The sequence below is a fragment of the Euprymna scolopes genome, chromosome 21 (assembly GCF_053919585.1).
Source record: "Euprymna scolopes isolate OS-2025 chromosome 21, ASM5391958v1, whole genome shotgun sequence".
Lineage (NCBI taxonomy): Eukaryota > Metazoa > Mollusca > Cephalopoda > Sepiida > Sepiolidae > Euprymna > Euprymna scolopes.
The window spans coordinates 95,517,054-95,801,969 of record NC_136502.1 but is presented as its reverse complement, the minus strand read 5'-3'; the positions used below and the strand labels follow the sequence as shown (position 1 = coordinate 95,801,969).

At 34.5% G+C, this 284,916-nt stretch overlaps 3 protein-coding genes across 4 annotated transcripts in view; 1 reads left to right on the top strand and 2 right to left on the bottom strand.

The window, feature by feature from the left end:
• LOC145242607 (chymotrypsinogen B-like) overlaps positions 1 to 79,796 on the bottom strand; it is a 91,680-nt gene extending 11,884 nt beyond the window's left edge. The window contains exons 1-5 of the mRNA XM_080105719.1: positions 79,554 to 79,796; positions 46,886 to 47,012; positions 34,800 to 34,921; positions 16,829 to 16,963; positions 5,543 to 5,694 (exon numbers count right to left, since the gene is read on the bottom strand). Of these exons, the coding sequence (XP_079961845.1) occupies positions 5,543 to 5,694; positions 16,829 to 16,963; positions 34,800 to 34,921; positions 46,886 to 47,012; positions 79,554 to 79,620 (603 nt within the window). The 5' untranslated portion in view covers positions 79,621 to 79,796. The remainder of the gene's footprint in view (positions 1 to 5,542; positions 5,695 to 16,828; positions 16,964 to 34,799; positions 34,922 to 46,885; positions 47,013 to 79,553) is intronic.
• A 27,490-nt stretch (positions 79,797 to 107,286) lies between these two features.
• Positions 107,287 to 127,197, top strand: LOC145242606 (uncharacterized). Of its 2 annotated transcripts, XM_080105718.1 has the most exons (3): positions 107,287 to 107,443; positions 111,295 to 111,538; positions 122,703 to 127,197. In XM_080105718.1, the coding sequence occupies exon 3, from the start codon at positions 122,831 to 122,833 to the stop codon at positions 125,276 to 125,278; it is 2,448 nt and encodes an 815-aa protein (XP_079961844.1). In that variant the 5' UTR covers positions 107,287 to 107,443; positions 111,295 to 111,538; positions 122,703 to 122,830; the 3' UTR covers positions 125,279 to 127,197. The 2 variants fall into 2 exon arrangements, with proteins under 2 accessions (XP_079961844.1, XP_079961843.1); XM_080105717.1 differs by lacking the exon at positions 111,295 to 111,538.
• A 6,467-nt stretch (positions 127,198 to 133,664) lies between these two features.
• Positions 133,665 to 271,177, bottom strand: LOC145242873 (uncharacterized). Its single transcript, XM_080105986.1, has 6 exons — positions 270,914 to 271,177; positions 258,710 to 258,834; positions 253,090 to 256,515; positions 172,479 to 172,488; positions 158,523 to 169,427; positions 133,665 to 138,585 (listed from the first exon to the last, which is right to left on the bottom strand). The coding sequence occupies exons 3-5, from the start codon at positions 256,431 to 256,433 to the stop codon at positions 167,682 to 167,684; spliced, it is 5,100 nt and encodes a 1,699-aa protein (XP_079962112.1). The 5' UTR covers positions 256,434 to 256,515; positions 258,710 to 258,834; positions 270,914 to 271,177; the 3' UTR covers positions 133,665 to 138,585; positions 158,523 to 167,681.
• Positions 271,178 to 284,916: the final 13,739 nt, after the last annotated feature.

Below are 284,916 nucleotides of genomic sequence, written 5' to 3'. Positions count from 1 at the left end.
GATTCTAACTGAGAGCATTCTAGTATTGTTTTAACTTTGGAAATCAGTACTACATATTAGGTACAATATATTATTCAATAGAAAATTGACCCTGTAATAATAAATAGGAAATCTGCATGAATTAAAATATATTTAAGTGTATTTCACGACGGAACTAGGCCGCCCCCCCCCCACAGACACATACGCTAGTCTGAAAAAAAAAAGGAATGAAATTTAAAGAAAATTATAACTTCAAAAAACTCTATAGCAAATTGGATTACTTAGCTGAGCAAACTGCATAGTTAAACTAGCTAACATAATCGATTCTTATCGTAGGGCCTCAATCTGAAACAAAACAGAAAGCGTAAAAGGATGTCATTTAAAAACGCATAATGTCAAAGAAATTGGGGAAAAAATAAGGAGAAATCGAAATCAATGGCAAAACTAAAACTGTACATGTTTTGGTTTTGTTTTTTTTTTTTTTAACTTTTGAAACCAGTACTATATATCAGGTACAATTTATAATATCCAATAGTGAATTGGCTTATAATAACAAATATGAAATCGGTATGAATTAAAATATATTTAAGCATATTTCACGACTTACAAGGGCGGGCATCCTCTACTAGTATATCTTTAAGCTATATTTAATGTTAAGTTATATTTAATGTTAAGTTATATTTAATGTTAAGTTATATTTAATGTTAAGTTATATTTAATGTTAAGCTATAATTAATGTTAAGTTATATTTAATGTTAAGTTATATTTAATGTTAAGTTATATTTAATGTTAAGCTATATTTAATGTTAAGTTATATTTAATGTTAAGTTATATTTAATGTTAGGTTATATTTAATGTTAAGCTATATTTAATGTTAAGTTATATTTAATGTTAAGCTATATTTAATGTTAAGTTATATTTAATGTTAAGTTATATTTAATGTTAAGTTATATTTAATGTTAAGCTATATTTAATGTTAAGTTATATTTAATGTTAAGTTATATTTAATGTTAAGTTATATTTAATGTTAAGTTATATTTAATGTTTAGTTATATTTAAAGGAATCTGCTCTGATGAACTCGTTTCACTTGTGCCCTCTCGAAGCACATATCCCCGACAAACCCGCTTAGCAACAAAATCTCACCCCTTCACTGTTGAGATCCCTAAATGCCACAAAACTTTCTATTCTAATAGTTTCTTCCCTCGAACAGCAAGACTTTGGAATTCCCTTCCTGCTACCTGCTTCCCTGACTGTACTGATATGCAGAAGCTTAAACGTAACGTAAATCAACATCTTGTTAATCTTTCCTAGGTGTGGTTCCAAATAGTAGCCCGTTACGTCCAAGTGGCCATATGCCTTGTTAGGGTGAACGTGAGTTCAAAAAAAAAAGCCGGCTATTTCAACAGGCCACTTTTTATGTAAAGTATAAAATTCTATGTCATTTTATATTGCTCAGCATGTGTTGTTTGCTCAACCCTAGCAATTCGTGTTTATTTTCGATTCTATTTAAGGACTTTTGCTTTAGTAATTATGTTTGTTTAAATTGCACTTTTTGTGTCATCCACCATGTTTTAGTGGAGCAGGTTATCTCAATATTCTGTAAGAATCTTTCACTTTGTGATACAAGCACCAAGCGAAAGCTTAACCATTACTCCTGATCTTAAATGGAACACGTACATCAAATCTGTTGCCAAGGCCGCTGGAAAAATGGTGGGATCTTTCTATCGATCGGGTAGATATCTCACTGCTGATGCAATTCTCTATCTATCTAAGAGCCATATTCGTCCAAGGATGGAATAATGTTGCCACTTGTGGGCAGGAGCTGCTAGAAAGGACTTGTCCTGCCTTGATAGAGTTCAAAATAGACTTCGTAGCCTCGTAGGAGATGTCCTTTTCTCTTCCCTGCAACCTCTGTCTCACAGAAGAGATGTTGCGAGTTTGTCTCTGATGTATCGTTATTTTCATGGAAAGTGTTCGACTGAGCTTCAGTCTATGGTCCCCCCCTCACCTAACTTTCACAAGAAACACTCATCTAGCTGAAAACACTATCAATAATTCCCCCCACTCTTTATCTGTGCCTAAACCTAAACATAGATTCCATGAACAAAGCGTCTTTCTTAGAAATGCACGCCTGTGGAATTGTCTTCCGTTTTCCTGCTTTCCGGCTAACTACAATATGGTTGTGTTCAAGTCTAACGAAAATAAGTTCTTGATGAGCCGTTCCATATAAGTTATCAAATTTACCGAATTTTCATTACTAATGATTACTATATTGTCCAATTTCTACTGTACACTCTTTAACCCTTATCCTTGAGTGGCTTCTTGGCCTTGATAATGTGGTGATGCCTGTGTAAAAAAAAAAAATTTGCCCCACTCTTTCTTGTAGCTTGTTCTTTTACAAACGTTCCCTGATAAACTACGTGTTTATTTATATAAATGCCGTCGTCTCCTTACCAATCCCGTTTTCGCTTTCCCTTATCTCCGTTTACTGTCGACCTTCGTGGGAACCCAAAGAAAAATCGATTTAAAAATAAGCTATTAAAAATTCACAGAAAAAAAAACAAAAAACACTACGAATAAATTTCCTTTCTTTCTTTGTGTATTTAAAGCCAATAAGGTCAAACTAATTTCGATAGAAATTAAAATAAAAATGTCTTTTAGAGGTGACAGAATTTAAATAAAAAAATAAATCACAGATAAATATTTTTATTATACAAATAAGTGGTTTATTCCAAAAGTGAATTTTTGGCATTTGTAATTTAAATAAAATTTCGGGCATATAGCCCCCGCTGCTCATATTCATATGGCATAATCTAAAGGTTCAATTTTCACAAATTCTACACATTAAATTAGGGCGAAACGCGTTGAATGTTGTCTTCCAAGCGGTCTATTGTGTCTAGTTTATCAGCGTAGACATATGATTTTACATATCTCCAAAGAATAGAATGAGGTTAAATCGTACGAACGAGGTGGCCAGTTGACATGTTTATTTCGTGAAATTAATCGTTCATCAAATGTTTCTCTCGGTAAATTGATCGTATCATTTTCAATTTGCAAACGCTGCTCGAGTGGCGATCCCTACATGATGAATTGCCAAGCCAAACTGAACTCGAAATAACCGGAAGTTGCTAAATTTGCAATTAGAGAAAATAGATTTATCAATTTAAAGTTCGCCCCCCTCCCCCAAAAAAAACAAGCTGCATTAATAGCTTGAGTAAAGCGGTTTATGATATTCAAACACTTGGGCATTTTCTATTAGAATACGTCGTATCTTGAAAATAAAACAAGTCATGCATTCTCGAATTCAGAAACAGAATGCTATTCCATTGAGCTTATTTCTTCTGATGACATCAGTTAAGTAGGCAAACAAGGTTTTGAATTGAGCGGCGGGAACACTGCGTATATATGGGCATGACGATAGTCCTTTTTGTCTAAAATTATTTCATCACTGACATAGTAAATTCTCATGGATGGTTCTGGTCTTGAGGAGAAATCAACTCTGAAATTTCTTGCTCTTTCTTTCTCATCAAATCTTTTCTAGGGTTAATATATTAGATGCAGTGCTCTTCCTGCTTCTCAGTCCTGGATATGACCTTAAACTATATCCGATGGTGAGGCCCGAGCTTGCAGGCTTTGAATAGTGTGGAGCCACCCTTTAATTGCTATTGCTCCCAGGTCCACTCTGACCCGGAGTGGTAGTACCTGTTAGGGTCCCAACTATGGGTTAAATAGAAACCGACTTGAAAAAAAAAACAAAAAAAACAGATATATTCTATTTAAAAAAATTTCTTCAAAATAACTGGATTTGTCATTAAATAACCTGAAAAAGGTTGATATGCCGTAAAACAAAAGCAACCAACCAACCAACTTTCTGCTTCTCGTGAAGTCGGTTCTCGTTATCGCTCAAAACACTTTCTCACACCTAAGGCTAGTCTCTATCTCTCCAAATCTATTATTAGACTACGTGTGGAGTATGCTTGCCATATTTGGACTGGTGAATCTTTTTAAGATTCTAGCCGTCTCTTTAAGTGCAGTTGTGTGAATCTCTTTGCGCTTGGTTCATCGGGTATATTTGCCAGGTAGTTTTTGAAATTCTTTTTCTTGGGTTCAGCAGCTCCTATACTTAGTGGAATAATGGCAATCTTCCTAGTATTCCAATCTCTTTCCATGTCGTACATAAGTCCTTGGTATTTCGATATCAAGTCACTCTCAGCTCTGTGTGTGTATGTGTGTGTGTGTATGCGTGTGTGTGTGTGTGTGTGTGTTTTATAGTAAGCCCATACTTTATACACTATTAACTTCTCCATTTCTCTTTCATCAACGCGTTAACAAAGATAATCAATAAAGTTGTTTGAAATGTTAGAGTGAAAACTTTGGCTTTCTATTCAACACATTTGTTTCTAATATTATATTTACGTACTTTTAGCTTTTAATAAGTTCGTTTTTTGTTGTTTTTTTAAGGGGTTTTTAAAACTGACATCGATAAGAACGTCGGATCCAAAGTGCTCATTCTGAATCTGCGTTTAGTTTGACTCTTAGATAAACCGTCGAACTGTGATGCCGCGACACATACATAGAAAGCTTCGACAACAACTTTGCTTTATATAAATACTAGCAGGCTGCTCGGCATTGCCCGGTCGTAAAATAAGCTTAAAAATGATATTTTGATTAATACAGATTTCGCATTCCTTATTATATTATATTATATTGGACTCAATATATATTAATGATTTAAAAAAAATTTTTTTTAAATGACTTGTGCGTCACCACCGAGAATCGAAACCAAAACTTACGATTTATTTTTTCCTTTGAAAATGCCTGACCTATGAAGACGCTTTTTCTGCAAGACTAAAAATTAAAACATTAACCAATAGCTACTACGTTACGCATGCATATTCGGAATGCTCTCTTTTGACCTTCGCCTGGCAAATTCCATTTTTTTTTAATTTTCACACTTTTGTATTGATTTTCCCCGGCTAAACCCCAAATATAAAATTTCGCATGGGTTAGAATACCCTATATATGAAGTTTCATATCTGTAGACCAAAAACTGACAGAGAGTAAGAAAAACATTTTAAACAAATATATATATATATATATATATATATATATATATATATATATATATATATATATATATATATATATACACACACACGCATGCATAAATATATACAGAAAAGGTGTTATGTTTACTATAACCTTTTTACGCAAATATTACGCAAGTATAAATCATGTAGAATATCTGCATGAATATAATTGCATGTAATAGTTAACTTAAGATGATCATCTGATAAGAAAATCGAAAAAAAAACTAATAGGGAATTAATTAAAATGAATATTTAAAAGAATATCTAAATTGGCTAGATCTTTTGCTGGTGAATGCAATTCCACGATTCATATATAACAAAGTTGTATTTTCTTTTTAAGTAAATATTATAAAGGGGTTTTTAATGAATATCAATGCACAAAAAAATTATAGGAGTTATAGAAGATATACAAGAAGAAAATACACGCTGGTCTTTATTATATAGTGAGTGATGTCTTTCCTTTCCGCCTTACCGGTGCAGCTGCTTGGTTGACTCCAGTAAGGGAAGTAAGGCACATCTCGGATTTAACATCAAAATAAAACTGTTTAAAGATGCATTCGCTCGGCTTGGCGACCTTCATGATCGCCGTGTGCAGTTCAGACGTGAGATTTATAGCTTTCCGACCTGAGATGAAAATAAAATAACATCAGTCAGTTTTAATTGGCAAAACAATTGCAAATTACGACAATAAAGACAGAAGATATTGCATCAACTGCTGTTAGCGGCAAGAAAACAATGGTAAACCGTTGTTGTAGGAATGCAATCTGATTTGCAATGGGGTTTGAAAGAGGTGGGGGATTCTGAAATTCTTGGAAGACTTGTTGTTACTCAGATTCCTCGTGAACAAATAATAATAAAAAATAATAGTAATAATGATAGTGTAGAAATGTTACAATAAAGTTACATTTTATATCCGTTGGAATTACGCAATCAATATTATTGGCAAAAAATAAAAAAACAAAAAAAATAAAAACAAAGTACAACGAGGCATCATAAAAAACGACAGAAGATATTGCAATTATAAACCGCCCGAATGTTTGTCTAAGACGACGTTAAAGCTGGATGTGGTAGATCATCAGCACAATATCGTCTCCTACGCTTTTCCAAGATGAAAACTATAATGGAACGTAATCTGCATATAGTCGTAGAGACCATAACTAGGTGTTGCATAACGGCATCAGGAATTTCTGGAAACACGTTTCCTCACTTCCAGCGCAAAGCATTGCGCACTTTCCAGACAATCAATCGCAGCACATGTGTGCCGTCCCTCAATCGTTCTGGATCCTTATATTCCAGCTCAAACTAAACCAATCGCTATCTAATATGACACGTGCGCACGGCATCTTCATTGACAAGGATATCGTCAATGTAATTCGATGTTCTGCGATCCATAGGCTCCCTTTGTGATAGTACCGTGCTGAAAATGGTCTTTATAATAAGAGAAAACACGTTCAATCCAAAGCTGTGGTCAAATTGGGCTAAAAAAAAAAAAGTGAGAGAAAATATACTGCAATCATATGCACGTCTTTTCACCAGGTCTCGTCCCTTTCGTGCTAACTACGTATCTTTATAATGTCTTTTTAAAGCTGCTGATTCGTGGATATACACGGCTACACCTACAGCTAACCTACACTACACGGCTAATCACACAACTAGCCTACACCATACGGTTAAGCACACAACTAGCCTACACTATACGGTTAAGCATACAACTAGCCTACACCATACGGTTAAGCACACAACTAGCCTACACTATACGGTTAAGCACACAACTAGCCTACACCATACGGTTAAGCACACAACTAGCCTACACTATACGGTTAAGCACACAGCTAGCCTACACCATACGGTTAAGCACACAACTAGCCTACACTATACGGTTAAGCACACAACTAGCCTACACCATACGGTTAAGCACACAACTAGCCTACACTATACGGTTAAGCACACAGCTAGCCTACACTATACGGTTAAGCACACAACTAGCCTACACTATACGGTTAAGCACACAACTAGCCTACACCATACAGTTAAGCACACAACTAGCCTACACCATACGGTTAAGCACACAACTAGCCTACACCATACGGTTAAGCACACAACTAGCCTACACTATACAGTTAAGCACACAACTAGCCTACACTATACGGTTAAGCACACAATTAGCCTACACTATATGGTTAAGCACACAACTAGCCTACACCATACGGTTAAGCACACAGCTAGCCTACACTATACGGTTAAGCACACAACTAGCCTACACCATACGGTTAAGCACACAACTAGCCTACACCATACGGTTAAGCACACAACTAGCCTACACCATACGGTTAAGCACACAACTAGCCTACACCATACGGTTAAGCACACAACTAGCCTACAATATACGGTTAAGCACACAATTAGCCTACACCATACGGTTAAGCACACAATTAGCCTACACCATACGGTTAAGCACACAACTAGCCTACACCATACGGTTAAGCACACAATTAGCCTACACCATACGGTTAAGCACACAACTAGCCTACACTATACGGTTAAGCACACAACTAGCCTACACCATACGGTTAAGCCCACAACTAGCCTAAACCATACGGTTAACACACAACTATCCTATACTATACGGTTAAGCACACAACTAGCATACACCATACGGTTAAGCACACAACTAGCCTACACTATACGGTTAAGCACACAACTAGCCTACACCATACGGTTAAGCACACAACTAGCCTACACTATACGGTTAAGCACACAACTAGCCTACACCATACGGTTAAGCACACAATTAGCCTACACTATACAGTTAAGCACACAACTAGCCCACACCATACGGTTAAGCACACAACTAGCCTACACTATACGGTTAAGCACACAACTAGCCTACACTATACGGTTAAGCACACAACTAGCCCACACCATACGGTTAAGCACACAACTAGCCTACACTATATGGTTAAGCACACAACTAGCCTACACTATACGGTTAAGCACACAGCTAACCTATACTACACGGCTAAGCACGCAATTAGCCTACACTACATGGTTAAAAACACAGCTAACCCACACTACGTGGCTAGACACTGATAGCACTCACTACTCGGCTAGACACAGCCAGCACGCACTCAAAAGTGACTACTTTTTTTTTATATATAAAAGCCATCCGAATCGCATTTCTTCATTTAAAAGCGACTTTTTTGTTTCAGAAAACACAACTAGACCACAATAAAATTTCTCATTCAACAGCGACGATTTTTTCTAGAAAATCCCACCGAGTCGCATTATACTCTTCCCCATAACCTGACGACCGTATTTCTAAAAAAAAATCTAACTTGACGGTATTTCTTAAAAATCCGACTCGAATTTACTATTCTCCATAACTTCATAATTTGACGACAGTATTTCTCAATATCATTCCGTTGTTCTTCCGAAAGCGACCGACATATTTCCCGAGCCGCACTTTTCAATCAGCGTTGCAGAACTCGCTCCACCTTGGTTATTTCGCACAGCTCACAAGTCAACTCTCGACCTTCAAACAATTCCATTATTGGAGTATCGGTTGCTGAATTCGGAAAGCCGAATGTCAAATTTTCTTAACGCCAGAGTTCTAATAAGACCTAAATAGCTTGCGATCAAATTAGGATAATATATATATATATATATATATATATATATATATATATATATATATATGCATATACATGTATATATATATGCATATACATATATATATACATATACATATATATATGCATATACATATATATATATATGCATATACATATATATAAATATATATGCATATACATATATATAAATATATATGCATATAGATATATATGCATATACATATATATGTATATACATATATATGCATATAAATATACATGCATATATATGCATATACATATACATACATATATATATGCATATACATATACATACATATATATACATATATATATGCATATACATATATATGTATATACATATACATACATATATATGCATATACATACACATATATGCATATACATATATATGCATATACATACATATACATACACACACACACACAAATATATATATATATATATATATATATATATATATATATATATATATACGAGTCACATATGGTATGCTATCGACATACAATTCTTTGAACGAGTGACCTGACCTACTAGTAGCCATTGACATAATGTAGCTATTGACATAAGGTGTCTTTCTTCGTTAGCGACCTTTTAATAACAATTCTTTGAGTGAGTCACATATGATCTGCCATAGACATTCTTTGAACGAGTCACATATGAGTAGCTATTGACATAACGTATTGTTGTTTGGTCAGTGCTCTTTGTACAACACTGCGAGACATATATGGTATGCTATAGACATACAATTCTTTGAACGAGTCACCTACATAAATATGTTTTTTGTTTTTTGTTTTTGTTTTTTGTTTGTTTGTTTTTTTTTTGTTTTTGTTTTTTTTTGTTTTGTTTTTTTGTCAGCGACCTTTTTATAATAATTCTATACGAGTTGCTATTGACATAGCGTGTTTTTTCTTCTTATCAATCTTTGATGGCATGCGGCATAACCAAGGGATGAGCCCTTGGGAAATTGTTTGATGTTATTGCCCGACCATAGTCGTCTTCTTTTTTAGGCGGCGTGTCCACACACGGTGTAACTAAGGGAAAGGAGTCTCTGGGAATTTTTTTCTCTTTTTTTTTTTTTTTTTTTTTTTCGTCGCTCCATTGTTAATAAGGCGTCATCGATTGGGCGTGCCCGTATTTCTTTCTATATATTGTTATTGTTAAACACACCCGGCCCCATACGGTGTATCAGTTGAGTGGTTGAGTCGCTGACTGAGCCATTTCTTCCTGTCGGTGCAAAGATGAAGACGATCATGGTGTTGCTCCTGTTAGGACTTCTATGGACATCTACTGTGCTGCTTGTGAGAAGGGGTGCCATTTTCAGGAAAACTATCGAGGTAATAATCACAGTGAATGATTTGCAGTCCTATAGGGAATTAATTAGCGCTCATCGGGGGGGGGGGAATTGATCAGTTTGATGTGTTAAAAAGACAATTAGTTAGTACATATGAGCAAGTGAGGCAATATATGCAGATATTGAGTTCCTTAGAGGGCGAGACGCGCATTTTAAACGCCGCTTGACCGATCTAAGGAACCATTATCAGAGATTTAGGAACCTGGAACCCAGGCCTAATAGAGCGGTTATACCTATAATAGGTAAAGCTTTGGAGGCATTATTCTGAGTAGTTACGGAAGAGCACCTCGAGTAAATAAAGGCACGAATAGAGCAATTAGAGCGAGGACAGAAAACGTTAAGACAAATTACCAAGGAGGGGTTTTCGATATTAAATATCACTAGAGTAAAAATGCAAAAAAATAGAGAAAGCTTTAATGATATTACCAATCAATTAGAAGCTTTGCTTGACGAATTGTGGAATGTGTCTAGTCGAATCGAAACTGGGTTTTCGAGAGGGGAAGCTTTCCTACAGAGATATTTACAATTAATGCATATGCGGACCGAGCAGTCATTGGTCGAGTGGACCACCCATATAGGGGCCCAATTGGACGCCCTAGCGTTGGGACATTTGTCCCCCAGTGTAATAAGCTCGGATCAGCTGCGAAATGTTTTGGAGGATATAAGACAAAAATTACCATCGCGTCTACAACTTCCAGTTAGCCCCGAGGAAGGGTTGTGGGAATATTATTACACCCTGGGGTGTAGTGCGCGGTAAGAAGCTGAAAAAATACTAGTGTTTGTGTCTGTACCCCTCTGGGATCGAGGAATCAAGTACGAGGTTTATCAAGTTATCACTTCACCCGTTCCCTATCCGCTGGGCACACCCAAGTTGGGGTTGGTAGCCAATTACAGGATGGAGTCAGAATATGTAGCGTTTAATATGACCAGGGATAGAATTATGCTATTGAATCAGCGAGAGGCAGGAGAATGCCGGATCAATGGCCTTGGAATTTGCCGGTCACAAAATCCGTTGTATGTAACTGGAGATCATGAGTTGCGTCTGTTGGGATTGTTTCAGGAGGATGAGAGAGTGATAAATCTGCAAGGTTGCGGTGGCAAGTGAGAGTCTTTTGCCACTGGCTGTAAGAGTAGCCAAAGGCACCTGGTTGGTATCAACGCAACAGAAGGTAGGATTGTCCAAGGTATGCGGTAACACGGATGCTGAGATAATTAAGGTGAGTCCGCCTTTAACTATGGTAGAACTGGACTGGGGATGTGAAGTCTGGGGAAAGGGCATAGGGTTACCTGCGTATTATCAAGTTGAGGAACGGTATTTATTAAAAACACTTGAAGTAGATTGGGCGAATATCTAATTGAATAACCCTACTAACCTCTGGGATCCCTTATCCGTCGTTCACTGCCGCGTATCCGACTTAGGTTACCAAAAGCTCTGGGAAGAGTTAGACGAATAGATTTAAGTGAATTGCAGACCCGATTAGACGGTCTGGAGAATACGGAATCTAGGGATAGACTTCATAAGGTGATGATAAGTGTGCTGTTGAGGGCGATTATATGGTGTATAAAAAGAACGAATATGAAGAGGAAACGAGGCGATAAGCATCCCAAGGCTAGTTTCACAGATGGCAAGAGAGACTCTGGTCTAAAACCGCCTGTAATTCCGGAGAATGCGATTCCTGATACTGATACAAACGAGACCAATGTGCATCCCGAAAACCTTCCCGATGCTGAGATCCAGAAAAACTGAAGACGACGCGAAGATTTCTCTTCTTTTCTTTTCTTTATTTTTCTCTCAGTTTTTTTTTTTTTTTTTTTTTTCGAAATTCTTGCAGGACGCTGAGCTGTGAATCGTCAAAAGAAATCCCAACGGTAGCTTGAATGAGGTGAGAAGTCCTCAGCTCAAAGAAATTCTTAGAAGATGCTAAACTGTGGATTATAAGGTGAAGTCTCAACTGCGACTGGTTAAGGTGAGAGAAACCCTCCTAGCTCAATAAAAAGCGGGTCCTACCCTCTATTTAAGAGATTGTGCTGTTAATGACAAATAAGAAAAAAATCTTATGAAGTGTGACTGAAACTCTGTGAAAAGAAAAATCTTGTAAAATGGTGACTGAATTTCTGAAAAAAAAAATATATATATAAAAGGGAAATAACTCTTACAAACCTTTGGAAAACAATTGAGCAACTTTAAAAAAAAAAGCTTTTTTTAAACAGGGGAAATAACTCTTATGAATTAAAAAAAAGAGAGAATGGCAATTTAATTAAGTTGATAATTAAGAAATACAGGATTCACGAACTGAAAAAAAAACTGTGAGTGACATTTATAAATGGTGATTTTTTGAGTTATTATTGTAAATTGTGAAAAAAAAAGAACAAACAAAAACTTGCATACCAAAAGAAAAAGAGACTTAATTACCTGAGTGGGACCGGGGAATTCTGCATTTTATTATCTCTTATGAACTTTGGATTTTCTTTAAACCAGTGAAATAACTTTCTTATGAACTTTGTATTGAAAAAGGGGAGAACCCTGGTTAAAGGGTGGCTATCAGACTTTGTATATGTTAATTTTTCTTGACAGGTAAACCAACGATGGAGAGAGGGAGGTGTGAGAAACCTGGTGGCGAGCTGTGAGAAGTAAATAATTATATATATATATATATATATATATATATATATACATATATATATATATATATATATATATATATATATATATATAATTATTTACTTATTTATAATTATATATATATATATATATATACATATATATATATATATATATATATATAATTATTTACTGTAATAATTATTAACATGAATAGGTTAGCCAAATTAATCATGAGTATGTAACTAGATCACAGTTTTTAGTTGATTTGCGCTTGGAAGTAGGGTCTCCTGAGATTCAGCAAAGACGCGTTAGCCCCACATTTAAGTGCAGTTTGTGCGTTTACCATGGATGTTTTTACAGAGTGGATAAGTTCGTGATAGTCCCTCACTGGGCGCACCTTTGCCTTATTCCGTTACATCATTGTGATCAACGGAATTAAACCCTAGAGAGGTCAAAGCCTTTATTCCGGATATGGGACAAACCAACCCTTATCCATCCATGTGTGAAGCTCCTATTAATACTGTGATCGAATTTTTGCAGCCACTCGATATTTTGGCATTTCATTGCATAATTCTTCAGGTAACAATCATGTGACCACTTCCACATCACGATGAACGCACATCTCCTATGATATAAATTTCGCTAATGAAAATGTCTTTATCGCGTCGATCATCAACAACCGATCATACTCCAGTGGTTTACTACACTCCAGCAGGATATCGATCCTGACAAGGACGTTTCCATCTGTGATAATGATGACCATTCTACAGCCGTAGAATACACAGGGCGTATCTTCAATAGTCATGATGTCCACCATTGTTGTCTTCAAGGATTGGCATCAACTAGCATCTACAGCTCGTGCCGTAACACCAAATACTGCATTCCATAAAAATGGGCAATGTGAAGGGGTGGGGAGACTGGCACTGAAGCTTCGTCTTCAGTCTCGTTTTCCGAACAGGTCTGGACTCAGTATCTAACATTTGTACATTAGTAGCAATGTGTTCCACGTCTTTTGTTATGTGACCTTTACCACCGAATTTGTAGCAATTTACACAGGTGTCAGGGTCCCTTTTGGTATGAACTGCAGCTTTGGTTCCTAGTTGTATGTTCACCACAGATTTAGTTGTTGCAGCCGTCCTTTATAGGAAAGCATGAAGAATCCTGTCACTATCCTAGTTGCCAACCATCAAACACGTTCTATGCATACAATATCTTTCTTAAGATTGAGATTTATTGCTTGGATGGCATACGCAAAATTTGGCCGGTTGTATGTACAGGGAACGAAAAAGCATCTGTAATTAGGCTTAGAAAGGATCGCCGAACCATGTGAAGCACCCACACGATTCTGCTCTCCATTAGATATTAAGCAATTAGAATTGAGGATTCTTTGTTTTGCCAAAAGTGTTTTTTTGCCAAAAATGTGTGTAGAAAACGTGATATAGTCACGTTGGTCGACAGTCCACTTCTGACGTCATAAACAAAGGAGATTTCTCGATATATTGAATCTGTGGGTTCGATGTTAGGAAGTGGATGAGAGAGAGTCAGTTATAGAGAATCAGAAGAGGTCGAGAGGAGAGCCCCTTAGAAACAAAGGGAGGCAAGTAGACCATGTAGATCCAAAGTTTGAATTCCTGATATCACCAATCGGCCGATTGAATAATAAAGAAACCAACTATGTTTGTAACTGTTTGTCTCGTGTCGTCATTCCTTACAACAGAAAAGGCAAATGTGTTTTTTCATCGTCTTGTAACAAACACTTGTATAACCCTTCCAGGTGTTACATGTCCTCCGCACCATCATAAGTGAAGTATCTCTTCCCCTCTATATGTGTTAAGAACTGTTACATCACATATCTCCCAGTCTGATATAAATGTCTCCCTCCATATTTATCATCACAGTCGTCATAATGTACAAAGAACAGTTACAAATGCCTCCCTTAGAACTGTCATCACCATCGTTATTTGTGTATTACGAATACCCGTTATATGTCGCCCGACCCGCATAACAATATAAACGTTGATTTGGTGCCGTGACCAAGAACGTGAATACAAAAAAAAAAAAAAAACAGTTGTTAGTATTTTTCGACTGTTAAGTTAATTGGTCTGTAGTTTTGCGTTGGATGGTGATGTTCGCCCTGCGAGAGTATTAGATTCGAAGTTTTTATAATGATCAGAAGAGTCCTTTCAAGCCTTTACTCTGCAATGAGTACTTACCAGCCTTTCCTTTTTGGATCGATAGTTAAAGGATCCACAAACTTCCTTTTTCTTTTCGATCAGCGACGTTCTGGAGCTGATTGGGGTAGTTTGCTATCGAATGTGTCATATATCGTCTCAATAGCGTCTTGTTGTTGCTGTTGTTGTTGTTGTTGTTCTTCTTCTTCTTCTTCTTCTTCTTCTTCATGAAGTGCCTAGTTGAGATCCTCCAACAGACGCTTTCTTATTTGGTTAAGGTGTTTTTATGTGTAAATTTAGGACCTTGAATGATGTACGCCATATTTTTTCTGATTCGGATGTCTATTGTGCCCAGTTTCCAGAACGACGTATCGTTTTATTAGTTTTGCAGAAAAAAAAATTTTTTATCCTTGGTCATAAGCGTTTTTTAGGCAGAATAGAGATCCTTCTCAAGTTTGTTTGCTTTGGACAACAGTTTTGTTCAAATATGGGTCTTATTTTTTCACATCTCAAGGATAACGTTCATGATTTAGATGAATAAGAGTAAAATATGAAAAAACAAAAAACTGTTTATAACTAACAAGGTGCGCTGACGTTGCCCGGTCGTGAAATACACTTAAATATATTTTTATTAATGCAGATTTCGTATTTCTTATTACAGAACCAATTATCTAATGAATATTACATTATATCTAATATATAATACTGATTTCAAAATATTTAAAAAAAAAAAAAAATATTCCGTGCCATCAGGTAAAATCAAAAGTAAAACATTTGGCGCTTCAGCAGCATTCCACACAATTTTAGCTCTCGACAGATAGATAAGAAATATTTAAAATAAAACCACTTCAAGCTATGAATGAATTTGAGCATGCGCAAAAGTAATAGAAATATGTCGGCAAGTGGAACATTTTGCATTTCAACTTGTCGACATATTTCTGTACGCGTTATTCATCTATCCAAATGAGAATTTATTCGTTATAAACCATCCTTGGTGTTTTTTTTTTACATAGGAATCACCACTTATCAAGGCTCAGAGACCACTCGAGGATAAGGGTTAAGAGAGTACAGTAGTCAATTGGGCAATATAGTAATCGTTAGTAATGGAAATTTGGTAAATTTGATTAACTTAAGTGAAACAGCTCATCAAGAACTTGTTTACATTGGACTTGAAGACAATCAGATTGTAGTCTGTTGGAAAGTAGGAAAATGGAAGACAATTCCATAGGCGTGCAATTCTAAGAAAGAAGCTTTGTTCATGGAATCTACGTTTAGATTTAGGCACAGATAAAGAGTGGGGGGTGGGAATTATTGATAGTGTTTTCAGCTAGACGAGTGTTTCTTGTGAAAGTTTGGCGAAGGGGGACCATAGATTGAAGCTCAGTCGAGCACTTGCCATGAAAATAACGATTTTTAAGAGTTTATCGGTTAAATATTTTCACACAAACACGCATGCATACTAATTGTCTGTATTTTTGAGATGAGGTGTTTTCATTGTCGGACTGACTTCCTCATCTTGGTTGTTATCGTCACGACGTTTCGGCCGTTTTGCCCTCCGGCCTTCATCAGGTGTTTTTTTGTATCGAACTGGGGAACCGTTTGTTAGGATTCTCGAACCCAACCCTTTATTATTATTACGGGGGTACCGTGTTCGGACTCCAGCCAGGCTCTGGAACATAGTTGCTGATTCTCTGTTTTGAATGTTACTTTTTTACTACCTTCATTCGGGATTGAACTCAGCACCTTTGGGTAACTGTAAACTTTGATACAACGTCTAGGACCACTCGGCCGAAACGTTGTGACGATAACAACCAAGATGAGGAAGTCAGTCCGACAATCCCAATCAACGCATGCATACGTCTACTGTTTTATTTATATAGATTTGAGTTCATGGAGGAGGAGTGCATGATAAAGGTAATTGGTGTTACAAAAAAAAAAAAGAAGAATTTGAAAGTAAAAAATATTCGAAACTTACTTAAGCTTCCCCATCCTGCCACCATACAAAGTGTTCCCGGGGGAAACACGTCGGTTGATTTGGCCATTTCGGACACTTTGATGGTTTCCGAAATAGTAACGGGCGATGATAATCGCAACAGAGCGATGTCGTTGTCTGTAAAAAGAGTGAAACATAAGAGACGCATAACTGATGATTTTAACAGCAAATAAAAAAAATTCTTTTAAGGGCAAAATTAGAATTTGTAACTTGCTATGTGAGGAGAAAAAGCAGATAAGACACACCTCACTTCTCTTTGGTAACTTCAAAATATGCCAGAAACCGTAACCATGAAAGCGCTGTAAGTGTTTGTGCATTGTATTTAAACGACTTGCGAGAAATATTTTTACACAAGGAAGTCACCGCTTATTAAAGCCCAAAGGCCATTCGAGGATAAGAGTTAATGAGTATCAGGTAAACGGTTAGACAACACTGCGGTGATCAGTAATGGTAGAAGTTGGGTAGGGTTAAATTATTTAAAAGGACGACTCCACAAGAACTTGTTTACATTAGATTTGAAAAAGACCGTGTTGTAGTAAGCTGGAAGCAACCCCGCGGTATTGTGTTCCACAGACGATGATTTCTATGAAAGAAACTTTGCTCATGTAATCTCGAATTAGTATTAGACACAAAAAAAAGCGTAAGGGAACTTATTGATAGTTGTTGTAGTTAGACGAGTATTTTTTGTGAATGCTTTACAGGGGGGGGCGCATATATTGAAGCTCAATCAAGTCCCTGATTTTCAGATTTAATGGGTTTTTTTCATATTCAATGATTTTTCTCCATATTCATTTTTTTTTTCTTTTTCAGAACAGATGCAACGTTTCATTGACCGACGGAAATATTCGTCTCTGCTCAAAATAATCTACGCAGCGACTAGCCTTTACGAGAACAGTAGCTGCTTAAAAGAAAAAGAAACGCAAGGAAGTAATTCACTTCTAGAAAGCATAAGAGGAGATTGAAGAGTTCTTTTTTCTTTTCTTTTTTCTTTTCGTTTTTTTTTTGTTTTTTTTTTTTGTTTTTTGCAACACATTCTCCGTCACTCATTCGAGGCCGTATAATTGCTTTGGGGACAAGGGTAACATGGAATCCTAGGAGTAGGTTTCTGTTTAAACTGAAAAAGAGAGAAGAAACAACACTTCAAAGCTTTCAGATAAATATTGAGCATTTCGACGAATTCAAGTAGAGCATAAAAGATTTAGCACACCACCATATTCTGAAGATCTCTAGCGATTAGCCGAGTGGTGGTTAGGGCGAGAAGGCGTAGGAACCAAATTATCGGGAATGAGGTTTTCGAGAGCACTTTGGTAGATGATCAGAAGAAATGTTTTTTGTTTTTTTGTTTTTTTCAGAACAGGTACAACGTTTCATTTTCTGACAGAAATATTCGGCCATGCGCAAAACAATCTTGATTCCGTACTCCCATTTTCAATGAAGAAAATAGTTTCCGTAACAAATGTTATTGAATTTGTGGCCTGAAATGCTACCAAATGCAAGACAAGTTACTCTTTTGTGATTAAATTAAAAATTGGTACAAACCTGTTTGTGTACAGCCTGTAGGGTCGCGTGCATCAAAATAATTGAAGAAAAAAAAACAAGAAAATGGCCACTTTTTCTATGTATATGCTTGCGATATTGTCACCTAATATGCAAATGAGATGCTTCCGGTTTGAAATAAAAAGCCTGATTTTTTTCAGGGGCTGCGTTGATTTTGGATTTAGACGTTGGAGTAGCAATTCTTGTCAGCAGTGCGTCGTGTTTATGAGTTTTTGATAACAGAGTTTAGAGTTTTGAAGTGTCGGGTTTTGAAGTAGCGAATTTTGACAGTAGAGCGTAGAGTTTTGGAGTAACGAGTTTTTGGCAGCAATGTCGATTTTAAGTAGTGATTTTTGACAGCAGTGTGTCGAATTTAACCCCGGAAATTGCTACTTGGAAGTGTAGAACAGTTAACACTTAATTGCTTTAACCACAGAATCGAATTTAATTTATATGTAAAGCCATTGTGTGGAATGAGTGTTTGACGGATTTGAGACCAAACAAAATTTAAATAAAAATAAAAACCAATTAATTGTTTTGGAAAGAACTGACGAGGCAAAAACATTCCTGGTCCATTACGGAATAGGTAGAAAAAGAGCGACCAACAAACGAATTCTTGAAGAAAGTTGTGAGCGCGTTTTTGGTTTCCGATAGAATTGTGGTTGGATGACGTAAACAACACGCTTATTTAAACGGGCGCGTTTTGCATAACCGGAAGAGAAGAGTGTCTGGTAGACAGAGAGACACGTAGAGAAGACATAATAGATATGGCACAATAGGCGCAGGTCTAAGACTAGTAGAGAAGACATAATAGATATGGCACAATAGGCGCAGGTCTAAGACTAGTAGAGAAGACATAATAGATATGGCACAATAGGCGCAGGTCTAAGACTAGTAGAGAAGACATAATAGATATGGCACAATAGGCGCAGGTCTAAGACTAGTAGAGAAGACATAATAGATATGGCACAATAGGCGCAGGTCTAAGACTAGTAGAGAAGACATAATAGATATGGCACAATAGGCGCAGGTCTAAGACTAGTTTATTCAAGTGTAAATAAATTTGAACTAAGAAATAAAAGCATCCTTTTTATCACAAAAAGAAACGTCAAGAGAAGCAATTCTTGCGTCGACTGGAGCAAAATCAACAGGTTAAGTTGTCCCTCCGTTATATTAGACATTCCTATTATATATTGGGACCCTGTGCCGGTATGTAGAGATTATATTAGCTAGTACAAATTTCGGAAGTGTTACATTAAGTACCTGTCAGGACGGTCTGGCGGCGAACGGAGATGGAGCCAGTGCACTTGACGTGAGTGATGCGAGTGTTTAGAGGTTAGCTCCCTACACAAATACGTTAAAATCAGGTGTCGATGATTACGTGAGAAATGATCACGTGTTCGAAAATTGCAACAAAGTTTAAGTTGTTTACGGCGAGGAAGCGGCCGGACGAGACGTGCCAATGATGTAGGAATCTGAGAGAAAAATTTGTTAAAATGTGTCCGTTCGGTGACCAGTAAGATACTGTAATAAGCAGGAATTAATTTTAGCCTGTCTTTTATAAGGAACTAGCAGGGGGACCCGAAATTGCTCAGGATTGAATGAGGATCAGCAAATGTTCCACCCTCCTATACTATTTTTTCTCATCGAAATCGGCGAAGTCGCCCATTTTTTAATCAAATCGCTTGATTACCTGCTCTAGTCGAGGATCCAATTTCACATGGCTCCCCATAGTGACTTTGTCAACAATACATTGGAGTAACACCACGGATATAAAGTGGTTTGATTCAAGAGATAACACGACGTATATAATAAATTTTGATTCAAGAGATAACACGATGCGTATAATAAGGTTTGATTCGAGTGATAAAACTACGGATATAATAAGATTGGGTTAAATAGATGTGCATATATGCATAATGTTTGATTCAATATAATTGGCCGCTGGAAAAATGGTGGGATCATTCTGCTGCTCCAGAAGATATCTCACTGCCGATGCAATTTTTACCTTATAAAAGCCAAGTACGTCCTAAGATGAAGTACTGTCGCCACATCTGGTCAAGAGCTGCTCAAAGGACCTATCCTGCCTTGACAGAGTTCAAAATAGACTTCATAGCCTAGTAGGGGACGTTTTTTTTCTCTTCCCTGCAACCTCTTTCCCAAAGAAGAGACGTTGCGAGCCTTCCTCTGCTCTATCGTTATTTTTATGGAAAGTGTTCGTCTGAGCTCCAATCTATACTCTTCTTGCCAAATTTTCACGAAAAATACTCGTCTAGTTGAAACCAGTATCAATAATTTTCCCCATCCTTTATCTGTGCCTAAACCTAAACGTGGATTATATGAACAAAGCTTTTTTCTTAGAACTGCACACCTGTAGAACCCTCTTCCGTTTCCCTGCTTTCCAACTGACTACAATATGGTCATCTTCAAGTCCAATGTGAACAAGTTCTTTATGAGCCATCCCCTTCAGTAATCAATTTACCAAATTTCCACTATTAACGATTATTACGATATTGCCCCATTGAGTTCCGTACACTCATTAACCCTTAACACGAGTGGCCTCCAGGCCTTGATAAGTGGTGACTCCTATGTTAAAAAAAATAGTAACACTACGAATACAATTAGGTTGGGTTCAAAAGGTAACGCTGCGCATATATTAAGGTTTAATTCACGGGAAAACACTTCGCATAAATGTGGGTTTATTCAAAGAATTAACACCACGTGTTTTTGATAATGTGTTTTTATGTGTTTTGGACTTGACGCACTGAGCATACAACTCTCTCGTGTTCTTTATTAATCTTTTACAGTGGTTGCTGGCAGTCCTAACGGCATATGATTTAATTCAAGAGATAACAGTAAGCATATAAATATGGCTTTATTCAAGAGATAATCCTACACATATGGTAAGGCTTGATTCAATAGGTAACACTACGCATATAACATGGTTTTATTCAAGGGATAACAGAACGTATACAAGTTTTTTTTTCTCAGGAGATAACACTACGCACATAAGGTTTGATTCAATAGATAACACTACGTGTATGATATGGTTTTATTCAATACATAATATTACACATATAATATTGTTTGATTCAAGAGATAATATTACGCATATAATATTGTTTGATTCAAGAAAGAACACTATGCATATAATAACGTGATTCAAATGATAACTATGCATATAATAGGATGGTTCAAGAGATAAGACTGAGTATGTAATATAGTTTTATTAAAATATAACACTATTCATATAATATGGTTTAATCTATCTAGCAACATATTTATAAAAGTGAACGTGTCTGTGTGTGTCTGTGTACATTTTCCTACGCAATAACTCTGTCAATTTTCAGTCTATAGACTTGAAATTTGATATACAGGGTATTGAGATTTGGAAAAATCTTTGTGATCGGTTTTCGACCAGAAATTTGGATGTTAAGGGGTCAAAGTTCAACGATTTGACCTTTGATAACTCTACCAAATCCCTCCAACAATTTTGGGTCTAAACACCTGAAATTTTAAATATAGATTCCTTGGACATGGATATAACTAAATAACTTGATTTGAGCCCAAAACAATAAATGTTACTGGGTCATAATATGGGGTTACAGTTTTAAAAAATTGACCGCTTTTTTTTTTTTTTTTTTTTTTTTTTTTTTTGCTCAACATACATCTCCAAACACCTGGGCAACGCCGGAATGAAATGCTAGTACAAGAGAAAACAGAACGCATATAATATGGTTTAATCAACAAGCTAACTCTATGCATATAATAATGTTTTATTCAATAGATAGCCCTATAATGTTACTGTTTGGTTACACTACGCAAATAATAAGTTTTTATTCCGGAGATAAGCCTACGCATATAATAAAATTAGATCGTTACAGCTTGTGTTCATCCTCCATTCTGTACACACTGAGATCTTCCGACCACTCAGTTATCTCAGTTAAGATAAAAACAAAATGTACTAAATCCTTAGATGTATCTCTCCATCGTACAGTATACCGATACTCTATGATTGACTGGGATAGCTTATATATAATCTACTTCTGCGTTCCATGTTTAAAATAAATGTATATGATATAGTATATAATATAGTATATAGTATCAGGCCTGACTGCATGATTAATTATCAGTATAGAGCGCTTCATACCTTCCAAGAAATTCCAGCAAAAACCTAACAGCTAGCCGCTGTTCGCTCCAGACTGTGCCGCTGCCATTGCGCACAGAGATCGCTTTAATCACTGCTTTGATCGAAATAGATTACTGAGATCAACGCCACCGTTAGGACTGCCAGCAACCACTGTGAAAGATTAATAACGAACACAAGAGAGTTATATGCTCAGTGCGTCAAGCTCAAAGTAGCTGAGCAGCAGCTTGGTTCTCATGAGTTTTGGCGAATAACAAACAGGGTTCTGAACCGAAGCGTACCCTCTATCCCAACCATCATCTATGGACCTGAGTTAATCTCTTCAGCATTAGAAAAGCCAAAATTCTTTGTCAAGAACTTTGCAGCAAATTCTACCCTATGCAATCAGGACCGCCTACCCCCGCCCCTCGTATTTCCTGCTCTGTTTGAAAACACGCTATGCGACATACAAATAACTGTGCGTGATATCGCCAAGTTTATCAAAAATCTGGATTCCAGTAAAGCAACTGCCCCCGACAGCATTCCAATTATAGTGCTCAAAAAGCTGCAACCAGAACTAGCTCCCATACTTTCAAAGCTGTTTAAGCGTTGTCTTAAAGACAAATGCATCCCAACAACCAGGTAAACCTCATCAGTATGTCCCATTTTGAAAAAAATTCAGGTGATCGCTCATCTCCCTCTTAATATAGACCAATCAGTCTCCTGTGCGCCAGAAGTTACTGGAATCTGTGTTAAATATCCCTCTTAATACAGACCAATCATTCTTCTGTGCGTCTTGAGTAAGTTGCTGAAATCTATGTTAAATAGAGAAGTAGTCAACCATCTCAGCAAAAATAACCTCGTCAGTGATATGAATTATGGTTTCCGTTCTGCTAGATCTGCAGCAGATATACTAACAGTTATATCTCATATGATTAGCGAATCTATTGACGGAGGCTTCCTTTCTAGGGTAATTGCTCTTGACTTATCATTCGTATAAGTATATATATATATATATATATATATATATATATATATATATATATATATTCGATTGGCAAAATTTTAAAATAATTGTAAAGAAATGAACCATAGCGGAAATTCAGTCGACTAAAATAAGATGGAAAACGGGGTGAGGAAAAAAAATGGGGGAAGTTACATGTAACAAATGTACAATTCAGTAAAATAAATAAGTCGATTAAAAACGAGATCGCTAAAGTACAACCGAAACGCTTTATTCTAAAAAAAAATAAATAAATAAGCGCTAATAAAAGAGCGCTAATATTCTAAATAAAAAAAAATTAAAAAGCGCTAATAAAAAAAGCGCTAATATGTAAAAAAAAAAAAATCATTTTTCAGACATATACCCTTGAAAAGTTAGTCTGGACGAAAAGCGCTTCGGGATTATTTTAGCTATCTCGTCTTTAATCGACTTATTTATTTTACTGAATTGTACATTTGTTACATGTAACTTCCCCCATTTTATTTTATTTTTCCTCGCCCCGTTTTCCATCTTATTTTAGTCGACTGAATTTCCGCTATGGTTCATTTCTTTACAAATATATATATATATATATATATATATATATATATATATATATATATATATATATATATATATATATATATAACACAGATTCCAGTATATATATATATATATATATATATATATATATATATATATAACACAGATTCCAGTATATATATATATATATATATATATATATATATATATATATATATATATATATATTAACACAGATTCCAGTAACTTTTATATATCAGATCTACCTCTGCGTTCCATGTTTAAAAAGGATGTGCCTCTATAGTATCAGAACTGACCGAATGTCTAATTGTAGGTATAGGCTGTTTCATACCCTCAAAAAAAAATCCAGCAAAATCCTAACAGCCAGCCGTGGTTCTCTCCAGAATGTGCTGCTGTCATTACGTACAGAAATCACTTTTTCCATTGCTTCCAACGTAATAGATGTACTGAGACTAAAGCTGCTTTCAGGACTGCCAGCAACCACTGTAAAAAAGTAATAAAGAACGCAAGAGAGTTATATGCTCAGTTCATTAAGTCCAAAGTAGCTGAGCAGCGGCTTTGTTCCCACCAGTTTTGGCAAATAGCAAACAGAATCCTGAACAGAAACGTGTGCTCTATCCCAACTATCATCAATGAATCTGAGGTAATCTCGTCAGCATCAGACAAAGCCAAACTCTTTGCCAAGAACTTTGCAGCTAATTCTACCCTTTGCGATCAAGGCCGCCAACCTCCAATATTTCCTCCTGTATCAGAAAACACGTTATGTGATATACAAATATCTGTACGTGATGTTGCCAAGCTAATTAAAAACCTTGATTCCAGTAAAGCAACCGGTCCTGGTGGTATTCCAATTATAGTACTCGAAAGACTTCAACCAGAACTAGCGCCCATCCTTACAAAACTGTTTAAACGTTGCCTTAAGGAGAATTGCTTCTCATCACCCTGGAAAATCTCATCAGTATGCCCTGTATTTATTTCAGGTGATCGCTCATCTCCCTCTCACTACAGGGCAATAAGTCTCCTGTGCGTCATGAGTGTTGCTGGAATCTGTGTCAAATAGAGAAGTAATCAACCATCTCAGCAAAAATAACCTTCTTAGTGACACACAATATGGTTTCCATTCTGCTAGACCTACAGCAGATGTGCTTACAGTTATATCTCATAGGATTAGCGAATCTCTCGACGGAGGCTTCCTTTCTATGGTAATTGCTCTTTACATATCAAAGGCCTTTGATAGAGTATGGTATAAAGGTCTACTTCACAAGATCTCCAGCTGCGGTATAGCTGGAAATGTCTTCTCAATTATTAAATCATTTCCCTCTGATAGGTTCATAAGAGTAGTGGTTGATGAGCAGAAATCAAAAGCTCTCAGTATTACTGTTGGAGTCACTCAGGCGTCCATCCTAGGCCCAACTATCTTCCTGATCTACATTAATGATCTTCCAAATCACATCCTTACATCATTCGGAGACATTTATGCAGATGACACTACGATCTATGGTAGTATATCTAAGACAGTAAACGACCAAGTTCTCTCTCATTCTCTCTCCTCTGATCTTTAGTATGTGGTACAATGGGGAAAGAGGTGGCTGGTTACTTTTAATGCATCTAAAACCAAGCTTTTATCTGTACATCATCAACGCTCTGATCCAATCTGGCATCAATTGAAATTAATGGCTCTCGTCTTCAGGAGGCCTCAGGTTTTGAAACGCTTCTGGGCTTGACTTTTACTCCTGATCTTAAGTGGAACACATACATTAAATCCGTTGCCAAGGCCGCTGGAAAAATGATGGGATCCTTCTATCGATCCAGTAAATATCTCACTGCTGATGCTATTCTCTATCTACATAAGAGCCAGGTACGTCTAAGTATGAAGTACTGTTGCCACATCTGGGCAGGAGCTGCTAGAAAGGACTTATCCTGCCTTGATAGAGTTCAAAATAGACATCATACCCTCGCAGGGATGTCCTTTTCTCTTCCCTGCAATCTCTTTCTCACAGAGGAAATGTTACGAGTTTGTCTCTGCTTTATCGTTATTTTCATGGCAAGTGCTCGGCTGAGCTCCAATCTATGGTCCCACCACTAAACTTTCACAAGAAACACCCGTCTAGCAGAAATCACTATCAATAATTTCCCCCACTCTTTATCTGTGCCTAAATCTAAAGATAGATTCCATGAGCAAAGCTTCTTTCTTAGAACTGCACGCCTATGGAATTGTCTTCCGTTTTCCTGCTTTCCAGCTGATTACAATATCGTTGTCTTCAAGTCTAACGTAAACAAGTTTTGATGAGCCTTTCCATATAAGTTAAAAAATTCACCAAATTTCCATTACTAACGATTACTATATTGTCTATTTTATACTGTACACTCTTTAACTCTTATCCTCGAGTTGCCTTAAGGCCTTGATAAGTGGTGATGCCCATGTAAAAAAAAATTATCAACGGCTTTTGATAGGGTATGGGATAAAGATCCACGCGAGAAGATATCCAGCTACGAAATAGCAGGAAATATCTTTTCAATTATGAAATTATTTCTATCGAATAGGTTTATAAGAGTAGTGGTTGATGAGCAAAAATCAGAAGCTCATGGTAATTATGTGGCGTCCCGCGGAGTTCAATCTTAAACGCAACTCTCTTCCTGGTCTTCATCAACGATCTCCCAAATCACATTCTTAGATCATTCATAGACATTTATGCAGACGGCATTACCATCTATGACAACACTTACAAAACCGGAAATGACCAAGATACCTCTGATTCCCTCTCTCCACTGATCTTGGGCACGTGGTTCAATGGGGGAAAAGGTGGCTGGTTATTTTAAATGATCTAAAACCAAGCTCCTTCATTTCCATCATTAACGCTCTGACTTTCATCTACCCCCAACTGAAATGAATGGCTTTCGTCTTGAGGACACTCCATGTTTTGACAAGCTACTTGGTTTGAAATTCACTCTTGATCTGAAATGGAACACATACATCAAATCTGTTGCCAATGTCGCTGGGAAAATGGTTGGATCATTCCACCGCTCTAATAAATATCTCACTTCCGATCCAATCCTCTTCCTGTATAAGAGCCAGGTACATTTTAGGATGGAGTACTGTTGCCACATCTGGACAGAAGCTGCTCGGAGCACTTCACCTTGCCTTGACAGAGCACAAAACCGAATTCATGACCTAATGCTCTTTTCTCCTCTCTGCAATCTCTTCCCCACATAAGAGACGTTGCGAGCTTGTCTCTGCTCTGTTGTTATTTTCGTGGCAAAAACTCGTCTGAGCTTACATATATTACCTCCTCCCCTCTTGTCAATCTTTCGCAAAAAAAAAAAAAATAATAAAACTCGTCTAGCCAAAACCACTATGAATAATTTCTCCCACTCTCTATCAGTGCCTAAACCTAAACGTGGATTCCATGAACAAATGTTCTTTTCTCGAACTGCCCGACTGTGAAATACTGTTCCGCTGGTCTGATTTCCAGCTGATTACAATATTGTCGACTTCAAGTTCAACGTAAACAAGTTTTTTGTTGAATCGTCATCTTAAATAATTTAATCATACCAAATTTCTATTACTACGTACCGTACACAGCATAACCCTTACCCTCGAGCGGCCTCTGGGCCTTGATAAGTGGCAACCCCTTTGTAAAAAAATAAAATAAAAAATACATTTTATCCAAGATATAATACTACGCATATAATATGGTTTTATTCACAGAATATCAGAACGCATACAGGTTTGCTCTTAGGAGATAACACTACGAATGTGATATCGTTTGATTTCGAGAATAAAACTACGTATATATTAAGGTTTGATGGCAGAGATAACACTGTGCATGTAACATCGTTTGATTTCAGGGATAAAAATACGTCTATGATCAGATTTGACGGAAGAGATAATACTACGCATACAATATCGTTTGACTCAAGGGATAAAACTACGTATATACGCAGGGTTTGATGAAAGAGATAACACTACGTATATAATGTGGTTGGATTCAAAAGATTACATTCTGCATATAATTTTTCGGCATTCAGTACCGATGTCTTCTTGCAAGTAAATTAAATTAAGAATTTAAGTATCTATTTATCCTTCTCCAATGCATCGTATAGTATATTGATTAGGCACCGCCAAAACTGGGGGGGCAGGTCAGTACTTTTTGACGGACCGTCTTTTTAAAAATCTACCAAAAATCAGGTAATTATCCGATCAATACGAAATTTTCAGCGATTATTAGGAGAAGAATGAACTTTATAACAGTGTACTTATTTTTCATAAACGATATTTATATATATATATTTTTTTGCTTACAAAACCCCCCCTTGTTTTGAAGTGGGAACAAATATGCTTAAAATAATCATCTGAAACTGAACAAAACATATTGTGTTGTTGTAAGGGACAGAATTATAGATTAAAAAAAAAAAAAAAAAAAATTGTTTGCATACCTTATTTTGACGTCTGAATATCAGAACTTCGATTGTGTTTAATTATCCCGCTTTTGAGTTTTGAAGTGTGAAATTCGGTGAATATGTTAAGTAAAATAATTAATTTAAGTTAAGCAAAACAAAAAAAAAAATTGTTTATATTTATACGAAAAAAGCCATTTTAAAATTTTTGATAAATAAATTAACAATTTTTTTTTAGCGAGCCGAATAATGCATGACCATTATTAAACAGAGCATGCTTTGAATAATCGATACAAAAAAAAAAATTCGATAAATATTGTGCCCTTTGTGTTAAAAATAGCATCATTTTTTTCGATCTCGTTTGAAAACGTTTGCCGCCTTTCGACTACGGTGGACCAAAAGCGCTGAAATAATTTTTTTTTATTCTGCTTTAAATTGCCCCCTTCCCCCATTTTGGGGAGCCTGGCCCCCACACACATACACATTAAAAACCAAACTCATACAAATGGTCACCCATCTGGTACTGGCCAGCCTCAGCTTAATAATACATTGAAATTTTCGTCACTGAAAAATAAGTTTTTTTGGCCTGTTTAGTCTTCCATAGTTTTCGTCTCATCGAAAGAAAACGTAAACAGAGTCGATCTGAACTCTTCGGCGACGCGAAATATCTGGTTACATATATGAATAAGTGGAATTATTTGAAATTCAGGTACTTATATTATAATATTTTTGCATATTCTCTTAGAAAATCATCCTAAATCTTAGTTAGACAATAAATGAATAAATAAATTATTTCAAAAACCCTTTTTTTTAAATATTTAAATACGTTTTTTGTGCAAGACAAAAAATAACAATTGTTAACTTTTTGGGAAAATTTAACATTTAAAATTGAATTAAAAATAGTAGAAAAAGTTTTACATTATTCTGTTTTCTATATGATAAAATTCAGGGTTTTATCTTTCTGGAAAAAAAAAGTTACTCAGAAATAATGGATTTTAATAAATGTAATTTAGTTTTAAAAAACAACAACAACTTGATTTTGCGGCCATTTTTGGCGGTGCCTAATATTGATACTTTATGGCTGACTGGGATAGCTTTCGAACATTTATATCAGATCTACCTCTGTGTTCCATGTTTAAAAAGAATCAGACCTGACTACATGATTAATTGTCGGTATAGACCGCTTCATACCCTCCAAAAAATTCCAGCAAAAACCTAACAGCAAGTCGTAGTTCTCTCCAAAAGGTGCCATTGCGACAAGAAAGCACTTTTTCCATTGGTTCCAACGTAATAAATGTACTGAGGCTAAAGCCGCCTGCAGGACTGCCAACAACCACTGTAAAGGAGTGAAAAAGAACACGACAGAGTTGTATGCTCGATTCGTCAAGCTCAAAGTAGCTGAGCAGCGGTTTGGTTCTTGTGAGTTTTGGCAAATAACAAACAGGGTTCTGAACCGAAGCGTGCACTCTACTCCAACCATCATCTATGGACCTGAGTTAAGCATCAGACAAAGCAAAATTCTTTCTTAATAACCTTGCAGCAAATTCTACCCTATGCAATCAGGACCGCCTACCCCTTCCTCGTATTTCCTGCACTGTTTGAAAACACGCTATGCGACATACAAATAACTGTGCGTGATGTCGCCAAGTTTATCAAAAATCTGGATTCCAGTAAAGCAACTGCCCCCGACAGCATTCCAATTATAGTGCTCAAAAAGCTTCAACCAGAACTAGCTCCCATACTTTCAAAGCTGTTTAAGCGTTGTCTTAAGGACAAATGCATCCCAACAACCAGGTAAACCTCATCAATATGTCCCATATTGAAAAAAATTCAGGTGATCGCTCATCTCCCTCTTAATATAGACCAATCAGTCTCCTGTGCGTCAGAAGTTACTGGAATCTGTGTTAAATAGAGGAGTAGAAAACCACCTAGGCAAAAAAAACGACCTTAATGACATGCAATATGGTTTCCGTTCTGCTAGATCTACAGCAGATGTGCTAACATTAATATCTCATAGGATTAGGGATTCTCTGGACGGAGGCTTCATTTCTGTGGTAATTGTTCTTGACAATCAAAGGCCTTTGATAGGATATGACATAAAGATCTACTCCACAAAATCTCCACCTACGGTATAGCTGGAAATATCCTTTCAATTTTTAAATCATTTCTCTCTGATAGGTTCATATGATCGGCAGAAATCAGAAGATCACAGTATTAGTATGGCGTCCCTCAGGGGTCCATCCTGGGTCCAAGTCTCTTCCTGATCTTCATCAAGGATCTCTCAAATCGCATTCCAAGATTATTCATAGACATTTATGTAGACGACACTACCATCTATTTCAACACTTCAAAGACCGGAAATGACTAAAATCTCTCTCTCTCTCTCTCTCTCTCTCTCTCTCTCTCTCTCTCTCTCTCTCTCTCTCTCTCTCTCTCCACTAATCTTGAGCATGTAGTACAATGGGAAGAGGTGGCTGGTTGATTTTAATTTATCTAAAACCAAGCATCTATTTTTACATCATCAACGCTCTGATCCCTGCCTAGCATCAATTGAAATGAATAGTTCTCATCTTGAGGAGGCTCCATGTTTTGACAAGCTTCTGCGTCTGACTTTTACTTCTGATCTGATATGGAACACGTCCATCAAATCCATTGCCATGGCTGCTGGTAAAATGGTGGGATCGTTCTACCGCTCTTGTAGATATTTCACTGCTGATGCAATTCTCTACCTGTATAAGAGCCAAGTACATCCAAGGATGCAGTATTGTTGTCACACCTGGGCAGGACCTGCTAGAAGCAGCTTATCCTGCCTTGACAGAGTCCAAAATAGACTTCATAGCCCAGTGGGGGATGCCCTTTGCTCTTCCGCAGACGAGATGTTGCGAGTCTGTCTCTGCTTTATCGTCATTTTCATGGCAGGTGCTCGTCTTAGCTCCAATCTATGGTCCCCCTTTCCCTGACTATCACGAAAAATACTCGTCTAGTTGAAACCACCATCAATAATTTCCCCCACTTATTATCTTTGCCTAAACCTAAACGTAAATTCCATGAACAAAGTTTATTTCTTAGAATTGCTTGACTGTGGATCTCTATTTCGTTTTCTTGCTTTCCAGCTGACTATAATATTGTCGTCTTCAAATCCAACGGGAACAAGTTCTTGATGAGCCGTTCCCCTTAAGTAATCCAATTTACCAAATTCCCACTACTAACGATTACTACCATATTCTCCCATTGACTACCATACACTCATTAACCTTTGGTCCTTGATAACTGGTGACCTCTTTGTAGAATTCATTTCGAACTTCATCTGGATTAAAGCCCGTACGTTTTGGTTAACGCTGAGTTTGAGCTTCGTGGGATCGTGCAACCAACTTGACATATCTGAAAGCTTCGATAGTCTTTTTAATCGTGTGATGTAACACGTTATGGTAACGATTAGGATTAGACCGGGGGACACGTGACTGGCCACAACTGGCATGCGCCTGCTGCAAGAAAACAGTGGCCACGCACGGCGCGACCTTGGAACCATTGGATTTTCAGGTGAGGGTCGCGATTGTTCAGATTAGACGCTGTGGACAGTCTATAATAGCTGAATTTAATACGTGTGATTCTTGTTCAAAGATCAGTTGATTTTTATACGCCATTCTTACCGTACCGAAGATTCGTTCCCGACAATCTATTCAATGAAGGTGAGTCATTGTGACTGATGGTGACCTTCTTTTGTGGTGTTGAGTTATGGTTCTGGGTAATCCTAGGGGATCTAGCCTCCCAAGCCTTGCCTCTTCTCTTTAGGGTGGAGTAAGTTTATTGTTTACAGCCTGGGGCGCGCGCTGACCAAGGAATGCCAACCATATTGCCCATGCATTTTTTGTAGGACCATAGTGCTTTTCACTACATGCACATTTATTCACCAAATAATGAGGATAGGCAGAACTCAAAACATTTTCTTAGATGAAATCCATTTAAAGAAAAACGATTAGCTTCAAAACAAATTATGTAATCAATTTTTTAAATCTAACGAATGAGGTATATATATATATATATATATATATATATATATATATATACACTTATAGATGCAAATATATACACTTATAGATACACATATATATGTATATATACATATATATATACGTATATATACATATATATACGCATGTATGCATATATATATATACGTATATACACATATATACGTATATACATATATATATATATGCATATACACATATATATATACGTAAATGCACATATATATGCGTATATACACATATACATATATATGTATATACACACATATATGTATATACACATACATATATATACGTATACACACATATATATACGTATATATAGATATATATATGTGTGTGTGTGTGTGTACATACATATACAATGATAAGGATCGTCACTTCTTGACAGAAGAAGAGAATTTTATAATATATATATATATATATACATTTATACACACATGCATATATGCATGTGGCTATGTGATCGATGCATTTTCTATCTTCTGTGGGAACGAAGGTGGCTCTTCAGACCATCCCTGCTCTTACACAGTCTATTACAGAGGTCAGACTGTAGCTGAGATTGAGAGACATCAACCGGTACTGCCTTACTGTGGACATTCATGTGACGCTTCAGACCTCCACTTGATTTGCAGACTATAGAGCAAATAGAACATCTGCGTTAAACAAGCATTCAATGATAAACAAATCTTGATTGCTTCCCTGTGCGATTCCAACATAGTCATTTTAAAACCAAATGTCAATAAATAGAACATCTGCGGTAAACAAGCGTTCAATGATAAACAAATCTTGATTGCTTCCCTGTGCGATTCCAACATAGTCATGTTAAAACCAAATGTCAATAAATAGAACATCTGCGGTAAACAAGCGTTCAATGATAAACAAATCTTGATTGCTTCCCTGTGCGATTCCAACATAGTCATTTTAAAACCAAATGTCAATGAATACTTGTCATAAACCTTTCTGATAAGTAATCAAATTTTATTTATTTTATACATTATTTTTCAAACCCTCTCATGATACTCTTCATCATTCAACTGAAAATCTAGCAGTGTCATTAGCACTTATCATTGAGCGGCTTTTGGCTTTTATTTTGAATATCCGCCGAATGTATCGGAAAAGAATGACAACAAAACTGATGTATATAAATATGGTGGTTGATTCTCTCATCGAAGACGATGAATGAGGGTTCAGTATGCAATCTTCCGCAGCTCCCAAGATCTGTGACACCACATGCGTAATTGCAATCCTGTAGACGTCCGGCACACTCCTCCGCAGATGGTGAACTTTCATATGCTCGTAGGTCAAAGATGCCTTCTCGAATGAACAGATAACCCTGCTTTGCTGCGTGCTCTGAAGCCACAATGGCATACATATTCATTTTTAGGTGGATGTTTCTTATGTTTTGCCTTCATATTTGCACGAAGGGTGTCCCTATGACAAAGGCGGTTATGTTCAAATTCTTTGGTTCCCAGGAAACACGTCTTCCTCCATTTTCTGCGATCCTCTGCTGCACTCTCCCAGGAACTCAGAGAAATTCCACAACGTTTCAGGTTGTCTTTTAGTTTATCTTTGTAACGAAGCAGGGGACGCCCTATTGGACGGAAAGAATTTGTCAGTTGCCCATAAAAAAAGTTGCTTAGGAACTCTTGAGTCATCCATTCTTACAAGATGACCTGACCACCGCATTTGTATCCTGATCAAAAATGATATAAATATATATATATATATATATATATATAAATACAATTATCCATCTTTATTGTCGGTGATGAGGGGTTAGTGAGCAGGAGGGACGTACGCCATTTGATCGAATGGTTTTCTCATATCAGATCGCCAGTTGACTTTTGATTTTACGTTAGGTTTAGTTTGTATAATACTTTGTGGCACACACGCATTATACCTGCATAATCACTAGGATTTTTATTTAGGAACGAAGTATTTCTATTTACAATTAACCTATGTGAGTAGGATAAACTTTTCAAGTAATTTTTAATCAGTCAACAATTATTTTATTTCCGACAATCAACCCTGTTGCGTTTTCTGTCTTGCCAGAAATGTAACTGGGTCAAATGCGCTATATTCGTGAGAAGAGACATTTTCAGTAGATTTACACTTCAATTTTTTGTTCTCGATTAGTGGAGGAGACTGAGACAATTTTCATTTTTTTTTCTTCCCCCTACATTGAAAAATGATCTTGGTGTCTAACTCTGTCCTCGTGGGGAGGCAAAGTAAATAGTAACTCATAAGTAAAAGTTGATTTATGTAATGGCAAAATCAAATGCAAAAACAAATGAGAAAATTAAGATGTTCTACTTGGACCCTGTTTGTCTCGGCTGAACTTTGGATGTCGGTGGATTTCGGCGATTGTCTTCTGCTTGCCTTTTAATTTTTGCGTATTTCCAATGTAAGCTTTTGGGGGCAATTTGTTTTTATGACTGCAAATAAAAAATACAATATTAGAATATTGCAATACAGAGTTGATTTATATATATATATATATATATATATATATATTATATTATATTATATATATACATGCATATATATATATGTTATATATATACATACATATATTATATATATACACATACATATATACTTGTCTGTATTTTTTAGATGAGTTGTTTTCATTAATTGACTGACTGGTTGTTATTGTCACAACATTTCGGCCGAACGGTTTGTTAGGAGTCTCGACCCCAACCCTTTATTATTATTACGGGGGTACCGTGTTCGGACTCCAGCTAGGCTTTGGGACATAGTTGCTGATTCTCTGTTTTTTAATGTTACTTTTTTCACAGGATTGAACTCAGCACCTTTGGGTAACTGTAAACTTTGATACAACGTCTAGGACCACTCGGCCATATGTCACTAATTCTTAGTTGGTTTTTGTTAATGTTAAACCTATGTTGTTATTCAAGGTTTTCTCTCTCTATCAGAGGTGTCCAAATTGCATTCAGCTCTATGCTTGGTTTGCTCAGTAGGTTGTTATGTCCGAGCATGTGAGCTGTTTCTTTAAGTTTTCTCACTTTCCAGTGGGTCTCTCTGTTTATTATTTTTACTTCATCCCATAGGGGGCGATGATCCCCCCTCTCCATCCAGACATGGTTGGCTATACCCGATTTTTCCGTCTCCCCTTTAGTTACCGCTTTTCGGTGTTCTTCCACCCTTACTTTAAGGGGGCAGCATGTTTCACCCTTGTAAACCTTTCTGCAACTGCATGGGATGGAGTATATGCAGTTTTTGGTCATGTTCTCATCCATGCGGGGCTTTACTCGTACCAGGTGTCGTCTGAGTGTTGACTCGCTTTTGAATACCGTCCTGATGTTGTAGGGGGCACATATTCTCTGAATCTTTTCGGAGATGCCTCGTATGTATGGTAGGCAGACCGTTGGAGGTTTTTGGGTTTCATTCTCCTCTCTTATACTATTAACACGTCTGGTGGATAGTATGTTATCGGGGTAGTTGTTACGACGGAGGGTATTCTTCAACCTGACCATTTCTTGGTGGTATGTAATGGTGTCGCTACTTATTGTCTCTGCTCGATGTTGTAAGCAGCGTGCGATTCCATGTTTGATACTGTATGGGTGATGGGAGTTGAAGTTTAGGTATTGTCCGGTGAAGGTAGGCTTGCGATATACGGATGTCTTAAACCCATGCTCTGTGCGTGATATGAGTATATCAAGGAAGGCCATCAGTTCCGTGAAGTGGGCAGAATTCTTTACATGTGTTGCTGACTTGCCTGCTAATGGGTTTATTATATCCACAAGGTACCTGCTCAGTGGGTGGCATGCTGAGCCTCGGCAGCTCACTATGGGTCTGAGTGGAATACCGTCTTTGTGTATCTTGGGGAGACAGTACATATGTGGTAGCTTACTGTAATGCTGGACCAGCTGTCTATATCTCATCGGAGCGATGGAGAAAGAAAAAGATAACCAACTGGCCTTCCTTGATATACTCATATCACGCACAGAGCATGGGTTTAAGACATATATATATTGACGGTATTCAAAAGCGAGTCAACACTCAGACGACACCTGGTACGAGTAAAGCCCCGCATGGATGAGAACATGACCAAAAACTGCATATACTCCATCCCATGCAGTTGCAGAAAGGTTTACAAGGGTGAAACATGCTGCCCCCTTAAAGTAAGGGTGGAAGAACACCGAAAAGCGGTAACTAAAGGGGAGACGGAAAAATCGGGTATAGCCAACCATGTCTGGATGGAGAGGGGGGATCATCGCCCCCTATGGGATGAAGTAAAAATAATAAACAGAGAGACCCACTGGAAAGTGAGAAAACTTAAAGAAACAGCTCACATGCTCGGACATAACAACCTACTGAGCAAACCAAGCATAGAGCTGAATGCAATTTGGACACCTCTGATAGAGAGAGAAAACCTTGAATAACAACATAGGTTTAACATTAACAAAAACCAACTAAGAATTAGTGACATATGGCCGAGTGGTCCTAGACGTTGTATCAAAGTTTACAGTTACCCAAAGGTGCTGAGTTCAATCCTGTGAAAAAAGTAACATTAAAAAACAGAGAATCAGCAACTATGTCCCAAAGCCTAGCTGGAGTCCGAACACGGTACCCCCGTAATAATAATAAGGGGGTGGGTTCGAGACTCCTAACAAACCGTTCACCTGACGAAGGCCGGAGGGCAAAACGGCCGAAACGTTGTGACAATAACAACCAAGATGAGGAAGTCAGTCCAACAATCTCAATTAATATATATACATACATACATATATATACATATATATGTACATATATATATTATATTATATATATTATATATATGCATATATATATATATGTTATATATATACATACATATATTATATATATACATACATATATTATATATATACATACATATATTATATATATATACATAAATATATATATATACATACATATATATATACATACATATATACATATATATAAATACATATATACATGTATATACATATATATATATACATATATATACATATATATATATGATATATAGATATATATACATATATATATACATATATATATATATATATATATATATATATATATATATATATACACATACATAGTAAGTTATAAAATGCATGCCTGAAGAGTCCTAGAGTGGATGAAACGCGGAATATCCAGTGTAGCTTAATCGCCATATACATTTTATAACTTACTAACTAGCTCTACCTACGTATTGAGCACTTTTGAAGTAAATACTTAAAGTTTACGCATAAATCTATACTTTCGTATATTAATTTTATGTGAGTAAATTAAGTAGTTATGCATACATATATATATACACATACATATATATATACATACATATACATATATACATACATCATATGCATACATATATATATATATATGTATATATATGTATATATGTATATATATATGTATATATATGTATATATGTATATATATATATATATATATATATATATATATATATATATATATATTATTTTAAGGGGATTAGAACAGGAGTCTAAGAGCAGAATATATTTTAATGTATTAGTAAATTCATTAATACAATTAAAATAAAGTAAAAGAAAACAGTACTCGTTGTAATGTAGATATATAATAAGCTCGATAGGCATATATATCTTAGAGCTATTTTAATATTAAGTAAGATGATTGATTATCTATAATTAAAATTAGAAATTAAAAATCGGTTTCATAAGGAAGAATAAACAAAATGTGATACCGATTTTTAATTTTTAATTTTAATTAGAAATTATCAATCATCTTACTCTCTCTCTCTCTCTCTCTCTATATATATATATATATATATATATATATATATATATATTCAGAATATTGAAATACAATAAATCTACTGGTGTGCAATTCCAGTGATTATCGCCCTTACAAAATATTATTGGATGTAATATTATATATAAGACAATCCCAGCTAAATAAAATTCCTCAATATACTAGATAGAGCAAATAAATCATAATTTAGGAATTTAAAATTTGTGATTTGAAAAAGTTGCATTTCAAATATAGAAATTTTATTATATGTAAGACAAAGAATACGGTATAGTAAAATATAGTTCCTTAACCCATGAGTTTTCGATGTTTATACATTTCCTCGGAGGAAAAATATTAGCAAATATTACAAAAGGTTTGCACCTAATTTGATATATATATATATATATATATATATATATATATATATATATATATATATATATATATATATATATATATATACTTGTTTATTGTTATATAAACATGCTCACATCCTGCTGCTACAAATAGCCACTTGTTTCAATCAAACAACAGATATCATCAGGCAGCGACTTGACTATTCAAAAAGTTCAATGAATAATCCATTATTCATTGAACTTTTGAAGTCAAGTCTATTATTATCTCGTATTATTTAGACGCATGGTTATTCGCCAGGACAACGTTGCCGTTGTATGCCAAGTGTATGTATTATTTTCGGAGTTACATTCTCCCGTAGAGAATTTGAATTTATACACTACATTGGTTTGTTCCAACGTGTTTATAGCCGGTCCGGATTTGTTTCTAACCACAAGGTTTTGTGTTCTAAACTTCTTGTAGTAGATAATAAATTTAATTTTAGAATTACTGTCAACAGGCGTCAAGTATTTACGTATGATTTTTTTTAATTGCGTTTTCTTCGATTCTGAAGTTAGGTGTCATTTGATTTTGATAAAATATATTAATGGATTTTGCATTGCGGTGTTGGCTAAAATTATTATTAGGGTTTTCAAGGGATTGTAGTATTCGTTTTATTTGTTCATTAACAATGTAATTAGGAAAATGATTATTGATGAGTTCTTGTTTAACGTTTTTTTAATTTCAATTAGTAATGCTTTTGTGGATATCATTTTAGCGCGATTTAATAAATTTTGTATTATGGCTATTTTGTACCTTTGTGGGCACTCGCTTTTAAAGTTCGGGAGGCTGGAGTTTATGCTCGTTGTTTTTTTATATACAAAAGTATTAAAAGTATTATTGGACGTATCAATAAGGACATCAAGAAATGAAACTTTATTATTATTATTATTATTATTATTATTATTATTATTATTATTATTATTATTATTATTATTATTATTATTATTATTTAACTCTACTGTAAATTTAAGGATCGAGTTTTTGGGGGTTTTTTTAAAGATACTGTAGTTGGTATATCTTTTCATTATTTTCAGTTAAAATAAGAATATCGTCCACATAGCATACATATAATGTGGGGGTGCTTTATATTATTTATAAATATTTTGTTTTTTAAATCAGCCATGTAAAATTCACTTAAAGTCGGTCCAAGGACTGATCCCATTGCCACTCCGTCTATTTGACTATATCTGTTACCGTTGGGGTCATAGAAGAGTACTTCTGTAATGCAGATTAATAATTTTTTTAATACTCTTTTATTAATTTTAAATGGTGGGAGTGACGCATTATTATAGATGTTCTTGATAATTATATCTATTGTTTCTACTACAGGTACATTTGTGAATAAACTTTCTACACTGAGAGAAGCAATTATATTGTTTTCTAGTTGCATTGATTTTAATATTTGCATTAGTTCATGTGTGGACTTAACACTATATTTGCTCGGAATATACGAGCTAATAAGTTCGTTTAATGTTTTTGTTAGATGATAGATGGGAGTAGCAATTTCGGATATGATGGATCGGAGTGGGAAATCAGGTTTATGTATCTTGACTGTGCCATATAGGTAACCAGGTTTATAGTCTCCAATTATTTTAGGGAGTTGATAATTACCAATTTGTGCATTACTAGCTGTAATTAGTTTATTGGCTTGCGTTTTAAGTGTATTTGTAGGATTTGTACTTTTTTTTTAATTTCGCATTATTATTAATAATATCTTTTTCGTTATAATCGGATTTGTTAAGAATGACAAAGATATTAAATTTATCAGCTTTTTTATAACTATATTAGCGGGGGTACCCGGCGTTGCCCGAGTGTTTGTTTCCGGGACGGGGGGGAGTTTTAAAAAATGTTATGGTAGGTAAGTAGGAAGGATCAAACCCGGAGTCATGAGTAATAGTGGGAAAATAAAGTGTGAAAAAAAACAAAAAAACATCTGCAACGTTAACAGTTCGGCCACCAAGAAAAGTCCATTCCAGTTGTTTAGGAAAAAAAAAAAAAAAAACGACTACGGTAGGTCGGCGCGAACGTGAAAATATAATGTGAATTGTCCAGCACGCTAACCACTACGCCACAGAGCACTGCAGCTTAGTTTAGTGATTTTAAATAACTTCACATGAAAGAACTACGAAGCCAAACCGGTGTTCTCTTCTCAACTGTTCCTTGTGAACGATCCCCAAACGGTGTTAAGTGGTGGCAGGGGGAGGAGGAATTTTTTAGAGAGAAAATATTTTACCACTTCCATTGATCTTAACCGATTTTGGCCGTGACTTCTCAGCAGAAAAAGTATAGAAATCTAAGATTATCGAGGAATTTGAGAAATAATAAGCCTATAACACACCTCAGATATTGTTCTGTCGTTTGTGCATATTATATTTGCATGAAATATCTTGATTTTTAATCCTATTAATGTCAAAATCAGACGGGAAAAATGAGTTCATTTTATTTATATATATATATATATATATATATATATAATATATATATATATATATATATATAAGAAGAAAGAAGAATAGAATAGAAGATAGATAGAAGAAGATAGATAGAAGAAGAAGAAAAAGAAGATAGAAGAAGAAAGAATAGAATAGAATAGAAGAAGATAGAAGATAGATAGAAAAGATAGAAGAAGAAGAAGAAGAAGAAGAAGAAGAAGAAGAAGAAGAAGAAGAAGAAGATAGATAGAATAGAAGAGAAGAAGAAGAGAAGAGAAGAAGAGATATTAGGATGGTTACGTAGTTCTTCGGCATCATTTTTTAAATCAGTTGTTAGTATTGAATTGTGCTTTTTATAATATCGAGTTTTTATGGCCTTTGCTAAAGAATGTCCCTTAACCCAGGGTGAGTGGTAATTTTGTTTTCTTTCTCTAGGTTAGTCAATGCGTTCATAGAGTAATTTTATCTCGGCTTTTTTTATTTTGATGCTTAAATTGTGCTGCAAGATGGCAATTAGGTCCAAGATTTTTAAAATATTTGTGTAAGCCCGTAATCAGAAAGATTAATATAAAATTGTGTGTCATTATGTAATATTTTTTTTACACGTTGGTCACCACTTATCAAGGCCCGGAAGCCACTCAGGGATAAGGGTTATTGCAAGTACAGTACGTTAGTGTGGAGATTTGATGAAGTGTTTACTTAAAGGGGCGGTTCATTTGGAATTTGTTAACGTTGGACTTGAAGACATCCAAGTTGTAGTCAGGTGGGAAGCAGGCAGACGGAACAGAGTTCCACAGGCGTGCAGTTCTAAGAAAGAAGCTTTGTTCATGGAATCCACGTTTGGATTTACGCACAGATAAAGAGTGGGGGAAATTTTTCACAGTGGATTCAGCTAGACGGGTGTTTTTCGTGAAAGATTGGCGAGGGGGGACCAGAGATTGGAGTACAGACGAGCACCTGCCATGGAAATAACGATAAAACAAGGATAGAGTTTAGTTTTTTTTAGGGGGGGGAGGTCAGTCGATGCGAGTGCTCATAATTAAAAGTGATGTCAGTAAGTCGTTGTTGGAGTTCAGTGTATTAGTCATTGGTAATGCGGTCCTTCAGTTTTTCTTCAAGTTCATGTAGTTCATTTGTATGTTTAAGAATTTATTCTTGGGCGTATATGTTTTTACATAAGCAGTAATATGTTGCTACACAGTCATAAGCATGTTTCGCTTAGCTAATTATCAGTTACTAGAGTCCTCCACAGGCGATACAGCTTATACGAACGTAAAGTTTGCAATGAAAAGAAAATATCAGATCTTCCTCGTCAATATATATATACATATATATAGTAAGTTATAAAACATATATGGCGATTAAGCTACACTGAATATTCCGCATAAGCCTGAAGAGTCCTAGAGTGGATGAAACACGGAATATTCAGTGTAGCTTAATCGTCATATATATTTCATAACTTATTAACTAGCTCTACCTACGTATTGAGCACTTTTGAAGTAAATACTTAAAGTTTACGCATAAATTTATACTTTCGTATATTAATTTGAGTAAATTAAGTAGTTATACATATATATATATATATATATATATATATATATATATATATATATATATATATAAGCGCACCTACGTAAAATCTCTAAAATATACTATGTAATATTCTTTCTCTCATACACACAGAGTGGCATATATATATATATATATATATATATATATATATATATATAAAAGAGAGAGAGAGTTGATAGATAGATAGATAGATAGATAGATAGATAGATAGATAGATAGATGCGGTTTGTGACATTTTAATTATTTTACTGAGGGTCACCTAAAAGCCACTCGAAGATAATGGTTAATGAGTGTCAGGCGGCCGGTGAGAAAATACCGTGATGATTGGTAATGGCGGAACTTGGGTAGCGGTTGTTTATTGAAGAGGATGGCTGAATATCGATTTAAAAACGGCCATGTTATAGTCAGCTGGAAAGCAGTCCTTCGATATTGTATTCCACAGGCGAGTATTCTAGAAGAGAAACTTTGCCAGTTATCCTAACTTAACGTTATATACTAGTGTATATATGTGTGTGCGCGCGCGGTGTTAACACATATAAAGAACAGTCAATCAATACGCGGAAAATAATGTACACCGACATTTCTTTTACAGACAAATAACATCTTTTTGTCGGTGTACATCAGGCCAAAAGGGAGAACATACCTTTTTTTCGTCGGTTGGTCTTGACTGACGGTCTTCAAAGATGCAATGAAGATTTCTTCCATCGGAGGAACGACAATCGACACTTGAGATAGATTTTATGCACCTTTGTTTTCTGACGTTCTCTCATTTTGAAGTCGCCCGCTTTATTGGTCTCTTGGGCCAAGATCAAAGTGTAGTATCTGTTCCGGCAGATGCTGCACTTAAGATAATTTGTACCAGTCAATGGAGGGGAAACCCTCTATACTGGGACAATTATTATTTTTGGTAACCAGAGTGACCCCTTTTAGGGGAGCTGGTTTTTACCTCACATTAAAAACGGCCTTGTGCCTAATTTGCTCAGTGGGGGAGCAAATAAATACCATCTGTTCCGGCAGATGCTGCACTTAAGATAATTTGTACCAGTCAATGGAGGGGAAACCCTCTATACTGGGACAATTATTATTTTTGGTAACCAGAGTGACCCCTTTTAGGGGAGCTGGTTTTTACCTCACATTAAAAACGGCCTTGTGCCTAATTTGCTCAGTGGGGGAGCAAATAAATACCATCTGTTCCGGCAGATACTGCAAGCAAAGACCATATGTGGGGGCAACTCCACATATAAGACCTTGGTCAATGTAGGGGCAACCCTTCATACCAATTGTCACTATCCAGCTCCCCTACTCCCCGGGGAGTTGGTCCCCATTTCCCCTTCACTCCTCACTTTAAAAATTGGCCTTGTGCCTAATTTGCTCGGTGGGGGAGCAAATAAATACCATCTGTTCCGGCAGATGCTGCACTTAAGATAATTTGTACCAGTCAATGGAGGGGAAACCCTCTATACTGGGACAATTATTATTTTTGGTAACCAGAGTGCCCCCTTTTTGCCTACTTTTAGGGGAGCTGGTTTTTTACCTCACATTAAAAACGGCCTTGTGCCTAATTTGCTCAGCGGGGGAGCAAATAAATACCATCTGTTCCGGCAGATACTGCAAGCAAAGACCATATGTGGGGGCGACCCCACATATAAGTTATTGGTCAATGTAGGGGCAACCCTTCATACCAATTGTCACTATCCAGCTCCCCTACTCCCCGGGGAGCTGGTCCCCATTTCCCCTTCACTCCTCACATTAAAAATCGGCCTTGTGCCTAATTTGCTCGGTGGGGGAGCAAATAAATACCATCTGTTCCGGCAGATACTGCAAGCTATGACTAGCAAAGACCAGATGTGGGGGCAACCCCACATGCCTGACCTTTAACCAGCTCCCATTTCCCACCTCTCGGGAGCTGGTCCCCTTTTTCCCTTCCCCCTCCCTTCACTCCTCACATTAAAAATCGGCCTTGTGCCTAATTTGCTCGGTGGGGGAGCAAATAAATACCATCTGTTCCGGCAGATACTGCAAGCAAAGACCATATGTGTGGGCAACCTCACATATAAGACCTTGGTCAATGTAGGGGCAACCCTTCATACCAATTGTCATTATCCAACTCCCCTACTCCCCGGGGAGTTGGTCCCCATTTCCCCTTCACTCCTCACATTAAAAATCGGCCTTGTGCCTAATTTGCTCGGTGGGGGAGCAAATAAATACCATCTGTTCTTCAGATGCTGCACTTCCATTTCTTGTTCTCTTTCGGTGGAGGATCAACCCTTCACGACTGAGACAATTTTTTTTTTATTTTTGTACCTTTTCTCCACGTTAAAAAACGGCGCTGGTGTCTAACTCTGTCCCGTGGGGAGGCATAGTAAATAGGTACTATCCCCGAAAAACAAGGGTTTACTAAGGATCTCTAACTCCCGCATAATGTGGAAAGTGAAATCGCCAACTGCCAATAGTAATGTAAATAGGTACATCATGCTATAATGCGTCCTTTAGCTTCAACAGCTCTCAAGAGACAAGACCTCCCATCCGCTCTCTAACTCGGCCTTTCTTTGACTGACTCTCAAACTCGCTAACGTGCATATATCAAAACTATTTCTTTGTTTGTTCAACTCTCTGACGTCAAGCTTTACATTCCAAACTGGCCTGTCTTCCATACCAAGTTTCACTACTTTCCAACATTCCTCTTTGTTATTTCTCTGAATGTTTCCGATTTCATAACATCTATACATCTATAATAATAATCATAATAGTAAGAACTAGTGGGACCTGTGGAAATTCCACAGCGGACCCTTTCATGTGTAATATTAATATATTGATGTTGGTATTCTGTGGATGTTCAGCGTAAATGGAAACGCATTGATATTATTGTACATATTTTGTTAAAACTACAAAAGTATTTATCTAAGTTAGCAGGGACGCCTGGCAGAGCCCGGTCGTAAAGTATGCTTAAATATGATCTTGTAATTTATACAGATTTCGTATATATTATTATAGTCAATTTTCTGTCGATTCTTATATATTATAAAGTTGTAATTTTGCAAATAAAAAAAAAATATCCATATGACTTGAATCGAATCAGCCTGAATCGAAACCAAAACTTATGAAGAATATATATATATATATATATATATATATATATATATATATTTATATATATATATATATATATATATATATATATATATATATATAAACTTGAGTTCCTTCAGCTATAATCAAAACAAAACTTATGAAGAAATCTTGGTGAAATTATTTATTACAAAATGTCCATAACAATCAAACGACAAAATATGTAAGCGTGACACACAAAAAAACACACACGCTATCGCATTAATATATAGATAATAATAATAATAATAATAATAATAATAATAATAATAATAATAATAATAATGACACACAAAAGAACATACACGCTATCGCATTAATATATAGATAATAATAATAATAATAATAATAACACACAAAAGAACACACACGCTATCATATTAATATATAGATAATAATAATAATAATAATAATAATAATAATAGTAATAATAATAATAATAACACACAAAAGAACACACACGCTATCGCATTAATATATAGATAATAATAATAATAATAATAATAATAATAATAATAATAATAATAACACACAAAAGAACACACACGCTATCATATTAATATATAGATAATAATAATAATAATAATAATAATAATAATAATAATAATAATAATAACACACAAAAGAACACACACGCTATCGCATTAATATATAGATAATAATAATAATAATAATAATAATAATAATAATAACACACAAAAGAACACACACGCTATCGTATTAATATATAGATAATAATAATAATAATAATAATAATAATAATAATAATAATAATAACACACAAAAGAACACACACGCTATCGCATTAATATATAGATAATAACTTGACAATGCCAGAGAGAGAGCTAATAATACAACTTTAATCCATGTTGCAAACTGTTCCTATGTGTCAATAAAATGTTATAGACTATCCCAGGAATTACCTTCTTTCGGGTTATGTTTTTATTGAAATATCGTTTGGGGGCGCGCTTATTCGTGAAGGAGTGCTAAATGAGCTATACAGATGTGCCCGTTTTGGGGTAGGAGGTCGAGATCATCTCTAAAAATACCGATCTTGCGTCTAACATGGGCGAACGTGAGGAGTGACGGAAAGGAAGTGAGCTAACGAGTCATACGTACATGCAATGGCCCGCTGTCATGACGTGGCTCGGACTAACCAAGGCGCCAACGCACGTTTCCAAGTGGACAAGAGAAGGATAATGCTCAATTGTGGTCGGCTGTCCAACAATAGTGTAATTGGCAAGAACTGCAAAAGAACAACAAGAAATATTGGCTTTGACGATTAAACTAAACAAAACAACTGGGAAATAAAATATAACTCGTGCAACAACGTACTCCCTTGTTTGACAACAATCACCGACCTCAATGCTGTTTTCGTTGTGGCCGTGTCGTTTATCACATTAGCAATTGCTTCACACGTATAAAAATAAACTACACAAGACTCGCTAGAAAAGTACAAAACCTCCTGGACAACGAAGGGTAGATATAGTTATTTTAAAATAGAACAATATTTTTGCACTATTGCAGTGTGTGGATGGTTTCTGGTAACGAAGGAAATCGATTTCAAGACAGAGCTGTTGAAACAGTTAAAACATCCCATTACCTTGTGTGAAATAAAGATACTAATATTTTTTTTTTTTTTTTTTTTTTTACATTTTCACCCCAAACAAGGCAAATTGCCACTTTGGTGTAGGGGGCTACTATCAGGGGCAACAACTACTGGGGTACTATGTAGGGATTTGGGCAGCAAGGTGTCGGTTCACGTTACACTTGAACTTCTGCACGTCAGTACTGTTGGGGAAGCAGGGACCTGGAATGGAATTCCAGAGTCCTGCGGTTCTGGGGAAGAAACTATTGGAGTAAAAAGATCTTTTACATCTAGGGATCTCTACAGTGTGGGGGTGGGATTTAGCAGCCTGTCGGGTTTGTCGAGGGTGCTCACGTCGTGGGGGCACAAGTGATTGCAGTTCGTCAGAGCATTCACCACTAAAATACTTGTAGAAAAGGCAGAGGGATGCAACATTTCGTCGATGGGACAGAGGCTGAAGCTTAGATGCCAGTTCAGGGCCTATCAGGTTTGCGACTCTCTTTTGAACCTTGTCAAGGAGCGAGAGACTAGTAGCAGATGCACCAGCCCAGATGTGGCAGCAATACTCCATACATGAGCGAATGGTGGCCTTATAGAGGTACAGGATACTTTCGGGTGTTAGTAGTTTTCTAGCACGGTAGAGAGAGCCCACCTTTCTTGCAGCGGCCCTGGCAATGCCTTCAATGTAATTGTTCCAACTCATGTTTCCTGTGAACGTTAGGCCAAGGAGTTTGAAAGATGGACTCTCAGATAAAGAGTCGTTGGCCATTGCTATGGGTGGTAGAGAGGGTTTCTTGTAATTATTGAATGAAACTAGTTTAGTCTTGGCAGCATTGAACGCGACCAACCACTTTTGTCCCCATTCCACTACAGATTGGAGGTCTTCCTCTAGTGTTTCTGCCATTTCTTTAGAAATGTGTTCATTCGTCTTCCTGTCGTCTCTGCCATAGAGTGTAGTGTCATCAGCATATATACCCATCTCAGAGGCAATGTTGTCGGGGAGGTCATTTATGAATATCAGGAACAATAGAGGTCCAAGGATAGAACCCTGGGGCACCCCCGCATTTATATCATATTGTTTAGATGTACGACCGTCGAGGACAACCTGGATTTTTCTCTTATCTAAGAAGGATTTAATTATGTTAAGTATTCTACCAGTGATACCGTATGATCTGATTTTACTGAGGAGACCCTCATGCCATACCCTGTCAAAAGCCTTAGATATATCTAGAGCTACCGCTCTGCCCTCCCCCGCTTTGTCCAGTGAATGGTATATACGTTCAGAAATCACAGTTAGGATGTCTGCTGTGGAACGGGCTTGTCTAAATCCATATTGTTTGTCAGTCAGTAGTTTAGCATCTGTAAGATGATGGACTAGAGCATGGTTAATTATGGTCTCAAATATTTTGGCAAAAAGTGGGAGGAGGCTAATGGGGCGATAATTTGATGGGTCTGTCCTTTCGCCAGAATTCTTGAATACTGGTACAACAGAAGCAGTTTTCCAACAGCCCGAAAAGCAAGCTTCATTAAGGCATTTGTTGTAGAGTTTGGAGAGAACTGGAGCTACTTCGGCTGAGCACTTTTTTAATAGCACAGCTGGGATAAGATCGGGTCCACATGCTTTTGAGGTGTCAAGGTTTTTTATGATAGCATGCACCTGAGCAGGGGTGGTTTTCAGATCGGTTGGTTGGAAGGGTCCAGTGTGGAGTTTGAGGCAAACCGACTGGCAAGCATGTTAGCCTTGTCGGTTGCTGAGGAGACAACCTCGTGATTGTTGGTTAGTGGGGGAATTGTTGATTGCCCATTATTTACTACACTGTTGTAGATTTTCCAAAAGTCTCGAGTTCCTAGTTTTTGTACTTCGATGCGCTTTTTAGTGGTTTCCGTAAATTCTCTCTTAGCTGTCGCTATTTCTTTCTTAACGTTATTTCTAGCTTCTATATACTTCAGTCTGTTTGAACTGGACTTATGTCGGTTAAACCTACGGTATGCATGCTGCTTTTGAGCAATGGCAGTTGCACAAGTCGACGTAAACCATTGGGGAGAGTGGGGCTTACTATAAAATTTCCGCATGGGAACATGCGCTTCGATTGCAGTTTTGAACCAGTCAGTGGTCTCGTTTGCACATTGTTCAGCAGGGAGAGAGAAAATATTTTTCCATGGAGCATCTCTAATTAGTTCCCTGATGGCTTCCCAGTCAGCCTTATTATAATATCTCGTTGTTTTGAGCACTGGCTCTTCAGTTTTGGGTCTAGAGTTTAGGGCGATTTCAACCATTATCACTGCATGATCAGCGTTCCCGAGTGGGCTGTGGGCCTTCGTTATGCAGTCATCGGGAACTGTGGTCAAAAACAGATCTAGAAGTGATGCGTGTTGTTCTTCCTGGTCAGGGAAACGGGTTGGAAACGTAACAATTTGTGATAGGGAGTGAGATATAGCGAAGCTATGGGTTGTGCTGCCCGCTGCATTTGTGTGAGTAGAGAATCCAAGCCAGTTTTTGTGGTGGACATTAAAGTCACCAAACACATGTATTTGTGCACTCGTGAAATATATATATATATATATATATATATATATATATATATATATATATATATATATTAATATATATATATATATATAGTCTACCTATCTCTTGTCTGCCTTTAGACAGCGCACACACGCTGGATCGGATAAGCGTTGAAAAACGCTGAGAAATTTGCGGAAAACAAGATGGCGGCCAACAGTTAGTTGTTAAAATTAGCGCAAATTCTTTTGTCCGACAATATAATGATTAGCAATTATATACTATAATATTATATTGTATCTATACAATACAATGAAAAGCAATTCTACGAAGACTGCTGACGATCTGCAACATCTCTTCTGGCGGCGGAAGTGTTGGAACAGCTATTATTCAAGTTACAAAGTTGATTAAAATAGGACATTCAGAAAATGGCGCAATCATTCTTCTAAGTCTATTGTCTTTTCGCAGAATGATAATTATGTAATCAAATAAGTTAAAAATAATTAAATAAATAAATAAAATACTAAATAAATAATTGAATACGTAGCTGAATAAATAAACGATCAAATAGTAAATAAATAAGCAAATAAATAATAAAATGAATGAATGAATAAATAAGTAAATAAAAAAATACAATGAATAAATGAAAATAAAATGTGTAAATAAATAATAAGTAAACGCATAAATAATGATGAAGTAAATAAATAATAAAAGAAATAAATCATAAAATGAATACATAATAAGATAAATAATAATAGAAATAAAAAAATAAAGAAATAATAAAATAAATAAATGAATAAAATATAATGGGGCTAAATTGTAGAATCATTCGTTTAGCTCTATCTGGAACGAATTTGATGATTTTTGCATTTGCAAAGCTGAACGAGTGGCCATGTTCAGCACAGTGGGAGAAAAGTGCATTTAAGGGGTTGCCGTTCTTTGTCTTTTCTATGTTCATTGAGTCTTATTTCTAACTTATGTCGTGTTTCTCCTATATGCGTCTGGTGGTAGTTATTACAAAGGATACTGTTTTTGATTAGTTGAGAAAGTTTGTTTTCCAATTGAAGAGTGTATACATGGGCGCACGCTCCTACTACCAACTTCAACACGTATTCACAACTCTTCTCTCTTTCAACAGGCCTGTCTAATCTTTAATCTACGCCCCTACACATACTAAATTTTACCTCAAAAGCATAGCGAATTAAAATTTTGTGAAGCTGTATAATTGTTGACGAAATTATTCAATCGAAAACATCTCTTTTCCACAATAGGTGGAAGTGTTTGAACCTTACAAGAAAGGACAATAAAGACTGTGCGACATTTGCAGGCATAGTAAATTAAGCATTGTGACGATTTCAGGTTATCGAAGTGCTAATAACTTCAAATGTCTCGTATATACACAAGCATTGATGTCAAACACAGATGCTGAAATTGAAAAGAAACAAACTGAAAAACGAGCCAGATCTAACGCTCAAACAATAGCTGAAGACTGCCGACGGTTTATTAGCATACATCAAGATTTGAAGAACAGTCTTGGGTGTCTGACATAAGAAATATCCGGAACAAAAGAAAAAATTACTTCACCAGTAAAATTTGATAATCGAAGAAGTGTGCCCTCTAAATCTAGACCATTGATTTTCGACCTTATTTCACATCTTTTTGTAGTGGAAAGAGAGTTAATACTGGTAGCAATCCACGTCATGCATTTCGTGTTGTTGCGTTTGCCAGTCGAGGTTCTGACCTCAACCAGAAACTGGGTCATTTTGGTTTTCTTTTATATGGCGGGCTAAGGTATTTGTTCTGAGTAGTCCTAGACGACCCCCTTTCCCAGGCCTTCTCTCTCGTCTTTCGGGTGGAGTAGGTTTAGTGCTTACTGCCTGAGGTGCTCTGACCGGGGAATACCGACGAGTAATTTTTTTGAAAGGCAGAGTGCTCCTCCTTTAGGGTCACTGGCTTGACTCTACTCACCTTCCGACATTGTATCACATCTTCCAGCAGTTTGAAGGAAGTAAATACTGATAAGGATCCATGGCAGTTATGGCCTCAGAACCATGACCTATACTTCTGTAACATACTTTTGTTAATTAACTGTGGTTGTCTTGATTATTGCCGGCCCACAACGTTATAACAGATACTATGGCTATGACTATCACTAATGACTCTCGCTAATGACTGCCAGGACACTTAGTCGTAACTCTATACATAGTCTCTTGGAGAGTCCATCTATTCCGATAACAGGGTAGATAAACATCAGGCCATAACAATAATAAACTATTTAAATCTTTTTATTCTTTTTGTTTAATTGCTTTCGACATTTAATAAATTGAGAGAGAGAGAGAAAGCGAGAGAGAGAGAGAGAGAGAGAGAGAGAAGCAAGAGTGATAGGTGCCGTGTTAAAAAAGAATATGGGGCCAAAACAAGATACATTAAGAGAGGATAAAAGCGGCAGAAAGTAAGTGATGTGTCACTTTATAAGTTATTTCAAAATTGCGACTATTTAGAACAATGAAAAGGTTTTTAACGATAATCCGATCCCAAAACTGGGGAATATTTTAACATATATTTTCTGGTGGCTAAAATGTATATATTAAAGTAATGAAACAGACAAGTTATTTCAAATTAGGTAGAGTGGCATTGAGACGGAATATTTTTGTTATTGTTAAAGGAAAGAAGCTTAGTCTTAGTAGCATTAAATGTTACCGTCCACTTAAGTTCCACTACCGACTGAAGATCGTTTTTTCGAGTTTTTGCCATAGCCTTGTGTATATCCGGGTTTTTTTCCTCGTGGCTATTATAGAGCATGGTGTGATCAGCAAATATACCCATCTCGGACACAATTTTATCAGAGAGATCATTTATGAATAACAGGAATATTAAGAGTCCAAGGATCATCCCAGTGGGTACACCTGCATAATATCATGTTGTTTAAACGAACGACTTTAGTAATAAAAATTATTAAAAAATGTGAATATAAAATAAAATATTTAGACAATTAAATAAAGCATTTGCTTGCTATCCTGATGCATTTTGTCATGTTAAATTAATAAAGGTTGATTGATAGAGTAAATCTAAAACTATATTAGAAAGTCATAATAAAATATATAAATATACATAAAATATACTAGCGGGGGGATGTTTTGCCCGGGCGTAAAATACGCTTAAATATGATATTTTAATTTGTCCAGATTTCGTATATATTATTATAGAGTCATGATTTCAAAAGTAAAAAAGAAGTAATTAGGTGCCGTTAGCTAGAATCGAAACCGAAACTGTAGCATTCAAAGCTGGCAACGTTACCACTGTACCAACGTGACACGCATATAAATTGATTAAAAATTAAAAATAAACTAAGATTAATGTACAAAATGTTCAACGATTTTTTTTTTTTTTTTTTTGCAATTTTGACCCATTTTTAACCCCTTAAAACAATTTTATTCGGCAAAAGGCTCATAAAAGAAAAGTTCGTAAAAAAAGCAATCATTTGAGACCCCTAGTGCTGCTCTGCGACTTTTAGTTTCGGGGGAGATAGAGTTTGAAGATATGGAGACAGGCAGGCAGACAGACCGACAGACAGACATGTAGCCGTTTTATATTTTAAAAGCTGTGTATGCATAAAATATATAAAGATATAAAATATATAAATGATACATATCGGGTAATGTTGTTTTTAATTGTGTTTATATATATATAATTTAATTCTTATAACAATAATATTAAATGAAAGATCAGGAATAAAAGTTATAACTTTATTATATCATCAGAACAATAAGGAAAGGTTAAGAGGAAAATTAAGAAAAAAAAACAACTTTTTAAGCCATTGCATTCGAAACTAAATATGGAGAAGTATAAGAAGGCTATGGCAATGCAGAGAACCGGCTGTTATACTAACGTGACGTATAAACAAAAATGGGCAAATGAAAGAAGATCTTATTTGTTTTGTTATTTTATTTAACTTAGTACATCCATTTATTTTTCAAGGTAATCACAATACAAATCAGTAAATATGAACTTACTGTTTGATATAACTGAAGTGGTGCAGGTCTTAATGTTTCGAGAATATCATCTCTTCTTCAAAAGAAAATGGACCAAAAAATGTACTTAAAAAAAGAAAAACATTGAAATATCGTAAGGTGGAAATGGATGTGGGAACGAGGCAGTTGTAAAGCAGAAAAGGGTGTATGCATATGTTTTATTTATTATCATCACTATTACTATAGACATTTTTATTTTTTATTTATTCATCTATTTAATTTAATCGTATATATATATATATATATATATATATATATATATATATATATATATATATATATATATATAATTTCTTTAATTATTTGTTCCCAAAAACTTTTTGGGAAAGTGGATAATATCGCGAGAAGCCGAAAAGCAAATATGTCAATCAAAGGGAAGATCTTCAGTGAATATATAAAAACAGCCTATCCTGCCTTGACAGAGTACAAAATAAACTTCGTGGCTTAGTGGGGGATGCCCTTTTCTCTACCCTGCAACCTCTCTCCCACAGAAGAGACGTTGCGAGCCTATCATTGTTTTATCGTTATTTCCATGGCAGGTGCTCGTCTGAACTCAAATCGCTGGTCCCCCCTCGCCAATCTTTCACGAAAAACACCCGTCTAGCTGAATCCACTGTGAAAAATTTCCCCCACTCTATATCTGTGCCTAAATCAAAACGCGGATTCCATGAACAAAGCTTCTTTCTTAGAACTGCACGCCTGTGTAACTCTGTTCCGTCTGCCTGCTTCCCACCGGACTACAACTTGGATGTCTTCAAGTCCAATGTTAACAAATTCCTAATGAACACTTCATCAAATCTCCACACTAACGTAATGTACTTGCAATAACCCTTATCACTGAGTGGCTTCCGGACCTTGATAAGTGGTGATCTCTGTGTAAAAAAATATATATATATACTACCCGTGATGATCTACGGTAGTAAAACATAGGCCCTGGCAACTCGCCAAAGTGAAATCTTGCCAGTGGTACAAAGGAAGATGGAGAAGACAATGTTAGGCATCACTTTAAAAGACATAAAGACAAACATCTGGATCCGCGAACGAACACGAATTATTGACATCAATACTCCCATCAAAACACCCAAACAGATGGTCAGGGCACGTAACCAGACAACAGATGGTCCATCAAGACAACGGAATGGACACCTCGTGAACATAAGAGGCCAAAGAGAAGACACAATAATGAGATGGGGGACGACCTGATACAATACATGGGTCCCACATGGCAGCGGATAGCTCAGGACAGAGATAGGAGGCTAAAATTCCTCATTTAGTGATAAACCCCTTATTGATACTGATATTGAATTATTTGTTGCTTTTTTCTTTAATTTTAACGAATGAGATATCGATTATTATATAAATTCATACCGGAAGTAAGTGGTGCTGTGAATCCGTAATGGAGACAGCGTTTAATGTTAAACCTATTAAGTTTTTATATTAGTCTGTGTGCGTCGATAAAATATGCAGATCTTATTATATATATATTGCAAGATTCGAAATCAAGACCTCATGATGAGAAGCCTAAACCTCTACCACGCGGCTACCTCGCACGACTACTAAATGTATCGCGTTTTTATGTAGATGTTTTTATTTGTTTTTGTTAGCGATACTTTTTGAATGAATTCAATTATTTATACGAAAGTGCATTTTTACCTAAATGCGAGTTTAAAAATAATATATATGCCGCTCCCCATTTAGGCGGTATCAAATTGGCCAAAGGGAAATTATTCCCAACTCGCATTTAGGTAAAAATGCACTTTCGTATAAATAATTGAATTAATTAAAAAAGTATCGCTAACAAAAAACAAATAAAAACAAATACACACACATACATACATACATATATATATATATATATATATATATATATATATATATATATATATATATATAAGGTGTGTGTGTATTTGTTTTTATTTGTTTGTGTTAGCGATACTTTTTTAATTAATTCAATTATTTATACGAAAGTGCATTTTTACCTAAATGCGAGTTGGGAATATATATATATATATATATATATATATATATATATATATATATATATATATATATATATATATATATATATATGGCCCGGAGGTTTTTTTGGTTGATTTATAGATGGAGAAGGGGGTGAAGGAAATGAGGCCATAGAGGTCACAACAAAGAATACATTTAATTGACAACGTTTGAAGTATGTAGAATCTGACTCCATGCAATTAAGGACAGACGAATATTGAAGTTGAGAACCGGTTTTATTTATTAACGACAGTTTTAATTAGAAGAGGTAAAGTGTTCGTAAGATGTTTGTAGGTGTGTATGCATTGATAAGGAATGAACTTTTGTAGGCTTGTAAAATTTAACAAAGAATGAATGTTCGTAAGCGTACTTATCTTTTCGGACGATGAGGGTGGTAAGTGGGTGGCCGGTCGGTAATCGTACTTATCTTTTCGGACGATGAGGGTGGTAAGTGGGTGACCGGTCGTGCTACTGTCGGTGATATGTGTCCTGGCTTTTAACTTGGAAGCGGCGACTTCTTTCATCAACCTCTAGCAGCACGGCGTCTTCACCTCCTATCTTTTTCTCCTTTCTTTCTTTTCTTTGGTTTGTGTGAAATAGGCATTGTTTAGAATGGAAGGCGTTCTGGCCCATAACATGAGAGCGTAGTCGGCTTCAGTTCACTAGTGCCTTATTCCTTTTTCTTCTTCATCTCCTTAGGTCGGGTGGGAGAATGTCCGTGCGTTCACTGACGCAGCTGGGCGAATCTCCTCTTCTTTTCTTACTTGTCCCCTCATTTTATAGTGACAAACCGGCTCCCAGTGACTGTAATATTTTAGGCCTTTATTTTCGGCGCGGAGCTCTGCCATTGGTTGATAATTCTTTTGTGGTTATCTTATTTTTCTTTTTCCAAACGGAAGCGATGCGTGGAGCCATGTGCAAAAGACGATTTTTCATTTTGTCTCTTATGCTGGAGACGTTAGCATCCGGTTGGCATGTTCCCCCACACATCGCCACCCGAAATAGCGGAGCTATTCCGAGAGTGTCCGTGAGGATTTTGGTGGATAGGGTTGGTTGGTTGGTTGGTTGGTTGGTTCGTTGGTTCGTTGGTTCGTTGGTTCGTTGGTTGGTTCGTTGGTTCGTTGGTTGGTTCGTTGGTTCGTTGACAAAAATGTTTAATCTCTTAGCAGATTGCCGTTCGTCCTGTTGATATAGTTAAACGTCTCTTTTTTTGCAGAAGGAAGGTGTTTGTATAATTGTTCGCCAAGTCTTATTTTAGTCACGTAAATTATTTTGAGCAAAACAAATAAAGCTAGGTTCTCGTAACTTCAGCAATAATACGTCTGTCCTTTTATTATTATTATTTATTTATTTTTGGAATGCGCTTATTCATCGTCGTCGGCGGGTTCACCATTTATGGCCCAGAGGGGTTTTTTTTTTTTTTTTGTTTTTTGAAGGTTGGGAACCCGGTGGTTTATTTGGTTAATGAATGTTTTAATTAGAAGAGGTAAAGTGTTCGTAGGATGTTTGTAGGTGTGTATGCATTGATAAGGAATGAACTTTTGTAGGCTTGTATAATTTAACAAAGAATGAATGTTCGTAAGCGTACTTATCTTTTCGGACGATGAGGGTGGTAAGTGGTTGACCGGTCGTGCTACTGTCGGTGATATGTGTCCTGGCTTTTAACTTGGAAGCGGCGACTTCTTTCATCAACCTCTAGCAGCACGGCGTCTTCGCCTCCTATCTTTTTCTCCTTTTTTTCTTTTCTTTGGTTTGTGTGAAATAGGCATTGTTTAGAATGGAAGGGCGTTCTGGCCCATAACATGAGAGCGTAGTCGGCTTCAGTTCACTAGTGCCTTATTCCTTTTTCTTCTTCATCTCTTTAGGTCGGGTGGGAGAATGTCCGTGCGTTCACTGACGCAGCTGGGCGAATCTCCTCTTTTTCTTTTCTTTTTCTTCTTCATCTCTTTAGGTCGGGTGGGAGAATGTCCGTGCGTTCACTGACGCAGCTGGGCGAATCTCCTCTTCTTTTCTTACTTGTCCCCTCATTTTATAGTGACAAACCGGCTCCCAGCGACTGTAATATTTTAGGCTTTTATTTTCGGCGCGGAGCTCTGCCATTGGTTGATAATTCTTTTGTGGTTATCTTATTTTTCTTTTTCCAAACGGAAGCGATGCGTGGAGCCATGTGCAAAAGACGATTTTTCATTTTGTCTCTTATGCTGGAGACGTTAGCATCCGGTTGGCATGTTCCCACACATATATATATATATATATATATATATATTCAATGTTTTATCTATTTTATTTTGTTTATTAATATCCTTTCTTTTAACTTTATATAATTGTAATATGTTACTCAATGTTTATAGTACGGACGCTGTCATGGCAACACCTTATGAGGTCTATTTAATCTAATAAATTGTAAAGACGAAAAGGGTTTACGCGTAAGGTTTCTTATTTAATATCGCTGTTTAGACACGTTCATTGTTATAGTTATTTATCTATTTACTTTTAATCTTTTTATATTCTCTCTTCATCTACTTGTGTACTTATTATTTGCGTTAATTGTTTTATTTTAGCGAATAAAGGTACAAGTTATTATGTAAATTTTGAACGGAAGTGAGAGACGCTTTGAATCTATAATGGAAACAGGGTTTAATATGAAATCTCTTCGGATTTCTATCAAGTTGTGTGTAGCTATAAATCTGCCGATCCTTATTTTTAATTATACATAAATATTAACATATGATTCATTTGATTGATTAGGTTTCGTTTTTATTTTATTTTATTGGTTTGTTTATCAATATCCTTTTTATATATATCATTATTAAATATGTTGTTATCGGCCATAACGTAATAATATTATTCAATGTTAGGCAGCATGGGTGTTGCTATGAGATTTATTTAGTTTGCTCAAATAAACTGTCTTTATTATGATTATTATTTTTATTTATTTATTTATTTATTTTTACATGGTGGTCACCAGTCACCACTTATCAAGTCCCGGAGGCTACTCGGAGATAAGGGCTATTGCGTGTACGGTAATCAATGGGATAGTATCGTAGTAATAGTTAGTATTGGAGATTTGATTAAGTGTCTTACTTAAGGGGGTGGTTCATCAGGAATTTGTTTATGTTCCTATTTACAATGCCTCCCCACGGGACAGAGTTAGACACCAGGGTCGTTTTTTAACGTGGAGAAAAGGAACAAAAATAAAAAATTGTCTCAGTCGTGAAGGATTTCTCCTCCACTGACAGAGAACAAGAAATTGAAGTGCAGCATCTGAAGAACAGATGGTATTTATTTGCTCCCCCACCAAGCAAATTAGGCACAAGGCCAATTTTTAATGTGAGGAGTGAAGGGAGGGGGAAGGGAAAAAGGGGACCAGCTCCCGAGAGGTGGGAAATGGGAGCTGGTTAAAGGCCAGGCATGTGGGGCTGCCCCCACATCTGGTCTTTGCTAGTCATAGCTAGTCATAGCTTGCAGCATCTGAAGAACAGATGGTATTTATTTGCTCCCCCACTGAGCAAATTAGGCACAAGGCCGTTTTTAATGTGAGGTAAAAACCAGCTCCCCTAAAAGTAGGCAAAAAGGGGGCACTCTGGTTACCAAAAATAATAATTGTCCCAGTATAGAGGGTTTCCCCTCCATTGACTGGTACAAATTATCTTAAGTGCAGCATCTGCCGGAACAGATACTACACTTTGATCTTGTCCCGAAGGCCAAATGTTGGGCTTGAAGATGGTATTTATTTGCTCCCCCACTGAGCAAATTAGGCACAAGGCCGTTTTTAATGTGAGGTAAAAACCAGCTCCCCTAAAAGGGGTCACTCTGGTTACCAAAAATAATAATTGCCCCAGTATAGAGGGTTTCCCCTCCATTGACTGGTACAAATTATCTTAAGTGCAGTATCTGCCGGAACAGATGGTATTTATTTGCTCCCTCACCGAGCAAATTAGGCACAAGGCCGTTTTTAATGTGAGGTAAAAACCAGCTCCCCTAAAAGTAGGCAAAAAGGGGGCACTCTGGTTACCAAAAATAATAATTGTCCCAGTATAGAGGGTTTCCCCTCCATTGACTGGTACAAATTATCTTAAGTGCAGCATCTGCCGGAACAGATGGTATTTATTTGCTCCCCCACCGAGCAAATTAGGCACAAGGCCGATTTTTAATGTGAGGAGTGAAGGGAGGGGGAAGGGAAAAAGGGGACCAGCTCCCGAGAGGTGGGAAATGGGAGCTGGTTAATGGTCAGGCATGTGGGGTTGCCCCCACATCTGGTCTTTGCTAGTCATAGCTAGTCCTAGCTAGTCATAGCTTGCAGTATCTGCCGGGACAGATGGTATTTATTTGCTCCCCCACTGAGCAAATTAGGCACAAGGCCGTTTTTAATGTGAGGTAAAAACCAGCTCCCCTAAAAGTAGGCAAAAAGGGGGCACTCTGGTTACCAAAAATAATAATTGTCCCAGTATAGAGGGTTTCCCCTCCATTGACTGGTACAAATTATCTTAAGTGCAGCATCTGCCGGGACAGATACTACACTTTGATCTTGTCCCGAAGGCCAAATGTTGGGCTTGAAGATATCCAAGTTGTAGTCAGGTGGGAAACAGGCAAACGGAAGAGAGTTCCACAGGCGTGCACTTCTAAGAAAGAAGCTTTGTTCATGGAATCTACATTTTGATTTAGGCACAGGTAAAGTGTGAGGAAAATTATTGACAGTGGTTTCAGCTAGACGAGCACTTGTCATGGACGTAACGATAAAACAAAGACGTCTCCTCTGTGGGATAGAGGTTGCAGGGTAGAGAAAAGGGCATCCCCCACTAAGCTACGAAGTCTATTTTGTACTCTGTCAAGGCAGGATAGGCTGTTTTTAGCAGCTCCTACCAAGATGTAGCAGTAGTACTCCATCCTTGGACGTACTTGGCTTTTATATAGATAGAGAATTGCATCAGTAGTGAGATATCTTCTGGAGCGGTAGAAGGATCCCATAATTTTCCCAGCGACCTTGGCAACAGACTTGATGCATGTGTTCCATTTCAGATCAGGAGTAAAGGTCAAACCCAGAAGCTTATCAAAACATGGAGCCTCCCCAAGACGAGAGCCATCCATTTCAATCGATGCCAGATAGGGATCAAAGCGTTAATGATGTAAAGATAGAAGCTTATTATTATTATTATTCCTGGCTTGTGTGTTGCCTTGACTTGTTTTTTGTTTTTTGTTTTTTTTTTGCTTTTTTTTTGGGGGGGGGGGCTCATCATGTATTTGTCCTAATTTATCTATTTTCAATTATTTTTAATTATTTGCTTTATATCATTTTCATTCTAACTTGAATTTTAGTATTTAGTTCCATTTTTTTTTTTTTTTCTATTTTCACCCCAAACAAGGTACAGTGCCACTTTGAAGCAGGGGGCTACTATCAGGGAGATGAGTAGAAAGATGTTTGTTAACATTACACTTGAACATTTGCATATTATTGCAGTTGGGAAAGCAGAATCCCGGAAGGGAGTTCCAAAGACCCGCAGTTCTGGGGAAGAAACTATTGGAGTAAAAGGCTTTCTTGCACCTAGGGATCTCTACTGTAAAGAGATGAGACTTGGTAGCTTGTCGGGTTTGTCGGGGGTAGTTACATCGGGGAGGTACAAGTGTTTGCAGTTCGTTAGAGCATTCACCATTAAAGTATTTATAGAACAGGCAGAGGGATGCAACATCTCGTCGATGGGACAGAGGCTGAAGCCTAGATGACAGTTCAGGACCTATCAGGTTGGCGACTCTCTTTTAAACCCTGTCTAGGAGCGAGAGACAAGCAGCAGATGCACCAGCCCAGATGTGACAACAGTACTCCATACATGGGCGAATGGTTGCCTTATAGAGGTATAGGATACTGTCAGGCATAAGTAGTTTTCTAGGACGGTAGAGGGAGCCAACCTTCCTTGCAGCAGCCTTGGCAATGCTCTCAATGTATCTATTCCAGTTCATATTCCCTGTAAACGTTAGGCCGAGGAGTTTAAAAGAAGTACTTTCAGGTAATGTGTTCTTGGCCATTGCTATTGGTGGTAGAGAAGGTTTCTTGTAGTTATTGAAGGAAACAAGCTTAGTCTTAGCAGCATTGAATGTGACCAACCATTTTTGTCCCCATTCCACTACGGATTGGAGGTCATCCTCTAGTGTTTCTGCCATTTCCTTGGAAATGTGTTCATTTGTTTTCCCCTCATATCTGTTATAGAGAGTGGTGTCATCGGCAAATATACCCATCACCGAAACAATTTTATCAGGGAAGTCGTTTATGAATATCAGGAATAATAGAGGTCCAAGGATAGACCCCTGAGGTACTCCCGCATTTATGTCATATTGTTTAGATGTACGACCGTCGAGTTCCATTTATTTATTTATTTATTTATTTACACATACATACATATATATATATATATATATATATATATATATATATATATATATATATATATATATAGGTTTGAGATGTTCAAAAGTCGGGACTAATGACTACAACGAGGTTGTTAGATAGTGCTCAATAACAAGAGCAAAATATTTTTTATTTGAGGGTAAACCGTTACATATGGTCGCTACAAACAGCCATCTGTTTCAGTCAATGAGACTTCCTCAGGCGACTCTGAACCCATCGATGCCGCAAAGAAAAGGGGGAAAAGAGAGCTCACAACTTTTTATAGTTTTTTTTTTTTAAAGCTCTCTTTTTCCTTTTTCCCCCTTTTTTCTTTGTGGCGTCGATGGGTTCAGGGTCGCCTGAGGAACTCTCATTGACTGAAACAGATGGCTGTTTGTAGCGACCATATGTAACTGATTACCCTCAAATATATGTGTGTGTGTGTGTGTGTGTGTGTGTGTGTGTGTGTGTGTGTGTGTGTGTGTGTGTGTGTGTGTGTGTGTGTGTGTGTGTGTGTGTGTGTGTGTTATGTAGCGGGGTACATTTCAGTTGTAATGACGACGACGAGACAAGTTTACAAATATATATGATTTTTAATTTATATCAACTGGATGATTGATGTTTGTCAGGGATTCAAGCCTTTACCACTACATGGTTTTTTCCTTCCACCCTCTCACTTCCAAGAGAGCATCAGCTTCCAGGCTGATCGATTCTCTCTAAGTCTCTATGACTATGATTCTGATTATCTCTAACTTCGAACCCTCTCTCAATATATTGAGAATCTCCTTTCTTTAAGACGTCAGAAGTGTGGTCAACCAATGTGACTTTATCACGTTTCAAATTACTCGTGCGCTTTGCACATGCATCTATACATCTCTGATAAACAAAAGAAATTCCTAAATTTAATTGTATCTCTTTTAACCTATTTTGTTAATTATTTCTAAAACTCGTATTGTTCATTCTTTTAACTGACATATTTAATATCCAGTTATTTCTAAAAGAATGAACAATCAACTGTATTCATGAAATAATTATCTATCTCTGACATAAATAATATTTAGTTATTTACGAGAACAATGACAATCGTTCTGCATTCCTAGGATTTCAATATCTATTATCTTTTAACACTTGCCTACTGGGATCGATTCTATCATTTTCAAACTTGTCTAGTTTTGCTTTCTTACTTACTGGAATCTGTCCCTTTTCATAACATATATATATATATATATATATATATATATATATATATATATATATATATATATATTTTATTAATGTTATGTATATATATATATATACATAATATATACATACATATCTATCTATATATCTATAAAAACAGAGATGTGTGTGCCACAGACGATTTCTGATTGGTTAATCCAATAATCACATCTCCTAAAAAACTATGGTTCCCACGCTCTTACCGTTACCATAAAATATTATGGCTTTATTTATTGTCCATCTTGGAAGGGTTATATTTTTTCATAACTTTTTATTTACAAATTAAAAAAATACGAAACTTATATACGAAACTAAACTACACGAAATCAAACGCTCCTACAAACTTATTAGTAGTACTAGCAAGCACACGCGCACACACACACACACACGTTCACTACCGTCACGTTGTTATGGCAACCAAACCCGCTGACTTACATAAACAGTAAACACACACAGTAAATGTGATTTTCTTCATTTTCTCATTTCATTCGTGGTCTTAAATTCATTTCGGGTTTGTATTACTGTACACATAGATTCGAATAAGTTGCCAAAAAACAAATATATAACAAATAAATGTTATCAAAGGCAAGATAAGTTACTTTTCTACCAAACTGGATATATTTTTCGTGTTTTTATTCAATGTAACATATTTATTCTGCTCGAAAAACGGGTTTGTATTACTGTACACATAGATTCGAAAAAAGTCGTCAAAAACCAAATATATAACAAATACATGTTATCAAAGGAAAGATTAGTTACTTTTCTACCAAACTGGATATATTTTTCGTGTTTTTATTCAATGTAACATGTTTATTCAGCTCGAAAACCATACGGTGTTTACCGATGTATTGAAAAATTCAAGATGGCGCCACACTCCCTCTTTAACACGGTAAGTATGGGAAAAGGTGTTATAAATAAAAAACTAGAAAAATACTATTAAAAACCCGCCGAATATATGTCAAGGTAACATATATTGAGCGAGTTTTTAACAGTATTTTATTCAGTTTTTTGTTTATAACACCTTTTCCCAAACTTACCGTGTTGAAGAGGGACTCAGACGCAATCTTGAATTTTCCAATACATCGGTAAACAGTATGGTTTTCGAGCTGAATAAACATGTTACATTGAATAAAAATACGAAAAATATATCCAGTTTGGTAGAAAAGTAACTTATCTTGCCTTTGATAACGTTTATTTGTTATATATTTATTTTTGGCAACTTTTTCGAATCTATGTGTACAGTAATAGAAACCCATTAAAAATATTGTTTTTGATTTTGAAAAAATATTGTTGTTCATTTGTATTTAAAAATATTGTGGTTCATTTTGATTAAAAAATATTCATTTTGATTAAAAAAATATTCATTTTGATTTTAAAAAAATATTGTTCATTTCGATTAAAAAACATTCATTTTGATTAAAAAAATCATTTTGATTAAAAAAAAATTGTTTAATTTTAATATTTGTTTATTGTCTTAACTCATATCAAATGTTTTGCTTGTGTTCTGCTTCAAATATTCATATTCTTACATGCATATTTTTCATTTAATTATATCAAATAAACTTTAAGATTACTACAAATCAAATCGTGTTCCTTCACTTTTTAAAATGTAATTTATAAGTAATTAAAGAACGCATTCTAATCTTTAAAATCTATAATACAACGAAATATTCAATTGCTTATAATACTTAAACAAACAACTTGTGTTTTTTTTAATTATTTTTTCATTATTAATATTAGATGAGTTTCAGTATAAATCATCGTATTCTTTATTTCAATCCAATTTGGAAGTTTTGTAACGCTGTCTGTAAAAATATATATGATGTTTATAATGACCTATGATTGCGTATTTATATACATTATTTTCCCTATCCTTCTGTTCATCGTACATTTTTTACTCCCAAACTTAAACATGATGGGTGCATGGAATTCATTTACCGATACAAAAGAAATGATAAGTAAATAAATCCATAAATAAATATTATAAATGGTTTATTTTAATACTTGCCAGGATGCGGAGGAAAATGAATGAAGGGGGAGGGGAATAAAATAAAAACATTTTGGAAACAGATTAAGTTTGAAAGAATTGTTTTGCACAGAAAGAAATTAATGAAAAAAGAATAAAATTAAATTTCTTTTCCTTCTTGATTTTTTTAGTTTTTTATGAAAAAGGAAGTCAAAATTAAGACTATAAAAAAACAATTTTTATTAAGAGCGAACCTCAGTCGTCAGGTCTGTAAAAAAAAACGTGGAATAATCAAGAAATGTTTTCTAATAAAAATTTTTTTTACTTATGTGTTCATTTGTCTCTTTGAAGTTCGTTTGTTTAATATATCGGTTTGCAATATCACTTTGTCATTCTGTCAGACTAGAATTTTAAATCTATATATCTATAAAAGTGAAAGTGTGTGTGTGGTGTGTGTGTGTGTCTGTGTACATTTCCCTACGAAATAACTCTGTCAATTTTTAGTCTACAGACTCGAAATTTTACAGGGTACTGAGATTTGGAAAAATCTATGTGATCGGTTTTTTGCCAGAAATTTGGCGATTAAGGGGTCAAAGTTCAACGATTTGAGCTTTGAGAACTCTAGCAAACTTCTCCGACAATTTTGGGTCTACACCCTTGAAATTTTAGATATAGGTTCGTGGACATGGATCTAACTTAATAACTTGATTTGAGGCCAAAACAATAAATTTTCAGGGGTCATAATAGGGTTCAAAGTTTAAAAAATTACCCCTTTTTTTTGCTCAGCATACACCTCCAAACACCCGGGCAACGCCGGGCACCCATGCTAGTATATATATATATATATACATACATACATATATATATATATATATATACATACATATATATATATATATATATATATATATATATATATATATATATATATATATATATATATATATATATATATATGCAGTGTTTACATTCATTCTTTGTCATGCGCAGGAGTACCATCAGAGGGATCAGAAACACTCTGTGCCTGGTTTCCTAACTAGGACAATGAACGCCGTCTCACCATCTCTCTTTCTTTCTAACTGTGCAATTTGGAGAGGTTTGCTTGCCACCTATTTTGACACAAGTTTGGTCCTCTCGTGTCTAACCGGTTGAGTGTACAGGTTTGAGAGTTTGTCTAACTGCTTTTTCTGAATGGTAGTATAATCCTAACTCTTGGATAACGACTACAGCAGCTGATCTATCAACCGCTGTATAATACCGGGATCACTTTAGTGCCATGTTGCACATGGAAAAGGGACCTTGCACTTGTTTTTGGTGGCCTTTGCCGAGGCCAAAACTCTATAAAAGAAGACATGGCTAATAGTCTACCTGTATCAAATTTTACCCAACCCAATGTATCCTACAACAGAAACATTTCAATGTAGCTTAAAATCAATCAATTAGTTAAACAAAACAAATATGAAGTTTGAAAGACAATTAAGCTATGATAGATTGCAGTGTGCACTATACAGAGACAATGATGATTACAGTGTTCACTTTTAATTAATAGACAAACACTGTCCGCAAAAGGCGTATTTAAATTGTGTGTATTGCACAAATCGTTCCAGCCTCTGCAACGGATTATATGCGTAGGTTAATTGGATTTTTCTAGAACAAACGCGACGTGTTCTGTCGAGTAGATCGACAGTTATCCTAGAAAACGACTTTCAGTCTGTAGTTGTTTTTTATTTGTTCCAAGAAAAACCTAACAGTCAACCATATGTAGGACGCCATTTGCATTTTCCATCAGAATGAATTGTGCTAAGACACGAAGGAAATTTTTTTAAATTGATTAAATTATGTAGTCGTGAATTTTTAAGCTATCAGTTTTTCATGAGTGTTCATATGATAATAACAATGTTATATTACTTAAGTAATACGTCAGATCACCGAAATTAAGCAACGATAAGCCTGGCCAGTACCAGACGGGTGACCATTTGAGACTTCCAGGTGATGTATGTGCGCTTTGCTTATCTCGGCATGGTTCTCAGTCGTCCTGGATTAAAACAGTGCCGATTCAGGAGAGGTGTGGTTAGGGATTGTGCAACCCTTGCCTCACAATTACAAGCACAGCTGCCTCCACAAGGGTATCCTTTGTTTGTATCGAGAGTGAACGGAGGCATCGATTTCGTTTAAATAATTTCATAATAATTTAATTATTTTTTTTAATGTATACAAGTAAGAATTTATTTTTATCTAAAAAAAAAGGGGGGGTATTTAACTTGATATAATTTTTTTGTTGCTCAAGACAAATTATTAATGACGTCTGTTTTGTTTTATCATTAATTGTTCTTAGGATTTAAAATAAAATTCTGTAAAATGTTGTTCAAAACTATTTTCTTCGGTGCATACTATATATATATATATATATATAAAGTTGAACGCCTGTGTGTGTGTGTGTGTGTGTGTGTGTGTGTGTGTGTGTGTGTGTGTGTGTGTGTGTGTGTGTGTGTGTGTCTGGTCACAAATAGGTTCCTATATGGTTGACTATTATATAAAACTCATCGCATATAATGATAGAAGATGTATTGAGACACAGGAATGAGTATGTTTGATCTGGCATAATGATGATTCATTAAAATTGTGGGGTCTGCATACGCGCCTGGTCCACAAAGTATGGAAATAAAAAAAATTAAAAATTAGAAAAAAAAGGTTTGCAAGTGTTTTTGATATAGATGTACATAATAATACTTTGATAAGTATGTTTTAACTTAAATAGGGATGGTATAATAAAATTGTGGGGTTTGCGTTCGCGCCTGGCCTCCATAGAATGGAAATAGGCACACACTTTAATAAAGACTTTTCATATCTATCTGCGTAAGTATACTTTGATAATTATGTTTCGGTTTGAAGAAATATGGTATAATAAAATTATGGGGTGAACGTTCGCGTCTGACCTCCATAGAATGGAAATATGTCACAAAGTTTAACAAGATTTTTAATATAGATCCACAGAATATTGTGATAAGTGTTTCAGTGTGAACAGGTATGGTATAATAAATTATGGGGCTTATCTATTTCATTTTTACTTTCATCATATTTTGCTTTGGTTTTGATACCCCCAAATTCGAAGCTATCTCTTTACAACCCTTCCTTTTCATAACCTATCATACTTTCATAAATCAGAGTCCATTTTCTGTAGGCTGTTTTTGAACCCAGTCAACGGCAGGTACTTTTACTAGTATATATATATATATATATATATATATATATATATATATATATATATATATATAAATATATATATATATATATATATATTTATATATATATATATAGATAGATAGATAGATAGATAGATAGATAGATAGTAAGTTATAAAATATATATGGCGATTAAGCTACACTAAATATTCCGCATTTCATCCACTCTAGGATTCTTCAAGCTTATTTATTATGAAGAGTCCTAGAGTGGATGAAACGCGGAATATTCAGTGTAGCTTAATCGCCATATATATTTTATAACTTACTAACTAGCTCTACCTACGTATTGAGCACTTTTGAAGTAAATACTAAACGTTTACGCATAAATTTATACTTTCGTATATTAATTTTATGTGAGTAAATGAAGTAGTTTATATATATATATATATATACATGTAATTCTTGCTTCGGTCATTATTAGTAGTCTAAATAACCACTGGATGGGTGGCTTCCACATTTTGGTATAATATGTTTACTGTACCCATGCGTGTTTTTATATATCTTTTTAATTATAACATTATACTTAATTTTTCTTTAATAGGTGGTTTTCTTTGTACTGATGGGCCATTTTTTTTTTTTTGTGACATATCACTGCTTGCCGTCACGTGACATCACCAAAAGGATCTTTTGGTCTCACCATTACAGGCCGTGTTGGTCTCGCTTAATGTAAACAGAATATGTTTATTTTTGCTTTTTTTATATAAATAAAGCATCGTCATATGTAACAACAAAAAAAATAGAATAATTTTTACAGGAACATTACAAAAAAGCCCCTAAAGTCCGTATTAATGAATTCGATATAACTCGAAGCAAAATGAATTTCTCGCACTACCGATGGTCCAGAATCTTAATTTTGTCCATTTTTTTTCATTTTCAAAAAAATTTCTTATACTGATGTTTACTTGCCTCCCCACGAGGGCAGAGTCAGACACAAAGTTGTTTTTTAACGTGGGGAAAATCCAGCTCCCCAAAAAGGGGCACTCTGGATAGGAACAAAAATAGGAATTGTCTCAGTTATGAAGGATTTCTCCTCCATTGGCCGAGGTCAGAAAAAGGTGAAGTGTAGTATCAGAACAGATACTGTGATCTTGGCCTTGTTCAACACATGTTCATGCGCGCAATGAAATATTAGAGTATCGCATTTTAAAATTTCCCTGAAACTGCTATCATTAAAACCACATGAAATATTTTTTTCGTTATTATTCTGTGAAAATATTGAATAAACGATGCTTTATTTAATCCGAGAAATTAATTTTGCTTTGCATTATATTGATTTTTATTTGTCCCCCGACAAAAGGAGAGTCGACCTGTAAATTCACCCTTGTCTGTTCGTCCGTTCGTCTGTCTGCACTTTTCTCAATAACTACGCCTTGGAATTTTTAAAAAATTTGTACATGATATGAGTAAAAAAGTAACAGAACGGATTTTCCGGCAAAACTCCGGTTGGCCCCCTAGAGGTGCTTTTCGGTTTAAAATGGCTTAAATTGACACTTTTGTACTTATTAAAAGCTTGTTGCCTTGGATTTTTATAAAACTTTCTGAAAAGTTATAACTAACTGATTTCTATATAATTTTGTTTGTCTATACTTCACGATAACTCTTGGGTGTACCCCAGGGGCTCTTTTAGGGCTAATAAAAACACTCCATTTTTGTGGCTTTTATTTGGTAAGAAATATTTATTCAAATATTTTTTACTTAGCAACGTCTACAGTGCTTTATATTCATTTTTTTTTTTTAAAACATTAACACGTTTTTGGGGGGAGGGGGAAGTAGTGTTTAGAAATATTACTTTAGTAAAGATAGTTTATATTCACACAAAACAATACATTTTCACTAAGATATATATTTTTTTAAATAATGGGTTGCTTACATGGTATGTATGCTAGCTGCATTCACCTTAGACGGGTTGAACCGACTTTCCCTGAAGGAGGAAGTTTTATGGGAATATAAAAGTTGACAAGCGATCCCCAAATGTTGTCCAACATACAGCGCCTGGTATTCCTAAATGATCACCCATCTGATACTGACTAGGCTCAACGTTGGTTAATTTCGCTGATCTAATGAAAATTGGCATGTCAACGTGATTATGGTGTATATTCCGTAATTGTTAATTAATAATTATTAAAAATTACATTAAAATTGGTTGATTTTCTATTTTTTAGTAAATTTTTAAGTGAAGGGAGGTATACTTACAGTTTTGGGAGTCGGCCATTCATTTCGAACCATGTACCTAATTATAATCGTTCATTGTTTTAAAAATCGTAACATAACACGAACGCGCGTATGCAAATGCATACGAAATGACGTCACTGGTAGGAAAAAATAAAAACTTTAAAAAGGAGCTCACGTTAGAGACGGAAATAACATTCGCGGTCACATTAAAGGCGTGAATATCATTCGAGATCCCGTTCAAGACGTGGGTGATATCACGGCCGTAACAATGAGGAAATAAATGTTGTTGTACAACAAAAAACAATGCGAGTTGAAGTTTTTTCCTTTTCTTCGTCTCCTTTGCGACTGAGCCTACAACGTGTTGGTTCCCAGACTATGTTACAGAATCTTTTGATTATGATTTGTTAAATGTTTGAATAAATAATACAAATGTAACATAAATATTTTTCTTTCTAATGAGGACTTTACTAAAAAAAAAAATAATAAATAAACTGCTCTAATCCCATAACTTCAGACATGTAATCTCTATTTTCATTGCAAACCCTCGTCTAGTTACAACCACTGCTAACAATTTCATTTACTCTCTATCTGTACCTAAAGTTAAACGAAATTTCCATGAGCAAAATTTCTTTCCATCATAATTGATCATCACAGTGTTAACTCATTAATCCTTATCCTCGAGTGGTCCCTGGGCCTTGATAAGCGATAACTTCCTTGTAAAATAGAAAACAAATTTTCATGTTTTGATCCTTGCAACGTTTGCTTTGAATTGTTTATTTTACGGCATCTCAACCATTCAGGAGATTATTTAATACCAGTAAGCAATGCCTTTTGCAAACGAATATACGATTAGTTGAACACAAGCTGCAAATTTTACCCATGATTTTATTGTACACATTTAATTGAACACAAGTGATTGCTTGGGATGTGACAGTAGTGACTAAGTCAATCACACACTGCCAATTTTTCAAACAATATTCAAACATATTTGAAGACATGATAATTCCAAAACAGCATAGATGATCCCATAGTCTGTGGCATTATCCAATCGCACATGGTCTTCTCACACAAACATATACTTGCTCCCTTGTGGAGTTTTACCAGTGAGCAATCAAGAACAAACCAAACAATAAACGTCATTTTTTACATACATGCACGGTCGCTAGTCTTTATTCTTCAATTGTCTCTCCCTTATGTGAGCCGTTTCCTGTGCGGTTGAGTAGCTGCTGATCAGTTGTTAAACTCACGTGCATAAAAAACACATCTATGGAAACACACTGGACACTTGTTGGCATTTAAGGGTTTTATTCAAGAGTTTTCTCTTTGGGGAGAGATCGCATAATTTACTTTTTACTTAATTTTCTTACTTAGCCTTAAAATGGTCGACAGACAGACAGAGTCTCAAGGAAATATTCACATAGATTTTTATATTGTCAGGCACGTCTTGTCGGTCCACTTCCTTGACACAAACCATGTAGAAACTCTATTCCACCCTCCTAACGTGATGTAATTTCTCTGCAATATCATGCGACGCCTAACTTTCTAGGGAGTCTAGGGAACTGACCTTTGAACTTTCACATCACTCACACTAGTTGCACTGGATCTATTTCTGTTTGCCGCCAGGTTATTTTGGCACTAGATTATAGTCAGCTAACGTACTTCCTAACTTACCGCGTAGCGTTACCAGAAGCGGTGGCAATGAAAATCAGTACCTTCACTTTTATTGTTCTTCAGTATTTCTATTCTGAAATGATTTATTGTATTAAAATATAAGAAAAATACATTATTGAAAAATATACAATAGAAATTAACAAAAATTATACAAATAAAAATAACACAGCTTTTATTTGCACTTTTAATGAAATTAAAAAAGTAAAAATTTTATTTTATTTGAAATTTTATAAGAAATATATGTTTATCTCTATCTCTACAATTATATGGATGCAACTTTGTCTCTGTGTGTATATGAGTTCGTTCCTTATAGACTCCGAAACGCCTGAAAAGATTTTCTTTAAAATTTACAGAACTATAGTGTATAAGTCTGGGAGTGATATTAGTTAAGTTTTGTCTCAGAATACCCCCGATAATTAGCAATAATCGATAATCGAAACCGTTATTTTAATTTATCTATCATTGGTAAAGCCATTTTTTTCCATGTCATCGCTTAGCAACAATGAGAGAACAAAGGGCCGTGAAAATTCTACTGTGGGTAAGTCGATAGTTATTTATTTTTTTTTTTTGCATGACGTGGTCTATAGGTTCACACCCGCACCTAAATTTCTTAATTTTTTTTTCGTTAACTGGAAAGAAGTTTAACTCTTCTCTACTTATGTATAGAAGGCACTGTGTGTGTGTGTGTGTGTGTGTGTGTGTGTGTGTGTGTGTGTGTGTGTGTGTGTGTGTGTGAGCAAGCGAGTGAGTTCCCTATAGACTCCAAAACGACCGAAACAACTTTTTTTAAATTTCACACACATGTACCTTATGCAGCTGGGAGTGCTTGTAGATAGGTTTTGTATCGGAATACCTCTGATAAGTATCAAAAATCGATAATCAAGAAACTCTGATTAAGGAAGAAACAGTCCAATTTTTGTCCAAGTTAACACTTTTATGCAGCCTACCAACATAATTGCATTCAAAAAATTTTATCACCACACAAGCAGAATGGCTCGACCTATAAAATCAACAGCAGGTTCTTTGATAAGACAGAGGCGCGTTCAAAATGAACGCTTCTGTTTAGAGTATAATTGCACCATTGTACTTGACTTTCACATTTTAAACTTAATTCAAGTCATTATATGAAATTAAAAATAATTACATAAAATCAACAGTAGGTTCTCTACATTGCAATGTAGACTAAATGAATTGAGGACCAAGTCCCTACGGGGAGGCATGTGAAGCTTCCTCCCAGTGCACAGCAGTGAGTCCCTGACTAGAGCAGGCAATCAATTGATTTGATTGACGAATGAGCGATTTCACCAATTTTAATGATAATAAAAGTATTAGAAGTGTGGAACATTTGTTAATCCTCTTTAAATCCCGAGCAACGTCAGGTCACCCTGCTAGTAAAATGGTTCTTAATTAAAATAAGAAAGATCGGAAAAACGTAATAATAAAAAGAGTACATGCACTGGGGAGATATAGGCTTGAGAGAAAAAAAATGAAGTAACTGATTTGCCTTTTCACAAATTTCGGTAGCAGCCAGGTCGGAAGTTAGGAAGTGCGTCAGCTGACTATAACCCCAACATGTACTTAATGTAACCCTCCCGAAATTGATACTAGTTAACATAATCTCTACTTACTGGCAAATAGTCATTATATATAACACTTCTTCCTTTCCCATGATAATCAATAAACCTTGCGCATCCAAAAATAAAGAGGCTAAAACCTTACCTGCTGATGTTTGCATCTTTGGTCACTTTTGATCGCTTACCCTGCTGCTAGGCACTCAGTTAACTGTAGGCTTGATTCCTGAGTGTAATCATGGATCCATGTTTCATCCATTGTCACATACACAAAAATCGTTTTTGTTGCTGTTGTAACCTTATTAAAAGGGTCACAAGGAAATCAGAACACGAGAATAGAGTAAAAAAATGTATTAAGAAGAACATAAAAATGTGTGAGTTTGTTCATCTAGCTAACGAACAAGCTCTGTGGGCTCTTTGGATCCCGACCCCTGTATTAATGCCCTGTCTTGTTTGAGAACACACATTCATTTTTCGTGCCATTTCAATTGATGGAAACATTTTTTGTTTACATTTGAGAGAACACATTCATTTTTCTGGCTATTTCAATTTATGGAAACATTTTGTGTTTACATTTGAGAATACACATTCATTTTTCTTGCTATTTCAATTGATGGAAACATTTTATGTTTACATTTCAGAGCACACATTCATTTTTCTTGCTATTTCAATTAATAGAAACATTTTGTGTTTACACTTGAGAGCAAACATTCATTTTTCTTGCTATTTCAATTTATGGAAATATTTTCTGTTTAAATTTGAGAGTACACATTCATTTTTCTACCTATTTCAATTAATGGAAACATTTTGTGTTTACATTTGAGAGCACACATTCATTTTTCTTGCTATTTCAATTTATGGAAACATTTTGTGTTTACATGTGAGAGCACACATTCATTTTTCTTGCTATTTCAATTTATAGAAACATTTTGTGTTTAAATTTTAGAGCACACATTCATTTTTCTTGCTATTTCAATTCATGGAAACATTTTGTGTTTACATCTGAGAGCACACATTCATTTTTCTTGCTATTTCAATTCATGGAAACATTTTGTGTTTGCATTTGAGAGCACACAATCATTTTTCTACCTATTTCAATTAGTGGAAACATTTTTTGTTTGCATTTAACAGTACACATTCATTTTTCTTGCTATTTCAATTCATGGAAACATTTTTGTTTACATTTGAGAAAACAAATTCATTTTTCTTGCTATTTCAATTAATGGAAACATTTTGTGTTTACATTTGAGAGTACACACTCATTTCTCTTGCTATTTTAATTTATGGAAACATTTTATGTTATATTTGAGAGCAACTAAATTCATTTTTCTTGCTATTTCAATTGATGGAGACATTTTTTGCTTACATTTGAGACCACACATTCATTTTTCGTGCCATTTCAATTTATGAAAACATTTTTTGTTTACATTTGAGAGCACACATTCATTTTACTTGCTATTTCAATTCATGGAAACATTTTGTGTTTAAATTTTAGAGCACACATTCATTTTTCTTCTATTTCAATTAATGGAAACATTTTGTATTTACATTTGAGAACACACATTCATTTTTCTTGCTATTTCAATTTATGAAAACATTTTGTGTTTAAATTTGAGAACACACATTCATTTTTCTTGCTATTTCAATTAATGGAAACATTTTATGTTTACATCTGAGAGCACACATTCATTTTTCTTGCTATTTCAATTAATGGAAACATTTTGTGTTTACATCTGAGAGCACACATTCATTTTTCTTGCTATTTCAATTAATGGAAACATTTTGTGTTTGCATTTGAGAGCACACATTGATTTTACTTGCTATTTCAATTTATGGAAAAATTTTGTGTTTACATTTGAGAGCACACAATCATTTTTCTACCTATTTCAATTCATGGAAACATTTTGTATTTACATTTGAGAGCACACATTCATTTTTCTTGCTATTTCAATTTATGGAAACATTTTGTGTTTACATTTGAGAGCACACATTCATTTTACTTGCTATTTCAATTTATGGAAAAATTTTGTGTTTACATTTGAGAGCACACATTCATTTTTCTTGCTATTTCAATTCATGGAAACATTTTTGTTTACATTTGAGAAAACAAATTCATTTTTCTTGCTATTTCAATTAATGGAAACATTTTGTGTTTACATTGTAGAGTACACACTCATTTCTCTTGCTATTTCAATTTATGGAAACATTTTATGTTATATTTGAGAGCACACATTCATTTTTCGTGCCATTTCAATTGATGGAAACATTTTTTGCTTACATTTGAGACCACACATTCATTTTTCTTGCTATTTCAATTGATGGAAACATTTCGTGTTTACATTTGAGAGCACACATTGATTTTACTTGCTATTTCAATTTATGGAAACATTTTGTATTTACATTTGAGAGCACACATTGATTTTACTTGCTATTTCAATTTATGGAAAAATTTTGCGTTTATATTTGAGAGCACATATTCATTTTTCTTGCTATTTCAATTCATGGAAACATTTTTTGTTTACATTGGAGAACACAAATTCATTTTTCTTGCTATTTCAATTAATGGAAACATTTTGTGTTTACATTTGAGAGTACACACTCATTTCTCTTGCTATTTTAATTTATGGAAACATTTTATGTTATATTTGAGAGCACACATTCATTTTTCGTGCCATTTCAATTGATGGAAACATTTTTTGCTTACATTTGAGACCACACATTCATTTTTCGTGCCATTTCAATTAATGGAAACATTTTTTGTTTAAATTTTAGAGCACACATTCATTTTTTTTGCTATTTCAATTCATGGAAACATTTTGTGTTTAAATTTGAGAGCACACATTCATTTTTCTTGCTATTTCAATTTATGGAAACATTTTTTGTTTACATTTGAGAGCACACATTCATTTTTCTTGCTATTTCAATTAATGGAGACATTTTCTGTTTACATTTGAGAACACACATTCATTTTTCGTGCCATTTCAATTCATGGAAACATTTTTTGTTTACATTTGAGAGCACACATTGATTTTTCTTGCCATTTCAATTTATGGGGACATTTTTTGTTTGCATTTGAGAGCACACCTTCATTTTTCTTGCCATTTCAATTAATGGAGACATTTTTTGTTTGCATTTGAGAGCACACCTTCATTTTTCTTGCCATTTCAATTTATGGGGACATTTTTTGTTTACATTTGAGAGCACACATTCATGTTTCGTGCCATTTCAATCCCCTGTTAGACACGATTTCAATTCATGGAAACATTTTTTGTTTACATTTGAGAGTACACATTCATTTTTCTTGCCATTTCAATTCATGGAAACATTTTGTGTGTACATTTGAGAGCACACATTCATTTTTCTTGCCATTTCAATTTATGGGGACATTTTTTGTTTACATTTGAGAGCACACCTTCATTTTTCTTTCTATTTCAATTAATGGAAACATTTTGTGTGTACATTTGAGAGCACACATTCATTTTTCTTGCTATTTCAATTTATGGAATCATTTTGTGTTGACATTTGAAAGCAAACATTCATTTTTCTTGCTATTTCAATTAATGGAAACATTTTATGTTTATCATAGATATTAAAAAATAACACAAACTGATGTATCCTGTGGGTATTTTTTAATAAATGTGATCTAATCGAAGATTTAAAAAAAAATTTCCATAGTTTTATAATTTATTTTATTGCATTATCTTATATTAATATAAACAAGCCACAAGTGATCCAAACTGTTCAACAGAGATTGTAGAAATATCCTGAATCAGCAAGACAACTATATTTTACAAAATAATTACACTGTAAACATTTTTGTACTGGGATGTATAAACACCACATGGGACTAACCATGTTTGGAATATCGAGATGATTAACACTAGGTTAACAACAAAATCCCACCACTTCACTGAAGAAGTCTCTAGACGCCGGAATGTCTTCTACTCTAACAGTTACTCTCCTCAGACTGCTAGACTTCGGAATTTCCTCCCCGCTTTCTGTTTCCTTGACTGCACTGACATGCAGAAGTTTAAATGTAATGTGAACAGCCATTTTGCTCATCTTCTTACATATTTCCTCCATAAACATGCTCCCAAATAGTAGCCTTTTACGTCCAAATGGCAATAGTCCTTGTTTGTTTGAACGATAGTTAAAAAAAAATTTTTTTTAAATCGCCACTGTGTATCCAATAATGATTTATAATAGAAACCTGTGATTAATGCCACTTCCTTCATGGATGTGAACCAACGGCCTGACGACTAAGGTTAATAGGTTTTTCGATAATCATCTTCTGTACTTGTAAGCTCTTTTCATCAAGTGGCTTCACGTCTTGTCTGGAGCGATTTCCATAAAATAATCAAAGAGAAGCTTCCTCAGCGATGTCAAACTCGTAACAATCTTTCAGGAAGAGGCTAAACTACAGTTGGTTACCAGAGGGATACAGAATGACCCTTTCCCCCTACTAACATGGGAACCCCCACTTCCGAAGCAATCCCTTCTGGCTCAGGAGCACCCTCAGTCCAGTGAAGACCACTCAACTGCCTAAAAACAGGAATGGGGTGATCTAAAGCTGTTATGGACAGATGAAGCAACAAACCCAGCCCAGCCATTTGGCAATGTAGAGAGGAGGAACATAAAATGCAGTGGCGCTGTGTATGCCCTTAATTGCCGAACCAGTGCAGCCCGAGAGATCTTGCAGAGTACAACAAAAGCGGCTCAAATTTAATAGGTCCCACACTATCAACCAACTTCTAACCTCAATCACATCACCACAATGTTGTATCTCTGTATTTATTTTACAAGTACTTTAATGGAATGTGCTCTGATGAACACTGAGCACTTGTGCCCCTTCGATGAACATACTCTGACTAACCTGATAAGCAACAAAATCCCACTTCTTCATTGTTGAGATCGCTAGATACCGGAAATCTTTCTACTCTAATTATTTTTTCCCTCTGACTGCTAGACTTTGGAATTCCCTTCCTGTTTTCTGTTTCCCTGGCTGTACTAATCTGCAAAAGTTTAAGTGTAATGTAAACAGACATCTCGCTGGCCAACTCCCCCACAATCCCCTGTTAGACACGATCCATAATACTAACCTCTTACATCCAAGTGGTGCTATGTCTTGTTTGGGGGTGAAAAAGTTTTTAGAATACCCTTTATGCAGCTTTTTTTAGAATACCCTTTGTGCAGCTTTAAAAATCCTGCAGCATGCAAGAAAAAAAATGTAAAGGACTGTGTAAGAAAAAAGTTAGAAACTGTTGTATGGTCACACGTTTTAAGGAAAAGAGGGAAAGAAAAATGGGCTGTATGTCTGTCATTCAAATGACACAATAAAGTTTGTTGATGGCGTCAAACAGGTTAGAACAAGCGACCGTCAACAAATGTGGAGAAAAATTCCGTTTGTGGATTTTGAAAAAATAAGCTTTTCTTTTTACTTACCTTTTGTGGCAAAAACAATTCCCTCGTTAAAGTAGAGCATAAAAAAAGGCAACAGAAACGCTCCCATGTTGCACCTCTTTTTAACCGAATGACTTTTCTTTCCTTTTTTTTATGAGAGCGTCCAAGTGTTCTGAATAGATGCAAAATGATTGCCTTTAATGGCGTCCATCAGCCAATCGTGTCAATTATAGAATATGAATTCTGGCATTTCCGACTAATATATAAGACGAATCAACACGGAATAACAGCTGGTGTAGGAGTGGAAAAGAGCCATCCTGATCCTAATTACGGACAGAGTGGTTTACTTTCCCTAGACAATGAAAGACCAAAATTCAATGCAATTAGTGTGAGGCATTTTAAAATTGCCTCATAGCGCACGGACAATAGCACTAAATGCAGACAATCTTATTTTTATTTTCACAATTCATTATTTATGTTTTCATGTTTTCATAGTCGTTATTTATTTATTTATTTATTACTAGGAAATGAGGAACGGCTTATCAAGATTCAAAGGTTACTCGAGGATAAAGGTTAATGAGTATCAGGTAACCGGTGAGGCAACACCATGACGTTCTGTAATGGTGGAAATTTAGACAGAATTCGATTATTTAAGAGGATGGCTTAACAAGAACTTGTTTACATTGGACTTGGAAAGTACAATGTTGTAGTCAGTTGGGAAGCAGCTCCACGATACTGTGTTCCACAAACAGGTTGCTCTTTTTTTTTATTCTTGTTCACTTCAAACAAGGCATATTGTCATTTGGACGTGAAGGGGTTACTATTTGGGATCATGTCTACTGGGAACTATGTGGAGAGATAAGCAAGATGTTTTTTTACATTACATTTAAATTTCTGCAAGTCAGTATCGTCAGCAAAGCAGAAAACAGGAAAGGAATTCCAAAGCCTAGCAATCCAAGAGAAAAAAACTATTAGAATTGTAGGCTTTCCAGTATCTAGGGGACCTATACACTGAAGCGAGGGGGGAGCGCTTGACGGGTTAGTTGGATCTATGTATGACAAGGGGGTACAGGTGCAATGAGTTCACCAGAGCAGATTCCATTAAAGTATTTGTAAAATAGACACAGGAATGCCACATTGCGGTGATGGGACAGGGGTTTGAGTTTGGTTGATAGTGTGGGACTTATTAGATTTGAAGTTCTTTTATGAATCCTGTCAAAGAGCGAGAGAAAAGTAGTTGATGCAACAACCCAGATGTGTGAACAGTACTCCATGCATGGACAAATGGTGGCTTTGTAGAGATGTAGGATACTTTCAGGTGTGAGTAATTTTCTAGCATGATAAATGGAGCTCACCTTCTTTGCAGCAGCCTTGGCAATATCCCCAATGTATTTGTTCCAGTTCATGTTGTCTGTGAATGTTAAGCTGAGATTTTTTGAAAGAAGAAATTCTCAGATAGGGCGTTATTTGCCATGGCAAACACTGACTGAGAAGTTTTTTTGTTTTGTTTTGTTTTTTGCAATTGTTAAAGGAAATAAGCTTAGCCTGGGTTCTAAGAAAGAAACAGGATTATGTTTTATATGTGTATCGGAGCCTTTTTATGCGAGGGTTGCTCGATTATGAATCTCATTTCTTCATCTGCGTGATCTTTGGTTCCTGTTGTTCATACTTGTATTTTAATTCAGTCGAAGTTCTCAGAAGTCAAGGGACTCCTTATCCTAAGGTTAACACTTGATATTTGTATGAGATACATAGATATTCGAATATTCCATTAAAATTCTTCTTTGCATCTCGAATAAAGAAGTCAAGAACATAATTTTCCTCGCCCGAATTGACGATTTAAATATGTTATATACCTTTCTTGTGATCTCTTGGTCTTACTGGTTTCCAGAACAAGAAATCATCTGGTCTGGTGGAGTAGCCATACCAAGGAGATTTTATTTGGACCGTGAATACGTGATTTTTAATATTTAGACAGAGGTTACTTGTAGGTAAAAATACCCTCATGCCAGGTTGTCCTGACAAACCACTGTACAGGGAGGCCACAGACACTCGAGGACAGTGTCCTATTACAGCTTCTCTACTTATATTTTATCTATAGTGTTGTGTTATCTGGAATGAGAAGTATTGTGGTTGCAAGGTTGAACAATAATTAGTAAGGAAATACAATGAAGACGCAAACAACAAGATAACGCAATAATAAGTGTATTAAAGAAAAGGTATATTTACAATATGTACAAATGACGGTGTCGAGTCAGAGAGTCTTGGTGAGAGGACATGTACACTCTTCGGCGTCACTTCCGGTGGCATTTGAGTAAGACACACCAAGGCCAACCTAGGCTTGCCATTTATAGTGTTATGTTATTCGCATATGCAAATAAGTGGTTGCCACCACAACAAGAAGGAACAAAATTTGCCGACATGTCACCGATCTTGGCTATCAAAGGATTTCCTTATTTAATTATTGGAATTTTCCGAGATAAGTAATTTGTATATTTATTTATTTATTTGCGGACTGTTATCCTCATCTTTATAGCTGTTAAACACCTGACGAAGGCCAAAGGAATAGTCGGTCGAAACGTTGTGAAACAACAACTATAAAGATGAGGAGAACAGTCCGCAAATAAATAAATAAAGGAGTTCCTGTTGATGATGACTCTCAGATCCTTCTTCTGAATCCCAAGGTTTTTGTATTTATTTACTTTTACATATTTTGGTGTTGTATGTCTGTCACATTACCCAACACGTTGTAGCCTTAGCCGCAAAACAGACAAAGAATAGAAAAGAACTTCAACGTGTTTTTTTTTGTTGTTGTTGTACAATGACATATACTTCCTCATTCTCTTCTTACCTCATGTGATCATCTTTTTGAACGTGCTCTCAAACATCATCCATGTCTCTCACGTGATCTTCTTTTCAAACGTGCTCTTGAACGCCATCCATGTCTCTCACGTGATCTTCTTTTACAAACGTGCTCTTGAACGCCATCCATGTCTCTAATGTGGTTGTCTTCTCGAACGTGTTCATGGAATCTACATTTAGCTTTAGGCACAGATAAAGAATGAGGGGAATTATTGATAGTGTTTTCAGCTAGATGAGTGTTTCTTGTGAAAATTTGGCGAGGGGGGACCATAGACTGAAGCTCAGTCGAACATTTTCCATGAAAATAACGATACAGCAGAGACAAACTCGCAACATCTCTTCTGTGTGATAGAGGTTGCAAGGAAGAGAAAAGGATATCTCCTACGAGACTACAAAGTCTGGAATAATATTTATCTTATGCTCTGATTCCTACTTTGACTAAATATAAACGTGCTCTTGAATGTCATCCATGTCTCTAATGTGGTCATCTCGAACGTGTTCTCTCCTTTTTTTATATTCTCCTTTTTCCTTACCGTGACGTCATTTTGCTCACGGCTCGGTATTTGAATATAGCCGTCTGTGCTATGTTACATTTCTTCACAGCTTTGTTAATGGATGTGTTGATGCCAGAGCCATTTTCACCTGGAATAATATTTATCTTATGCTCTGGTTCCTACTTTGACTAAATATAAACGAATGGCTCTCATCTTGATGAAGCGCCCTGCTTTGACAAGCATCTGATACTGATCTTCTGATTTGAAAAAGGAGGACATACATCAGATCTGTTTCCAAGGTGGCTGGTGAAATGAGTGGACTATACCACTGCTCCAAAAGGCATCTCACTCTTGACACAATCCTCTCCCTGTATAAGAGGCAAATGAATCCTAAGATGGAGTACCCAAATAGTAACCCCTTCATGTTTAAGTGGCAATAGGTCTTGTTTGAAGCGGACAAGAGTAAAAAATAAAAGAACAATTTGTCTGTGGAACACTGCTTAACAACTAACTAAAGCATTGTAGTTTTCAAGTCCAAGTTGCCACATCTGAGAAGGAGATGCTTAGAGCACCCTTTCTTGTTTTCACAAGGTTAAAAACCTATTTCGAAATCTAGTGAGTGATGTCCTTTTCCCTCCTTACAACCTCTTTTTCACAGAAGAGATGTTACAAGTCTATCTCTGCTGTATCGTTATTTTCATGGCAAATGCTCGACTGAGCTTCATTCTATGGTATGCCCTATGTAAAACATTCACAACACTCGTCTAGCTACAACCATTGTTAAAGATTTTCCCTACTCTCTATCTGTGTCTAAATCTAAACGCAAATTCCATGAGCAAAGATTCTCTCATAGAACAGCTCGCCTGTGGAACTATATAACGTGGAGACACTTTCCAACTGATTACGATATGGTCGTTTTCAAGTCCAATGTAAACAAGTTTTTTTTGAGCCGTCCCATTAAATAACCAAATTCTACCCAATTTTCACCACTGCAGATCATAACAGTGTTTTCTGACCATCTATTTGATACTAATTAACCCTTATTCTCGAGTGGCCTTCAGGCCTTTATAAGCAGTGACTCCCTGTGTAGAAATAACCGTGCACTATTACACACACACACATACATGTAGGCAAAAAAAAAAATGATGGGATCCTTCTATCGACCCAGTAGATGCTGATGCAATTCTCTATCTATATAAAAGCCAGGTATGTCCAAGGATGAAATACTCTTGCCACATCTGGGCAGGAGCTGCTAGAAAGGACTTGTCCTGCCTTGATAGAGTTCAAAATAGACTTCGTAGTCTTGTAGGAGATATCCTTTTCTCTTCCTTGCAACCTCTATCTCACAGAAGAGATGTTGCGAGTTTGTCTCTGATGTATCGTTATTTTCATGGCAAGTGTTCGACTGAGCTTCAGTTTATGGTCCCCCCTCGCCAAACTTTCACAAGAAATACTCATCTAGCTGAAAACACTATTAATAATTCCCCTCACTCTTCATCTGTGCCTAAACCTAAACGTAGATTCCATGAACAAGGCTTCATTCTTAGAACTGCACGCCTGTGGAATTGTCTTCCGTTTTCCTGCTTTCCGGCTGACTACAATATGGTTGTCTTCAAGTCTAACGAAAACAAGTTCTTGATGAGCCGTCCCACTTGTTAACAAATTTACTGAATTTCCATTACTAACGATTACTATGCTGTCCAATTTCTACTGTACACTCTTTAAGCCTTATCCTCGAGTGGCCTCTTTGCCTTGATAAGTGGTGGTGCCTATGTAAAAAAAAAAAAAAAAAAAAAAAAAAAAAACTATCCAAAAACGATTATGTCGTGTTTTTATGGCAACGGATAATGATATACTACTTGCCCGGCAGTTCATATTATCCTCCACCTTATACTCCAAAACCCACTTCCTCCCTAATTTCCCACTTCGGACGGAAACCACACTAGATAATCTGATCCATCACGTCTTCCCATGTCCAGGATATCATAAAAAGCGACCTCTCCGGACCACCATCTTATCATTGCTCTAGTAATAAAGAAATGCTCTGTTGAGCTGGTTACCATCTTCTCCAAAGCAGCAACATCCCACCCCTACACTGTAGACATCCCTAGATGCCATAAAGCCTTCTATTCAAATAGCTTCTTCCCACGAACTGCTAGACTTTGAAATTCCCTTCCAGGCCCCTGCTTCCCTGGCTCTACTGACATGCAGAAATTCAAGTGTAATGTGAACAGACATTATGCTATTCAACTCCCTATATAGTATCCCAGCAAATCTGATCCCTATTTGTAGCCCCCTTACAACTTAGTAGCAACTGCACCTTGTTTGGGGTGAATAAGCAGTAAAAACAAAAAACCCTACAATAAATGCCTTGCCACATCTTGTTTCCCTTGTAACTGGAATATTGTCTCACTGGTACCAATTTTCCAAAACTCTAGAAGAAAAAACTGACCTCAAAAAATGATTACCCCATAAGTCTCCTCCCTAATTTTTCCATTGTTTGTTGTAAGGTGTGGTAACACCAGACCCAGACTTAATTTTCCTGTGATCTTATCACAGTGATAGTGTTTACCTATCCCATTTATAGAAATATAGTATTTCTTTCAATAGCCTATGACTGGAAAACCAAGTGTTCATAAGCCTATGTTTATGGAATTGTTTCATTATTCACACTTATAGAACATAATCCGGAAGTTAAACCATTGATTTTCCAAACATCCTTTATACGTTATAAGTTTGTGTATAGCATTAAGACAGTATAACGCCTTGCCTTCACCGGAACTCTGTTAAAATCTTTGTTTCTTTGCTAACCGCAATCCTGTGACGTCACGCATCACATCAACCAATTTCTTTTTTGTTTTCTATATTTGGATCTGCTTGACTTTGCACATAATCTTCTCCCGTCATCTCTTGTGAGAACAGATCTATTTCTCAAACATCGTGTCACCTCGATTCGCATTTAGTGGACCTATCTCGAAATTCATACTAGTTTATTTATTTGCAATTCGACATCGCCATTATGTGCACGTTAGATGTTTATAATAAAGAATGCTGATTTATTTATAAATTGATCGTCAAATGCATCAAAACACATTACCTTTAAATTAATTAGCATATGTAATATTCCTGAGCAGTTTCGAATAGTATATCCATTTCTCTTCTCTTTCTGGTAAAATCCCCGATCTTGGCCATTCCAGGTGGACATTTAGTATCTGCTCGCATTCCTGAGCATTGTCCTTAAACCCTAGCCCTAACCTTTAAACTAATTAATGTAGTTGATATTCCTTACCAGTTTCAGATAGTGTACCCTTTTTCTCCTCTTTTTGATGGCATCCCTGACTTTGGCCGTTCCTGGGTCCCAAGTAGACACTTGGTACCCGCTCGCAAAATGGTTACCACTCTGATGTTGAAGAGTCCCGTTTCATCAGATGTCATCTCTAAGCAAGAAAAATAAACAACAATTCGATGGTTGTTGTTTTTTGTATAAAAATAATTATTTGAATAAATGCTATGTTGAAATATTTTTGGTATAATGAAGAGGGTACCATACTTTGGAGTAACTGCGCCAAATCCAGGGGGGGGGGGGTAATTGCATCAACTAAAAAAAACGTGCTCTTTATATGTGTGGTTACCAAAAGAGCACTTTTAGCTAGTTGGCACAATTACCCCAGACTTGGCACAATTACTCCAAAGTACGATAGATATTTACATGCTGCCCACTTCAGCATGATGTAACACAAGGTCTGAAAAGTGGGGATGTCAAGTAAGCTCCCCTAAAGGACGGGCACTTTTGCCTAGCAAAAATTGCCTGGGTATCCTCGTCAGCATTCCTCAGTCGGGGCGCCTAAAGCAACAAGCAACAAACTTACTCCACTCGAAAGCCGGGTGCCAAGGCCTGGGAGGGCAGACCTCCTAGGTAATACCCAGGTGGTGTAGCTCAGTCCAACAGGTACTGGGCCAGTTCCTGGCCTTGCATCTGTCAGGCTGATTGCCAAGACCGGATTCTTGACTGGTATTTCTTACCCAAGTCTCCAAGCAACCAAAGCAGCAAGGAGACTTATCCTCCAACATTAAAAATAATGAAGAGGGTAGAGATTTACATGCTACCCACCTCAGCATGATGTAACACAAGGTCTGGAAAGTGGGGATGTCAAGCAAGCTCCCCTAAAGGAGAGGCACTTTTGCCTGGCGAAACTTGCCTGGGCATCCCCGTTGGTATTACCCGTTCAGGGAGCCTCAAGTAGCAAGCAATCAACTTACCCTACCCAAAAGCAAGGCCTGGGAGAGCGGACCTCCTGAATGATACCCAGGTGGTGTACCCCAATCCAACAGATATTTGTCCAGGAAGTGGCCCCGCACCTGTTGGGCTGATTGCCAAGAATGGATTCTTGACTGGTACTTCCTACCCAAGTCTCCAAGCAACCAAAGCAGCAAGGAGACTTATCCTCCAACATTAAAAATAATGGGTATAGATTACAAAACATTGGAAGGTTCTATTTATAGACAGGGATGATAGGAACTGACCAATCAAATGGAACGACAGTCTACTATCGCCCAATCAGAAATCAAAATCACTCCATAAAACATACTGGATCTTTTAGAATTCCCACACATAATTTTTTCGTGTCCACACGAGAAGGAAATTTTGTTCTCCATCTGCAAACTTTTACAATTCAAAACTTGTATGGATTGGCTATTCGACGGGAAACTCTTCCATTCACTTCTAAAACTAAAATGTCTTACAACTTCAAATGTTACAGTAATTCCAGGGCGAGAGCTATCTCAAAACGAAGTGGAGCCATTTGGTGAGCAGAAGCAAATCGCTAACTTGCTTCGCCTTATATCGAGAATTTTGCAACTCACTCCTCCCCTTCATATATAGAAATTCTAAATTAATAACCTTTCTTTCTCTTTTTCCCTCTTTCTCTCCATTTGTATTCACAGATTCTAGGAAATATATTTCGACAGTTTTGTCTATAGCACTGTCCACTGATCTCGGTGACAGTAGCTGTAAACAATCCCAGCAAGGTCAGAGGTCGCACCTGTTATTCGAATATCTCCATTCCTGTGAAATCATTATATTTGTGTTTTCTCGCTATATTTGTAAGCTTCTTTTTTCCCTTTTAAATCTGACACTATCGTCACATGTAAGAATATACCAGCAAGGCCACTCAGCATTGCCCAGAACACAAATACCGTTATAACAGCACTAGATTTGACTGATAAAATCTGAAAACCTGATCAAAATCTAATTACTCCAAATTAGTATTTTCGAGATAATGTCAAAGATTAACAGCTCAGAAAACCTTATGAAAACCTGATGATTTCTAAATGAATCAACCTCAGAATGTCTAAGAATAGTAATACATAGAATAATATAATGATACGTTCATTAGTACAAAGTTATCACCTTTCATACCCATTTCAACAAATGGGATCATCTGCGCTCCTAGATCAGGTTCAAAAGAGAGTCGCCAACCTAATAGATCCTGATCTGTCATCTAAGCTTCAGCCTCTGTCCCATCGACGAAATGTTGCATCCCTCTGCCTGTTCTACAAGTACTTTAACGGTGAATGCTCTGATGAACTGCAACCACTTGTACCCCCTTGACGTAAATACCCCGACAAACCCGACAAGCAGCTAAATTCCATCCCTTCACAGTAGAGATCCCTAGATGTAAGAGAGCCTTATACTCCAGTAGTTTCTTCCCCAGAACCGCTAGACTTTGGAATTTCCTTCTGGGTCCCTGCTTCTCCAACTGTACTGACATGCAGATGTTCAAGTGTAACGTGAACAGACATCTTACTGTGCAACTCCCTACATAGTACCCCTGTAGCTTATGTCCCTGATAGTAGCCCTCTACATCAAGTAAACAAAAAAACAAATACATAATTGATAATTATCTGCTGTCATTGTGTGTCAGAAATTTAGATGCTATTAATTTTAAAATGAATTGTTTCAAAATCGAAAAAAAACTCATAAATATTATTCGTATTTCCTGCGAGCACCACTTAAGTCTTTCCTCTCATCCTTTACCAATCAGCCATACTTGCTTTGCCTGCAAAAACCTAAAGGTCTTCCCCCCATCCCCAGTGCCCCCTGTTCTTGCTTCTCTAAGAACAGGAAGAGGAATTGGGTTCTCAGACAAGTTTGTAGTCAATGCCTGTGTGAGAAAGGCATGGGGATGCCTGACTTGACATGTCATTGAGACGCTAAGGGACTGGCCTTCCTAAGTCAATCTTTGACTTGGGAATCTGTGTGGTACTTCACGGCCAATAACACCTTTCCAAACCTCATTCTCGAAGGTCGTCATTACAAAGGGTTCCTCAGAGAGTGCTGAGCTGTGCTCACAAAGCATCCCAGATCCAGTGACCTTTCTCTGATTTCTAGAAAAAAGCTCCACAAGGGATTATTTAGGAGGTCTGCTGAAGATCTGTTCATCAGGCAGTTGGGATAGTTGGAAGAGAGGATCCATTCTGAATGGAGTTGAGTGTTGGATTTGAGTCATCTCAACAACTCTGAGTTCTCTCTGACCTGCTGATTGTCCTGGAATGTGTTGCCCATAAATGCCAGAGAGCACAGTTCCAGAATAGTGGATTCATCCTGATATTTCTGCTGAAGCATGCTAGCAGAAGAAACGCCTGAATAAGTTTTCTTTAAATGCCACGAACTCCTGTGGTACTGGGTACTGGGGGTATGTGAACAGGTGACAGCGTGTATCAATCCCAAGCATCCTTACCCGCTAACCATATCCTATGTAATCGGCAATGCTGAGCCGCTGTAGGACAGGAAAGAATAAATGGTGTTTCTGGCGATCCTGACTGTAGCCTAAATGCTGATGTGAACGTCGTTTTTGAGAGATAACCAACGGGTTGAATCATTTTGATCTGATCATGTTCTTCAAACGTTAATTGAAGAGCAAGATCAGATGTGATAGAAAGAGATTACATTTTCTTTTTTTTTTTCAAGGTGGATACAAGTAACGAGCTTGTGAATATAAAGAGGATTCAAGTCTGACCATGGTGCAAGCGATTTCTTGTTCTGTCGTTAAGTTTCTAGCCTTTTAGCTAGTCAAGTGAATGACCCCTCTTCTCCTCCTGCTAATGGAAACCCTCCAAGATGCCTACTTTTCCATTTTAAATCTTTTTGTCCACCGCTTCTCCCAAATTGCATTCATCTTGGAAGGACATCACCCATTCTCCAAACTTCAGCTCCCCTCATTTTCTTCTCTCATTTATATCTCACCCCATACTTAGAGATTGGCCTGCTTGTTTTTGGTTTAAAATAAACCGGAAAGCAGTGGGCGGTCTATTATTTAGAATGGGTTTGAAGGGTCTTACTAACCAGTTTTTATTCTTTGTTTTTCCCGCCTTCCCCCAATCCACGATTCTCGTCAATGAAATGATTGTATCTAAGCGTATTTATCTATTTTCAATAAAAAATGTTTAAAGATTTAGAAAATTTTAAGTACGGCAGCTCCTTGAGTCAATGTGGTATTATGTTGATGGATGATTCTAGGTGAGAGTAGAATAGACATTTTCTAGTCATGGTGACAAAGGATGATCGACAATACTAACTTTCCAACACTTTTCCTGTGTCTAATTTGGTTGAATATTAAAATGCAATTTTTTTTTTACATTTTGTGCAAATAAATATTTCAAAGTGTAGTATCTTGTCTCACTTAGCTAGGGATATACATAAAAACTAAACAAGTAAAACTCACATCAACCTTAAGATAGTCCTCCTCACAGACAATCCTATTTTGAATGGGTTTTTTTTCCTATCATCATATGCTATGCATCATCTACATAATCCAGAATCATCAGTATAAATTATTGAAAATTTTTACAGTAGAATTATTTTAATAAATACACTAAACTTAGATGACCAAATTTTCGGTGGATTTTTTTTCTTTATATGGATGTAACATTATTTTTTTTGTTTTCTTATTACTTAGTATGACATATATATATATATATATATATATATATATATATATATATATATATATATATATATATATATATATATATATTGATGCAGTGATTGCAGGTGATTAAATGACTTACTGACGAAATAGTTTTCCAATGAATGATAAAAAATATAAAAATTGAATAAATTTTTTTATATAGTTTTAAAAGTTAAAAAAAACTTCCAAGACTATATATATATATATATATATATATATATATATATATATATATATATATTGTATAATATATCCAGGAATTTACATTTATATCGGTAGTCGGTACCGACGGTTTCAAGCCCGGTAGTTGAGGACTGCTCTTAATGTCCGTCTCAGGCTCTCTTCAGCCGACTCTCTCATGAGACTATCGATATAAATGTAAATTCCTGGATATATTATACAAAAAATATATTGCTCTTATTTCGAGAAAGGTTTTTTCCCTGATAATAGAGCACTGTATGGGATTTCTTTTTCTACAGTACAAGTACAAGTTTATATATATATATATATATATATATATATATATATATATATATATATATATATATATATATATTAGTGATGGGACTATTCCAATATTTTTTCCGATTCCTATACAATTACAGATTCGGATTCAGATTCTTTAGAAATCTCTAAATATTTAACTTTTACTTTTTATATTTTCCCGATTAACATACAAACACATGTTAAATGTGCATATATTTTCCCAAACATAAAAATACTCTATACTAAAGATTTTAGCTTTACTGCTAGTTTCAAATCAATAAATATTTATTATTCAACTAACCTAAATGCCTGGCGTTGCCCGGGTGTTTGGAGGTGTGTGTTGAGAAAAAAAAAAGTGGTAGTAGGCAAGCAGGCTCGAACCCATACCACAAAGGAGGAAAAGAATGTGAAAAAAAAAACCTGATGCCTTTGCTGTTGCATCCATCGCCAAACCGGAAATGGCGAAAATTTAAATTAAGGCTAGTCAATCGAAAAGAGGGATGACTTTCGAAAATATCGGCGAAAAGAGCGACTCCTTCCTGTAGAAAAGTACCCAGTTGAGGGTGAAGGAATTAATGTTTTTAGCCAATTTGTCATCCAAATGGCCGAGCTTCTAAATGATACCAATCATGTGAAAATTCGTTGCCTCTGTCAAAAGTTTTAGGCAGACATACAAACATACATAAATACATTTAAACAAACAGATGAGATTTATATTATCGATTATTACTATCAGCAGTGGGAGTAGAATTTTTTCTTCTATGTAACAATTGTCTGAATAAAATTAAGTTTAGAAAACCAGTGCAACGCAGAGGGTTTTATTAAAAAATAAACATTTATCTGTTTATAATCGTATTTTCGGTGATATAACATCTTCTTCAGGATCAGAATCCGTTTGTGTTTTTTTATTATTATTTTTCTTTATCCTTCCTTGTGGCATGTAAACACTAGAAAGGTAAGCTTGTATGCTGCTTTAATGATGCCATTTTCAAACATTCAATCAGTAGGAACTCATATGGTCAAGTGGATAAATCGATTTTTTTCTCTGTTATATAGTTGTGAAACATGAGAAATTATCTGTTATTTATCCGTGTATGTGTTATATTCTATATATATTATTTATAATATCCATCTGTCGATCCATATATCTATGTGTATCTATTGAACTAGCTATCTATTTGTTTATCTATTTTGATCTAACTAGCTCGCTATCTCGACCTATCTATCTAACTGGCAATGTAAACAAGTGATGAGATGTGAAGCTATGTTTTGATAAAAGTTGTCAAAACATATTGAGGTGTAAAATGGACAAGTTGCACCGGAAGCTCTAAAAATAGCTGACCAGAAAGACGTGTTTGTTGTGATGTGTTCAGGTTGGCTGGACATAGAGTCAAGTTGGAATTTGGACGTTAAGAAGAGCGGATAGGTTAACGGTTGTCTCCCCACCCCTTGGGAGGGAGCTGATGTGTCTCAAAATTGGAGACTAGAGTTAACCACCCAAGCAAAGATATTCACTTTCCATTCTTCTGCGATCGACACCTGGAAAGTGTATAAAATCAACCATCGTCTTGGAGTTGAAATGCATTCGTCCACAGGTTTCCAGCTTCCATCCAAGAACAGATGAATTTCTAGGTGGACCAAAAGACCAATGATGCGGTTGAAAAGTTGAAGAGTTATGTCGAAATACATGCATGTGTTTATGTTATGTTTGACACACACGCATGCAATACATTCAGATGATCACCGAACATTAATAGACTGCAACACGATAACTTAGTATTCAGATAGTGAAGACGCCACTATATAGACATTAGACATGTCACAAATAGTTACATGACACATTTAGATGAACTCTCCGTCACACACGTATAAACGAATCACCGCCATAATGTAACACTTCCTTGTGGCATCTAGACACTAAAAAAGGTAAGTCTGTATACTGCTTTAATGATGAAATTTTCAAATGTTTAATCAGTAGGAGCTCACGTGGTCAAATGGATAAATCGATTTAGTTTCCTCTATGCAAGCGGTTTAAATTTGAATAAAATCTGCAATTTTAGAAAACCAGACCATATATATTCTCTCCCTTTTTCTCTTTTTCTTTCCCCACCCACGCGGTGTCTCCACCTTCACTGAACATAAAAAAGAACTTCCTGTTAGAATTGATGTATTTACTATCCATCTGTTTCATTAAATAAAATGAATACAATGCGTGCATTTATTTCAGTTGTACGCATGCCTGACGTGAATGTTGGCAATGCAAATAAAACAAAAAAATATCTGAGGAGTGTCCGAGAGATACTGTCGAAAAACAATTATTGATATTGATTTAAGGAGTCTGGTGTCATTGATGAAACCAAATAAGGTGTTTATTTGCTTGGGAGGTAAGACAAACGTCATGTCAGTTGAAGTGGGTCATAAGACACGTGATAAACAATGGATACTTACCTACTGACCTGAAGTAGAAATCAAGCTAATCCCTGCATGTCGTCAGTGAGGTCATGTGTCCTTGTCAAAATTGGCCTACTAAATTACAAATGACGTCATTCGATTAAGTGTTCTGTAGTACATGTATCGAATAGAGTGCTCAAAACCGACGGTCTTGTGTGACAAACTGGTGTACATGCAAAAAATAAAAAATAAAAAAATAAAACAATATGAGGTTGACCTTTAAAACATGCAGGTCGAACGGAAAGTTTGCAGTGTTTGATGTGAAGGTCATATACTGGCGGGCAGAGACACAAAGGCAAAGGCTATTGAAGTAGCTGTGATTACAAACAACCACAATAGCAGCAGAAGCGACACCTCACAGTTTGCGATTTCGAATCTGTTTTTGGTTTATAAGTTCAGTGCTGATTGATGCATGCATTCAACTTCTCTTCTGGCTTTCCCAATCAGAGGCCATCTCTCAGGCGAGCTGAGCACGTGATAGAAGTTGATAAAATCCATGCCATAATCACTTGCTTCTGAAGCTACAATTAACATCTTTTTCAGATTGTAGTGTGTTAACGCTGAATTTGATAATAAGCATTTATTTATCTTATTAAACGCATTATTGCATTCTTTCGTTCGGCGCCATTTTTTATTTTTACTCAACAATTTATTCAATGCCGCTCTCAATTCGTGCATATCAATAATTACAAGAAACCTTCCCAAACACCAATAGCCATGGCTAATGATACATTACCTGAAAGTACTATGTTCAAACTCCTCGGCTTAACATTCACAGGAAACATGAGTTGGAACAGATGTATCGAAAGCATTGCCAAGGCTGCTGTGAAGAAGGTGGGTATTCATTTGCTTCTCCACGTAAGCAAAATATGACACAAGGTCGTTTTTAATGTGGAGTGGAAGGGGTAAGGGAAGGGGAGACCAGCTCCCCCAAGGGGAGGGAAGGGGGAGCTGGTACTGCTGTCATGGTATATAGGGTTGCCCCTACATGGACCAATAACTTATTGCCACAAGGGCAATGGTCTGAAAATGCAGCATCTGCCGGAACAGATGGTATTTATTTGCTCCCCCACTGAGCAAATTAGGCACAAGGCCGTTTTTAATGTGAGGTAAAAACCAGCTCCCCTAAAAGTAGGCAAAAAGGGGGCACTCTGGTTACCAAAAATAATAATTGTCCCAGTATAGAGGGTTTCCCCTCCATTGACTGGTACAAATTATCTTAAGTGCAGCATCTGCCGGAACAGATACTACACTTTGATCTTGGCTAAAAGGCCATAAAGGTCCCCCCCCCTGCAGAGGAGGTTGATATTTATTTGCTTCTCCATGTAAGCAAAGTATGACACAAGGTCGTTTTTAATGTGGAGTGGAAGGGGGAAGGGAAGGGGAGACCAGCTCTCTCAAGGGGAGGGAAGGGGGAGCTGGTACTGCTGTCATGGTATACAGGGTTGCCCCTACATGGACCAATAACTAATAACTATTGCCACAAGGGCAATGGTCGGAAAATGCAGCATCTGCCAGAACAGATACTACACTTTGATCTTAGCCCGAAGGCCACAAAGCCCCCCCAGGGGGGGGTCGGCTCTCTCTACCATGCTAGAAAGTTACTTATGCCTGAAACTATCCTGTACATCTACAAAACTACCATTAGCCCATGTATAGAGTATTGTTGTCACATTTGGGCTGGTGTATCTGCTACTGGTCTGTCACTCCTGGACAGTGTTCAAAAGAGAGTCATCAACCTAATAGGTCTGACACTGTCATTTAGGCTTCAACCTCTGTCCCACCAACAAAATATTGCATCCCTCTGCCTGTTTTACAAGTATTTTAATGGTAGATGCTCCAACAAATTACAAGCCTTGTACCCACTCGACGTAAATACCCCCAACAAACCCGATAGGCAGCGAAATCCCACCCCTGCACAGTAGAGATCCCCAGATGTCATATATAAATATATATATATATATATATATATATATATATATATATATATATATATATATATATATATATATATATTTCTTATGTGAGAAAGCTTTCTACTCTACTAGTTTCTTCCTCAGAACTGCTAGACTTTGGAATTCCCTTCCGGGTTCTTGCTTTCCCGATTGTACTGAAGTTCAAGTGTAATGTAAACAGACATCTTGCTGCTCAACTCCCTACATAGTATCCCTGCAATTTATGTCCCAGATAGTAGCCCCTACTTCAAAATGGCACCGTGCCTTGTTTGGAGTGAAAATGCAATTTAAAAAAATTAGGAATATTTAAATTGTGGTAGTTTGCTCAACCAAGAAATTATTGTAATTTAGTTACGTTATCCAGAATAGGCATCTTTTTTCTTTTTTTTTTTTTTTTTTTGCTTCCGTTCTTTTTGGGTTCGGTTTTCTTCATTCGTGATTGATTAGCTGACCCAAATATTCATATTTTGTTCATATACAAAATTCACACTTTTCAATTCCAATTTTAAATTCATATTTCTCAATTCTTTTAAAAACTTCTCGGGCGTGATTTTTGTGTTCTTCCTTCATAATTTTCACTCCTTATTAATATATCATCTTTGCATATTCCAGTCCCGAAAGCATTTGTTGAATACGACTCAGTGCTACTTTCAAACCGAAAGGCAACCATTTTAATATATATAACCTTCTTCTATGTGTGTTTATGGTTAAATACTTTGTACATTCTTCTTCTACTTTGACTTGCAGATAAGTTTCTGACAAATCGATTTTCGAGAAGACTTTACCTCCATTCAACTTCGAAAATATGTCTTCCAGTGTTGGAAGGGGATATGTGTGTTCATTCATTCATTCAATCCAGTTGAGAAATCTGCACAGATCCTTATTTTATTGTTGTTCTTTGTCACGTACACTGTAGGTGATGCTCATTAATTATTTTACTTTTTCAATTATTCCATTTTCATCTAATATTCGTAATTCTTTATCTATCATTTCAAACAATGAAAATGGGACTTTTCTTTTGGGCTTGAATACTGGTTTTACGTTGTCTTTGAGCTCGTATTTCAATTTTCATCTTTGTACAACAACCCAGTTCGTCCTCAAAAACTTTAACAAATGTTTGAGTCTGTTTTGACTTTCCCATACTCGAAGCATCTAATCTCCTGTAAAACTAAATAAAACTATTAAGTCAATGCCGAATAAATTTGTATCTTTCCTTGACATGGCATAGATCTTTGTTTTATCTGATTTATCATCAAGTATTATTTTAGCATCAAATTTTCCTTTCAATTTTAGCTTGTTTCTCAATATCCTTCTTGCTATTTTGTTTGTATTTCGTAATTCAGGTTTTTCGGGCAGATTTGTCAAACAAATAATATTTCACACATTAGCTTTCATGTCTACATATTTTATTCCTCCACTATTTTTTCGTAACTTTCGATAAAACTGCATTTATCTATTTAAGCTTCTGATAATTTTTTCTTTCTACATATTGTACTTTTATGCCCCATCTTAGCACATTCAAAACAAATGTTGCTCTTAAAATAACAGCTACTTGTAGTATGATTTGAACTCCCATATGCTTTGCAATAAATTTTTATTTCATAGTGATCTTTTTCCTTTCTTTCATAAAGTTTTTTCTTTCTTTCTTTCTTTAGTAGTCATGTTTTACTTTATTTATTCGAGAAATATTTTTTTCTTCACTGCGTATGTCATCCCGTCTGATATTAATTAATTTCTGTCATTCTTCCGACACTTTTTGCAATGTTATTTCCATATCTTGTTCCAACATTGTCAATATTTGCGATCTAATCACTTTATCACTATTCGATATTAAGCCCTGTACAAGTATTAGACACTTAAACATGTTTGCTTTAAGGTCTTTACGTTTGAACCATTCACACTGGGCATTTACTTTCCCAGCATATGTTACGTGTGATGGTCATCAAAGAAGCAAGCACCCACGTGTTTGTGCCTTGTATGCCTGTACGTAAAAACAACAATAACAAATTTACCTTCAGGTGGGATCTGAAAGAGAGACGCTATGAAGATTGACTGAACTTTTATACCAATCTCGAGTCACATGTTTACAGGTCATGTGATGGGGGAAAAATAGATAAAAACGGTGTGAGAAGTGGAAGAGGGTGGGAAGGAAGGAAATGAAGTTAACAGACATTTTGTTTAAGGAAGCAACTGTTGGAAGAACGAATTTATTTGGGGGGGGGCGGTAACTGAAGTTATTTCAACAATTTTCATTGTCTTTAATTATTTTCAAACGCTGGTATGAAGCAAAGTATCCCATTCTCCAAACATTTTGGATAGAGTTTCTACAGTTTCTTCAAACGACATCTCTTCCGGTTTATTTATTTATTTTTTACATAGGCATCACCACTTAAGGGTTAATGAGTATACAATGGAAATTTGGTAAATTGGACTACTTAAGGGGACGGCTCATCAAGAATTTGTTTACGTTGGACTTGAAGACTCCCAAATTGTAGTCAGTTGGAAAGCAAGGCAAACGGAAGTGAGTTCTACAGGCGTGCAGTTCTCAGAAAGAAGCTTTGTTCATGGAATTTACATTTAGGTTTAGGCACAGATAAAGAGTGTGGGAAATTATTGAAAGTGTTTTCAGCTAGACAAGTGTTTTCATGCAAGTTTGGAAAGGAAGGACTATAGATTGGTGCTCAGGCAAGCAATGGCATAAAAATTACGATAAAGCAGAGACAGGCTCGCAACGTCTCTTTTGTGGGAAAGACATTGCATAGAAGAGAAACGGGCATCCACCACTAGGCTACAAAGTCTATTTTGAACCCTGTCAAGGTAGAATAAGGTCTTTCTAGCAGCTCCTGTCCAGATGTAGCAACAGTACTCCATCTTTGAACGTACCTGGTTTTTATATAGGTATTTGACAAAATGTAATTCGCATATTTCGAAAATATCAACTCTGGGGATCACTTTTTAAAGATCTGACCACATCATCATCATCATCATCATCATCATTGGTTTAATGCCCTTTTCACATGTTAGCATATGTGGCTTTTAGAAATTGACTTCCTAAACAAACCTATCTCTGGCCGGGTCTTTGTTTATCCCTCTTTCCCTCAAATCCATCTGTACAACTCCCCCCCCTATATTTTGCTTTGCCTTTCCCTATGAACTGACTCTTATCCATTCGTTAAACGTGGCCAAACCAACAAAGTCACCTGTTCTGCACACATCTCTCTATACTGTTCAGCTTTTAAATTTTCTTCTGAGGTCATCAGAAACTAAACTTGCCTTTACGTGTCACATTACACATCCATGGTATCATTCTCATATCATTCTCAATCACGTGACGACAAAAAATTAAAAAATGAAAAGCCCCTCCCTCACCTTCTCCCCCTCCAAAAAAAAGGAAAAGCTGAAAAAAATGCAAAACGCAAAGCAAAAAATAAGTGTGTATGTGTATCGTAGGCTAGGCTATGCTATCTCAGCCCTTTCTCCCTGCCGCCTCTTCCTCCTCCTGGCTCACCTTCGTTAGCCACTCATCCCTGTCTCATGTCAATCTTCCAAAATGGCAGCCTCAATTTGACTAACAGATACCTCATTAATGGCAGAAAGAGGAGAGCGACCAGGTCTGGGAGCTGTTTCCACAGAATTCACAGTGCTATCATAATGGGGCATCATTACGATTCTTTCATTTCAACAAAAACCTCCTCTGGTGTGTGTCCTTTCTAATACAAAAACTGGATCACTGTGCAACACCCAACAGGCTCCATTTCACATCTCAGTTCAAACACCTGTAAATCAAAAACCACAATTAGTTTGATGTAGGGGGCTACTATCGGGACATAAGCTGCGGGGATATTATGAAGGGAGATGAGTAGCAAGATATTTTTCACATTACGCTTGAACTTCTGCATGTCAGTACAGTTGGGAAAGCAGAATCCCGGAAGGGAGTTCCAAAATCTAGCAGTTCTGGGGAAGAAACTATTAGGGTAGAAGGCTATCTTAAACCTAGGGATCTCTACTGGGTAAAGGTGGGATTTAGCTGCTTTTCGGATTTGTCAGGGGTATTTATGTCGAGGGGGTACAAGCTAAATCTAGGAATTATTGAATTATCTTACCTAAAATGGCAGCCAAAATGTGACATCAATATTTGCAGCCGGTTCCCTGAAAAATGTGTCCCTTAATTTACACAAAACTACTTACTATTCCCTGGTTAATTTTTTTAAGTGTTTTGCTTTTTTACCCTAGCCATGCTTTTTTTAATTTAAAAACCAAAAATATGATTTATGTCTTTAGAAACAGTTTGTTTTTTTTCGTATTAAAAATTTACAATTATTCAAATTACAATTCAACAAAGTTTTATTTTGTTCCTAAGTTTTATGTATTAATTTAGCACACCATTTGAATTTTAGCATAATTATTTTTATGCTGTTCGACTTTAATAAAATGTATTACATATCAAAAAAAGGATGTCTGTCCAAAATTTCCCCATTATTAAAAAAAAACTATGAAGGTCGTTCCAAAAGCAAAGCCTCCTATTTTTTTTTTTTTTTTTTTTACTCAATAAGTTGAAGAATTATGAAGACAGGAGTGGTACCATTTAAATGAGTGACTTCTTATGCCCAAGAATTTATTTTTCTACATAGTCACAAGCATTCTCAATGTACTTTTGCCAACAATGAACGATCATAAAAGTTGGCTTCATCACTCACATGTCTGTCACTACTCTGAAATCGACGAACCCATCTCCTAACTGTCAAATACAAGTGAATGTCTTTTTGGGTATGAATGATATGAAAAAATACTTAAGATTTTTACCTAATATGATTAGGTAGAAGTCTTAAGGCTGATGGAACGAGAGCAAATTACCCCATGGATTAAATAAAAGCCTTCATTTCAAATTCTGTACAGATCCTCCAAGTTTGACAAGACGCACCAGAAGGTGAGAACAGCAGTCCAAATAATAAATCTAGCTATTTAAAAATTCTGCGGGCATTTCAACGTCTGAATATATTACATGAGCAGAATCTATTAAGGATATGAATTCCATAAAGTTGAAACAAAAGAATTGCTGCAACTATGCTATAATAAGAAACCGAAAAAATTGATTTAAAAAAAAAACGATCGTATCTATTGACTTACAATATCTATTCCCATCCATCGTATCTACTGACTTACAATATCTATTCCCATCCATCGGAAAGGCCAGTTAAAAATACATAATATACTTTGTTATTTTCTTTAATTTAATCCCTTTTTTAGAATTTATTAGACAAAATTTAACTTTTATTTTACCGTGCCAATAAATATGATCATCACTGTATATATTGTGTATATTTAGCCAGCATATTCTCCTTTAAGCATATGTTGTTTAACAGCACAGCATTTTCTTGTTTGACAATTTTCCGTTTTATTTTTTCCAGTTTTCGAATAATCCTTCTTGTGTTATATGTAAAATGGTGTAAAAGTGTTCCGTAGTCTGCAAACGCTTTCGGCGTTTCCGCCATCATCAGGCTGGTTATATAAAACGTCATTTTAAAATTATGTCGAATGATAAGGTCTTGTTTTAAAATTACATCATACTATAAGATCGTTTTGGGCTTATGTGGGCTATTTATATACAAATTTATTGGACAGTTTTTCTTTTTTTTTTTTATATACATTAACAGAGGCATTTTAAAATATTTTTGCTGGATTCATAATTTATATTGTTTATTTTGGGTTGTCTCACTTTTATATACAATGCCTCCAACACCTTCAGTCTCCTAACGTTAGAGTCTGTTTGTAAAATTTTGGTATTTTCTACCATGATGTTTCTAAATTGAGAATGCTAGCAGCCATGTTTCTTTAAATGTGGCGCGATAGAACTAGTATCGGAAAGATGAAGTGTTAGTCTACGGGACAACATGTTGGTAGTATGACCAATGTAAGAGGAACAGTTAGAGATACACTCTCCTATTGGGCAATTAAATTGATAAATTACATTGTTCTTTTCCAACACTTTGTCCGCTTGCAAAATATTGTTATTAATTACGAAATTAGTCGTTTTCTGTTTTTTATAATAGATAATGAACTTCAACCCTCTACCGCTGCTGGGAGATACGTATCGTCGAATTATGTCTTTTAAGACCCTTTCGTCTATGTGATAGTTTTTATGTAACTGGTTACAGTAAAATATATTTATGGGTGACGGATTATTATTCCTTTCTCTACCAGCAGCATGACTTAAATTGTTAATAAACAATTTAATTTCTTTATCCACTAGAAAGTTTGGAAAATGATTATTTATCAGTACCTGTTTTATGTTTCTTAATTCACTGTAGAAGATTGTTTTACTAGACGAAATCATTTTTGCCCGTTGAATAAGGTTTTTTATATTGCTACCTTAGAACGAATGGGCATTCACTTCTATAATTTAGGATACATGAATTAAGAGATGTGGGCTTTTTAAACACTGAAGTAATAAATTCATCATTGTTGGAATCAATATAGACGTCTAAAAATGGTATCTTGTTATTTATGTTGAGCTCATAAGTAAAGTTAAGGACGGAGCTAGTTTGAAATGTACATTTTAAATCCTCTATCTCTTTTGATATTATCGGCAAGTATAAATACCTCATCAACGTATCTAACATAAATGTAAGGCTTTTTTGTAGAGTTGAATATTTTATTTTCCAAGTTGGCCATATAAAAATTACTGAAGGTTGGGCCCAGAACAGATCCCATTGTCTATTTGTGTGTATATATTCCCGAGGTGATCATAGAACGGGACCTCAGTGGTACACATTACTAATATCTTCTTCAAACTCATTGGGTTCATTTTAAGTGGTGGAAGAACTGGATTATTATATATATTTTCAATAATAATATTAATTGTCTCGTGTACTGGCACGTTAGTAAACAAACTTTCTACATCTAGTGAGGCAGTTATTTATTATTAGTTTTTGTGGCGTGAAGGATCTGTAAAAAATTCGTCTATGGATTTTACACTATATTTGCAAGGCAAGTATGGTGTAATCAGTTCGTTAATTTTTTTAGTTAACTTGTAAATTGGTGTTGTTACTTGGGAGATAATAGGGCGGAGCAGGTAGTTGGATTTGTGTATATTTTACGTTACCATACAGGTAACTGGGCTTGTAGTCTCCTTAATTAGGGTTAGTTTTAAATGGTCTATTGTAGCATTATTGGCTGTGATTAATTATTGACTTTGGTAGAGAAAGGAATAATAATCCGTCACCCATAAATATATTTTACTGTAACCAGTTACATAAAAACTATCACATAGACGAAAGGGTCTTAAAAGACATAATTCGACGATACGTATCTCCCAGCAGCGGTAGAGGGTGAAGTTCATTATCTATTTAAAAAAACAGAAAACGACTAATCTCGTAATTAATAACAATATTTTGCAAGCGGACAAAGTGTTGGAAAAGAACAATGTAATTTATCAATTTAATTGCCCAATAGGAGAGTGTATCTCTAACTGTTCCTCTTACATTGGTCATACTACCAACATGTTGTCCGTAGACTAACACTTCATCTTTCCGATACTAGTTCTATCGCGCAACATTTAAAGAACATGGCTGCCAGCATTCTCAATTTAGAAACATCATGGTAGAAAATACCAAAATTTTACAAACAGACTCTAACGTTAGGAGACTGAAGGTGTTGGAGGCATTGTATATAAAAGTGAGACAACCCAAAATAAACAATATAAATTATGAATCCAGCAAAAATATTTTAAAATGCCTCTGTTAATGTATATAAAAAAAAAAGGAAAACTGTCCAATAAATTTGTATATAAATAGCCCACATAAGCCAAAAACGATCTTATAGTATGATGTAATTTTAAAACACGACCTTATCATTCGACGTAATTTTAAAATGCCTTTTATTTATAACCAGCCTGATGATGGCGGAAACGCCGAAAGCGCTCGCAGACTACGGAACACTTTTACACCATTTTACATATAACACAAGAAGGATTATTCGAAAACTGGAAAAAATAAAACGGAAAATTGTCAAACCAAGAAATGCTGTGCTGTTTAACAACATATATATATATATATATATATATATATATAATATATATATATATATATATATATGTTTATTTTCTTCCTTACAATACTAACTAACATATCAATATTAATATTGGTGTAGTTCAGGTAGAGTGCTATTATGTAAGGCAACCAGTAGTTGAAAAGAGTATTGTTGTAATTGTTGAAGAAAAGGAGCTATATCTTAGTAGCATATATATATATATATATATATATATAGGATGAAAGGATGAAACACTAGTGTCTGTAGGTATTTAATTATTATAGTAAAAAAATATTATGACAGCCCCTTTAAGAAATTCGTTTCTTATCGTTGAGCACTTTCCGTTGAATTAAAAAGTCGGTCAATTTGTCTCTTATACGTAGATCATCGTATAACGATTTGATCACTGTCTGTCTGACGTAATGAGCATTTAAATTAAAATGTTTAAAATTCAACGCTATTTCACACGGTTAATAGTAGCCGAATGGATGCGGCCTCCGCTAATCGAGCCAGAGATGTCTCGTGCTGCGGGGTTCGAATCGTTCGACTGGTAGTAATCGTGACACCCTGCACTGAAGAATCCCGAAAGGATGAAACACTAGTGTCTGTAGGTATTCAATTATTATAGTAAAAAAATAATTATATATATATATATATATATATATATATATATATATATATATATATATATATATATATATATATATCATTAAATAAAATAGATGTTTTTTGTCTATTAATTCTATTTTCGATCCTTTCCAACTTCCAAATAACAGTCTTCACTTCTGACGAGAACTGGCTGATGTAAGTCTGAGTACTTTCCAATCCTTCAGGATTCATCGTCAGGGATAAAAGTGCGCAACCTATAGGCCCTAAAAAAAAATTAAATTAATCATTCACTATGATAAATTTAAAATCTCTAACCTGATTATAACTAATAACTCCTCCCCTTCGACTGAGCTGCTTGATAGGACTAACTTAGTATATGAGTTCAAATGCCCTGACAATAAAAGTGAAAGCATATACATATAGGTTTGATTACCATCACTTTGTTGAGGAGATTAACCATGCATCGCTCTGATAACAGCACTATATTTAATCACTTGACTAACCAAAATTCCTGTCCTCTGTCCCAATTTAGAAAAATTTTAGTTTACAACACATCTATACTTGAACAAACCAATAATAAACGGAAACTTGAAATACTAAAACTATTACTAATAAAATCTAAAAAACCAACTATTAATAAAATAAACTTTAGCAATAGTAATAACATCCTGAAGTGTTTGTAGAGTTATTCATTTTAATAGTTTTGCAAACATTTCAGGATACTATTAAGTTTAACCAATTAGGAAAAAGGTAAATTATTAACCAATGAAAAAAAAAAGGATAAATTATTAACCAATGAAAAAAAAAAGGATAAATTATTAACCAATGAAAAAAAAAAGGATAAATTATTAACCAATGAAAAAAAGGATAAATTATTAACCAATGAAAAAAAAAGGATAAATTATTAACCAATGAAAAAAAGGATAAATTATTAACCAATGAAAAAAAGGATAAATTATTAACCAATGAAAAAAAGGATAAATTATTAACCAATGAAAAAAAAAGGATAAATTATTAACCAATGAAAAAAAGGATAAATTATTAACCAATGAAAAGAAAAAAGGATAAATTATTAACCAATGAAAAAAAAAAGGATAAATTATTAACCAATGAAAAAAAGGATATATTATTAACCAATGAAAAAAAGGATAAATTATTAACCAATGAAAAAAAGGATAAATTATTAACCAATGAAAAAAAAGAGGATAAATTATTAACCAATGAAAAAAAGGATAAATTATTAACCAATGAAAAAAAGGATAAATTATTAACCAATGAAAAAAAGGATAAATTATTAACCAATGAAAAAAAGGATAAATTATTAACCAATGAAAAAGAAAAAAAATGCAATAGTCGAAAAAATGAGTTTTCATGAATAAAACAATGATAACTACTTAGTGTTTTTATCAATTTCAACAAGAAGCAATGTTTACCTAATTGTCATGTCAAAATTAGCTAAATATCACTGCATCATTACATAGAACATGTGCTTTGTACAAATAGATGATTGCATGACAGCCACCATGAGTGTAAAAAAAAATATGGATTGAGTTACTTCCTCTGCCTTGATGCTATTAATTTATATACACACTTTACAAGAAACCTTCTCCACCACTAATAACAATGGCCAAGAACACATTACCTGAAAGTACTTCCTTTAAACTCCTCGGCCTAATGTTTATAGGATACATGAACTGGAATAGATACCTTGAGAGTATTGCCAAGGCTGCTGCAAAGAAGGTGGGCTCTCTCTACCGTTCTAGAAAACTACTTATGCCTGAAAGTATCCTGTACCTCTATAAGGCCACCATTCACCCATGTATCGAGTATTGTTGTCACATTTGGGCTGGTGCATCTGCTGCTTGTCTCTCACTCCTGGACAGGGTACAAAAGAGAGTCGCCAACCTGATTGGTCCTGAACTGTCATCTAGGCTTCAGCCTCTGTACCACTGACGAAATGTTGCATCTCTCTGCCTGTTCTACAAGTACTTTAATGGTGAATGCTCTGACGACCTACAAGCACTTGTATCCCCTCAACGTGACTACCCACGACAAATCCGACAAGCAGCTAAGTCCCACCCCTTCACAGTAGAGATCCCTAGGTGTAAGAAAGCCTTCTACTCCAATAGTTTCTTCCCCAGAACTGCTAGACTTTGGAACTCCCTTCCAGGCTTCTGCTTTCCCAACTGTACTGACATGCAGAAGTTCAAGTGTAATGTAAACAAACATCTTGCTACTCATCTCCCTTCATAATGCCCCTGCAACTTATGCCCCAATAGTAGCTCCCTACTTCAAAGTGGCACTGTGCCTTGTTTGGGGTGAAAATTGATTTAAAAAAAGAAAATCTTTTCGAAAACTATTTTCATTAATAATTCATTTTCTATCTTATCGTTTTTCGTAATTTTTTGATATTTTCATTTCTGCGACATGACAATTCAGCAGATACCATACGTTAATTTTAGTTGGAATTCAATATTTCGAATTTCGCTACAATATCGAAGAAGGACCATATATTTTTATGCGCATCTGTCCTATCAAAGAACCAAAGTTTTTGGTGGGTTTTTTTTCCTTCCCTGAAGTTACTATTTACAATACCTCCTCACGGGAAAGGGTCGTCTTTTAACGTTGAGAAAAGGAACAAAAATAAAAATTGTCTCAGTCATGAAGGATTTCTCTTCTGCTAACTGAGAACAAGAAATTGAAGTGCAGCATCTGAAGAACAGATACTACACTTTGATCTTGTTTATATAGTTTATTCCGGTTTTTAAAAAGTTACAATCAATTTTTTAACAATCAAAAGTAAAATTTCACAAACAAAAACAAACTTTGGCACAAGGCCCTTCAAGAAGTTTCAGGGGCTTGGCTAGAAGGCTAAGAACGTCCGAATTATAAGTGTTCTTGAACTATTTTTTCAGACGGGACAAATTGTGATTAACACCGGTTCCCGTTCAATCTTGTCTTTCTCTGTGTTCCCCTTCCCCGACGCTTTTTTTTTTTTATTTTCTCTTTATTTACTTGTCGTCGATATTTTAATGCAAACAAAAGGAATCGAAAAGAAGAAAAAATGATATAAAAAGGTAAGCAACGACGCATAAACTATTGGCTTTTATTTTTTAAAATGATTTTTCCTATTTTCATCGCCATAATGATCGGGTGTGGTTAATGTTTCTTAGCCTTCAACGTTCTCAGCAAAGAAAACGGAAAGATAAAAAAAAAAATTATCATTTTATTTGATTTAGTTTTTATTTCTATTATCTTTGAGTTTTTTTTTTTTTCAATTTTAGTTAGACTTTATTTTAAAATAAAAATGTCGAATTCAAAATCAAACCTTGGATTCGTCATTATTTCTTGGTTGGTTTTGTTCAACTTAACAAAAAAAAAAAAAAAAAAACCCAGACATTTTGCAATTTTATGTAGAAAAAATGTTTTTGGCACTACTGCAGTTTAACAGCCATAAGCAAATTGGATGCTTGTACAAACAAAGTCGGCAGATCAAACAAGGGAGATAAAATGTGAAATAAGGGAGTTTTTTTTTTAAATTGTTAGGTGAAAGTACAGAATAGTTACAAAACACCCTCCACACAATGTTAAGAATAGCTTTCTAAATAATAGCGTTATTATTTCAACGCGGTAACTAACTGCATAGTGCATAAGTACCAATTTAGTTAAACAACAAAAACTACTTTAATTAAAAGTTAAATAATTTCCAGTTCTGTTTTCGTAAATTTATATGAAAAATATTATTTTTAGATAAATAATTTCATTAATAAGCTAAAATATTGAAAGTAATCTCAAATACGTTTTCTAAAATAAGCAATCTGTGTTATGTCCCCTGTTTCTGTAATCCTATTTTTTAAAAATTGATTTGTCGCCGCAAATTGTTTTCATTTCGGAAAATTCCGCCCCCTCAATATAAGCATATTAAGAATGGCTTTCTAAATTGGTACTAGTGAGTGCACTTATTGATCCGTGCTGAAATAATAACGTTATTATTTAGAAAGCCATTCTTAACATGGAGAGAGGAGGGTATTCTGTACTTTAACCTTACAATTTAAGGTACTTGTACAATATTTTCATTTTTTAATGTCTTGATTAAACTGTACTAGTACCGGAATAATGGGTGCTTGTTTAGATTATTGATCTTTTAATCCAACGCGTTTCATGTGAAAATATTACGTGTCATTTGGAAATTAGTATAATTTTTTTTTTTTTACACGGTGGTCACCAGTCACCACTTATCAAGGCCCGGAAGCCACTCAGGGATAAGGGTTATCGCAAGTACAGTACGTTAGTGTGGAGATTTGATGAAGTGTTTACTTAAGGGGGCGGTTCATTAGGAATTTGTTTACGTTGGATTTGAAGACATCCAAGTTGTAGTCAGGTAGGAAGCAGGCAGACGGAACAGAGTTCCACATGCGCGCAGTTCTAAGAAAGAAGCTTTGTTCATGGAATTCACATTTTGATTTAGGCACAGATAAAGAGTGGAGGAAATTTTTCACAATAGATTCAGCTAGACGGGTGTGTTTCGTGAAAGATTGGTGAGGGGGGACCAGAGATTGGAGTTCAGACGAGCACCTGCCATGGAAATAACGATAAAACAAGGATAGGCTCGCAACGTCTCTTCTGTGGGAGAGAGGTTGCAGGGTAGAGAAAAGGGCATCCCCCACTAAGCCACAAAGTCTATTTTGTACTCTGTCAAGGCAGGATAGGCTGTTTTTAGCAGCCCCTGCCCAGATATGGCAGCAGTACTCCATCCTTGGGCGTACTTGGCTTTTATATAGATAGAGAATTGCATCAGTAGTGAGATATCTTCTGGAGCGGTAGAAGGATCCCACCATCTTTCCAGCGACCTTGGTAACAGACTTGATGTACGTGTTCCATTTCAGATCAGGAGTAAAGGACAAACCCAGAAGCTTGTCAAAACAGATGGCTTCTCCCAGACGAGAGCCATCTATCTCAATTGATGCCAGACGATGATCAGAGCATTGATGATGTAAGGATAGGAGTTTGGTTTTAGATGCATTAAAGGTAACCAGCCACGTCTTCCCCAACTGAACCACGCGCTCAAGATCAGAGGAGAGAGAATCAGAGAGAATTTTGTCATTTACAGCCTTTGATGTGTTGCCGTAGATGGCCGTGTCATCAGCATAGATGTCAACGAATGATTTAAGTATGTGTTTAGGGAGGTCATTGATGCAGATCAGGAAGAGAGTTGGGCCCAGGATTGACCCTTGAGGGACTCCAGCATTAATACTGCAGGCCTCTGATTTTTGTCCATCGACCACTACTCTTATGAGCCTATCGGAGAGAAATGATTTAATGATTGAGAAAACATTTCCAGTTATACCGTAGCTGGAAATCTTGTGAAGTAGACCCTTATGCCATACCTTGTCGAAGGCCTTTGATATTTTAAATACAGGGCATACTGATGAGGTTTTCCAAGGAGTCGGAAAGCACTTTTCCTTAAGGCAACGCTTAAACAGTTTCGTAAGTATGGGAGCAAGTTCTGGTTGAAGCTTTTTTAACACTATAATTGGGATGCCGTCAGGGCCAGTTGCTTTACTGGAATCAAGGTTCTTGATTAGCTTGGCGATCTCATGCACAGATATTTGTATATTACCTAGCGTGTTCTGTGTTATAGGAGGGGAGTTGATGGCCTTCATCGCATAGGGTAGAATTGGCTGCAAAGTTCTTTGCAAACAGTTTGGCCTTGTCTGATGCTGATGAGATGACATTGATAATGGTTGGGATAGAACGCACACTTCTGTTCAGGATCCTATTTGTTATTTGCCAAAACTGGTGGGAACCAAGCTGCTGATCAGCTACTTTGGATTTAACAGACTGGGCATATAGCTCTCTTGCAATTCCAAAAATTACGAAAAATGATCCAGTAGAAGATGTGCTAGATGTATTTTTGATAAAAACAAATCCTCCACAATTGCATTCTGACATGTTGTTTAAAAATGGCTGACCCTTAAATTTAGTCGATTTACGTTGCAGCAGATACGTCAGTTTATCATACTGAATTGGTCGCACAAACTCTTTCACAAAAAGCAATGAAACTTGATAATTCAATAAATTCTATTTTTGCTTCGAATTATTTGTCTATTAGATAAGTTTTTTGTAATTTGTGAAATTATATTAATTCTGACATGGCCCGTAAATACGTAATAATGTTTTCACCTGAAATGTGTTGGATTAAAAGATCACCAATCTGACCAAGTTGATTACCAATGACTATTTTTAACATGACTGATCAGGCTTTCGAATTCAACAAAAGGCTGACTGTAATCTTTCTCTGATCCACCTAACTGAATTTGAATATGATAACTGCAAGAACACGATCAAAACCTAATCATCTCTATTTCTGCATGAAAAATAAACAAATGAACATAAAACAAAAACTGAACCAATGATTAAGCAGGGGCAGCTTTAAAGAGACAATGTTGTCTCAGTCGGCTTTCTATTTCATTCCTCCAACACTGCTCATCCCCATCGTTTACCCCTGCCACCTACCCTTTATAAGTTGCTGGAATCTTTCAATGGACTATGTTTTTATTTTATCATATCCTTTCTCTTAAAAAATAGTCTTACACTGATTTTTTTTTTTTTTTTTTTGCGCTGCATGACTCGACACAGGACATATATTATTATTATTATTATTATTATTGATATCTTGCTGAAAAACCACCTTGCTGATGCCCTAAGCATCAACAAGTTTGAAATTAAATATCGAAACAATCTCAATTAATAAAAATCACCAAGTTTCTCATTAATTCTTTGGTTGTTAGTGATAGCTTAACACTGCTGCAATGTATTTATGAATAAATTATTCCAACAATGTTTTCAATTGAATAAATCATATTTTTTACTAATATATTCATATTAATTTTTATTTATTTTGGACTATTATTCTCATCTTTATTAGTTGTTGTTTCACGACGTTTCGGCCAACTATTCCTCTGGCCTTTGTCAGGTGGTAACCGCGATGGATAGGAACTTCGAATATCCTAACTGCATTCTCAGCAATCACTGCCATCCGTTTTGGCCAAGTAAGCCTCTGGTCGGTTTTGGGTAGGATTAAAACCGCTATCTTCAGACAATGCTCATCTGGAACCGTAGAGATTTAACATCTCTATCAACTGCGCCACGGGCCCCGAAGAGCGATCAAGGTTGGATTTTTTTTATCTTATAAATCCACGTTTATTTATTATCTGATCTTTCATGGTCGGGTCCGTACCGAATTGTATATATATCATTTTAATTGGAATTCATTATTGAGATGAGTATTATTTATATTAATTTTTATTTATTGCGGACTATTATTCTCATCTTTAGTAGTTGTTGTTTCACAACGTTACCACCTGGCGAAGGCCAGAGGAATAGTTGGCCGAAACATCGTGAAACAACAACTAATAAAGATGAGAATAATAGTCCGAAATAAATAAAAATTAATATAAGTAATACTCATCTCACTAATGAATTCCAATTAAAATAATATGAATACTATATTCATATTTCTAATGTGATTTATTTTTTATATTTTTGTGATTAAATGTGATATGCAAATATGTTAACAGTTCTTATTTTAACTATATCGTCGACTTTATTTTCCATAGAATGGCTACACATCTCAGTGCACTAAAAATGATGAACTATCTGCCAGTTGATGTGGAGATGGTGACAGTATCGAAATGTTTTCAAATGGAATTGATAGAAATGCAGTGTGACGAACAATTTAGATCAAAATTTTATTCCAAAGATATTGTTTTTTATACAAAATATGTTTTTCTGAGTAGAAAATATTTCAAATCAGTGACTCACGCAAGGAAGATGGCGTCTTTGTTTGCAATTACCTATTAATGTGAACAACCGTTTTTTTCAAAATTGAAGCAAAGTTTCACGTTAATTCTTTGGTTTTGGTGATGGCTTAACACCGTTGCTATGTATTTATAAACAAATTATTCCAACAATGTTTTCAATTGAATAAATTATATTTTTTACTACTATATTCATCTGTTGTTAATATAAATTATTTTTATGTGTATTCAATAATTTTGATTAAATGTGAATATGCAGATATATCAACACATAGCTATATCATCGACTTTATCCTCCATAGAATGACTACACATCTCAGCGCACTAAATCCTACAGAATTACTACACATCTCAGCGCACTAAATCCTACAGAATTACTACACATCTCAGCGCACTAAATCCTACAGAATTACTACATATCTCAGCGCACTAAATCCTACAGAATTACTACATATCTCAGCGCACTAAATCCTACAGAATTACTACACATCTCAGTGCACTAAATCCTACAGAATTACTACATATCTCAGTGCACTAAATCCTACAGAATTACTACATATCTCAGCGCACTAAATCCTACAGAATTACTACACATCTCAGTGCACTAAATCCTACAGAATTACTACATATCTCAGTGCACTAAATCCTACAGAATTACTACACATCTCAGTGCACTAAATCCTACAGAATTACTACATATCTCAGCGCACTAAATCCTACAGAATTACTACACATCTCAGTGCACTAAATCCTACAGAATTACTACATATCTCAGTGCACTAAATCCTACAGAATTACTACATATCTCAGTGCACTAAATCCTACAGAATTACTACATATCTCAGCGCACTAAATCCTACAGAATTACTACATATCTCAGTGCACTAAATCCTACAGAATTACTACATATCTCAGTGCACTAAATCCTACAGAATTACTACACATCTCAGTGCACTAAATCCTACAGAATTACTACATATCTCAGTGCACTAAATCCTACAGAATTACTACATATCTCAGTGCACTAAATCCTACAGAATTACTACATATCTCAGTGCACTAAATCCTACAGAATTACTACATATCTCAGTGCACTAAATCCTACAGAATTACTACATATCTCAGTGCACTAAATCCTACAGAATTACTACATATCTCAGTGCACTAAATCCTACAGAATTACTACATATCTCAGCGCACTAAATCCTACAGAATTACTACACATCTCAGTGCACTAAATCCTACAGAATTACTACATATCTCAGTGCACTAAATCCTACAGAATTACTACACATCTCAGTGCACTAAATCCTACAGAATTACTACATATCTCAGTGCACTAAATCCTACAGAATTACTACATATCTCAGCGCACTAAATCCTACAGAATTACTACATATCTCAGTGCACTAAATCCTACAGAATTACTACATATCTCAGCGCACTAAATCCTACAGAATTACTACACATCTCAGTGCACTAAATCCTACAGAATTACTACACATCTCAGTGCACTAAATCCTACAGAATTACTACATATCTCAGTGCACTAAATCCTACAGAATTACTACACATCTCAGTGCACTAAATCCTACAGAATTACTACACATCTCAGTGCACTAAATCCTACAGAATTACTACACATCTCAGTGCACTAAATCCTACAGAATTACTACACATCTCAGTGCACTAAATCCTACAGAATTACTACATATCTCAGTGCACTAAATCCTACAGAATTACTACATATCTCAGTGCACTAAATCCTACAGAATTACTACATATCTCAGCGCACTAAATCCTACAGAATTACTACATATCTCAGCGCACTAAATCCTACAGAATTACTACACATCTCAGTGCACTAAATCCTACAGAATTACTACACATCTCAGTGCACTAAATCCTACAGAATTACTACACATCTCAGTGCACTAAATCCTACAGAATTACTACACATCTCAGTGCACTAAATCCTACAGAATTACTACATATCTCAGCGCACTAAATCCTACAGAATTACTACATATCTCAGCGCACTAAATCCTACAGAATTACTACATATCTCAGCGCACTAAATCCTACAGAATTACTACATATCTCAGCGCACTAAATCCTACAGAATTACTACATACCTCAGCGCACTAAATCCTACAGAATTACTACATATCTCAGCGCACTAAATCCTACAGAATTACTACACATCTCAGCGCACTAAATCCTACAGAATTACTACATATCTCAGCGCACTAAATCCTACAGAATTACTACACATCTCAGTGCACTAAATCCTACAGAATTACTACATATCTCAGCGCACTAAATCCTACAGAATTACTACATATCTCAGTGCACTAAATCCTACAGAATTACTACATATCTCAGCGCACTAAATCCTACAGAATTACTACACATCTCAGTGCACTAAATCCTACAGAATTACTACATATCTCAGCGCACTAAATCCTACAGAATTACTACATATCTCAGCGCACTAAATCCTACAGAATTACTACATATCTCAGCGCACTAAATCCTACAGAATTACTACATATCTCAGTGCACTAAATCCTACAGAATTACTACATATCTCAGCGCACTAAATCCTACAGAATTACTACATATCTCAGCGCACTAAATCCTACAGAATTACTACATATCTCAGCGCACTAAATCCTACAGAATTACTACATATCTCAGTGCACTAAATCCTACAGAATTACTACATATCTCAGCGCACTAAATCCTACAGAATTACTACATATCTCAGTGCACTAAAAATATTAGACTATCTGCCAGTTGTCTTTCATGAGACTTATTTTAACAAGTCGCGTTGCTTATGTTTAATGTGTAATTAATGAATACATATTTTTTATGACGCTTGGCTATATGAAAAGTTGACAGAATCAAAAGGAACAATAAAGCAAAAGAAGCCAGGGAGAGACTGACATGCAAAGTAGCAGAAATCTTAAGCATACGCACATTATACATACACACCTCATGAATGCGTGGATGATACTGCGTATGTATGTATGAAAGTGTATATGTTTGCAACTATTTGTACTTTTTTTTTTTTTCATTTTTCTTAAACTTTTTTTTAGGGGATGGGACATCCAACCAGATGTCTGACATTTACCCCTATTTTAGTGAGTCCAACCAAGAGATCTTTTCAGGATTCTAGCCGTCCCTTTCAGTGCAATCATTTGTATTTCACTTGCACTTGGTTCACCGGGTATGCTTGCTATGTACTTTTTAAAGTTCTTTTTCATAAGCCCAGTTGCTCCTATGATTACTGGTATCTGTATGTATGGGTATGTGTGTTTTTGTTTGTGTGTATGTGGTTCATTTATGTTACAAATTTTCAATAACAATTTCAAACATACACATCATAATCTCATCCATTTCACTTCAGATGATTTTTTTTTCACTTTTTTTTATCTTTAGATTTTCTTTTGTTTTTCTGATTACTCAGTGTTTATTTTTGTTATGATTTTAAATATTTAAGTCTGCATATGTAATTTTTCTTAATTTTTTTACTTTCTACTGACCTGTAACCCCTCATTCTAACACAATCCTATATATTTTTTCTAAACTTTTGTATATTTTTTTGTCTAATTCTATTTTTTATAACTATAGTATACTTTTTATGTTTTATTTCTAGACAAATGTTCTTATGCCAGTTTTTTTTTTAATAATCTTTCTCTTTTCTTTTCTTTTCTTCTCTTTTCTTTTCTTTTCTACTTATAAGAAACATTAACAGAGCTTTACATTGCGAGTAAAACAGTCATACAGGGTGACCCCAAAAAAAACAAAAGCTAAATGGAGGCCATCTAGAACATATGCTGTAGAACGGAGAAATAAAGGCCAAAGACCCTAGTGTTTTGATGTGATGTTTTGAATATAATAAACTAGTTATGACCAAAGTTTCATTTCATTCAGACAAAACACTAAGAAACAAGGCCTAATTAGAGTTGGGGCCCGTTTTTTTGGGGGGGGGGGTCACCCTGTATGTGCAAGTAATTTTTCCAGTGGCAACTAGAAATAATGAAACGCTTATCTTTTGCCAATAGTGTTTTTGTTTTTTTTCACCAACAATCTACCAAAGCTCATTACTGAGTAAAACATGTCTTTTCAACCTTAGTTTCTTAGCAAAATCCAATTATTTAAACTATAAAAATAATTATAATAATGATAATAATAATAATATAATAATGATGATAATATAATAATAGAACAATATACTCTTTTCTTTTTTTATCAAAGTCTATTTAAAAAAAACTCTGAAGAAATTCAAATGTTTATACCTTCAAATCTTTACATAAAACTCGGTTCATATTTAGAATTACACTTATGTTTTTAAAAAAGTACAAAAATATCTTCATGATGCATGTACTCATACAGAACGGAGATGTCATATTCCAAAAATCATGTGGGTTTGGCTAATGACTTTTCTGTTTGGCTGGTGAACAAAAATATTTAGTCGTCAAAAGTCAACTAAAGAAAAAATTGTCCGTAGAACCCTGATTAAGCTTTGAAATACCATCGTCTAAAGAGTTTTCTTTAAATTTCACGTTTTACCTAATTGATTTGATGATCAAATAAAATTTGTTTAACTTTGTATTGTCATCAAGTGTTTCCTATAGCATTTGCTCCACTCATTCATGTAGAGCTTTCTGTATCTTGATGGGTTATTGTATAAAGTTTATTTTATCTTTATCACTTTATTATTTTTTTTTTTTAGAGATAATATTTTTATAAATAAATATCATTTTTACCTACAGATAGTGATATTTCATGCTTACCCAATCATCAGTGTATGAAATGAAAATTAATGCTGGTTGAAAAATTCAAACCAATCACAATCGACGCTGGTATTCAACCTATATAAAATGTATAAATCGTTTTATTGCAGGTGAAAATTTTTTAAATTTGGAAATTAATATAAACCCTAGATAGGTGAAAGTTTGTACACTGGAAGAGCATGACAAGGTGTGTTATTCTCATAATTTTTGTGGAATTTCCAAATATATTTTTAAAGTTATGCTTACGTTTCTGTTTTCAGGTCCATCGCTTTATTGCAAGTATTTGTAAATGTACATTCTAGGTAATAAAACAATATTCTTACTTCATAACTTTATTTTAATGAAACAAAGAATACTATGACAACAGCATATTCTTTCCCTTGTTTTGATTCTCAGGTATATATCCATTGATATCTTATGCTTTTACGGTTGATTAATTGTGTCTGTCGGATATATGCTCGAAAGCTAAAACAATGAAAAGAATATGCTGTTGTCATAGCCCTAATAATCAGTAACAATATTAACAAAAACGAAGGATGAAATTTTTATTATTATGTTAAAGAAATCGTTTACTTGCCAACATAACTTCCATTTTTCAAAATAATATTAAACAATCTTTTTTCAACGAATAAAGTCAATCGATGGATGTGAGAAGATGTTATACCACCAGCAACCTCCGTAGTCCTCCTCGAAAGTGCATTTTTCGACAAAAAATTGAACTCATCCTTCATAAACTTTCATCTTCAAAATTAACCAGAACTGTTCAATGGGGTTGAGATCTGAAGAACAAAGTAGCCATGTCATGAGATTATCTCCACTGATGCATAGAAATCCACAGAAATCGGTCGTAGTCTGGACTGAATGGGATGGCACATTGTTGTGCATGAAAATCATTTGGCGACGCGACAATGGGAGGTCATGAAGTCATGGCAACAAATGCTCATCTAAAAATGCAATATAAGATTAGCTTGTCAGTTTGATATTTTTAGGTACTCAAAAAGGTCCAATTAGTTCATTGCAGCCCAAAACATGACACCTTCACCTCCTTAGTAGTGATGGAATCAATGAGGTGTAGAGGCTCCAAGAGGACTCCAAACTTTGGCCCATCCATCTGGTCCATCAAGGGTTGCTCTCAAGGGCCTCATCAGTAAAAAAAAAACATTTTGGAAGTTGTTTTTTTTCACATATTTTTTTAGCCTAATTCATACGTTTTTCTTCATGAATTTTGTTTAAAACAGGTCTTACAATATCATCCAGCACATTGCATCGTGTTTGCTGGACAAAGAAGGTATTCCAGCCTCATCAAATATGACAACACTGATGCTGCACAGCTGCTTGATAACTTGATGGCAAATTTTTCTAATATCACGAGGAGAAATTGTCCTTCTCATGTTTTTGTCCTTCCTTGGTTTGGTGTTTTGTTTATGAATGAATGTGGTTTTCTTCGATCGCTCCCAGATCTACAAGAGATAAATCTTCTGCAATGACTGCAACAATACACTCCTTTTCAGTAGCAGTCAATCGTCATTTTCTGGGCATTTTGCAATAAAGCAATGGACAGTTAAAATTACATGAAAACAGAAAAGTGACCATAACTTAAAAAATATATGAAAATAACGCACCTTGTTATGCTCTTCTAATGTACAAACTTTCACAACGGTTTATATTAATTTCCAAATTTAAAGAATTTTTATCTGCAATAAAGCGATTTACATGGTTTATATATATATATATATATATATATATATATATAAAGTTGGCCGTGTAAGTTTTTTTTTCTTGCTAATAGAGTCAGAGATGTCTTCGTGGTCGGTTCAAATCTCCTGACTGGCGGTAATCGTGACACCCTGCACTGATGATTCCCAAAAGGATGAAACACTAGTGTTTGTAGATTTTTTTTTTTTAATTATTATAGTAATAATTATATAATGTGTGTGGTTGACTTCAATACCGGAGTCAATTTTCAGGGGAAGTAACTGTATATATAGATAGATAGATATATGATAAATAGCTATATAAATATATATATGATAAATAGATATATAAATATAGATATGATAAATAGATATATAAATATAGATAGATAAATAGATAGATTACTAAGTATGAAAGTTGTTTAAGTAAAATGGTCATTTGTATGCATAAGTGCAAACAAATTGTTTTCCTTTATAAAAGGGAGAAAATTAGTCAATGTGCGTATTTGCCTTCATTTTGTCTGTGGGAGTTTTTATATTAAACAATTGATACCGAGGTGCTTGTGTAGATCGGTGATCTTTTAGACAAACGCATTTTAGATGAAAACATTATGTTATGTCAAAATTATTATAAATTCCAAAAATTACAAAAAATAATCCAATAGATGTTTTATATTTAGTTTTTAGGAAATTTCATCCACAATTTCAACAGCTAGACGTTTTATATTTTGAAATGACAGATTGGTTAAATTGATCAGCTGCAGTTATCTCCCTTGGAAATTTGGGAACTCTTTCACATTAAAACATACAATGGAAAGCTATAAATTGATAAACTCAGTGAATTTTATTTTTGGCTATAATTATTTTTCTACTAGATCATTTTTTTTTTGTAATTTTTGGAATTTATACTAATTTCGACGTGGCATGTAAATACGTGATATAATTTTTTTCACCTGAAATGAGTTGGTTTAAAAGATCACCGATCTCCACATGCATCGATATCAGTTTTTATTCTTCTCTTCCCTCAGCTATTAGCTGGGACGGGGGGGGGGGGGTCCTAGATTGAAGCCTATCGAATGTTCCTATTGACTATGTTCTGTGTCAATAAAATAATGGACAGACGTCAAAGCATACTGGGCCAGTGCATCTTTCACTCTTAGACAGGATTCAAACAAGAGTCTCAAATCTAATGAGTCCCGCACTATCTGCCAAGCTCCAACCTCTGTCCCATCGCTGCAATGTTGCATCCCTGTGTTTCTAGAAAACGTTTATGTGCAGCTGAAACACGCATGGTAACAAGATAAAAAAACAGATATTAATTTAAAAAGTGAAGAGTCTATCATGCAGGGTGAAGTATGGAAGTGAAACCTGTCCAGTAAGGGTTGTGGACATGCGTTGCATGGAGAGAAATGATATGAGAATGATATCATAGATGTGTAATATAAATCTAAAACATGGGCTTAGATCTGATGAACTCTGAGGAAGATTAAATCAGCACAGTACAGGAAAATGCATGCAGGACAACAGATTTTGTTGGTATGGCCACGTTGAAAGAGTATATGGCAATTCCTGGATTAGTTGATGTAGAACAGCTGCGCTAGCAGGGTAAATTGTGTGCTCCTAAAATCAAATGATTCCATAAACAAAGTTTCTATCCAAGAACTTTCCACTTGTTGAACATATTACTGCAGGAATGTCTCCGTACAGACTACATGATCGTTTCCATGTCCAATGTCAATAAATCACTGTTCCTATTTACTTACCACAAGGGCAGAGTTAGGCATAAGGTCGGTTTTTAATGTGGGGAAAATCCAGCTCTCCAAAAAGAAGTACTCTGGATAGGAACAAAAATAAAAATTGTCTCAGTCATGAAGGATTTCTCGTCCACTGACCGAAGTCAGAAAAGGTGAAGTGTAGCATCAGAACAGATACTACACTGTGATCTTGGCCTTGTTGCCCTGTTAATCTTTTCATAATACTGTTGTGTCATCCAAATAAAAATCTTACCAATTTTTAAGAAATCCTACTCTAAAATTTATTAAAAAATGTTCTAAAGCATTTTCAGCGTGTTGACATGTAAACATGTAATAAAATAATTGCATATCTCTACAAAGACGCAACTTGCCCATGCATAGAGTATTGGTGCCATATCTGGGCTGGTGCATCTTTCACGTTTAGACAGGGTTCAAACAAGAGTCTCAAATCTAATGAGTTCCGCACTATCGACCAATCTTCAACCTCTGCACCATCACTGCAATGTTGCATTCCTATGCCTGCTTTGCAAGTACTTTAATAAAATATGCTCTGATGAACTCATTGCACTTGTGACCCCTCACTATTGAGGTCCTTAAATGTCAAGAAACCTTCTACTTTGATAGTTTCTTCCCTCAGACTACTAGACTTTGGAATTCCCTTGCTATTTCCTGCTTCCATAACTGTACTAAACAGAACATATTTTTCATTTCTTTTTTGTGAGGTCAAAATTGAAAGGAAGCAGATTATAACTGTTTCTTATCCTTGAGTGGCCTTTGGCCTTGAAGAGCAATGAACCATTAGTATAGGTAAAAAAAAACACTTGAGGAAGTGATGAGGATGCATTTGAAAAAGAAAAAAAAAAAGATTTTATGTTTCTGAATTTTTTATGTATTAAGGAATAATTGTTTCGATTCTTCAAACTATTGTTCTCATCTTGAGTGTTATTTTCTCGTTTCTGTTGATATAACCTCTGACTTTCTTCGGTTGCATCTTATCAAACTCGGGGATCTTTCTGTCAAACTGACATGGCTGACAGTTCTCGTTCTGTCATGGCTGACAGAACAAGAGCATGCTACCCTTTGCGGATTAAATAAAGGGTTATATTCAAAATTCTGTGCAGATTCCCCGAGTTCAACAAAATACATCTGAAGAGGGTTGAAGGTTACATCAGCCAAAACGTTGTAAAAATAACATTTAAGATAAGTGCAATAGTCTGAAGAAGCCAAATAAAGGTTAGTCTTGAAGTCAATTTCATAAAGCCGTCCAACACCATATAAAACAGATGTTAAACCGAATATGATGATGATGATGATTTATACTGTTTAAGTATCTGTTTATTTATTTATTTTTGTTTTTTTAGAGAAGATTCTATCAGGCAGGTCTACAACATGTGATGATATCTGAAAGTGAAATTTGGCGTGAGAGTTGAGGACATGTGTTGCATGAAGAAATAATTTGAGAATGATACTCTAGATGTATAACATGAGTTTTAAAGACGGCTTTAATTCTGATGAACTCTAAGATTAAATCTGGACAGTATTGGGAGATGTGTGCAAAAGAGTAGACTTCAACAGTATGATGATGTTGAAAAACATGGATAAGGATTCTTGGATTCGTAAATGTAGAACAGTTGATGTAGCAGGTCCAGTTCGCAAGGAAAAGTTAAAGAAAGCATATGGGATAAATAAAGACTTAACCAGAGATAGATTTATTTGAAGTCAGTTTCGTAAAACTGTCGCATGCATGCTAGCAATTAAATTAGATGTTAAACCGAAGATGCTGCTGCTGATGATGATTTTTTTTCACTGTTAAGACATGAAAGTCTTGAAAATTTTAATATTTTATTTCCATGTTAATATTTTAGGTGTTTCTACGTTATTAGAGCAAAATTTGAAAATTGAAATATTAAACTTCAAACCTGAAACCAGAGAGTTCGAATCGTAATTAGGGAGGTAATTATTTTCTGAAAACTTAAAAAATCTTAGGTCAATTTAGCAAAATTCAATTTTCACTAATTGTTTTTGAAAACTGTTTTCATTAATAATTAATTTTCTACCCTATCGTTTTGCATAATTTTTGGATATGTTCATTACTGTGACATTACAGTCAAGTAGATACCATTTATTTTACTTGAAATTCAATATTTTTATTTTTGAATTTTGCTATTATAAAAAAGAAGCACCATATTTTACGTTAATATTTTATTATGTTAATATTTTATTTCGATGTTTGCAGTAACATTTTTTTTTTTTTTTTTTTTTTCAGAATTCTTAAAAACAGTTCTAAAACTGATACAAACTCAATCCAGTTGAAAAACAAACCACGCATCAAAATAAGCCCAACTTGCACAACTGACCTTAGACAATCATTAGGGAGCCTCTTAAATCCTGACTATGGAACGGTCAACAGGTTTGCCGATCTACGGGGACTTATATGGAAAACAGTTTCAACCAAGAGTTAGCAGTGCCTCCCAACCACACCGTGCATCTCATGGTGGGCATGTCTCTGGTGGAAAACAACTTTCGATGGGTCACCATGTATTGGACACCTCCCAGCACGTATCACACTTGGGTCAGAATGTCTTTTCGTCCGACGTCTACGGAAACACTTTCTCACAAGCTTGTTATTTGCCTGCAATGACTGCGCCTCCTGCTGTGTCGATGAATTTTCCAGAAAAAACTCAGAACAGCAGTGGTAGCAGTGGTTACGGGGCTGGTGGGTCAAATAGGGATAACTGTAGCAGTTTCCAGTCGAAAAGTTCTTCTCAAAAGGGCATGTCCAACGATGGCACCACTGATGGTGGGTGTGGCGAGGTCCCCTGTAGTGGTCACGTGAGTGGAGGAAAATCCACATCCTACCAGCATCAGCATTCTGGATCTGGGGTGGACAGCAGGGTTTCCTCTTCGGGTACGGCTGCAGCATTGCCATTAAAGAAATACAGTCACTCCAGCAAGTCTGAGGTACATTACCATCAAAAGCAGGATCATCAGCAGGCATCTAATAACCGACAGATTAGTCAACAGTCTTCATCATCATCCTCCGCCTCATCATCATCATCATCACAACATAGGCAGCAGCAGCAGCAGCAACAACAACAACATAATCAGTCTAACATCCAAACCCATTATGGTCAGAAACCAACCCCTAAAAAGCCGTTAAAACAATTGTTTTGTGACTATTGCGGCAAGCAGTTTGCACAAGAATACTTGATGCTAAATCACCGACGTACCCACACTGGTGAAAGACCCTTTCCCTGCGATTTTTGTGGCAAACATTTCGGACGCAAAGATACACTACAGCGACACCGGAGAAACCACAAACCTGATATCGTTCCTGGCAACGTCGCTGATCAGAGTAGCGCCGGACTTTTAAAAAGTGCGATTAGTGCTGGGATGGATCACCTACTACAGGAATCGGATCCCGATGCTGATCCTGATCTCCCCACGAGGGACAAAATGATGAATCCATACGTCCAAGGCAGTGGTGGCGAGGGCAACAGCTCTGCGGCGAGCAACGTTTTTGTGGAAGGAAATGAAGGCGAAATCGGAACCATGGTAATAATGCCGTTCTCGCATGGAGATCAAAAGGTCGAAGCTACTAGTGAGCCTCGCCATGATGGTACAATGCCGTCCGGCATTCCGAAATCGTCCAAGACATATCAGTGTGAAATCTGTCTGAAGCGTTTCGCACAGCGTCACTATCTCAGCATCCATCGCCGCACGCACACAGGTGAAAAGCCTTATCAGTGTGATTACTGCATTCAGAAATTTGCCCGTCGCGACACGCTCTTAATTCACCGACGGACGCAGCATACAGGTGAGCGGCCTCATCACTGTGAACTTTGCGGAGAAGCGTTCTTTCACCGAGGACAGTTACAGATGCATCTTCGTTCGAAACACGTCTTAAAATCAAGCAACAGTAATGTAGTAAGAGAAAATAATGTAACACCAGGTAATGTTGGCGATGCTGATGCTCGAGGTAATGACATTGGTGAAGGAGAAGTTATCAATCATAGTAATAGTAGTGGTCGTAGTAATACTGATGGTAATAATATAACCATGGGTATGGTAAATACAAACCCTGGCATGATGGTCTACCGCAAGCGCTACCAGTGTGACTATTGCTACAAACAGTTTGCGCAACGATACTATCTGCAGATCCATCGTCGGATCCATACCGGAGAGAAGTTGCTGCAATGTGATGTCTGTTTGAAGAATTTCACACAGCGTCACTATCTCGTCATTCACAGACGAACACACACTGGTGAAAAGCCATTTCAATGCGATTTCTGCATCCAAAAGTTTGCACGCAAGACCACATTGCAGATTCATCGTCGGATGCACACAGGCGAGCGTCCGTTCAGCTGTGACGTGTGCCATAAGCGGTTCGCACAGCGCGACAAGCTGACCGTCCACCAGCGCACCCACTCTCCGAAGAAGCGGTACCGATGTGACATTTGCCTTAAGCTGTTTGCACAGCGCCACTACCTGCAGCTGCACCAGCGTTCTCACACTGGCGAGCGGCCATATCAGTGTGGGGTCTGCTTCAAGCAGTTCGCACGCAAGAACTCGCTCCAGATGCACCACAGATCCCATACAGGGGAGAAGCCATATCAGTGTGAGGTCTGCTTCAAACAATTCGCGCAGAGGCAGTACCTCCAGCTGCACAAACGCACGCACACAGGGGAGAAGGCATACGAGTGCAACATCTGTGCAAAACATTTTGCGAGGCGGGACACGTTGCAACGTCATATGCGTATCCACACCAAGCATTTGGTAAGTTCGGTTAAAAGCAACGAGGAGCAGTTACCGAGCGTAGATCCATACACATGGCAGTTATAAGTTTAAAAAAAAAAAAAAAAGGGGTACTTATGCAGAAAAGGTACCGTGCTGAAATAATAATGTTATTATTTAGCTTGAGGAGTGGAGAGTGTTTTGTAACTATTCTGTATTTTCACTAGTGTTGGGACGATTAAGCGAGAATCAGAAAAATCAGAACTTTATGGGATATCGGAATCAAAAACATTTGTGCTTATTTTTCGATACCAAAAACGATTCCCGTACTTATCTTTTTTTTTTTTTTTATATTCTGTTTAAAATAAAATTTTCCACTGCTCGTAACAAAATAATAAATATTTATTGATTTTTAAACATCCAGTAAAACTAAAATCTATAGACCCCCCACCCATCCACCCCCTCGCAAGTGTGTTTTTATATTTGAGAAAATATATGCACATTTCAAATGTGTTTTTATTGTTATCGGGAAAAATTAAACATGTTATAGTTAAAAATTTAGACATTCCTACAAAAACTAGAATCGGAAATTTAGAACGAAATCGGCAATTGTAGTGGAATCAGAAACTATATTGGAATTGTCCTGTCACTTACTTTCACCTAATAATTTAATGAACAAAAAGATATTGTAAAACTTAAATTTAACTTGAAAATACTATTTACAAAAAGCAGCATTGGTACCTTCTCTGCCTAAGTACCAAAACCCAAACAATCGTCCGAAGTATGAAGATATACTTCATTTGTGAACAGACTTAAATTGATGTTGTGCTTTCGATTTTTAGTATCAAACTTCAGATTCCACTGTCAAACAGCGTTTACTTGACAATTCGTTTTTGCTAATATCCACATGAATGAACGCTTTAAAAAATCTTCATTAATACATAGTCAACTTTTCATTTCTTAATGACCAGCAGGGCTACCCAGAGTTGCCCAGCTATTATAAAGAATAATACCAGTGATGGATTTAAAAAAAAAAAATTTTTTTTTTCTGAACATATACTTTGAAAACTCAGATAAACACTTTAGCATTAATATCATAAACTTTGGTGAAAATTAATACCTCCGTTCAGTCTCAAGAGACAATGGATATTTCCTGTAAGGGTAGCTGCTCCTGTAACTGTGAGGCAAGGATTGTATAATCCCCAACCACACCTCTCCTGAATCAGCACTGCTTGTGTCCAGTAACAAGGAGAAGTCCAGGACGACTGGAAACAATGGCGAGATAAGCGGAGAGCACATACAGCACCTGGAATTCCCAAATGGTCACCCGTTTTAGTACTGACCACGCTCAACGTTGCTTAACTTTGATGATCTAATAAGAACCCGTGGGTCAACATGATTATGCCGTATTACCTTGATGAAAATATGATTATAATTATATCGACACACCAAAGTTAAGCTCCGTTTATACTGGTCAATACTTGATGGGTAACTATTTGGGAATACCAAGTATTGTATGTAAAATCTCTTTAGAATTTTGTCCTTTTAGTCCTCACAGTCTAGGGGGAAGAATTGCTGTTTTTTGGATCGACTGTTGTTTTGAGTGTGTGGTATGTGGAGATTTTCAATCCTCTCATCATATTCATCATCATTAAAAATGTCAATCTATCCAACCCATTAACCTTTGTTTGTGAGTGTTTTTTTTTTTTTTTTTGCTATAAGTACTTACTCATTAATTAAAAAAAAAAACCTGGCAACAGATGGTGTGACTTATTAAGCAGAGCATAACTATTGCAATTAAACAAATCTGAACACACAAAAAAAAAAAAAAATTAATGCACACCCCACTTTAGCGGGACAGACACAGGAAAATAAGAAAAAAAATGTTGCACACAAAAATATATACAAGCAATTTCCATCTTTCCAGTAATTACTGGAATCAAAATAAATTCTTTGTAATTTCATTTTTTTTATTTATTTAAATATATTTTACACGTCTTATATTAAAAAAATATTCAGAATCTAAATGTTTTTTTTTGTTTTTTACCTTTTTCACCTCCAACTATAAAAAAAAAAAAAAATGTCTCATTATGGTAATAGAGTGTAGAATTTCTTTCAGAATTTCTTTCAAATGGTGATGGTTGTTAGACTTACTATTTGCTTTTTTTCCTTTCTCTAAGCACTTGAAATGATTTAATCCGGCAGTTTTTTTATTTACTTCCTAATTTTTGTGTGACAGGATGGATATATATTTATTTAATTATCATTATAGTAAATAATTATCTCACCCCCTTTAAGAAACTCGTTTCTTATCGTTGAGCACTTTCAGTTGAAATAAAGTTGAAATTTAGCTCAACTATATCGTATGCGCAGATCCTCATATAATGATTAGATCACTCTGACAAACATTAAAACCATCTAAAAATAAATGTTTAAATCTCAACAGTACTTCTCATGATTAACGGCGGCCAAATGGATTAGGTCTTTGCTAATGAAGTCAGAAATGGCTTCTGTTGCTGAGTTCGAATCTGTCGACCAGTGTTAATTGTGATACCCTGCACTGATGATTCCCAAAATATTCCCTCCTATCACAGATAACACGCTATGCAACAAAATATTCCCTCCTATAACAGACAACACGCTATGCAACATACAAATATCTGTGCGTGAGGTTGCCAAGCTAATCAAGAACCTTGACTCCAGTAAAGCAACTGGTCCCGACGGTATTCCAATTATAGTGTTAAAAAAGCTTCAACCAGAACTTGCCCCCATACTTACCAAACTGTTTAAGCGTTGCTTTAAGGAGAAGTGCTTCCCAACACCCTGGAAAACCTCATCAGTATGCCCTGTATTTAAGAATTCAGGTGATAAGTCATCCCCCTCTCAGTACAAACCAATAAGTCTCCTGTGTGTCATGAGTAAGTTGCTGGAATCCACAATAAATAGAGAAGTAGTCAACCACCTCAGCAGAAATAACCTTCTTAGCGACACGCAATATGGTTTCCGATCTGTTAGATCTACAGCAGATGTGCTAACGGTTATATCTCATAGGATTAGCGAATCTCTCGACAAAGGCTTCATTTCTAGGGCAATTGCTCTCGACATACCAAAGGCCTTCGATAAGGTTTGGCATAAAGGCCTACTACACAAGATTTCCAGTTACGGTATAACTGGAAATGTTTTCTCGATCATTAAATCATTTCTCTCAGATAGGCTCATAAGAGTAGTGGTTGATGGGCAGAAATCAGAGGCCCACAGTATTAATGCTGGAGTCACTCAGGGGTCCATACTGGGCCCAACTCTCTTCCTGATCTACATCAATGATCTCCCAAAACACATACTAAAATCTTTCGTTGACATCTTATGCTGATGACACGACCATCTATGGCAACACATCAAAGACTGTAAATGATGATGTTTTCTCTGATTCTCTCTCCTCTGATCTTGAGCGCGTGGTTCAGTGGGGAAAGAGGTGGCTGGTTACCTTTAATGCATCTAAAACCAAGCTCCTATCTCTACATCATAAACGCTCTGATCCCTATCTGGCATCAACTGAAATGGATGGCTCTCGTCTAGGAAGGCCCCAGGTTTTGATAAGTTCCTGGGTTTGACCTTTACTCTTGATCTTAAATGGAACACATACATCATCTGTGGCCAAGGTTGCTGGGAAAATGGTGGGATCCTTCTACCACTCCAGAAGATATCTCACTAATGATGCAATTCTCTATCTATATAAGAGCCAAGTATGTCCAAAGATGGAGTACTGCTGCCACATCTGGGCGGGAGCTGCTAAAAACAGCCTATCCTGCCTTGACAGAGTACAAAATAGACTTCGTGGCTTAGTGGGGGATGCCCTTTTCTCTACCCTGCAACCTCTTTCCCACAGAAGAGACGTAGCGAGCCTGTCGTTGTTCTATCGTTATTTCCATGGCAAGTGCTCGTCTGAGCTCCATTCTCTAGTCCCCCCTCGCCAATCTTTTTCAAAAAACACCCGACTAGCTGAAACCACCGTCAATAATTTTCCCAACTCCCTATCTGTGCCTAAATCAAAACGTAGATTCCATGAACAAAGCTTCTTTCTTAGAACTGCACGCCTGTAGAACTCTGTTCCGCTTGCCTGTTTCCCTCCCGACTTCAACCTGGATGTCTTCAAGTCCAACACAAACAAATACCTGATGAACCGCCCCCCCTTAAGTAATGACACCTTACCAATTCTCCAATACTATTGCTATACTATCCCTTTGATTACTGTACACACAATAACCCTTATCCCCGAGTGGCCATTGGGCCTTGATAAGTGGTGAACTCCATGTAAAAAAAAAATTTTTTTAAAAAAAAGGATGAATACTAGTTTCTGAAGGTATTTAATAATTATTATAGTAAATAATTATATATATATATATATATGTATATACACTGCGTATCAAATTATTAACGAGTTTACATTTGTCTTAATATTTAAGGAACGAGTGAATAAAAGTCCATGAAACTTTGAGAAAATGCTTACAATACTATTAAGCTATTTCAGTCAGAAAATAAAAGTATTTAAAGCAGTATTAACGAAACTGGCAAAAGACAGGAATACCTGTTGATTTCAGTGTGTCAAGTTATTAACGAGGTTGAGAAAAAAACAATATACCCATAACTTGTTTATTGAATTAATTTTCAAACATTAAATGAACTAGAAAAAATGCTTCAAACACAATAACTACATAGCAATTTCTACGTTGACATAATTAGTAGGGGATATGCAATCCTTTTTTGAATGACTTGTGAAAGATGTGACTTTTATGAAAGACATTGGTTCACAGAATTAGTCAAATTTGTGATTTCATCAACAGTTATTCCTCACGATACCTCTTGGAGAGCATCCCACAACTCATCTTTGCTCTTAAATTGACATCCACTTGCATAGAGGTGTCGCTTCATGATACTCCAAAGGTTCTCAATTGGTTTCAAATCTGGCAAATCCGCAGGCCACTCCATCTTCTGTAAGCCAGAGAACCCCAGTTGTTGCAAATGCTCTTTGCTTTTGTTTGCTGCATGCGAAAGAAACATTATCCTTCATAAAAATAATAGTTCTTCTGAATGTCAACTTTTGATTCTTCAGCCATGGTTCAAAGTGCTCCTTCAGAAAAGCTATGTAAGCATTTGACGTCATTTTCACACCTTCTGGGACTTTCCATGTGTCAACTAAAGTACCTCCAATAATCCCAGCCAAAATCATTATCGCACCACCACCTTGTTGGCACCTTAAACGCTGATGAAGATGTCATCCATTCAGGACCCATCCCTTGCTCCAGCCATCTTGGCCATCAAGAGTGACACGCACTTCATCCGTAAACAAAATTTTGAAAAAAATCCGTTTACATGTTGTCCTCTGCTGATTTCAAACGGTTTTGTATGTGATGGTGCTTTAATAGAGGCTTTGTCACGGTTTAACAGACTTTTCCACTTCTTTCAGAAAAAACTGCCTTGTTAATAATTTGACACATCTCAAATACCGTGGATTCAGCAGTTACGATGGCAAGTTGTTTACATTGCGCGGAACAGTGCGAAAGTTTCACAGTATATGCAGCTCAGCATTGCTAATGTTTCCAAAGCTTTTGATACGAAACTACTGGTAAGTTTCTGAAACTGGTAGGAAAATATTATCTCGTTAATAATTTGACACGCAGTGTATATAATTCCAGGTTAATAATATTCAAAGACAAAATAAATTAACAAGGTTTAAAGCTCAGTAATAAATAGAGAAAGATATACTTGTCATTTATATTTAAAGAAACATTTTATAATATCGCTACACAATCATGATAATGTTTCAGTCAATTGGTTATGAATAACTAAAGATCTCATCAGGCGATACTAGGCACTTCCTCCAAAAGATCAAATCCTCAATTAAAAGGAAATGTCGCAGAGTTTCCTAATCATGGAAAGAGGATTGAAAAATAAAATCCAAAACAAGAACGCATGGAGAAGAAGAAGAAGAAAAAAAACGCTGCAAAAGTTAAATGTTGGTGTTCAATTTTCCATTTTCCTTTCGCTAGCGAAGGAGAAGAAGTCGGTTAATTCAAAACAGTTCAAGACCATTTTAACATTTGTTATGAGGGGAGGGGAGGTGTAGATATTGTCTGACTACCTAGCATTGTATATTTGTGTGCTTTTTATTCTTTTTATATTATTAAGAATAAAAACAGAATTTAATTTCCTTTAAAGAAATATAAAAGTTATAGTAAATTATGAAAAAAAATTCAGAATGAAATAAATGGAAAATTAATATTTAAGGAGTACTAAATAACAGCATTTAATATTAATTTAGATTTAAAAAAACCTGATGTGGATAATTAATAGTAATAATATATAGTAACGAAAAGAATTAAAAATTATTTACAGTAGAATATTAAAAAGTTATAAGAGTTATAATGATTGAAAATAATGTATTAATACAGTAAAACTCTTTTAATTTGAACTTCCTCTTAAGTTGGACTTCTTCTAAACCTGGACTTTCTCTAAACTTGAACTGCCTCGTCATTGAAATTAGCATATTTGATGCGGAGTTGCAGTAAAACTGTTTACATGGTTTAGTCAGATATTGCGCAGAAATGTTAATATTGGTACTATGTAATTAATGTAGATTAGCTATTGATAATTAATTTACACTAGCAGTAAAAAAAAATTTTTTTAAATTGCTATATTTAAAATAGTGTAAAACAACCCATCACAATGGCTTGCAATTCTAAAAGAAAACAAGTGACACTGACTTTACTTGAAAAATGTCAAATTATAGAAAAATTAGATGCTGGAGTTGAAAATAGCGTTATATTGAGAGATTATAAGATTGGAAGAAGTACACTGTTTTACATCAAAAAGAAAAAGGAGGAAATATTGAAGGCTGCTCCTTTCTCATATTGGAGTTATACTGTATAATATAAAAATAATATTGATGTATCAATATAATTAAAAGAATACATGATAAAGTAAAAGTTAAAATAAAGATATATAGATTTATAATATAAAAAAAAGGAAATAATATTAATATGACATTGTTTTAATATGTAGAAAAATATAAGAATGGTATATAAAAAATAAGAAAATAGTAATTTAATATATAAAGGACCGTCTGTCTATTTTCATATTTTCAAACTCTATCTCATGCAAAACTAAAGTCGCAGATATAGAAGTAACATGTTTAGTCAACTTACGTCTGCTAAGTTTCAATTTTGTTCAATTTTGATCCCTTAGCAGCTATTTTTACTGGCTAAAATCCAAATCCCCTATATATCAAGTTTCAAGTCTGTAGACCAAAAATTAAGAGTAGTTTGGTAGAAACTGTTCCACACAGACAGAAAGACAAGGTCATTTATATATATATATATATATATATATATGGAGAGATTTTTTGAAATACATTTAATTTTTCTCTTATTTCAAACTGCTGTTTTGGTGTGGGGGGGGCGGTAATTTTCAAACTAGAAATAATGTTAAAGTGTTCTAATACTATACATAATCTTTTCTCTTGTTGGTCAGTTAAGGAGAAATCCTTCTAGACTGTAGCAATTTTTATTTTCGCCTTAAACCGAAGTGCTACTTTTTGAATAGATAGACTTTCCCCTACACTAAAAAGCGGACCCCTATCCTTACAAAGTACCATACATTTATAAAAACTAAAATAATCTTTTTTTTTTTTTTACAGAATAATAAAAAGAAATATTTTTGTAAAACATCATTTATTTTGAAATGAACAATTAAAAAATATCAGCAATGAATAATTTTAAAATATATCTATTCACTTAAATAATATAACTTTGTGCTTCTATATAATGCAAACCAAACTAAACCCACTTTTGCCAAACTAACCCTAAAAGTTGGGTTAGGGTAAAAAACTAAAACCATTTCGTTTGTATCGTTTAAAAATATCTATAACTTTATTTTATAATATCGTTGTGTTTTTTAATTAACGTTGGACCTGTATATGGAGGTGGCTACCAATTTTTTTTTATTTTTGCATAAATTGGACAGATCCATGTTATTAATTTTTTTTTTTTTTTTTTGTTTTTATTTCTCAATGAGAATAATGAAGAGTTTTATAAGCACTATTGTACTATCACACTGATCGTAATGAGAGGGGGGGAATTTCCTTTTTTTTTTCCTCAAATATACAGCCTGGATGCTGCTCAAATCTAATTTATAAAACTCACTATGTTTGTCTGTCTGTCTCCATATTTTCAAACTATCTCTTGCGAAACTAAAAGTTGCAGAGCGGTGCTAAGGGCTTCAAATGATTGGATCTTTTATGGACCGTTCTTTTATGGGTCTTTAGCCAGTTAAAATAGTTTTTAAGGGGTCAAAGTTTCAAAAAAAATCATTGTACATTCATCTTAAGTTTATTTTTAATCAGTTCATATGCGTGTTACATTGATACAGTGGTAACATCACTAGCTTTGAATGCTAGTTTTGCTTTTGGTTTCGATTCTAGCTGATGGCACCCAAATACTTTTCTTTTTTTTTTTTTTTTAAATCACAACTCTATAATAATGTATACAAAATCTGGACAAATTAAAATATCATATTAAAGCGTATTTTATGACTGGACAGAGATGGGCGTCCCTGCTGCTAGTTTCTAAAGCTGTGAAAAAAAGTAAATTTTCTTAAAAAAAATTTTTTTTCTTTTTAATACTCTATTGATTTACTTTAAATTGAAAAATATATATTTTTTTTTTAATATTTTTTCCAGGAAATGCTGGGACACTAGTCTTGCTAGTTTTATCAATTTTCCTTTTTTAATCTAATAACTAAAAAGTAATTAGCAAAGATATAAACAAGATGGTCAGGCAGACAAACATGTATCTCTGTTATTAGTACATATAAGTTTAGGAGAAAGAAAAAACGTAGATCCTCTTAGATCAAGTAAATTTTTTTAATCAAGGCCTATACGATGAATGTCCAAAAGTACCTCGCATGGAATCATTAATAAAATTCACAATCCTTTCTGTAATCTGACCATACTGACTTGTCCACTAAGTTTCAGTTGGAAATCTCCAACATTTTTTTTGTATTATCGCTATTCAATATGCAAGGGCACTTTGATGATTGTCTTATCAGTTAGAGGTGTGATCCTGAATGGGCTTCACACTCATCAGACTTTAACCTCCCTGCCCAGGATTTTATCTCAAAGTTTATGTTTATCAGAGTAAGTAATACCCAGACTATTTCTGAACTGAAGAAGGACATTACAAACAAAATCGGAGCAGTGCCAAGAGAGATGTGAGTGCTTGTTTATGGTTAAATTACAGTGGTAATTTGTTAAAAATATGCCCTTTTAAGCCAAAACAATATTAGTTACCTAATTGTCATCTTAAAAATGGTAATATATCCAAAAATTATCAATAATTATTAGTTTTAAAAAAAAAATGTATATGGGAAGAATCGGTAGCCACCATTTTCAATCACCCCTGTTTTCCGCCATATTTTATCAGTATGAAGAAAACAACGAAATATAAAATTTTCTATAAAAAATTACTTTTACATATAAAAAATTATCTAGTCGATCAAATTTTGTTATTTTTGGATATATATATTATCTATATGTATTACTATTTTTGAGATGATAATTATGTAAGAAATACTTCTTTTGTTTAAAAGAAAATACTTGTCATTGAGCAGTTTTTTGATAAACACCGAAGTTTCAGTGGATTTACACCTACGAAACTACTGTAATGTAGTTGTTATATCAAAGAAACAGAGGAAAGGAAAAAAACTCAAGTCACTTTTTTTCTTTTGACAAAACCCTTTTATATCTGGTATTTCCAACAACCCATTTTTTTTTTTTTAATATTCAAACACTCGAGATCGTGACTGCATTGATTCTTCGCCACCATCTTTGTTATTAAGAATTACTCAACACTTTTTCTTTTGTTGTTAAATTATTTTTTTTTTTTATCAAAAATATATTTAAAAAATAAAAAAAAGGTAGCTGTTAATTCTGTAAGTGTATGACTTGGGTGTTCCGAAAAATAATGGCTAATTGCACTAACAGTTATTCATTTAATTTGTAGCAATTGCATGAGAGATATGCCCTTTAAAAAGGGCATAGTTTCAAAAAAAAATTACTGCTGTTGTCAACAAAGCACTTTGAGGAATTGACAAGAGGATCAACATCACTGAAACCAACAATGTGGATGACATATTCATACTTTGGTCTCACCAGGAAGAGTATCCGTTTATCTATACAGTAAATAAGTACCGAGAAGTGTGTCAAAGTTTTCTTCTTTTTTTTTTTTTCTTTTTTTTTTACATAGGCGTCACCACTTATCAAGGCCGATAGGCCACTCAAGGATAAGGGTTAAAGAGTGTACAGTAGTCAAAAGGACAATATAGTAATGGAAATTCGATAAATTTGTTAACTTAAGTGGAACGGCTCATCAGAAACTTGTTCATGTTGGACTTGAAGACAACCATATTATAGACAGCTGGAAAACGGAAGACAATTCCACAGGCGTGCAGTTCTAAGAAAGAAGCTTTGATCATGGAATCTATGTTTATTGACAGTTTTACATTTTCTCTTTAGGTAATAGCCTGTAGCTCACAAAAAAGTGCCATCCTATTTCTGATAACATAGTCACATGAGCCGCGTGCTTCTACTTCAAAAAACTTAAAATGTGTTAATTTAACATCTCAGCAGAGTATCCTACCTTAACCAGCAATAATGTGTATTAAACGTCCATGTCTGACCATGTGTGTGTGGGTAATGTTTGCGTCGGAGCTAGTTTGTTAAGGTATATCACCGTTGGATTGACTTCGGTTAATTTCAACGCTTTTGACTCCTAGTCATGGAAACATCGGCTGAGACGTCAGATTTTCTTTTATTTTCTTTCCACCTTCACGTAACGGATTCCAGCCTGTCTACTACGACTTTTTTTTTTTAACACCTCTCTTCACATTCACTGGTTCAAGCCTGCCTGCCTACTACCACTTTTTTTTTGCTCAACACACACCTCCAAACACCTGGGCAACATCGGGCACCCAGGCTAGTAGCCAATAAAGGTTACTTTGTAACCAACCTGCATCATTTCTTTTGATGTTTTTAAGTAGTTTTAAATGCTTTTTATTTTATCTCAAATATTAGCTCTCATTACAGCTTTTAAAATTTCAAACCAAGATGGTTGCCATCTTGTCCATTTCTGCCAGCCTCATTTTTGGAGTTGCACTTTTTTAGGAGGCGGGAAGGGGTTCTTCATTGGAGAGTCCTGTCTGGTCAACAAAAGTTGTTTTTTTTTTCTTTCTTTCTTTAAGATAGGGAGGCAGGTTATTTTTATTTCTCATCTTTTTTCTTGGGGAGAGAGAGGGGTCAAATCTCCCTCTTTTTTTGCTCGCATTTATAATTTAATTTAGGTGCGGTGGGGGTGGGGGTGTTGGATGTCCATGTAAAATAATGACGGCGACCATTACGATGATAAAAAATATTTTCTGATAAACTTTTAAGGAGTTTTATTTCCACTCAACTTCTAGAGAAGAGAAACATTCGTTGACAACAAGAAATCAATAGTAGACATCGGATTTTCAAGTTATACACAAGGGACATAACTCTGAAAAGATTATTTTAGATTACTTGTGTCAATATTTGTTGTCTATAGGGAGGGTTTTTTTTTTTTTTGTACTAAAAACATAATAAGTTGTACTACTTGGTAAATTTTCGTAATTTTTGGATATATTAGTATTTTCAAAATGACAATTAAGTATGTAATATTGTTTTTGCTTAAAACGACATTTAAAAACTTGATTTGTTGACCATAGCTTAACAAGCGCTTATTAATGCTACATGCATGAGATACATAAATGATACTACATACACATAAGTGATATTGCACAATATTTGCTGTTGATAGTTTTTCATTTTCAAGGTAATCAATGAACAAAATAACTTGCATGTTTCAAAAATAGAGACCAAAACCTTGCCTTCTGATGTTTGCATCTTTGGTTGTTTTGGATGGCTTTCACCTGCTGCTGACTACTGATTTAATTCTGGAGTGAAATGGTGGGTCCATGTTTCATCCATTGTCATATATAAGCACAAAAATTTCTTTTTGTTACATTGAAGCATTTGCAAATAACGCACTGAACCATCAAGGCATTGTTGTTTTAGACTGTGAGTAAACACGTCACCCATTTTGAACACAGCTTTTTCATCGACAAACGTTCATCAAAAATGGTGAATACACCATCAACTTTTCTATTATCTCACGTAACTTTGTTTTATGATCAGTCAAACGGATTTGTGAACTTTTTAAATGTTTTCCATAACAACCGAATTTGAGTGACTTGAGCATTTAGCCTACAACCTTTTAACTTTATAATGGATCAGAGTTCAAATTACCTGTACCAAGCCATTGCTTTGCTTCGACAGTATTTTTCCCATCAGAAAGCAATAAACAAAAGTCCGATTTTTTTTTCATTGTGTGGAAAATTTGCTTTAACTTAAATGACTGTTGGAAAACTAACCCGATTGGGCTCAAATGTTGACATGTACCAATTGAAGGTTAGTACTTTATAAAAATTATATGAATTTTTTTTTTTTTTTTTTTTTTTTTTTATTACAGGGTGGAACGATAAAATTGTCGCCTAAAGAAAACAACACTACAGCTATATTTTAAAACTTTTATTAAAAAAAATCAATTCAGGCAACTTGCTTTATGTAGTAGAGCTGACATCTATTACATCTATTCAATTTAGCTGCCTTCAGCCACAATTATCACCTCGATAGAGGTCTGGAACTGGGAGCATGTCTTTTCCACAAGCTCTGGCAGGGGCATGGCGAATACTCGGCGGATAGTGGTGATCAGGCTAGTTTTGATGTTGTGGGATGTCATGTCGGTGATGTTCTCAACGTATGATCAAACAAAGTATTCCAGCAGGTTCGGCTCAAGGGAGAAAGGAGGCCAGTAGGAGAAGGGTACAAAGTCTTAACATTTTTTTCTGAAACTAAGCCTGGGTCTTTTTAGACTTGTGGGTTGGCACTGAATCCTGCTGCCACACCCAGGGTCTGCCATTGGCCATCTGATTACACCAAGGAATCACCAGACTCTTCAGCACATCCAGGTACATTTTGGTGTTGACTTTGAAGTCAACTTCGAAGATGTAAGGTTGCATGATGTGGCCTTCACTTGAAACTGCACCAAAGACCATAACTGTGGCTGGAAATTGTTTTCATCATACTGGGCACATCCCTTGTTATCCAGATTTGCATTTTGAGGGTGCTGGCAATGATCCTGTTGTCATAACTTGAATTGGTAAAGAGCATGAGTTGTACAGTGGCGCATCTCCGGTCTCGCTCGTTGAACATTGTGTCACTTTCAGACATGATGGAAGTCGCTAATTGCTCTTAGGATTTGTACACAACCGGCCAACTTGTAGATAGTCTGCAACAAAAATAGAAAACCAGCTTTCATCAAACGGAAATGGAATCATGTCATCTTTTCTAGGGCAACAATTTTATCGTTTCCACAGTGTATTAATTTATGGCGACATATATATGTCAGGCTCCAGGGTTTATTGCATGGTGTGTTAGGATATTAACATCAAACAAGAAAACAAATACAAAAATATAAAAAAAAAAGAAAACAAATAAACACAAAAATTTTTAAAAAAGAAAACAAGAATGAAAGATCGAAATGGTTCTTTATTACATAATTAATTCAAACTAACTAAAAGATATGGACACGAGTAAATTCCATTCGTTTATTACATGCGAGTAATAATAATATAATAATAATAATGTACACAGATACGAATTAAGAATAGTAGAGCAGTATTAATAACAGCTTTTCATAGTAAGAATAATAAGGAGAATAATGATAATGTTAAGAATGATTAAAAATGGCGATAAAGTTTGCCATGAGAACATATATAGACATTTTTTTTTTATACATTCTTTGATGCCGAAACATTAGGCATCCAATAGTTTTCAAGCAGTAAATAATAGTTATAATTATTATAATAGTAATAATTATTATAGTAGTAATAATATTTGTTATTGTCATTGTAAATGCGTTAAGGTCTAATAATAAGTGACAGTCAAGAGAAATAGTAGTTGCAGTGATAATGGTGATGGTGGTAGTAGTAGTCGTAATATTGACTTAAAAATAATATCAGTTTTTAATGGCAGTATTAATATGTTTGGATCCTAGAAATCCAGTAACAGGACAAGGTGCAAAGTATGAAAGTTGTTGATAAGGTAAGATTGGTCTCTATTGAGAGGATGACGATTATAAAGCTGCTTACACCAACTATAAGACTGAACGAATAAGAGGACATCCTTAGAAACAAGCTGCTGGAGGAAAGTCTCTGCGGGTGTGTGATATCTGCCCCGACTGAATTCATTGAAACAACACGAGACCAAATGGAGCTGCATGCTATCAAAAAAACAGCACCGACTTGAAGGAGGAGCATCGTAAAAAAATCATGATGACTAGAAAACATTGTCGTCACTTCAAATATCCATCTGTCTGTCTCCACAACTCTAGACTTGGATGGTCGTGTTACTCTCAGATTCAAGAAACTACTACTGATAATAGCAGCCCATCATGATTGAAGACGTGAAAATATGCACTGGAAATGCTGTGGATTGAAAACCGTAAAACTGTTGCGCATGAAAGGGGGAGAGGTTGGATAACTTTTTACCACTTTTTATACTGATATCGTCTCAGTCGAATCGAGGTATTGGCTTTGCCTGTTTTACAGCATATCAAGCTCCTTTTAGGGTTATTTAACAACGAAAAACAATTCATCTTTTACAAACAAGACATTGTATACAATTGAACAAAAGTTGCTGCTTTACTCCTGATAGGGCTGGGAGGGGATAAACATGGGTTCATACCTTTTCCAACTCTATTGGTCGGTAAATGATCACAATTAGGTTCGACAGTCAATTCCATTCAACCAATCGTGCATCCCTCCTACATATATCCAGGAATTATTTCCCTTTAATTAACCCACGCACATGGACAGCATCAATTTGGGTTTTTAAAGAAATGGGCAAAATGGAATAGGATTTCTCAGAATAAAAACTGTACGTCTTATCGGATAAAGAAATTAAACATTCTTTGGAAAATTTTGTTTAATATTTGCAGAAAAATGAATGGTTTTTTTTTTGTTTGTTTCTAAGAGACCTGGCAATACTTGGAAGTCTTTTTATTTTCATTTTTTGTTTGTTTCGCTTCTTTTTTTATTAATATGTTGTTTTTGTTTGAATTTTTTTTTAAATTCTACTTAAACCAGTAAACAAATTATGAATTATAATTTTAATTAGATTAATTACGAAATGAAATTTGTAAAGATAAAAAAATGAATTTTAAATAAAAAAAATAGAAAAGATTACTCTCTCTTTCACATGACACAACAGAATATTTTCAGTATTATGGATAAAAAACAACGACAAAAAAAAAAAAAACCCAGAATTTTCAAAAAACAAACACACACTTAGGGTCTTTCAGGTGGGATCAAAGTTCTATCCTCAGACAGTGAAGAAGAAATCTTTCTAGATTAATGCAATTTTTATTCTGGTCCCAATCCAGTGTACCTCATTTTCGAGAGGAAGATTGGTCTCCACAATAAAAACCAACCTTGTGTCTAACTGATCTTGTGGGACAATAAGTATTTAGGGAAACAAGAACCAAAGCAGACTTTGAAGGATAATTTGTACACGTCCCTAAAATGGGGCAATAATGCATATGTAAGGGAAGAAACTCATGTGGATGTTATGGAAGAATGGGGCGATAATTCATACCAGTAATATAGTTATCAGAAAAAAAAAAAAAAAAATTACAATACACACACACACACATATATATATATATATATATATATATATATATATATTAGCTATAATGATCTGTCATTGTCCTGCATAAATTACATTAAAATTTGTTTTGTAAAAATGCCTATAACCACACTTTTTTTTATTATTAGGTTTAGTATCTATTTTATCTAAATTAAAAAAACCAAAGGATCAAGAACTCTTACTAAAAGAATAAGGTTTGGTTAAGGTGTTTATTTAAGAATGTCTCCATGTTAAAAATCTGACGAACCAGATTAAGTACTTTTTCTTAAATAAATCATAGCAAAGTACATTAGTATATTACCAGTTTAAATGCTATTTAGATCCAACTTTTAAAATCCAGCCATCATAAGTTTTATATATATTAGATAGAAGATGTAATGAATTTATGCCTTGTAACATCAGACCTCTTCACAAAAGTTACCCAGTTGGTATGGATCATACACCAGTTTGTGACCTAGTGACTAGCTACAAAATATACAATTCATTAAAAATTGTTTTTAATGACTGACCAAAAAGGTGTTTTTAATGCCTTACAAAATAATTTTTAGTGGTTTTCAAAAGAAATTGTTTTAATGGTTTGCAAAAAAATGTTTTAATGACTTCAAAAAAAGTGTTTTTAATGGCTTAAAATAAACTGTTTTTAATGGCTTCCATGTCTAATGCAGATGTGATTATATACATAAAATATTGGATTAGATTTTTGTTCAATTTTTATTAAAAGCAAGTCACTTTATTTTAAAATAATATTTAAGAATGGATGTGCATCCTCCATTAAAATTGATGGGAAAGATTATGTTTCATCAGAGTTTGCACTAACACTTATATTCATATAAAATGTCTCGATCAGTAAAGTTAAAAAGAAAGAAAATGACTCAAATTGGAAAGATAAAAAAGGGAAAGAAAAAACATATCAGTATAGAAAGAAAGTGAATAATAAAAATGTCTCTTTATGAAAATAGAGTGAAAGATTTCCTTTTTAAATACATTTTAGATAGAGGTGACGGGGTTGTTTGACTTGCTATTTGCTTTTTTCCTCTTCTAAGCATTTGAAATGGTTTTGTCCGGCAGTTTTTTGTTTATTTTTGCTAGCGTTTGTTTGATGGGACGGACATATATACAAATAAAAACACATTGGTTTTTATAATAGAGTCAAAGATATAGTTCTTTTACAGTAATTACAAAATTAAATATATTTTTTTAAATATCATGTATGTGTATATATATATATATATATATATATATATATATATATATATATATATATATATATATATATATATATATATATATATATAAGATAGCTAGATATCAGAACTAGGATGAACTCGCCCAAGGTCTTTTAATAAATTGGAATGGAATTGGCAGGATTCGAACTTGTTCTCGCTCTGCCCAGATACAAGCCCCCCCCCCCTACATCATCCTTATCTGATAAATTTTTTACAGCATACATTACATATGAGTGTACCCACACAGACACACATATGTAATTTCTTATATATATATATGTGACACATACATGAATTTAGATGCTAGTGGTAAGTAAATGCATTTTTTATTTTGTTCTTTATCCAATTATTGTACAAAATGACAATCATTTTCATACAAATTAAAATGAAATCCAAAACCGACCTTCACCCAACTCTGCAGTTTTTACAGTAACTGTTGTTTTTTTTCAAAAGCCAAACTCGAAAAGACAAGCTGAATTCACGCCTTCTTTCCCTATTTTTGAAAAGAATCTTTTACATGAGGGAATCTGCCGTTTATTTATCAAATGTATTTTTTTCCTTTTTTTATGTTTTTTTTTTTTGTTTCCGAAGAATGGCTAGCAGAAGACGAGTGAAGGGAAAATGAAAAAAAAAAAATTAATATAAGGGGAGACAATTTAACCCAAGCAACGAATACAAAATATAACCAATATTGATTTCTAACAAGAAAATAAAAAAAGAATATATTTAAATTTATTTCTATTTAAATTTTAAAAAATAAATTCTTTAAATTTATTTTTTTAATTTAAATTGAGAAAAAAAAAATTTGTATTAATTTCTATTTAAACTGATAAAAAATTATATAAATTCATTCTCATTTAAATTTTTTAAAAATTATTTAAATTTTAAAAAATATTTAAATTTAAGGAAAAATTTTAATTTATGTTAATTTAAAGTTTAACATTTTTTGTTTGTTTTAAATTTTTTTAGTCTTTCCTTGTCAACAGCAGATCAAAATCAAAACTCATTTTTAATCAAAATTAAATCCTGAAGATTATTTAAAAACAAAACTTGGAATCAAAACACATTTCTATGGTAAAATTGATTTATTTTCAGTCTAAGCATTGAATCCTAAATTTAGGACCAATCAATAGTAAGGTAGATAATGGTCTTTTAAATTGTATAAAAAGAAATATTTATTTTATTCATAATTTATTTTCCATATTAAAATTTGTATATTTAGTTCAGTTTTCAGAGTCAGTAAAAAAATAAACAAATAAAAAGTAACACTCACTATCAACCCCATTGCTTTTCTCAAAGCTTATTTGGATAACGGAAGGGTTTTCATGACCTAGGTTTAAAAATTAAGGAAAATCTGAAGAATCCGGCAGAGACCAATACTTCAGTTATATATATACCTGACCACTTATTAACAGCACACACTGCTAACAACTATGTTCTGTGTATACTAAATATTTATGCAAAAAAAAAAAAAAATGAAAACTAATTATTTAAAGCTGCTTTAAGGGGAAAGCACTCTGAGAGAACTATGAAAAAGATTCTATTTAGGCATTTATACAAAGGAGACCAAATTTTCTCTGCAGCTAACTATATATTTGTAAATAGTTTTTTTTTTTTTTGTCTCCACTTTCATATAGCTGTTCATGATGGCCACATTGTCTAGGGTGTTTGACAAAATTGTGCCACTGGTAGAATATCTATATATAGCTACACTGATGAATACTATTGAACATTAAACATATCTGTAGATATTAAATATTTATATAATAAAATCGTTTATTTTTTTATAAATAATGAGTCGTCACATATGAAGACTAAAAGCCATTCAAGGATAGGTGAATGTTATATACATTCCTGATATTTATTGATTCTGTCTTTTCTGGTGTCCTCCAATCATAGGAAATGCCAAATAGACAGCAAATTTTTTTAAAGGTGAAATCATTTTAGATTTTTTTTTTTTTTTTTACATGACAGTACACTATTGAGCTGTTTTAATCTCCGTGGCACACTTATCACAAAAAAATAAATCTTTAAATGAAAAATTATTAATGTTTACTAGTATCAAGATTTCAAAAGACAAAAAAATTTAAACAAACAATTTATTATAAATTTAATTTCTTCTCTTTTTGATATTGAAGCATTAATATCACATAGTAATGATATGAAAGCTGTTTTCCACCAATAACTTCTCCGTAACACATCGATGTAACATGGCGTGCTAGTAGGAAACCACTTTTTTAAATGAACACTAAGCATAATAGAGGATCAAAGATGAAAAGGTTATGGTCCAAATTGTTGCTTGGGAATAAGGTATAATCCTTCAATATTTTAATTGTTTTTTACAGACAAACTATAAACAACAAAACATTGATTATTATCACAGATTGCATACTAAATATTATTTACAGGTAGTAGTAGTAGTAGTAGTAGTAGTAGTAGTAGTATAAGAATATTAGTAATAAATATTGATTACAGGTAATTCTAAGAAAAGAGAAAGAGAGAGAAAAAAAAAATTTCTTCTAAACTAAATTAAAAAAAAAAAAAAATCATCTAAAAAATTCACCTCATTCTGCAAGTTGTGCATGTGTATCTGGACGCGGCGGTCTCAAGTTCGATCCCCGCCAATTCCTCGTAAAAGACCTTGGGCAAGTTTTTCGAAAGTATACTTGCAGAGAGCGGTGTCTTTTTACTGTCATTAAAAAAAAAAAAGTTTTCTTTCAACTCTCTTTCTCTTATAATAATGGTTACATTATATATATATAAAGTCTCAAGTTTAAAACAAAAGTTAGTAGAACTTGCAGTTAAGCAAGAATAACCCTAGTCATACGATTAATCGGTGACTATTTAAAAGAGAACTAAGCTTACAAAATCAATATAGAATTTGTTATTGCAAATTTCCAGCTGTGGTTAGAACGTCTTATGGATATGCTCATGATAGAGATATGGTTTGGAAGGATCACCTCTTCCTCCTCCTCTTATGACTGAAGTCTATAATCTTTTAGTAGCTTTATAAAATGGAATCAACTATTCTATTTCACTCCTGACATATTTCTCCCTCTTTATGTCTCCCTCATCAGATCACTGTTAGAGTATCGTGTTCAGACATCTGCTACATATCTAATGCGTGATATCCAACATCTGGAGAGAATTCAAAAACTGGTTAGTTGAATGGTACAGAGTCTATAGGATCTGACCTAAAAAAAAAAAACACTCAAGAAGCTAAACCTTTTTTCCCTTGAACACAGATGATTACATAGTAGTCTGATTTTGGCCTACAATCACATCAATAGTCATTATGATATACCTCAGGACCTTTAATTCACTCCTGCACTAGAAATAAATTGAATATTTAACTGCCTCCACCACAAAGGGTCAAGCTTAATGTGAGGTGGGGGCCATGACTTAATTCTCCAGAAACACTAATGGCACTATGGCATTCAGTAACAGCCATTGATAAGATTGATGAGTTACAAACCAGAAGTCATTAATGTAAGGAGTTGATGAAACATTGCCGTATGATCCTGATTGGTCAATGAATAGATTAGAATAACAAGCGCAAACTATCTCAGTCATTCTAAGGAATAAAGGTGGATAACTCCCATTTACTAATTTTAGAAGATTAATAAAAGAAAATGTTTTTAGATTCGTTATAATTACAACCTTTTCAGAATTAAACAAATAAAACAAAAGAAAAATATAATGGTTGTTTCCAACCCTACTCCCCATCTCCTAGAAACTTCCTCAGAGGGGGAAAAGAATGAACATTTGACAAAGGAAAAGCCATTTGTACTAAAAAAAAAAAATAATAATAAATAACATTCAAAGCAGCAGATTAGTTTCATCAAGAACTGATCGTACATAACCATCTTATTTTATACTCAAAATTTTTTGTATCATTTTAGATGCGGACAACAGACCATAGTCAGTCACATTGACCTTGACATAACTTTGCATTTAACCTTGACCATCAATCTTAGTAGTTAGGCTGCTGATTCTTAAGAAAATGTATTCAAAAAGAGAAATGAAAGAAAAAGTGAAGAGTCTGAAAAAGGGGGAAGCCGGAAAGGAGAGTATAATGACATCACAATGTATTCTGAGTTTGTGAAATCCTTTGATTTTGTAATCCTTATAAAATCATGACTATCAAAGTTAATAAATTATATATTTGATAATATATATTATAGATGTAGGAATTTTCATGTTGGTATTTGGGGGTGCATTTAATCCATGAGGAGAGATGTACCCTCAGTCTTCGTTAAAACATAAATCTACGAAAAAACTTTGATGCATGACCTGAGGTCTACTGTCTGCTCTGTCTTGTGGCAGTCACTGCACCGACCGAGATTAGCAGTTGCACTAAAAAGTGTAGGTGGTTCTACACAAAGCCTTTGCCATTATAAAACAAATCATCTGTGTGGATTTCCAAACAAGTTAGTTGCTGTGGCGGACCTCATAGGTCAAAATCAACAGAAACATCCATTATAATTATTATTATTATTAATGTAGATAATTATATATATATATATATATATATATATATATATATATATATATATAGAGAGAGAGAGAGAGGGGGGGGTAGGTAGATAGATAGTAAATATTAATCCAATGGACCATGGATGGTTTCATACAGATTACATATAAATGCAAAGCACTTTATCAAAAAATGTATTGTTCTTGATTAATGGGGGAGGGGGGGGTCATTAGTTCCAGGAAAATAATATCAATTGTTAACCATGCAATGAAGTTTGAAGAAATAAAAAAAAATGCCGGCTCTTCTCAATATGAATGGGAGTTGAATGTAGCATATATTGCATTGTGATTTGACACCAAACGTTTTTTCTTTTTTTAAATAAAAACTGCAGCTTCGTTTGTGCTTTCCCACTTTTAGAAGATGCAATCGTTTTCAAGTCTTAACCCTGACCCTCCCCTTTTAATTGAATGAAGGAAGTGCTATTGAGAGAGAGAGAGAGAGAGAGAGAGAGAGAGAGAGAGAGAGAGAGAGAGATTGCATCCTAAAGCAGAATAATCTGGTAATTATAGCAAGGGGCGGGTAATTTGTAATAATATGAGGACCCCCCCCCCCGCCTTTTTACCTGTTTGTCCTAAATAAAACATTTTATCACTGAAGTATAAGAGCTGGTGTGATAAGGGCCAGATTTATAGGGGATGCAAGTGTCATAAATCAAAATCAGATAGAAATCCGGGGTCTCAAGAAGAAAAAGAGAGGAACAGAGTTTGAAAGTCTAAAAATTACTGCTCTACCAATAACGTAAAACAATTAAATATTTGGATATATGAGTCCTTTGATATGAACAAATTATATTCACAGCATTGTATGACAATCTTCTTTATTGTATTGTATAACAATTTGTCTGTTTAAAGTATCGGATGCGATAATAATCTCACAATACGTTATGCATCATATCTTATGAGATAAAACAAGACTGATGTTTCATATTGTGCGACAATTTGTAATAATGCGACATTAGGTACATGCAATTTAATGGTGTAAATTGATCGGGCCTATGATTCTTAAAACTGGCTCATTATTTTATTTTTTATTCTTTTATTTATAAGTTTCCAATTATTTTTTATTGCATTTGAAAGATTAAAGCCTAAATTTAATCTGGTAAAAGAAAATATGTATATTTACACATGAAAAAAAAAATTATAATGAAAAATATTTTCATGGTAGCTATGAAAACTTAGCTAAAAACTATAACTTTAGAAAAAAGTGTTCTTTTTTTTTTTTGTTTGCACAAAATAATACATTTTCACTAAGATTTAAGAAAAAAATAATGGTTTCATTATATTTAAAAAAATACTGAGAATTTCATTAAAATTGGTTGATATCCTGAATTTTGGTAAATCTTTAATTTTTTGTACATACCTGAGTAACATTTTGTAATTGTCAAAAAACTGACAAGAAAGAAACAAATGACCTTTAAAAAATTTTTAAACAGGCCATTTTTTTTTTCTTTTTTAGGGGAAGGGGATATTTGAATAGTAATAAACTATTTGAATCTGCATTTTAAGCTGTTTCTTTATAATGATCAAAAAAGATGACAAATTAGTTACACCAGCTCAACGGAGGGTGGAGGTGATAATACACCAAAAGTCAAAAATTGTAAACTCTTAGACTCAATGTGCATTGAATAAAAAATAGTTTGGTTCTTATTTTCTTTTTTTAATTTTTTTTTAAATATTGCGCAAGATGAGATTGCAGGCGCTGATCATTTTGGGCTTGCCTTTGGACCACAACAACGTTCACTATTTTCGTGTTCGGATGCATGAGATATCATTGAAAATACAGTTCAAAGCATCAAAATAGCGAATGTGTTATGTTGACATAGTCTAAGGCAAAAGCAGGCAAAAAGAATATTACGCACACATTAGCATCAAATTGTGATACAGTAAAACCTCAAGATACGACATTAAAAATTAGTAACAAAATACAGTACAGTATATAATACATATGTATATAATCAAATAACATTATAAATAACACTGTAAGGCGGGCAAATACTGTAACCAGGGGCTGGAAAAACATCATATTCCACATTATAACCTGAAAAAACAGTATCGTAGGGCGACCGTATCCCAGGGTTCTAATGTAATATATATATATATAATTATTCCAGGTGGATATCCAAGATAAAAACCAATTTACATAGTCACAACACAGACAATGCCAATGTTTCAGTCAACTAATGACCAAGAACTAAGGATTGTGATCTCCATGAAATAGGAAGTTCAGGTCACCCAATAAGGTCATTATTTGATCGAAACATTGGCATTGTCGCTGTTGCGACTATGTAAATTGACTAATGAAATTAAAAAAAAGTATACTAGAAGAGTACCTGGCCTCGGGACAAGTCAAATTCCCCAACAAGAAATATTTTGTACCACGTTTATGTGATCTGAGAAATACCAAACTCAAGATATGATACTAAACCTTATGTCTAGAATCCTTATTCCAATTTTAATCAAAATCCATTACACGATTTTCATTCTAGAAAATACCTAAAATATAGGGAGAGAATATTGCCCATAGCAATGTATGAACACATACACAACTTTATTTCATAGTTATCATCATTTTTTCGTTTGACGTCTATTTGGCATGCTCACATGTGCTGGATAGCTTTATTTCCATGCCATGCCAGCGGCATTCGCTCTAGGCGGGTTGAACTGGCTTCCTCCAAATGAGAAAGTGTCAAGGGAATATTAAATTCCCAAATGATCCTCAGATACATATATATCTTGGGTAGGGAAGATGATGACGTTAGGTTCTTCCTTCAGTTTTGACAGACTATGGATACTCACTGGAAGGTTGCCTGTGTGTGGAATTTTTGTGGCAACAGTTGCACAATCACCAACCACACTTTTCCTGGAGTCAGTGTTGTTAAATACCAGTGGTAAGAGGAGGTTCAGGATGACTGGAAACAATGCTAAGATAAGCGGAGAGAACATACAGTACATAAAATTTCTAAATGGTCGCCCATCGTTATTAAGCTATGTATGATTAAATACGACAGTTTTCGTTTTTCTTTATTTTTCTTTGGATTTTCTCGATTTGCCCAGCATTTTTTGTTTCAGTTAGTAAGTTGTGTATTAGGTTGCCAAGTGATTTTTTGTCAGCTATTTTCCTCGAGCGCTTTCAACAACAAAATTGCTCCTAACAATGATCAAGGATCTAAAGTGCTTGAGGAAAATGGCTGACTAAGAATCACTCGGCCACCTAATACACAACTTACCAACTAAAATGAGAAAAAATGCTTGGCAGATCGAGAAAATCAACAAAAAAAATGAAGAAGAAATAAAACTATCATATTTAATCAAACATGCCTAGAAATTATATATATATATAATGATTGTATCGTTGTAGTTTCTTAGACGTAAATCCACTGAAACTTCAGTGTTTATCAAAAAGTGCTCAATAACAAGCAGAGCGTAATTATAGTATAATTTTTTATACAAACATTATTGGCTACATACATACAGTATGCACATATATAGCTATTAATAAATTTGTATAAATACATATATATATATATATATACATACATATATATATATATATATATACATACATATATACATACACATATATATATACACACATATATATACACACACACATATACACACACACATATACACATATATATATATATTATTAAAATAGCAAAGATAAATATTATCTTTACATTAGAATCTATCTAGATAATAGAAAGTTCAATATACTAGATGAAGTGATTAGAAAACAAGAAAAATAGATGATGGAAATAAAAATTGAATAAATTACAATATATATTAATCCCTCAAAAATTCAAACAAGGAATTATAATAAAAGAAAATCCTTAACCCATGGATTTTCCAAGATTTTCATGGGTTAAAAATTTTCTCTTATCATTCCTTGTTTGAATTTTTGATAGATTAATATTGTAATGTATTCAATTTTTTATTTGCATCATCAATTTAGTGACCAAAACAATGGTCATTTTAAAATAAAATGTCAAGATCATCAGATCAGTTTGAAGTGTTAATAACTGCTAATGGTGAAAAAAAAAAAAAGCAGTACATATGAAGACATTCAAAGATGTCAATGTGAAACATCCTTTTAACATTGTGTAACAATATGAAATTTTAAGATGTTTCTATTTTTTTGTTTGTATTATTTTAAATTGTTTAACAATAAACACGTATAAATACGGACATCTTCAATACTGCGCAACAGTATTTTTCTAAAGATGTCTTTATCTGCATGCACATTGTCAGTTTTGCATGCGAACAATTTGCAATTGCAAAAGATCTTAGAAATGATCAAGTCCTTCTCAAAAATTCCCCCTAGATTAAAGAAACAAAAATATAGAAAAATCAGTATGTACCCATGAGGGAAAAAAAAAAATCCTATTCCAAAAATCAATTAAACAGATAAAGTAGTTTTACTTTTATAAATAGAACAATTTTTAAGGGATTAAAATGGGAATGTATAGGCATTGAAACAAATCTGGTTAAGTATAAATTATTGTTGAGTTATTTCCCTTTGTTTTTTTTTTGTTTTTTGAAAATGGTGGACGAAACAATTGCTGCTCGATTACTCATAAAATTTGATTTTCTTATTCAAAAATGGATCAATTTAAGTGATTTTTGGAATCACAGATATGTACATTATACAGATTTTAGTGCTTGTTAAGATAGAGCCAACAGATCGATTCTTTAAATACGTCCTTATAAGCAAAAATAATATTACTTAATTGTCATGCTAAAAATAGTAATATATCCAAATATTATGAAAATTCATTGAGTAGAATGTTATTTATACGTAAGAGTAATTTTTACAAAAAATGAAGGAAAATTGCATTTTTTCGTACGTTTTAACATAGAGGGCAATATTACAAATACAAGGGACATAACTCATAGGCTAAAATGTTGGCCACCTTTGAATGGCGACCAATATTTTAGCCGATAGTGATAAACTTCTTTTTTACTCAAAACACAACAGCAGTTTTTCTACTCAATAAAATTTCGTAATATTTGGATAGATTACTATTTTCGACATGACAATTTAAAAACTCGATCTGTCAACTCTATCTACACAAGTGCCCAGATTTTTCTTTATTTTTGCTTTTTTATATAGGGGGAATTTTGGACAAGAATTGTAAATTATTATAAACTAGCCTGGGTGCCCGGTGTTGCCTGGGTGTTTGGAGGTGTGTGTTTAGCCAAAAAAAAAAAAAAAGTGGTAGTAGGCAGGCAGGCCCAAACCCATACCGTGAAGGAAGAAAAGAACGTGAAAAATAGTCACATATTTGCCGTTGCGTCCATCACAAAACCAGAAGTGGCGAACGTCAAAATTAAGGCTAATCAATTGAAAAGAGGGGATGACTTGCAAAAATATTTGCGAAAAAAGCGACCCCTCCTAGTAGAAAACTGCCCAGTTAAGGGTTAGGAATTAATGTTTGTGGCCAATTTTTCGATATTTGTTCAAGGTTTAAAACTATACTGGTTTCGTTACATTTCGACGCATCTGTCAAAAATTCTTAGCAGACATACAAACATACAAACACCCAGATGTTTGCCCTTTATATTATAGAAGGCTGTTGTTGTTGTTGTTGTTCATTAGCATTGATAAAGATGTGGAGCAATATTGTACAACAATAGATTTAGAGATGTGCGTACAACATCCTCAGTGAAACAATACACAATGCGATGATGTTTCTGTATAGATGAATTCAACATGTGATTAGGATTTGTTTGGCTTAAGGATGGTAAACCTATGGCACACATGCCAACAGTGGCTCATGTCACAATTACACGTGACACATGGAACCTCAGAAATAATGGAAACTGGACTCTTAGAAAGATCTCTATCATTCCAGTAATTATAGGAGCAACTGGAACTCATAAAAAAGAATCTCAAAAGCTACAAATATACATCGTGAACCAAGTGCAAGAGAGATTCAAACGACTGCACTTAAAGGGACGGTCAGAATCTTAAACCAATCTCTCGGTTGGAATATATAAGATAGCTAGTGAATGTTTGGCATCCGGTAGAATGCCTCAACCCCAGCTTGAACAAACTTGTAGGAAAATTGAAAAAAATAAATATATAAATAAAAAAAAACATCTTTTAATGCACAAAAAAAAAAAAAAAAACTTATTGCTAAAATCGGATTAATTTCAATTGTTTCCATTTTATTGTTCGTCATGCATCTATTTAGTAGTTATGGCCCAAAGTTTGCATGGTTTCTTTTAAATCTTCGTTAGCAAAAATAAAGTTAAAAAAAAAAATTTTGTAATAAAAACATGTCACTAAAATAATGTTTTTTTCTTGATGTGAAATACTTTAATTAAACACAGCTGAATGTGGTCCAGATTATCAATTTTTTTTTTTTTTTTTTGTGGAAATTGTTTCAGACAAAGTATGAAGCCATTTGATGTAAGGAGAAAAAAAATACCACTTGATGGTCAAAAACTAATCAACAATAAATGTTAAATGGAATAGATTCCAACCCAGAAAGCAGCCATTCTTTCCCCTTTGTCAGCACCATTGCTCACGGAATGTGAATATGAAAGAACAAAATAAAGATTGGCAAAAGTAAATCCAAGGTCTACTCTTTGTATTCTCAATATTTTCCGTATCATCGTAAAAGTTTTATTTAAGATATTTTATATACATAACTGACAAACAAACTAATACTTCAGGAATTTGTTGCAACATCCAACATTTAAAAACTAGAAATTCTACACAATTCTGCATGAAATTGAAAGAGGGATCAGAAGGCAGAGGGGTGGAGGTGAAGAAAGGGGGGGGTAAGAAGTGTTAAGATCCTTTTTTGTTACAAATCGGTTCTTTTGTTCTTTTCAATTCTTTTTGCTGGTTTTCTAAAATGGCTTGAGAAAAATCAGCAGCTAATCATACTGGAATGAGAAGACGGCGTAAAGACAAGGTTGAAATTTACGACAGATCTGTTGAAAGTCGGAAAAATTAGATTTAGAATTTTATTCAAGCAACATCGTTTGAACATGAATTCAGTTTCATATTCGATGGATTGCATACAAGAATCAGCAAATTTAGAGTTGTATTTTTTTTTTTTAATGAAAATTGCTTGAGACAAGGTGTGAAAACACTTGATGTAAGGCGCTAACAAGAACGAAATATGAATACCACAAAGAAAGGAGACGTCTATTGACCTTAGGATTATGGCAACCTGTTTCTTGAGACAATGGCATTCTGCACCATCAGGTGCAGGCCTGGATGGGTAATAAGAGAACCTTAGTTTGCCCATTTTTCAGGATTCCCCTTTCGGAAGACAGACTTCAACGGAAAGGCAAGCCAGTACAGTCAGTGCCAGCGCTCCTGCAGGAGCTGCCGGAAAGATGTCGCAGAGCTTCACCATCCGCCTATCGGAACTCCAGACCAGATTTTTTGTCGGGTTTACTCCTTTAGTCTTTGCATCCACAAGGCATCCACAAGGCAGTGGGGCTATTTACCCATAGCTGGGGGATTCTTAATGGTACACAAAAGCCAGGTGAATGTAATTAAAAAAAAAACTTTTGTTCCACCTTCCCTTGCTTGTTACTGTTTTTGCTACTTTCACGTTCTCTGGTTGTACTTTCTGCACAGTGTACAATGTTATATGTAGAAGGAAAACAGTAAACAGGAAAAGAGTTCCACAAGATTGCAGTTCTTGGAAAGAAGCTACTGGAATAAGAAGCTGTATTAAAATGAAGTATGAAAAAACAGTGAATTGATGAAGACCACTAGACCAATGAGTCAAACGAGCTGGAACAAAGGAAGCAGGGAATAGATCAGACAATGATGAAGAACACATGTCATAACAGTATTTATAAAAAAGATTGAAACTAGCAACATCACGTCTGTGAGAGAGAGGTTGCAGTGAAGAAGAAAGAGTAGAGCCAATCAAATTACAGATATGTTTTTGCAATTTATCGAAGAACCTTCAAATAGGACAGAGATTCACCCGCCCAAATATGACTGTGGCACAATGACGTAGCCTCTTTTAAGGGAGCTAACGGCTTCTACATTAATGAACCCTGTGCCTAAACTTGTGCGGTGCAATTGTGTAAAACAGGCGTTTGTGATTTTGAAAATGTACTGTGATGACTTAAGCCAGATTGACATATGTTTATAATTCAGTACATAATAAAAGTAAAAATAATGCTGACATTATAAATTGAAAAACAAATCATCGCGTGAAACGCATCGTTCTCTCATTCTCTCTCTTTCTCTATTTCTCTCTTCGACTCTCTTCCTCTCTCTTTCTTCAATGAAATATAATTTGATTGTTGTAAAGATAGTTGAGGTTTGCTCGCTGTACGCGATGGGTCGACTAAATATGTTTCCTAAATTGTTAACTGTTTAATAAATTATATTTTTATAAAAATGCATTTTGTCGCTGTTTTCATACAAGTGTTCGATTTCAGCATACCATTAATGCTGACGACAGAAAGCTGCAATGAACATGCAACAAGCGACGATGGGAAGATGCCTGCAATGACCGCACATAATGTGACCCGTGCCAGACAGTTATAGCCGACGACATATCGACCCGTTTTCGTTTTTTCCAGCATGTGTCTATCGTTTAGATATCATTGAATATCGTTCATTCCCCGTGGAGCTGGTTGCATTCCCAAGACATTCATCAACCAAGTAGCCCTCCCGGGGAGCGATAATACCACATGACAACAGTACTCCATACATGGTCTGATAGTAGATTTTTAGAGATAGACAATAACCTTGGGTGTGAGGAAATGTTTAGGGCGATAGAGAGAACCTACTTTACAAGAAGTAAAAAAAGAGCAATGGATTTAATATATGAACTCTAAGAGATTTAGAAGTCGTAGAGTCGATTTCTTGTTGAGAGCAGAGCCATCCATAACAATGTCAGGAAGAAAAAGGGACACACCTACGATTGAAAGACAGGAACTGAGTATGTCATTAAATGGAAAAGCTATTGAAATGTCTAGCAAGCAAATCAGAATTAAGAAACAGTTGTACAATAAACGTTTTGAATATGCAGCAGTTGTGAATGACCAAATCAGGAGTGAATTCTTCACAAAACGGCCCACCCAGATGCAGGTTTAGTTTGAGGTACAGCTTACAAATCATTTTATGGGTCATTTAACACTGAAACACAATATCTATAAGAAACATTATTTTTTTTTTGTTTATCCTTTTTCATCCCAAACAAGGTATAGTGCCACTTGGATGTGACGGATTACTAATTGGGATCATCTCTACAGAGGACTATGTGAGAAGTTGAGCTGCAAGATGTTTATTTGCATTATATTTAAACTTTTGCAGGTTGGTATAGTCAGGAAAGCAAGAAACAGGGAAGGATTATCAAAATCTGGCAGCCCGTGAGAAAAAACTATTAAGAGTAGAAGTTAGTTTGGCCCAGAGAAGAGGAGAAATGGCACACGAGCTAGGAGAGGAAAAATAAGGAAAAGGATATGTGAAGAAGACTTCATTTCTTTATGAGTAGAATATATATTTCCATCTTAAACCATTAATATTAAGTTTAAGCAAAAGCTATATAACAGATAAATGAAAGGGGATCTATTTATATATCTATATTATATTTTTAATTTTGCTCAGAATTCACCCATATTAAAAAATAAAAAGAAAGAAAATTCTACTTGTACATACCGAAGAGAAAACAATATCACATCCCAAAAATTATGCAAACTGATCAAATAGTTTTATTTTTTAAAGAAAAATCATTTTTAAGTGATTAGTGGAAATTCGTAAATCTCACAAGTTTGAATTATTGTTGAGCTATCTCTCTTTGTTTTCTTTTTTTTGTCTTTAAAATGGCAGACAAATTAAACTTTCTTCTTTAAAAATAAAACTACTTGATCAATTTACCTGATTTTGGGAATATGATATTTTCGTTTTATCGCGGGTATATATATTATACAGATTTTTTGTTTAAGGAATTCTGGACAAGAATCTATACTTCTAACTTCCCACTCAACATAGTTTAATTGGTGTGTGTGTGCATATATATATATATATATATATATATATATATATATATATATATATATATAAAACAGTATAGCTACATTCCAAATATCAAATACTTTTCTTTCCAAACAGTTCTTTAGAAAAAAAATGTTAAAAAGAAAAAATATTTGGAACTTGGAACGTAGCTATACTTTTATTCTTTTATATAAGCTCCGTTATTACTTTTAACATACATTGAGCTTCTATACAAAAAAGATTGGTATACAGAAAGGTGAAATATAATTTAAAAAAGCATATTTTACCAAAATATATATACATATATATATAAGCAAAGTTGTCTGTATGTGTGTATGTCGTGGCACTACAGTCAAACATTTAATCTAAGAATCAAACTAACCACAGGCTTGGAATCAGTACCTTTGATTCAACATCTTTATTCAAGTCAGACATCTTGAACCTTTTTTAAAACTTTTTATTCAAAATTAAAACTATGTCAAAATAATATCAGAAGCAATTGTTCCTACATTTTTAATGTTTACTTTTCAGTTTAATATTTTCTATTACCAGCCAACCAAACAGATAAAAGTCTGAACATTGTCACTACTAAGAAGAATAAGTAAATATCTTTTCTATTAGTTTTGAAATATTTTGAGTAGAACTGATCGCTTATATGTTCCACGTCAAATCATCTTACATATTCTGACGTTTACATTGAAGAGAAAACATTTATTTGTTTTTGTTAAATTGAAAATCGATGAAAGATATTTGGTAAATGTTCATTAATATATTTTTATTTTGAAGAAAATTTTGGGGGGATTCTTATTCATTTCTTTATTTGGTTTAACTGATCAAAATATTTTAGATCTATGCAGAGATGTAAAACAGACTTTCAATTTTGTTATCCCTGTGCTAAACTTATAAACACTGTTTAGTAGTTATTAAAAAAGACAACATATTTTCAGTGGGTGTCCAGAATTCCCCCTAGATTAAAAAACAAACATTAGAAAAATGATGTATCTACCTGTAACGGAAAGAAAATACCATATACCAAATATTACATAAATTGATCAAGTAGTTTTATTTTTAAATAAGAAAATCAAATTTTGTAGCCAATCTAACAGCGACAACCTCGCAACATCATCTTAAAAACAAGGGAGAGAACCCAAAATAATTCAAACTTGCAAGATTTTAGAAAGCCATTTTCAACATAAGGACATTGGAAAAATTCAAATTCATTTAAATATGATTTTCTTAGTTTAAAATAAAACTATCAATTTATGTGATTTTTGGAATATGATATTTTTGTTCCATAACGAGTACTTACATCATATAGATTTTTTTTAATTTGATTTTTAATATACAGGAAATTCTTGACAAGCACCCTATTTTCATTAGACGTATGACTGTCTGGATAAAGAATTTGTTTTCAATTTCAATATTTTCTGCCATCTTCCAGAGTTCGAATCTCACACCACACAACGGTTTTTTTTTCTTTTAGCTTTCCAGGTATTACCTAGTCAATATCAATTATTATAATAAAATATTTTTTTTTTTGTTATAAAAATACTGAATAGATGTTTTTAACTTCCAATCTGAGCTAAAAAAAATTCAAGAAAAGTTGAAACGGGTACTTCAGTATAGTTAGCATATCAATAAAAACAAATCTCTTTCAAAAAAAAAAAAAAAAGTAATCCTAAAAAACTAATTTAAAAAAAAAACATAATAAAAAAGATGTTCAAATAACAAAAAAAAAAAAGAAGTGTTTCATAACATGGGTTTGCTATATACCCTGTTCCCTTTACGGATACCACCACCTCCACCATTGGCTGCACTGCAGTGCTACGAATAAGGCTCATCATCAGTTTATGGAGTAAAAAACTTCCACCTGGATTGACAATGTTGACCGTCACAAGGTAAAGGTTGGATTACAAGAAGAAATTTGTTTTAGTCAAAACATTTCCTGGAAGTTCATTGCAACGAAGGATCGGGCGGTTCTGGAAGAAAAAAAGAACATGTACAGATTAATGCTTTGATCATGGTTATCGAATTGTCCTTAGACATAGTAGACGTGGCAAATGTTTTGTCCTTGGCCATCGGACATGTTCTGATTGTTTTGCTTTTGGCCATCAGACATGTATTCACTGGATTTTTTCTTGACCATCGGACATGTACTGATTTTGGCCATCGGACATGTACTGACTGGTTTGTTTTCATTATCAAACATTAGGACTAACTGGTTTGTTTTGGTTGTCAGACATTAGTACTAATTGGTTTATTCTTCTTTGAGTATTAGATGTACACATTCATTAGTTCATTGGGAATCAGACATCAGTGCTGACTGATTTGTTCTCGATGAAGACCTGCTTCATTCTTGAAAAATACTGTTTATATACAATGTGTATTTCAGTTCAGAAATGCATTTCCTCCAAAAGAAAGAAAAATGTATAAGGAAAAATGTCAATGTTTTCCAAATTTTATACAAATCGTGATAAAATATTTGCCATGCAATGTTGGAGGTCAATTGATCATTTTTTTTTTTTTCTTTTTGAAAAGTCAACGCCGAACATAAACTCACAGATTTAAAAAATCTGATTTTTATTGAGTTTTGTTTTTCTCCAATTTGTTTTTTTTCTTCATTTTTTTTGTAAAATGTTTCTTTTTAAAGCGAGAATTTTTCGTTTGAAACAATTTTTAATCCAGAAGTGACAATCAGCATCAGTTTTGATCCGCAAATGCAAAATCTTGCTTATATTTCAAGAAAGTGTGAAAAAGAGAGCATGTAAGATGAATAACAAATTTAGCCTAGTCTGGCACAAGATCACAATAATCGGGCATCCTGGAAAGATATTTTGTAAATTCTCAAGCAATGGTCTGCAAAATCTCTTGCTAATCATTGTTCAACAGAAATCATCCAAATAAAATAAATGAAAACAAAAAAAAAGAAGAGAATTTGCCATTTCATATCGCAAAAAGTTGGGATTTTTCTGTTCGAATGATGCTGTTAAGAAATTGGTTGAAAGTTTCATTTTTATTGATGTATTTTTGTTTAAACCCAAACATTTGTTGGATATTATTTTAAGTTTTCTTTAGCGATAAACTGATGGAAAAAAATGACTTTTTATGACCAAAAACTTGCAAGATGTTTTTATCAATCAACTAATGGTGGAAACAATTTATCATCTTTTTTTTTTCTTCAAATTTTCATCATGAAATCGAGACAAAAACAAAATTTGACTGACGGAATTCTTTCAAGAAACCAAATCGATCCATTTTGAAGAAAGAATTTCACTTCATTTACAAAACAGAATCACTGGGAATTGCAAAAACAGTCAAAAGAGCAATTGTCATAGAAAACCTCGAAATTATCACGAAAATCAATTTTATTTCAAATATTTCAAGAGTGCCAACACGTATATAGATTGTCTCATGTCAGGATGTAGATGAATTCATTTTGTGTGATCAAAGGTTTTTGAACACCTGTTTGTGGTCAACTGTTTTACACAAAAGAGCAATGGTTTTTCAAAAAAAAAAAACATGAAAAGAATAAGAATTATAAGTATTGACAGAATTCGTTTTTTTTTATTGAGTCTTTTTTCCATTTTCTTTTTATTTTATGATGTGTTTTTATGAAATCCTTTTTATTTGTTTCATTTATGAATTATCGACGAAAATATTGATCTGATTTAAACGTTCTCTCTTCATTGAATAAATTCCTTCCACCTGTGCTTCCAGATTTCATCCCTTCTTTACAGCTCATGTTTCTAGCAATAAAAAATAATAAACGTCCTCAATCATCCATTTGCATATTACTCTTCCCTTCAACTCGACTTTTATTCACAAAAAACAAATAACTCGCCTCATCTTTAGACAATTTTTTTTTGTTGATAGAATTTATAACATTATTCATGTTTAGTAAGTAGAAAGAAACTTTGTTCATACATCCGGATTTTTGCTATCACCTGTGACATACCCTTTCAAAATCACTCTTTACAGTTACACAAAGACTCTTGTTTTTTTCTGGCACTTAACTTATCTGATGACTTTTGACGCTAGATCCTGTTTTCAGACATTTTAACCGATGGATTTAGTTTCGGATGACGTGGAAAAATCAGTATTGAAAAAAAAAATTTTTTTTTTAATTTTATTTCATAAAAATTTTTTTTTTAATTTTATTTCATAAAAATTTTTTTTTTAGTTTATGATTCACATTTGATTGTTTTGTGGATACGCCCTGGATCACATTTCTTTATCATGTAATTACTATCACATATTTAAGTTTTTTTGTGGGCGAAACAGCTGCCTGGATAGAAGAATGTTTTATTTTCTTATATCCATATGACTAGACTTTTTAAAGCATTAGTTAATCTATTATACAATCCACTTCCATCATTTAACAACCGCATGAAACGTAACTGTGGTAGTTTAATAGCAAACCATTTTATTCAGTTTGTATATATATATATATATATATATATATATATATATATATAATCCTTGCACTTTTACTTTGAGGTAATGTAATGGATTCTATTGAAACATGCATGCACATATGTCACCAATAATTTTTGTATAATAAACAGACTATATACCAGCTCTGTCCTCCATTGAATACTCTTTAATAATCACACGGGTTTCATTGGACTTACATCTAGGAAACCCATCTATACAACCATTATACATATATATATATATATATATATATATATATAATCCTTGCACTTTTACTTTGAGGTAACATAATGCCAAAATGTGTATCGAGTGTGTTATCATGTTTAATGCATGTCATTCAGTAAACAGGCATGTTAAAGAGGCACGAGATTATTGTGTATAGGCTACTTATAGGTGATCAAGCCCAACTATGCTAATTATTGTAGTAACCAAGCCAATCAGATTATGTCTCCTCAAATCTTATGGGTTTCAGGTCCAGTGTCAATCTTTGGCTTCTTCTCCCATCTGCTCCTTTCTTTGATGTTATGTGCATTTCTCCTTGTAGAGGGGACATTCATCTGGTGTGTCTATATCTGGAATCTGATTCTTTATAATTTGACTCTTCAAAGAATCTTGAAAGTTGTAAAATGTTATTAGTTACCTTGGAAAAGGGGAGTCATCTGGCCTTCGGGCTAAGATCCAAGTGTAGCATCTGTTCTGATGCTACACTCAAGTTAATTGATCGTTAGTCAATGTAGAGGAAATCCTTTTATACTAAGGCAATTTTTTTTTGCAACTGCCAGAGTGCCCCTTTTTGGGGAATTGGTTTTCCCCGACATTAAAAAAAAATGACCTTGTGTCACATTTTGCTTTCATGGGGAAGCAAATAAATACCATAAATCTGTTCTAGTGACAAAACTCTTTTGACAAGAGTTATTTTAAGTGTAGACATTATTATGGTCGCATCATGATTATTATAATTCAAAGCTTTTTTTTTTTTTCATCTTTCAAAATGTTTGATTATATATATATATATATATTATATATATATATTATATATATATATATATATATATATATATATATATATATATACTATAACAATTTCATTTTTATGTTGACAAAGATTTTAAAGTTTGAATTATTTTATAATTATCAGATTAGATTTTCAAGTTGTTGACTTTGTTTTTCTTAATATGATTTCAATCTGTTAAAAAAACACTTTATTGGTCATTCATTGATTTTTTTTCTGCAGTAACAGGCAACCATGTTGAATATGTCAACATTTTTATTGCTTTAATTTTATTATAATTTTTTTTGTTTGCTTTGGGTTTTTTTTTTTTTTGTCCCTTTTTGTCAGATTTCTTTAAATTCATTTTTAAAGTTTCCTTTTTTGGTGTAATAAAAGTTATCTACATTGTAACCAGATGACATTTTTCCCCCTCTTTAATCAAACGCAAGCTGTAAAATCAAAGCATTTTAATTGCCTGTAATTGATTGTCTTAATTTTAGCCTATATTTTTATAAGCCTGGAATAAGCATTTGTTATAACATTGAATTCCTTCCTCATCGTTTTCATTTCTTTCTTGCTTTTTGATTTCCATTTGCTGCGCTACCTCCAGTTTTGTCATTCATATATTTTTCTTATTTTCTCTCACTCTTAAGAAATAGTTTTATCACCAGTTCTCTCCCTTTGTATTAAGTCACCAGCAATGCTATAAAGCAGGCAATTTAGCAGTCTCCTTCCTCGACTGTCTTTTTTTTTATCTTTTCAAATCAAGGATTTATCCAATCAAAGTTTATATGGTACAAATATATAAATATGCCTATAAAAACGTTTGACTTTATACAAGAAGAAGATGCATCCATTTCCAAAACAGATTTTCTAAGAAAGGATGAATATAACTTATGCACATCTTAATATAAAAATTTTTTTTTTTTTTTTTTTTTTTTTGTCTTCTATTCGTTCAAAATTTGGGGTGTTTGCTTCATTTTTTTTTTTTTAAGTTGGGCTCAATCAACCCAGCACCGGTATTGAACAAAAGACAATCTTAAATTATGATCCAATTCTTTGGGATTTAATATTTACCAACAAATTTTTGGTTTTATATTTTGGTTCTTGTTTTTTCAAGTTCCTCAACCCGATAGCAATCATATTTTTCTTTTACTATTTGATAGTGACTAGGACAGTTCCAAGAAATGCAGGTCATTTCGTTTTGTTGGACGGCTTCGAACTGTTTCCGATTTTCAGTTTGTTTTGCTTGTTTTCAAAGAAAAATTTTCTTTTTACCATTTCTTCTTTGTCAGGGACTTATTATATGCCAAACGTGACAAGATGTATATGAATTGTCTCATGTCAGGTCATAGGTGAATAGGTTTTTCATGATCACAGCTTTTCTTTCTTTTTTTTGAACACCTTTTTGTGGTAGTCAAAAACTTGATAGGTTCTTGGTTTGTTTTTGATGAGGAAGAAAAAAAAAATGGAAAGCGAAGAGAAGTCATTTCATATAAATTTAACAATTATCTTGCACTTGATGAAAATTTACATAGATAAGAACAGGTTAGGATTATCAAAGGCTTATTTTAATATATATATATATATATATATATATATAAAGTTATAAAATGTATATGGCAATTAAGCTACACAGAATCATCAGGCTTATATATATATATATATATATATATATATATATATATATTGTAACGTCCCCAGAGGTATGATAGTAAATTCGAAGTACAACAGAATTGTAATAGTTTAAAAGCAAAGTGGGGCATATTTTTTTTTTTTTTTTAACCTTATAAAAAAAGATCGACTATAATGTAAAAATAAACAAGATCGACTAAAAGTAAGAAAAATAAATTGAAAAGGTAGAAGATCGACTAAAAGGGGGAGAAAGAGAAAAGAAAAGAGGGAACGGTGAAGAAACTTGAAGTACTTTTCGCCGACTGTCTTCAAAATTAAATGTCGGAATGAAGTAATGTTGGCATGAAGTAATTTCTATGAGGGGGGGAAAAAAAAAAAACAAAAAAAAAAACCAACCAACAATATATATACTAGCAGGAACACCCAAGATTGAATGAGACTTCCAATAATTTTATTGCCATCGAAATCAGTGAAATTTCCCATTTTTCAATCAAAAGATTGATTGCCTGCTCTTGCAGTGACTTGCTTCACAATGCATTGTAGTCTACATTGCACTGTAGAGAACCTACTGTTGATTTTATAAAATACTGGAAATTGAAAAATATTCTTACAAATCCTTTGATTTTTGAATGCAGAGAGAGGCGGGAGAAGAATATTGGATGGGCCAGAGATTTATCTGCTCCAACTTAGTTAATTATTCATACGATCACACTGATCTGTAAATTCATGCGTATAACAAAAACATTCAGATATCATGTAGTGTGAATATTGCTCTGTGTCATTCCATTATATATATCAATATATATATATATACAGAATAAAACAAAGTGGTATTTACCATAAGCAGTTTGAGTCAGCTTCTTCCAAAAGGGGAAGTTTCAAGTAAATATTAAATTTACAAGTAGTCTCCAGTCTTGTGTGTGTGTATATATATATATATATATATGCAGACACTTTGAGAAGAAAAAATGCTTGGACCTTACATCCATATCTTCGACGTCTATACAAAAAAGATAATATGAAGAATTGAAAAAATAAAAAGGTATAACAAAACAGAAGCTTTAACAATGTCTGTTTATATATATATATATATATATATATATATATATATATATATATATATATATATATATATATATATATATATATAATGAGATAAAGGAAATAATATTCAGATGAGATGGAGATGCTTGTTCCTTTTTCATCTCCCCATATATATGTATATAGAAGAATAAAAAGTTTAAGATTGTAAAAATATATTTTACATTAATTTATTGTTCAACAATATACTCAAATAAGATATATTGAAATTTCCTCAATCAGTGAAGTTTCAAAGAAATGCATTCTTATCACCAGAGGAAAGATATCAGTAAATTAAAATTATAGCAAAACTATGAATTTGCTAGTACTGGCATTAATTGAAATGGCATTATATGAAATCCAGGCATAAATGCAAAAAAGAAAAATTGGTGCAAAGAGTTTATAAAATGGTGGATATATATATATATATATATATATATATATATATATATATATATATATATATATAAAGCTGAATGTGTGTGTGTGTGTGGTCACGAATAGGCTCCTATATGGTTAACTATTTTAAAAAACTGATTACATATAATGATAGAAGATGTATCGAGACACAGGAATGGGTATCTTTGATCTGGCAGAATGGTGGTTCATTAAAATTGTGGGGTCTGTGTTCGCGCTTGGTCCACAAAGTATGGAAATAAAAAATTTTAAAATTAAAACAAAACGTTTACAAGTATTTTTGATATAGATGTACATAAGAATACTTTGATAAGTATGTTTTAACTTAAATAAGGATGGTATAATAAAATTGTGGGGTCTGCGTTCGCACCTGGCCTCCATAGAATGGAAATAGGCACAAACTTTAATAAAGACTTTTCATATCTATCTGCGTAAGTATACTTTGATAATTATGTTTCAGTTTGAAGAAATATGATATAATAAAATTATGGGGTGTTCGTTCGCGCCTGACTTCCATAGAAGGAAATATGTCACAAAGTTTAACAAGATTTTTTTTAATATAGATCCACAGAATATTGTGATAAGTGTTTCAGTGTGAACAGGTATGGTATAATAAATTATGGGGTTTATCTATTTTATTTTTACTTTCATCATATTTTGCTTTGGTTTTGATACCCCCAAATTCAACTCAAATTTACAACCCTTCCTTTTCATAACCTATCATACTTTCATAAATCCGAGTCCATTTTCTGTAGGCTATTTTTGAACCCAGTCAACAACGGGTACTTTTGCTAGTATATATATATATATATATATATATAAAAAAAACAAGAGAAAAGTGTATATTTAAAGAAGTGGAGAGTGACTAACAGTTATTATTTTTTATTATTTTTTAAATTTTGTTTATCATTTAATATTTTAGTATTTTTCATTTTTTTACATTCTAATTTTAATATAGATTATGAAAAATGAAAAATACTAAAACAAAAAAAACTTAAAAAATAACTGTTGATAGCGCCACTATTTTAAACATATATATATATATATATATTCTCCAGAATAAAATTATCCAACAATCAGCTGGTATGGAAACCTGTGATTATAAGATTATAAGATTGTCTTACATGGAATAATAAAAATCTTTTGATATGAAACTCAAACATTTCACGTCATAAATTTTTAAATTCATTGAATGACTAAAATTTGATTATATATATATATATATATATATATATATAGTAACGTATATATATACACACACATATATATATAGTAACGTATATATATATACACACACACACACACACACACACACACACACATATATCCTAACGTATATATATACACACACACACACATATATATACTAACGTATATATAAACAGCACGTATATATAAAAACACCTCGTAACACAAGTTACTTACAGGTAATATATATGTGTGTGTGTGTTATTTTGGTAAAATATGTTTTTCAGTTATACTTCACTCTTTGTGTATACCAATCCTTTTTTGTTTAAAAGCTCAATGTATGTTAAATATAACAGAGCATATATTAAAGAATAATGGTATTGTTACATTCCCTTCATTTAAGTTAGCTACAGTGAGTAAAGCTCTGTAAACCATCCATGCTTAAACCCATCACACATGGTTGCTGAAGAAAAGTCTGCGATCAAGCCTACATTAAGATGCTATATGATTGCGGAATCTGTCCTTAAATAACAAAGCAAATCTGTAAAAAAAATATACCAAAATTTTAATGTGCTGGAGGAACTGTTTTGCATGAAAAATAAATATTTGGATCTTGGAATATAACTATACTGTTATTCTTTTATACACATGCACACATCCCCCTCCCATATATATATATATATATTATGGTAATTTACTCTATAAGCACAATTTTAGATAAACTTATATTCTTATGTATCTTCCCATTCTTTTTTTCGTACCCTTATTTTTCCTTTCTTCATAATCAAAAAAATCAAACCATTTTTCACCTGATTTTTCCAAATTAAATAGAAATCACATTCCTTCCTTTCCATTTGTAATCCTAAGAGTCATGGAAGCGATTTTGTCTTGTAAGAAATACCACTCATCTCATTCTCCATTTTTCCGTTTCAAGTTTTTTTCTGTTAAATTCCTCCACTTTCCTTCCATCGATTTCTACCATTCTACGTTTACGGAACTTTCCATTTATTTAAAAGCTTGATTATTTTGAAAACAAATCTGCATGTTGCATTTTTTCCTTCCTTTTCTTCGTTTCCTTTTTTCCTTCTCCTCATCTTCCGTACATGCAGAAAACCTCTGACAAATTTCTGTATAACTTTTTTCATGTAATTCAACGAAGAAAAAAAAAACTCTTTTCCTCGGAATGCTCACTGCATCAGTGTCTGGATATTATGCACCGCTTCCTGGCTCTCACACTTCCTCTGCCCGATACTGTACGAGGGGATGCTCAGCGTGTTGGCCCACCCAGTCGTCCAAGTCGAAGTCATGGGCGCCGGTGGACGTTTCCAATTATAGTTGTTCTGGGCTGCAGCCGCCGCAGCAACCATCATCTGATTATGGGAACAGGTGGTGGTCATCGATGTCGGATTCAAAGTGACAGGCGGTGGCTGCGGGAGGCATGGTAGGTGTGTTGGCATCCTCTGGAGGTGATGTGAACAAGGTGTGGTGCCTGGGGTCACAGAGGTCACTGGTGCAGCGGCAACCATAGATGCCGTTGAAGAAGGGATCGACGCAATGCGTGCGTGGAGAAGGTCGCTACTAGCGGCATGGCAGTGCCCATGCTTATCGAGGAGGCACCTCTGGGTTGAGGACGATGATGAAGGTGAAGACACTGATTGAGCCTGGTGAGAATGTTGATGCGGATGCTGGTGCGGATGCTGGTGTTGATGTTGATGTTGGTGTTGGTGCGGTTGTTGCTGCTGCTGTTGTTGCTGTTGCTGCTGTTGTTGTTGATGCTGATGATGATGATGCTGATGATGCTGCTGTTGCTGTTGTTGCTGCTGATGCTGATGTTGATGCTGCTGCTGCTGTTGTTGCTGCTGCTGCTGCTGTTGTTGTTGATGCTGATGTGGTTGCGGTACCTGTGGAATCTGTGCTTGACAATAATCCTTCTCACACTTAGTAACTTTCATTCCCGTGATATTGTTAATGATCCCACCACCACCACCACTCGGATTGATACTTCCGCCACTACCGCTTGGATTTGATCCTCCGGCAGCATGGGTCCGCTGATGAAGCTTTAGCTTGTCGTTACGAGAAAAGGCTCGGCAGCAAATATCGCAGTTGTACGGCTTCTGGCCGGAATGGGTGAATTCATGAATTTTCAACTTGTCCTTGCGTGAAAAAGACTTGGGACACATCGAGCAACTGAAAGGCTTCTCCCCACTGTGGGTGAACTCGTGGATTTTCATCTTGTCCTTGCGGGCGAAAGCTTTCTGGCAAATCCCGCAGGTAAAGGGCTTCTCACCGGTGTGTGACCGCTCGTGGATTTTAAGCTTGTCGTTGCGCGAGAAGCATCGCCGGCAGATTGGACACTCAAACGGCTTCTCCCCCGTATGGGATCGTTGGTGCAACTTGAGTTTATCGTTACGCGAGAAACCCCGTCGGCAAATCATGCATTGGAACGGTCTCTCCCCCGTATGGGAGCGGGCGTGAATTTTCAGCTTGTCGTTTCTAGAAAAGGCCTTCCGACAGACGTTGCACTCAAACGGCTTGCCGCCCGTGTGGGTCAACTGGTGGATCTTGAGTTTGTCCTTCTGAGCGAACGCCATCTCGCACAGCGTGCAAGCGTAAGGTCGCTCACCGGTGTGAGTGCGTTCATGGTTGCGCAGCTTGTCGCGCTCCGGGAACGCCTTGCCGCAAAAGACGCACGTGAAGTGTTTCCCCTCCTCTGGCGCCATCTCATGTTTCTTGAGGTAGGCACGCAGAGCAAAGCGTTTACGGCATACACTGCATTTGTATGGCTTCTTGTCAATGTACCTCTGTTTGGAGCTCATATACGATGGCGTGATGCCTACTTGGGAATAGGCAAGGCTGCACGTGTGATAGTTTGTGTGATTAGCCATTGGCTGGTATTGGACGCTGGGATTCGAACACATTGTCCAATTAAAATTCTACTTTATTTTTTTTTAAATGTCTTTGTAGATTTTTTTTTTCTTTAATATGTGTTTCTTTATGTGTTTTTTTTTCTTTCTGGTTGCGTCAATAACCAAAAAAGAAATTCAAAGTTTGAGAGAAAAATTTTTTTTCAATTATTTAATCTCTATTTTTCTTTCACATTTACTAAAATCCAAAAATTAAGAATTAATTTCTAAAATCTATTTACATATTTATGCACATATATATATATATTAAATTTTGGAATATTTTGAAAATTACATGTTTCATAGTTTAAAAATAGATAAAGTTACTGCTATGGTAGATATTTTGTTTTTTAATTGTTTTGTATTTAATACTTTTTATTCAAATACATTTACTTTTTCTTTTTTAATTTCATGGGTTTTTTTTATTGCATCAAAAACCAAAAGATAAATTTACTTGGATGAAAAAAATATTCAGCTCAAAATTTTATCATTTTTATTATTCATTTCAAAATTAAAATTCTTAATTAAAAAAAAATTTTTCCTCCTTTTTTTTTTAAATTTCGAAAGTAAAAAAAAAAAAGATGCCTTTCGTAATTCTCTTTCTTTGATTAAACTGCCAATAATCTCAAATAATCAAAGATGTCGGCTTACATCTTTGGTATTTGGGAAATCTTTCTGTTTTAATAGCAATAAAGGGCTAACAAAAAACTGTGTGGGTTTTCCTGTTCAGCCGATACATGTAATAATTGTTCTGTGAAACAACTTTTAACAATTTAGGTTGAAAATAAAAATAGAAGATCAAAAAGCCGATATTGTTTCAAAGTTGTCTCTTGTCATAATTTCCTAAAATTTTTGCTTGGAAAAAAAATGGCAGTAAAAGAAAGAGAAGTGACACTACATCGGCTTTGTATTTTCAAAGATTGCCAACTGATTATCTAATACAATCGTTCATTGTTGATCTTTGGTTTTAGGGGCCGCTATGGGCTATATACAGAACGTGCAGTGACAGGAGTGGCTGATTTCATTGACAAGAAGACGGGAGAAACCGGTGTCCCCTACCTCCACAAACGTTTTCCGTTTTTTGTTGGTGCTTTGTTTATTTTTTTAATATATATAAAATGGAGGAGGTATGTTTTTTTATTTAATGTTGATTGCAAAGAATTGTTTTTTTTGCAAACTCATTTATAATTTCTATATGTTTTATTTTTACAGGCTTTTCCGCATGTGAACAGGATGAAAATCTCAGGCAATTCACGTCCAAAAAAAAATATATATATGATAACTAAAAAATAACAAGTTCAGGAACAATGTTCAAGATAACAAAAAAATAAAAATAAACTTGGGTGCGGGTAAATATGGAGCCTAACCGTGTGTTTCTGATTTTTCCATAATTTCTATTTTTGACCAGTCAATATTTGTTTATTTCCAATTGTGCCGTTTAATGTGTTTCGCATTTTTTGTTTAGTTTCTTTGGTTTTGATCCCAATGGTAAGAATTAGTCTTAACATAAGAGGATTTTGGTTTTTAAGAGTTAAAATGTATTTAGTTTTTGTTTTCTTGCCCAAAAAATGAATTGATTATTTTTTTCTGTAACAGAAATTTATAAAATTACTTTTTTTTTTAAAGAAAAATATTAAACACTGTTGTTTGTTTCTTTTGTACTTTCTTGTTTCATTGTTGGTGCACCCAAACAGGAAATCAGTTCTTGTTATGACAAAATGTTGCAGCTAATTTAAAATTATTAGAAATAAATTACATTATCTAAAATGAAGGCTTGGAAACAAAAATGGCTGACAATTTAGAATATAGGTCAGAGCCTCATTTTCATTTATTTCGACATCAAATAAGGTTAGCTTTCAGCTTAAAGAATAAAACAAAAATTAAATAAAAGATGGACTATCAACATGAAGATTCAATATGATCAAATGAAGGGAGAGAAATATATTTCTTGTTTCTGTCCATCTTTTTTTTTTTTTTTAAACTAAGTTAACTTTTTGGGCGTTTTTGTCAAGTAACTTAAATCTCTGTAATCTGAGTGAAGGTCTTTTTCATAGTCCTTTAAAAACAGCAAGCAAAATATGTTACCAAACGGACCCAGATGTGGCACCTCGTCAGACAAAATCAACACGGAAGTATCCAAATCAAGGAATAAAGGTTTGCATTTTGTTTTGTTTTTCCTTTGTTTTTATTAAAATCTAAACACTGGACACACGTCTGATTGTAGTTAATGTGGTTGGCAAGTGATGGTGGTGGTTTTACTGATTATGATCAAATAGACGGATGATAGTCAGTAACATGTCCGATTATCCAAAGCGAAGTGACTGTATCAGTTCAAGGTTATAAAAAGATTATCTATTTGTGCATTTTCTTTTCCGTTCACTTTTACAAAAGCAAGTTTTAAGAATAAGCAAGGATTGATATTCAAAAAGTCTGTATTTGATTCCAGAAGTTCATAGATATACGAATCGTGACAAAGAAATGAAGATGTCCCACTCCGATGATGTGTTCATTTTAACCATCAAATTTGGGGAGGAATTAAAATCAGTTATTTGTGAATTATTCTTATAGTTTTAACAGTGAAGAGGATATCATTTTGATTGAGAAGTGACAGACTTGAGGTCTGGGGTTCAATTCTTGGTATCTGCATTCACTGTTAAAAGATAAGCGAGTCATTTTCAAAAATATGAAATATCAACAATTGCAAAGTGGAGAGAAATGCAGAGAGTTTAATCTCTGCAAATTTCAGCAAATCGACATGCTTATAGCACAGGTATTTTAAAGCTGAATAATTTCAGAAAAGAAAAGAAAAATCTTTGTAGATTGTAATTATTTTTTTAAATAGTCGACAAAATAAATGCAAATATTTTATAACATAAAATAAAATGACTTTTTCTGTTACCTTTTGACAATATTTTGATTATACCAAAATTTGTTGTTGCTTTCTTTCTTCTTTTCAACAAATAAAAGAAAATAATTGTGTTATTCTTATTACCTTGTATCCATTTTTTTTTATAAAAAAATGTTTCTTTTACAGGATTGGATATAGCTGGTGTAGGCAATGCCTACTGATGACAAAAATACCAAGAACACCCTACAAAAAAAAATCAAGATAAAATCAAATAGATGTCATCTGCTAAAGACTGACATATTGAAAATACTTTAGACAGTAGCAAAAGAGAAAGAAAGCCCTCTCAAGTGAAATGGCAAATTAATCCGTTTTCATTTTAGTTTTTAGAAAAATGGATCTGACTATTATTATGGTTGAATCTTTGTTTCTTACGTATTAAGAATAACCATTAAAATCATATTACAGCGAGATTGTTTTCTGGATATCATTATTATTCATTTTCTTTTCTATTTTACAATAAATCCCCAAATAAAAAAATTAGGCATTGCCATGACAAAAACACTGTTTAAGGGTTACATTATTTTGTCCTGTTTGTCATTTATTACACTGGACAAAAAAAAAAAAAAAAAAAAAAATGGCCACCCCAATTTTAACTTTAGGTTGGAAATCAAATTTGCACGTTTCTATTATGATGTTTTGTATATCATTTATCATGTGACTACATTATAAGCATCGATTCAGATTCTTTTACTAGGCATGTTTTCGTTTTTAATTTCTTTCTTTTTCATTATACTTCATTTTACTTTGTTCATATTTTTTATTTTATTTTTCTGTTTTTTTTTTACTTTTGTTTTTATGTTTTTTCTTCGTTTTTTGTTTTTGTTTTTTTTTTTACATATTCTCCGAAACCAAAGTTTGTTTTAATAAATTACATTTTTTGAATAATTTGATGAAACAAGTATCATCTGCCATTAAAAAATAGTGGAGGTAAATTTGCATATGACCTTGTTTTCTCCCGAGAGAAATTTCAGTAAATGAGTGGTGGAAGGAGAGGCTGGTGATGAGTGTGTGACACTGGAGGTAGCAGCAAGAAAGGCATTGAGTCCTTGTATGTCCGTCTTCAGGATTTGGGACGATTGGTTACTGCAGAATTGGCATCATTGACGAGTCCTAGGAAAAAATAAATAAACAAGACAAAACATTAGAATCATGAGCAGAAGAAGAATTGGTTCTTGTCTAAAATTCCTCCTATATTAAAAAACAAATTAAAAAAAATATGCATGATACACATATCCAGGACAAAACAAAAATATATCATATTCCAAAAATCACTTAAATTGATGAAGTAATTTTATTTTATATAAAGAAAATCATTTTAAAGTAATTAATGAGAATCTTGCAAATCTGAATTATTGTTGAGTTATATCCCTTTATTTCTCGACTTTTTTTAAAAATGGCTAACAAAACAAGTCTCTCTTCAGTTACTCATAAAATTTGATGTTCTTATTTAAGCATGAAGCTGCTTGATCAATTTACGTAATTTTTGGAATATGATATTTTCATTTCACCATGGATATACATACAGATTTTTTGGTAAATTTTTACGACGTGCCCCAGCATATTATAAACACCCCATCCTCCCCATGTTAATTAAGAACGGCTTTCGGACTAAACACATCCCCAACCTCGAAAACCGTTCTTAACATGGGGAGGTTTGGGGCAGGGTGTTTATTCCGAAGGCGGTTCTTAACATGGGGTGGTTGGGGGTATTTATACTACACTGGGGCAGGTCGTAAAAAAATACGGATTTTTCTTTATTTTTGTTTTTGAATGTAGGGTGAATTCAAGACAAGAATTCCATAATTCTCATAAGCAAAAAAACATAAGTCGAGCTAAAGATGACATGTGCCTCCACATCCTATTTTCATGTAAAGAGTCCCCCCTCCCACTTCTATCGATTTAATGATTAAAAATGCGTTTGTGGGAAATGAAAGGAGGTCCCAATCAGTTTCTTAATAAATGGTAGTGTCATACTTTGTTACAATGTTGTGTTGTCATGCGGTGTGTATGACGTCCTACACCAGGTCCTGGATATGACCTTAAACTATATCCAGTGGTGAGGCACCAGCTTGTGGGCTTTGGGGAGTGTGGAGCCACCCTTTAATTACTATTGCTCCCAGGTCCACTCTGACCCGGAGTGGTAGTACCTGTTAGGGTCCCAACTATGGGTTAAATAGAAACCGACGTGAAAACAACAAATATATTCTATTAAAAAAATTTTTCTTCAAAATCTTTGGATTCTGCATTAAATAACCCGAAAAGGGTTGATATGCTGTAAAACAAAAACAACCAACCAACCAACGTCCTACACCATGTTCAAGATGACGTAAGGTTCTGTCCAGTCATAGGAGGTTCACCTTCCCAGGCTTCTCTGAGAAAGGGGCTACTATATTGTTAGTTGCCTACCCTACTGAAAAATGCTGCTGAGGACTGCTCAGGCATTTATTCTGGGCATAAACATTCAACTGGTGAAATTTTAAATGATCCTATTCCGGATGAAGAAATCTTAATTTGAAAGTATTCATCATTAACTACTATTTACAGCATTTTCATCTTTAAGAGGATGTGAACGCTTAGTTTTCAAGGTTTTGCATATTTTTTTCTGTTTTTGCAAGAAGGTGGGGGTGGGGGTGAACAAATTAGAGATTCTATTAAAAAAGCCAACGAAAGTACCAATAAATCCCATCCACTAACCAATAAACATGCATAACTATTTTACGGTCATGAAATATGAGGCGCCTTCAATAAGTTTCCAGACTTCTTTTGTACAGACATTTAAAATTGTCGTAGACTCTTGAAAATTCAGTATGTTATTGCTATACATCTTATGAGATGACTGACCAATTTTTATGAGTTCAGGTTCAAACGAATAGCTACAGCACGAATTAGAATACACCCTACTAAAGCCTAATAGTCACCTGGTGAATTTCAAAAATGCAATCTGAACATGAGGACACTTTAGAAGAACGATATGCAATTCTGTTTTAAACTTAGAAAAAATGCCACAGAAATATATAGAATGCTTCAGGCTACTTTTGGACCATCTTGCATAAATCGAACATCAGCTTTTGAGTGGCATAAGATTTTTAAGGAAGGCAGGAAGTCTGAGGGATGCTAAGAGGTGTGGGAGGAGTAAGAAAGTCAGAACAACAGAGTTGATTGGCCAAAATAAAGAATTTCATGGATAAGGACCGTCATATGTCTATAGAGACAATAAGTGCACAGTTTGCTGTCAGTGTGGGAACTGTACACACAATTATTCATGAGGAACTGAAGATGTGGAAGATTTAGGCAAAGTTTGTTCCACGGGTGCTCCATCCTTATCACAGACTATTTAACCAAGATGAGCATCAAGACAGTTCCTCACCCTCCCTATAGCCCAGACCTCGCTCCCTGTGACTTTTGGTTATTCCCTAAGCTCAAAGAAAACCTTAGAGACTGTGGCTACAAGATAATTGAGGAGATGAAAGAAGCTGTGACAAGAGCATCGACACGCTCACAGCTCACACAATAGGATTTCCATGGGGCTTTCCAGAAATTGTTGGAACGGTACAACAAGTACATTGTAGCCGGAGGAGATTACTTTAAAGGAAACTAGAGTTTCATGTGTGTGCTACCAATAAAAGTGCCCTTACGAAAAAAAAAAAAAAAGTCTGGAAAGTTATTTGAGGCACCTCGTACATAATTACAAAATAGATGAAAACATTTAAAGAAAAAAAAAACTTTTATAAATACAAATGTACTCTGCATAGATTCTAATAAAAACAAAAAAACTTTTTACTATAGGGTGTTTTTTTTTAGAGGTAGCAAACTTTAAACTCTATTTTCTTTGATTACAGATTCAGCAATTATCAGTTATTTTAAGTTCAGTTTGGTTTAGCAATTCACCACGTGGTTTCAGCAGGATGCAGCCATATGCCACACAGCAAATGATATGATCAATTTACTGAGAGAAACATTTGATGAACAAATGATTTCACAATTATGGACTTGTCAGCTGGGCATCTCGTTTGTGCAATTTAACCCTATTAAATTATTTTCTTATATGCAAAGTACTGTCTATGCTGATAAACCAGACACAATAGACCACTTAGTCAACAACACTCGATGCATTATTGCCAAAATACAGCCTAATTTAATGGAAAGAGGTGTGAAAACTTGACTTCTATATGCGTGAGCTGAATAGGTCATATGTTCAAAATTGTATTTAAATTACAATAAGGATTATATAGTGGACCTTATATTCACTTTCATTTAAATTCAAAATTATGATTGGACTTTTACTTCAATTTGACCAAAACTAATGAAAAATAAGGTCCATTTCGCAGAAAGCATGCGAGATACTGAAGGTTTTTGTATTAATTGTTGATTTGTTGATGTAACATCCAGCCTTCTTCAGATGTAGCTTGTCGAATATCCACAAGGACTTGTGACATAGTGTATAAAGTATTTGGTAAAATTCAGTTGGAAGTTACCCTTTTTAGGAGATTGAAGGTTCAATCCTCAGTATAGGCAATACTCAAAGTACAATTGCAAATTACTTAGAACTTCTACTGTTATGGCTGATGGAACAAGAACAAGGACTCGTTGCACAGTGGTTAGACTACTTGGAAAAATTTAGTTGTAAAAGTGACCTTCTGACAGTTGAAGGTTGAATATTCAGTGTGGGTGGCCAAAAATACAATTATGAACAAGCCGCACGTGTATGGTCCCTCTCTGCTGCTGGATGGGAGATGACGCCATAAAAAATAGTGAAGAAATGATAAATGTGAGAAGCGTGAAGGGCCAACGTTGCCTTCACATTTTCGCCAAGTTTCAGAAAAATCTAATGGATGGCGCAAAAGTTATGGGTTAAAAAATGTCATGTTTTGCAATTTGGGGGCATTTGTGACCCCTTTTGAGCTCCTGGGAATGGCGAATCCCAGCGAAAATGGACAAACGATGCAGTTTCATGCCTTAAAACATGTATATTTGAATTCAGCACCATGGAAAATTACTATATAGATATACATATCAAGTTTTTGAGTAATATGAAAAAAATGCTCCAAAAAGGCATGTTTTTTTAGCCCTAAGTCCCAGAGGGATGCGAACCAGAATTTTTCCAGGGTCACCCATACTGAATTTATATTAAGAACAATGGCCTCCACATTTTGGCCAAGTTTTAGGAAAATCTAATGAATGGATCAAATGCTATGGGGAAAAAAGTGTCATTTTAGGGCATTTTTGACCTCTTTTGAGCCCCTAGGGACGCCGAATCACAGTGTAAATGGATAACAGTGCAGTTTCAGGCCTTAACACATGTATAATTGAGTTGATCACCGTGAAAAACCACTATATAGTCAGACATATCAAGTTTGTTGAGAAATATGAAGAAAGAGCCACAAAAAGAGGCGTTTTTAGCACTGAAAGTCCCCGGGGACACAAACCAGAATTTTACCAGGGTCACCCATACTGGATTTATATTAAGAACAATGGGCTCCACATTTTGGCCAAGTTTCAAAAAAATCTAATGGCTGGATCAAATGTTATGGGACAAAATGTGTCATTTTCGACCATTTTGAGGCATTTTTTACCTCTTCTGAGCCCCTGAGAGTGCAATGGAATTTTAGTGCACAACTATTTAATGAAATATAATTTGTGGCAAAATTTCAGGAAAAACTAATGGACGGTTATCTGATAATAGTCCGGACTAACGAACGCACAGAAGCACAGATGCCACTGAAAACATAGGTCCCTCTCCAATAAATTGGGGGACCAATTACTTAGGACTTCTATCCAGCCATGGCTGATGGAACGAGAGCTTGGCCATGGATTAAATAAAGTGTTCCGTTTGAAATTACTTGCAGATTCTCAAGTTTGATAGAACGATTCCCAAGTTCAAGAAGATACACCTGAAGAAGGTCGGAGGCTTCATTAACTGAAACATGTAAATAACATAATGAGACCAGTAGTCCAAATAATCCAAAAAATATGAATTATCAATCCTCATCTCAAAAATTTGGAAACATAACCCAAGGTTTTGACCAAACATAACCCAAGGTTTTGACTAAAAGAAACAAACTTATAGATGAACGCCAGTGGAGATGCCCTCATTGTCGGTTATTACGTAGCATACACAAAGGATTCCTTTTCTGCCCCTTTCATGACGACAGAGAAACCATCAACGAGAGTAAACAGTTGGAATCACTCAGACAATCAAGTAACTAAGTGCCATGCATGTAAATTTTGTGACAATTGAGTGTTTTGCCTATCACAAAAATGGCTCGAGCACAGATTTTGACGAGTGAACAGCAACTATCAGTACATTTTTTTTTTTTTTAGAAGGAAGTCACTTATTAAGGCCCGGAGGCCACTCGGGGATAAGCGTTATTGCGTGTACAGTAATTAATGGGATATCATAGTAATCGCTAGTAATGGAGATCTAATAAAATGTTTTACTTAAGGGGGCGGTTCATCAGGAACTTGTTTATGTTGGACTTGAAGACATCCAAGTTGTAGTCAGGTGGAAAACAAGCAAACGGAAGAGAGTTCCACAGTCGTGCACTTCTAAGAAAGAAGCTTTGTTCATGCTTCACCAAAAACTGTGGACTGCCATCAAGCAACAGCAATCATAACGCTTCATTGAGCAGGAGTAAGTCTTTGTTGTAAGCTGATTCCAAGCTGCCGTCACAGATGGCCATCATGTCTAGGACATATATGCACCTTACATTACTTTTTTCACATTACATTTAAATTTCTGTATCTTGGTACAGTCATGGACACAGAGAGAAGGGGAGGTAGTTCCAAAGGGTAGCAGTACAAAGAAAGAAGCTATTAGACTAAGAAAGCCTTCCAGCATCTGGGGACCTATACAGTGAAGAGGTGGGATTTTGCTGATTGTCAGGTGTATTTACATTGGGGGGGTACAAAACACATTCCATTGAAGTACTTGTAAAACAAGTGCAGGAATGCAACATTGCAGTGATGGGACAGATGCTGGAGTTTGACAGATAGTGAAGGACTTATTAGATTAGAGACTTTCTTTTTTGGATCTTGCCTAATAGGGGGAGGCTAGTGGTTGGTGTTGGTGCACCAGCCCAAATGTGGCAATAATGCGAATGGTGGCTTTGTAGAGATACAGGAGACTGGCAGGTGTGACAGGAGATCACTTCTAAACATTTAGCCATTGCCTTGGATATGTGAGTGTTCGTTTGCCACGAATAAAGTGTAATGCCATCAGCAAACATATCCATCTCGGACACAATTGCATCAGGGAAGTCGTTTAAGAAAATCTGGAACAGTTATCGTTCAAGGATCGACCCGAGGCATACTATTCCAAAACGAAATAACACCTCCCTCCAATGTGCAATTGATTCTGCAACATCTTTAACAGACTTTGGAATTCCTTACCAGTTTCTTGCTTCCCTGATGATAGTAAGCTGCAGAAGTTTAAATATAATGTGAACAGACTCCTCAGTTTCCTTTTAGACGCGATTCCAGGATGGCAATCCCAACCCTCGTTAGATCTAGCGGCAAAAAGACCAGAAAGGTAGTCAGTCGTGACCTTAAGCCACAATGAAATGCAGTCTCGAATACAAATGCAATGTTTTACTGTGCATAAGATCATCGAGTGCAGAAGTTGGGGTACCATAGAACATAACTTTGCTACTGACCTTGCATCCTTTCCAAGTCTACGTTCAGGAATATTAATCTGATTCCCTTTCGATGATAGGCCAACTGCTTTTAGTTGCACATTACTTCTACAAATTTGACAACTTTTGAGAAGATATTCACTTAGGACCATTTATGGTAGCACATCTAAGACAGTAAACGACCAAGTTCTCTCCAATTCTTTCTCCTCTGATCTTGAGCATGTAGTACAATGGGGAAAGGAATGGCTGGTTACTTTTAATGCATCTAAAACCAAGCTTCTCTCTTTACATCATCAACATTCTGATCCACATCTGGCATCAATTGAAATGAATGGCTCTCGTCTTCAGGAGGCCTCAAGTTTTGACAAGCTTCTGGGCTTGACCATTACTCCTGATCTTAAATGGAACACGTACATCAAATCTGTTGCCAAGGCCGCTGGAAAAATGGTGGGATCTTTCTATCGATCCAGTAGATATCTCACTGCTGATGCAATTCTCTATCTATATAAGAGCCAGGTACGTCCAAGGATAGAATACTGTTGCCACATCTGGGCAGGAGCTGCTAGAAAGGACTTGTCCTGCCTTGATAGAGTTCAAAATAGACTTCGTAGACTCGTAGGAGATGTCCTTTTCTCTTCCTTGCAACCTCTATCTCACAGAAGAGATGTTGCGAGTTTGTCTCTGATGTATCGTTATTTTCATGGAAAGTGTTCGACTGAGCTTCAATCTATGGTCCCCCCCTCGCAAAACTTTCACAAGAAACACTCGTCTAGCTGTAAACACTATCAAAAATTCCCCCCACTCTTTATCTGTGCCTAAACCTAAACGTAGATTCCATGAACAAAGCTTTTTTATTAGAACTGCACGCCTGTGGAATTGTCTTCCGTTTTCCTGCTTTCCGGCTGACTACAATATGGTTGTCTTCAAGTCTAACGTAAATAAGTTCTTGATGAGCCGTTCCATATAAGTTATCAAATTTAACAAATTTTCATTACTAATGATTATTATATTGTCCAATTTCTACTGTACACTCTTTAACCCTTATCCTTGAGTGGCCTCTTGGCCTTGATAATGAGTTGATATCTATGAAAAAAAAAAAAAAAAAGAAAAAGTCCAATGTGAACAAGTTCTAATTGAATCGTCGCCCTAAGTAATCCAAGTTACAAAATTCCCACCGTTTACTATGCTAAAATCACAATGACTAACGTATACCTATTAACCCTTATCCTCGAGTGGCCTCTGGGTCTTGATAAATGGTGACACCCTTGTAAAAAAAAAAAAAAAAAAAAAAAAAAAGACAGATGTTCATCTTAAAACTTAGGACAAATGTTCATCTTAAAACTCGACAACTATTTTCTACTTTGTTTTTTAATCTCATTCGAATATTTGCTACTACCACGGAAATCTGCAGCCGAGATCAGCTTAACCAAAATACTCATGTCCAAAACTTCCGGGCTTGCTACGGCTGCCTCCTCCTACTTGTCACATCTTTCGATACATGCTATTTTTCATCACCATGAGAGTGTGGCATCAGTCCAGCACTTCAGCCCGATCCATTTTCGGAGTTGGTTGATTTCAGTAGGTGAGTTTTTACACATTCCTGAGATGATTCCGACTTCCATTCTCATCATCCTGCTGACTATATCGACTGACCCCTTTTCAGGATCTCATGGACGTTTATTTCATTATAGAGCACTAGTTCTGCTTACCAAAAGTGACATACTTGGCACTCGCATTCGTTTTCAGCACCACACAAGATGCAAAAATGTATGTCAGTTCCATTGTTCAACAGTGTCAGTCCATTCCACATCTTCTGAGTTTGAGAGTAGATTGCGATTCCAAAGTCTCCAATCAATTGTTTTACTGGATGGAATTGAGATGGTCAAACGCCAGTTATCCTGAGGGAAACCAGAGGGAACTAGCTACTAGACAACTCGATCAGTCTTTTGCTTCTGCAGCTAATTTCGACAATCAATTTTGCATGCCAGATATACTTCTGACTTCAACCAGAATTTCATCTGGCTTCATTCTGGTGTCAATCACCATCTTTTGGGTCTCTAATGACTCATTATGCCAGAAATCAACCTTGGAGTGATGCACCCATGCACAGTAGGGCAGGTCGATTTTAGAACCCCGGTGAGGCAATGGTGATGATAGTTGGGGTTTGACATAGAAAAGACCTACACAAAATATTTTTATCAAAATCGTTATCTTTGCTTGAGGAAATGACTTTAAAAGTTGAAAAATTGAAGCGATTAAAAGTTTTTCGGTGAATTGTTAAGAACGTCCCGTCATCAAAACAATCCGTACCGTTAAAAAAATGGAATCATTATTTAGAATATGTTTTAAACTACATTTTTAAATAAAATGAGTGAGGATAATGAATTAATAAAATAACTTTTTAACTTTAAAGGAAAAATTATGTTTTTTAAATAATAACAACCAAAGTTTGCTTTTTCATTTTAGGAACTTTTTGGGGGGTGGAAACATTTTAGATTTCACCATCGCAAAACACGCTCATTATTGACATTGAAAATTAACGTTTGTTTATTATTTAATTTGAAAACATTACGATTTAGGCTTAATTATTTCGAAAGGAAAAACAAAAAAGACTTGTTTAAAATATATATTTCAAGTTTCTGCAGTGAATTTAAACATATTTGTTTTATCTTTTTTAATTTGTTTTTCTATTAGGTTGCTGCAAAAATAATGGCATTTTTTGACATTCAAATGAACGTCAAAAACATTATTTTTGCACCTAATCTAATATTTCATATCAAATTCTATTTGAAATTTTTATTAAAATATGGTAATAATCCAGTTTTATATTAAAAAAAAAAAAAGATAGTCCATACAATTTTATTCTACACATTCTTTACGAAACATAACCACGTAAATTTTTAAGTTTTTCTACTTAATAAAAAATACTTTGCAGAAAATTAGTGTTAAATTTTAATTTCTTTTATTTTTAGGGAGTAATTGCTTTTAAGCAGTGTTTTTCTTCTAAAATTATAGTTTTAAAATCAGATAGCCCACAAAGATTAATACAAGTAAATAAGGAAACTCCTTTACAGGTTTTTCGTTATTTGTGCATCTATATTATTGTGCTAAAATAACTTTGTTATTTAGAAAGCCATGATTAATATGCGAAGGAGGTTGTATTGTAACTACTCTGTACTTTCACCTAAAAATTTAATAATCAAAAATTTCATAAAAATTAAGTTTAACTTGAAAATACTATTAAAAATAGCATAGTAACATAGATGCACAAGCACTGGTTTTTCAAACTCTAAACACTAAACACTCAGCAAGAATAAATCTCTTTATGGATAAATTCATGTTATCGAAGGAGGAGCTAAAATCTGCTAATAATGTCTAAACTAAAAACTATTATATCTCTGATTTGGTTTGGTCCTCTCTTTTCAATACATCTAATTCAACTCTACAAAGTTGTTCATTATCTCTTATAACTAGCACTTATTTTTTTACATATGAAACTGGAAGATAGCCTAATACAGTTTCCTTCAGTTATAATCCATTTATTTATTTTACTTTTCAGATTAGAATGTCAGTAAAAGCACAACGTTCAGTTTTAACTTGTTGTTCACAAAATTTGCTGGTCCACCTTGTCATTTGGATGAAACAGCACCCCCAACTTCACAACAAGTCATCCAGTTTAGTTATTTCCTCGAAAACAGTTATCCCACTTAAAAAATAGTGAGATTTCTAAGTTAATTGCTAAGGAAATAATTAGTATTCGGCAAGCAGGCAATCCATAATTGCCCTTGTTAAGGTAACATTATATAGGACAGAAGGTCAATATATTTTGCTATAAGAGGGCCAAACAGATTGACAGGAAATCTCTTGCAGCAATCAAAGTGAAAAGAATGAAGGAACAGCTAGACAGACTGTTTGATATATCTTCTTGTAGCTGTAAACTTTCTGTCTTGAGATGTGATGACGTTGCAGTAAAGTGCAAGACAGAAAATTGTCAAACAAGGCACATAATCTGCACTTGTCCTCCTAACAAGGAGGTAAAATCAATTCTATAAATTCACTTGCAATTATGTTCTTTTTTTGTGAAAAATAAAATAATATATTGGTATTTATTATGTAATCTGGCTCTATTATTAAACATGCAAATTTTCCAATTTTCAGGTTCCACTAGAAGAACTGCCATTTACAGCAATTTTTACACTAATTGATGGAACAACAAAAAGCCTAACAAAATTTAATGGTCCTTTGGGGAAACTTTGTATCAATAATTATCAAGATTTGCCTCAAGTAGAATTCTAAAAAAATTAGTGTCCCTCACGATCATCATTATCTGACAGCAGAAGAAAAAAATAATTTAAGTGTGGAGACCAGGGGCTACTTTTTGAGTATGCTGTTGGTATTTCTTGTGGAGAAGTTAACTTAGAAAATTGGGCCCTTGAATCAAGGAAGATGGCTAACATAAGCCACAAGATTAATGTGTTTATGGACCAGAGTTGTCTATCCTCAAACACTATGATAACTTTAACACTTTGGTCAAATTTATCATCCAAGTATATGCAGTTAGTTGGTTTGAGATCAAAACCGACAATATTTATTTTTAACCAACAACAGTATATTTTAATATGATTCAGAGAACAAAACAGTTAACTGAAATCCAAATTACTGTTTTAAACTGTTCAAAATATAGTGCTTTTGCACTACTTCCGGAAAATATAATATCGATGATAAACTCAGATGAATTGGATGTGAGAGAAGATGGCATTCAAACGATTTTGTCCATTAGGTAAATAAATATTTATCCATTAAATTTTATTAGTTTTCTTAATTTACCCAAACAATAGGTAGTTTTATTCATATTACATCGCAAAAATATAAAAAATAAGTGTTTTCAAATAATTGTTTTGCTTTTGTATGTTGTTTTTTCCAGAAATGGTGAACAACTAAAAAAAAAAAAAAAAATGAATAAGATTACTGTTATCAATTTTGCAGCCACACACTGGTCAAATTTGATTGATTTTTCTCAAAAAGTTGTATATGGGCAGGAAGCAAAACATAGACACACTATTACAAAGTCATTGTGCCAGCAAATTAGGCTCTCATTTTCCTCAAAAGGAAATTATACAGAACAATTTAGTTCTATTATAAGTTTATATAATTGCCACTAATAAAAAATTAAAATACATGGTTCTGTAACTTGTATAAAGTTGTTATATTGTGTAATACATCTCCACATATCTTTTTGAATTGTGAAATTTAAAAGACTTAGTTGCTAATTAGCTTTTTTACAATTTTTGTTTAATCAATGCAGTAAAAGTTGAGATATTTTGCTAGTTGTGATTCATAATTAACATTATAATTTATGTATTTATTTTTCTTTCAATGTATTTCATATAAATATATCAATTTTAATTGAATATTTTATAAAAATAGTGAAATTTCAAAGTCAGTGTTGTGAAAAATGCTATGAAAATGAAGGATTTTTCAGCATTTTTCTACACGATTTTTAAAATTAAATGCTCAATTTTCTGTTCAAGATGGGAATCTAATTTTTGGTATATGTTCTTATCACATCAAATCCCAACTACCATCACCAGTGCCTTGTTGATTTTCTGAAAAAATTTGCAAATCGACCTGCCCTAATGCACAGTACCTATAAGTATGTCCTATTTACAGAGGAAAATCAAATTTTAGTGAGACCCATCACGATGTAGCCATCTTGACAATTTCGTTTATGAAGAGGAGGGGGCGCCAGGGGAGATAACTCCATTTAATTCTTGAAGTTTGTCAAAATGCACATGAAGTTCTTATGAATTTATTAATAAATTTTGAAACGATTTTTTGAAAGAAAGAAAAAAACAGAAAGAAAAAAGGAATACCTAAAATTATTCAAAACTGTAAAAATAATCTTGTTAAATTTTGACAAACTTCAAGAATTAGATGGAGGTATCTTCCCAGGTGCCCCCCCCCCTCTTTCGTAACTGAAATTGCCAAGATAGCTGTGGTGGGATGGATCTCACTAAAATTTTATTTTCCTATTTAAAAAAAAAAAAAAACTGATTAAATCAAGTGATTGGCCACTTTTTACAAATAATTCTTACTAAAGGCAAGAAATAATTTATTAAAGAAAAAATAGAAAGATAGGGAAGGGTTAATCCCCTTTTTTAGACGGGATAATTCACTGATCACGCGAAAGAGTCGCTATTTTTTTCTCGCTGATGGTCACAAAGTGGGTGATCAATTTAGTAGAACATTATAATTAAAAATTGATCCCCAACAATAAAAGTCATAAAAAAATTTTTTTTTTAATCTGAAAGTTAAGTCTGTAATTGATGAGATTCGGAAAGAGGCTGTAAAAAGTTAAAATTGTGGAATTTAGAGGGGGGGGCAATCTCCTAGACGTCCGCCATAAATAGATAACAAACGAAATAATTTAATGATTAATTCCTATTTTAGTCACCCGAATTATTTAGATTGGAATGGGTTTCGTTTCACCATTAATTCCAAAAATATTTTTTTTTTCTTAAAGTTTTCATTAAAGAAAAAAATATTTTAAGAAGCTAATGAAAGGTTATTTTGACTAGAAAAATATAAACGTTGGTTATTGTTCTTCCTTAGCTAGCCTATTCCTGAACTTTTATAAAGATGGTGGCTATATTTTCTCGGACACTTTTCATTTCGGTGCTTAACGTGTACGATGAAATTTGTTATGTACTTTTTTAAATTTTATTTTTACAACAATTATTTAGATAAAAAAAAATTAATGAATTGGTGGCCAGTGATAAAAAGTGAATAAAAGTTCCATTTTACCGACTTAAAAAATAAAAGCACAATTTAATTTTGCAGATTAAAAATAAAAACGGCAAAATGTGTGGAAAAGAAATTCCAACAACAATTGAATCTTTTTGTGTGCGTTCCATTTTTTTTTTTTTTTTTTTTTTTAAATTGTTGAAAATGGTAGACTTCTCTTTTGTCGTTAATTTATAAAGTAATCAGACTTGTCCGTTTTCTCGTCCGCGCTTCTGTGTGTGTCAAAAATAAAACGGGGGGAGAGAAAAAAAACGAACTCATAATATGGGTCATTTGTCTGTCTCATTCTTGTCTGGGAGAGTCCATAATTAAAAAACGAACAGAGAGCTAAGGGGGTATGGGGTTGTGTTTGAATGACCAACAAAAGAAGAAACAAATATTATCAGCTAATCTGATTTTTTTTTTTTTTTTAACTAATAACATCGTCACTTGAATTGGGTTAGTCCAAAAAAAAAATAAACTAGGTCTTATGGTCAGTTTAATAAAACGACTTGGATGCTTATTCTATTCTAAGCCTCTCTCTTCCTATAATAAATCAATGGTCAATTTTAGTATCATCAACTCGACAATTGATTGCGGTGTAAGTGCTGCAAACGATAATATTATGGCCAATGGTCAGCAGTTTATATCAACAGAATTTAGAATGGACGCAAATATCAATTGATTTCGTTTAGATTTGGAAATCAATTTTTTTTTTGTGGAAAAAATTGCGCGCGAAATTTTCTGCGCTCAACATCAACACTGAAATGGTCAGAACAAATATTGAAATTAAACACTTTAATGTTTGCTTTCGTCTATAAAACCATAAAAAATATGTTTATAAACTTGCATGCGTCACTTGTGTTAAGTTATGGTCAAAATTTTAATTTAATCAAAGTTAATTTCCAAAACAGATATTAATCTTTATACATGAGCGACTAGCGACGATGATCGGCTATTGGTCAGTGCGCAAAAAATATATTAAAGAAAACGTAGAGAAAGACTGACCAGCGGTCACTTTCATTAATTGGCACATATATTTTATTTACTTAATTTTATTTTTATTTTTTTTTTTTTCGTAAAAATAAATATTGTATATGAATGTTGATCCAAATTAAACGTTTTCGCAAAGGAAAATAACTTGAAAAAAATCACGGGTTTTTAGCAGAAAATAATTGCGAAAATTTCTCTAAAATTCACAGACATTGTTTATAAATAATGTAATTAATGTATCTATATTTAATTTCTTGAATAATCCGATAAAATATTTTATATTGTACAATTTATTTATTTATTTTTCGATAATTACTAATTTGTTTTAATGGGTTTCCTGCGGATGCGCGATGAAACCGCGCGTTTCATATGACCAGTGGTCAATTCACTATGAATAATAATAATAATAATAATAATAAAATAAACCGGGTTTACAAAACGAAGAAATATTTTTTCGAAACAAAAGATTAATATTGGATAAACGACCACGAAAAAAAAAACGAATTTTAAGAGTTTTTTTGTGGGGGAGGGGGCTTAAACTTGTAGAATCTATTAATTTTTATAGCTCATTCTTTTATAATTTAAAATCACAATTCTTCCTTTTTTTTTTCTTTTTTCAATTTTACAATTACTTTTCTTTAAAATTGAAAGTCTTTATCCTATTTTTATTTATTTTATTACAAAAAATACAAACATGTTTTCAAACTGAATAAAAAAACTGCAAGTTTAAAAAAAAAAACGAAAACAAACTTAAAAACAAAATTCGTGTGGATTGAACAGGAAAAAATATAGTAATTTCATCTCTATTAATAAAACTAGACGTGTGTGCATTTCTCGCCCATGCGTAACTTTGATAAATACATATTGATTTTATGTATTGAAATCAAGAATAAAATAAAGGGAAATCTAAATCCAATTTTAAGAAATCCCACTGAAAATAACAAATATGATTATTTTAAAATTACTTTTTTATTTAAGCGACAACAAACACACAACCAGTTCATTCCAGTCATCACAAAATGTCAATCCACAATCATGATTTTTTTCTTATATATATATATTATATATATATATATTATATATATATATATATATATATATATTATATATATATCGTAAGAAAAGACATTGAAAGTTTTTAAGCAAGAATAAAGGGTATAAAAAAATTGTTTCCCTGAAAAGGCAAAAATGAAAATCAATGTGTAAAAATCGATGTTTTTTGGGTACTTGTTAAGATAAGAGTTGACAGATTGTTTTTGGTTGGGTTTTTTTTTTTTAAAATATGTTGTTTTTATTTAAAACAGCAGTACTTACTTGTCATGTCGAAAATAGCAAAATATTAAAAAATTACAAAAAAATCATCGAATAGAAAATTACTTATACTTAAAATTAATTTTTTACGGAAAATTATTTTCTCTAGATATGAACATCTTGAAAATTGCGAATACGGGGGACATACTTATCTCCCTTTTCCGCCACTGTAAATGCTGACGTTTTGTTTTAGCCAATATCGATAGACTTTTTTTTTTTACTAAAAACACAATAGCAGTTTTTCTACTTGATGAGTTTTCGTAATTTTTTGATATATTACTATTTTCGACACGACTATTAAGTACTATTGTTTTTGCTTTAAAAGCATATATTTAAAAATCAATCTGTCGACTCAAAGCACCATTTTTTATCATTGATGTACAAATATCGGATTCATATTTTCTTTAGTTTAAAACTAGATTCAAACAATTAAATTTAACAATTACATTTTTTTCTCTCTTTTTCCGTTAAATGATTTCGGAATTTTTTAGATGGGGATTTCATTCTGACTACTATTCTCATCTTAGTTATTATAATGCACACCGTTTCGGCCAATGTAACCTATGACCTTTTTCATGTGCATCTTTTTCGAACATAAGAATCTAAAGAAAGTTGGAGGTTACATCGGTCGAAACGTTGTACATGTAACAACCTATAAAACAAATAATAGGAAAAGAAAAACTTAAAAATATAAGAGAAGTAGATAATAAAAAAAAAAAGCTATTTTTATTTACATCTCTTTTTGTGTTGAACACAAAAATAATCGAACCAAACACGTGTCTGTCCTCATTTACGAAAGAAATATATATATATATATATATATATATATATATATATATATATATATATATATATGAATTTCTGGGTGGTGGACGGTTACATCGGCCGAAACGTAAAAATAACAACCGAAATGAGAATAGTACTTTGAAACACCAACAAGGTTTCAATTTTTTTTTTTTTTTTTTTGTTTTTTACCACCTGCCTCAGCGTAATATAAACACCCTCCAACCTCACTATATTAAGAATGGCTTTCGGAATAAACACCCCCAACCTCGAAAACCGTTCTTAACATGAAGAGGTTGGGGGTGCTTATTCCAAAAGCCGTTCTTAACATAGGGAGGTTGGGGGTGTTTATACTACGTCGGGGTAGGTCGTAAAAAGATACCTAATTTTTTTTTAATAGCAGAAAACGAAAACATTTAAACACTTGTTTGTGTTTTTGCCAGTGACTTTTTAGAGCAAGTTGAACCGCAATATTTAATTTAAAAAAAAAAAAAAACTTAAACGCAAACACGATATAAAAACGTGTGTGTGTGTGTGTGTGTGGATTCCCTAAACCTGTGCACCTACTTCTTTGACGGCGGTGATGATGATGGCGGTGGTAAGCCAGTTCCAAATTGGAATAATAATAATCGGTGTCCTTTTTTTCTCTGTGGGCGCGGCATTGTCGATGAGGATGAGGAGGAAAGGGGCTAATGGTGCATTTTTTTTTTTTTTTTTTTTTTTTTTACAAAATGTAGCAAAGAGGGAGCGAAACGTCGGCTATCGAAAAAATAATAATCATAACAAAAGGGTTGGGAAGTTACTGAGAGAGACGGAGACAGAGAAAGAGAGAAAGAAAGAGAAGCAAAGTTGGAATTTACGCAAGAGTTCGTTTTGGCTGGTGGTTTTGCAAGCAGAGATGATGGATACGGGAGAGGGGGGTGGTGGTGGTGGAAAGGAAGGGAAGGAGTTTTGTCGGTCAATGGGTGGGGGGGGGCTTCACGTAACTGCTCCCTCCACGACTCTAGACGAAAAAGAAGGGACACATAACAACAACAACAAAAAAAAAATACATACACAAAAAGGGGGCGTTACACACACAAAAAAAAAAAACATCAAAATACACACACAAACACACAGGTGTATTCTTTAACACACTCATATACACATTCGAATACGCAGGCAAGGGGAGATAACTGTAAAATAATGTACTTTTCATTACTGTTACCTTACGACTGAATTAGAAACACTTGCATCCAACCCATAACACCATATTAAAGTTTTTACGTTTAATGTTTTTCATTGGTAAATTTTTACAACCTGCCTCGCCTCAGCGTATTATAAGCACCCCAACCTTCCTATGTTAAGAACGGCTTTCGGAATAAACACCCCAACCTCGAAAGCCGTTCTTAACATGGGTTGCTTGAGGGAGTTTATACTACGCTGGGGCAGGTTATAAAAAAACACCGGGTTTGTATTACTGTACACATAGATTCGAAAAAGTTGTCAAAAAACAAATATATAACAAATAAATGTTATCAAAAGGGAAGATAAGTTACTTTTCTACCAAACTGGATATATTTTTTGTGTTTTTATTCAATGTAAAATGTTTATTCAGCTCGAAAAACATGCAGTGTTTACCGATGTATTGGAAAATTCAAAATGGCACCCGACTCTCTCTTTAACACAGTAAGTTTGGGAAAAGGTGTTATAAATAATAAACTAGACAAAATACTGTTGGAAATTCGCTCATTATATGTTACCGTGACATAGGCTAACATATATTCGGTGTTTTTTAATAGTATTTTGTCTAGTTTATTATTTATAACACCTTTTCCCAAACTTACCGTGTTAAAGAGAGAGTCGAACGCCATTTTGAATTTTCCAATACATCAGTAAACACTGCATGTTTTTCGAGCTGAATAAACATGTTACATTGAATAAAAACACAAAAAATATATCCAGTTTGGTAGAAAAGTAACTTATCTTCCCTTTGATAACATTTATTTGTTATATATTTGTTTTTTGACAACTTTTTCGAATCTATGTGTACAGTAATACAAACCCAAAATACCTTTTCCATTTTATAATGTCCAATTGAGGGGCTGGATTGGGTGGTGGGGAGGATATAAGTAAACTGACATTTTTTAAATGCCTTTCGATAAATAACTGACTTTAATCCGCCCCTCCTTGTGGCACACCCGGTAATCAATGATGCCCTCCTTGCTCCACCCCTGAACCCCTTGCTAACATTTTGTTTTTTGTTGTATATCTATAATTTTCTAGTTATAATTAAGATATGATAAAACGTTATTATATGGATTTCATGTGTGAATATGAACCCCAAAATAATATCGTACCCCCGTTTAATCATAATGAAATATACTTATCCCTGGATAGTGTAATGTTAGAAGAATCTATCTGTAAAATCCTAAGAGGAGTTTGATATTTATCTCTCTGCTATGGTGAGAAATGTCACACAGGAGTCAGAAAGTCGAACTGAAGAGTCAGCGCCAGCACTGATCAGTTAAAAGTGCCTGGTAGCCCTATCAGCATTCCCGGTAGAGGCGCCTCAAACAGTTAGCAATAAACTAACTTTTCAAAAGGAAACAGCAAAGCCTGGGAGGACAGACCTCCTAGAACTGCACAGAGCCAGTGTCATAACGCAGTCAACATGGAAACGTCCATTTCAGAAATAGCTTAGACTTAATTTTTATGCCAACGGAAAAATCCTACGGCAGGAGGAGTTTGTGAACAAACAAGGTCTACAATTTCCCTATAAGTTTACAACACATATAAACTCATTATATAGGCTAAAGTTATTGAAGGGAGAGAACTGCACACCTATACCACATATACACATGTAATAATACTTCAAAATCGTTTGATATTTGCTCTGTTAAGATACGCAAATACTCAAGGGAGGTATCTCGAATGATACACAATCTCTTGGTGATGATTGACACTTCTTTACAAAAAAAGGCCTTCACTACAAGATTGTACTGTCCGGTTGTGGGCATGCAGATGGCTCAGCAAGCCCGACATTTTTACAAGTCTTGCTGCAGATATAACAATGACTTCCATTTGTGTTTAACTCTATTCTTGTTTGGCTTTCTCCCTGCCATAGGGATATCATGTGACTCAGTAGATCAGTCTTTGGCAGTTTTTGTCATATAAAACGTGCACATGCTGAAGTGTGTCTAAAGTGTTTGGCATTGACAAAACATGTTTCAGGATGGAGTACTCTATTCACTTTGCCTCACATCTACCGTCATCTCCCAGTCCTCGGTGTTTATCCCAAGGGTTTTAAGATTGTCCTTAGTTATATCCTTAAATCGCCTCTTCAGCTTGTGTCTTGGACATTTGCCATGTTGCAGTTCTCCATATAAGTCATTTATGAAACATATCATTGTCCATCCTATACATATATAGTGACCGTCAGTTCTTTACAGCTTAGTCTTACTAGCATTAAATGTTACCATCCATTTACGACCCCATTTTACTACAGTCTGGAAATCATTTTCTAACGACTCTGCCATTGTCTTAAACTTGTGCACATCCATTCTTCCCTCGTGCATGTTATAGAGCATCATCAGCAAATATAACCATCTCGGACACAATATTATCAAGGAGGTCGTTAATAAATTCAGGAATAATAGTGGTCCAAGGATCGACCTCTGCATTAATGTTATGCTGTTTTGATGTACGTCCATCAATGACAATGTGGATGGTCCTATTGTCTAAGAAGGATCTAATTATATTTATTATATGTCCAGTTATACTGCATAATTTAATTTTCATTAGCAGCCCTTCGTGCCAGACTTTGTCAAAGAACTTGGATATATCAAGAGCTACAGCTCTTGTTTTGCTCGTCTTATCCAGTGCATGGTATATGCGTTCAGATGACTGAAAATACCTGCAGTAGAACGACATTGCCTAAATCCATACTGTTTGTCAGAGAGAAGATTTGCTTTTGCAAGGTAGTGGACTAGTGCTTGATGATCTTCAGAAACAGTGGAACCCCTTGGGAATCAAGTACAACATCATAGTACTCCAAAAGTCGCTTCTGCTTCGTACAGCAAACCTCCTATGTCAGATGCTTTCCATCTAATTGATTTTTTGACTATGCTCACAAGCTTTGGTGTAAAAGCCCACTCTTGAGAGAAAAATTAACCAGTGTAAAGCATCACAACACTGAAGTTAACAAACATAATAATAATAATAATAATAATAATAATAATAATAATTGTAATAATTGTAATAATAATAATCATAATAATAATAATTGTAATAATAATAATAATGGTAATAATTGTAATAATAATAATTGTAATAATAATAATACTGATGATAATAATGATAATAATAATAATGATAATAATAATTGTAATAATGATAATAATTGTAATAATTGTAATAATAATAATGATAATAATGATAATAATAATTGTAATAATAATAATAATAATAATAATGATAATAATTGTAATAATGATAATAATTGTAATAATAATAATAATAATAATAATAAATAATAATAATAATAGCAACAACAATAATAATAACAACAATAATAATCAGCCTCGGCTGACAACACATAAAAACAATCAATCGAAGGACAAAGGAGCATGAAAGAGAGAGGAAGGTTAGCACTAAATAGATCTCCACTGGAAAAGTGCAAGGAGTTCTGGAACCTTCGGAGGCTTATTGCCACCCAAATTCCAGAGAAGACCTATGGTCATTTTCAGCAATACATTAATGATCAGCAGCTGTTATGATACTCCAAAGTCATTGGAAATGGTTATCAAAAGAGGGGGATAATACTGGAAATTTGGGAAGACTTGTCACTCAGATTCCTGGGAACACCACTGATTATTTTTACTGAACAATCACTGATGACAACCTATGTGAGAACTAGTTAGTTAGTTAGTTAGTTGTTGTTGTTGTTGTTGATGATGATGATGAGAAGAAGAAGAAGAAAAAAAAAACTAAATTATACCAAACTGAGTGGAAATTAGATTAAAATATAATAATGCCCTGATTTTTTTTGATGATTTTTTTGTTACTTTATCTGTATTTCTATTTTTTTAATATTTTATACAGAAGTCGCTACTTAGCGAGGCCAATAAATATTAACAAAATTATAAAAAGATAAAAATAACACAATTAGTCTTTATTTGCACTTTTAATAACAAAATTTTAAAAAAATAAAAGTTTTTATTTCATTTGAAATTTTATACTAAATATGTTTATGAAATTATAAAAAATAAAATTATTGAAATCAAAATAACAAAATCTCAAACATCATAAAAAAATGTATCCAATACAAAATATTCTCAAAATAGTTTTAGCATTGATTCTCTGCTGCTACAGGAATTCTTGCAGATGAATGTCAAAAATGCATCTTTTAAACTCCTCGGCCTAACGTTCACAGGAAACATGAGTTGGAACAATTACATTGAGAGCATTGCCAGGACCGCTGCAAAGAAAGTAGGTTCTCTCTACCGTGCTAGAAAGCTACTAACGCCCGAAAGTATTGTGTACCTCTATAAGGCCACCATTCGCCCATGTATGGAGTATTGTTGTCATATTTGGGCTGGTGCATCTGCTACTAGTCTCTCGCTCCTAGACAAGGTTCAAAAGAGAGCCGCCAACCTGATAGGTTCTGAACTGTCATCTAAGCCCATCTGTCCCATTGACAAAATGTAGCATCCCTCTGCCTGTTCTACAAGTACCTTAACGGTGAATGCTCCGACAAACTGCAAGCACTTGTACCCCTCAACATAAATATCCCCGACAAACCCGACAAGCAGCTAAATCCCACCCCTTCACAGTAGAGATCCCTAAATGCAAGAGAGCCTTCTACTCCAGTAGTTTCTTCCCCAGGACCGCTAGACTTTGGAATTCTGTTCCAGGTTCCTGCTTCCCCAACTGTACTGACATGTAGAAGTTCAAGTGTAATGTGAACCGACATCTTGCTGCCCAACTCCCCACATAGTACCCCGGTAGATTATGTCATTGATAGTAGCCCCCTACATCAAAGTGGCAATGTGCCTTGTTTGGGGTGAAAATGTAATACAAAAATTAAAAAAAGACTGTGTTATTTTTATTTTTGAATAATTTTGTTAATTTTTATTTCATAGTTTTCAATATATCCTTTTCTTGTATTTTATTTCAATAAATTGCTTCACAATAGAAATACTAAACAACAATAAAAGTGAAGCAACTGATTTGCCTTGTCACTGCTTTCAGTAACCCTACAATGGAAGCTGGGAACTACGTTAACTGACTATAACCCAGTGTAGTAGTGATCGTTTGTGGTGGAAATTTGGTAGAATTTAATTATTTAAGGGGACGGCTCAGCAAGAACTTGTTTACACTGGACTTGTAGATGGCCATGTTGTAGTTAGCTGGAAATCAGGCCAGCAGAATAGAGTTCCACAAGCAGGCAGTTCTGGAGAAGAAGCTTTGTTCATGGAATTTGCATTTAGGTTTAGGAACAGATAAAGAGTGGGGGAAATAGTTGATAGTGGTTGTAGCTAAACGATTGTTTCCAAGAATGGCGAGCTTGTGGAACTTTCTTCATGCTGACTGTTTACATCATTTTTATTACGCACACAAGTTTTTGCAAGGGAGAAGTTAATTTATAATGATGTCCCAGGACGGGTAAACTTAATTTCCCTATTCATATTATTTGGATTCAACGGACTACTGTTCTCATCTTGAGTGTGATTTTCACAGTTTCGGTCGATGTAACCTCCGACCTTCTTTAAGTGTATTTTGTTGAACTCGGGAATGTTTCTGTCAAACTCTATCCAGTCATGGCTGACGAAACAAGAGCATGTTACCTCCGTGAAGTAAATAAAGGGTTCCGCTCAAAGTTCTGTCCAAATTTCCGAGTTCAACAGAAACATTCGGGGGGGGGGGGTTGTAAACAAACTACCAATATTGATTTCAATAAATAATCGCTGAACAAGAAATAAAAAAAGTAATGTGTAAGTCACGTAGACATGAGAAACACACAGACACAAGAAATGGTCAGAGAATTTGCTGCAACTACATTATAATACCGATATTTGAAATTTTTAGTCTTGAATTTCAAGGCAAGCCAATGGTGTCTACATAATTTTCATGTTACAGGAATGAATATATCCAGAAATTATGAAAAGCGGACAGAAAAACATTATTGAAGAAAACATTATTTGACGAAAATTAGTGAAAATAAAATGTTTGGCTAAAAAAAAAAAAAAACACCGGAGATTTCTAAGAGGAGGTAAATAGTATTGTAACTATTTTTTAATAAATACAGGGTGACCCCCAAAATACGGGCCCCAACTCTAATTAGGCCCCCGTTTCTTAGTGTTTTGTCCGAATGAAATGAAACTTTGGTCATAACTAGTTTATTATATTCAAAACATCACATCAAAACACTAGGGTCTTTGGCCTTTTTTTCTCCGTTCTACAGCATATGTTCTAGATGGCCTCCATTTAGCTTTTGTTTTTTTTTTTTGGGGGGGGGTCACCCTGTATTACATTAACAATTATAAATATGATTTATATGCCTTGTTGCGTCCCTTGTTATAATGTCACATGTTCCAAAATAAAAATATGACAACGTTTTTTTTACAATAAAGAATGAAAACTCATACATTTTTTTAAAATAATGCGGTAATATTTAAGTACTTCTGACATGCCAATTAAGTAGATATCAAAGCTTTAGTTGAAACTGAGACAAAAAGTCAGGAGATATCGTTGTTTTTTTAAATCGATTTTTTCGTTTTCCAAATTTCACTATTATAGTGTGGTTGCACCTAGAATCTGTAGTCATGATGGATCCCTCGTACAGACAATATCAACAAGTTGATCCTCATTGCGAAACATCTAAAAATAAAATCTATTTCAAAGGAGTCCTGTTGCATGGCATAGAACCTGTGGTTTTATGCATTAGAAAAGTAGTGGGTTCGATCTTCATAAGAAGTATCTATTTGAAAAACGTGCCTGTCTAGGGGACGACTGATAGGATACTTGAAGGGTTGGAAGAAGATTATTTTTGACTAAAAGAAAGCACTGTAAAAAGAAGAGTATTAAGTTAATTTTGTCAGAAGAACATTATTTCAGATAAAATAAAACTTGTTTGAAAAGTAAGCAACAGAATTGGTTGCCAAAACTCAAAACAGAGTAGAAGGCTGCATCATTTTCTTTTTAATTCTCAATAAGAATATCTGTGGATGGAGGTGCTATCCTATTCTAAATTTGAAATAAATGCTATTTTGTTTATATTTCAATATGTAAACTTTTAGGGTTGTTTATCAGACCTTGAGGATTGATGATTACTGTAGATCTCTTCAGGTTTACTTCTCTGCTTACTTCGATGTTTCTGTTTTCCCAGGTCACAAGCAATTTCTATGATTCCATTTTTAAGGGAATCAATACTAATTCAAAGAATTAATTCATTTCAACTGGCAACAACCCTAAGTGTTCACAAAGATCATGTTTGCATTTGGGATTTCTACAGAAATCTTAACAGGTAAATATTTTTATGTACTTAGACAAGTAGATCATCAGAAATCAGGATCAGCACATTCTCAGTGGACAAGTAGTTTTAATTCAGGATCTCCTCCAATGTTTGGAATTGTTTATAAGTGTTCAAAATCTTGTTTGATATCATCATAAGAGACAGTGTATATAGGAGTCCTCTTTAATTTAAAAAATGGATCTCAGAATTTTGCATATCTCTCTTTCACAGCAGAATGATATGACACAAAAGTTGGAAATTGATATTGAAGAGCCAGTGCCCTGAGGGAAGAGCATTTTGCCCTACAAAAAATGTCAGGACAATCCAGTCAGCATTTCCCAGGAGAAGCAGCTCAGGTGATTAGCAGTAAACTAATATCTTAAAGGGAGAAGGCAAAGCCTGGGAGGGTGGATTTCCTAGAATGGCACAAAAGTCAACAGGAGAAAAAGTCATCTCAATAATGGCTTTTACTCTGTTGGCTTTGGTGTCAAGGGAAATCCTACTGGAATCCAGTTTTATCTCCATCATGGTGAATCTCTCATACAGATAGTATCAACAAGTTGATCCTATAGTAAAGCACCTAGATTGGGGGGATAAAAAGTAAAATCTATTTCAAACAGGTCCTGTTGTACGGCATAGAACCTGTGGTTCTATGGGCAAATGCACCAGAAAAACAATGGGGGGGGGGGCTTACCTAGCTAAACACTCATCTGCTATGAGGAGTTTAGGATGAATGTTAGGAAAGGAATTATATCAATTGGTTAGAGGTAAAAGCTGACCATCTTACACTTGTCCGACAGCTACCATCAATCAGAGGGGAGAAAGTTCTCAATACCACACTAGTGTCATATATCATCAAAGAAAGGGGTACAAAATATTTTCATTTGATGTGAGAATAGGCTTGAGTTTACAACATTTTCCTTTGTGCAGCTCACATTCCAGGAAAGAAGAATTTTATGGCAGATTAAGAGGCCACAAATAAATCGGTAAAGCAAAATAAACTGTTTTTGATGAATCTCTGTTTCTACTTTTATATAAAAGTCACTTTGTGTGTGTGTGTGTGTGTGTGTGTGTGTGTGTGTTATAGGTTCCGAAACGGTGAGCCTATCTTTTGCAAATTTCACATAAAGCTAATTCATATGTCTGGCAGTGTTCTTAGATATTTTTTGTACAGAAATTCATCCGATAAATATCAAAAATCGAAAAAATCCGATCCTAAAAATAGTCTTTCTTCCTTTTAGATAAAAAAGAATTTTTACAGGGGAATATTTTATGTTACACCGGCAAGGGAGATAATAAAATCTTAGCAAATCATTTGTTCTTAGAAAAAAAACAGAATTATTGACATCTGGAGATGTGGTAGAGCATTCACCTACTGATCGAATGATCCCCTGTTCAAGCCCGAGTGTAATTCACCATTTTATTTTCATTTTTTCTTATTAATGAGTTCAATTTATAAAAGAAGAGGTACCATTTAAAATCGCCGCAAATCATTTCTTCATTTGCATATTTTAAAACTAAACATTAATCAGAAGTGACTTTTCCAGGGCATTTATCGTCAAGCCCAAATATCAGCTGACGTCATATTGTAAACAAACACAGGTGGAATTTGATGAACGACATTATCATTATCATTTTTTATTTTTGTTGCGAATTAGTCTACCAGGCAAATTATTCCTCGTAATATATAATATTCAATAGAGGATTGATTCTATGATAATACATATGCAATCTGTATAAATTAAAATATCATGTTTAAGCATATTGTACGACCGGGCAACACCAGGCGTCCAGCTAGTTTATCATAAAACGATTTATATAAGTAATAATAATAATTCTCGTTATCTATATAAGCAAGTTGGGAAAAGAGCTAACTAAGGAAAATCGATAACTGAAATTCATAACTGTACGTCTAGAAAATTATGAACAGTTATCATTCTTCCTTAGCTAACCTCATTTTAAACTCGTTTATAAAAAATGGTAGCAATGTTTTTATTTCGGCATTTCACATGTACGATTAAACATGCTATAACTTGTTATATGTTTTCAAGGTTATTATTTTTATTGATTTATATACTAAAATATGATTTAAGCAAAAATAGGTCATTCGTGAGTAATGTCAAAAACTATTTTAATAATTCAGGTGACTGAAATAGGATTTTAGCATCAAATACTATCTGGCATTACTTTTGTTATAATTGTTTTGTTTGGCTTTTGGTGTTTTGTAGGTACCTCCACGGCGATGTGTAAAACGTCAGTAGTACACATTTTAATAGTGACGTCATCATTTCGTGTGTTTGTGTTAATTTCTTTGGATAAGCGTTCACCTTATAATTATTAATGGAGTAACGTTGTTTTTTTTGTTTTTTTTGCTATGGATAAAAATAATATAAAACTTACCTTTTGTAAAACAAATACATTTTTATTAACAAACTACATAGACAATAAAATAAAATTAATTTTAACGTCTTCTGTTGACACATGTATTTACAAATAATGTTCTTTACAAGCCTCCGTACATTTTTGAAAAAAGGCGCCAAACATAAGGACCACCCTCTATCAATTTAAATAATAAAATCAAAACGAATTTTTTTAAGGTTGATTTTGGATTTACAATTTTTATTATCTCAATAGTCTTATATTCTTTTATATATTTTTTTATTATTGGAAACCTGTTATTAAAAAAATCCATTTAAACTTCATATCGCATATTTGAATTTAATATCATTTAAAACTTTTTAAAAATTATTATTTTTTAGAATTGTTTTTTTTTTTTTGTAATTCGAATAATTATATTAAAAAGAATATCCAGAAAGTGTTGTTCTTTTTTGCTTTTGTTTTTTTAACATAATATTGAATTTATGTCCAATTTTATTTACAACTTTGAGGTAAGTGAAATAAATAACAGGATTTATATATATATATATATATATATATATATATATATATATATATATATATATATATATATATATAATTACTATTTTTTAATTATTTGATCTTTTCAGCTTTAAAAAATGTTGAAACTTTTATCAACCCACATTTATTTTGCTTAGTTTTCGGACCATGAAATATAGGGGGGGGGGGGTAGAACACCTAAAAAAATATATTTCTGCTAATATATTTAACGAACGCTACTTTTAATGGTAATGGTGTAGATTGGCCTTCTTTTGTTTACAAAGCCATTTGACGGAAGTGACGTCAGACATTTTTATCTACGGATGGCCAAAACCGAGTAGAATGAACCTTTTTTATTTATTTTTTTTTTATAAGTTTTATTCAAACAGTCTTTATTTGAACTTAATGGACTACTGTTTTTTTTTGTTTTGTTTTGTTTTGTATTTATTAACTGTTTTATTCTTTTTATCAAACAAAAATAGAACTTTTATAATGACATATATATTATGGACTGTTTTTCAAACATCGAAATTTTAAAATTAAAATTAGTTTTATTTTTTAAAAAAAACGACGAGGTGTTTTTTTTTTCGATTAAATTATAAACTTTATTTGAACTTTTCAACAAACTTTTTACAGTCATAAAAAATAGACTTTATAGATATTTTATAATAATTTTTTAAAATATATTTAACGAAAAGTTTTTTTTTTATCATTTCATTGTTGAATCAAATTTCAAAATGATAAATGGTGAAAAAAATATCTCGAAAAAAAAAACACCGTTTTTTTTTTAAATAAAACTTTAATTTTAAAATTTCGATGTTAAAGAATAAAACTAATATATACAAAAAAAAACAGTACATTAAGTTCAAATAAAGACTGTTTGAATAAAACTTATATATAAAAGAAAAGGTTCATTCTATACGGTATTGGCCATCCATAGATAAAATGTCTGACGTCACTTCCGTCATATGGTTTTGTAAACAATTATTACTCTTTTGATATGTAAGTTTATTTAATAATGATTGAATATCGAAAATTTCAGGAAAATATTATTATAATTTGATTTTTACTAGATTTTTAAAACATGGGTGTGTAAACGGCTTAAAAAATGTCACTACATAGGAACGTTGTGTTTTTTTTTAAAGCGTCGATAATGTAAACACGATTTTTGTCTCGCATTTTCATTATTTTTGTATGCTGTAAAAAATTTATTTAAAAGCAGTTTATTTGAAGCTTTTTCTATTAAATGGTAAAAATGTTAGGATGATAATATTAAATTAAATTACTAGTACATCGTGTTACATATAGGGAGGGGGAGTTAAAACCGGCGCGCGTTGCCATTGGAGGTACCTACTGTTTTGTTTTTGTTTGCTTTTTAAAAACATGCAATGTGAGTTTTCTTCTTTTTTTTTTTTTTTTAAGAAGGGGGTGGTAAAAATTCTTTCCGTCTGTAAAATAAGAATATTCCCAAATATAGCACTAAAATAACGTTATCTTGAACTTTTCAGCTTTAAGATGGCTGCCAACATCATCATCTTGACCAAATTAGTTCTTTTTTATGTGTGTGACTGAACTTATTTTAAAGCGTTTCTCAACCTTTTTTTAATCATGACTTTCTTTTCTTTTTAATGTATTTTGGTGAACCCTCATAGCTTATTTTATTTTTCAGTAATGCAAAGAAAACCAAAGAACATATATCAACAGTTTATCTTGAAAGAACGTTACATGTACCATGGGGGTCCACATGGACCCCGGTTGAGAACCATTGAATGCTTCGAAATTCCAGAAGTTTCGACTGCTTAAGTTAAAATGAAAACAAAATGGCTAACATGAGACGGTTAAAACAAAATTTTATAAAACCAGAATTAATTTGGTTAGGATAGTGTTTAATAGCAGCCATATTAAAGCTGAAAAGTTCAAGATAACTCTAAACATAACTAATTCGATATTACAAACTAATAATTATCAGAAAATGATGCATTTAACTTTTTTATTTAGAGTTGTCGATTTGTTCTAGATTTCGTTGGTCACGCCAGTTCTAACGGAAGACCAACCTTCTTGCATCTGGCATTTCCAATTTAAAAACTTTTATGAATTACAAAAAAATAAAAAAAACACGAGAAAATTGATAAAACTTAAATATTACTTGGAATTTCCGGTTTATATATTTTGGTTTGTTTTTGATTTGCTTGTTATAGAAAATCTGTTGGATTTTTCAAACGGGTTAAAAAAAAAAAATGTCCAGTGGCCTCCTGCCTCCCCCACCCCCTTCATCGCTGACCGAAAAAGAAAATGATTTTTACCCTAAATGTCTTGCTAAGTGCAAGAAATACGTATTCTAAAAGAAATATATCCCTCTTCGAAATATAAAAAGGTTTTAAAAATAGATTCAGGCGGTTTTTCATTAACTGTTTGAAAGCTCGAAAACTTTCAAGTCACCTCAATTTTTTTTGGAAAATGTCAATTCGAATGTATTTTCCGACTAGAATTAAAGTTTAGAAACCAAAGTCAAATATTTTCATGTTGCTAAATCAAAATATAAGCATATATATTTCTCAAGGTGCCCGGAAAACTCGTACTTGGAAAAATCCCCTCTTTTTGCTAGGTAGGAAAACTGGTCACTTATTGAATAAATATCGATTGCAAACACATTTTATTACCGTTCTTGAAGGAGATATGCACCTCCATAATATTTTGAAAAAGTATTTTTAACTCTTGCTTTAAAAAAATAAACTTGATCACGGAGTTAAGATACGAAAAACGAACCCAAATATTTATTTTAAAAAATACTCTAGTTTTAACACTTTTTGTGCCATTACGAAACAAAAATAAAGAAAGAAAACACGTGTTATGAAAGAAAGCAATTATTTTATTTAGAAGAATTATTTAATTTAAATAATTCTTGTGTTATAACAAAACAACAAAAAAGAAAACACGGTCTTATGTAATTATGGTACCGCGCTAAAATAATAATTTCGAAAGCCATTCTTAACATGGCGAGGAGAGCTTATCGTTTAAAAGTCATTTCGGGGGCACTTGTGCATTGTGCAGTACTTAAAAATATACAAATTCATTTTCTTTTGGAGGTGGGGTGGGCTCGTTTTAAAACTATATCTACCTCAGTATTTTCTTTAATTTTCGGACATTTTTTGTTCAAAATTATTTATTTAATTATTATTATTATTATTTAAGTATTATAATTATTTAAGTAATGTCGAGTGCGACATTACTTGTTATTTCTTTTTAATTAGACACCGCCAAAAATGGCCGAAATATCAAGTTGTTGTTTTAAAACGAAATTACATTTATTAAAATCCATTATTTCTGAGTAACTTTTTTTTTCCAGAAAGATAAAACCCTAAATTTTATCATATAGAAAACAGAATAATGTAAAACTTTTTCTATTTTTAATTACATTTTAAATGTTAAATTTTCCCAAAAAGTTAACAATTGACATTTTTTGTCTTGCACAAAATATTTTAAAAAAAAACATTTTAAAAAAAAACATTTAAAAAAAAAAAAAAAAAAAAAAAAAAAGGGGGGGGGTGAAATAATTTATTTATTTGTTGTCTAAGATTTATGGTGATTTTCTATGAGAATATGCAACAATATTATAAGTACCTGGATTTCAAATAATTCCACTTATTCATATAGGCAACCAGTTACTTCGCGTCGATCTAAACAATGTTTACGTTTGTGCTTGATAAAAAGCAAACTATGGAAGACCAAACAGGCCAAAAAAACTTATTTTTCAGTGACGAAAATTTCAATGTATTATTAACGCTGAAGATAGCCAGTACCAGATAGGTGACCATTTGTATGAGTTTGGTTTTTAATGTGTATGTGTGGGGGGGGGGCAATTTAAAGCAGAATTAAAAAATAAAAATAAAAAATAAAAAATATTTCAGCGCGTTTGGTCCACCGTAGTCGAAAGGCAGCAAACGTTTTCAAACGGGATCGAAAAAATGATGATATTTTTAACACAAAGGGCACAATATTTATCGAATTTTTTTTTTTTTGTATCGATTCTTCAAAGCATGCCCTGTTTAATAATGGTCATGCATTATTCGGCTCGCTAAAAAGAAATTGTTAATTTATTTATCAAAGATTTTAAAATGGCTTTTTTCGTATAAATATTAAAAAAAAAATTTTTTTTTTTTGTTTTGCTTAACTTAAATTAATTATTTTACTTAACATATTCACCGAATTTCACACTTCAAAACCGGGATAATTAAACACAATCGCAGTTCTGATATTCAGACGTCAAATTAAGGTATGCAAACAATTTTTTTTCTTTCTTAAATCTATAATCCTGTCCCTTACAACACAATATGTTTTGTTCAGTTTCAGATGATTATTTTAAGCATATTTGGAACCCCCTCAAAACAGAGGGGGGGGGGTGTAAGCAAAAAAAAAAATATATATATATAAATATCGTTTATGAAAAATAAGTACACTGTTATAAAGTTCATTCTTCTCTTAATAATCGCTGAAAATTTCGTATTGATTGGATAATTACCTGATTTTTGATAGATTTTTAAATAGACGGTCCGTCAAAAAGTATTACCTGCCCCCCCCCCAGTTTTGGCGGTGCCTATTTTTAATTAAATAAACTCTTTAAAATAAGTTTAAACACCAAAAACTTACAAAGCTAGGTAGAAAACGAAAACTTAGAAAAATCAATTTAATTTTTTTAAAACAAGCATGTAAAAAATATTTTTTTAAATATTATGGGATGTGCATTATTACCTAAAAATATACAAATTTATTTTCTTTTTGAGGGAGAAGTTCGTTTTAAAACTATATTTACTTTAACATTTTCTTTAATTTTCTATTTTTGAGCAATTATACTCCTAAGACGTGATCTTCTTGAGTCGGACATTTTTTGTTCATAAATAACATTCGAAATTACCTCTTTCTTTTTTTCTTTTTTAACTAAATAAACTCTTTAAAATAAGTTGAGAGACCAAAAACTTTAAAAGCTACATAAAAAACAAAAACTTAGAAAAATTAATTTAATTTTTTTAAAACAACAGTAAACAGGTAAAAATATTTTTAAAAAATATTATGGGATGTGTATTCTCTTTTAAAGACAATATCTTCTTCAAAAACGGTCATAAAATGTTTTCAATCGATATTTATTCGATAAAGGACCAGTTTTCCTATTTAGCAAAATACTTTCGGAAAGGGAAAGAATAAATTAACCTAAAATTAACATTTATTACTTCCAGAAACGTGGTAAAACCGACATTACTGGAGAAAATGAATTTTCACAATATTACTCAAGAAGACTTTTTTTTTTTTTTTTTTTTTTTTTACAGATAATAACATCAGGATGATAGACTTTTTGCATGTTTGTTTACAATTATTTATCTGTTCGAAAAAAAAAAAAAAACTATTTTATAAAAATCCAATGTTGCTTTCATTACAAAATTATTTTAAAATTATATTTTTTTACGCAAACTTTTCAATAAATGTTTTTACAATTATATTTCGATTACCAGTAAAAAAAAAAAAACACATAAAAAAACAACCCACTTCTCCGTTAAAAAAAGAAAAAACAAACAAACAATCATTTAAATTAATTTGTTGTTGACCCTTCAAACTTCAATAACATGTTTAAAATTATTTATTTGTTCGAAAAAAAAAAAATTATAAAAATCCAATGTTGCTATCATTACAATATTATTTTAAAATTATATTTTCTTACGGAAACTTTTCAATAAATGTTTTTACGATTATATTTTGATAAATTTTCCGTTTTCAGTAATTTATTTACTTTTAAGTTTTTTATTATTTATTTCATGCTTGTGTCTCCCTTACATTTGGACAGCAGGTGCGTGAAATAAAATGGCGTCTCCAATTTCGGCAATAAAGTGTAGAAACACAAATTATGTTTTCATGCATATTCAAATAATGTTTTTGGCCCCTTCCCTTTTTGGCCTTAAATAGTTCCTTCAAAGAGTTTTCGTGATTAAATAAGCCAAAGAAAACATTTTGCGCATGCGCTTTGGAGGAGCAATCATTAAATAAAAACACCGTTTATGCAGAGTCCCCATTTCCCATGAAGTACCAATTTTTCTAAAGAAAATATCTGTTTTATTATTTGATAATACAAAAAGTGTTTTCTTTTTTGTTTGTTTGTTTCGTAATAACACAAGAAATGTTAAAAACTAAAGTATTTTTTTAATAAATATATGGTTTCATTTTTCGTGTCATCCGTTCAGTTTCGTAACATAATAAACCGTATCCACTTCTGGTAGCTTGATTTTTTCACCGAGCAGTGATCTTGGACATTACTTAAAAATATAGAAATTTATTTTCTTTTTTTTTTGGGGGGGGGCTCGTTTTAAAACTATATCTACCTCAGTATTTTCTTTAATTTTCGGACATTCTTTGTTCAAAATTATTGGTAAATATGAAGAATTAATCCACCCTCGAAAATTCCTTTAATTTACGTTAAGTTATTATAGAAAAGTGATCCAGTGATCGATCCAGTCCACCACTCCACCACCACCACTTTTTTAGAACTAACATTTTTTCGTATCTTGGAAACTACTCGTTTGCCGTAATTTTAAACGTTATTTTCGTTTTCAGCGACCCCGAAAACCTATAAGAATGGTAATTTTAAAGGCATTTTTTAGAGTGGAGTAATTCTTCATATTTACCAAATTATTTACTAAGTAATGTCGAGTGCGACATTACTTGTTATTTCTTTTTAACTAAATAAACTCTTTAAAATAAGTTTAAACACCAAAAACTTACAAAGCTAGGTAGAAAACGAAAACTGAAAAATCAATTTACTTTTTTAAAAACAGTAAACAAGTAAAAAATACTTTAAAAATATTATGAGATGTGCATTACTGCATTATATACAAATTTATTTTCTTTTGGAGGGGGGCGCTGTTTTAAAACTATATCTACCGCTTTAATTTTCTATTTTTTAGCAATTATTGAGACTCCTAAGACGTGATCCTCTTATGTCGGACATTTTTTGTTCATAAGTAACACTCGACATTACTTTTTTTTTTTTAACTAAATAAACTCTTTAAAATAAGTTGAAACACCAAAAGCTAGGTAGAAAACGAAAACTTAGAAAAATTAATTTAATTTTTTTTAAACCACAGTAAACAAGTAAAAATATATTTTTTTTAATATTATGGGATGTGTATTCTCTTTTAAAGACAATATCTTCAAGAACGGTCATAAAATGTGTTTTCAATCGATATGTATTCAATAAGGGACCAGTTTTCCTACCTAGCAAAAGGGTACGAGTTTTCCGGAGAAAAGTTTTCCTAAATTTAGTAGACATTCCGAACGTGTAAACATACCCGTATTTAATAAATCTAGCAAAAATCAACTAATCGTCAGATTTTCGTGAAATTTTCGATACTTATCCATTTTAGAATGAAATTAAATATAAAATGCAGTTTTCGTAAAATATACGAGGAGAAATACTTTTTAGTGCCTATTTATTTTTTTCGAAATACGAACAAAATATATTTAAATCTATTGAAATTTCTATTTATTATGAAACATAAGAGTTCAAATAAGTAAAAAATATTCCATTTTTTTAAAATTTAAATACACATATTGAACAAAAATTTACCTTGAAGTTGCAATTAAACAATTGATATAAACTTATTATTGTTTTTTTTTTAAATAGCGTTTTTTTTTTTCGAATTAATATATTACTATAATCAGTTGAATTGCCAAGAAAAAGAAACTTCGTAAACATTAATTAATTTTAAAAGATTAAAACGATTAAAATTTCATTATTTCAAAATGTTCCATTACAACATAGATTTTTAATTAATTGTGTTTAATTTTTTTTTTTAATATTAAGTTTTAATATAAACATGGCTCTCGTCAGCAATTTTATCGCCAGATTAAAAACAATTTGAAAATATTATTGCACAAATATTAAGCATTTTGTAGGCTCCCCCTCATATTTTGTTTGTCTCTTTTTACCGAACAAAATATGGAACCCCGTAGGTAACCAAAAGAACATTCAGTAAAACTATATTTCATATTTAATATACAAATGTTTATAATATTATTAATCATTAAACTGTGTAAATCTTAAAACCTAACAAAATTATAACAAAGATTAATTATTAATTGCAGTTTGAAGAAGATAAAGGTTTTAAAAAATCATTAAGTCGCTTCTGCTTTTTCATAGTTTGTATAGTACACACAAATCTGACGTCACGGAAACATGCGGTCCAATCTTCACAATCGTTTGGCAGTCCCTAAATAACATTCAACAAATTGTACTTCTTCTTATATATATATATATATATATATATATATATATATATATATATATATATAAATCCCAAACGTCTGTGTGTATGTATGTATGTTTGTTTGTAACGCTAAAACTTTTGAAAGACGGAACCAAACTTGACAAATTTGGTATCATATCGAAGCCCCATCACCCGGATGACAAATATCGAAATTTCACGTCAAACGGACCACTAGAAGTTGGTCAACTGATCAGTTATCTTCGAGGGGGGGCCCCCAAAAAACCTGTCATTATCAATATATATAAAAGACAAATGTTTGTTTGTAACGCTAAAACTTGAGATGAAAGATTCCTCTCCCCTAAGAATAAAACATATGTTCAATATCTACTTTTGTTTTTTCATTGTTTATACGGTCCCGAGCAACGCCGGGTAGCCCTGCTAGTTTTATATATAAAACAAACGAAAGATTTTTTTTTTAATTAATTTTTAAACGAAGAGAGTCAATTTGGTATACCTTTTTGGTATTTTTTTTTTTTTTTTTTTTTTACATAAGTTCAACTCACCATCCGACTTTTATAGATTTTCGAGTATGCTTACAACAAATAAACACCATAACCTCCCCATGTTAAGAACGGCTTTCGGAAGAGACACTTTCCAACCTTGTCAGCATACTCGAAAACCTACAAAAGTTGACATGTCGAATGTGAACGATGAGTTGGACATAATGTAAAAATTTACCGAATTTAAAACGGAACGAAATTTAAATTTCCGTTCTATTTTTACAACAACCGTAAAACAGCATTCTCTGCAAGTTTTACCAAAAACGAAAATGTAATAATGTAAGGATCTTAGTAAAAAAAAAAAAAAAAACTCGTTTACTGTTTCAGAAACCGAGATTTCATTCTGTATGGTCGTCTTTTGACCGATATCGAATTTATAACCAAGTTAATTGGGCCGCCATGAGGACTACAAACACCATCTTTTTATTTTCAAGCAGAAGTTGAACATTGGCGAACCTGAACGAGAATCATCACCCCCCCCCTACAATTTTAACCGGTATTCTACAGTTGGTATATTTTTACGACCTGTCTCAGCGTAGTATAAACACCCTAAACCGACCCATGTTAAGAACAGCTGTTAATAAACACCCCCAACCTTGAAAACTATACTACTCATATTATAAAAATTTGGGGGAGGGATGATTCTCGTTCAGGTCCGCCTAATTTCGCATCAATTTTTTATTTATTTATTTATTTGTAATAAAAATGTGAAGTTTTGTGGTTCCCTTAGTGATAATCAATTTACAGGGCGGTAGTGCTTTGTAAAGAGTAGCCTAAGATGTCGGAAAATTTCTGTTTCTATGTCTATCCTTGTGGTCATGTCACTAGTAAGGGTGCTGGAGGTAAACGTTTCATCTGGGCTGACATTACCCACCTGATAATCAGGGACCCAGACCTTGGATTAACCACTAAGGAGGCTGTCCTATCAGCAGATGCAAAGTACCGGGACTGCTGTATTGCCATTTGGTGAATGGATTCTGGACCATACAGTAGTTTATGGTAGAGCCTCTCAATGCCATACTAGTGGGTAATTTTTACGGCTTTACCTTATCATGTGCTACAAAACAAAACAAAAAAAATATTTCTTGTCCTTTCTCTATTATTTTCCCTCTCTGTCCTGCTCCAACCAAGTCTACCGGCCTGCTCCACAAACCCCAAAACCTCAACAATCATGACAAATTTCAAAAAAAGGAACACGAATAAACCTAGAACTCCATCCTCCAACGTAGACCCCTACTACCAGGTCTCCTTCTCCAACATCAGGGGTCTACGTTCCAACCTTCCAGAGGTTGAAATACAATTACAGGAGACGAAACCAGACATATTCTTTCTAAGTGAAACTGGCATAGGGCCAACCACTTCTTTAGACGAATTCATAATTAACGGATACTCTAACTTAACATCTAAATCTGACCCCCAAGATCGCCATGGGCATGGAATATGTGCCTACATTAAAGATGGCTTTCCATGTGGTAGGGATATCTCCAGAGAACACCCTAATTTACCTTATATGTGCTTCCGGGTTGCACTAGCTTACACCACTGCATTTATATTTGCCCTCTATCGCCCCCACAACAGTGGGGTTACTATCTTTAAGAGCATATCTGAGAAAATTGACCACATCCTGTCTGCTCATCCTTCGGCTAACATTCACATTTGCGGTGACTTCATTGTCCATAATGTGGAATGGCTGACCCACTCGAATAAAACTGATGACGAAGGGGAGGTTTTGTCATGGTTTTCCCATTGCCTATGACCTCATTCAGATTGTTCATGAACCCGCCCATGTGCAATATGCAAGCCTTCTAGACGTTTTCCTCACAACTTCCCCTGAGCTGTGTTCATGTTCCGTTCTATCTCATCTGGGATCCTCTGACCACTCTGTTGTAGCAGTTATGATAAAAATGAGATGTAATAAGTCTTCAGACGTACCTCTATGGCTGACTGGGATAGTTTCCGTACATTTATATCTGACCTACTTCTGCACTCCATGTTTAAAAAGGATGTGTCCTCTATAGTATCAGACCTGACCGAATGGTTAATTGTAGGCATAGACCGATTCATACCATCCAAAAAATTCCAACAAAAGCCTAACAGCCAGTCATGGTTCTCCCCTGAATGTGCTGCTGCTATCGTGCACAGAAATCACTTTTTCCATAGCTACCAACGTACTAGATATACTGAGACTAAAGCTGCTTTCAGGACTGCCAGCAACCACTGTAAAAGAGTAATAAAAAATGCAAGAGAGCTATATGCTCAGTCTGTTAAATCCAAAGTAGCTGTGCACTGGCTTGGTTCCCACCAGTTCTGGCAAATAGCAAACAGGATCTTGAACAGAAGCGTGCGTTCTATCCCAACTATCATCAATGGACCTGAGGTCATCTCGCCAGCATCAGACAAGGCCAGACTATTTGCCAAGAACTTTGCAGCTAATTCTACACTATGCGACAATGGCAATCAACTCCCTGTATTTCATCCTATAACAGACAACATGCTATGCAACATACAAATATCTGTGTGTGAGGTCACCAAGCTAATCAAGAACCTTGATTCCAGTAAAGCAACTGGCCCTGACGGCATTCCAGTTATAGTGTTGAAAAAGCTCCAAACAGAACTTGCCCCCATACTTACAAAACTGTTTAAGCGTTGACTTAAGAAGTGCTTTCCAACACCCTGGAAAACCTCATCAGTATGCCCTGTATTTAAGAATTCAGGTGAAGTCATCTTTCTCTCAGTACAGACCAATAAGTCTCCTGTGTGTCATGAGTAAGTTATTGGAATCCATATTAAATAAAGAAGTAGTCAATCACCTCAGCAGAAATAACCTTCTTAGTGACACGCAATATGGTTTCTGATCTGTTAGATCTACAGCAGATGTGCTAACGGTTATATCACATAGGATTAGTGAATCTCTTGACAAAGGTTTCCTTTCCAGGGCAATTGCTCTTGACATATCAAAGGCCTTCGATAAGGTATGGCATAAGGGCCTACTTCACAAGATTTCCAGCTACGGTATTACTGGAAATGTTTTCTCAATCATTAAATCATTTCTCTCTAATAGGTTCATAATAGTGGTTGATGAGCAGAAATCAGAGGCCCACAGTATTAATGCTGGAGTCCCTCAGGGGTCCATTCTGGGCCCAACTCTCTTCCTGATCTCCCAAAACGCATACTTAAATCATTCATTGACATCTATGCTGATGACACGACCATCTATAGCAACACATCAAAGGCCGTAAATGACAAAGTTCTCTCTAATTCTCTCTCCTCTGATCTTGAGTGCGTATTACAGTGGGGGAAGAGGTGGTTGGTTACTTTTAATGCATCCAAAACCAAGCTTCTATCTTTACATCATCAACGCTCTGATCCCCATCTAGCATCAACTGAAATGGATGGCTCTCGTCTTGGGGAGGCTCCACGTCTTTGTTTTATCGTTATTTCCATGGCAAGTGCTCCAATCTCTCGTCCCCCCTCGCCAATCTTTCACAAGAAACACCCGTCTGGCTGAAACTGTCAATAATTTTCCCCACTTTTAATCTGTGCCTAAATCCAAACGTAGATTCCAGGAGCAGAGCTTCTTTCTCATAGTGGAACTCTCTTCCGTTCGCCTGTTTCCCACCTGACTACAACTTGGATGTCTTCAAATTCAACATAAACAAATTCCTGACAAACCGCTCCCTTAAGTAAGACACTCTATCAAAACTCCCAATACTAATGATTACTACGATAGTATCTCATTGATTACTGTACACGCAATAATCCTTTTCCCTGAGTGGCCTCCGGGCCTTGATAAGTGATGACCCCCATGTAAAAAAAAAAAAAAACGAAAAAAACTATAAATGAGCCCGAACATAAACATTGGACGCACGTTTTTCGAAACAAAATGTTTAATTTTTCGACTCATTTCTCCATCAATGCTTATTTGTATTTATTTTCTTATGCACAACAATTTAATTTCATTTTGTATTTGTGATTTTCACCGTCGTGGTCGTCGTCATCATTATCTCAAACGGTGCGACTTTTTTTTTAACCAAAAGTTATAAAAGAGTCAGTGCTTGCTTAATATGACAAGAAATAAACCATAACACAATTTTAAATTAATAAAAATTTAAATCACATTAGTTTCTTACGTAATAATAAAAATTATTAAAAGTGATTTGAACATATCAAAAGATTGAATGATTTTCAAAGTGAAGTTACTTTTTTTTCCACCGCGAGAAATGTGACACTAGGGTCGGAAAGTGGGATCGAAAAGTCAGCATCCCAGAGGAGAAGCATTCGGATCCTGCAAAAGATGGCTGGATAAACCCATTGGCATTCCCTTAAACAAGTACCTCAGGCGATTTAGAAACGTCTTGTCAAAGAAAGAAAACAAAGTCTGCACAGGATCGGCATTACACCACAATCAACAAGGTCATTACAAGTATGGTTTAGTTTGTTTTACAATAGACGTAGAAAAAAAGTTGTCAAAAAACAAATATATAACAAATAAATGTTATCAAAGTTAAGATGAGTTATTATTCTACCTAGCTGAATAAGCTATTACGTTTATTTGGTTCCGAAAACAAGTAGTGTTGAGCGTTACATGAGAACAAGAAAAAAAATGTCCGCAACTGACTCTTATATGTCACGGTAAATTAAGTTTAGTCCTTAATTTTTCAAATACAATCAAAAAGTATTCGGAAACCTACAAGAAATTATGATAACTCGGCTTTCAAAACTAGACCCCCCCCCTATCTTTATTTGTTTATTTTTGCCCATACCTAATTTATTGGATGTGTTTCTACTAGTATTTTGTTTGATTTTTGAGCAATTCAAAGACGTAATAGTCACATCACGGCGATTTTTCCTGTTCTCTTCTAACGCTCAACACTACTTGTTTTTCAAACAGAATAAACGTTTTAAAGTAAGTAAAAACGGTAAATATGAAGAATCTTTCTACCCTAGAAAAATCCTTTAAAATTACCACTTTTCTAAGTTTTCGGGGGCACTGAAAACGAAAATAACGTTTAAAATCATGGCAAACGAGTAGTTTCCAAGATGTGAAGAAATGCTAGTTTTAAAAAAGTGGGGGATCACTTTTCTATAATAATTTAACGTAAAATGAGAACCCACATTATGACCACCTTTTATGAGGGGGGGGGGGGGCTCTTTCCACCCTCGGAAAATCCTTTAAAATTACCCCTAATATTAAAAATTCCAGGAAACAAGTAGTTTCCAAGATATGAAGAAATGCGCCCATTTTATGGCCATCTTTTTTTGGGGGGGAGGGGGGGCTGCCGGTTTATGTCTTTCGTTCTTTTTTGGAGGTGGGTGTATAGTTTTCAACAGGCGCTTCGCTTCTGCAGTTTAGTTAACCGTTTTTTCCGTAAATAATGCGCCGACATTAATCGAGCAGAAGAACCGTTTAATATTTCACAGAAATTCTGTTTACATTTAGTGGGGGGGGGGGGCACATCAACCCCCCCCCCACTAAATGTAAACAGAATTTCTGTGAAATATTAAACGGTTCTTCTGCTCAGTTAATGCCAGCGCGTTACTTATGTTAAAACGGTTAATTAAACTGCAGAAGCAAAGCACCTGCTGAAAACTATACAAGTTCTATAATTGAATACCCCCTCCAAAATAAAAAGAACAGAAAATATAAACCGGCACCACAACCCCCCCCCCCAAAAAAGTGACCATAAAGTTGGTGCATTTCTTCATATCTTGGAAACTACTTGTTTCCTGAAATTTTAAACGTTAGTGGTAATTTTAAAGGATTTTCCGAGGGTGGAAAGAAAGTCTCCCCACCGCTCAAAAAAAGGTGCCTATAAAGTGGGTGTTTATTTTACGTTAAATTATTACAGAAAAGTGATCTCCACTTTTTTAAAACTAGCATTTCTTCATATCTTGGAAAGTACTCGTTTGCCGTGTTTTCGTTTTCAACGCCCCCGAATACCTTCTAATGGTGTAATTTTAAAGGATTTTTCGAGTTTGGAAAGATTCTTCATATTTTCCGTAAAAAAACTGAAAACTTATTCAACTAGGTAGAAGAGTCGGCAGTCTTCTTGCACTAAGCCCGGCAAACTCGAAAGTAAGTTCGACAACTCTAGAAGGGTCATATTATTTGCACCGTCAAATCACGATATTATGAATTATTACAGTTTTAAAATAAAAAATATTTAATTAATATTTAATAAAAAATAATTAAAAAATTATTTAAATATTTTTATTTTCTTTTATTATGCACAGAAATGTTTCCCAGTTTGTTTTTTTTTAAATATTTTAATATTTTTTAAATTTAATTTGAGGGTAAAACCGTCAAATCACGATATTACGAATTATTAAAGTTTTATTACGATATTACGAATTTTTTCGAATATTTTTTAAATATTTAGAAAAAAAATTTGGGTTTGTTTTACTGTACACATAGATTCGAAAAAGTTGTCAAAAACAAATATATAACAAATAAATGTTATCAAAGGCAAGATAAGTTACTTTTCTACATAACTGGATATGTTTTCAGTGTTTTTATTTAATATAACATGTTTATTCAGCTTGAAAAACATACTGTGTTTACCGATGTATTGGAAAATTTAAAATGGCACCCGACTCTCTCTTTAACACGGTAAGTTTGGGAAAAGGTGCTATAAATATAAAACTAGACAAAATACTGTTAGAAACTCGCTCAATATATGTTACCGTGACATAGGTTGACATATATTCGGTGGTTTTTACTAGTATTTTATCTAGTTTATTATTTATAACACCTTTTCCCAAACTTACCGTGTTAAAGAGAAAGTCGGGCGCCATTTTGAATTTTCCAATATATCGGTAAACACTGTATGTTTTTCGAGCTGAATAAACATGTTACATTGAATAAAAACACGAAAAATATATCCAGTTTGGAAGAAAAGTAACTTATCTTGCCTTTGGTAACATTTATTTGTTATATATTTGTTTTTTGACAACTTTTTCGAATCTATGTGTACAGTAATACAAACCGAAAAATTTAATGTTATTTCAAGTTTTACACGACAAAGTTTCAGTTTGTTTTTTATTATATTTTGTTCTGTTAAGACAATAATACACTTTCTAAAAATTGTTTATTTTTCTGTGAAATAAATAGTTATAAATATATCTTTTAAAAAATGTATATTTTGTTCGTTTACTTTAATCAAGTGGTTACTTACAATTCGTTCACTATAATTTTCTTAACAAAATAACACATGATTTGACGGTATAAATACTGATCTGACTCTTTTTCGAGTTGTCGAACTTACGTTCTACTTTGCCGGGCTTAACTGCAAAACTGCCGAAGAGTCACCTTATAAACACGTTTTGCGGGTGGTATGTTAAAAATAAGGCATTCACAATTGTTATCTTAAACATTATTACATATGAGGAGTCATTTCGAGTAACAAATTTATTTTCCCCACATAAACTAGAGAAATGCACGATTAAAATGTGTAATTCGTGTAAGAATCAAGATGGCCGCCACTTGCAATTTCGTAAGCATGAAGCAGCCTTGATCTTGCGATCAAAAACTAAGGTCGAGTGAAACGGAATTAAATGCAAGAAATAAAAAAAATAAAACAAATAATTTAAACAACTTTTCAGCAATTTTTATTTTAAATTATTCGTTTTGGAGAACGTTTAGGAAATTGCCCCCACCTCTAAATTCCACAGTTTATACCTTTTTTCTTAAATCTCATCGATTACAAACTTAACTTTCAGATACAAAAAAATTAAATTGAAAAATATATTTTTATAACTTTTATGGTCAGGGATCAGTTTTCAATTATAACGTTCTACTAGAACACTCAATTTGTGACCATCTCTCTCATGTAACCGAACCGATGAATATGCCAGTCTAAAGACGGGAACTTTCTTAACTCTCCCTGACCCTCCACCCTCCTCTCTTCTCTATTTAATCTATTTGAAAGAATCCCAACTATAAACAAAACCCTTTTTTAAGAATTTAGTAAAAAAAAAAATTGGGCGCTTCTACACTATCAGAACGAAATTTCAGAAATCGTAAAACTGAATTTCGCATAAAAACAATGGTATCTACATATTCCTTGTATTTTTAAGATGCTTATACCAAAAAAATTATGAAATTCGATACGGTAGAAAATTATTTATTAAAGAAAATAAAAAAATAGAATTTGAAGAAAACGATCAAACTTGCTTATGTAAGGCACAGAAAAGTTTAAAAGGGAGGTAATTTTCCGTTTCGCCTTATTTTATAAAAACAAGATGGCTGCAATTTTTACCTGCTAACGCGATAAAACTTTTTTTTTTTAATAATTCAGTTATATTCAGGTAATTTCGACCGCATAATTTGGAAGCTAACATTGTAATTTATTAGAATTGATTAAAAAAAAAATCAGTAGAAACCACTGTTTTTAATCTAAAAACTCCATTTATCGATTACAAAATTTCGTCTTGATAGTGGAGAAGCGCCAAAAAAGTGAAACGGTTACTCCAAGATTGGATCTTTGAAATGTTCAGCTTTCAAACTTGACAAGGTCTGTCGGAGATGCTGTAAATGCAAAAGCCGAGTATGCGGAAAACGCTATTTAAAATTTCGATATATTTTTATCTCATATACAGGAGAAGAATTTAGGAAGACTCGTCCATGGAAAACTTGCTCACGGAAGACTCGTCCACAGAAAACTCATCCATGGAAAACTCGTCCAAGGAAGATGCATCCATTTTTGCTAGATAGGAAAACTGATCCATTATTGAATACATATCGATTGAAAACATATTATGACCGTTATTAAAGGAGATATTGTTTTTAAAAGAGAATACACACTCCATAATATTTTTTTTTTTTAAATATATTTTTACAACTGTTGTTTTAAAAAAATAAAATTGATTTTCCTAACTGTTCGCTTTTTTACCTAGCTTTGTAAGTTTTTAGTGGTTCAATTTATTCTAAAGCGTTTATTTAGCTAAAAAAAGAAAAGTAGTTTTGAGTGTTACCTTAGAACAAAAAAAATGTCCGACATGAGAGGATCACATCTTGGGAATCTCGAAAACTCGCTTAATATATGTTACTATGACATAGACTGACATATATTCGGTGGGTTTTTAACAGTATATTGCATATTTTTTTATTTTTAACTCCTTTTCCCAAGCTTATCATGTCAAAGACAGAGTCGCCCGCCATTTTAAATTTTCCAATACATCGGTAAACACTGTATGTTTTTTGAGCTGAATAAGCATGTTACATTGAATAAAAACATTAAAAACATATCCAGTTAGGTAGAAAAGTAACTCATCTTGCCTTTGATAACATTTATTTATTATATATTTGTTTTTTGACAACTTTTTCGACTCTATGTGTACAGTAATACAAACCCCTCTTGCAAGAACGGTCATAAAATGTCTTTTCAATCAATATTTATTCAATAATGGACGAGTTTTCCGGGCACCACAGAACAAATATCCCATGTAAAGTTGTTTTTTTTTTCTTTCGTTGAATTCTTTAAATTATTTGGCTTTCGTTAATAAATTATTTATTGTCTTTGGTAACAATTATTAATTGTGAATTTAAAAAAAAAAAATACTTGTCTGCCTCAAATAAATGTCATATTGGCAATTTCTATTTTACTGTCGGAAAAATGTGACTACAATTATTTAAAATAACGTATTTAAACCAAGTTAATCTTCTATCTATCTATATATATAAAAGCGGCTCTACATTGCAAGTAAAACAGTCGTATTTGCGAGTGATTTTTCAAAGTGGCGACTAGAAATAATGAAACGCTTATCTTTTGGCAATTGTATTTCTTTCACTGATAATCTTCCAAAGCTCACTACTGAGTGAAAAATATCTTTTCAACATTTTTTTTTTTCATAAAAGGAACAAAGTTAAATTATTTAAACAATAAAAGTTTAATAGAACAATATACTCAAATATTTATACCTTCAAGTATCAACATAAAATTTGTTGTATATTTAAAATTACCTTTATTAAAAAAAATTAAAAAACACAAAACTCTTTATGGTGCACATACTCGTCACAGAATGAAGATGTCATATTCTAAAAATCATGTGGGTTTGGCTAGTAACTTTTCTATTTGGCTAGTAAACGAAAATATTTAGTTGTCAAAGGTCAACTAAAGATAAATGTGTCCATAGAGCCCTGTGTATGTATGTATGTATGTATGTATGTATGTTCGCTTTTTGTGTATGTCTGTAAAAGGCTTTTTTCCCAGAAGCAGTCGGTCGGCTCACAACTTAAAATTTTTTTATATCACATGTAAATAATAATATCTACGAGTTAACAACAGAGGTCGCCTGTATTTAATTTGCTCGAATTTGAAAAGATAAATATTCAACATTTTTCGCTCGCCGCTTGTGGATTAGGCTTTTTTGTATAATAAAAGCGGCACTAATTCTGGCGGTATTTTTCCGGTCGCGATTTCCACATTGATCAAAGCTGATTGCTTTCGGACATTTGTCCGAAAGCAATCAGCTTTGATCAATGTGGAAATTTTCCTTATATCAGACAATTGCTATTCAATTTGGGCAATCTTCTTATTATGGGGAGCTGGTCTCCCCCTCTCAATATCTTGGAAAATAAAAATAAGAGTGTTCCCGCAGTAACTAAAATACTGTCCCGCAGTCAAAGTTGACCTCATTAAGTCATTAAAACGTGCACCTGCCAAATCTAAGTAATTAAATAAATTCAAACGCGTTTCCGTTAGTATGTCGTGGTGGCCCAATTGTTAATGTCGCACATTTTTTTTCACGTTTGAATTTCCCACTTTGCCTCAAGGGTTCGGGTTCGATCCTCATACTCACCTACCAAAACTTTTTTTTTTATTTTAGACCCCCCCCCTCCCCCACGGAGTTTTGATTTACCCAAAACCACACACACCTCCAAACACCCAGGCAACGCCGGATACCCTCCGCTAGTCTATATATATATAAAAGCGAAAATGTGTGTATGCATGTATGTTTGTATGTGTGTTTGTATGTCTCGCAAAAACTTTCGACACGGGTCACGGATTTTCGCCAGATAGGTGTCATTTTAAAGTTCCAACCTTCGCCCGACAAATATAAAAAAATTGGACAAAAATATTAATTCCTTCACCCTAAAATCATCAGTTTTGTACAGGGAGGGGTGCCGAAAAAATTGTTCCTTCATTGTCTCTGCTCCTGCTACTACAACAATGACGTCATGTTTGACCTAGAAAACGTTCGCGTTAGTTTCAACCACCTGCAAGTGTTTTTAAAGGTTTAGTTTTATCCGTTATTAAGTGTATGTCTCTTTGGCGTAGGGGTAACGTGTCGGGCATTTTTTTCGCCTTAGCCTCGATGTTTCGCGTTCGAGTCTGTCTTTCTACCTAAACTTTTTTTCCTCTTTTACACTCTTTCTTTTTTTCCTTTTTTTTTACGTTTCGTTTGCTTTGTATTGGTTTTTCCAATTTTTCTTAACATTGTGTTTTTTTTATAATGTTAAAACAGGGTCACCTTCTCCTACATACACACCCTCAAACACCTGGGCAAGGCCAGGTGCCCCTGCTAGTCTATATATATATAAAAGCGAAAATGTGTGTATGTATGTGTATTCGCTTTTTGTGTATGTCTACAAAAGGCTTTTTTCGCCATCATTCTCGGTTGGCTCGCTCCTTCTTAAAACTTTTTATATGCTGTCTAAATAATAATATCTACGACTAAGGAACTCTGGTTGCAGCTATCTTTAATTTACCCGACTTTTACAAGCTATTTTCAAGATATTTTTGATCGCTGCATAGCGGGGAAAACAGAAATTGGCTTCCAGCGCAAAACTACGTCAAACATCACTCGACTTAACGTTCTCGCACTTGTTAATTTCGCTTTATAAACGTCAACTTAACACATTTATCAATTCATCTATTCCCATGGTTGAGATGGTTAGGTCGCAGGTTTTTTTTCCATTTCCTTTCCACCTCCGCGTCAAATGTTCGGAGTTCAAGCCTACCTTTCTACTAAAACTTTTTTTTTCTTCTACACCTCCAAACACCCGGCCAACATTTTTTTTTTTTTTAAACAGGGTTGTTTTGATCTACCCCCCCTAACACACACACACACACCTCCAAGCACCCGGGCAACAAAAAAAACTTGGAAAATTAAGGCATAAGTTTTTGAGGATGTTGAAAACGAAAATAACGTTTAAAATTCCAGCAAACGAGTAGTTTCCAAGATATGAAGAATTTTACGTAAATTGAGCACCCACATGTTGACGCTCCTCCAACAAAAATTTGGCAAATATGTATTTCAGCGGCGTAAATTCAAGTTTTACACTAGTGGTGGCCATAAAGTGAGTGATCATTATACGTTAAATTATTATAGAAAAGTGACACCCCACTTTCTTTAAACTAACATTTCTTCATATCTTGGAAATTACTCGTTTGCTGTAATTTTAAATGTTATTTTTGTTTTCAACATCCTCAAAAACTTACAAATATCTTAATTTTCCAAGTTTTTTTTCCTATAGTGTGGAAAATCGATTGTCTGCCCCTTTCTGGTCTTATATTCCCAAAATTGCCAATAGGTGTCGCTAGCAGTGTATCATTCAAAAACAAGATGGCGTGAAGTTTTACTTCGATAAAATGTCTCATAATATTTGATTTTCTTAAATAAAAAAAAAACTACTAGATCGATTTACGTGATTTTTGGAATATGACATTTTCATGCAGTGACAAGTACGTACATTATAAAGATTTTGTTTCAGATTTTTATAGTAAGAAAGATTACTTGTGGACCATTTATAGACTTGCACCTTAAACTATAACCGAAGTAGGAAATAAATAACAAAAAAAATTACAAAATTGTTTTATTAAAATTATGTTTTCTTACGCAAACTTTTCAATAAATGTCTTTACTATTATATTTTCATACATTGGTTTTTAAACGGCGCTCACCCAGATTAAATAATTATGAATATGTCATTTTCATTTTCTGTTTTTAATAAAAGCGCGCGCATATGGCCGACACACACGCGTTGGCCATATGCGCGCTTGCGCGTACAAAATGGCCACCCGTGATAACATAGAATTACACAGTTTAATATTTGGCAAACTACTTGTTTTTCGTCTAATTTTAATTTTTCGCCAATACTACACTGTGACAAGGCAGTTTGGTACGCGAGTGCACATTTAACAGCCTTCGTTTATGCTCGCGTGTAGCGTAAATGAAGGCTGGGCTGTGAAATGGAAAATAGTCCCACAGTTAAGGGGTTAATACCATATCGTCATTATACCAACGCAAACGGTTACCATATTCTTTTAAAGCACACCGAAAACTACAAGAAAAAAAAATTTGGGTTTGTATTACTGTACACATAGATTCGAAAAAAGTTGTCAAAAAACAAATATATAACAAATAAATGTTATCAAAGGCAAGATAAGTTACTTTCTACCTAACTGGATGTTTTTAGTGTTTTTATTCAATCTAACATGTTTAGTCAGCTCGAAAAACATAGTGTTTACCGATGTATTGGAAAATTTAAAATGGCGCCCGACTCTCTCTTTGACCCGGTAAGTTTGGGAAAAGGAGTTAAAAAAAGAATTATGCAAAATACTGTTAAAAACCCACAGAATATATGTCAGCCTATGTCACAGTAACATATATTTTTAGATATATAGAGTTTTTAACCGTATTTTGTCTAGTTTTTGTTTTATTAATAACTACTTTTCCCAAACTTTCCGTATCAAAGAGAGAGTCGGCCGCCATTTTAAATTTTCCAATACATCGGTAAACATTGTATGTTTTTCGAGCTGACTAAACATGTTAGTAACTTATCTTGCCTTTGATAACATTTATTTGTTATATATTTGTTTTTTGACAACTTTTTTCGAATCTATGTGTACAGTAATTATAGGCACCGCCAAAACTGGGGGGGGGGGGCAGGTCAGTACTTTTTGACGGACCGTCTTTTTAAAAATCTACCAAAAATCAGGTAATTATCCGATCAATACGAAATTTTCAGCGATTATTAGGAGAAGAATGACCTTTATAACAGTGTACTTATTTTTCATAAACGATATTTATATATATATATTTTTTTGCTTACAAAACGCCCCCTTGTTTTGAAGTGGGAACAAATATGCTTAAAATAATCATCTGAAACTGAACAAAACATATTTTGTTGTTGTAAGGGACAAAATTATAGATTAAAAAAAAAAAAAAAAAAAACTTGTTTGCATACCTTATTTTGACGTCTGAATATCAGAACTTCGATTGTGTTTAATTATCCCGCTTTTGAGTTTTGAAGTGTGAAATTCGGTGAATATGTTAAGTAAAATAATTAATTTAAGTTAAGCAAAACAAAAAAAAAATTTTTTTAATATTTATACGAAAAAAGACATTTTAAAATCTTTGATAAATAAATTAACAATTTTTTTTTAGCGAGCCGAATAATGCATGACCATTATTAAACAGGGCATGCTTTGAATAATCGATACAAAAAAAAAATTCGATAAATATTGTGCCCTTTGTGTTAAAAATAGCATCATTTTTTTTCGATCCCCTTTGAAAACGTTTGCCGCCTTTCGACTACGGTGGACCAAACGCGCTGAAATAATTTTTTTTTATTCTGCTTTAAATTGCCCCCCCCCCCCATTTTGGGGAGCCTGGCCCCCACACACATACACATTAAAAACCAAACTCATACATATGGTCACCCATCTGGTACTGGCCAGCCTCAGTTTAATAATACATTGAAATTTTCGTCACTGAAAAATAAGTTTTTTTGGCCTGTTTGGTCTTCCATAGTTTTCTCCTTATCAAACGCAAACGTAAACAGAGTCGATCTAGACTCTACATCGACGCGAAATATCTGGTTACCTATATAAATAAGTGGAATTATTTGAAATTCAGGTACTTATATTATAATATTTGTGCATATTCTCTTAGAAAATCTTCCTAAATCTTAGTTAGACAATAAATAAATAAATTATTTCAAAAACCTTTTTTTTTTTTTAAATATTTAAGTACGTTTTTTGTGCAAGACAAAAAATGTCAATTGTTAACTTTTTGGGAAAATTTAACATTTAAAATTTAATTAAAAATAGTAGAAAAAGTTTTACATTATTCTGTTTTCTATATGATAAAATTCAGGGTTTTATCTTTCTGGAAAAAAAAAAGTTACTCAGAAATAATGGATTTTAATAAATGTAATTTAGTTTTAAAAAACAACAACTTGATTTTGCGGCCATTTTTGGCGGTGCCTACAATACAAACCCCAAATTTTTATAAAACCATTGTATGTTTTTCGAGCTGACTAAACATGTTACATTAAATAAAAAAAACTAAAAACATATCCATTTAGGTAGAAAAGTAACTTATCTTGCCTTTGATAACATTTATTTGTTATATATTTGTTTTTTGACAACTTTTTTGAATCTATATGTACAGTAATACAAACCCCACTCAAAAAAAAATGCCCCCTCTCTCAGGTGGCCAGAAAGTGGGTGCTCATTTTAAGTTAAATTTACATGGAAAAGTGATCACCCACTTTCGAAATTTCTTATCATGAAAACTATTTTTTTTTTTTTTTGCAACGGAAACGGTTTGCAGATTCGTTTTTAGCACACTGAAATCTACAAAAAACATATTTTGTTATATACAAACGTGAGACGGGCCTTAATGTAAAATTTTACCGAAACTTTTAGACACAGGGGGACATAACTCAGAATGCAAATGGCGTCCAACTTGTGTAGCCTATAGTGACTTTATTTACTAATAACAAAATAGCAGTCGTTCTACTCGATAAATATTCGTAATTTTTGGATTTTCGACATAGCAATTAAGTAATATTGTTTTGCTTAAAATAACATTAAAAAAAAACGTTACGTCTTCTCTCTCTCAACAAGCACCTTATTTTCAAGTTAAATTCAATAGTTACAATATTTTTGTTTATTAAATTGCTAGGTGAAAGTATATAATACGGTGTAAAACCGGATAAAAGAGATTTCCTCCTTTCTTCTGGGTAGGGGGGGGGTACAGATCCCTTATATTTGGATCATTTGTATATCCGGATTATACTGTACATTAACACAGGTTCTAATTTGGGACCAGAGGAAATCTCTCTTATATCCGTTTTTCTTATATTCGGGTATCTTATATCCGGGTTACACTATAGTTACAAAACACCCTCCTCTCTTTATGTTAAGAATGGCTTTCTAAATAATAACGTTATTATTACAGTGCGGTAACATAGATGCACAATGGACCAATATCTTCAATATAATTTATTATACGCATTTTAAATTTGGTAAATATCGCATTGAAACAAAGTTTGTTTACATTACACAAAAATGGTTACTTTGCTCAGATCCGACATTTATGGAACAAACGGCTTCTAAATTATATTAAATATATTTAACAAAATTAAGTCACGAACTAGTAAATAAACCAAATTAAAAATTTTTGACTCATTTCCCAATGGTATACCTCTTTTTAAAAGAATGTTGGCAATTGGTGTTTGTTTATTTTTTAAGAAAATGATTTCATTAATAATCTAATTAACGAACGATGCGCCGTGGCAATAATTTAATTTAACTGCAAAAATCCTATTTTGAGAAATAATAATAATTTAGTAAAACAAATGGGTCCTTTTCTAGAATTAAACCTGTTTTCAAAACAAAAATACAGAACAATCTTGAAAATAAAAACTTCATGACGCTGACGCTCATGTACCCATTACGGAACAAAGATTTCGCATTCCAAAAATCACAAATTGATCAAGTTGTTTTATTTTTTTTAACTAAGAAAATCAAATTTTATGATGAAAGGAGATGTTATGTTTTGATCCGCCGTATTTTATATATGAGGGTGAGGCAACTTAATTTGAACTATTGAGATCAAAATCAGTCTTGTAATGGCTACGATTTACTATTAAAATCGCCAGCATCGTAAAAAAAAATGATTTTCTATATTAAAAAACTACTTGATCAATTTACGTGATTTTTGGAATATGACATATTTATCCCGTAACAGGTACGTAACGTACACCATGAAGATTTTTCTTCAATTTAGCTTTTTATAGGTTTAATTCTAAATAAGCACCAATTTGGTTTAGAAAAAAAAAAATAAATAAAGGAAAAAAAAAAAGAACGGGAGAGGGGGGGATATCAGAAAACTGAAAGTAAAAAACACTCCCGGGCATCACCGTGTCAATAAATTCGACTAATATAATTCAATAATCAAGGGACGTAACTCTTGTTCGACTCGTATTACAGGTTGTTTAATGGTTAAATGATATAATTTGGAAACAGGCGGGGTAAGAGGGGGAGGTATGACACATTTTTATACGAAATGCTCAGAGACTTAAAAAAAAAAAATAACCCTTTGCAGCTTAAACAGGAAGCAATGAATACTACAATAGCAACAGCGAATAAATTATATATTAAAACGAGTATAAAAATATACTGAAATGAAAAAAATATTAACAAGTGCCGAAGTGATTGCGTACTCACAAGCAAAAGTACCTTCCAAGCCCCATTGTTAAACCGGCAGTAAATACGGAAATTCGCGGAAGAACCGAGATTAGATCGTTAACTTTCGGAAAAAAAAAAATTTTCCGTGCATTTTTTTTATTTACTTTCGTGATCTATAAAATTAATACAAAATACGCTTAATTTTTAGTTTTTTATATATGCAGATTTTCAATGGAGACGAATGAAATCGAAAAAAAAATTTTTTTTTTTAATATTCTGTCCCCGTTGTGTTGCCATAGACAACAAAATGGCAGCGAAGGAGTGACCGAAATTCTGAACAAGAAACTTCGTTTTAATATTAACTATTTTAGGATTTGTTTATTAAGTTTTCGTTTAGCAATTAACATTTTAGATGTAAAAAAAATACAAGTGTTATATCCGAAATGAAAATACAGCAGATTTAAAACATCAAATTCTAAACGGAATCCAAGCCCAACTAAAATGAATAACGGTTGGCGTTTCGTTTATTTTATTAACTACGGAAGCCCATAGGGAGACAAAATTGATTTTGTTTATTTTATTGTCATTGTTCATGTCATGAAATTATTATTTTTTTTTTTTCAATTTAAGATCACAAATTAACTGTTTTGCCGTTAAACTTCAATGTAAAGAATAAATTTTGTTTTTGAAATTTTAAAGGCTTTAAAATCACTTTCGAATTTCAAACAGTTATGCAATTATGCACGCCTGCAAATTATTAATAGTGAATTGATATGGTTGACTTGCTTTCTATATCGTGACCGTTCGGAATTTGAAAATTATTTTGAAGCTTTAAAAAAAAAAAAGAAGCTTCAAAACCATTAGTCAATTAGAAGGTAAAACGTCAAGTTACTCGTTTGTTGCGTTTCTAAATAAAGGGAAAAACATTAATTTTACTCAAGCGCCTCAGTCATATCAAAGAACCTAATTTTGCTCGGAATTATTTTGGGTGGGAGAAGAGAGTTTAGTGATCACTGGACCCGTTAAATAAGCGCACTGTTCGATTCGGGAGGTGGGAGGCATAGGATTTGACTGCAATTAGCGTGGAAGCAAGGGGGATCTCTCTCTCTCTCTCTCTCTCTCTCTCTCTCTCTCTCTCTCTCTCTGCTGGACGGCGCAAAATAAGTATATTCTTGCACTATTGTGACCACCTCTTGTGTATATGTGTATTATTCCCGCGCCAACGTAACTTTTAATTATTTATTTATTTATTTCTTTTTTTTTTTACTATTAATCGAAAAGTTATTGATATCAAAAATGCAACAGCACAAAATAAAACGGGCTATCTTGAAAATTACTGTTTCTACTCCACTTCCGTTTTGCCCCTCTCGCATGTTAAGAATTTTATTTTTAGTAGCGTTATTATTTAGAAAAGCGCTCAACATGATGAGGATAAGAGGAGATTCCTTTACTAATTTTCTACTTTCACCTAACAATTTAGTAAACAAATGATACCATAAAAAATCAATTAAAAACGAAGGAGCAACAGGAAGTTAAGTGGAGACAGTAATCGTAAAGATAACAATAAAACGAAATACAAAAACGATGAATTTAAATCCACCAACATACATTTCGTTTTTTGTTTTTTTTAATTATTATTGGCTTAAAATAAATAAAATTTAATTTGAAATTGGATTGGAATTTGGAAGTTTTTAAACTGTCGAATAGAAAATAATTTAAGCTAACTTTAAAATTCTTCATATAATTTAAAAGATTAAAAGCTTTGGAAGCTTTCTGCATCCAAGCATTTTATAAATAGAAATTTGCGCTTCTTCGTTATAATAGCGAAATTCAAAAATCGAAATATTGAATTTCACTTAAACCAATAGGATCTACTAAATTGTTGTGTCGAATTTAGTAACCTATCCAAAAATTATTGAAAATAAACGATAGAAAATTAATTATTAATGAAAATAGTTTTCGAAATCAATTTTCAGAATTTAGTTTTCTTAATGCAAGCAGGCATCATGCGGTGCCAGGAGGCAGGGTGGGGTTCGGCCCTTTTTTTTTCTTTTTTTTCCCCTTTTTTTTCTTTTTGCCTTTGTTAAGCAGAATGCCTACACTTCTGGACCTGGCGGCATCATCATCATCATCATCATCACCAGCATAATCATCCCTTTCCAACAATTACCTCCGCTTGCCCAGTCAGGAGCAGGTGGGTGGGTGGGGGGAAAGGGCTTTTGCCTGTTTTCCTCAGCTTTCTGGTTTTACCGGTCTGTGAAGATCATGTTGATCGTAACTCTGTCAATGAAAAAGTTTTTGACGTTAAATATTATGTTTTGTATTTTTCTCCTTTAGGGGAAAAAGTTCATTTAAAGGCAATAAGGCCTTATCACCTAATAAACTATTAGTGTCAAACGATTAACGGAAGAACCGTTTGGTTTTGAGATATTTCTCTGTAAGAAACAGAAATCTAATTTACCAGCAAGTAGGAGAAGAAGAGATCTGCTCGTGTGTTCTCCATGAAAGGAAGTAAGGAAAGAGACCGTTTAGAAGATTATTCTACAGAAAATTCCCTTCTCATCAGGACATTTTTATTTTAAAGAAAAAAGAAAGCAAAGACATTAGAACCAGAAGGTTCTAGAAGATTGTGAGAGTGCCTCTCAAAAGGATTGAAAAAAAAAGGAAAAAACATTTTTAAAGACTAATAGTTATAGCTTTATAAGAATTTCAGTTTAATTAATAATGACTGTGTGCCTCAATGATCCATCCTGGGCCCAACTGTCTTCTTGATCTTCATCAATTATCTCTCAGATCACATTTTTAAGATCTGTCATTGACATTTATGCAGACGACATAAACCATCTATGGCAGCACTTCAGAGAGCATTAATGATCAAATTCTTTCTGATTCTTTCGCTTTTAATCTGGAGCATGTAGTGTAATGGGGTAAAAAGTAGCTATTTACTTTTAAATTACATCTAAAACTAAGCTTCTCTGTGGTCACCACAAGTGCTAGAATTCTCACTTTGCCCTAGTTAAAAATGAATGGATCTCTCCTTGAGGACGCACCTTGCTTTGATAAGCTTCTAAGACTGACCTTCACTCCAGAGCTGAAATGGAAGATTTCCATCATATTTGGGCAAAATCACTGAATCATGTTATGACTTTATTGCCAGAAAACAAAATTTTGTGTGACCATAAAAAAATGTTTGTCTTTTGTTAAATATTATTACATGAGGAATATTTTTGAGTTAAAATCTATTGAGAAATACACATTTTGTATTGGGAAATACACACTTTTAATATGTACACATTAGGTAATAAATAACACGTTTTCTAGACTTACGTGTTGCTGATGTAAAAAGCGAAACGTAGAGATCCAAAAATGAGCCAGAAAATGAAACAATTACTTTCTGCATTATTCTAGAAAATGGTACCTCATTTCGGTTTCCATTTTATATCATTGTGTTTTCCTTTTTACATCAACAAGATGTAACCCCCAAAACGTGGTATTCATTACTCAATGTATATGTATATATATATATATATATATATATGTGGCATCCGTCAGTCGAAACGACTATGGATCAGCGCCGTATTAAGATGTTGCCTGTATGCATCCTTTTGTGTGACTGTAGAGACCAATTCTTGATTTGCATAGTCTGCCATAGCCTTGACATACGAAGGTTGTTATGCAATTTGCCACTTCGTCCGGCTGTTCCGCCTGTACACTCGCTCTTCTCCTAGCTCTCTTTGCAGCGTTTTCAACATGGAGGGTCTTCTCGCTGATGATAATCCCCTGGTGTATCATTTTCCTCCAGGCAGTTATGTCAGCTGCAGAGGCTTCCCATGTATTCCTGTCCAACGAGAAAGCCTTCATGTCACGCTTGCAGACATCCCTGTAGCGAAAATGGGGTCGCCCCCTCTTTCTTGAGCCTGAGGCAAGCTCGCCATAGAGAAGGTCTTTAGGGATGTGCCCATCATTCATCCTGCGTACATGGCCCAGCCAGCGAAGACGTCGCTCACGCAGTAGGGAGTAAATGGATGGGATGCCCGCTCTCTGCAGAACATCAGTATTACTCACTCTGTCCTGCCATGTGATACCAAGTATCCTACGCATACACCTCATATGGAAGATCTGGAGTTTCCTCTCTTGTGTTGAGTATGTAGTCCAGGATTCACTCCCATACAGTAGAACACTGAGGATGCACGCTCTGTAGACGGTCATCTTGGTGGAAGTGGTATATATATATATATAAAGTGTATATTTCTCAATACAAAATGTGTATTTCTCGATGGATTTTAACATGAAAACATTCCTCATCTATTATATAAATCTCACCTGTTTAAATGTATGTATGTTTGTATGTTTGCTTAAAACTTTCGACAGAGGCGATGGATTTTCACGAGATTGGTATCTTCTTGAAATTTGACCCTTCGGACGACAGATATCAAAAAATTAGCCAAAAACATTAATTCTTTCACCCTCAACTAGGCACTTTTCTACAGGGGGGGGGGGGTCGCTATTTTTTGCTGATATTTTCGAAAGTCATCCCCTCTTTTCGATTGTCTAGCTTTAATTTAAAACCTACGTCACTTCCAGTTTGGCGATGGGTGCAACTGCAAGCACGTTACATATTTTTTTTCATGTTCTTTTCCTCCTTCGCAGTACAGGTTCGAGCCTGCCTGCCTTCCTGCCTACTACCACTTTTTTTTTTTTGCTCAATACACACCTCCAAACACCCGGGCAACGCCGGGCACTCAAACTAGTGTAATAATATAAAAAAAAAGAAAGGTTTTTTTCAATTTTTAATAGCTACACCGAATTTTGTTTTCATGCAATAAAATCATGCCACGATTTACTGACTTTGCCCATATTTGTTGTTAAGGTCGCTGGAAAAATGGTTGGATCATTCTGCCACTCGAGAAAGTATCTTACTCTTGACGCAATCATCTATTTGCATATGAATCAAATATGTCCTAAGATGGAGTATTGTTGCTACATTTGATGAGGTGCCATTCGGAACACTTTCCTGCCTTGATAAAGTATAAAATCAACTTCGAAATCTCTTCCTTGCAGCCTCTTCCCCACAGAAAAGAGATTGCTAGTTTTTCTCTGTTCTGTGGTTATTTTCATGGTAGGTGCTTAACCGAGCTCCAAGCTCTGTAAAACTGGGTAAAAATGTATGGCAATTTGCGTGGTGCATGCACCTGAATAGAAAATCTTCAAATAAGGTTAGTGGTCTTGTAGAGATTTTGTATTCCAATGTTAATTAAAACACAGGAAAATTTCTTGTGAGTTTTTGAGGCCACGTTTTTAGATGATCCCACCTGTTTTGGATTGTGTCCCGCCCAACCTAAAGCCGCTTTTGCTCGTTATACACAAGACAGCGATGACTGCAATTTTTAGTTCAGTAAAAAAAAAAAAAACAATGCTTCTGCAGTATAATACGATTTCAAATAACTGCATTTCAGGTAAAATCACTATTATACACTTACATGTCATGTCGAAATTAGTATGAATTCCAACAAATTATGAAAAAAATTGTAAAAATGTGTTAGATCTATTTTTTACGAAAAAAAAAAAAAACAGCTGGAAAAATGGTTGGCTCATTCTACCATTCTAAAAGAGGTTGCTAGTCTTTCTTTACTCTATCCTTATTTTCACGGTAGGCACTCAGCTACAATCTCTGATTTCTCCCCTCACGTAAAACATTCACAATAAAAACTTGTCTAGCTATAAAATAAGTATCTGCATGAGGAACACGATATCAGAAGGCTGCTTCCCAGCTGACTACAGCATGGTCGTTTTCAAGTTCAATGTCAACAAATTCTTGTTGAGCTGTCCTCTTAAATAGTCAAATTCTGTCCAGTTATAATCATCATTGCAGAGAATGACAACATCCATATGATGCTATACTATTATTTGAGGTTGACATGTCAGCTTTTGATATCTGATGTGGGAAGTTGCGAGGCATTAATTCTAAATCTTTCAGTGCCGACTCGGATAAGTAAAATCCCGGCATATATCTGTGCCTAAATCAAAACACGGATTCCATGAACAAAGCTTCTTTCTTAGAACTGCACGCCTGTGGAACTCTGTTCCGTCTGCCTGCTTCCCTCCGGACTACAACTTGGATGTCTTCAAGTCCAATGTTAACAAATTCCTAATGAACCGCCCCCTTAAGTAAACACTTCAGCAAATCTCCTCACTAACGTAATGTACTTGCAATAACCCTTATCCCTGAGTGGCTTCTGGGCCTTGATAAGTGGTGATAACTGTGTAAAAAAAAAAAAAAAAAAAAAATGTTCTCTGATATGTAAATGACCTGTCCGGTTTCTTTGAAGCCAACTTTAATTTGTGTAAAGATTATTCTCTTAATGTGTAGTAGGCCGTCCATCATTCTACATATCCAGTTAATAACATAAAGTCGGAGACCAACACTGTATTTATAACACCAGATGACAACCAGTGTACTGCTTTGTTTTATCCGTCTCACAGGTCGTCCCCATTCTCTACAATCGTCACAAAACAAAACATATAACGTAGAATGGAAATAAAAAGACTTCCATGTTGTAACATGTTTTGGGACCAACACATTGTATGCAGATTGTTGCAAGGAAATCAAGACAAGGAATAGCTCTATTCACTTTTCTTCATTAAAACAACAGACATTTATTTACAGGTACTTTCTCAAATAACGCTTCGTCTCTTGTTCAAACTTATCGCTTTTGAATCTATCTCTAGCCTCTCTTTAACGTGATCATCGGTCTGCACACACATTCTTCTTTTTATAATCTTTTTCTTTCTTCCTTGCCCCGACGTCACCTCACACATGGCTCGGTCATTTGCATACGTCCACGCTCTGTTACAAGGTAACGCCGTATAAGTAAAGCTAATCTATTATATAATGTGCATAAAAGAAAGCTGCAATAAACCAGCTTAGCATAGATTGCACAAAACACACACACAAAAAAAAAGGGGTAAACAAATTAAAATAAAATATTGGCGCTTCTACACGATTTTGTAGTCAATAGATGCAGGTTACAGATTTTTAAAAAAAAATGGTTTCAACTGATTTTTGTCAATTCTAATAAGTTACAATGTAGCTTCCAAATTATGCAGTCAGAATTATCTGAATATTATTGAATTATTAAAAAAAAAAAAAAACTTTAATCGTGGTAGCAGATGAAAAATTGCCGCCATCTTCTTTAAATCGAGACGGAAAATTACCTCCCTTTTGAACTCTCCTGTGTCTTATGATCGTTTTCATCAAATTCTATTTTTATTTTGTCTAATAAATAATTTTCTACCCTATCGATTTTCGTAATTTTGGGATATAATCATCTTAAAAATACGAGGAATACGTAGATACCATTGTTTTCATGTGAACTTCAGTTTTACGATTTCCAAAATTTCATCCCAATAGTGTAGAAGCACAAAAACATTTAATTTTACGGTCCTTGTGCATTTATGTCACCATGCTGAAATGATAAACTATTATTTGGAAAGCCATTCTTAACATGGGAAGGGGAGGGTGTTTTGTAACTATTCTATACTTTCACCTAACAATTTAATAAACAAAAATATTATAAAAATTGAATTTAACATGAAAATAGTATTTTTTTTAAAATAGCACAGTAACATAGATGGACAGGAACCAGTTTTACCAATATACAATTTATTCTAAAAAATTCTGGAATCTGAAAAATATTTATATACACAAATTCTGTTGAACAGCAATTTTACATTCTGGCATATGTTGGACGGCTTTTAGAAATTGACTTCTCTCATTTGTTAGCTATATTTCCAATGGATTCTTCGCCATCTTTTCCTAATAATACCACTTTTAACTGTTGATTAGCAATATTTCTAGTCTTCCCGTCTCTTGGCGTGTAGGCCTACTTTCAGCAACAATCGTCTTTCACTCTCAGTCATACTCTGCATTTTAAGCATGCAAATTAATATAATACATGGCATAATCAGGCCAACACACGCATTCTTGTTAAATTACCAAAATTAAGTGCCATTTAGTCGAGCCAGTACCAGATGAGTGACCATTTGGGAGTACTAGATGCTGTATGTATTCAGGTCATGGATATAAATGTCTGTCTTGCACACTTCCAAGTCATCTTTGGACAAGGTGTAGCAGCTATTAGCCTCCCTTTGATATTTCTAAGGGTTACTATACAAGAGGTAAATGAAGTTCCCTAGCCATGTTGGAGGCAATACATCTAAGAGAAGAAAACTGCTGAAAAACCAAAACTGGATAGAAAATGTCCGTTCGTCCTGTAAGATAATCTAGTTGTGGTGTCACAAACAAAACGACTATTTTACAGAAGTAGTAAGGCTTAGAAAACTGTCATGAGAATGCTCATGTCACTGCGCAATCTGATTTCACCAGAGATAGCGAAACATATATATATATTAGTGATGGGACGATTCCAATATTTTCCCCGATTCTGATACAATTACCGATTCCGATTCTTTATAAATCTCTAAATATTTAACTATAAGATTGTTATTTTCGCCAATATATGTAAAAAAACACATGTTAAATGTGCAGATATTTTCCTAAACGTAAGAATACACTTGTGGAGAATGATTTATAGATTTTAGCTTTACTGGTATTTTAAAATCAATAAATATTTATTATTTTATCATTATTAACAGCAATGGAAGATTTTGCTTTGAACGAAATCAAATAAAAAAGACAATTAAAAGAATCGTTTTGGCATCAGAAAATAGGCACCAATTTTTTCGATTCCGATACCCCCAAATTTTTCGATTTTTCTGATTCCGATTAATCGTCCCAACACTAATATATAATATATATAAGTTAAGCAATGATGAGCCTGCCCAGTACCAGATAGTCCTGTAAGATAATCTAGTTATGATGTTACAAGCAAAACGATTGTTTCCAATTTGTCATACGGAAATAGTGAGGCTTAGAAAACTGTCAAGAGAATTCTCATATCACTGCGTAATCTGATTTCACCAGAGATAGCAAAACACACACACACACACACACACACACACACACACACACACACATATATATATATATATATGTAAATATATATATAAGTTAAGCAACGATGAGCCTGGCCAGTACCAGATAGTCCTGTAAGTTAGGATGTCGCAAACAAAATCTTTCCAATGATGATTTTCGTGAAAGGAAAATGGATTTCTGGAATAAATATGTAATTTGGGATAACAGTTTTGATTAAAAACAGTTATCTTTAAAATAATCTCTCTATGTCTTACTTATGCCTCAAAGTATCCTGTACCTTTTCAGACTACTGTTCTCATCTTGAAAGTTATTTTCACAATATTTCGGTCAATGTCACCTCTAACCTTCTTTAAGCATATTTTATCAAATTTAGGAATCTGCACAGAATTTCGAATGGAACCCTTCATTTAATCCACAGAGGTAGCATGCTCTCGTTCCATCAGTCATGACTGAGTAAAAGTCCTAAGTAATTTGCAATTGTATTTTTGGGTCGCCCGCATAGAGGATTGGAGCTTCAATCTCCAGGAATGTAACTTTTTATAACTGAATTTCACCAAGTACTCTGTCCACTGCACCCTCATATGTGCAAGTGGATAAAACATCGTGTAAATAACACTAAAGATAAGAACAGTAGTTAAAAAATAAAATAACAAACAAATAATAGGACAAAAGGATATAATCTTCACTTAACTCATACAACTAAAATTATTGAACGTAAATGAAAAACAAAAAAATATATCTACCTAAGCCAACAATGTGGTCCCTAAACCTAGTGGACGAAAATGGTATTAGGAGAAAGACGGCAGAGTATAATTTAATTATTCACATAAAGAAATCTCAAAATTTTAAGTTTATGGGTCTGTATTCATAAAGTAATTGTCTCCGTCTTTATTGTCTGCTTTTGGTGTTTGGAAATTTTAATCATGTGAAAAATTAACGCATCTTACAAGGATCACTTGTTATGGAGTCAATACAAAAAGGTGAACCGGAAATGAAACGAAATAAGTCCAGATTTATATTAAGTGCAGCAGCATCTTGGGATGTTCTGCTGAGTACAAATTTGGCGAAGCTGTTAAAGATTTTAGGGTCTGCTAGGAACTAGATAATCTTGGAAGCCAAGCCAGTTTGCTTTGTCAAATGTTGAATGAAACTGTCATACTCAATTCACGTCTCCATCTCCTTTTTTGGTCTTTTCATTACTGTGATACTGTCAGTGTCTTGTTATAATCACTTTACCTAATTTTCATGACCCTTCCATTTTGCCAGCTAATATTTTGTTTAAGCTTATTTTTCTGGGAATTAAAATTCTTCAATTTTATTTTCTATTAGTCATTTTTTATAACAATGATATTTATTTCCCGATATTTTCCAGAATAAAATGTGATCGTGCTCCTTCTTTCTGACCTCTGTCCTCTCGAACGTCATCGTCAGTTTGTGCACACGTTCTTTTCATAGTCTTCACTTTGCACATGGCTCGGCATTTGTATGCAGCCGCCATCTATGATATAAATCTCACTTATCTGTTTAAATGTATGTATGTATGTTTGTATGTCTGCCTAAAACTTTCGACAGAGGTGATGGATTTTCACAAGATCGGTATTGTTTTGAAGGTCGATCCTTCGGACAACAAATATAAAAAAATTGGCTAAAATCATTAATTCCTTCACCCTCGACTGGACATTTTTCTACAGGAAGGGGTCGCTTTTTTTGATTGACAAGCCTTAATTTAAACCTTCGCCACTTCCGGTTTGGTGATGGATGCAACAGCAAAGACGTCACATTTTTTTTTTCACATTCTTTTCCTCCTTTGCGGTACGGATTCGAGCCTGCCTGCCTTCTACCAATTTTTTTTTTTTCTCAACACACACCTCCAAACACCCGGGCAACGCTGGGCACCCAGTCTAGTACTCAAAACCAGACAAATTTATTTTATTGCTTATAAAAAAACAAAAAAAAAGACAAATTTTTTTTTTTTTTTTTTTTTTTTTTTTTTGAGAGAGAAAAAAAGCAAAGAAATTGATTTGCCTTGTCACCACTTCTGGTAGTTAGGAAGTATGTTTGCTGACTATGACCAAATTTTTACCTGAATTTTTTTTTTTTTATTGTATTAAAAAAAATGTGTTTTTATCCACATAAGTATTTGCGTTGAGTGTCAAAGCCACCGGATATCCAGTTGTAAGGTTCTGCTGGGGGACAGCTACTATACAGTGCAACAATGTGTAAATATCGCCACTGGACGATCTGTAAGAAATTGAATACTGAACGCAGCAGCACATCCTGCGAAGATATACCAGAAAGAACAGTTGGAAATAAGTCATACACCGTTAAATATGACTACAGAATGCCCACAGTTATGTATCTATTAAACATAACATAGTAATATGGGAAAAAAAGGGAAAAGAAGCAACCATAGTAGAAGTCAATGTCTCCAATAAATATTACATTTTTGCACAATTGGTGATATTTATTGCATGGGTTTATTTAACTATTTTGTTTAATTTTCAAATTTTGAGCAATTATCAATATTCAACTATGGCTCTAATGAGACCATTATTTTGTTTTCTATTCTAACTTGACAGACTTTACACTACCCTTATTTTTAAATAAAAAATATTTTAAAATATATTAAAACACAGCAAACTTATCCAGGTAGGTAGAAGAGTAACTTATCTTAACTTTGATAACGTTTATTTGTTGTATATTTATCATTTTCATCCCCTCCCCCTTTTTTTTGCTTTGTTGACTATTCTAGAAAATCACCATTTTGCAATAACTGACTTGTTAATTAAGTTTCATATTAAAACATAACAAACTTATCCAGATGGGTAGAAGAGTAACTTATCTTGCCTTTGGTAATGTTTACTTATTGTATATTATTTTTTTCATTCTCCTTTTTTTTTTTTTTGCTTAGTGGACTATTCTGAAAAATTACCTAAATTCAATTCTTTCTGCAATAACTGATTTGTTAACTAAGTTTCAGGCATGAATTTTCAATAGATTTATTTATTTATTTTTTTTTTTTTAGGGAGAGGCCACTTTAGTGGTTGTCTCATCAACACAAATGGTGGCACTAAATGGGTTTCACACTCACCAAACTTTTACATCTCTCCCACGATATTTATCTGTGGGGTTCCTTGTCTCTTGATCAACCCCTTCCCTCCTACAAAAAATCTGTAACGTATGGCATTCTCAATAGCATTCACTATCCTCTCTACAATTCAACCATATTTGGTACAAATAAACTTTCAATTAATGCCTGACTTGTCCATCAAGTTTTAGCAATGAATGTCCAATGTTTTAGCGCGATTCAATAATACAGAGGGACACTTTGGTTTTCATCTCATCGGTAAGAGTGGTGACTAAATGTGTTTTACGCTCACAGGACCTTAATACCCTCCCCCTCATTTTTATCTGTGAGGTTAGCTAAAAATAATGCCTATCAAAACAATCTCTAGTCCAAAGGTTCTCAACCAGGGGTAAATTTAACCCTAGAAGGTAAAACATTATCTATATATCTGTAAAAATGAAATTGTGTGTGTATGTGTGTACATTTTCCCTACCAAACTACTCTGTCAATTTTCAATCTACAGACTCGAAATTCTACCAAACTCTTCGCCAATTTTAGGTCTAAACATTTGAAATTTTAGATGTAGGTTACTTGGACATGGATCAAAATTTGTAATTTGATTTGAGCCCAAAACAATAAATCTTAAGGGGTCAAAATTGGGGTCAAAGTTAAAAAAAATTGACCTTTGCAGTCTCTACCAAATTACTCAGCCAATTTTTAGTCTAAACATTTGAAATTTTACATAAAGTGTATTAAGAAAAATTTGGCTGCCAAGTAGGCAAAATTCAAGATTTGACTTTTGCAGTCTCTAGCAAGCTATTCAGCCAATTTTGGGTCTAAACATTTGAAATTTTACATAAAGGGTATTCAGACATGCAGCAAGCTTTTTAATCAGCTTTGGGGTTGAAAATTTGGCTGCCAAGAGGTCAAAGTTGAAAGAGTTGACTTTTGCAGACTCTACCAAACTCCTCTGCCAATTTTCGGTCTAAAGACTTGAAATTTAAGATGTAGGTTACCTGAACATTAATCAAACTTTTTAATATATATACATATGTACATAAAGTTATGAACAGTACATAGGGTCCAAGCAAAGTCGGGCTGAACTGCTAGTATATATAATTAATTGAAATATCTGATAATTTAAAAATAATTATTTCTTTTCAGATTGTTTCATGTCTAAGAAACGTAATACAAATTAATTTCATAATTTTTTTTTATTTAGAAAAAAATTGGATTTTCTTTATTTTTATGTTATGAATGTATAATATTATTTTTATACAAAACAAGGTCCTTAACAATAAAAATGTTTTTTTTTGTTTTTTTTTACCTTTTTATTTTTCTGTCACTTTATGATGGCTATGAATTATTTTGTATGAAAGTAGGGGGTAAATGGAGAAATACATAAAGCGGGGGGGGGGGTTGAGACTGGCTGTTCTAAGCACTAAGGTCTGCATCTACATCTTCTGTCGAGGCCGTGTTTGTCAATTGGTGTTAGCTCATCTCAATCTGTTCTCGGGCACAACCTATGTTCAACTGGCTCAAACTGCCTGTAAACTATTCCTAACGGTCGTAAACTATCACTAACTGTTATTATATAGTCGGCGGGGGGAGGGGGGGGGTAAATAATTGAAGCATCTAATAATTTAAAGATAATTGTTTCAGTTTAGTAGCAATAAATACAAAGGTCAGAAACCGCCTGAAAGCCAATGATGATATGAGAGAAGCATTGTCTGAAACAACTCCTCACATAAACAAACTGATTGACTCCAGACGTGATAATGCTTTTGGTGTTTCTATTTATTAGTTTTTTGCAATACAAATTAATTTCATAATTTTTCTATTTAAAAAAGTTTTGATTTTCTTTATTTTTGTGATACGAATGTATAATATTATTTTTATACAAAACTTAAAATCCTAAACAATAAAAAGGTTCTTTTTGACCTTCTTGTTTTTTGGCCATTTTATGATGGCTGTGAATTTTTTTGTATAGGAGTAAGAAGCAAATGGAGAAACACATAAAGCAAAAAGGTCAATGATAGAGGAAAAATTGAGAATGACTGCCCTAGACTATTATTTTGGGACTGAACGGCAGTAAAACAAAGACTGAAAATTTCAGAAAACAGATTAATACTGTACTAGTAACATTACAAGTTGATTTTTTCTTTTTAGATAATTTTTATTTTAGCAACTTGCATGAAAAGAGCTATGTAAAAGATGCTTAAACCCGTTTGAATTGTGCAAATACCATCAGTAGTTCAAAAGTTATGAGAATTTTAAGTGACAAAATTTATGCTTTTCCATGGACACTTTTTTTTTTTTTTTAGAAAAAGTGGGCTAAATTATGGACCTCAACATTTCAAGAAATTCAGTCATTTCGCTACCATTTATTTATTTTTCAAGCTATTCTCATGAAACTTGACACTCTTATGTAAAATTGTGTGCTCTTTCTGATTATGCAGTCAAATCTGATGTATCTCTTTACCATAAGCCATGAATTATAAATTCAGATGTACAAATTTTAATTTTTTTAAACTGTCACATGGTATCATACAGTGGGTGTCTCTTCATGAACAAAAGTAAGTATTATAGTGGTATTTAAATATAGCTTTATTTTATTTTCATTTTTTTACATGGAAGTCACCACTTATCAAGGCTCGGAGGCCACACGGGATAAGGGTTATTGCGTGTACAGTAATCAATGGGACAATATCGTAGTAATTGTTAGTAATGGAGATCTGATAAAGTGTCTTACTTAAGGGGGCGGTTCATCAGGAATTTGTTTATGTTGGACTTGAAGACATCCAAGTTGTAGTCAGGTGGGAAACAGGCAAACGGAAGAGAGTTCCACAGGCGTGCACTTTAAGAAAGAAGCTTTGTTCATGGAATCTAGATTTTGATTTAGGCACAGATAAAGAGTGGGGAAAATTACTGACAGTGGTTTCAGCTAGACGGGTGTTTTTCATGAAAGATTGGCGAGGGGGGACCAGAGATTGGAGCTCAGGTGAACACTTGCCATGGAAATAACAATAAAACAACAACAGGCTTGCAACATCCCTTCTGTGGGAGAGAGGTTGCTGGGAAGAAAAGCTTTATTGAGAGCAGGCATTTTCCTGCTTCCTTACCAAAGGAGAGCTTAATCTGGCGTGTAGCCATCAAATGCCTAAAGAGAATTCATGGCCGGTATTTACTACTCCCCTAAAAGAAAAAAAGAATTGAGTAGATATGAATTAATCTCAGAAATAAATCGAAGAAAATTTTTCATATAGATTTTGGATTTCTGTAAAAGATGGAAATTCCCATAGTCGACCAGAACTTATGCATTTTGAGACCAGTTCAATTTTCAATTTTGTAAATCCTCTCTATCTGGCCAAATCAAGGGGTCAGTGATAGAGGAAAGATTGAAAATGACTGCCCTAGACTATCATTTTGGAACTGAACGGCAGTAAAACAAAGACTGAAAATTTTAGAAAACAGATTAAAAAGAAAATTACTTTTAGAATTTTTTTTTTCTGAAATACAGGGTGACCCCAAAAAATGTCCCCCCAACACTAATTAGGCCCCATTTCTTAGTGTTTTGTCCGAATGAAATGAAACTTTGGTCATAACTAGTTTATTATATTCAAAACATCACATCAAAACACAAGGGTCTTTGGCCTTTTTTTCTCCGTTCTACAGCATATGTTCTAGATGGCCTCCATTTAGCTTTTGTTCTCTTTTTTGGCCAATTATAGAAGAAAATTCTTGGATTTTTTTTTTTTTTTTTTTTTTTTTTTTTTTTTGCGGGGTGGAAGGGGATTATCACCCTCTAGTAGAGAAAAATCGTACATCCAATTGTATGAAGATCAGATCTAATGCATCCCGCATGTTTTTTTTTTTTTTTTTGGACCGTAGTAATCGTTAGTAATGAAAATTTGGAAAATTGGATTACTTAAGGGGACGGTTCATCAAGAATTTGTTAACGTCAGACTTGACATTAGCTGGAAAGCAGGGAAACGGAACAGTTCCACAGGCGTGCAGTTCTAAGGAAGAAGCTTTGTTCATGGAATCTATGTTTAGGTTTAGGCAGAGCCAAGGTGTGTGGGAAATTATTGATAGAGGTTTCAAATAGATGAGTGTCTTTTGTGAAAGTTTGGCAAAGGGGGAATCCACATCCGACATCAATTGAAATGAATGGCTCTCGTCTTCAGGAGGCCTCAAGTTTTGACAAACTTCTTGGCTTGACCATTACTCCTGATCTTAAATGGAACACGTACATCAAATCTGTTGCCAAGGCCGCTGGAAAAATGGTGGGATCTTTCTATCGATCCAGTAGATATCTCACTGCTGATGCTATTCTCTATCTATATAAGAGCCAGGTACGTCCAAGGATGGAATACTGTTGCCACATCTGGGCAGGAGCTGCTAGAAAGGACTTGGCCTGCCTTGATAGAGTTCAAAATAGACTTCGTAGCCTCGTAGGAGATGTCCTTTTCTCTTCCTTGCAACCTTTATCTCACAGAAGAGATGTTGCGAGTTTGTCTCTGATGTATCGTTATTTTCATGGAAAGTGTTCGAATGAGCTTCAATCTATGGTCCCCCCTCGCAAAACTTTCACAAGAAACACTCGTCTAGCTGTAAACACTATCAATAATTCCCCCCACTCTTTATCTGTGCCTAAACCTAAACGTAGATTCCATGAACAAAGCTTTTTTCTTAGAACTGCACGCCTGTGGAATTGTCTTCCGTTTTCCTGCTTTCCGGCTGACTACAATATGGTTGTCTTCAAGTCTAACGTAAATAAGTTCTTGATGAGCCGTTCCATATAAGTTATCAAATTTAACAAATTTTCATTACTAATGATTACTATAATGTCCAATTTCTACTGTACACTCTTTAACCCTTATCCTTGAGTGGCCTCTTGGCCTTGATAATGTGGTGATGCCTATGTAAAAAAAAAAAAAAAAATCCAGAGATTGGAGCTCAGATGAGTACTTTGCATGAAAATAATGATAAAATATCACCTCACTCTTAAAAATATACATAAAATATGCTGTCAACTCATAAACGGTTTCTGCCATTTTCGGGACTGATTTAATATCCCCCATCTGTGGGAAAGAGGTTGCAGGGAAGCATGAAAACTGAACAGACGGAGGTAGTCACATCTGTATAATATAGAGACATGAAATCTCATTCTATCATTTAAAAACGGCTTTAGTAGTTATCTTCATAAGGAAATGGGTTAGTCGTTAGAAGAGTTTCTGTGTAGAGACGTTGATGATTATACAAGTCTGTTGAAAGAGAAAGGTGTTCAGTGGATACATTTTGAAGTTGGTAGTTGGAGCGTGCGTCCATATATGGACGGGGACAAAAGATTAGAGAGTCCTGTAGTAAAAAGAGAGTCTGTGTGTGTACTGCATGTGGAGATAGCCATGCTAGCCTGAGGCCAAAAGGCCCAGGTGAAGTCACGCTTCAAAAGAAGGGTATGCTGTCAGCAAAAGCCAAGAAGAAAGAGAGAGAGAGAGTGTGTTGCTGGTTCAATGTTTTATAAACTCGGTCACGTGACTGAGAACTGGCTTTTGATTGGACATACCAGGGAGGAAGTGTATTTCAAAATCTCCAGTCGCGAGAATTCGATTCTACTTGTGTTTGTTGCAAATTCTTCTGCTGCACATCTTTGGAAAGCATTATTTCGTAAGATTAAAATTGAAAATGTTAGAAAACCGAACCCTCAAACTTAACATCACCAAGAAAACGAGAAAAGAAAGAAAAAAAAAAAAAATACTAAGTTTTTCTTCTATGATTAAGTCTTAGAAATAAAAAATTACAAAAATGATCTTTCATTTAATAAAAATTATGCAGAATTACTTGATTTTCAAATTTTCTTACAAAATAATGCTTTCAAAAGTTATGACTAATCTATATAAATAAAAGCTATGACTAATCTATATAAATAAAAAAATAAAAAAATTGACGTACGTGTCTGTCTGTGTGTAAATATTTAATCAATAAGCTCTTAAATTACTGGTTATATAGCACTTAAATTAACAGGAAATAGTAACCATACACCCAGAATGGTCTATAACTAATAAAATCTTTGTTTGGATGGATGAATAACGTATACAGAAATATGTTGGTTAGTTGAAATACAAAATGTTCATCTCAACTTGCCAACATATTTGTATTATTTTGCACATGCGTAAAACTAATCATGGCTAAAAGTGGTTTAATTTTAAAACTTTCTTATTTGTCTGTTAGGTTAGCTCAAATGGTAAGCAACACAGCTCGAGTGCTAATGGCACCCAAGTTTTTTTTGTTTTTTTTTTACTTTTAAAATCAGTACTATATATTAGGTACAATATTCAATAGAGAATTGGCTCTGTAATAATAAATATGAAATCTGCATGAATTAATATATATTTAAGCATAATTTACGATCTACAAGCCCCCCCCCACTTCCTTCCAAAATAAGAACTGTTGGGCATTTACGATTGAAATATGGTGGACAAGTCACTCATAAACTGAAGTTTATTTGTACCAAATATGGTTGGATTGCAGAAAGGATTTTGAATTTTATCAACAACTACTTAGGGGGCTTTTGCCCGGTCTTAAAATATGCTTAAATATGATATTTTAATTTGTTCAGATTTCATATATATTATTATAGAGTCGTGATTTAAAAAGTAAAAAAAAAAAGTATTTGGGTGCCATCAGCTAGAATCGAAACCAAAAGCAAAACTGCAGCATTCAAAGTTGATGATGTTACCACTGTACCAACGTGACACACATATGAACTGATTAAAAATAAACTAAGATGAATGTACAAAATATACAATTTTTCTCAATTTTGAGACCTCTTTTGACCCTTTAAAAACTATTTTTACCGCTCAAAGACCCACAAAAGAACCATCCATAAAAAATCCAATCATTTGAGGCCATTAGTGCCACTCTGCAATTTTTAATTTTGGAAGTGAAAGAGTTTGAAAATAGGGAGACAGACAGACAGACTGACATAGTCAGTTTTATAAATTAGATTTCACTAGTATCATATTTGGGAGGAGGGGAGTCACCCTCATTAGACAATCTTAATGAAAACTTGCATAAAATATATTTTTTTCAAACTTTCAAATTTTTGGAATCAAGTTCAAAATTAAACCTAATTAAAAATAAAAAAAGAAAGAAAAATCTTTGTCATAGAATAAAAAAATGTCACATTTAAAAAAATGACGTAAATTGATAAAGTATTTTTTTTTTAAGTTTTATAAGTGATAACATGTCTTGATCCACCATATTTAATAAATAAAGGGAGATAACTCAATTCAAACTACCGAGATCAAAATCAGTCCCGTAATGGCTACGATTTACTATAAAAACTTCTAAAAAATTATTTTTTTATAAAAAAAAAAAAAAAAAAAAAAAAAAATCTACTTGATCAATTTATGTGATTTTTAGAATATAAAATTTGTTTCATGATGTGTATGTACATCATAAAGATTGTCCTGTATTTTTGTTTTCTTTTTAAATTAGGTTACACTCTGGACTTGCATCAATTTTTTTTTATGTAATAGTTTTCTTTTTGTGCTGTTAACAATTTTTACTTTAATTTTTGTGTTTATTTTTATGAATGAATAAAACTTCAAACGGGTCATGAACGACAGAATTTAGATGAAAACCTATTGAAGTCAAATTCTTGATTCGAGACTCCACCGCTATCTTTGCTGTGTGTCACACCTGTGTTCGTTCGTTACTTTGGGAGACAAAATAATGCAAGTGAAGAACCAGAGTTTTGCTCATGGATTGAAGTGGCCAATCTCAGACATTTATGACGGATGTTCCAAAAGTAATGCTTCCTATTTTTTTTTTATTCTGCCCGAATGAATCAGAAGAGATTGCAAACTGCATTGTTATGATGATGAACTTATGCATTCATGACCTGAAGCTTTCATCTCTCTCTCGCAGATATTGATGGTGTGAAACTCTAAGAAAACAATCTGTCATGAACGTGCGTCAAAAGCAGAGCTGTGTCATTTAATTAATGTCAAAAGTGCATTGAGAATTATGGTAACTATGTAGAAAAATAAATTCTGGAACACAAAAGGTTGTTAGTTTTAATGGTACTATACCCGTCTTCATAGCTCTTTAACTTTTTGAGTTAAAAAAAATAATAGGAGGCTTTACTTTTGGAATGATCCTTGTACATACCTACATACTTACCAATAACGGGGAGTTTTCCTTCTCTAGAGAGACCCCCTTCTCACACCTAGCTAATAATTTCTGATGCTTATGTTAAGGGATCATTAAATCTAAGGGAGATAACCAGCATAGACATAGCAAAAATAAGAATATTTTGCAAGATATAATTTGGGACGCTGAAATAATCAGTAGAACAATGAAAGAATGTTAAATGAAAAAAATATGATTACACGAATAAAAAATTAAAATAACTGTTTAAATACTTCAAAATCTCCTTCAAAAAAGTTTCATTTTCGTTAATTAACAAGTTTATTTAATTTTTGTTTATGATTAATTACCATCGTTTCAAACGAGTTTATTTAATTTTTGTTGTGGATTAATTAACATCGTTACAGTTTTGTTTTGTGTACATTAATTAATAAGTTTATTTTGTTACTTAACATTGTTATATTTTAAGTTCGTTGACTAACTTCACTAACATGTTTCCTTTTCGTAAACTGCTTCAGCAATTTCGGCTACAGTAATCGTGTAATCATTTTTTTTTTTTTTTTCATTTAACATTCTTTCATTTTTCTACTGATTATTTAATCGTCCCAAATTATATCTTGCAAAATATGCTTATTTTTGCTATGTCTACGCTGGTTATCTCCCTTAGATTTAATGATCCGTTGACATAAGCGCAGCATATACAGCAAGAGGTAGCATCTCATTCTCCCCACATTTGACATCATAAACAAACATTTCGTTTCATCTTCGACCACCCCCACCCCTACATATACAAACACAAAAAATAACGATAAAATACCGCTTTTTGAATTTTCCCATATTTATTTATTTATTTATTTTAAATGCACGTTGTATTAAACATGGAAAAGTGCACACGAAGACGAACATTTGTACATTTTGTGGATTTGCAAAGGAATCAATTGCATCTGCTAGACTTCCATCGAGACGTACACACGTTACAAAAAGATCGTATTAGCGAGTGGTCGTCAAATAATTCCAACCAATCAATTTCATCACCGAGTATCTTGGAACCATTTTCGAAAATGTGCGTTGAAAATATGTCCATCGACATATACCCCCTCCCATACACACAATCTAAATACAAAACAAAAAAAAATAAAAAAAAAACAACACAAAAAAATATGCAGCTATGAACATTTTCAACATAATTTTTGTCATAACTTTTTTTTTTACAAAGGAGTCACTACTTATCAAGGCCCAGAGGTCACTCGAGGATAAGGGTTAATGAGTGTACGGTGGTCAATGGGACAACATCGTAGTAATCATTAATAGTGGAAATTTGGTAAATTGGATTACTTAAGGGGACGGCTCATCAAAAACTTGTTTACATTGGACTTGAAGACGACCATATTGTAGTCAGCTGGAAAGATCATGGAATCTACAGTTATGATTAAGTACAGATAAAGATTGGGGAAATTATTGATAGTGGTTTTAGCTAGACGAGTGTTTTTTTGTGAAAATTAGGCTGGGGGGGGGGGCATAGATTGGAGCTCAGATGAGCACTTGCCATGAAAATAACAAGAAACCAGAGTTTTGGAGTTTAAAAATATCATTATTATATATTATTATTTTTTAGTTGATGAAACCTCTAACCTTTTTTTCGGATGTTTTACTTCTCAACGTCCTCAATGTTTTTGATTATTTGCGTGTCGTGTTAGGGTTAGGGTTGCTGTGTAGGCTGATGTTTCTTCCGTGCTGCTGTTTTGCATCCCTTTTCCAGATGTGAGTTGCTTTCAGGGGACACGGCACTACAAAGTGATTTTTCTCCACAAAATTCTATCAGTTATGCTAATTTCGATGCGTCATTGCTCAAGGCCATTATTGATTGAGCCACTTCAAGTTAGGCTTTTTCTCAGTTACCTCCAACTGAGCCTCATTCAACATGATCATACTATCATAGGTGATTGCAATGCAGAAACAAGTCCCGTCTGGGCATATTCGACCTAAAAAGCAGGCAGTTAGAACTATCAACAAGACGCATACCACAGACCCACTGAATCATGACCCTGTCCTTCCTCTGCATCCTCAGTAAAACTGTTGCAAACTTGACAAGACCAAATTACGAGCATCACTGTCGTACACTCAACAATACCAAATTACAGACCTAGCAGTCGTAAAGTCAACCAAAACTAAATTACGAACATTGCTGTCGTAAACTTGACCCAGAGTAACAAGTAAAAATGAAATTGCTCATGAAACTTCCACAGTCCGTACAGAGGAGATTGAATTTAATTCACACTCTCACCAGCACAGCTCAAAAATGAGTCGACAACTTTCAACTTCTACAGACCGTCCACTGAGAACTCCATACAAGATCTTCCTTCTGTTGAAATGGTAGTAACAGAAATATCAAGACAAAACGTTTTTCATCTCTCCTTCATAAAATATGTCCACAAGAGACAAATTAAAATTATAAAATGTCACGTGTGAGTTTTTCTTGTGGCTACATCCACTATTAGATTTCTTGTCTAGAATTCCCCCTATATTAGAAAACAAAAATAAAGAAAAACCTGTATCATGTACATATTTGTGACTAAGCTAAAATATCATATTCCAAAAATTATGTAAATTGATTAAGTAGTTCTATTTTTATAAAGAAAATCATTTTTACATGATTAATGGGAATTCGTAGGCATTACAATATAAACCTAGTGATTTATTATTTAGTTACTTCCCTTTGTTAACATTTTTTTTTTCAAAATAGCAAGCAAGGCAGTCACTTCTTTGATAATAAAATTTGATTTTCTTATTTAAAAGTGAAACCACTATACTTGATTGATCCATGTGATATTTAGAATATGATATTTTCGTTTTGTCACGGGTATACATCATACAGATTTTTCTTTATTTTAATATAAGGTAAATTTTGGACGAGAATCAATTCGATTTAACATCCATTTTACATGCTGGCTTTTCATTGGCCTTTTCCTGCCAACTGACCCTGCTACCTCAACTGTTCTACATGTACTAACCCAAGCACTATTATTCTTTCTTTCACCATCATTGTATTACAGCATAATTACATTGACATACTGATTCCCATTAGATCACTGAAGTAAAGCAATGGCCAGTACCAGATGAGTGAGCATTACGGAATAGCAGGCGCTGTATATAAGCCGATGTCTACACTTCCGTCAGCTCCAGCATCCTAACTGGCCTCCATCTGTCTCGGCCCTGATTTGCCGCTGGATGAGGCTGATTGAGATAAGAGAGTGAGGCTGGCTCTGGGTAAACCAACTTCACTTTAAACAAACTCCTAGCACATGTCATCCATCATCTCGACGATGATCAGATGGCTTTTGTCGTTCCGGCGGGTGAACAATTAAATTTAATGTTTAATCTACATGCTGGCCTGTGTTCGACAGCTTTTAGAAATTGACATCCAATCTAACTTATTTCTGACCCTGCTACCTCAACTGTTCTAGATTTAATAACCCAAGAATGTGCATTGACTTTTTTTCGTTGTTATCAAACTAATTATTGTGTCTGCACAAATAATTAACAAGAACACGGAAGTAAAGGTATACAATAATATATTAGGAAGAAAAGTTATATACATATTTACATGTCTTCAGATATACTTCAGTTGGAGATATTCTGGCAGGTGGCGTGTTGCATGTCTTACTGGAGGCAGCATAAGCGTCTTGCCTATTTGACGGTCGTTGCCAGACTCCCCCGGTATTGGTGATTGATACCTTTATATATCTCACTCACCCGCCTATGTTAATTAGTAGGCGTCTCCACAACACTAATGAAGTCTCTTCTACACTTTACATAAACCTTTACGCAGTGATTGCTAATCTGTAACTGAACTAAAAAAAAAAAAAAAACAATTTATGCCCCTGCTTTTATAATTTTGATCAAGTGTAAAATCCCTCATTCTATAAAAATGTAAATTTCTGAATTAAATGTTTGGGATGTAACTTTTTTTTCCATAACTTTTTAGGTTGTATTATTGGTAACCTTAAGTGGGAGGAGTTTAAGGTCTATCCTTAAAAGAGTTTTTTTAAAAAGATTTTTGAGTGGTCTTAAATTTTGGATCAGGATTGTATATTCCTATCTTGTCCAAATTAAATCTTTCTCTGAGGTCATTGAATCTAAGCCTGACTTGCATTATACATCGTATAGTATTGTAATGGAATGCCTTATATTGAAAGTTCCACAAAATAACTTCCACTTGAGATGTTGGTAACCTTCATGTGCTTCCTCACATAAGAACTCAATGTCTTTCTAGAAAGAACTCTGACAATAAAAATATCGGGGAAACCAATGCCAACAATAGAATTTTCAAATTCATACGATAGGATGCTGACTTCTATTTTTATCCATGCAACGCATATATCCTCAACTCTCACTGGCCAGGTTTCACTTCTATGCGTCATTACACTGTGAACATGTGTGTGTCCTAATATGGATCGTGCGATGGTACACCTGCATCAACTGCTTCAGGCAGACCCCAAACTGGAACAGCTTCTTCTCATTGTGGATTCCTTGGTGGATCTGCAGGTGATATTTCTGTACAAATTGCTTCCTGCACATGTCACACTGGTTCGGCTGTTTGCTCCTGTGGGTATGCCGATGGATCCGCAGATAGTAGCGTTACGTGAATTGCTTCAGGCAGAGATCACACTGGTGTCGCTTCTTACCCATGTGGTGCTTCATATGGATCTGCAGTTTAATGCGCTGTGAAAACTTTTTCCGGACACACGTCACACTGGTATGGTGTCTCACACACATGTATGTGCGACAATGAATTTTCCTATTGTGTCCAGATTAAATCTTGAAGAGTACATCAGCCGGAATGTAGTAGAAATATAAATACCAGCCATTGATGAGGGATAAAGTCCGAAGAGAAATAATGTCAATAATGATGGAAATACCTCATCCTGAAAATTGGGGCCAAAAATATTCACTTTCCCATCTGTCAAAGCTGCTTTAATATTTTATAAGTGAAAAGGGAGGTGACGGTAGTTCATTGATTAATGACATGGTCTGATGAGCTGGGTGTCCCAAGTTTGAATTCAGTCCGTTCCATAAATCACTTTCACATTGGATGTTGGCAACCTTCAAAGCTGCTTTAATATTTTATAAGTGAAAAGGGAGGTGACGGTAGTTCATTGATTAATGACATGGTCTGATGAGCTGGGTGTCCCAAGTTTGAATTCAGTCCGTTCCATAAATCACTTTCACATTGGATGTTGGCAACCTTCAAAGCTGCTTTAATATTTTATAAGTGAAAAGGGAAGGGATAGTAGTTCATTGGTTAACGACATGGTCTGATGAGCTGGGTGTCCCAAGTTTGAATCCAGTTAATTCCACAGAAATCACTTTCGCTTTGGATGTTGGCAACCTTCAAAGCTGCTTTAAGATTCTTTGCGGAGGAATCCTTTTCAATCAAAGCTGCCAAAGATAGTTACTCATAGGAGGAAATTCCTCAATGGTTTTAGTACCTGAACCTGACCGTGAACCTTCTCCTTTTGGATTTAGTGGCTTATTGGCCGCCTTTGTATGGGTTCTCTTGTGTCGGTTCAAGGTATCACTTCGGGCGAACTGCTTGGAGCAAATTTTGCACTGGAACGCCTTCTCCCCAGTGTGGGTCCTCTTATGTAGTCGCAGGTAATGCCGCTGGGCGAAAGATTTCAAACAGACGTCACATTGAAAGGGCTTTTCACCAGTGTGTGTTCTGCGATGGAGGACAAGAGAGTTCCGCTGAGCGAATTGCTTAAAGCAGAAATCGCACTGGAATGGACGCTCACCCGTATGGGTTCGCTTGTGAAGGTGGAGATAATGCCTATGAGCAAACTTGTTGTGGCAGATATCGCACTGGTAGGGCTTCTCACCAGTGTGGGTCCTCTTATGGATCTGCAGCGTGTTCCGTTGCGCAAATTGCTTTGAGCAGACGTCACATCCAAAGGGCTTTTCGCCTGTGTGGGATCGCCGGTGCACCTGCAGGTAATGCCGCTGCGCAAACAGCTTCATACAGATGTCACACTCGTACTTGCGCTTTGGCCCGTGAGTCCGCTCGTGCACGCGCAGCTTGCTGCTCTGAGCGAACGCCTTTGCACATACGCTGCACTCAAATGGCTTCTCTCCAGTGTGAGTCCTACGATGGATTTGCAATGTCGTCTTTCGAGCAAACTTCTGGATGCACAGGTCGCACTGAAAGGGTTTTTCACCAGTATGTGTCCTGAGATGGATCGTGAGATAATACGCCTGCGTGAATTGCTTCAGGCAGACCCCACACTGGAACAGCTTCTCCCCGGTGTGGATTCTTTGGTGGATCCGCAGGTGATATTTCTGCACAAATTGCTTCCCACACACATCGCACCGGTTCGGCTGCTCGCCTGTGTGTGTACGCCGATGGATCTGCAGATAGTAGCGCTGCGCAAATTGCTTTGGGCAGAGATCACACTGGTGCCGCTTCTTGCCCATGTGCCGCTTTGTATGGATCTGCAGCTTAATGCGCTGCGAAAACTTTTCCGGACACATGTCGCACTGGTACGGCGTCTCACGCGTGTGCGTGCGACGGTGAATCTTCAGCGTGTCCCGGCGCGAGAACCTCTGGATGCAAAAATCACACTTGTAGGGTTTTTCACCCGTGTGTGAGCGTTTGTGGATTGCCAGGTAGTAACGTTGCGCAAATTGCTTGTGGCAAATGTCGCAATAGTACGTCTTACGTGTGGGTACGTTGTGGAGTTCCTCAAACCGGGGGATATCCGGAGATATCATATCTTGGCAGTAGTCATTGCTGTCGGGGTTCTGTGCTTGACAAGACCCCGATTCTTCTTGTATTTTCTGCGGTTCCTGAGAAGGCTGATTTTCGTAAGACTGCAGCTGTGGAATTAAATTATGTTTCGGTTCATTCTTAGAATATACATTTTGGTAAGTAGCACCCATTGTAGCGCTATCATCGTTAGTGTCTCCATTATTCTTCAGCAAATTATTATCAGCCATGATTGATCTGTTTGTGGCGTCAGTTGGTATCGGTCGATAGTTACCAGCGTTTCCAGAGTTAGTCATCACAGATCCTTTTCTCAAGGTTTTTGGAGTTTCGCTTTTTTCAAAATGTCCCTTCTTATGCCGCTGCATGACATCCTTCCGCGAGAAATATTTATGGCAGATATCACATGGAAAAGGTTTTTCACCTGTATGCTTTCGTCGGTGCATATGCATCAGGTATTCCTGAGCAAACTTCTTACCGCAATAGTCGCAAAACAGCTGCCGAAGAGGTTGTCGTTTCTGTGGCTTCGGTAAGGGTTTGTTCGGGACGTATGACTTCTGAATGACATCACCACTGTTATTCTGGCACGACTTCTCGATCCCGGTCATCACACCACCCTTCATGATGTTTTCTTCCTCGGATGGTGGTCGGCTGTCGACATTCGATTGTGTCCTCTCGGTTATCGGCATATAGCACGACTGACCATACTGATTGCTCAAATACACATTTCCTGGAAACACATTCTGGCCGAGGTATGGCATTTGTGGGGGTGACTCCATGCTTGGTGATGGTTGTGGTGAGAACTGACCCCCACTACCAGACATATTACTGTTGTTGCTGTTGGGTCGCTCAGTATTCATGTTTAATCGTTCTTTTTCTAAGCTGTGATGAGCATGGGTTGACATTTTGTTGACATGCATCGATTTCTCAGGTACTTGCGCAAGTTGCAAGGTGCTCTGGCAAATTGTCTGAGGAAACTGTTTACCAGGCATAGACACGCTGTGGTGGGACGCTTTTTCATGACTACTACTGCTGCTTCTGCTGCTTTGGTGATGGTGATGGGAGGACAACCGCTGATCATCTCCGCAGCTTTGATGATGGTGGGAGGAGGACATCCGCTGATCATCTCCGCTGCTTTGATGATGGTGGGAGGAGGACATCCGCTGATCATCTCCACTGCTTTGATGATGGTGGGAGGAGGACATCCGCTGATCATCACTGCTTTGGAGATGGTGGGAGGAGGATATCCGCTGATCATTTCCGCTGCCTGGGTGATGGTGGGAGGAGGACATCCGCTGATCATCTCCACTGCTTTGATGATGGTGAGAGGAGGATATCTGCTGATCATCTCCACTGCTTTGATGATGGTGAGAGGAGGACATCCGCTGATCATCTCCGCTGCTTTGATGATGGTGGGAAGAGGACATCTGCTGCTCATCTCTGCTGCTTTGGCGATGATGGGAGGAGGACATCCGCTGCTCATCTCCACTGCTTTGATGATGGTGAGAGGAGGACATCCGCTGCTCATCTCCACTGCTTTGATGATGGTGGGAGGAGGACATCCGCTGCTCATGAGAGTAATGTTTGCCGTAACTTCCGCTACCAGTACTACTCTTATTATGGATAGATTTCTCCACTGCATACGACATTCTGGCAGTATCTTGCAATGGATTATGGGAAAAGTGTTTGTCAGAGCTGCTGTTATTTTGAACAGCTCTGTCTGCAACGAGTGACAGCATCCTTTGTGATGAAGTTGATGACGACAATGAACTATTTCTGTGATGAAGGTATTTTCCCGAGATGTTGATGTGGTCGATTTTGTCCAGCACGGGAGGTATACACGGCACATCAAGGATGCTATGATCGGTTGAACTCTGTGGGAAGTGCTTACCAACTGAAGAGATAGTATTATGGATGGATTTGTCTGTAATATGTGGCATCCTTTGGGTGTGCAAGGAATGGGCAGGATGAAATGGTATGCCGTACATATCATAATGAAAGGGGACACCGGCAGACCTTTCCATTGTGCTTCAATAAATGTTGGTGAAATCCGAATGAAAATCAGACGTGATACCACTCCAAACTTTATATAAATAGGTAAATACTCTGAAAAAAAAAAAAAAAAAAAAAAAAGATTAAATCTATCAATTTATAAATTATGCAGTTGATTTGTTTGATTAAACAAAAATCAAAAAAAGTAATTACTGGATGGAACGATAAAATTGTCCCCCTAAAAAAGACAACATGATTCAATTTGTTTTCTTTTTTGTTGCAGGCCATCTACTGGTTGGCCAGTTGTGTAGGAGCCTTTTATCATGTCTGAAAGTGACACAATGTTCAACAAATGAGATTGGAGATGTGCCACTGTACAACTCATGCTCTCTACCGATCCAAGTTATGACTACAGGACCATTGCCAGAGCTCTCAAAATGCATCATTGGATTGCCACAAATAACAGGAACATGCACAGGGTGATGAAAACAAAATTTCCGGCCACGGTTATAGTCTTTGGTGTGGTTTCACTTTCAAGTGAGGGCCACATCATGCCACCTCACATCTTCGAAGTCGGCTTGAATGTCAACACCAAAGTGTACCTGGATGTGCTGAAGAGTGTGGTGATCCCCTGGTGCAATTAGGTGACTCTAGGTATGGTAGCAGGACTCAGCGCCGGCCCACAAATCCAAAGGGACTCAGGTTTGGTTTCAGAAGGAGTGCTACGACTTTGTACCCTTTTCTCACTGGCACCACTCCTCCTCTGACCTGAGCCCGCAGCATTACTTTCCTTGATCATATGTCAAGAACATCACCTACATAACCTCCCACAACACCAAAGCCAGCCTGATTGCCGCCATCCACTGAGATCCCACTGGCACTTGTGGAAAAAGCATGCTCCCACTTCTGGACTTGTATCGAGGCAGTGATTGAGGCTGAAGGTGGCTACATTGAATAGATATCAGCTTTACTACATAATCAAGTTACCTGAATTAATTTTTTTAATAAACGTTTTAAAATAAAGTGGTAGTGTTGTTTGCTTTATGGCAACATTTTTATCGTTCAACCCTGTATTTAATGTAATGCTTTTTAAGGACGTTTATGTTGCACTCCAGCTCCCTTTGCAAAACTCAATCATGTCTTGCAAAGTCCAAAAACAAAAACAACAAATAACCTGAAAAAGGTTGATATGCCATAAAACAAAGCAACCAAACCAAACTTCATGAATAAATATTTGAAGATATAAAGAACTTGAAGAATAAAAACTTTTTTAAAAATTAGTAGATTTGCCATTAAATAATCTGAAAAAGAGTTGATATGCCATAAAACAAAAAAAAAAACCCAACCAAACACGCAACACTCAAGTTGAATAATTATATCGCACCTTATGCAGAGTAACCATTTCGTTAAACCTTATTACACAAATAATCAACACCTATAAGTAAAATTAAAACAATAAAACAATTAAAATGGCAGTCAATTACAGATCAAGCGAATTAATTTAAAGTTGATTTAAATCAACAATTAGATTTTTTGAATGTGAGAGGATATACATAACTACTTAATGTTGTTTTTTCTTTATTTTATTTATTTTTATTATTATTTAATTATGTAGCCCTGTAGTAATACAGAAATAGTTTTGAATTAAGACCCCAAAATAAACATCAGCAAGAGGAATAACTAATATTTGCTATTGAAGAATATAAACAGAATTGTCTCCTTTATAAATAAAATTTCATTGCTATTTCTGTATAAGTTTAAAACATGTGCAAATAAAAGATTAAAATGACTTAGACTTAACTGCATCTCGTGTAACACCCTCTCCATCTTTCTCTTTTTCTCTCCCTTCTCCCTCTCTCTATCTATCTCCCATTTTGATCTGTCCTAATACTCAAGACCCTCTTTTCCTCAAGTCCATCCTTATCAATCTCTCACATTTTCCTTGGCTTTTCCCTTCCAACTGATTTTACCATCGCAACTGTTCTAAATCTACTAACTAAAAAACTTTCAGCCATTTTTATTTTAATGTGACCAAACTAACAAAGTCTCCTACTCTGTTACATATCGATTGTACCATCTTCTTCCATGAAGGACTTGACAAATAACATAGACTATCATTGCAAGCAGTCTGTGAGTGTGGTAGACGTCACAGTGGGTGGTTGTTTAGAACTCCCAAATCTAGTCACATTGACTTTGGTTTGCGATAGGAAATGTAGTGCTGAATACCCCAATATATTCACCGTAATCAATAATCCATAATCGAATTTAAATTTAATAACAAATAGTTAAGAAATGGAGAAATGCTCACCTAGAAAAAAATGTTTGACTTTTTTTTAAATGATGAAAATCAATAAAGCAAATGAAGCAGCCATAACCACGTGATGACATCCCATGGTGACATCACTCACCCCTCAACTATATGACTGGAGTCACCTACAATGAAAAAAACAAAAGTACCAATTAATAAAATAATAATTAAGCCCAACAATGTTAAAGCAATAAATAATATAACAACTGATCGAAAGTCTTGCTATAACTGAAGCCACTGACACGTATGCAAATGACCAAGCCGTGGCGCTAGTGTGAATGGATATACAGATATTGGGATTAGAGGAAGGGGAGAAAAAGTGCGTGTTGGCATGAAAGGAACTTCATGCTGCAAGACTCGTTAATCCTTCGAACCTTTACAAGATTGTCGGACAACCGTGAATTGTCGAACGAATTACACACATAACACTGGTTAGAGCTGCAGACCAAGAAATTGTTAATTGATCCAGCAAAGGAAAATGCAAGAATGCAACCATATTCTGTTGGCTTTAAAAATCTGTGTCAGAGGCTTCATGTGTGAATAACCGGTAATAAATACCTTTTTCTTTCAACAGCTTTTTCTAATAATAGATTACCTGAAAGCGCTTCCTTCAAACTCTTCAGCTAAACATTCACAGGCAACATGAATTGGAACAAATACATGAAGAACAATGCAAAGGTTGCTACAAAGAAAGTGGCTTCCCTCTACTATGCTAGAAAATTAATCACTTAATCACACCTGAGAGTATCCTGTACCTGTAATAAAGCCACCATTTGTGTATGCATAGAGTATTGTTGTCACATCTGGGATGCTGCATTTACTGTCTCTTCATCAAGTTCCCAAAAAAAAAAAAAAGAGTCGCAAATCTAATAGGTCCTGCACTGTCAACTAAGCTCCGACGTCTGTCGCTTCACCGCAATGTTGGAATGTGTTCTTTGCAAGACTATTATACACAACGTCGGGTTCGAGTAAAAAAATATAACAACCATGTTACATTGCTTTTCAAAACTGGTACCGGTCAAATAATATGTGAGAATTAAAAAAAAAAAAAAAGTCAATTATTTCGTATAGAAATGATCATTTAAAACAAGGGAGCGTCGCAAAATTTGTTCCTTTATAAATGACTTTGACAACCACACATGCGCATCTGGCGTTCCTTCTTGAATTGGTTTAAATAGAAAAAAAAAAAACAATGTTATTTTGATGACGCCGTCGTGGGGAAGTGGATATCGAGGTCGCATCATAAGCTTCAGCTTTCACGTTCAAGTCCACTTAACGGTGGTCTTCTTTTTTAAAGGGGTTATTTCGAGGCTTACATAATGTCATTTTTTTGTTTTCATCTACATTGAGTTTGCTTAAACTGGGTTTCCTGTTTTTATCCATTCTTTTATTTGCCATAGAGTTATCAGCTGTATCCAAACAACTTGATCGGGTATCCATGCTCTTTTTTTACGTCTGGGGGTTGCTCAATATCCTTACTACACCACCTCTCCACACCCGGGGAACACCGGGTACCCCTGCTAGTCTGATATATAAAAAGGCAAAATGTATGTTAGTTTGTGTGTGTGTGTGTGTGTGTGTATCTGTGTGTGTTTGTATGTCTGCCAAAAACTTCTGACAGATGCATCAGACCATGACAAAATCAGTATCGTTAGAAAGATCGATATCTCGGATGAAAAATATCTCAAAATTGTCCAAAAAGAATAATTCTGTCCTGGTCAACTGGGCCGTTTTTTTTTTTTTTTTTGCAAGTAGGGATCAGTTTTTGAGTCGACAATTTTGCAAGTCATACATCTACCATTCTCAACGTATGTTTATAAAACATTATTCCGACAGCCCATGACATCATAAGTCGCTGTGGCCGAGACAGCTAGCGCATTTGCTTTTTTCACTTTCTTTTTCTCTTTCACGTTACAGGTTTGATCCTGCCTACTGCGGGTAAATTTTTTTTTTTTTTTGCACTCACAGGGGTACTTGCTGCTATTTTGATTGAAGAAAAGTTGTTTTTTTTTTTTTTTAGGGCTAGGGGTTGGTTTCTTAATAGCCTTAGTATGCCACCTCTCTCCACCCGCGCAATGCCGGGTACCCCAGCTAGTTGGTAATAAAAAGTAAATACATATAAATCAATATGGTACAACTTTGTTGAATGGATTGATTCTGCTGTTGGTTTTATTGCAGAAGGAATCACATGAAGGTTGCCAGCATCCACAAGCAAAAGTCTCAAACACTATGCGAGATTGGTGCTGAAAATTCTACTAAGTTCTTCTGTCAGAAAGTCAGGAGGTCACTCTAAACAGTGTGGATTCTCGTGACACTGACAGATTCTCTCTATTAATTAATGAATAAATCGAATATCATTCTCAATCCTTTCATAGTAGTGTTCATCTTTCAACAACTGTATTAACCTTGTACCAAAAGAGAAATTAACATAGAATTATCATTTCATTATTAGTTTGGGTACGAAAAATAATTAGAAAAAAATGTTCAATACTCCTCTCATGCTGCTGCTGCCTAATTTTTTAAGACAACGACAAAACAAATGAACGAGTTTACTTTGTATCCTGACAATACATAAGATTTATGGAGTTTTTTCTGATTGTTTTCCAAATTTCATAAGGAAACTCCTCATACAAACGTAATGCCGAGCTTTTAGAGACACAGGGTGGGGGGGGGGGGGGGTCATAAAAAAAAGTTACCAGAATCAGTTTTACAACGTTAAGATTTTTATCACTTAATTTGCTAAAATCTCTTTAAAAAAAATATCCTGTTATTTATTAATACATGTGAAAGGATATTCATTTCGGAACAAAATGGTGGTATTTTGAGGACTTTGGTTTTTAAAATGTGACTATTTTAGTAGAACTACGTTGAAATCTACGACCGATTCAAAACATTTTATGATCAATAGGTACTGAAAATAATAAAGGGCGTTTTTATTAGAGGCGGCGCTTTAAATTAATAACTATTTTCTTTAATTGCAGATTTGGCAACTATTGGTTGTTTTGTTTGGCAATTCATCATGAAGAGACTGACACGAGAGCAGCGTTTGCAAATTTTGCAAATTTATTTTGACGTTTCATGAACAAATAATTTCACAAAATGAACGCGTTAACTTGCCACCTCATGTGTGTGATCTAACCTCATTAGATTATTTTCTTTGGGGATATGTAAGGTCCCATATCTGTGCTATTAAACCAGACATAATAGACCACTTGGAAGACAACATTCGACATGTTATTACCAAATACAATCCCATTTAATGCTTAGAGTTTGTGAAAATTATAGCTTTAGATTATGCCATATATGCGTAAGCCATGGGGTCATATGCTTGAAATTGTATTTAAATTATAAATGCCAAAAATTGATCTTTCGAATAAACCACATATTTGTATAATAAAAATATTTTTCTGTGATTTATTTTAATTTTAATTTTGACACCTCTAAAGATCACCATTTGTAATACAGCTCGGTTGCTGTTCAAATTAACTTATTAAGCAGTGAAAAAAATTACGTTTTTTTTTTTTAATATTTTTTGTTGTTTTTTTTTTTTCTTTTTAATACTCTACTATCGATTTACTTTAAATCCAAATAAGCATTTGATATTTTCCCCAGGCAATGCTGGGGATACAGGTCCTGCTAGTTTTATATACTTCTCTAAGCATGATTTGCCAATGGATGAAATTAATTTGATTGTCAATACTTAGTATGTGCACAAACGTTTGCTCGACATACAAGAAACTAGTGTACTGCTTTCTCAACCAGGACCTCTGAACCTTGGAACGGATTTCCAGATGTAGAGTAAACACAGAAATCCAAGTTGAAAAAGGATGAGTGCTCGACCATTATTTCTTCAATTGTGTAAATTTCTACCTCACTTTCTCTACATAGTAACTGAAGCATGATTGTCATTTTTTGTTTTGTTTGTTTTGTTTTTTTTTGTTTTTTTCAAAATTCATTGAATTGAATAATTAGGCTTATTAGATGTAGAATAACAATTAAAAAAAATTAAAATATATTCACAGTAAATTCAATATGTCAAGTTAATCATTCTTTAAGAAAAGTCAAGTTATCTCCCTTGAACTGTAAATAGAAGATGCATGAAGACCCTTTTGGCAAAAATAAAACCATGGAGCTTCAATTGCCATAGTGGTAGAAACTTACAAATTAAGAGGATACATTAACCTGTCCAAATGTACCTTGAATTATTGCGTTGTTGGTGCATTTGTTATCTCACTTGGAAGTCTATTCCAAGATCCAGGGTTCTGATTGAAAAACGGGGTCCTCTTTTGGTTGCATAAACTGAATGCACCCACTACCTGCCTTCTTATTTTTACTTTTTCATTTTTTCTTTGCTTTAATTATAAACTACGTTTTTTTACTCTCTTATTTTTTTTATAAATAAGATTATTATGGTATTGTTTAGCCATATTTATAATTAATTGAACCAAACTGTTATAAAACTAATACAAGTTTCTATTTATTTGCCTCCCCACGAGGGCAAAGTTAGACCAAAGGTCGGTTTTTAATGTGGGGAAAATCCAGCATCCAAAAACGAGCACCTAAGGATTGGAACAAAAAATAAAAATTGCCTCAGTCTAGAAGTTCTTCACTGAGCGAAGACAGAACAGTTGAAGTGTAGCATTAGAACAGACACTACACTTTGTTCCTAGCCAATAGGTTTAGTCCCTATTGCTATTTATTTGCTTCCCCACAAGAGCAAAATGTTACACAAATACGTTTTTAATGTGAAGGAAAACCAGCTCTCCAAAAATAGGCACTTTGGAAGTAGGCAAAAATAAAAATCGCCTTACTATATAGAAGGGGTTCCCCTACATTGACTAAGGACAATTTAACTTAATTGTAGTATCAGAACAGATACTATACTTAGATCTCAGCATGAAGACCAGATCCTACTCAGACCTTGAAGACCAGATCCTACTATTCAACAGTTTAAAAACTTCCAAATTCCTTAAAATTTTTGTAGGGTCATGAAGGAATTGATGCCCTTTTTTCTCATTCATTAATTTTAATAGTTGACTGATTTACGAAGAAACAAATGCATTCTGGTGGATTTGATTTTCTAATAAAATTATTCAGTGCTTATAAAGAATCCCCCCCATATTAAAAAGAAAAATAGAGAAAAATCTGTATGATGTACGAACCGTGATTGAAAGAAAATATCGTGAACCAAAAATCACGTACACTGATAAATTGTTTTGTGGTCAAAAAATGGAGACAATATTGCAAAGCCATCTTCAAAACAAGAGAGAGACCACCAAATAATTCAAACTTGCAAGATTTAAGAAGGTCATTTTTAACGCCGGTGTGGGGGGGGGTATTGGAAAAACTCAAATTTGCTTAAAAATGATTTTCTTTATAAAAATAAAAATAAACTACTTGATTAAATTACAGATTTTTCTTTATTTTTGTTTTTTAACCTAATAGAATTTTGGAATTTGGAATTTTGGATTTTGGAATTTTGAATTCTGAATTTGGAATTTTGGACCAATTATTTGTTGAACTAGGACTTCCACCTGCATCTTTGATTTCAATAAATAATCACTAAAAATAACTGCTATGGAGTTAAAACTGAAAAAAATTGGAACTTTCCTAATGTAAATCAGCTGAACGTGTTACTTCTATGAATGCGCAAATATACATTTATACATTTAACAATGTTATTTTCTAAGTTTTTATATGCATATTGACTTAGTTCAGATGGTAACAAATAAGGCTGAAAAGCTATCTGTTTGGATTTTGATTCTAACAGATGGCACCAAAGTCATTCTTTGTTTTTTTTTGTTTTTTTAACTTTGGAAATCACTACTATACATTGGGTACAATATAATAATCAATAGAGAATTGGCTATGTAATAATAGATATAACATCTACATACAACTGAAATAACATATTTAAGCAATTTAACTGACAGTCTTATACTACTGGTCACATGACACTGAATTAACAGGAAGTAGTGATCGCATGCCAAGGTTGGTTTATAACGAGTAAAATCTTTGTTTGGATGGATGAATAACAAGTACAGAAATATATCAGCAAGTTGAAATGCAAAATGTTCATTTCAACTTGCCAAAATATTTCTATTACTTTTGTAAATTCATTCATAGCTTGAAGTGGTTTAATTTTAAATCTTTCTTATCTATCTGTCGATAGCTCAAACGGTAGGGAAAGTGGTTGGAGTGCTAAATGTTTTGGTTTCAATTTTAGCTGATGGCATTGAAGTCATTTTTTTTAACTTTTGAAATCAGCACTCTCTCTCTCTCTCTCTCTCTATATATATATATATATATATATATATATATATATATAATATTCAATAAAAAATTGACTCTGTAATAATAAATACAAAATCTGCATGAATTAAAATATATTTAAATGTATTTTATAACCAAGCAACCCCCCCCCCACTAGTAAAACAAAATAAATGTCTGAAGAATTGTAACAGTCATCTATACTCCTTTAAATTTGTTTTTATTTTAGTGTATTGATATTCATATTAAAAACCTTTTTTTCTATTTATTAAAAATAAAATACAACTTTGTTATATATGGATCATGGAATTGCATTCATTTGCAAAAGATCTAGCTAATTTGCATATTCTTTTAAACATTCATTTTGAATTAATTCCCTGTTATTTTTTTTTTTTTTTCGGTTTTCTTATCAGATATTAATCATCTTTAGTTAACTACTACATGTAATTATATTCATGTAGATATTCTACATGATTTATACTTACGTAATATTTGTATAAAAAGGTTATAGTAAACACAAACCTCTTTTTATATATATTTATATATCCATATATATATATATATATTTGTTTAAAAATTTTGCCTACCAAACTCCTCTATTAGTTTTCGGTCTACAGACATGAAATTTAATATATAAGGTATTCGAACTCATCCCAAACTTAATATTTGGGTTTTACGTGGGGAAAATCGGTGAAAAAGTGCGAAAATTCAAGAAATGGAATTTGCCAGGTGAAGGTCAAACAACGGCATTATGAATATGCATGCGTAACGTAATAGCTATTGGTTCATGTTTTAATTTTTAGCCGTGCAGCAAAACTGTCCTCATAGGTCAGGCATTAACGTCACAGGAAAAAGTAAATCATAAGCTAAAGGTTTTGATTCCAATTCTTGATGGCACACGAGTCATTTTTTTTTTTTACTTTATAAATCATTACTAATAATTGGGGCGAATATAATATAATAATAAATATGAAATCGGCATTAATCAAAATATATTTAAGTGTATTTTATGACCAGGTAATGCCAGGAGGCCTGCTAGTTTTAGAATATTTTGATATGTACGAATTTATGGTGCTTATTTAAATTGGCAGTTATGGCAACAATTAAAAGTAAAGAAAATACGGAAAAGTTTGTATAGTGTATATAATCATTATAGAATGAAGATGTCATATTCCAAAAATCATATAAATCGATCAAGCAGTTATTTTAAAAACTAAGAGAATCAAAATTTATGATTTTTTAGCAATTTTACTGTTAAACTGCATTGAACATAAGGCTGATTTTTGACCTCGACAGTTCGATTTGAGTTGTATCTTTTAATTATTTCGTTGAATTTTATCATGCCTAATGAAAACACTACGACTTGCTTAGTCATAAAATTTGATTTACTTGAATAAAAAAATATTTGATCAAATTACGTGATTTTTGGAATATGACATCTTCGTTCTGTAACGACTACGTACATCATACAAACTTTTCTGTATTTTCTTTACTTTTAATTGCTGTCATAAGTGCCAATCTGAATAAGCAACAAATTTATTTATTTACAAGTATTAACTTTGGATGGAATTCTCTTTCCGCTAATATAATTCTTCCGAAAATCAAAACTTCAGGTGAGTTAAAGTGCATTTGTGCCATTTATTTTATATTTTATTTTGCAAATAGTGAGACACTTATTTACTCGCTTTCCAGAAAAATGTGGCTCAAAGTCAGAAAATGAGAGGAAGAAGATAATGGCTAGGAGGGAAAAGGGAACTCTGCTCTACATCTACTAACAAAAGAACTCTTGTCAATTATTTCAAGATGGCCATACCACCAAAGTTTCCCGTTCTGCACAAATATCCCTATACTGTCCAGATTTAATATTCCTCTGAAGTTATCAGATCTAAGCCCGTCTTTAAAACTTACATTACATATCCATCATATCTCATATAATTTCTCGGTACTTCTTCAGAATAAGGACGAGAATCAAAATATTGAATTTCAATTTAAACCAATCATATCTACTTGATTGTCATGTCGAAATTAGTAACATATCCAAAAATTGTGAAAAATGATAAAGTAGAAAATTTGGGCAAAATTTTTTTTTACTTTGTGAATGTTGTCCAGATTTCTACAACTGATTTAGAGTATTTTTGTGCTGCTGAATCAGGAAATGGTATTTGTTTCTCTCCATCAGGTTTTTGTGCTAAGTTGATTTGAAAAATATCAAATCTTTTGACAAAATCGATTATATTTTTGTGGCATTATCAGTTGATTTTTGTCAACACATATCATCCTAAATATGTTTTTAAAAGAAAAAAAAAATGTTTTGCCAAAAACATATATCGATGACCAGATAGAAACATCAATTCCTGTAAATTGAATGGTAAGAATTGATGACGGTTAAGTACACGTAAATTGCATGTTGCTTCACCATTGTTCAAACTTCAGAGCTTGAACTTCCACTTGTTTGAACCCTGGAAAGCTCAGCGGCAAGGACGTCTTTCTTCAGATTCCAACAGTAGTCCCCCATCATGACTGCATCCCAGCAACCCTGATATCTGGTCTCCATCTCTTTCAGGTCCTGATGATATCTCTCCCCATGCTCGTCACTCATTGAACCCAGGTTCTTGATAAACCGGTCCATATGTGAAAATAGGTAGTGCATCTTGACGCTCATGTTGCAGCCCAGGTTTCTGAAAGAAGTCAGCATGTTGTTGAAAAGTTCTGCGTAGATTTTGGCCTTTTTGTTGGCAAGAAAGTTCTTCATTACCAGAACTAATGCCTTCCATGTTTCTAGTTCCACGTTGTCCATTGAGTTTTTGCACTCTGGATCTCTGATGTTCTGTGTGATCTAAGGACTGTCAAAGATGACAGATTCCAATTTCCTCATGATCAATCCTAGAAAAGCCTGACACACATAAATAAAGCAGTCACCATTCTTGTCTAGACCTTTGGTGAACTGCTTCATTAAGCTGAGCTTGATGTGCAGTAGTAGGAAAAGTATTCTGTCCACCAGAGGGTCGTTGAGGATGTTCCTTTCTTTGCAAGACCCCAATTCCTCCTGGACATGCCAGTTCTTCTTTGTGTATGCAGAGCACTAATTTTTGGAAGATTTCAAGGTTTTGTGACTTCAAAGTCGACATAATCCCCCCAGAACTATCGGATCTGAATACTTCTTGTCATTAAAATAATCATTTCCAACCAAAACATGGCATTTTGTCACCAACAACTTCAAATGTTCCAGTTCCACACATGATTACATGTGGCCATAGCTCAAAACTTGATCTGATTGAGCAAAACCAATGTGATGTTTTTTGTTTTGTTTTTTTTACATGGGGGACCACTACTTATTAAGGCCCGGAAGCCACTCGGGGCTAAGGGTTATTGTGTGTACAAAAGTGTCTTACTTAAGGGGGCGATTATTCAGGAATTTGTTTATGTTGGACTTGAAGACATCTAAGTTGTAGTCAGGTGGGAAACAGGCAAACGGAAGAGAATTCCACAGGCGTGCACTTCTCAGAAAGAAGCTTTGTTCATGGAATCTACGTTTTTATTTAGGCACAGATAAAGAGTGGGGGGAATTTACTGACAGTGGTTTTAGCTAGACGAGTGTTTATCGTGAAAAATTGGTGTGGAGGAGGGGGAGACCAGAGATTGGAGCTCGGACGAGTACTTGCCATGGAAATAACGATAAAACAAAGACAGTTGGATTCACAGTGCATTAGATTTGTCCTAAATCAGCTGACAAAACGCGGGTAACAAATTTGTTGTTGATGCGTTATTAATGAAAACAGTTTTCGAATAAATTGAAAATAATAAACAGAACAGAGGAGGTAACTGCAGTCTGTCATGTTACATTTTCCCTCACAAAATGATGGTGGCCAAATGGATCGTGAAATTGTAAAAGTACATAATGCAGTAATAATTGCGACATGACAATTAGGTAGATAACAGTTGCTTTTAGTTGAAATTGACATAAAAATTAAGTAAATAAACATTGGTTTGTAATAAAAATTGAATTTTATAGCTTTCGATTTTTGTTATTACAAAGAAGCGCCAATTGCTCTCCATGCAATGCATATCTACAACTCTCGTGGTCAGCTTTCACTTCCATACACCATCACACTGCATACACATGTCATAGACTTTGGCACTAAATAGCCATGAACAGACCCATGCATTCTCCGGTGGAGAGAGGCTTCGGACGATCGGCAAAGCTAACGTTCTCCTAACGAGTAAGGAGGTAACGCTTGGGAGCGTGCATCTCCATCTAGTGCATTGTGACCTACAAAAATGCCGGAGCGGTGGAGCAGTGGAGCAGTGGAGCACAGTCCTGTTGCAATTCTTAGGTAGAGGAGGTGCCTTAGCAATAAAAAAAAAAACTCTTCTCAGAGAGGTAAATCGTGGGAGAGTAACATCTGTAGGTGAAGGTAATATTTATTTTCCCTTCCCACTAAGGTCGGTTCAGGTTCAACGGGGGGAGGGAGGAGGTTAGACTTCCTCCCCAAAGAGGGGTGGGGGGCACACTGGAGGGATATTAAAATGGCCACGTTCAAACCTATTAATAATAGCAAATCGTAGTCACTACAAGGCTGTTTCTGGTGTATTTCTGGAGAGGTTGCTACGGATAAATTAACCAGTGATGAATTTTAAATATGGCGGAGTCGGAGTGATATACAGTTCTTTCTCCCTTAAAAATTTGAGTTTCTAAGTTTAAAAAAACAACCCTACTTGAATGATCAATTTACGTGATTTTTGGACTATTTTCATTATTCATAAAGATCATCCTATATATATATATATATTGAAGGAGGACGAAGAATAGTTTTTCTGCCTGTCCCTTGAGGCGTCGATGGGTTTGAACATAGCTATTTTTATAGACGACTACGGTTCCCCCTTATCATATTAGGCCCACCTCCCCCGCAGGGGAGGACCTTTGTGGCCTTCGGACCAAGATCAAAGTGTAGTCTGGCTGCTGCAATCAAAGACCATTGCCCTTGTGACAATCTTCTGGTCCATGTAGGGTTTTGCCCCTACATGGGCCAGTTGGCAAATCAGTCACTATCCAGCTCCCATTTCCCACCTCTCGGGAGCTGGTCCCCTTTTCCCTTCCCTGAGTAAGAAAAAGGCATTTTAATGATCACAACCCGAACGCTATGACCTACCTCCCACTGAAACAAGCTTATGAGGTCACTGACCTCAGGTCAGTTTATAGTAAATCTAGCCTTCTTCCTCAAAAACGGCCACTCTGGATTGTTGCAAAAAAATCCCCGAGATCAGTGGACCCGTTAGTATTCTCAGGTAGTGGAACCTCAAAGGGCCTATAATGAACTAAGCCCTCTCCCGAAGAGGAGATAATGCCTAGAATGATGGCTTTATGGGACCGCCCTGTTGAAGCGTTTTACATCTAACGTGCAAAAATAAATGCTCCCCCCCCCGCCTCATATTATTATTATTTTACTGGATTTTAAAAAATGTAAAATGAAACTAATAAAAAAAAAATTAAAATAAAATTAAAAAATATATATATATTTAACCGACATTTCAATATTGTTGAATTCACAAACCAAAACAATTTGAAATCATATCTCAGAAATTTATGTGCTTGTGTGTGCGAGAAAAGGAAATTATTTAAGTAAAAATTTGAATTTAGAGTTGATGTGTATTTAACGTAAACGTTACCTTTACGTTACCTTTTAAGATATTTCAGTTTTTCTAGTTTTTTTTTTTTTTAAATAAAGATTTCTAAAATATATAGATAAATAAAAATAAGTACATGTCTATTTTCCATCGTTATTACTTACACTGAAACGCCGTAATATAAGTGCGGTGGACGATACATATATACATACGTAGGTAGGTAACAAGACTAGAGTCACGTTGTACTGTTATACAGCAACAAACACAATTTTTAAAAAAATAACCTCACTCGGAGGTTTTTAATAATACCAGGTAAAGAGTGTCGGTATTCCATTCAAATAAATCCAATATTTCATTGTGGAAAAGATGGGGTCCAGAACGTTCACACGCACTCTTAAATTTACAGGAATAATATCCGCCGCATTTTAATGTATATGTATATGTATGCTCTTATTCACGTTTTTACCTACTCTTCCTTCTTCTCCTCTTCCACCGCCTCCTCCTCCTCCTCTCGCCACAAAAAGAAGGCTAAGATGAATGCATGTCAGGCGAGTTTTGTATGCTAACTGCCCCGAGTGTTGCATGCTAACACGAAACAACGTTGCATGCTAAATACGCTGTTGCTTTTACGCCTTCGTATCCCCCCCCCCCCGCTCCGTTTGCATTTATTTGCATTTGAAAAAATAATATATTTACTAGTAGAGCCGGGCTCTACTAGAGCCCGTGGAAACTCCACAGAGTGGGTAACATGTTGAATCAACAAATCTGGCCTTCGGGCCAAGATTACAGTGTAGTATTTGTTCTGATGCTACATTAATTTGTCCTTGGTAAATGGAGGGGAAACCTTTCTACTATACTAAGGCAATTTTTATTTTTGCCTACTTCCAGAATGTCCCTTGGGGTGGGGGACTGGGGGGGGGGGCTAGTTTTCTCTCCACATTAAAAATGACCTTGTGTCACATTTGGCTTTCGTGTGTAAGCAATTATATTTAAAGCTGATATTTTTTCTGGATAATGCAAAAAAAAGGTAAATTTATACAAACACCGTGACAGCGAATTAACCCTAACCCTAACCCTAACCCTAACCCTAAACCCTACCCCTAACCCTAACCCTAACGCTGTCACGGTGTTTGTATAATAATACCAAAAAAAAAAGAAAAAAAGAAAAGAAATTCTGTCCAAAAAAACTAATAACACGCAGCAAATATGAGTTTACTAACATTTCTATAAAAATAATGTTCATTGTATTTTAAATATAAAACTAAACCCAAATGAGATATATTAATAAATACTCGGAAGTAATATTGTGCTACATAGTTCAATAAAAAAAATAAAATCACATTGTAAGATACAATCTTTAATTTACTCCTTCAATTCAGCACTTGGTCAGCACCTCCTTGGCTGAATTTTCTTTTATTTATTTATTTATTTATTTATTTATTCATTGCCTGTTTCTTTCAAATGTTCCCTTTTTTGCGTAACGTTCCGGTGACTTCTTTCTTCTATAAAGAACTGCTGCCCAGGGTTGCCAGATAAGCCTTTTTAAAGAAAGGCCATTAGCTTTCAAAAATTGTGTTTGACCTTTTTCAAAGCGTAACGTACGGACTAACTAAGGAAGGAAGAAACAGAATATTATATAGATGAATATGAACTTTAAAAAAGATTTAATATGAGATTTGATAACCTCAGCTAACCCCACCCCTCCAAAAAAAAAGAGGTACTTTTTAGAAAGTAACATGCTCGCTCACATCCTGAAAAACTTGGTGAAAAGAAAAAAGAAAAGAATATATATTTTAGAATTTATATTTTCGTAGATAAACTTAACGTAAAATAATCTCAGATTTTAGAGTCATTCTAACGTTTTAAAGAAGGCATTAACCATTTTTTTACTATGGGAGGTAAATTTCGTGCGTTGTTTTTTTTTTTGTTGTTGTTCTTTTTTTCGGTGGGGGGGGAGGTCTATCTTTTTAAGCGATTATGGTTATACTACATGGACAGCTGAACTTAGAGTTAACAAAAAAATAATAATAATAAATAAATGATAAAAAGTAATAATTGGCTAATTTAATTAATTACCCTGAAATTTTAGATTGGCCCCGAAATAGGGAATTATTTTACGCTACATTTATATATAAAACTTATCCCCCACTATAAATTCTAAAATTTTCTTTTGCTTCTTTGCCTCAAGTTTGGGAAGATGTTTTCAAGTAATCGCCCAAAAAAGTAGCATTTTACGATCGGGACTGTGAGTGTACTAATCTACACATTTACTGAAAACACTGCATAGTGCAGGAGGTGACTTTTTTCTTTCTTTCTTTTTTTTTTCTTCTTCACGTCTCTCAGAAATCGTCAAAGTAATTTTTAAAAGAATAAAAACTGTTGGTTCTTAGAATTCGACTGTATTTTGTGTCATCATAACTTTCTTAAATTTATTAAAAAAATAAAAAAATAAAAAAGCACGCATGTATTATTTATTTTTATTGTTATTTTTTCTTTTTTGTGCAATTTTCGATTCGGTCCTGAAATTGCATTTGTCTGGCCCTGTTTCCCCCTCTTCAAATGTCCCAAAATGAAAACCAAAAAAAAAGTTGTACCTTCACACTAATGAAGTGCCCGATATTATTATGAATGAATTCATTGGTTAAAATCAAGTTCGGTTCGTTTTTGTATACACTCTTCGTCAGCTGATGAATGTCCCGGAAAAGTAATTTCTGATTAATGTTTACTAGTATTAAAGTCCCGTTTGCATATTTTAAAACTGGTAAACATTAATCAAAAATGACTTTTCCAGGACATTCATCTATATAAGATCAGATCAGCTCAGCTGACAGTGTATAAACAAAGAGGGATGAAACTTGATTTCAACCAAAATTTCACTCAAAATAAATCAATTAAAAGCGACAATATGTAAAAATAAAAAATTTAAATGCAACAATGTATCTGTAAAAAAGTTTTTTCGGTTTTCGTTTCAGAAACCCTGGTTTAATTTTGTACGATTTGATTGCGTTTCGGCACTATATCTCGGTGTTCGTGATTTTACCCGACCAATATGGACACCCATGGGTGTTGATCTATATAGGTACTCGATTTTCTTTTCTTTTGTTTTGAAAATAAAATTAAAAAGGAAAAAAGAGATAAATTGCTGGCGTCAAACACACACAAACAAAAAAGGGAGCGGGAGAAGAGACGGGAGATTTCCTATTTGCACAGAAACGATTTCTGTTTTTTGGTTTTTCGAATTTCGGAAAATCTTTTTTTTTATTATTTTTTATTTCAATTTAGGCAGATTTAAATCCTTCCCTTTTTTTTTTTCCTTTTATTTCGACATAATCTGGGATATATATATATATAGATATATATATATATATATATATATATATATATATATATATATATATATATATATATAAAGTTTATCAGGTCGAAAAGCCTCGACGCACAGACAGACAACCACAAACGGTGATGATAGGAAGCACGTCCCGTACGGAACACCTTGATAATCATCACTTCCAAACAAGCACATCTATCAAATATGAGATTTTGATCATTTTTCCAAAATAGTCAACAAAACCAAATAAAACAAAACAAAAAAGGTGAACAAATAAATATACAACAAATAAATATTACCAAAGGCAAGCTAAGTTACAATTCTACCTACCTGAATAAGTTTTTTTTTGTGTGTTTAAACTTATTTTAAATTATATTTTTTAATAATAAAAAAAAGCAAATATGCAGCATCTTTCCACCCTAAAAAAATCCTTTAAAATTACCACCGGGTGCTGAAAAGGAAAATAACGTGGAAATTCCAGGGAACAAGTAGTTTCCAAGATGTGAAGAAATTATAGTTTCAAAAAGTGGGGGATCACTTTTTTATATTAATTTTACGTAAAATGAGTATCCACTTTATGGTCACCTATTTGGCGGGGAATCAAAGTAAAATGAACACAATTTAACGTGTGCACTCACTCTCTCTCACACACACACACACACACACACACACACACACACAGACACGCGCGCGCGCGGAAATAAACGAACGTTTATTCATTTCAATTTCCCCGCGCATTTTGCACAAAAATAAGTTCTTCTAGCAACGGCATAATTTCAAATACAAATACGCCCACACACTTTTTCTCACAACAACAAAAATAAAATGAACATATTTCTGGCGGACGTAGTTGACGACAGCATCACGTGACACAAGCGACAAAGAGAAAATTGTTTTTTTAACGTTTTTCCAAAAAACAAAATAGCAGTAGCAATCTTGTTTTGGAGCCGGTCCAAAATGTATAAAGACGCATCAAACATTCTTTCTTCCCTTCTTTTTCCCCTTCTTCTCGCTTCGATGTCACACGAGAACATGCCTCTCGTTTTCATAACATTGTCGCTGTCAAAGCCGTCAACACCATAATTACACACGCCACGCGGGCACTCAAATATCACAATTATGCACACACGCACCCATTCCACACGTTTTCTTATTAATAACAACGAATTACTTTCCTCGCGAATTACTTTCCTCATAGGACTTTTGAATAAGGCGAACTTCACCAGTTAAAACACCAACCTTAAAATAAGGATATTATTTTAACACAAGACTTTTACCTTCTAATCTTATTAATTCCGCGAAGGACTTTCATCTAACATTCTAATCATAATGACTTCGCAAGAACTTTCACCGATCGGACCTTTGCTTATTCATCTTGTAGTTTTTGTTAAAAAATAAATGCGGTGCATTTTAAACCAGAAGGAAGTGTTGTTTTGTTTTATTCCTTTGTGTTTATTATTTTGTTTGGGGCAAAGAGATTTAATTTCACTTAAACATTTTGTCTCCTACAAGTGACACTCGACCATGAAATAAAACATGCACTTCCTTCTACAATCCTACAGTTCAACATCACGCTATTTTCCCATTTAAACTGGGACCGTAGACGTCCGTCTATACCGACTCCTTGTCTACGCAAAGAATAGAGACTGGCAATTTAAAGGCTTCCAAATTATTTTCGGGATTAAATCAAGCGAAACAAGAGCATGGATTTGTCACATTCAGAAATATCTCCAGCCACCCTATCGTGCTGAAGGAAGCAATTCTAAAATGAACTGGCTTATCGAATGAGTCGATGCTATGCAACCTCTTTACGCAGGTCGAACTTGGAGACCGCACTCCATCGCAGTTGTTACGTTACATGCGCACCCTTTTGGGAGATAACAAGATGTCGGAGAACATCATGAGGAGTTTGTGGCTGGATAAACTACCAACATCAACAGTGCAAATCCTCGCACTAACGGCAGAAGGAACAGAGCCTGACAAACTGGCAGAAATAGCAGACTGGATTCATGAGAACCTCCGGGCACACCGAGTAAACTCGCTACAACAACAGCCGATGCAACGAAGAGACAAAGAGTTAGCCGAGCTTAAAGCAATGGTCAAGAAGCTGTCCAAACAAATACAGGATTTACTGAAGGCAGATCGCCAGCGCTCACATCACAGCAGGTCACCCTATAGACGAAAGATACCAGCAGAAGTCAAATCGTGGAACACGACAAAGCAGGTGGACACTGTTTGTACCATAGTAAATTTGGCAGTAACACGTGACTTTCAGTAACAGAACGAAACGGAAACAAGGATGCTAACCAGTAAAGACGACGACTGTCGCTGGACCCTCTGTAAAAGGTCATCTATTCTATATCTGTGACAGCACCCAGAGATATAATTTTCTAATAGACACTGGCGCCGAAGTAAGCGTAATCCCACCGCTGACCAGTCAGAAGATTACGACCCAATTGTATCACTTGCAAGCAGCTAACAGTACCAAGATATCCACATTTGGGGATAAATCACTAACTATCAACATCGGCTTGAGGCGAACTGTCACATGGATTTTTACCATAGCCGATGTAACAACGCCCATAATAGGAGTGGATTTCCTGGCAAAATTCAACTTGTTTGTGGACATGACCAACCACACATTAACAAACAACCAAACGAAATTAGTGGTCAGAGGAGTCTCCACTCTTTACCAGTCAACAGGTATCAGCTCAGCCCTACCTGAGGACCCATCTACTCCAAAAATATCCGCAGCTGTTTCAGCCATTCAAGGACATGGACACGGTCAAGCATAGTGCTAAACACTACATTAAAACAACCGGACAACCAGTCCACACCACCCCCAGATGTTTAAAACCGGATAAATACCGAATAGCGAAGGAAGAATTTTAGCACATGCTACAACAGGGAATTATCCAACCCTCAAAAAGCGCATGGTCTTCTCCCTTACACATGCTGCAGACATCGGACAGTACATTCTGGCGCTCATGTGGCGATTTCAGAAGACTAAATGCACAAATTGCACCGGACAGATACCCTATTCCTCACATTCATGATTTTGCGATTGGATTACAGAACGCAATAACATTTTCGAAGTTGGATCTAGTGAAGGCATACTACCAAGTTCCCGTAGCAAAGGATATCCACAGCCTTGACCACACCATTTAGACTTGACAAATTCACTCGCATGCCCTTTGGACTTTGAAACGCTAGTCAAACTTTCCAACGTTTAATAGACAAGGTTTTCAGAGAATTGCTATTCATATTTGGATTTGTGGATGATGTCCTGATTGCTAGTAAAAACCTTGATGAACATAAACAGCACCTGGATCAAGCTTTCCAAAGATTATCTCACTATGGCCTAAAAGTAAACGTTGAAAAATGCATCTTCGGCCAATCAAAAGTCAACTTCCTCGGACAAATGATCAACATAGGCGGAATATCACCACTACCTGAAAAACCGAATGCCATCGCTAATTTTTCACAGCCCACATCTGTTAGACAAGTCCGTCGATTTATAGGGATAATCAACTATTACAGACGATTCTTACACAACTGCTCTAAAATTCTCGTGCCACTAATATCGCTGTTGCAGAACAAGACCAAGAACCAACAGGTGACATTAGATGGACCAGCTTTAGCAGCTTTTACTCAAGCGAAGAAAGCCCTAGTAAACTTCACAAAGCTGACTTACATATATGACAAGGAAGATACCAGACTCACACTTATAATGGATGCATCAGATGTAGCCATAGGGGCAGTCATACACCAGCTGATCAATGATGAGATGACCCCTAGATCACTTTTTCGGCTAAACAAAGCACAAAGAAAATACAGCACATTTTCAAGGGAATTGTTGGCAATTTACCTGGCGATTGAACATTTCAAACACATCTTGGAAGGCAGAAATTTCACAATCTACACAGATCACAAGCCGTTAACTTATGCGCTACACACACATGTGGACAAATATGGCCCACGAGAAATCAGACATCTCGATTACATTGCACAGTATTCCATGGATATAAGATACATGAAGGGCCAGGAGAACATTGTAGCAGACACCTTATCCAGAACCATGATCACTTCTCCAAATTCCAGCTCGCTAGGCATTAAATTGATAGCACGAGAACAGGAATCAGACACAACACTTAAAGATGTTCAGGAAAACACATCCTTACAACTCGAAAAAACGTCCGTACCCTTCAGTACAGCGATTGTTTATTGCGACATGGCAAAGAAACAACCACGACCGTACATACCACCTAGCCTCAGACGACAAGTTTTCCAACATCTTCACAATTTATCTCATCCAGGAAAAAAAGCTACTCTAAAGCTAATAACGCAACGTTTCGTGTGGCCGAATATGAACACAGATATTCGAAATTGGACTAAGACGTGCATACCTTGTCAAAAGCACAAAATTCACAGACACACAAAATCACCACTGAGTTCTTTTAGCACACCCGATGCTAGATTCACCAACATCCACATCGATTTGGTAGGACCGTTACCCACTTCAAAGGGACACACCCACATCCTGATCGTCGATAGATTCAGCAGATGGCCTACTGCCATAGCCGTTAAAGATACTTCAGCTTCAGTAATAGCCAGAGCCATACTTCAGGACTGGATAGCCATTTTTGGAGTATCCACAGTCATTACGACAGACAGAGGTTTGCAGTTCTAATTGACACTCTTTGCGGAATTCAATCAATTACTGGGAATGAACCACATCAAGACTATGGCATATCACGTAGAAGAGATCTCATGCTGGAACAGATAACTGGACATTGACAGGCATTGGAACTGATAATTGGACGTCAGTGGGCCCTAGAACTGGTAACTGGATGTCGATGGGCACTGGAACAAGAAGGCGAACATTGACAAACACTGGAGCTGATGATTCAGGAAGGAGAAGTTGAAACAGGAACTGGAGTGGCAGACTAAGAAGGGAGTTTCAGAAGGCAGACAGCACTAGAGAGTGAAGTGTGTTGCATTCAGCATTAAAAATTAGTAACAAAATACAGTAGAGTATATAATATACATGTATATAATCAAATAACATTATAAATTCCACTATAGTTTGTAAACTTAAAAAGACGGTCCGAATTGCATTATTAGTTTGGTAGTTAGTCCTAAAAAGATTCTTTGGGTATGACTGCTGGTTCCTTCAGCTGCTGGGCTCAACAACTTGACAGAGTCTATCTAAGTTAGGATTTGAGAATCGCCTTGAGCTGGTATTTATTTCTCTCTCACTGCAAGAAATGTGACACTCGGGTCGGAAAGTGAGATTGAAAAGTCAATGTCCCAAAGGAGGAGCACTCTGACACTACAAAAGATACCTGTACATTTCTAGCACACGATAAGCAATAAACTAACCCTTTCTCAAAGAGAGAAGACAAAACCTGAAAGGGTGGACCTCCTAGAACTGCACAGAACAAGTACACTACAATCAATAGGAAACAGGTCATTACAGGAATGGTCCAGTCAGTTGATTTTGGGGCCAGAGTATAAAAATCCTTGCTAAGCTCTCAAATCCCACTGGCTTTTATGAGAAGGTGAGCTTAGTAAATATACAAATGACTATAATTAATTTCTGACCAGATTTCTTATAGCCAAAAATGTCCGGTGTATTTATTGATATATATAAATATACTAGACTACCCGTGACTCGTTGGGTCAGTATGTTATATTAGCTATGGAATTCATGTATGAGCGTGACACTTGTGACGTAAAGAAAATATTTTTTTTTTGACATAACAGAAACATTTCTATGAATGTATATTAAAATGAAAAAAGAATATAGATAGATTTCTACGAGTCGTTCTGTTTATTATAATTAATTATTTTTGAAAAAAAAAAATTACAGTTACTGAATTATAAGTGGTTGGCCATACTTATAGGTAAATGTGCACTGAACAGATTCCATATTAATTATTATAGTTAAATTCAAATTTTGATATATCTTTTTTTACAATGACAACATAACTTATTTTATGGCTGTCAACGGGTTAAAGTAGATTATTTGTAAAAAAAAAATAATTGCGTTAAAATAACTTAAATGTAATACAGAAATGAACAATGTAAAAAAAAAAGCAGACAGTATTAACAATTCTATATTTGGATGATTTAAACGGGGAAAAAAACAAAACAAAAGAACAATTGGGACGCTGAAAACATACACAGTAAAACAATACGTTTTATGGCTGTGTTGATTATTCCAGGTTAATGGCATTTGGACGGATCACTCAAACATGAAAAAAAAAATCCTCCCTATTCATGTAAAGTTACCTATTTTACCAAATAATCGCTCAAAAATCGAAAATTAAACATGATTTTCCTACAAATCGAACGCTGACGAAAGTCATTTAGCAGCAAAAACGCAGATGAACCTACCGATAAGAAATATAAGAATGAAAAACCCATATTGGAATCCTTCAACTAAGTTATAGAAACTTAAAATCTAAAAAAAAATAATAAAACCTGAAGCAAAAAAATAAAACCTAAATAAATCAAATAAAATAAAACTAATATTGAAACAGATTAGTAAATTTGTCAACAAATTCACCGTTCTCACACAACTATTTTGTATCTAGAAATGTAGACAAAAAATAAAAAAAGAAGGAAGGAAGGAAGGAAAGAAAAGGGATGGATAGAGAGTAGTAGTAGTAGTAGTCTTGGCTTTACTACAATTGTTCTTATGGTTGTCAACGGGTTAAATTTGTTTAGTTGTAAGAAAATAGCGACAGTATAGTTGTAATAAAGAATAGTTGCAAAACACCCCCACTCTTCCCATGTTAAATAATAATTTTGAAATAATAACGTTAATATTTCAGTGCGCAGGTCAAAATCTGCGAAAGAAGCGATTTGTGTTCATTTGTTTACGTTATGAGTTAATGTTTATGTGCGCATGCGCAAGCAGATGTCGTAAACCGGAAAGTGGGTTACATCACTCGTTACAAGGTCATTTGAGTTTTATAATTATATAGATGTATATATTAATCTTGAAGTCGGTTTTTTTTTGTTAAATTTGAGAAAAGGGGAAATTTTAGTCGTTTTTTTTGTTATCAAAATAAGCAAAAGGAGTCGTAACTATTTTTATCATATGTGATTGGGGCATCTCTTTCACATGTATGCTTCTGTTGACAGGTGTGCCTGTGATGCTTGCAAACAAATAGGCATGGTGCTTCTACAAAACTATTAGAGTAGGGACCTCAACAGTGAAGGGGTGAGATTTTGCTACTTGTCAGGTTAATCGTGAGTATGTACGTCAAGTGGGCACAATTGCTATGAGTTTATTAGAGCATGTTCTATTAAAGTACTTGTTAAACAGGCACAGGGATGCAACATTGTGACGATGAGACAGAGGAATCTATGGATCGATAATGCACTTATTAAAATACATGGAATTCTTACCTTCAATTCTCTTTGGTACACCAATCATTCGTACCTCACAAAAAGTAAAGTGCAAATAAAAAATAAACATCTAGTGTTCGCAGACGAAATACCAGTTTTTCAACCACTAAAAATATTGGAGTTGATTTTCATTCATCTCAAGCACCATGATGAAATTTTGTTCAACTATGAACAGTTTTCGTGAGAAATTTGATTCTGGCTTCTCCAGCAGTTCAGCTCTCGCTTCACCTAATGCAATGAGGCAAAAGGTGGCTGGTTAATTTAACGCATCAAAACAAAGCTTCAAAGTTTTCACCATAAATGCTCTGATCCCCACTTGGCGCCAATCGATATGAATGGCTCTCATCTAAAAGAAGCTTTCTCTGAATCTGACCATCACTCTTGACCTAAAATGAAAGACTTACATCAAATCTGTTGCCAAGGTTGCTGGAAAAATGGATGCATCATTCTATCACTCCAGAAGGTATCTCATTCCTGACGCAATCCTCTACCAGCATAAGAGGCAGATACATCCTAAAATGGAGTACTGTTTGCACATCCTTCAAAACAGTTTCGAAACCTAGTAGGTGATGCCCTTTTCGCTTCTCTGCAACTTCTTTCCAACAGAAGAGAAGTTGCGAGCATGTCTCTGCTTTATCGTTTATTTTCATGATAAGTGCTCGTTTGAGTGTCAATCTATGATGCCCCTCTTGACAAACTTTCATAAAAGACACCCAACTAGCTACAATCACAATCAGCAATTTTTTTCTCCTCACAAAAATATGATTAGCTGGTAGAACCATCTGGAACAAACATTGGATGGTACGTCACAAATTTTATGCTAGGAATACCAGCTTTGACCACACATGTTCATTAAGGCAACACCCACACCTACTTCAAGCGAATATATATCCCTTCCACAAAACATATCAATCTGTATAAAGTCACCGTTCACTTATGAATGAGATATTAGTGCCACATCTGGGTTGGTGTACTTGTGATATTATCGACAAAAAAATGTGTTAGAAAGTGGAAAAAAAAAAAAAAAGATAAAAAGAGGAAATAAATTCATTAGCAAACAAAGTTATGGGAAGGGTTCAAAGGAGAGTTGCCAACCTAATAGGCCCCAAATTATCAGCTAGGCTTCAGCTTCTCTCCTACCGATGAAATGTTGCATCCCTCTGCCTGTTTTACAAGTATTTTAATGGTATATGCTCAGACGAACTACAAGCCGTTGTACCCCCTCAACGTAAATAGCCACCTGTACACGGTAGAAATCTCCAGATGCCAGAAAACCTTCTACTCTAATAGTTTCTTCGCCAGAACTGCTAGACTTTGGTATTTCCTCCTGGGTTTCTGCTTCCCCGATTGTACTGATATGCAAAAGTTCAAGTGTAATATAAACAGACATTTTGCAGCTCAACTCCCTAGATAGTATCTCTGCAATTTTGTCCCAGATAGTAGCCCCTACATCAAAGTGGCACCGAGCCTTGTTTGGAATGAAAATGGAATTAAAAAAAAAGAAAAAAATACACCAGATTATTAATCGAAACTGTAGCAAAGCACACTCATCTACTTCAAACGAATATATATCCCTTCCACAAAACATATCAATCTGTATAAAGTCACCATTCACTTATGGATGAAGTATTAGTGCCACATCTGGGTTGGTGTACTTGTGATATTATCAGGAAAAAAAATGTGTTAGAAAGAAAAAAAGAAGAAAAACTATAAAAAGAGGAAATAAATTGATTAGAAAACAAAGTTATGGGAAGTGAGGTTGAATCTAACACTATTCATATCCCGGGTGACAGCAGCGAACCTTGTTAGTCAAAAACTCCAGCGGTGGATGGTCAGGTTGTTTGACGTGTGGTTGAAGGAATCCAGATGATAGAATATTTTCTTGCGTGGAAGATTCAGAAAATAAAATCTTTCAATAAATAAACAGACTTGACAGGTGCAGATGAAAAAGATCTGAGAAATCGCCGTTTATAGCCATCTGTTGAATATGAAAAACCAAAACGTAGATTCCATGAACAAAGCTTCTTTCTGAGAAGTGCACGCCTGTGGAACTATTCCGTTTGCCTGTTTCCCACCTGACTATAATTTGGATGTCTTCAAGTCCAACATAAACAAATTCCTGATGAACCGCCCCCTTAAGTAAGACACTTTATCAAATCCCCAATACTAACAATTACTACGATACTATCCCATTGATTACTGTACACGTAATAACCCTTATCCCCGAGTGACTTCCAGGCCTTGATAAGTGGTGACTTCCATGTACAAAAAAAAAAAAAAAAATTCATGTCAGCAATAGACCATCTCACAGAAAGCTTTGATATGAGAATAAGAAATAATTTGGATTGTAACAGAGTGTGGGCGCACGTGTCATGCAAATGGATCCAAAATGGTGTCATTGATAGGGAAAAGAAAGACTATAAAAAGGACGATCAGATTAGAGACATAGTAGTAGTAGTAGTAGTAGTAGTAGTAGTAGTATCGTATGGGTTAGACCTCTATACCGCTATTTTTAGCCAGTCTGAGAAATTATCTTCAGATAGATGGGCTGTCGCATAGCCTCCTCCCAGTCTCGTGACTGGACAGTGTATGATCAGGTTGTCTGTGTGTTGGGGGCTTCCTCCCACTGGGCAGATTGGAGAGTCTATTTGTCTCCACCTGCGTTTGTTTACTGCAGTCCTGCAGTGTCTTGTTCTGATCCGGCTTGCGGTTACCCACTGCTTCCTACTATTTGTAGCAGAACCTGGGAGGCGCAAACTTGGATCTTCAATGATGTCCCCTCCTTTAGGAGTATTGTTTCTCCATTCCTTCTTTTATCTCTCAACAGGGTTGAAATTTTTGACTTTTGAAGTGTAGAAGGGCTTTTAGGACTTGAGTCTGGAAGTATCTGAGGCATTTTTTAAAATTTGTTGGATTGATAAGTGCCTGGTATCCTCCTCGACATCTGGAATCAATTTTTGAGTTGCCTCTCTCCTCCTTATGTGGGGTGGTGCGATGGAGTTTGCTATTTGTAGCCATTGTGTTGGGGTTGACTTCAGATATCCTGAGGTAATACGCATGATTTCTTGGAATTGTTTTGTCAATTGATCTTGTGTATTGGCTCAGAGACCATGCCGGTCCGCAGTATTCTGCAGCACTGTAGCAGAGTGAAACTGCTGTTGTTCTGAGGACTCTTTGGGAAGCTCCTCATCATGTTCCGGCTACTTTCTTTAGGAGGTTGTTTCTTTTGGCAATCTTATTTGCATATCGCCTAAAGTGCCTCTGATAGGACAGCGTTCTATCAAGGGTGATCAGATGGAATTTAGAGACTTTCTGAATTCCCTCTTGATCTACACCACCACAATGGAAATTAGAGATGTGAATGCCGTTCACAAACACATTAGAGACGTGGTTGGCATCACAGCTATAATGAGAAGTCACGTGTGGCAGGAGAATGAGAAAATAAATCTCGTTACGAAAAAGGAGTTGAGTTATTTCTTGCCTTGGTCTTCTTTGCGACATGGCCTGCTACAACATGTGGGTCCCATGTGTAAATGATGTCAGAAAGGGACTGAAAGAATTGGTT

Coding starts and splice junctions, on each gene's coding strand:
- LOC145242606 (XM_080105717.1), top strand. CDS start 122,831: ATGGAACGGTCAACAGGTTTGCCGATCTACGGGGACTTATATGGAAAA.
- LOC145242873 (XM_080105986.1), bottom strand. CDS start 256,433: ATGGAAAGGTCTGCCGGTGTCCCCTTTCATTATGATATGTACGGCATA.